Source organism: Monodon monoceros, unplaced genomic scaffold (assembly GCF_005190385.1).
Source record: "Monodon monoceros isolate NGI ecotype Baffin Bay Population unplaced genomic scaffold, NGI_Narwhal_1 Super_Scaffold_12, whole genome shotgun sequence".
Lineage (NCBI taxonomy): Eukaryota > Metazoa > Chordata > Mammalia > Artiodactyla > Monodontidae > Monodon > Monodon monoceros.
The window spans coordinates 83,831,403-84,093,410 of NW_021703768.1; the positions used below are offsets into that span (position 1 = coordinate 83,831,403).

At 36.6% G+C, this 262,008-nt stretch overlaps 3 protein-coding genes across 22 annotated transcripts; 2 read left to right on the plus strand and 1 right to left on the minus strand.

The window, feature by feature from the left end:
• Nucleotides 1-17,197: 17,197 nt before the first annotated feature.
• On the minus strand, nt 17,198-45,890 carry GIN1 (gypsy retrotransposon integrase 1). 4 transcript variants are annotated; one of them, XM_029215741.1, is made up of 9 exons: nt 45,815-45,867; nt 38,261-38,329; nt 36,253-36,398; nt 34,425-34,618; nt 32,509-32,814; nt 25,829-26,020; nt 25,560-25,736; nt 24,798-25,083; nt 17,198-17,923 (listed from the first exon to the last, which is right to left on the minus strand). In XM_029215741.1, exons 2-9 carry the CDS (start codon nt 38,269-38,271, stop codon nt 17,649-17,651), a joined length of 1,587 nt encoding a protein of 528 aa, XP_029071574.1. In that variant the 5' UTR covers nt 38,272-38,329; nt 45,815-45,867; the 3' UTR covers nt 17,198-17,648. The 4 variants fall into 4 exon arrangements, with proteins under 4 accessions (XP_029071574.1, XP_029071575.1, XP_029071577.1 ...); XM_029215743.1 differs by having other exon boundaries at nt 17,754-17,919; XM_029215742.1 differs by lacking the exon at nt 38,261-38,329 and having other exon boundaries at nt 45,815-45,890.
• Nucleotides 45,891-46,047: 157 nt separating this feature from the next.
• PPIP5K2 (diphosphoinositol pentakisphosphate kinase 2) lies at nt 46,048-121,477 on the plus strand. 11 transcript variants are annotated; one of them, XM_029217444.1, is made up of 31 exons: nt 46,048-46,294; nt 53,443-53,827; nt 56,629-56,824; nt 59,250-59,340; nt 60,596-60,681; nt 61,724-61,878; nt 63,301-63,402; nt 64,524-64,685; nt 66,078-66,199; nt 67,460-67,561; nt 76,051-76,137; nt 76,745-76,820; nt 76,904-77,013; nt 77,736-77,821; nt 80,196-80,321; nt 80,561-80,682; nt 80,954-81,136; nt 86,411-86,552; nt 87,156-87,379; nt 93,341-93,468; nt 94,038-94,152; nt 97,706-97,813; nt 97,903-98,019; nt 101,163-101,330; nt 103,702-103,875; nt 105,175-105,247; nt 106,845-106,964; nt 107,865-107,927; nt 111,530-111,670; nt 114,799-114,924; nt 119,769-121,477. In XM_029217444.1, the coding sequence occupies exons 2-31, from the start codon at nt 53,714-53,716 to the stop codon at nt 119,879-119,881; spliced, it is 3,732 nt and encodes a 1,243-aa protein (XP_029073277.1). In that variant the 5' UTR covers nt 46,048-46,294; nt 53,443-53,713; the 3' UTR covers nt 119,882-121,477. The 11 variants fall into 11 exon arrangements, with proteins under 11 accessions (XP_029073277.1, XP_029073279.1, XP_029073278.1 ...); XM_029217446.1 differs by having other exon boundaries at nt 80,564-80,682; XM_029217445.1 differs by having other exon boundaries at nt 46,048-46,244.
• Nucleotides 121,478-157,432: 35,955 nt separating this feature from the next.
• Nucleotides 157,433-181,843, plus strand: CUNH5orf30 (chromosome unknown C5orf30 homolog). Of its 7 annotated transcripts, XM_029218701.1 has the most exons (5): nt 157,433-157,592; nt 164,799-164,888; nt 170,866-170,915; nt 174,110-174,610; nt 181,313-181,843. In XM_029218701.1, exons 4-5 carry the CDS (start codon nt 174,133-174,135, stop codon nt 181,333-181,335), a joined length of 501 nt encoding a protein of 166 aa, XP_029074534.1. In that variant the 5' UTR covers nt 157,433-157,592; nt 164,799-164,888; nt 170,866-170,915; nt 174,110-174,132; the 3' UTR covers nt 181,336-181,843. The 7 variants fall into 7 exon arrangements, with proteins under 7 accessions (XP_029074534.1, XP_029074527.1, XP_029074529.1 ...); XM_029218694.1 differs by lacking the exon at nt 181,313-181,843 and having other exon boundaries at nt 174,110-175,217; XM_029218695.1 differs by lacking the exons at nt 157,433-157,592; nt 181,313-181,843 and adding an exon at nt 158,365-159,004 and having other exon boundaries at nt 174,110-175,217.
• Nucleotides 181,844-262,008: the final 80,165 nt, after the last annotated feature.

A 262,008-nucleotide genomic window follows, 5' to 3' on the forward strand; every position in this document is an offset into this window, starting at 1 on the left:
CTGAGGCCCAAGAGGGCCTTGCAGCTCTAGAGAAAGATTATAAAGAGATGAGCATGGATTCCGGGGAAGCAGAAGAGGAAAAAGAGGAGGAATAATAAACAGGGGAGTGCAGCTAGCAGGCATCCCTCTCTTCTGCTCTTTACTGCCACCCCTCAGACAGCTGGTTTCAAGTTGTTTACAGTTAGAGTTTCTCTATTACATGACTAAAATCACAGCTCTGAATGCTAAAAGCCTTTGAATTTTCACCTTAAATGAGTGAATTGTATGGTATGTAAACTATCTCAACAAAGCTCTTAAAAAAGAAAAAAAACTGTCCAATAACCTTCAAGCCAGATAAATCACTGTCCATCTCCAAGGCCTGAAAACTCCCAGTCACAGCTGGGCCAAGTGGAAATGCATTCTTGGCTTCCACAAACTGTGTCATGGCTCCTTTGAATACTGAATTATTCCAACTCTTTCCAGGGGCCTAGTTAATTACCTAGTTAATTACCTAACCTACACTGGTGAAAACATCTGTGGATGGTCTGCTTAGGCCAGTTCTATACCTTTCCCCAAGGTGTCCTGCAACATTGCCTTCCTTGCTTAGGGAGAGGCTCACAGATATGGGGTGATTTTTGCTTGGAAGTCTGTGTCGTCCCACAGCAGAATCTCCCTGCCAGGTGGTGTCCTTTTGCCATGGATTAAACCTTGCCCCCAGCCCCTGCATCCCACCATCAGGCAGATCTACTCCCTACTTTAGCTTTCTCAGCTCAGGGAGACTCAGTCTGTGAGATTGGAAACCTAAAGCCCAAGAGGCCTCTTAGTGGGGAGAGATGTGAAGCTAACTATGGAAAGAGCTAACGAGGTGTGTGGGGAGAACAGAAAATATTCTTCTTTCTGCTGCTGTGCTGCCTTCACTGCCCACTCTGTCTTCCCTAGTGGTACGACCTTCCAGTCATTGATCACAATTCGAATGAAACCCTTTTACCACTGGAGCCAAATACACTGTCTTCCTCTGAGTGAACAGAAATGTCTTATTGCTTCAGCAAAGCCCTGTATCCCAGTGACCTTGATAATTTAGGTATCTTAGTAAAATTATGTACAATGCTAAGACTTTTAGAATCTATAATTCACTGACAGGAATTACAAGGAAGATTAGAATTAAGGGTGAATAACTTCAAGTTTGAGAAGATATTCCAAAGAATCTGATCTTTATTCTGGGGAAAAAATTTCTCTCTCCAGTTTTCAAATGCAAATTGAGTTGGAAATAGGAAAATGATATAAGAACAACTTCAGAAATTCTATGTAAATTACATTGGATTGCAAATTCCTTAGGAAAGACAAAGTACTATGTGATGGCAAAATAATAAGTTGCTGCAGAGGCTAATGTTCTGCCTCATTCAGTTTCCACTGGCGGATGAGAATGAGATTCTTGAGAACTTACCTGCTTTATTTGTAGTCTCTTAAATGTGATGTTAGCATCAGCTATATCCATCAAAAGGGGGAAGGGAGTTGAATGCTCTGCTGCCATCATTCATAAAGCTAGGAACCTTGCTTAAGCATCTGTTTGCTCTGCCAGGTAGTATAAATAATGCCATCAAGTATGTGTAATCAATCACCAGATGCTTGGATCGCTGCCTCAGCAATAATTAACGGGAAGTGTGGTGGCTTGACAGCAAGTCCATTTCTCTGCAGCAAAGAGAATGTCTTGGTCTCCCAAAAGGATGCATATTAAAGTTTTATTTTGGAGAGTTCTGAAATGTGCATAAACGAATGCTGAATTCCTATCTCTTGAACTTCAGGCTCTTATATCCAAATGTCTACCCAACATATCCATCTGCATGTTTATCTCAAATGCAACATGTTCGAAACTGAAGTTCTTTCTTCTTTCCCAAACCCACCTCTTCAAACTCTTCCTCATCTCATTTAGTGGCAACTCCATCCTTCTGGTTATGCAAACCTAAAAAGTTTAGAGTCATCACAGACTCCTGTCTTCCTCTAGATACCTACATTCAATATAAGCAAATTCCATGTAAACTAGCTTTAAAATATAACAGATACTAAGCATTTCTCACCACACCCCACTGCTACCAGTGCTATGTCATCTCTCACTTGAATTATTGGAACATCCTCCTAACCTTTCTCAGTCCTCCATCGCCCTTTCTCAGTCCATTTTCATTCCAGCTTCCAAAGCGATTATCTAAAAACACATCAGATCGTGTCACTTTTCTCAAATACTTTCAGTGAGTTACCATATTACTCACACTAAAAACAGATTCCATACAATGGCCTACAAGGCCTGAAACAACTTATTCTACCCCTTTGCCTCTCTGATCTTTAGTTATACAGTATTCCCTCTTACTCTAAGTCTCCTGGGCCCCTTACTGTTCCTCAAAACACCAAACACAAACACCTCAGCACCTTTGCACTTGCTGTTTCTTCTCTGGAATGCTTTCCCCCCAGATATGCACATGCCTCCTTTTCTCACTTTCTTCAAATCTTTGCCCATGTCTCACCTTCTTTAAGTTGATTTTTCTGCTCCCTTTTGTGTTCTTGACTTCCTCCATGCTTTTTTATGTACCTGTAATTTATTCATTTTCATTGCTATTAAGTATTCCATTGTATGAATAAGCCACAATCCACTTATCCATTCTGTTGATAGACATCTATGTTGTTTCCAATGTTTTGCTATTACAAAAATTCCTCCTTGAACATGGCTCCTGGTGCAAAATTGCTGGATTATAGGCTTGTGAATCTTCAACTTTGCTATATAATACTAAATTGTTTTTTCAAAAATGGTTGTATCAATTTATACACTCACCGATAATGTATAATTGTATTGTCTGTTCTCATCCTTGTCAATATTTTAAATTATCCCCAATCTGGTAGTTTTTAAATCATTTTTAATAATTGTTTTAATTTGCATTTTTTTCTGGCTATTAATGAGATTGAACGTCTTACAATGTGTTTATTGGTTGTATCTGGATTTCAACAGTGAACAAATGACAAGTTAGCATAATCAAAGGGACTAAGTACAAAGATGTGCATGGGATGTAGGCAAAACCCAGACTGTTACCAATAGACCTAACTCCACACCTAGATCCAAAAGGACCAGAGGAAGAAGAGGTTACTGGAAACCCAGAAGAGTAGAGTACTGTAAAGCAGGGGCCTTTTCTTGAAAGTAACAGCCAGAATGAGGATGCGGACAAGAAGAACAAATATCTCAACCTCATTTTCCTCCTTCCTTCTGATCTTTTGCCAGGAATCCCCATTGGCCAAATCCACCTGGAACTCTGCTGAGGCCAGGATCCTGGGCGGAGCATAAGGTGAAGAACAGTGGGAAGTTGGTATATAGGGGCAAACAAAAGATACTTGTAGGAGCACTTCTCTTTCTCTTCTATGAAATACCAATTCAAGACTATTGCCCATTTTTATATTAGGGTATCTTTTTCATATTTACTTATATTAGCTCTTTAGGTAGATAATTATTTCTATTGGAAACAAGATTAGTTTTCTTTCTAATTCTTATAACTTTTCCTTTTCTTGCTGGCTATAGCCTCCAATACAATAGTAGTAATCTTGTCTTGTTCATGATCTTAAAGAGAATCCTTTTAATATATGCTTCATTCAGTATAAATGCTTACTATAGTTGTTTTCTTAATAAAATACACTTTATCAGGATAAGGAAATGCCCTTCTGAGTTTGCCAAGAATTTTTTTTAATTTCACATGGATGTTAACATTCAGCAAATACTTTTTCTGCATCTAGTAGATCAAGAGTCTACAAACTACTACCCCACAGGCCAAATCCAGTCCACAATTTTTTGGGGGGAAATAAAATTTTACTGGAAAACAGACACACCCATTTGTTTAGTGTGTATATATGGCTGCTTACACTGCAATGGCAGAATTGTGTAGTTGCAACAGAATGTTTGGTTTGCAAAGCTGAAAAATATTTACTATCTGGCTAAGCTCTTTACAGAAAATGTTTGCCACCTAACTAGATGATTATGTGACTTTTCTTTTTTACATCTGATCATGTGGTTTTGCCTGTTCTTCTCAAATCACATGCCAACATCCGTTCTCTGCCCTTTTCTGCTCTGTTCCCTAGGAGGCTGATCTTAATTGCTTGCATCCCCAAGCTCCCTGACACTGACTTCCTATGGGGGCTAACAAATGAGAGGCTCTAGCAGGAGATGGGAGGGTTGTACCCTGCTATGGTCACAGTTTTAGCAATGATTGTTACTGTTCTAACTTGTATTGTTCTGGCAGAGGTTGCTTTCCTCTATGACTACCACCACTGATGGTTAAACTCTTTTCCATGAATTCGTCTCTCAGTGGACATTTTCACTCTTTGCCCCTTCAAGCCTAGAGGTTTCTGGCTATTGCTAGTTATTAAATGTCCCACCATCCCTTGTGGGTTCCATTAATCTTTAAATAGTTCCTTAAATTCTCCTCAGTTAAAATGTTTTGTGTGTTTCATCTCTTTTTTGCCAGATCTCTTAGAAATGCAGTCATTAATTAAACCTAACTTGCATTTTGGGGATCCACTCAATTTGGTCATAATGCATATTTTTATAGGTCACTGGATTTGGTTTGCTAATTTATTTTTAGGTCTTTGTGTTCATGGGAGAATGACCTGTTATTTTCCTTTCTCATTCTGTCCTTTGCAGATTTTGGTATCAAGATTATGCTACCCTCATGCCAAAGATTTAAGGAGCAGTCCTTCTGCTTCTACACCATGAATAATTGGTGTAAGATTAAAATTATGTACTCCTTAAATTTTGTTATAAATGTTTGGTAAAATCATATGGCTTATTATTTCTTCTTGAACCACTTTTGCAGGTTAAATTTTTCTATAATTTATCAGTTTTATTAAGGTTTCAAAATTATTAGAATAAAGTTATAATATTTATCTTTTAAATATCTGTATTATATGTGGTTCTGACCCTTTTTATATCACAATATTGTTTATAAATTCTCTAAGATTATTTTCTTAATTAGAACTTGCTAGATTTGTCTCAATTTATTAGTGTTTTCAGAAAAGCAATTTTGGCTCAGTTCATCCTGTCATAGGCTTATTTTCTATTCCATTAATTTCTATTATGTTCATGATTTCAAACCTATTTTCTTTAGGCTTATTCACTTGTTCTTTTTATACCACATTAAGTTGGATGCTTAGCTCATTACTTTATAGCCTTTATTTTTTTCCAGTATAATCATGTAGGTCATAAATTTTCATCTAAGCACAATTTGAGCTACATCCCACAAACTTTTAAAAACAGCTTTATTAAGATATAATTCACATACCATACAATTCACCAATTTAAAGTGAATAACTCAGTAGTTTTTGGTATATTACATTATTAATTTTTCTAAATTGTGGTAAAATATATATAACATAAATGTTGCCATTGTAATCATTTTAAGTGTACAGTTCAGTGACATTAATTACATTCACAATGTTGTGCAACCATTACTACAATTCCCAAAATGTCTTCATTACTTCAAACAGAAACCTTGTAGCCATTAATCGTCAACTCCCCATTTCCCCTCCCCTATTCCCTGGTTAACACTGATCTATTTTCTATCTCTATGAATTTGCCTATTCTAGGTATTTCATGTAGGTGGAATCATACAATATTTTTCATTTTTTGTCTGACATATTTCACTTAGCATAATGTCTTCAAGGGTCAATCATGTAGCATTATTCAGAAATTCATTCCTTTTGATGGCCGAATAATATTCCACTGCATGTATATACCACATTTTATTTATTCATTCATCTGTTGATAGACACTTAGGCTGTTTCTACCTTTTGGCTATTGAATAATGCTACAATAAACATTGGCATACAATTACCTGTTCCAGTCCCTGTTTTCAATTCCTTTGGGTATATACCTACAAGTGGAATTGCTGGGTCATATGGTAATACTATGTTTAGCTTTTTGAGGAACAAACAGTTTCCCATAGTGGCTGAACCATTTTACATTCCTATCAGCAATACACAAGGTTTCCAATTTCTCCACATTCTCATCAACACTTCTTATTTTCCTTTTTTTTTTCCCCCAACTATCACAGCCATTCTAGTAAGTGTAAAGTGGTATCTCATTTGTATATCTTCTTTAGAGAAATGTATAATCAAGTCTTTTGCCCATTTTTAAATTGGGTTCTTGTCTTTTTGTGTGTTGAGTTATAAGAGTTTTTATATATTCTTGATTTTATGACTTTTCACGTTACATAAAAAGAAGTCATTACCCTTTTAACTGATAACATATTAACTACCTCAGGTAGAATTAGTGATTATTGAACATAGTTTGTGATCAGTGTGGCTTAACAGGGGATTGACTGTAAGTCCTATTCTCAAAGTCTAGGCAGATTTGCCACTGACTTGTTTCTAGCTATGACCAAGTAACATAAACCACCACTATGATTATTTTATCACTGTTTATTTACCACATAAAATTGTTAACTGAATAATACATGCATATGTTTGTAAGGATGAAATTCTAAATGGAAAGAGCAAAAACCCAGAATAAAACACTCTCCAGAAATCCAGAGACTGTAGATTACATATTACAATGCAGTAGGAAAACATATTGGAGGAAGAGAACTATTCCATTTAGTATTTTTTTCTTCACCTCTATTTCAAAATAATACACAGGAAGGAAGGAAGTCAGATTCCCTTTCCTTTCATTTCTCTTCTGTTCGCCACTTCATTTCCTGGGATCTCTTCTCAGAACTAACAGAGGCTTCATTGGGATGTGGGGGGAGAGGAGGGAGTGAAGTGGTCATTGGCTATCTGGTTTCCTCCAGCTACCCACCAGGCCAAGGAAATGGCTTTCCTCACTATGAGCTCTTCACAAGGACCTTCAACGTGTGGACAGTGAGGCGGTCAGATAAGGGAAGTCCCCTGGACCCAATGCTCCTTAACTTCTAAACAAGTTTTGGGTGAGTACACAAAGGAAGTATTTTTTTGTTGGTTGTTTTTTTTTTGTGTGGTACGCGGGCCTTTCACTGTTGTGGCCTCTCCCATTGTGGAGCACAGGCTCCGGACGCGCAGGCTCAGCGGCCATGGCTCACAGGCCCAGCCGCTCTGCAGCATGTGGGATCTTCCCGGACCGGGGCATGAACCCATGTCCCCTGCATCGGCAGGCGGACTCTCAACCACTGCGCCACCAGGGAAGCCCAGGAACTAGTATTAATGGGGGGTGAGGAAGTAAGAAAGGGGAGAGAGGAGGAAATTGAGGGATTAGAGGAAGCAGGAGAACCATTTGATCTGGTCCTCATGTTCAGGGCAATCTACCAATTTAGATACTTTCTAATTTGATGACATTGAATTGATCCTTGCCTGTTTAATATCAATTGTAACATTGCACAAAGCTGGCATTTCCCTCTCAATAACAGATGCATTTATGGAAACCAAAAGTTTGGAAAAAATTTGCTTTTTAAATGCTTATTTTGTTTTTAATTACTAATCATAATGGTTAGAAACTCCAGCTGGAAGTGGCCCAGTCCTTTTTAGACCTCTGAACAAAAACACTGTTAGAACTTTCTACACAGTCAAAAAATAAGTGGAAGAGGCTTAAGGTCGGGATCCCAACAAGATGTCTGTGCAAAAGGCTATCAATGAGATTTTAAGATTGGATGTAAGTAATGTATTCGTTAAGAACTACTGGTCACTATTCTATTGGAAAGCAAGCTCTAGGAGGGCAGAGATATTTGTTTCTCATTGATATATCCTCAGTGCCAAAACAGTACATGGACATCGTAGACATTTAATACATAACTATTTTGAGTGTATGAATGAATCCCATAACTAAATATCTAGTAAGTTTTATTTTGTAAATCTTAGTGAGTTACTTCTTTTTTAAAGATGGTGATAAAAGAAAAAAATTTACACTTGGAATGTTAATTATGATATTTAAAAATAACTTTTCAAATGAGGAAATTATTCAAAAAACTTTTTCCTTTATTATAGCTTAGCATTTCCATTTCTTTCTATATCATGGTTTTAAGTGTTCATAAAAATACCACAAGGTGGCATATAAAACCTCATAAAGACACTGGAAATTTTTTGGTCAAAATTTTACTATATACTTATAGAAAACCTCCCTTAAATCCAGGCAAGAGGGACCTCACTCTCGACCCTTTGCTTGAGGGCTAGGCTCTGTCCCCCTTGAGCATATGTTCCTCCCTGTAGGATGAAAAGATCACAGGGCTTAGGGATGTGCCCCTCCCCTCCTGGAGAACCTCTTCAAAGGCCTCCCTCCTAGGGGGGTGGACAGAGAGGTGGAGAGCACATCCCAAAGGCTTGGGCTGGTCAAAGGTTGCATCTGCAGGAGCTTGAATGGGGGAGAGGGGCAGCAATGGAGGGGGCAGAGTTGTTCTTGGGAGAGGATGGAGTTGAGACAAAGAACTCTCTATGACCAGCTCTCCCTGCTTTGCCACTCATTAGTGTGAAGCTTGAAGAGTCCAAGAATTCTAGGAACCTTAAGGCATATTTGCCAAGGTAGGAATAGTTTATTAGCTCAATTTATAACTTCTAAATATTTAGGTATATGGTATATTGAAATCCATTTTCACTCTTGACAGGGCCCTGCAAACATTAGAGACAAGACTATGTATATGTATATAATTTGTTATTTGTTTACATAACATCTGTATTTGGAATCTCTACGTTAGAATCCTGAGATTTCAGTAATAAAATCACCATTTTATTTGAATAGCTTATATTCGCTATCAGGAAATAAAAATAACTTTCATCATAGGTGGCCTTTAATAGAATTTGCAAACAAAGACGAGTATGGCAGTTACTGCAGTTATATTCTAGTTTTCTTCCTTCAAGGAATATAGTAGGACTATATTAGGTGTGGCTATGTGGCTAGTTCTTTTTTTAAAACTTTGGTTTAGACTCTTTTTATAACAATTTTATTGAGATATAATTCTCATAAAATTCACCCTTTTGAAGAATACAATTCAGTGGATCTTAGTATTTTTTCAGTTATGCATCCAGCACCATTAACCTTGGAACATTGTTATCACTACAAAAAGAAACCTGTACCCATTAGCAGTGTGTGACTAGGTTTGACCCTTGTTATGTGAGTAGGAAGGATGTGCATAATTACACACCAAGTCTTTTCACAGCTAGTGCTCAGTTCACCATATTCTCCCCTTGCCATGGTCACTGGTGTATTCCAGTACTGAGGTTCCTTCAGCCTGCATCTTGGAGTGAGGATGAAAATGGATGCTTAATGAACCAAGAGGGTGGCTAAGAAATAACACTCTGCTGTTTTAAGCCACTAAGATTTTGGGGTGGTTTGTAGACACAACATGGTGTAACGCAACATGACCAGTGCACACAGGATAAAGGTCTGTTTGATGAGAAAGTATTTAGAGGAGATAGAATTCTAAAAAAAAAAAAAAAAAAAAAAAATGCTTAGGAATTGTAATTCTAAAATGATTCATTACTCATTACCCTGTTACAATGGAAAAACACTTTCAGTCAGATGATCACTGAAGAAAAGTCACTTTATTTGAGCCAAGAAAAGGGCACTTGACCACTTATATTTACCAGAGAGAGTTCAGTACGACTCCATCATGAACTTTGTTCTGCTAATAGGAGCAGGATAGGTATCACTGTTTGAGACAATGTTTTCTTACGGTGTTTTTTTTTTTTTTTTTTTTTTTTTATACAGCAGGTTCTTATTAGTGTTCTATTTTATACACATCAGTGTATACATGTCAATCCCAATTACCCAATTCAGCACACCACCAACCCCAACCCCTCATGGCTTTCCCCCCTTGGTGTCCATACGTTTGTTCTATCTGTGTTGCAATTTCTGCCCTGAAAAACGGTTCATCTGTACCATTTTTCTAGGTTCCAAATGCATGCGTTAATATATGATATTTGTTTTGCTCTTTCTGACTTACTTCACTCTGTATGACAGTCTCTAGATCCATCCACATCTCAACAAATGACCCAATTTCGTTCCTTTTTATGGCTGAGTAATATTCCATTGTATATACGTACCACAACTTATTTATCCATTCGTCTGTTGATGGGCATTTAGGTTGCTTCCATGACCTGGTTATTGTAAATAGTGTTGCAATGAACATTGGGGTGCATGTGTCTTTTTGAATTGTGGTTTTCTCTGGGTATATGCCGAGTAGTGAGATTGCTGGATCATACGGTAATACTATTTTCAGTTTTTTAAGGAACCTCCATACTGTTCTCCATAGTGGCTGTATCAATTTACATTCCCACCAACAGTGCAAGAGGGTTCCCTTTTCTCCACACCCTCTCCAGCATTTGTTGTTTGTAGATTTTCTGATGATGCCCATTCTAACTGGTGTGAGTTGATACCTCATTGTAATTTTGATTTGCATTTCTCTAATAATTAGTGATGTTGAACAAATTTTCATGTGCCTCTTGGCCATCTGTATGTCTTCTTTAGAAAGATGTCTATTTAGGTCTTCTGACCATTTTTGGATTGGGTTGTTTGTTTTTTTAATATCGAGCTACATGAGCTGTTTATATAGTTTGGAGATTAATCCTTTGTCCGTTGATTCCTTTGCAAATATTTTCTCCCATTCTGAGGGTTGTCTTTTCATCTTGTTTATGGTTTCCTTGCTGTGCAAAAGCTTTTAAGTTTCATTAGGTTCCATTTGATTATTTTTGTTTTTTTTTTTCCATTACTCTAGGAGGTGGATCAAAAAAGATCTTGCTGTGATTTATGTCAAAGAGTGTTCTTCCTATGTTTTCCTCTAAGAGTTTTATAGTGTCTGGTCTTACATTTAGGTCTCAAATCCATTTTGAGTTTATTTTTGTGTATGGTGTTAGGGAGTGTTCTAATTTCTTTCTTTTACATGTAGCTGTCCAGTTTTCCCAGCACCACTTATTGAAGAGGCTGTTTTTTCTCCATTGTATATCCTTGCCTCCTTTGTCATAGATTAGTTGACCATAGGTGCATGGGTTTACCTCTGGGCTTTCTATCTTCTTCCATTGATGTTTCTGTTTTTGTGCCAGTACCATATTGTCTTGATTACTGTAGCTTTGTAGTATAGTCTGAAGTCAGGGGGTCTGATTCCTCCACCTCCATATTTTTCCCTCAAGATTGCTTTGGCTATTGGGGGTCTTTTTTGTCTCCATACAAATTTTAAGATTTTTTGTTCTAGTTCTGTAAAAAATGTCATTGGTAATTTGATAGGGATTGCATTGAATCTGTAGATTTCTTTGGGTAGTATAGTCATTTTCACAATATTGATACTTCCAATCCAAGAACATGGTATATCTCTCCAACTGTTTGTATCATCTTTAATTTCTTTCATCAGTGTCTTATAGTTTTCTGCATACAGGTCTTTTGTCTCCCTAGGTAGGTTTATTCCTAGGTATTTTATTCTTTTTGTTGCAATGGTAAATGGGAGTGTTTCCTTAATTTCCCTTTCAGATATTTCATCGTTAGTGTATAGGAATGCAAGAGATTTCTGTGCATTAATTTTCTATCCTGCAACTTTACCCAATTCATTGATTAGCTCTGGTTTTCTGGTGGCATCTTTAGGATTCTCTATGTATAGTATCATGTCATCTGCAAACAGTGACAGTTTTACTTCTTTTCCAATTTGTATTCCTTTTATTTCTTTTTCTTCTCTGATTGCTGAGGCTAGGACTTCCAAAACTATGTTGAATAATAGCAGTAAGAGTGGACATCGCTGTCTTGTTCCTGATCTTAGAGGAAATGCTTTTAGATTTTCACCATTGAGAATGATGTTTGCTGTGGGTTTGTCGTATATAGACTTTATTATGTTGAGGTAGGTTCCCTCTATGCCCACTTTCTGGAGAGTTTTTATCATAGATGGGTGTTGAATTTTGTCAAAAGCTTTTTCTGCATCTACTGAGATGATCATATGGTTTTCATTCGTCAATTTGTTAATATGGTGTATCACATTGATTGATTTGCATATATTGAAGAATCCTTGCATCCCTGGGATAAATCCCACTTGATCGTGGTGTATGATCCTTTTAATGTGTTGTTGGATTCTGTTTGCTAGTAGTTTGTTGAGGATTTTTGCATCTATATTCATCAGTGATATTGATCTGTAATTTTCTTGTTTTGTAGTATCTTTGTCTGGTTTTGGTATTAGGGTGATGGTGGCCTCATAGAATGAGTTTGGGAGTGCTCCTTCCTCTGCAATTTTTTGGAAGAGTTTGAGAAGGATGGGTGTTAGCTCTTCTCTAAATGCTTGATAGAATTCACCTGTGAAGCCACCTGGTCCTGGACTTTTGTTTGTTGGAAGATTTTTAATCACAGTGTCAATTTCATTACTTGTGATTGGTCTGTTCATATTTTCTATTTCTTCCTGGTTCAGTCTTGGAAAGTTATACCTTTCTAAGAATTTGTCCATTTCTTCCAGGTTGTCCACTTTATTGTCATAGAGTTGCTTTTAGTAGTCTCGTAGGATGCTTTGTATTTCTGTGGTGTTGTAACTTCTCCTTTTTCATTTCTAAATTTATTGATTTGAGTCCTCTTCCTCTTTTTATTGATGAGTCTGGCTAATGGTTTATCAATTTTGTTTATCTTCTCAAAGAACCAGCTTTTAGTTTTATTGATCTTTGCTATTGTTTTCTTTGTTTCTATTTCATTTATTTCTGCTCTGATCTTTATGATTTCTTTCCTTCTGCTAACTTTGGGTTTTGTTTGTTCTTCTTTCTCTAGTTCCTTAGGTGTAAGGTTAGATTGTTTACTAGAGATTTTTCTTGTTTCTTGAGGTAGGCTTGTATAGCTATAAACTTCCCTCTTAGAACTGCTTTTGCTGCATCCCATACGTTTTGGATTGTCGTGTTTTCATTGTCATTTGTCTCTAGGTATTTTCTGATTTCTTCTTTGATTTCTTCAGTGATCTCTTGGTTATTTAGTAACGTAGTGTTTAGCCTCCATGTGTTTGTGTTTTTTACGGTTTTTCCCCTGTAATTCATTTCTAATCTTATAGCGTTGTGGTCAAAAAAGATGCTTGATATGATTTCAGTTTTCTTAAGTTTACTGAGGCTTGATTTGTGACCCAAGAAGTGATCTATCCTGGAGAATGTTCTGTGTGCACTTGAGAAGAAAGTGTAGTCTGCTGTTTTTGGATGGAATGTCCTATAAGTATCAATTAAATCTATCTGGTCTATTGTGTCATTTAAAGCTTCTGTTTCCTTATTATTTTCATTTTGTATGATCTGTCCATTGGTGTAAGTGAGGTGTTTAAATCCCCCACTGTTATTGTGTTACTGTCCATTTCCTCTTTTACAGCTGTTTGCAGTTGCCTTATGTATTGAGGTGCTCCTATGTTAGGTGCATATATATTTATAATTGTTATATCTTCTTCTTGGATTGATCCCTTGATCATTATGTAGTGTCCTTCCTTGTCTCTTGTAACATTATTTTAACGTCTATTTTATCTGATATGAGTATTGCTACTCCAGCTTTCTTTTGATTTACATTTGCATGGAATATCTTTTTCCAGCCCTTCACTTTTCAGTCTGTATGTGTCCCTAGGTCTGAAGTGGGTCTCTTGTAGCATATAGATGGGTCTTGTTTTTGTATCCATTCAGGCAGCCTGTGTCTTTTGGTTGGGGCATTTAATCCATTCACGTTTAAGGTAATTATCGATATGTATGCTCCTATGACCATTTTCTTAATTGTTTTGGGTTTGTTTTTGTGGGTCCTTTTCTTCTCTTGTGTTTCCCACTTAGAGAAGTTCCTTTAGCATTTGTTGTAAAGCTGGTTTGGTGGTGCTGAATTCTCTTAGCTTTTGCTTGTCTGTAAAGCTTTTGATTTCTCCATCAAGTCTGAATGAGATCCTTGCCGGGTAGAGTAATCTTGGTTGTAGGTTCTTCCCTTTCATCACTTTAAGTATATCATGCCACTCCCTTCTGGCTTGTAGAGTTTCTGCTGAGAAATCAGCTGTTAACCTTATGGGAGTTGCCTTGTATGTTATTTGTTGCTTTTCCCTTGCTGCTTTCAATAATTTTTCTTTGTCTTTAATTTTTGCCAATTTGATTACTATGTGTCTCGGTGTGTTTCTTCTTGGGTTTATCCTGTATGGGTCTAACTGCGCTTCCTGGACTTGGGTGGCTGTTTCCTTTCCCATGTTAGGGAAGTTTTTGACTATAATCTCTTCAAATATTTTCTCAAGTCCTTTCTCTCTCTCTTCTCCTTCTGGGACCCCTATAATGTGAATGTTGTTGCATTTAATGTTGTCCCAGAGGTCTCTTAGGCTGTCTTCATTTCTTTTCATTCTTTTTTCTTTATTCTGTTCTGCAGCAGTGAATTCCACCGTTCTGTCTTCCAGGTCACTTATCCGTTCTTCTGCCTCAGTTATTCTGCTATTGATTTTTTTCTAGTGTAGTTTTCATTTCAGTTATTGTATTGTTCATCTCTGTTTGTTTGTTCTTTACATCTTCTTTGTTAAACATTTCTCGCATCTTCTCTATCTTTGCCTCCATTCTTTTTCTGAGGTCCTGGATCATCTTCACTATCATTATTCTGAATTCTTTTTCAGGAAGGTTGCCTATCTCCACTTCATTTAGTTGTTTTTCTGGGGTTTTATCTTGTTCCTTCATCTGGTACATAACCCTCTGCCTTTTCATCTTGTCTATCTGTGAATGTGGTTTTTGTTCCAGAGGCTTCAGGATTGTAGTTCTTTTTGCTTCTGCTGTCTGTCCTCTGGTGGATGAGGCTGTCTAAGAGGCTTGTGCAGGTTTCCTGATTGGAGGGACTGGTGGTGGGTAGAGCTGGCTGTTGCTCTGGTGGGCAGAGCTCAGTAAAACTTTAATCCGCTTGACTGCTGATGGGTGGGGCTGGGTTCCCTCCCTGTTTGTTGGTTGTTTGGCCTGAGGCAACCCAACACTGGAGCCTACCTGGGCTCTTTGGTGGGGCTAATGGCAGACTCTGGGAGGGCTCACGCCAAGGAGTACTTCCCAGAACTTCTGCTGCCAGTGTCCTTGTCCCCACAGTGAGCCACAGCCACCGCCTGCCTCTGCAGGAGACCCTCCAACAGTAGCAGGTAGTTCTGGTTCAGTCTCCCCTGGGGTCACTGCTCCTTCCCCTGGGTCCCTATGCGCACACTACTTTATGTGTGCCCTCTAAGGTGGAGTCTCTGTTTCCCCCTGTCCTGTCAAAGTCCTGCAATCAAATCCCACTAGCCTTCAAAGTCCGATTTTCTAGGAATTCTTCCTACCGTTGCTGTACCCCCAGGTTGGGAAGCCTGACGTAGGGCTCAGAGCCTTCACTCTAGTGGGTGGACTTCTGTGGTAGAAGTGTTCTCCAGTCTGTGAGTCACCCACCCAGCAGTTATGGGATTTGATTTTGCTGTGATTGCGCCCCTCCTACTGTCTCATTGTGGCTTCTCTTTTGTCTCTGGATGTGGGGTATCTTTTTCTTGAGTTTCAGTGTCTTCCTGTCGATGACTGTCCACCAGCTAGCTGTGATTCTGGTGTTCTCACAAGGGGAGTGAAAGCACGTTCTTCTACTCTGCCATCTTGGTTCAGCTTCTGTTTTCTAAAGGTTTCTGGAATTCTACTTGGAATTCATTTGGTCTGTGGTATAATATGGAGTCCTTGATTTCTTTCCTCCAATCACTTTTACTTTAGCCTATATTAAACATAATTTAACCTTTCTTAAATGAGTAACTGTAATACCTCACCTCAGGTTTCCATTTTCAATATCACTGTTCAGTATGGTTGATGCAAAAAATATGAGATATTCTGTAGATCTTGAGATATGCTCCATTTATTACTAATGCTACTAGAATAGTTCAGGTTCCTATTATTCATCATCACTTCAAAGTCATAACAACTAATCCTCCATGCTTTGCTTCTCTCCTCCTCTAATCAGTTCTTTACTAGTTGCTAGATTAAGCTTCCTAAATCATAGTCCTGATGACCCTTCCCTATACAAAGACCTTCAGTGGGTCTCAGAAAATAAAAAATAATTTAACTATGTATTTATATTACTTTGCTAGGGCTGCTGTAACAAAGTGCCACAAACCTGGTGACTTAAACAAAAGATACTGTCTCACAGTTCTGGAGGCTACAAAGCTGAAATGAAGGTGTTGACAGAGCTGCTTCCTTCTCTGGGCTCTGAGGAAGAGTCTATTCCATGCCTCTCCTTTAGTTTCTGGTGGTTTTCTGGTAATCTCTGGCATTCCTTGGCTTGTGGATGAATCACTCCGATCTCTGCCTTCATCTTCACATGGCATTCTCCCTGACTCTATGACCAAATTTCCCCCTCTTGTAAGGATATCAGTCATACTGGATTAGGCCCCACTCTACTTCAACATGACCTCATCTTAACTAATCAATATCTGCAATAACCTTTTTTCCAAATAAGGTCACATTCTAAGGTACTAGGGTTTAGAACTTCAACATGTGAATTTGGAGGGAGGGGGACACAATTCAACCCCTAACAGTATTCAAAGCCCTCCACAAGGTTTCCTACTTCCCCTTCAGCTTTATCTCCCCATACCTTACCATTTTACCTTACACTGGAGGCAATGTAGATAACAAAAAGCCCTGCCTTTCTGTAAATCATTACAATACTTTCTGTCTCTGTGCATTTGTCTTCCTCTAATTTTTTGGACCCTCTCACCAAATCCTATTCATTCTTCAGGGTCAAGCTCAAAAGATCCTTCTTCCATTAATAGCCTAGTTTTCCTATCCAGAAATAAACTCTTTCTTTTCTTCCTCCCTAAATATATTATTTGCACTTTTCTTATGGAACTTAGCACATAACTTGTAACTACTGTTGTACATGGCTTATATGATCTATATTCCCTACTGGACTGTATGTCTCTGTTGGGGACAAGGCACACACAGCATTTATTTTTCCCACAGTATTCTTCAAAGTGCTTTATAACAAATATTTGTTGAGCAAAGTTATAACTATCATAGAAATTATAGTTTAAAATCTTTGATATCAGTTATTTTATAATTATTATTTACTTCTTTAAGGCTGCAGAAAAAATCTTATTAATGGATGCTTCTGACTTTAATATATACTATGGAAATGCACAAATGTTTTCAAACCAATATATAGTTTCAGACCCTAATCCTGAGCCTGTCTAACAAGGTGAACTTACCAATACACTGTAGGAGCCCATTAAACAAACAACTCTAAAATTTTTCCTACAATATTGTTTTTAGAAGTTCCAATAACACAGAAATAGGATTCATTTATCACATTTAATAAATATTTATTAATGCAATTCTAGGTAGTTCAAACATTTTTTAAAAGGGGGGAATATTAAAAAAAAAATTAAAACTGAAAACATGGTACCAATATCAAACAAAGTTTTGAGAGTTTTGAGCTAGAATTTAGTTTACTTCCTAAGAAGCAAGCATGCTTTGCCTGTTCTCTTTTTAGAAGAAAAAATGACATCTATGTAATATACCTCCTTTGCCTTTATATATATACATATATATATGTATATATATATATATATATATATGCACTGACATTCAAATGAGGCACAACTTTAGATAAATAAATAGTTATAAAATAAATATTCAGGATTTAGTCATTAAGAGTTGTCAAGATACTTTTTCTAAGTAACCTTTTTGAGTGGAAAAGGTAAGATTCAAGGAGATATACTTTCTAAACAAGCACTTTAAATGAATTTTGGTGTTCACTAACTTAAGTACTCAAGGACTTGGTTTGAAGAGTCCAAGAGACTAAAAGTCTGCTTTTCAAGAGTACTATGATCTTCTATCAAGGGAGACATTTTGGCATTTCTATATTCTAACAGTTCACGATCCTTGCTTGATGTCAGTAATTCATTGTCGACTACTCCAATAGTTGCATCTTCTACCAGAATATTTGCTTGGTATGCTCCAACTGAAATTTCAGGCATTCCAATGTAGTCATGATCTGCCACTACTGAACCTTGTAAGAGATAAAGACTGTCTGAAAGAAGAAACATGTTTCCCTTTTAGAATTATAATTAAATCACTTTAAAATTAAATAATGTTAAATGAGGAACAAAATTCCAAGTAATACAAATTAACTATCAAGATTAATTTCTGGTGGGTTCTCGTATCTCCTAAATAAATATGTCAAAGAATGAATAAAATGACATATGAATTTGACAGTGCATACATACAGAATTCAGGAAAGATCAAGGATTTTAAAACAGCCAAACTTTTTTTTTCCAATTAAAAAAAAAAGGAATAATAAAGGGATTTTTTTTTTACAGGATTTAAAAAAAATTTCATTGGGGTATAGTTGATTTACAATGTTGTGTTAGTTTCAGGTGTACAGCAAAGTGAATCTGTTATACATACACATATATCCACTCTTTTTTGGATTCTTTTCCCATTTGGCCATTACAGAGTATTCTCTTGACCTGTGTTTGGTAGGTGTGGGTGGCGGGGGTGGTAGGTGTGGGTGAGGGGCTGAGAATCATGGTATAGATTAAAAACAAAAGTTATAAAACTATATTTTTGATGTTGATGATATTCTTAATATACTTCTGCAAAGCATTTCTGGGTGAACTAACGGGGTCTCGAAAGATGTTTTAACAAATGGAACTGTTAAATCCTTACATTTACAAATTTAGATAATTCTCTGGTCTTTATAGAATCCATATTAGGGCAATAATATTAAATTGTCACAATATGAAATGATAAACTAAAATGAAGATTAAGTTCCTAGAATCAGGCTTATATAATAGGAATGTGAAAGTAGGCAGGCTACAACGAATTAGATTAAAAAGCTTAGCTTACTTAAGCCTAATTTAATATTAAAATGCTCATGACCTTTTAAGGTGTAGCTAAATCCATACTAAAATGTGACGAGGAATCTTCCCTGTCAGCATTTCATTCTATTTTGAGCAAATTTATCATCACTATCAGGAAAAAAATGCTTAAAATGAAAAACACATGGCAAAGTAGCATCATCTTTATAAATAAAGGTTAAAAGAATTTCTCCCTACATAATATTTTAATTCATTACAACAAAGAACTATTCCACTGCCGCTGATTAACTTCCTGGACCCCTGCCTTCTCTTTCTGGATTTTCTCCCAAAACATTAACAGATTCTCTTAAAGATTTTAATATCTTAAAGAATCCTCAAATTTTAAGTTCAACAAATAGCAAAAGGAACATTAATTATCCATTTAGATTAGAGATCAATGAAAGTTTCTCAGAGCAGATATATTTGCTAATATATCCCAGAACATGATTCCAGCCTACCCATCCTCATACTAATATGTGAAAAGCTAACTCAATCTATTCCAACCCTATAAGTTACACATTTATGAACTTTAAATTTACAAACATCAAAAGGTCAAACAGGACTTCCCTCGTGGCGCAGTGGTTAAGAATCCGCCTGCCAATGCAGGGGACATGGGTTCAAGCCCTGGTCCGGGAACATCCCACATGCCGCAGAGCAACTAAGCCCATGTGCCAAAACTACTGAGCCTGCACTCTAGAGCCTGTGAGCCACAACTACGCGCGCCTAGAGCCCATGCTCCACAACAAGAAAAGCCACCGCAATGAGAAGCCCGTGCACTGCAACAGCATAGCCCCCGCTCGCTGCAACTAAAAGAAAGCCCTCACACAGCAACAAAGACCCAATGCAGCCAAAATAAATAAATAAACAAATAAATAAACTTAAAGAAAAGAATATTTAAAAAAAAAATCAAAGCTATGCTCTCTCCCAACAGATGGCATAAGTAGACTTGGGCTTGTATGGACATTTAGTTTTGCCCATTTACTTCTTCATTAGGCAAAGTGTAATTGGTATTTTAGTTTTGAGAGGCTTTCTAAGTTTACCCCCACCAATTCTTATTAATGCAAAAGTAGTAATTAGATTGAAAATGCTGTTAAGAAGATATACATACTTATGATGGAAATAAAAGTATGGGTCATTGAAGGTGATAAGAAAATGATTTTTGTATGTTAGTAGGGGATGTATTGCTGAACAAGAGAACAAGTCTGAAAGATACAAAAATCATGCAACCCATGAGAAGTGCTATGCCCAAGAGTAGCAGGAAAGAAGAAAAAATGATCAGTGAAATTGAAACACTTTTAGAATGTGTTGCCAGAGCGTCAACATCAAAGTCTGCTATTAGCTTGTTAATACTAGAGAAAGATAGGTTGTAATTTAAAAGAGAACTTAAAAAGGTTAGATATGGTAAAAATGTTGCTGATGAAATTTTTCTAATAAGCCATGAAGAATTTCATAAGTTCAGGGTACACTGATGCAATGTATTAGTGACAGCAGCTACAATATAGCATTTAAAGTATTTCCAAATTGGATCTTTGCAGAGATCTTTGATGAAGGAAGTTTTCTGTCTCAAAAATTTTTTTGCATACAGAAAGCCCGTCTATTGTAGTAAAATATGTCCAGTAAACATGTATCAACAGGGAAACTATGGATAGATGTAAAGCTCTTAGAAGTTATCACTTTGATTTCCTGCAAATGCATTCAAAGACCTTGAGCGTAAGCACCTCCTAATTACAGTAGACTTAGAAACAAATGGACTTTACCAACCTCACCTGTTTGTAAGAGGACAGCTTCTATATGAAAGTAACCAATATATATCTGAATATAAATACACACACACACACTTTCTTTTAAATAAACTTTAAAGTAACTTAGTGTGATAAAACTGTAGAGAATAAAGATTATACTCAGCAAATTCTACACAAATCACTCTATATGCAATTGAAAACTACTCTGGAGATTTCAAGCCTTCTTTGTGTAGGAAAAAACAAAATTCTCATTCATTCATAAAGGTCAAATATGTTTCAATTCCTACTATGTTCTAAATCTAGTGGACCCAAGAGAAATGCTCTTTAACTTTGAAAAAGGTTACCAAAGACTTACCAGAAAGAGATTTTTGAGGCCTTACATACATGTTGAAATAATCTATCTTAGATAGATAATAAATAATGCTATCTTAGATATATTGGGTAACTATAAAATATATTATTAAAATTTTTTTCACCTACTTTTTAAACATGGCTACTAGAAAATTTTAAATTATATATTACGTAGTTTTTGCATTATATATCCATTGGACAGTACTGATCTAGAACAGTCCTGAGTTAGGGATATAGAAAAGAACAAGATAAGTTTTTGCACCCAAGATAAAAAGACAGAGAAATAAACAAACAAAACCATATTAAAGGACTTTTCTACTCAGTCACATTACACGATAGAATTTAATTATTTTAATTTTCTCATTCTATTTATTTAGTTACTATTATGACATGTTTGATGAAAGCATTATTTCAGTTTTGACTGGACTGAATACTTAAGTCTTTAGTTTCTTAGAAGCAGAGGTATTTTCAAGACATTTCAGGAAGGTGTTATCAGCAGTTTTGACACACTTTTTCTTCTTTAGTTTTAAGGAGAAAAAAAATGAGATTAAGAGTATTAAAATTTCCCTAGGGAGAAAAATAAGTTAAAACCAAAGCCTCAGAAAAGTCTGAGTGATTGGATTAATCTATTTTTTCAAATAGAAAGAAAAGTACAAGGCTTCAGAATAATTAATTTTCTTATTGTGAAGTGAGGTGTCTTGACTAATCCTATACATGGCCTGATATCCTAAAACTATTACAAATGTATTGCCATACTAGTACATCTTTTCTTATGATAAAATAACAAATAACTACAATTTGATACATACCACATAATTGTCATAACAGATAACCAATACTAACACAGAGAACTGAATGACTTTTAATTTTGAGATTACATAATTAGAGGCCAAAGGGAGGTGCTTTGCTAAAACTACAGTTGGCTCTCCATATCCCAGGGTTCGTATCCATGGATGTGCGGGTGGGGTAGGGGATAAAGGTTGGGGGTACTGTACTATGCCATTTTATGTAAGGGACCTGAGCATGAGTGGATTTTGGTATCCACAGGGCTCCTGGAACTGATCCCCTGTGGATACCAACTGATGACTGTGTATTAATAATAAAGTCAAGCTCATGGGCTTGATACTAATATAGGGACTAAGCTTTATTTTGTTTTGCGAATGTAGACCATAACTGTGGTAGGCAGAATAATGGACCCCTAAAGATAGCCATGTACTAATTCATGAAACTTGTGATTATGTTACCTTACATGGCAAAGGAGAATTAGGGTAGTGATAGAATTATGGTTGCTACCCAACCAACCTTGAAACAGGGAGATTACCCTGGATTATCAGGATGGGCCCAAGGATAAGAGTCCTTAAATGTGGAAGGGGAAGGAAGAATAGGAGGATGGAGTGATGTAATGTGAGAAGAACTCTACCCCCACTGCTGGCTTTTAAGATAGAGGAAGAGGACCACAGCCAAGCAATGGCAACAGCCTCTAGAAGGTGGAAAATGCACAGAAACACCATCTTCTTGAGCCTCCAGAAAGGAACACAGCCCTGCCAATGCCTCAATTTTAGCCCAATGAGACCTACATTGGATTTCTAAGTATAGAACTGTAAGATAATAAACTTGTGTTGTTCTAAGCCACTAAATTTGTGGTAAATTGTCATGGCAGCAATAGGAAACTTATAAAAGAAAAACCATTTCACAAATTGTGAAGGGCAATCATACCAAAGCCTTTAGGGGAGGCAGACACAAACTGATCACAATAATTCCCACTCAAAACAAAACTACTCAAAATCTATGTCAGATAGAATAATGGGTCAATAACATTTTTCCCTTCAAAGGGAAACATTACAATTATGAAGAGACACTATGGTATGTCAAAAAATTTCTTGTTAAAATACTTATTCTTGAAAAGGTGCCTGGCACTGAACTAGACAAAAAGGCAAATAGGCCTACTTAAAATAGCAATGTCAACCTAGTACTGAATGTGCTCCCTCAATATTATGTTCTAGATAAGAATGGATAAGTTCACAACGGAAGCATATCTGCTTTGTACAGTGAACTTAAATACAGCTATGAAATCTCAATGCTGGTAAGAGAAACAATGCAGACAAATTCATAGTTCTTTTGGCTCTACCTTGTTCAAATTTATGTCAAAAGAATGGGATGACTATTCAAAGACATTTTGTTTGGTTTAAATTCAGTTCAAAGACTCTTTAAAATCAGCTTTTGAGGTGAAGATTTTCAGGAAAATATGTGATAGAAATCACATTTATTTTGAATTTTCTACAAATAAGAGAAACAGACAAAAACGGACCAAAGAGTAAACAAGAACCAGACTCTAGGATAGCTGGATTAGTACTTCCTTTGATTAATAAGAAAAAACAACTTTACCCATTAATCTCAGGTTCCTTATATGTATACACTAGTTAATACTGCAATTTCCTTTGTATTACTGGAAGAATAATCTGCAGAGAATTCAAGCATGAGGCAATAATTGTACTGCCTCTGTTTAGAAATTGTTCTATTCAATTGGATTCTGAAATATTCAGCAGTAGCAAAATGTTAGGTCTCCTTAAGAAATTCTTCGGCAAGAGCAAATTGCAAAATGTTGAAACAGATCCTGATACAGCAACATGTTAAGCAGAAATTTTGTATTAATTAAGGAAGGTTAACACATTAGAAGGAAGCAAGTCCTGAACAACAAAGATTAAGGGGAAAATCAAAAGAAGAAGAAAGGACAACATGCACCTGTATAATCTTTTGTTCCTACTTAACTTGCAGAAGGGAGAAATCATAAAGGGCAGCTTAGAACTAAGAGGAGGCACAAGGAATAAAAGTGCTTATCTTCTAACAACGAGAATGAAGGTACTGTGAGCTTTCTGAATTGGAACAGTCCAAGCTAAGTTTACTACTAGAGCAACTGGTTCTGCCATAAGCAGAAAGGAAGGTACTCAGAGCTTTTAACATGAGAGTTGTGACCCAGATCAGAAACAGAGTTGAGCTATTACAAAGCAGCCCCAAGGGCTTCATATCCTAAGAAAGAGGGTTATCTATTATCATCATTTTTGTAATTATTATTTACTTAAGCCTGTTAAATACCTCAGTTGTTTACATTGTTTAAAATTGTACTAAATTGTATCTTCCTTAACTGCTACTCAGATTCAAATAATATTGATGCTTTATCTTTCTTTATAGAATAAACAAAATTAACTAGCTAAGGTACCAATTCACTCCCTCTAAGTTATCCACTCCAAAGAAACTCTAAGGAGCACATAAAATAGGACATAAAGTGGGACTTAATCTGAAAGCCATGTCATTTAGCTCCAGTCTATGAAAGAAAGGGTTAGAGAAGATCAGGATATCTTGACTATTCATAATCACATTTTGAGGCAAGTATTACCTTGTCCAGTGTGCTACTTACCTCTTCTTATAATGGCACTTTATAGCATTCTGAGTATCTCCCACTCTCACCCTCCCCTACATCCACCATGACTGTGACTAAGATGCAACATTAAAAATTAATCACATTTTTAAATGTCCCCTAATATATTTATCTCACAACAGAATTCTAGAGAGTATGTTTGTTTTTGGCATTATTTACCTTAGTTACTATCATTTCATGCTAAAAGTGACAAAATATTCTGAAAGTGAAAATAATGAAGATATAATTCTTCCTTCTGTGAAACACGTTCAGTGTCTCCCACATGAACTGTGGGAAAGTGTGTGAAAAGTACACTAGAAATCAAGATAAAATCTCTTACAAACCTGACAGTTCCAGAAGACACATGCTTATAAAAAAGACTACCTGGGCTCCAATACTGTACAAAATTTTATAAAAATTAGAAGGGAAAAGAAAAACTAACCAAAGGAGGGTGTGGGGCGGGGGAGATTTCTTATATTTTTAACTTCTCTCTTCATTCAAAGAAAGTAAAAATGTAGAGAAGTGACAGATATTTACCTTGTTCACTGGATTCTCTTACATAGGGCTTAAGGTGGGACATTTTGATGGGTCTTTTAAGTCTTGTCCCAGTGTTGTCTCTCAGAACAGCACATCCATTTTCTGTAATATAGTCTATGACACAAGGACCAACCCATTCAGATTGGAAACGACCATCCTTCCACCAGTTTTTCCTTTGTCTTAAAACTTCATGACCCACTTTTAGTTGAAATGGATTTAATTGCTTTGGTTTCTTTTTAACAATGATTTTGCTTTTATTTAGTTCATCAAAACTGTTGTTCTCCATCTGCAAGTGTAAAAACAAAAAAAAGAACAAAGGGATGAAAGAGCTAGAGTTTCTTGAAGGTATATACAGATAATATTATAATAAAAAGATTACTTATTGAGATGCTACTGAAAGCTAGGCAAGAATCCCACTTAATTTTTTAAAACAATATTTCAAAGTCAGTATTATTACCTCAACTTTATAAAGAAAATAAAGTAATATGAGATAAAGTAATATGCCCAAGTTAAACAACTAGAAAGCAAAACCAGGGATTTGAATTCAGCTCTACCTTGATTCCAAAACACATAGTTTTCCTAGTAATGTCTCTCAGAATTTCATAGCTAATAAACATACTGTTTAATCAAAACATGCAGAATTCAATGGAAAAAATTTGGTTTTAGGGTATATCATAGGTATGTGAGTGTATGCTGAAATTAAAAAAAAAATCACTTTATAGATTTTTAGATTATAGAGTTTTTTCTATTAGATAGAATCACCTGGCCCGCTGAAGTTGTCTTATTCTCCATTATTTTATCAGCTTCTTTAATTGCACCTAGAATTCTGGCAAACATACTTGTATTATTACCATCCACTTCACGAAGAATATCTGAAGTCTCAGGCATGTAAAGATTTCTATTAAACATCTGAAAATACGGTGTATTTTTAGTAGGTTCCTATTAAGAAAAATAAATAATTTGTAATAAAACATTTATGTAGCCAAGAAATAGTCATAATTCACAAGTATAGATTATAAAAAGGTACCTACCGAGTGAGTAACATTGAAGGCAAACGAAACAGCTGCTAGGTGATCATCCCAGTTGTTTGGGTAGTCAGCACAGTGTTTGGAAAGAAATGTTTTGATTGTGTTAGGTGTTCTTACAGTTGGATTAATAGTTTGGGAGGCATGAGAAATTACAATTTGCTTTGTACCAAACAATTCACACAGTTCTACATTGATCTGAAAAACATATAAAAAACAAAGCTGATTTTAAAATCTGTATTTTATTTTTCCCTGGATTGAAAGGTTGCAAAAGAATTTGAATCTTGCCTTTTCCTTGACCATAGCCAGTCTTTATGAAAACATACATATTTTGTTTAAAAGAGTAACTACCATTTATTGAGTCCTTACTATGTGCTGATGCTTTACATTACAGTCATTATACGTGACAAAAACCTTATGAGATATTAACCCCATTTTAAAGATAAGAAGCTGAAGCTCTGGGAGGTTAAGTGCCTTGCCAGACACACACATACAGCAAGGAAATGGAAGAACAAAATTTAACACTAACTCTGAGTTCAGATAACATTTTAATTCAGTAGACAGTTTCTCAAACACAGTTAACATAATCCACTTGACAGCTACATGACCTTGGCCAAATCACCAAACCTCTGTGTACTCAGTTTCTTCATCTGTAAAATGAGGAAAATCCTACCCACGACTCTCCTGAGGATTAAATGAATAAATGTTTATAAGGCACTTAAAACAGTGCTTGGCAATTAGTAAGCACTTTATAACCCTTAATGTTACTATTACTTTTGTTGTTATATTTATTATAGGCAGGGCCTAATAAGTCAAAATGAGTTTAGAAAACTTCTAAGAATAAGCCTGTTAACTTATTTTTCCTACCTTATTTACACCTCAAACTATTTTTTCTTATTATTTTTAGTTGGGGTAGTCAGATAGTATTGATATAGTAGTGGGGTAGTGATATAGTTCTGGCCAAAAAGATTTAAGTGAAAGTTGTTGGGCAGACTCAGCTAGTTCTAGCTTTTTTTGCCCATTAACCTCCCCCTTGTTTCTGCCAGAAATGTAGATTTGTGGCATGCCATATTGTAAGCATAAGATTGAGAGTCACATCTCAAAGATGGTGGAACAGAATGCTAGAAGCATGGGTTCCCAATGACATTCAGAGTTACCCTTCCAACACTGGAGAGCCTGGCTTTCTTTTCCCTAAGTATAAAATAAACTCCTATTGGAGTTTATATATTGGAGGGAAGAGAAGGGTTCTCTGTTACTTGCAGTGGAATACAATTCCTACCTAACATATATACTAATTCCTACCTAACATATATACTAATTAAGGCCGTCTTTTTTTTTTTTTAACATCTTTATTGGAGTATAATTGCTTTACAATGGTGTGTTAGTTTCTGCTTTATAACAAAGTGAATCAGCTATACATACACATATATCCCCATATCTCCTCCCTCTTGCGTCTCCCTCTCATCCTCCCTATCCCACCCCTCTAGGTGGTCACAAAGCCCCAAGATGTTCTCCCTGTGCTATGTGGCTGCTTCCCACTAGCTATCTATTTCACATTTGGTAGTATATATTAGTCTATGCCACTCTCTCACTTCGTCCCAGCTTACCCTTCCCCCTCCCCGTGACCTCAAGTCCATTCTCTACATCTGTGTCATTATTCCTGTCCTTTCCCTAGGTTCTTCATAACCATTTTATTTTTTTTTAGATTCCATATATATGTGTTAGCATACGGTATGTTTTTCTTTCTGATTTCACTCTGTATGAGAGACTCTAGGTCCATCCACCTCACTACAAATAACTCAATTTTGTTTCTTTTTATGGCTGAGTAATATTCCATTGTATATATGTTAGGCCACCTCCTTTTAAATCAAAAGTAATCTAAAAGAAATCCCAGAAAATAGGTATTATTTGGGTCAGCCTCAATCTGAGGTCATAATTAATGGTTTTAAAAATGACTGACTTTTGGAAAAGGCTTCAACTTGAAGAGGTTGCCTAGAACTGATCCAGTGAATCCATTTGTGAGATGCTACCTAGATATCCTTACCCCAAGAGCCTTTTTTTCTCCCCGTCAAACCAGACATTCCATTAGTGGTCACAATTTTAGTTTTCCATAAGACACATTTTTAAAATTAAAGAAATAATTTTTCCTTTACAAATGTTAATTCTCTTTTCTTCACAGGTTTATAAAAAGGTCTTTGTGTATTTTATTGAAACAATTTAGCAAATACTCAAATGCTCTAAGCTATGTTACAAACATCTGTACTTTCATCAACTTTATAAACCTCCCACATTGTGTATAATGTTCTAAATCTTATTTCAATACTTTAGCAGTGTTTCCTATGTCAGTATATGCTGACAAAAAAACCCATTTTATTTTGTCACGATTATGCCTGCTGTATAATATTTAAGCCATTTAAATCACAGCAAAAAGAACAAATTTTCTTAATCACATGGGATTTTTAGTTTTTTTGTTAAACCTCATAAAAGAGGCTTATAAACATTTATTGTTACTTTTGGTAAAATTTTCAAAGTCTTGGATTATCATATGACTATTTTTTAATTTTTAAAATTAATTTTTATTGGAGTATGGTTGCTTTACAATGTTGTGTTAGCCTCCACTGCACAACAAAATGAATCAGCCATACACATACAGATATCCCCTCTCTAGGACTTCCCTCCCATATAGGTTATCACAGTGCATTAGGTAGAGTTCCCTGTGCTACACAGTATGTTCCCATCAGTTGTCTATTTTATACATAGTACCAATAATGTATATATCATATGACTTTAAACATGACTGGAAAGACTGCTGGTGATTCATAATGGTTTCATATTGTCATTACCTAGTATCTTGAAGTACTATGTGCATTTAGGATGAGGCTTTTCATTAATAAAGGTGAAAGTAAGACAATATTTCAAATAGATTTCTTGATAATTTTGAATTTTGGTGGCCAATTTCCTATCAGATCCGATTAGTCCACATTTATTTTTATATCATTAATGTATCTGTGAAAGAGCTAGTACTAGAAGTTACTTGTGTCAGCTCTATCATTTTCCTGTGGTTGAAAGGTGATTGCATTATTATTCGTATGATCTTGTTTCACTGCAAGAAAATTAAGCCAACTAGTTATTCTATGAAGGGTAGTTTGGCAAAAACTGGACAATATCCATAAATTTAATTACTGCTGCTAAAGCAAAAGAATGAGTGAGGGAACCACTATGGACTCCCACATGTTGCAGATTCTCACTTTTCTCCCAAGATACCTTCCTGAACCAGGTGCGACACACGATCATCTGCTTTGTTGATTCAGGATGCTATTATGAATCTCTATATATTATTAGTAAAAGCTTCATTTCTTTCTTATTTATTAGATAAAAATTATAAACAAAAGTTCTAATATTGTCATCCTACAAACTAGATTGTCTTGCACACCCCATTTTGCAGACCACTGCTATGTCAGTCAAGGTAGGCAATATTATACTGCAGTTACAAAACACATTCAAGGCTCAGTGGTTTAACTCAAAAATTTTACTACTTGCTCAGACAAGGTCAGCTGTAGGTCAGGGTGTCTCTCTGAAGCACCTAGGTGCCTCAGAAATCCTGGATGAGAGAAAATCCACTACCCTTTAGGGTAATATCTGAAATATGCAATTAATTCTCCAGAGACAGAATAAGACTGGGAGAAGGAAGAATTGAGGATGAAGTTTTCAATACCTCAGGCTGAAAGGGGCACACATTCATCCATTCAACTTCTTTGCCCAGATGTGTTACTTGGGTTTGCCCACCTGAAAGAGGCTAGGACAGTCGTCTATGTTTGGAAGGCTAGGAGAACTAGTTATTGCCAAGCACTAGTAATTTATATCACAAAACAACAGATGATTATGTATATTTTAATCACTAATAGTTATAAAAACAACATAATGATAACATAAACTGAAAAGTTAAGGGAAAAAACCTATAATCTCATTACTCTTAAAAACTCCATGGTTAACCATATAAATTTTTATTTTAGTTTCTTTACATCTATTTTTTACATAGTTATCTGTGTAAAATATGTATACATAATATATGTAATAAAATCTTTTACCCAGAGTTTTAACTGAACATGTTTTAATCAGTGTCCATGTTATTTCCTTTTCTTTGTAAACATTTTTAATGACTACAAAATATTTCATCATGTGGCTTGACGTTTTTCTGAAACTCTTTATTTGGATGTTTAGGTCATTTCCTGTTTCTCGTTAATATACATAGCATTGTGGTAAATAATATCATAAAAGAGCTATTTTTCTATACTTTGGATAATCGCCTTAGAATTCTTAGAAATAGGATCGTTCACCAAGATATATATATATATATATACACACACACACACGGCTCTTACTGGACCTTTGGCAGACTGCTTTACAAGAGTTAGTTTCAAGTTGCTATACTACCTGTAATGTAAGGCTATATTATTTTATCTGTAGTCTATTTGGTATTTTTGGTATTACTACTATTTTTCTTGATTTAGATAAACAAAAAATGGTCTTAATTTACATTACTCATTACTATTGGGTTTGAACATTTTTCCATATTTATTATTTTTATTCCCTCTTGTGAATTACATTTCTGCCATTGACTAAATTTTTTAATTTGTTTGAATCTTTTATAATAAAGGCATTAGCCCTTTCCTGCATGAATGTGCTTTATTTTTGTTGGTCTATTTCTTGGCCTGTATGTTTTGGTGATTTTACCACATATAAATTTCTAATTTTTAAACAGCCAAAGTTGGTGATTTTTCCATTTAAATTTATGCCACTATTCCCTAAGCTTGGAAAGTTAACTCAGTCTCTAGAGATTGAAAAAAAAAAAGTCAACTGTATTTTTTTGTTTCAATTAAAAAAACCAAAATTTTTAATTTACCTGAAAACAATTTTGGTATGCAGTAATTCTAAAATCATATTATAGAAATAACTAGAAATAATTAGAAAATTGTTATCTATGCTGTTAAATTAAATTTATTAAATAATCCTTCCCTAACTCCACTCATTTATGATACCAGCTCTATCATTTTAAACATGGTTACTAAACTCTGTGCCAAAGGGCCTCCTTAACATCTGTTGGACACCTTGAAAACTACTAGCTTAATGTAGTTTATGGTTTCAACATTAGATCAGACTACATTCCTTTTGATGATGTTGTATCTTTACAGAACTGTTTTTTGACAGGTGCTATGATAAAAAGCAATGACTGTTAAAAATCAATGCAAAACAGGAAATGAGGATGGCAGTGTCCAAACTGATTCCAAAGTTTGAAAAGCTTAGCAGTGGTAAACAGGTATACACATCCCATTAGTAACTAACTGTGGTTATTTAAGAATGAAATGAAAATGAAATGAAAATGAAATGAAATGAAATGAAAAGAATGAAATGAAAATATTATTTCTTTCAATTTATGACTACTATTTTTTTAAATGGCTAAGTGATTAGGATATAAATACTAAGTTGTTTGGACCTGTGCAGAAAAAGTTAACATAGCAGAACTAAGGCTGCTATCCTGTGAAAGTCCTGCTTACAAAGTTGGCCCTTGGCTGGTGTCTAGGACCTTGGATTTTGTGTGGGTTTCCACCATTCCCTAACTGATTAAGGGTGGCTCACAGTGCCTAAACTGTTTATACATCAAGGTGGCTAATGCTGAACACCTTCTTTCTTTTGAGAATCTATAATTTTTGGTGCTTATGTGATCAGCTCCCAGTAAAAATCCTAGGCACTGAGTCTCTAGTGAGCCTCCCTGGTAGACAACAATTTACATGGGTTGCTATAACTCTGCAGGGAGAACTGAGCATGTCCTGTGTGATTACACTGGGAGAGGATGTCTTAGAAGCTTGTTCCTAGTTTCCCCTGGACTTATCCCCATGAGCCTTTTGCCTGCTGATTTTGCTTTGTATCCTTTAGTTATAATAAATCTTAGCCGTAGTATGACCATCTGCTGAGTCCTCCTAGTGAATTATAAAACTTGGAGATAACCTTAGGGACCCCGTGGCACAAGATCTAACTATTTGATAAGTATCATTTTAGGTATTTCTTTTGGACTGAGATATCAAAGGTGCCGTGAACCTAGACAGTCTGGTTATTTTCTTACACCAGTACCCTGTCAATTATAAAAATTTAATAATATGCCTTAAGTATAGTAGTTACATTCCGTTTTTAGAATTTTTGTATGTATTCCTGTCCGCTTATTCTTTCAGGTTAACTTTAATCCGGATAAAGGCCAGGGCAAGGGAAAATGCTCCCTCCTTTTTAATGCTGATTAGAAATACATTAACATATAAATTAATTTTGATTTGGGAAAAATTGGTATCTTTCAATATTGAATATTCTCATTCACGAGCATGACTGTATTTCTCCATTTAGTCAATTCTCCCTCTACGTATCAACCACAGAATTTTTAAGCTAGAAGCAAAAAAAGACTCTTTGGTCCAACCTCCTCATTTTAGTTTGAAGAAAACTAAAGACAGGTTTACAATTACTTAGTGGCACAGTAACTATTAAAATCCTTAATTTCCAGTCCAACTACCTTTGTACTATACAATATTAAACCTCTATATCTGTAGGAATTTATCTAAACTTATTAAGTACCATATAAGTTGCGCTGCTCACTGAAAGGTGAGTAAAATATGCTCCTAGATCTAAGTAGTTTGTCTTACCTGATGAATGAACTCATCTCTTTGGTCCATTATTATTTTCTGAGGAGGTCCATATAAGAAAAATATATTGATAATAGCTTTAGAAATTTCTGATGCTGAAACATCACAAAGAGGCAAAATCACAACCCATTTTGTGAACAAATCTGTCATGATTATAGCATATACATGACTTCTGCTGCTTGTATGAAAAGGGCCCATCAGATCAACAGTAACTATACTCCATGGATTCTCCACTTTGAGAAGGTGCTGTTTAGGTGCTAGAATAACCGTATTTTTTGCCACTTGGCAATGCTGACAAGCATATACCTATAAAACAGGCATACAATAAAGAAAAGGTATACAAATGTTAATATATTCAATATAATAAAAGCAGTCTTATAAATCTGAACTTTGAAATGGTTGACAGGTACTTTGTGTTTTGAAGGAGAAACTTTTGGACTATTCTCATAATAAAATAAAACCTATTCAGAATATAAGCAAATATTACTTGCTACTACTATTCAATGACTGCCTTAAGGGTTTTTATTCACATGGAACATAATTCTGGTTTACAATCAATAAATATTTATTAAATGAATAGATCTTAAAACATGTTTTGCTATAATTTTAAATCAATATGTGAGTATATAATTTCTATAAGCAAAAAAATTTTTTCTTTTAAAGTTATCACTCTACTAAGTTCATTCATTCATGTATGCAATAATATTCATTAAAATATAACTTTATTCAAACAATATTTATAGATGCCAGAAATTCCGCTAGGTCCTGGAAAAAGAGAATGAACAAAAACAAAGCCCATGCTGTCATGGAGCTTTCATTTGTGTGAGATGAGATCAATTGATCAACATATGGATGGTGCCGTTGTTCAACATATTTCTGGAATTACACTTTGGAAACTACTTTCAAACCAAGTCCTGAACAAAGTTTTTAAACCAATCTTTTTGCATTATAGTTACTTTTGATCAAAATTTTTATTTTCTAGCTTTTCTAACTTAAACTAATTCTCATCACAAATAACCTTATTTCCCAAAATCATTTTTCAAATGATAAAGATGTGACAAAGATTTCATTGAATGTCTGTAAAGGAATGTGTGGCAGGTTCTAAAGGCAAATACAAAAACTGAGGTCTTTGGAATACCTGCACAGACTCACAAATGATACTTAGTTAAATTAAATGTTGGGTTAATTCTTTATGCCTGAAATGAGTCTTTTTAATGCACTATTACGATTATTAAAGGGTTCTCACATACATACTAAGGAATTTCTATCATTTGCTATATGGAGCACACTAGAAAGAGTAGGGATCAACTGACCTAGCAGCAAGAATCCCAGAACTCCTAGGTGAATTTTCTATTAGAAGAAGTTGAGGTCCTAATGGGTTATAAAGTTACAAAACTCAGACTAATTTCATTATCTTCACAACTTGATTTTGCAATTAGTTGGTTTGGTGTTTCTGCCATATTTGACACTTTCTATGTCAAGACAATATAGGGACAAAAGAGGAGACACACATGGGGCCTGACTTATAATGAACATATTCTCCTCTCAAGAAAAGATTGTATGACTGCCATCAAAGAGGTAATGATTAATTTTTGGTCAAAGAAATTTCAGCCCCATTTAAATTCTGCCTACACAAGATAGTTCAATGATGAAAATCTGGTTCTAGATAATCTATCTAAACAGAGTATTTTCAAATATTTAAGTAATGCTTTGTTCTAGTTCAAATTATATTTTAGTGATTCTAAAGAAGATTTTTGAAGGGAAATAAAACTCCCTTTAAATGTTTTGCAGAAAAACTACCCAGACAAAAAGTACTTAATGAGAAGTGATATCTAGAGTTAATCTGGAGCAAACATGAATTTTGGATATATACTACAAAGACATTATTCAAAATATTCTAAATACATAAGCCATACCCACTGTTTGACATCATTGGTCACAGAAGTCCAATAGTAGCTGGATTCCACTAGAGTAAGGGTTCTGGATATGCCATGATGGGCTCCAGTGTCATTTTCATGGCATTCTCTTAGAACTTTCTTTTTTTCTTCTTCTGAAACAATTACCAAACGATTTTGTTTTCTGTCTTTTCCGACATAAAACAGCTTTTTTTCTGAAATAAAAAAATACCAAAAAGATATAATTGAAATTTTTAGATATCTATACAGTTTTAAGATAATCATAGCCTTATCTTCAAACCATGAGGTTGTTTTTGTTAAATCCTTTTCCCTCTAATATAGAATATTTGTGATGATGCTACCATACAATCTGAAAGGTCCTCAGCTGTTACACTTACTAATAGATATGTAGAACTAGCTGCTATGGTTTTGTAGCTATCAACACAAGTAGGGCTAGCTTGTTCACCAAAGCACATGATAAATATGGGAGTATAAAATTATCTTTCTATGGGAGTAATCAAACTAGAAAAATACTTGCAGCAGGCACCTCCTAAAAAAGGCAGGAATTAGCAAATAAATTATGTACAGATAAGCAACTTCTGGAATAGAATTTTCCAAAATAGCATTTCATCATAGCTGTATTTTTGTAAGCCACCACCTCTCTTAAGTTTTTCAGGATTTGGGTAGGAAATAGGGTTCATAAAGCCAAGAAAGTTGGCAAACCTTAATCCTCAGGGCAGTTGTTTTCCTTTGGAGACACCTGGAAAGAGTCTACGGCTGGGAAGTAATCAGGGCAGGAAGAGAATAGCCAATTCTCCAGTGTGGATGAGTAGCTATTCAAACTCCAAAATACACCAGTAAGCTATTAGTGTGCTTAATTAAGCACATGCTGAGTGGAACATTCCTTACTTGAATTAGAAAGTAAGCAACTTAAGGGCAGGAGTTATCTATCTTATTCATCAACATGTTCCCAAGGCCTAAAATGTGACTGGCACACAGTAGGAACTCAGTAAACATTTGTTGCATAAATGATTAAATAAATGAATGAATGAATCCTCTTTAGTCTAAGATGTAATAGGTATGCCTGTTCTTAAGCTTAAGGGAGTTACTGGAAGGGGTGTACACAGGGAAAAATAAGCAGGTATTTATTTATTATCTTAGAATTTTCTTGACCTGCTTTGAGAAAAGCCTGATTCTGTACCTACAGGCAAAATTCCCATTAATAGTACCAACATTCATTTAGTCATCTGGTGATTGTATGTCTTTGCTTATCTCATCCCAAACTTCTCTTCCCCTTTGGAGGAGGAGGAGAAAGAGGGGAAAATTATCATAATCTTTCAAGATAAATATTCTACTGTCTTTCAAATATTTAATTCATTCAGGGGGATTAGGAGTTCAAAAATAAATATGATCCTGAGACTATTTAATGGCACTGAGAGGGAGGAACCACAGAAATAAGTAGAGTAAATAAGTTAACTTTGTCAACATTTTCATATTAGGCATCAAATAAGTTCTTCATTGAGAGTGACACGAGTGCTTACAAGTGTACCACTAGAGTAGGAATCACCTGAGGACAAAAGCAGGTGACATTAATTTAGGTAAGTGTTTTGTTTTGTTCATGGTATCATTTTCTGTCTGTGATTTAAAATGCCCTTTTCACGCTTACTGGCCTTCAGTTAGCTTCAATGTGATTTTTATTTTGCTTTTGACTGAATGGCATTATCAATTTAAATGGTAATTGTTAAGCAACGACCAATTACTACAGAAATTCTCAGGATTCCACAAGGAATTACATATGGAGAAACATCTATATAAACTCTATACTAAAAATTGGGGGCATTAATTTTACCTTTGAAGGCAAATTTTTTTGCTGCTCTTCTTATGCCACTTCTCTCACTAGGCAGTGTAGTTGGATGATATTCACCAATTCGTTTATAATATGCAATCTGTTTCAGATGAAGGTCACCATTTTTTCCACTACGAACCATCATGAACCTAGGTAAAAGGTATTTAAAGATATAATTTAAATGATAAACTAATTCAGTTGCTATTTCAGCTTAGCCTTCTGTCATATTTCTGCTTACATGTGAACTGAACATTCCCGGAATATTATCTGTGTCAGAGATAATTGTAGTACAGAAAAGTGTGTGATGTAGATGAACTAAAATATTCAAATGCTATTTTTGAGACACAACATGACACATTATCTCGTCTCTTTCCATGTGAAAAGAAATACTGAAAAATTTCCACATACTGGGAAAAAAGGAAATGACAAGCACACTTCAAAAAGTTTTGCTTAAAGTCTCTATTACCATCAACTGAAATGTTACTTACATAGGATAGTTCTGTTATGTGACATTTAAACAAATGACAGCTTATAAGAGGGAAAATGTAATTTTATATTACTTCTAAATATATTCATGGTCATTGCAAAATGCAAAAAATTCTCAAATCATTTATGAGAAAGATACATTTTAGAAATGTTCAAATGATAAATGGCAAAGAAGATATTTAGCTATGCTAGATCTCATACACTCTTCTGAACTACATGTAAGCTAATTTTTCTTGAACAGAAATGACTTTTGTTCTGTGTGTACTTTCCCTATGTTATAAAGAAAAATCTGGCTGGATTGGCCAAAACAAAACTTCTCTATTTTAGACCTAAGCCATATGGAAAACCATTACTACATTCAAAAAAAAAAAAACCTTTCCCTCATATTTTCAGTCAAAACGAACTATTCTGTGCTGGTTATTCTGTTTGCCACCATCCCCGCTGATCCAGATACATGTTTGGCCTTTCTCTCCCTGCTGCTGTACCCTGAAAGACTGACCCTTGCAGACTGCATTTATAGTTTTCTGGTTGGACTTGTCCAATGGGAGGTACGAGCAGGCAAATCAGATGGCAGAAGAAAGAGGTCAGGATATTTATTTCCCGGCTCCTTCCTTGGTTTAAGCTGCAACCCTCTACAATCATAGCTCCTGTCAGGAAGCCCATCTTCTGTGTCTCTAGTTCTCACTGGAAATCTGTAACAACATTTCTTCTTGCTGCTTCAGCCCTAGAGGTGGTTGCTATTTTCTGCTGTTGCTAGTCTCCAGGTGCCATGTTGGTTTCTTTGACCCTTTCCATCATATGTTTATAAACAGGAACTTCATTAAATTTTCTTTAAAATCCTAGCAGAGTATATCTTCTGTTTCCTGCTAGAACTATAATTGATACAAATGCTTAAAATTCTGAATTTCCAAAAACAATATAGATGTTTACTGACCACTAGAAGATGCAGGGATAAGGCTACAAGAAAATATTACTGCAGAGAGAATGTTAGAACAAAGCAGAATAGACCATGCTTATAAACTATGGCTTAAAAAGCTTATTAAGTCTCTTTCCCAATGATACAGCACTTTGCACATTTAATAACCATCTTTCCGATCTTTTCATAACTTTGGGATATCAGTACATTTCTAACATCCCTTAACCTTAGGTTAACATAAAGTGTAAGCCATTTTAAAAGCAAAGGTTCTGCAAAGCTAATTCTCTCCTATCATAACCTAAAAAACAGGTCAATTATCTCTATAAAACAATTAGCTTATGCTAAGTTTAATTCACTTTCCATTAATACATAAATTTTTTTTCATTTTATAATAAATGGTTGTACCCCCAAATCAAACAAATGTACCTTATCAGTTTCTAAAACATCTCAAAAATGAATGGATCAGATTTTAAGACCATCTATGAAACTACAGTAAATAAGACAGTGAAGTATTGGCATAAGCCAATACTTATGGATAGACAAACAGGTCACTGAAATAGAATAGGGAGTCCAGAATTAAATCCACATGTATGCAGTCAATTAACTTACAACAAAGGCATCAGTACAATGTGGGAAGAGATGGTCTTTTCGATAAATGATGCTGAAGCAATTGGATATCTGTATCAGAAAAAAAAATTAATATTGACCACCTACCTACATCATGAACAAAAGTAATTCCAGACAAATCATAAACCTAAAAGTGAAAAGTAAACTATAAAACTTCTGGAAGAAAACACAGAAGAAGATCTTCAAAACCTTGGGATAAGCAAAGATTTCTTAAACAGGACACAAAAAGCACTATTCATAAAAGAAAAATATTATAACACGTTGGATTTCATTAAAATCAAAACCTGTTCATCAAAAGACCATTAAGAAGGGAAAGGGGAATCCACAGATTGGGAGAAGATATCTTTAATGTATATCTATCTCACGAAAGACTCATACCCAGCATATATAATTAACTACTACAAAATCAAGAAGAAAAGGATAAAACTCAATACAAAAAAATGGGGAGGGGCTTCCCTGGTGGCGCAGTGGTTGAGAGTCCGCCTGCCGATGCAGGGGACACGGGTTCGTGTCCCATCTGGGAAGATCCCACGTGCCATGGGCTTGGCCCATGAGCCATGGCCGCTAAGCCTGTGCGTCTGGAGCCTGTGCTCCGCAAGGGAGAGGCCACAACAGTGAGAGGCCCGCGTACCGGAAAAAAAAAAAAGGGGGGGGGGAATCTTACATGACATTTCAAAGAAGTGAATAGCCAAATGGTTAATAAGCAAGTGAAAATGTGCTAAACATCATTACCCCTAGGGCAATGCAAATTAAAGCCAAAATGATTTACAACTACACACTATTAAAAAGGCTAAATTTAAAAACAGAGACAACACCAGGGGTTGTGAGGACAGGTAACCGAAACTCTCATACACTGTTTGTGGAAGTGTAAAATGGTACAGCCACCTTGGAAAACGGACAGTTTCTTCTAAAGCTAAACATGTTTACCCTAAGGACTTGGCAATTCTATTTTTAAGTTTATATCCTAGTGAAATGAGTATATGAGTATCAGAAGACATGTATAAAAATTTTCATAGATGTTTTATAGTCATAATACCCCTAACCGGAAACAGTAAAGGCATCAAGAGGTTTTACCCTGTGTATTCAGTCCTTGCCCTATAGACACTTCTGTTGTTTTCCAGTTCCGTGTTGCTCTAAATCTCAGTGCTTTTCAAACTAACTGTGAAATCTGTGACAAAAGACCCCTTGATGCCTTTATTTTCATGTCATCCTATCTACAGCCTTTCCTCTGCCAAAAGATTCTGTGGCAAACTTACACCCTTCATCAATTTTCAATTTAGGAAGACTTGTGTGGTTTTAAGTATGGAATATAGACTGTCAGTCTACCTATCCATTTGCCTGCCTGTCATTCTAGCTCTGTATTATTAATAATTCTCCTTAACTCTTAAAAAATCAACCAAAAACAGGCAAAAATCATTTTTCTCTGTCTTATTTTCATCTCTAGGATACACTGACGCAAGCTCTTCCAAGTCCAAGAGATAGAAAGACCCGTCCTTTCTTAGTTTACATTAAATCATTATGGTCTATATTCTGTAAAATTTATAATATATTATAAATGACCCCAAATTCTTGTTTTCCCTTAATGGCTTTTGGGACCACCAATGTTCTAAATCACCTAAAAGAAAACGTTAAGACATCCCAGCCTAGCCACTGAGAGCATGGTACCTGTAGGAGGATGAAATTTATTTTAAAAAGGTAAAATCCTTTGTTACCTCCATTTCAGAGACCAGTAAAGGTTGCAAAATTTCCTGAAGGACATTAAAAAGAAAAGGGGAGAAGCCTTTTCAGGCCTCTAAAAAGCCCACAGGAGCAAAAGACCACACTCTCACACCTCAAAGGAAGTACAGGTCCTAAAACACAGAGGTTTATCCCAGGGGATACAAGGATTCTTCAATGTACGCAAATCAATCAATGTGATACACCATACTAAAACACAGAGGGATGTGGGTAATTGCAACTGGTAGAAAAAAATTGGCCATTGGAAAACATGAATGTCTGCATAAAGCACAGTGATGTCTATATCTTGCCCTTATACTTAAAAACCTCTCTCTTCTAAGTTCCCACCATACCCCTCCCATTTCCCTTCTCCTGGGTATCTTAGTCCATATGGGCTGCTATGGTAATTTATTATAGACTAGGTGGCTTAATAATAACAAACATTTGTTTCTGATAATTCTAGAGGCTGGGAAGTTCAAGAACAATCTGGTGGATTCGGTGTCTGGTAACAGCTTGCTTCCTGGTTCATAAATGGCATCTTTCCTATGTCCTCACATGGTAGAAGGGGTTCAGGAGCTCTCTGAGCTCTCTCTTATAAAGACACTTAACCCATTCTCGAGAGTTCTACCCTCAGGATCTAATCATCTACCAAAGATGCCACCTACTAATACCATCACATTAGGGGTTAGAATTTCAACACATGAATTTTGGGGGGACACAAACATTGTCTATAGCATTGAGGTAACTATAGTTACTTACTAATGGCATGCCTGCACCTCTGGTCAGTGTACAATTTCTCAAACCTTGGAATTAGATTAGACACTGCCACCCTCATTTCTTCTTCCGTACTGATTTTCGTACAGTATCTGCATTATTACCACAGCAAACATCCAAAAACCAGTCTTGCAAAGATATAAAAAAAAGGAATGTAGTGTGACCTAATGTTGAAACTGTGAACTAGTGGTCCACAAGGGATATGATAGATGTTGAATACGCCTGTGTTTCCTTTGAAAGTTTACAGTGTTTCATGGCACCCTGTGAATTCACTATGATGCCCTAGGAAGCCTTGGCACACAGCTTGACAATTCAGAGTTAAGGCATTTAACAAGTGAATACAAATTGGATTTATTAAGTTAAATTTTTGGATGTTAAAAGGTTGTAGACTGATAACACTGATATTTATAAATTATAGGTCGCTCAGAGGTACAGACTAAAAGTTTTCGACATTCCTTTAACTGGAATCAAAAAAACCTGGCAGATGACAATGCTAATACTAAGTTCTCTAAGTGTATAACAAAAAGCACCTATCAGGTCAATTCCATATATCTCTTTTCTAAGCACTTCCTAAATAAAGAAAAAAGGCAAGAGGTAATTTCACAGAAGAAAAAGGTTTCTTATTTCATTTTCTCTTTGTAAAATTAATTTTTACACTTCTTAAAACATACACATCATTCTTGATGATGTGTACTTCTAACTTCCAAAAAGTTCAGGAAATAAGGCTTTCTAATTTGAAAGACCAATCATTATTAACAGGAGAGTTAATTTCATTATTTCTATTCTTTTGCATCTTTCACACAATTATAATATAGCAAAGGATATTAAAATACATTTAATCTTCAAGAAGTAGGGAAAGATGAACAGATTTTTGAAAACTTAAATATACCACATCACACACTGAAAAATTAGATCTTGACTAAAGAACACATTAATATAGCACCAAAAGGAAGCCCAGTGACTGTGATTCAATATCCCATTTTCCAGATAAGAAAAAAGACTTCAAGTGGTTAATTCAGATTGAAATTGACTGGTAAATTATAATACTCAACAATGGAATTATTCTTTTCTGAAACAGCATTTAAAAATTCCCATATAGGCTTCTGCCTAGAATGCAGAAAGCTGGAAAAAAAAAGTCACTCCTACCCTAACAATGAGAAAAGAACTGGATAAGTTCACTAAGATGTCAATTCTCCACAAACTGATCTATAGAATCAATGCAAAGCAATCAGAAACCCAACAAGCTCTTTTGTAGGAACTGACAAGCTGATTCTAAAATTGATATGGAAAACCAAAGGACTCAGAATAGCTAAAACAAGTTTGAAAAACAAGAATATAGTTGAAAAATTTTACATTACCTGGTTTCAAGACTTACTTTAATGTTATAGTAATCAAAACTGTGTGGTACTGGCAAAATGACAGCCATCGATCTACAGAACATAATAGAGTGTCCAGAAATATAGCCACACAGAAATGGTGTTTACTGATTTTTGACATAGGTGCCAAGGTAATTCAATAGAGAAAGAACAATATTTATAACAAATGATGCTGGAGCAACTAACTAAACATCCATATGAAAAAACATGAATCTCAACTCATACCTTGCACCATATGAAGAAATTAAAATTATTCACGATGGTCACAGACCTAAATGTAACACCTAAAGTTATAGAACTTCTAGAAGACAACAAAAAAGAAAATTTTTGTGAGCTTAGGTTAGGCAATGACTCTCAGATAACAAACAGAAAGAACCCCATAAAAGAAAAAATTAAAACTTCTGTTTTAAGAAAATAGAGAAATCACAGGCCGGAGAAAGTACTTGCAGTACACGTATATAATGAAAAACCTGGGTCCAGAATTTATAAAGAATTCTCAAAGCTCAATAATAAGAAAACAAACAATCCAATTTTTAAAATGGGCAAAAGGTGTGAACAAACACTTCATCAAAGAAGATATGGTTAGCAAATAAAAACATGGAAAGATGTTCAACACCATTAGACAATAAAACGCAAATTAAAACCACAATGAGATACCACTACAAATCCACCAAAATGGCAAAAAACAACAAAAACAAACAAAACCTGGCAATACTAAGTACTACCAAGCATGAAAAGCACTGCTGGTAAGAATAAAAAATGATGTAAACATGTTGGAAAACAGTTTTAACCCAAGAGAAATGAATGTATATGTTCACACAAAAATCTGTATGTGAATGTTTCTAGAAGCTTTATTCATAACAGCCAAAACCTGAATACAATCCAGAAGTTCATCAACAGGTGAATGGATAAACAAACTGTGGTAGATCCACACAGTGGAATACCACTCAGCAAAAAGGAACTACAAATACATTTAACAATAGAGAGGAATCTCAAAATCATTGTGTTAAGTGAAAGCAGACACAAAAGGCTACATACATACTATACGCCAGTCTTTTTATGACATCTGGAAAAGCCAAAACTATAAAGAGAGGAAACAATTTTTTGAACTGATTTTTGAAAAATAACTACAAAAGCAGATTTTAAAAATAATAGCAAACATTTATACAGCACTTTACTGTGATGATCCTCACAACATGCTATGGAGCAGGTACGAGTTTTACATCTGTTTTAGAGATAAGAAAATGGAGGTTCAGAGAGATCATCCACTTTACCCAAGGCAACAGAGTTAGTGAATGCATCCATTGACTTAAATTTAAACCTTGGTCTCTGTTGCTTCAAATTTCGTGGTCTGTCCTCTGACACACACTAATTTAATTATTTGTCATCCTCAGCTTTCATAATACTTGGTTCAGGCCTCTGCTAGAAAAGTTATAAAGTGATTTTTGTAATAAATAATTTAGGTTATAAATGAGGAATGAGAAGGTCTTGTTAGTTTTTAATGTTTCACATAGTATTCAGGACACAGTTGACATTCAACTATTTGTAAATGAGTAAGAATTACTTGCATTTCCTGACAGGAGAGGTAGCATTGAATTTAAAAAGGGCACACGTTCCAAAGGTGACTATTATTTCACTTCAGAAAACATTACTTCACTTGCATGTATTGATATATGGTACTACAAGTAGGGCTTGTCTAAGAAGGTACAGCTTTTAGGAGTCAGAATTTCTAGCATGTGACAGTTACCTGTCTCAGTATCCATGTTTGACAAAAAGGAAATAATACTTACCTTTCCTTTTTCACAATTATGAAGATCAATGAGATAATTATGAATTTGAAAAGTCCTTTGCAAATGGTAAAGCAATATATAATTATTGTTAAAATGTTTTAAGTATTATTATCATCCATATAAAACTGTTCAAAGTAGCAGAGAACTTTCTTGTCTCAAAATCTTTATCTTCAAGGAAAAAAAGATTTTAAAATCTCGTTCCTTTCATTAATGGAACAAGATTAATGTTTCATAGCAATGTTTATTTATGTTTTACTGCTAAACACGAAACCCAGAAGAATCAAGAGTTGTATACTTTATAATGAGTTTATAGTCTAATTGGGTTCACAAGTTTGTGGTTCTGGCACTAAAGACAGATGACAAGGAGAAATAGAAAACGAATAAGAAAGAAAAATCAGTTCACAAAAAGTATAGTCCTCTAAGTGGAAGGTTAAACGTTTCCTGCTAATGTTTGCTATTTATATATAGGTATAACTTAAAGAACTAATAGTTTTTTCCTTTTCAAAAGAACTATTTGGTCCCTAGAAACCATCCAATGGAATAGTTAATGAGTAAATGGCTTTAGGCTATAATACTCAGAACAAAGATAAATATCTTCCTATTCCCAAATATTATTAAACAAAGGTATCATTTACAAGGGTGAATTAAGTGGTTTGAGTTATAAACACGAAGATTACATTACACCTTTTTTGGATATGCTCATATTTTCAAGAATTCTTAAAAAAATAATTACTCATGTATTAAAATATGTAGGGATGAGAAAAGGCAGTACAGGTGTCTTATTACAAATCCTAATTGAGGAACTGTCAGGATCAAATTTGGTTGAGCTTTTTACACTATGTCCCTGGTACAACATTAGATGAAATCAATGAATACTTATTGTAGGTGTAAATACTTATTACTTGATTCCTTTAATAATTTTATCTTGTGTGTGCAATAAAGGCAGTTGGGTACCACTTTAAATAAAATTAGGATTTAACTGTGTTTCACCAAGGGCAAAACCCAATTTAAGCTTCTAAAGGTTATAACACGCATATGTCCCAACTTTAAAACTTAAAATCTGTAATATTTCGATAAACATATTTACTTGGGATCATTAATTTTACTTCTGAATTATTCTATTATAATCTCTGAAAAATTGGAAGTGCACAATTTTATTTAACGAAAACGACTGGGAAATCTAATTACACAATACACTTCCCTATAATCTGCTTCACTTCAACGTGCAAATTCATTTAACAAAAACGCCTTCATCTCCATATGCATAAACATGAAGCCACGTGTGATAAATGAATTTAAATTTTAAAAATTATTTCTCTACTTTGGTTCAGAAACGCTCATTTAAAGAACATCCACAGAGATAGTAATTTTCCTTTAAAACAACAGGGCAAGATTCTCCCTTAAACTCGCATTTCTCCCCGCCACAGGAGATTTTAATCTGGGGCAAAAGATTAAATGACAACTATGATAGAGTAAGGAGGCGAATTCTTTACTGTCAGCCAAAGGCAACACTCAACTTCTGAATTTGCTACTCTGAGGGAGCATTTCCAGAGTCTGGGTTACTCGTTAACTAATTCTTAAGGGCAAGGTCCAGCTAAATTTAGCGTAGGCAAGAAAACGACCAATAAGTAAAACTCGGTCACACGCAGAAGGCACCTCCCTAGGCCCGACAACGGAACACGTCCCTTTTCTGCTCAGCTGTCGCGGGCATCGCAACGCCCAAGCAAGGCCCTCCCGCTCCAAGGGCGCCTGCGCAATCTCCACAAAGTCAATTAAACCCTTCTTTAAACTAGTTGACGCTAATGGTTTTGAAATTACTGTCAGCTCACGCCTCATTTTAAAAAATCATCAAGTGTGAACACACCAAAACGACCACTCACCGAAGTGGTCCTAAACGCAAGCGTCAAGATTTAAGCTTCCTCTCGCGATTTATGTGGTGCTGCCGGAAGCGGAACTACCCGTGTGGTTAAGAGAGGAGTGTTTACGGGGCCCTCGGAGCTTCGGCCAGAAAAGGTTAGGGCGGACCGTTTGGTTCTTGCCGGAAATCGTTCCGCCCGGTGAGGTTTCGGTGTGAGACCCAAGGCGGGAGGGGAAGAGGCGTGACCAGGGTTCGGCGAGGTGTAGTGTTGCCTACAGTATCTCTCTGTGGCCTTCCAGCTGCTATTGAAGAGAGAAGACCCAGGTTCAAGCTAACAGCTGGAGTCTCTTTGATGAACACCTCAGTTCTGTCCCGGGGATTAAAGGGGAAACCGAGGCCTGAATGGGCGTGGTCATTTCCTGCAGTTCGCGTGACGACCGCAGCCGTGGCAGGTGCGGGCCCAGTGACCGAAGGAATCAAGATGCGGAACCTGTCCCCCGAGGTTTGCGGCAGCTGCTGGGCAGTTGTTTCGTCTCCTGCTGCGCTCTGGGGGAGCCTAGACACGCGCTCCTCCTAGGGGCATGTGCCAGAGAGGCAGCGTGCGTGTGGAGGAGTGACAGTACAGCGTTGAGGGTCTTTCCGTGTCTTATTTTCTCTTTCTCCTCCATTACTTCCCTTTTCCATTTCTTGGGTTTGAGATACCGGAGGTTTCATCTTAGCTCGAAGGGAACTGCCGAGGTTCTGGCTGGTACGCCAGGCTGCGGTCTCGTTCCACCGAAGTAGGCAGCCTCGAGTTTGGGGACTGCTGTGGGTAGAGATGGCTATTTTCATTTTCATTCCTCAGTCTTTGTCATTCTGCTCCTCGGCTTCTCCACTCCGCTACAAGAGACCAAAAACCCCTTCCGTTGCAGCTTTCCAGAGTAGGGAAGGAGGCTGCAGGTCACTGCCGCCCCTAATCGGTTGGAGTGTTGCATCCTCGCGCGCTTCGAGGGGGAAGGGGCGAGGGTGGTGACCACTGGATCTCATCTACTAGGACTTTCTGGGAGTTTGCGACCTTTGGAGTCCCGTGGATGATACTTACCTTGGCTTTAGCGTATTGAAAAGCTTAGTTGTGGAAGTAGGAAGCCTCCTTGCTGACTTAGGCACCTAGCATCCTTGCTCTGCAGTGAGATAGGGTTTTGCTTTGCTACTGAAAATTCTTCATGAAAAATAAAGGTTTTGTTTCAAGCAAATAAAAAAAATAATGATAGCTGCCATTCACTGAGTTCTTATGTGTGCCAAGTGCTTTACATAGTTTCTCATATACTTCTGTCAACAATTCCATGAGGTGTATTGTATTAGATTATTATTCTCATTTTACAGAGGTAGGAACTGAGCCTTATCTCTAAGCCTCACTTAACTTGCTCTAGTAAATTTTTGCTACTGGTAAACGTTTGAACAAACCTGTACTAGAAAGCAGGTTTTTCATACTTCAAAATCTGTATACTTAACTATTACATTACCATTGTCCTACCGTTGTGCTTCATTGCTTCCAACTTCTTCACTAACATTTTCAGTAGCTGAAAGTATTCATTAGAAAAATATTTGGTATGCCTATTTAGGTGTCTGAAGGCAGACAGATGTGACGTCTGTCTTCATGGAGCTTCAGTATTGATGCAGAATTTAATAGTTCAGAAACCAAAATACTTAAACTTGCATGGGTTTGTTTAAAGCAGGTGATTAAACTGGTGGGCAGAAGGTGCAGGTTGTGCAATCAAAGCTTGCTGTTTAAGTTTTAAACTCACGACTTGCAGGGTAGTTGTGAGGGTATTAAACTTAATTGGTGGAACACTTACTCATCACCCAAATAAGTGCTATGCACCAATTAAGTACTGGGAATATATAGATGGCATCCTCGTTCTCTAAAAGCTCCCATGCAACTACATATGAATAGTATTGTGGAACTGTTAATGTTCTTATGTGGAAATGATACTGTGGTTTTGTAAGAGCATGTCCTTATTTTTAGGAGATGCATAGTAAAGTATTTAGAGATGACACATATTGATGTCTACAACTTACTTTCAAATGGTAGAGCAATTGTTGAGTCCAGTGGTGGGTATATGCGTGTTTACAGTGTACTGTTCTTTCAATTTCTGTGAATATTTGAAATTTTTCACAATAAAAAGTTGGGGAGGAAAACCGTAACTGTAGTGGAAACATATTTGTAAAGATAGATCCAAAATGCTATGGAACATAGAGGATGGAAGAGGGTGCTGATGTGTATTTGGGGGTTAGCAAAGGCGTGACTTCCAGACATTTTAGTTTAGTAGTTTAACAAGCCCTCCAGGTGATTTGAGTGCATTCTAGAGTTTGAGAACCAGTGCTTTGAGTGTGGGTACTTTAGTAGCATGATACTAATTTCAAATTTAGAAATCAGCCTTAATAGGTATTTGTCTTTTGCACAAATTTAAACAGATTACCAAACCTGGCTACACTTTGATTTGTTAAAATATAGATTATCTGGTTAAGAAATGCTGCTGTAGAAAATTTGTGGGAGGTCTATTAACTTGAGTTTTTACAGATGTCCCAGATAATTCTGATGTAGCCAGTTTATTATGGGACTACTGCTATACAAAGAATCTTAAAAATAAGAAAGGCTCAACTTTGATACTTGAATAATGTAATATCTTTAAGGCCAGTTATATGTTTTGGAATTCATGATGGAGGATGTAGGTTGGTCGAAATGCTAAATAATGTGGAAATGCATAAGGTATATTTGGTTTGTCAGGGGTTCAGGTGAAATAGCAATTCATTAGAATATCCTGGATTTCCTATCATGCCCATAAAATTTCATCTTGTACTACAGTATACATATCACTTGGGTAGGGGAAACAAAAAATACATTTATTTCATACTTTTAGTTTTATAAGTATTTATTTAATATGTGTAATACTGTGCTAAGGACTGTGGAGTCCTGATTTTGCCCTTAAGTGATCATGATGGCCTTTGGTTTAAACAGACCTGGATTTGATTTCTTTTTACAGGTCTTATTGGGTGTGTGGTTACAGTCAAATTTCTTGAACTTTCTGAGCTTCAAGTCCTCATTTATAATCAAATGATGGACATTTATCTATGTACTGGAAGCATTTGTAAAACGAGGAAAATATCTCTAATCCCAGGATTGCTAAGAATAATTGTTAAATCACAAAGTCATAACTGCTTCCCAACTTTTTTCATATTAGAGTATTCATAGAAAGTGATAGTATTTGTACGTGTTTCCAGGAGAAACTGAAGAGAGTGGTGTTGGAGGCAACTGGCCAGGGGATTCCAGCTGCCACACATGGCATACTTAAAGTATTCATTCATGGTGAGGCAATGTGTTGGGAGGCTCTGGGTTAACAAATTAAGTACATACCAGGTAGCAATGGTGAATAAATGTTCATTCTCTTGAAGCTTATCGTGTTTTGAAGGGATGTACACAACCAAAACAGCTAAATAATGCCAAGGTTAGAGGTGACCAAAGGGCAAAATGAATGATTCAGAGAAGAAATCTTGGAAATTGTTAAGGAAAGGTTTGTGAGGGAATATTTTTTGGGTACTTGAGATGTGCCAAGCGTCAAAAAGACAAAGACTCTGCTTCATCAGCTTTGTCTCCTTTTTTATCAGGTCATCAGATCTCCTGTAATAATAGCATGCTCCCCTAACAATGGCAAACACAGGTTTTGCTTGCCATGTACTTCCATTGTTCTACACTCCCCCTCCTTTTTTTGAGTTGTACAGGGGTTCTCAAACTTGGGTGCACATTAGAATCTGAGAAGCCTTAAAAATACCTGGGCCTTTCTCCCAAATATTTTGATAAAGTTGGTATGGAGTATTGCCTGAGCGGTGGGATATAAGAACTTTCTAAATATAATTTAATCTGTAAAACAACTTGAAAGATAGGTACCATTTACTGAGGCTCTTAGAGGTTAATTAACTTGCTCAATGTCACACAGCTACTGGAGTTAAGATTTAACACCAAGTGTTTTTGGCTCCAGAATCCATACTATTAACCACTAGCCTGTTCTATTTCTGGTATTTGTAAGTATCATTCATATATCAGAAGAGAAAACAAAAAATAAAGCCTTTGCCTACCCTTATAACAAAGCCCTTCAAAAGAATTGTCAATATAGCTTGTCTCTACTTCTTCTTCTCCCGTTCTCTTAAAAGCAATCCAATCACATTTAATAAAATTGAAAATTCTTACCGTGGCTTCTCAGTCCTCTGTATGTATCTTAGCTACTTCTCCGACTTTATTTTCTACCATTTTTCCTTTACTTGCTTGCCCTGCTCCAGCTGCAATGTTCTCCTTACTTTTCCTTGATCATGTGAAATCTGCCAAATATTTATGTTTTAGGGCCTTTAGAGTTTGTTTCTTGTCTGGAATGCTCTTGTCATATAACCCCATGGCTGGTTTCCTCATTAATTCAGATTTCTACTCTAATGTCACCATATTAGGGAGGTCTTCCTAACATATATTTATTTGTTGATTTGTCTATCGTCTCTCTCCAAATGAGTGAATGAGACATGGTTTCAGACCTAAACCCATAATCAGATGGGGGACATACTTATATGTATTTGAAGACATATATGTATTTGAAGCAGCATTGAAGACTGAAACAGAATTTGACTAAGTGAAGAGAAGGGAACAGATCAGTCATTCATTTATACTCTTGGAAAAAAATGTGCAGGATACACATTTTTTCCCAGAAGCTGATTTCTACTTACACATAATACACAGATAAAGTAGCTCAAAAATTTGGGAAAATATAGAGTAAAGGGACTAGTAGGAAATACAACCCAATAATTCCACAACTAAGAACTACAACCAGTAGTTCTGCCACTGGGTCATGGTATTATTAACTGACTTATAAATTTTCATTTTTATGCATTCTAGACTTTTCACGATGAACACTCTAAAATTACAGTTTTTGAAAATTAATTTTCAGCTGTGTAGAACAGGATTATTATCACTCATTAAAGCACCTAAATTAGAAGAAAGTACAATTTTAAAATCATGCCATAAAGTGTACACATACACATACTTACATGCATATATATATATAAGTAAACATATATCTTTATATGCACTGAAATACATCTCCCACTGTTGCCGTTCTGAAAAGTGAGACATTATTGCATATTTCTATTGTAGTTTTGTTGGTGTGCTTATCACACTAAAACAGAAAATGTTAGTTTACTTGGCTGTCTTCTTTCTAGACCTTAAGCTGCTTAAGGAAAAGGTTCATGTTTACTTTGACTTTATATTGCTAGCACCTAATACTGTGCCTTCTGTAATAGGTTAAAAGTTATTTGTGATTTAGGTCAACAAATAATGAGCAATATTCATTTTGTTAGATTTTATGTTATGTTAGTAGGGAGCTTGGTTTATAGAGTGCCTATAGAAACTAAGGTTTATTGAATGTTTAGTATATGCCAAACATTTACTTACTCTTCACAGAGTTACAGGGTACTATGATACCCCCTTTTTTATAGATGAAGAAATTTAGAGAAACTAGCATAAGTTGCTTGTTATGTAATGACAGATTTAAATAGGTATATCTGACTCTAAAACACATGCCCTTTCTGGTGCTAAATATTCAATATTAGGGCTGGTTTTAGGTGGATGGGAGGGGTTAAAAACTAAAAAGAAGCCAAAGAAGTTTGCTTTTTGATACAAAACAGAAGAACTGAGATCAGCTTATTCACTACCATCAAGTTTTACAACAATTGGAAACTTTTTTTTTTTTTTCAGCAAACATCTTTTATGTATGAAACAGTGCAAGGGAAATAGGAATAAAAAGCACTGATACATAAAATGAATTATTTCTGCTTTTATTCTTTAATGACAAAGTTTTAAATTTCATAACAATGTAGTTGCCTGGCTAGGTAAACTAGTTTTTTTTTTTTTTAAATATAAATTTATTTATTTATTTACTTTTGGCTGTGTTGGGGCTTCGTTGCTGTGTACAAGCTTTGTTTAGTTGTGGTGAGTGGGGGCTACTCTTCATTGTGGTGCGCGGGCTTCTCATTGTCGTGGCTTCTTGTTGTGGAGCACGGGCTCTAGGCGCGCAGGCTTCAGTAGTTGTGGCACGTGGGCTCAGTAGCTGTGGCTTGCGGGCTCTAGATCTCAGGCTCAGTAGTTGTAGCGCACAGGCTTAGTTGCTCCGCGGCATGTGGGATCTTCCCAGGCCAGGGCTCGAACCCATGTCCCTTGCATTGGCAGGCAGATTCTTAACCACTGCGCCACCAGGGAAGCCCAAGGTAAACTAGTTTTAATGTTTCATAGGGAGCCACCAATTAAACTGGAATTAGATCTTTAGGGATAGGACTTTTGGCATTATGCTTTGCAGTTCTAGCTAGCTTATCATTCAGCTCCTAAGAATATTTAATCAAGTAATTTCTTGTATTACCAGTAATCTAATAAAGTATTTGATATGTAGTTTCATCTTGGTAGGTGATTAGTTTTAATATGACCAAGGAACCAAGTACATGTAAACAGCTTTGCTAAGGAATATTCTGAGGTTATATCACTGTTGTATGATAGTTCTTAAACTGATGTTCATGGGCATCTGTTTTTGTGGAAAAGTTTGGATGTCTGTCAATCACATAAAATTGCTTGCAGAATTTAGTGTACATGTGTATTTTTTCTGAGAAGATCCATAGATTTTAGTAGATTTGCCACAGGTTTTTTTGTTTGTAGGCTTTATTTTTAATTTTTTTTAATTGAGGTATACTTGACATATAATATGTAAGTTACAGGTGTACAGTACAGTGATTCACAATTTTTAAAGGTTATACTCCATTTATGGTTATTATAAAATATTGCAAAAGCATTTGTGACTCTAAAACTTTGAGCTGCTGTTATAATGAAATCCTGTTTTCATTCTAATCTTGTTCTTTTGATTTATATGTGAGACCAAAATGAAGAATGGTTATGTACCCCAAAAAACCTGTTTGCAAATTGAACTTTTACAAATTGAAGCCTTTTTAAAAATTGATTTAATGTAATTTCAGATTGGTGTATAGTTGTTAATTATTTTTAAATCCACATTATATTTTATCCTTTTCCATTCTATTCAGATATTACTGAGCTATGTGCAGAGGGATTTAGCTTTTTTTTTTTTTTTTTTTTGCTTGTGGTACGCGGGCCTCTCACTGATGTGGCCTCTCCCGTTGCGGAGCACAGGCTCCGGACGCGCAGGCTCAGCGGCCATGGCTCACGGGCCCAGCCACTCCGCGGCATGTGGGATCTTCCCGGACCAGGGCACGAACCCGTGTCCCCTTCATCAGCAGGCGGACTCTCAACCACTGCGCCACCAGGGAAGCCCGAGGGATTTAGCTTTTAGTGTAATTTTGTTATAATTTGAATAATTTTCTCCTAATTCCTTATTTTTAGACTTGAATTTAGTGTACTCTTTTTTGTTATTTTGTATCAGTTTGTCAAATTGCCAAGATATGCATTATTGAAGATGAGAGTCTAAATTTCTTAAGTTTATGGAAAAATGTCTTTTCATTTGAAGGTATACATCAAGTTATTGATAATGATTTTACAAGTGTCATTTAAAGTTATTTTTACATGAGTGATTTTGAAGTACGGTCTCCAAAATTAATTTTTTAATTGCATTTTAGGTAAAAAGATTGCCATATCAACTCACTGAAGCAATAGGTCACTGTCTTGTCTTTTAAACTGCATCAACAATGAAGCAATAATATCTGAGAACAAATGAACATTTGCCAACTAACTGTCATCACAATTTCAAGTGATTGTATAAGCAGAAACAAGCTGCAACAGACCCATGTGTCAACTCTTACAGAGAGAATGCTTTTTTCAGATGCTGTTTATTTAGAAACAGTTTTAGTATATCACATTTAAGTTATATTTATATCAAATGAAATAAAAATGAGTGAAGGCCCCAGATTCTTTGTTGGACCTGAGGATACAGAAATAAACCCTGGAAATTATCGACACTTCTTCCACCATGCAGATGAAGATGATGAGGAGGAGGATGAATCTGTAAGTTGTTTGTTTAGTGAAGACCAATACAGTCTGGGCTTTTTACTGATCACTGTGAAGGGGAATTGATACCATTGTCTTAAATTATTAAGACATTTTTTTCATATAGAAATTTGTTGGAAAGTTTTAAACTGAAAAAGCATACTGTGTTTCATTAGTAACATTACTGAATCTATAGTGCTTCAAGAAAGACAATTAGAGGTCAGATTTCTAAGTTGTTTAATAATGACTAATTTAGTGTCTTTCATTGCTATGTCTAATATAACACAGGGTTAGGTAGAAAAAGTGACAAGGAGAAAGAGTAATCAGGGCCATAAATCAAAAGGGTTCCTTGTATGTAGAAGTGCTACAGCAAATACATCAAGATAAAGAATTTTAAAGGTATTAAAGAAGAACTGCTTAACCAGCTTCATTAAGTTTGTCATGTTTTCAACACAAGTAGTGGCTGACCTGAAGATACCCCTTTTATTAACTATTCAGAAGTCTAAACTGTGTGGCTAGGAGAAACTACCTCAAGTATCTACGGGTGTGTGTGTGTATGTGTGTAAACCATACTGGATCTTTAGGAGTAACACACATTTATTATGTTTATTTTGCTATGGTTAACTCAACATTTTTATTACTCATCATTTTTGTCCCTTTACAATTAGAGATTGCTTTACTTTGAGAACCTATTTAAAATACAAACTTAAAATATGTGTTTCTTATATTTCCAATTGAAAAAAGAATTTTGTTTTAAAACAAAAACCTGTTATACTTGATGTAAGTAGTAAAAATGAACCAAAAATAGCTATTAGATGACTCTTCAAATTCTTTTTCACTGTTATTTAACAACACCTTTCACAGTGCAGTTATACATCTGAAATGCAAAATCAGACTGTCACCCATTTAAAATCTATCCCACCCCCCCACCTCACCCCTAGAAAAAAATGATGGTTTTCAAACTTCTCATACCATCCAAAACTTTTCTTCATCTAAAGTCTTATGTAGAAGTCCAGTAACTAAAACATAAAAGCAGAGCTTCTCTAACTGACTTAGACTAGAAAGTACTTTTGATTCTGCCTCTGCTACGCTTACCCCTTTTCTTTAGAGTTCTTCTGAGCACATGAGAACACCGCTGATAAATCAAGTCCAGTCTTCTTCCATATAAGGATTTTTATCTCTCTCCTATGTCTAGAACTGTACTTGTCTCTCTTCTCTTTTACCTTTTATGTTTTAGCAATATCAGATTTTTATTTCCCACATATTCCATCTTGTACCATGCCTCTTTGCTGTTGTATGTACTTCTTTATCTCTGTGAAATACCCCTCCTTTTTGGATAATTTGTGAATCAGTTTTCATTCTTCAAAACCTCAGATTTCATGTTGTTCAGTCTTCCCCCTCTCCTTACTCTTTTCCCCATGAGAAACTTGAACATTTTTTCCTCAATACCATTTCTGTACCTTGACTATATACTTCTATTCTGTGTATCACTATGTACTGTATGATTACTGTGTTTCCTGTTAGATTCAAAGTGCTTGATGACAGGTAGTTTCTGTATATGTAACTCTTCAGTGCTTAGCATAATTCTTGGAATATTGGTACTAATTAAATTGAGTTCACATTTTGAGGAGCTTGATTTGGTTCATTTGACCTGTAGATTGATAAAATGATTTGTTCCAGATTGTTCTGTTAAGGTATCAAAGACGTTAGGTTGAGTACTCTTGTTGTCTAGGGAAATCTACTTAAGGAACATCATAATGAGCTATGCCGAGGCTTTTGATCAGGAAAGAATTGAATAAGGGAACATAAAAGTAGATGATCAGAGGGTGAAAGACAGCAGATCCCAGGGAGGTTAGAATTTACAATCTTTGATGGTAACATCAAATCCAATACCAATTTGAACTCTAAATTTCATATGAGTGAGAGGAATAATGCTACGCATAAAGAAGAAAAATTATTCAGATGTTGCCCTGTTTTATTTTTAGATTTATAATAAGAGAAGGTCTAGTAAAACACTTTTGGGCCCAGATTATAATGTCATATGAAATAAATAAATATAGAAGAGAGAAGAACTGAAATGGAAAACTGGACACAGCTTTATATTTGATAAAACTCTCAAAGTACCTGAAAGCAAAGACCTCAGAATGAATCTTGAGTAATTTTATAAACCCATGAGCTACTCATAAGTTTTCTATATTCTGCGTTTTAAATTTCAGGCTGAATCATGGCCTTTGAGCTGTAGCAAGGGTGCCAGAGATGAGCAACACTATAAACTAGGAATGTTGAGTACGAAGATTGGGGTGTCAAAGAGCATAGAAACCTCTGTTTAGCAGTGTGGCTTTCTCCATAATTTCCTTCTAAGTTGTCATTGGTGACCAACTCATATTTAAGCTCAATCTACAAAAATATTTTAACACTGCATAGCTTTGTAGTGAAAATATTTTAGGCAAGAGAATTCTTTATCTCACTCCTATTGGCCCTTTAGGCCTTATTTGCGCCTTTAGCAATTTAATAATTTGCTAAATTGTTATTTAGCAAATAAACGCTAGAGACAGTTAAGGAAGTATTTAAGTTTGAAATCTGAATGAAAATAGTAAAGTGTTCTGAAACTTTAAAAAAATTTTTCCAGACCTTTGTAGAAAACTATTATTATTAAGTATTTATTATAACAATATAATCTTGAAAAATGCCTGTTCGGGTAATGTGTCACTTTTATTGATTCATCACATACTTTATGTACTTCTGACAGAGATTTAAGATAGCTGTACTTTGGAGTTGTTATCAAGTCAACCTGATTTTTTGTTTTCTTTCTGTTTTAGCCACCAGAAAGGCAGATTGTGGTTGGAATATGTTCCATGGCAAAGAAATCCAAATCCAAACCAATGAAGGAAATTCTTGAACGGATCTCCTTATTTAAATATATCACAGTAGTAGTATTTGAAGAAGATGTTATTTTGAATGAACCAGTGGAAAACTGGCCTTTGTGTGATTGTCTTATTTCTTTTCATTCTAAAGGTAGTAAAACAGGGAGGGAAACCTCTTTATCCTTTCTAACTATAAAACTAATAGATAAAATAGAAAAATAAAATTAAACTCACCTAGTCTCACAGATAAGTGATATTAACATTTTGATATATTTCTTTCCAGTCTTTTTTTCTGTGTGTAGTTTTTAAAAACACATTTAGTGTTATAGTGTATATGTAATTTTAAATTTAATTTTTAACCTAATTACATCAAGAGGTTTTTCCCTTAACCAATATCCTAAAAGTGAGATGGTTTCCAATTTTTACTATTAAAAATAAGGTTGTGATGAACTTTTTGAATGTATGTCTTTGTTTACAACTGTAAGTTTCTTAGGACAAATTCTTGATTTTTTAAATATTATAAGCCCATATGTTTTGCCATATAGAAGATGATCTATCATTCCTCAATACATATTCATGCTTTATTTCTTAAGAACTTAATATTTGAATTTTATATTTTCCTTGCTGTCTTTTATAAATCAAACTGAAATATCAATTAAGCTTAAGTATTTCTTCAAAGTAAAGTCCACTAATCAAAAGTTATTAAGTGTATGTCTGAAAATTTATAACCTAAGAATCTGTGAATTGAGTTTTCATTAAGAGCTCTAATTTAAAAGATATGCACTCAGTTATAAATGTATTCATATTAAATCGTTTTTGTTACCAAAACTAATGTAGCCTCCAGGTGTGTTAAAGTCTCACTTTAGTTAGGTGTTTAAAAAGCATCCCCTTCAGCAAGAAGGGGATGGAGCAGGTTAAGATTTTTTGTGCTCCCATACACTATATTGATTTTCATTATTTCATAGAGAAGTCAAGTCCCTGGTCTTCTTTATAGACTGAAGTCATTCATTTTAGAGGATCTTAAAACTTGCTTATCCTTGATGGTAAGGTGTTCTTCCCTTACTATCACGTGGTTCTTCCTATTTATTAAGTTAAAGCTAGTTATTTGCTTGTAAAAACTAGATACTACCTAAGGTCATATCCCACATGCTGCCTCTTTAACAGCAACAAAAGCAGGGTAATGACTGTATAGGCATTTCTTATTTCCTGAATTCTGTTACAAGGCTTCAAACCATAGACATTGAGACATCTTTACAGTAAGTGATGAATTCTTAAGAGTCTATAACACTAGATGGGTTTGTGATTTGTGGCCCATTGATTCTTGGTGTAGAGTACTTCTAATTAAATGTTAAAAGCTAAGAGGAATTTAGGATTAAATCTTTTTTTTAACTGACCATAGCTCTTTGTTTTGTTTTTGTTTTTTTAACTTCAGTAGGTTTTAACACTTCCTTCCTCTACTAACTATTCTGATAATGCTACAAAATACAGTGTCTTCACAGTTACACTGTAGCATACTATAGTTAAATGCTAAAGCTATGTATGCCTGATGATTGTTACCCTTTTGCTTATTTATTAAAATATTGTTGTTTAGGGAATAATAATAGTTAACATTTATTGAGCACTTATTATGCCAGGTATTGTAATGTGTTTTATATACAGTATTATATTTAATTTCCCCAAAACCCTTTTAGTTAAAATACCCCTTTACAGCTGGGAATCAGAGACTTGGAGATATTAAATAAATTTGCCCACGGTCACATAGCTAATGAAAGATGGAGTTAGGATTTGAACCTTGGTTTATGCTCTTAACATCTATGGTATACTGCCATTCTTAATCATAAACTATACGTTGATGGATAAAATTGGAGCCTTTTAGTGTTAATACAGAGAGTGAAGTATAATCATTAAAATTATTTAGATTTTTTTTTTAGATCTCTTAATATATCTGCCATTTGATTTGTTTTCATTGTAATTAGTAATTTTACCGAAGTCTAGAAATGGTAAGGACTTAATTTCTACTGTGTTATTGACCTAGTTAACAGCAAGCATGATTCTGCTCATATATTTTGAGCATATCTGTTGAATATAAATTAATTTTTCTTTTGCTGTTTTTGAAGATGCTTAAGTTCTTTGAATTATCAGCTAATTTATATGTATATGCATCAAAATATTGTTAGAAGAAGAGGAGTTATATAAATTTTTAAAAAATCACCAGGTGATTGTGATACACTTATTTATATATAGATTTCTATTTGTGTATGAGGTAGTCTTACCTTCTGTCAGGTGACTTTGAATAATCAGGCATCAACTAACATGTCAGTGCTCTAAATTGGGTTATGGAACCACTGGCTTGCTGTGCCTTATCTGTCAAATTCACTAAGAAAAAATAAGATTTATTTACTAGTACAAGATAAATCAAGTTTTGTGTATTTATTATTCTATCTTCTAAAGAAAGCAGTTACATGCATAATGAAATTAGTCTTTTATAGGAAATGGCATAAATTCAAGTTGATTAAGTTATAGATGTCAACTTATCTTGAGATTCTACAGAATATGTTAATAATATGTGTTCTTAGGATTTCCACTGGACAAGGCAGTTGCCTATGCAAAACTCAGGAATCCATTTGTAATCAATGACTTGAATATGCAGTATCTCATACAAGATAGGTGAGTGGTTAAGTTGGCTAAATTAAGGAAGGAAAATTAACATTTATTTAGTATCTACTTAAGCTGACATGGTATCAGGTGTTTTTATACATATATAAATTTGTGGTATCCTTGAAATAATACTTAGAAATAGGTATTTATACCCAGTTTTACAGATGACAAAACTTGAGAATCAGGCAGATCATTTAGTTTGCCAAAAGTCACAAGTAGTTTCTCAGGTAGTGGGACAAGGACTTAAACCAGGTCTGTTTAATTTCCAGACCCTACTAAACCATTGAAAATTATGAACAGTTTTTCTATCATGTGACTGATGATGAAGCTACGGCTTTACCCATTATAACTAGGTTTTTAATGGTAAAGTGGAACCATTTTGAGAAATATTTTACTGTATATCTTAGCAATTCATTTAACAGGTCAAAAGCATAGATATTTAAAAGAAATTGTAAAATACAAATGCATTTATATATTTCATTTAATTGGTGTTTCACTCTACTGGCTACCCTTATAATTTCACTGGTATTCTATTTTATTCTGTCTTAGCATTACAATATGAGGTTATACATATGAAAATGCTATATGAAGTGTAAGGCCCTATAGTTTTTTGTTTTCCTATTTTTGTTTTTCCTTTTCCAGATAGTAATGTTATTAATATCTCAATTTTTATAACATTTTTCCTAGGTTTACATGTTTATATAGTATAAATATATATATGTATATATAAAAATGCATATTCATTTTAAGAAATTTAAAAAATAAAATTATGAAGAAAGGCATTTAACCCTGCCACTACATTTACCATATTTTTTTAATATAGAAAGCAATACATATATGCACTTATATTTTACAAAATTAGCATCACATTTCTATTAAAAGACTATAAACATTTTCCCACATTGTTAAATATTCTTTGAGTACTGTATAAGGTTTTTAATACTTAGGTAATATTCTGTCATTGTGATATAGTAACTTTAACCATTTCTTTTTATACACTTACATTCCCAATTTTAAAAATTAGTATTTTAATATGCCATGAAAAGTATTGTACATACACTTTTGTTCTAATATTGCTGAATATTTACTTAGAATACAGCTTTTCAGTGTTTTAAATGACATATTTGTTTACTTAAAAAAAGACTTTATATGCATGACTTTTTTAATGATAGAACAGTAATAATGTACTTTATGAACAGTACAGTAATATACTCACTATGAAACAGAACAATAAAACAATAAGGATATTTTCTCTTTTCTTCAGGAGAGAAGTATATAGTATTCTTCAAGCTGAAGGTATTTTACTTCCTCGTTATGCAATTTTGAATCGTGACCCAAATAATCCCAAAGGTAAGAGTAAGAGATTTTAAACAAGCTATCTTTTGTCACTTAACATACTTTTGAGCCACTGTCTTCTATAATTAAATGGAAAGAATTTAAATTATGGTATTCTATTCAATTTTTAAAAAAATGATCCAAATAGGCAATTAAATTTCAATTAAAATGTGACACTATGAACTACAAGGCTAATAATCAGGAGTTGTATGTCCTACATTTCTTTGGTCTACATTTGACATATCAGAATCATAAAGAAGAATTTTTAAATTACATGTTTAATAAATTTGTATTGATTGGGGTAAATGAGTGATTCATCTATGACTATTGATTTAAGTATTAGAAACTTCATGTTAGTATTGCCACAACTAAACTTCTGATGAGTAGGAATTTTGAAATACTACTATTTATTAATATTTTAAAGTACCCTTTGCTTCATTTTCCTGGTTATCTAAAACATGGCATGTAAGTTACACTTAGTCTAAAAAGGCAAGATAAATGTTTATATGTTTTAATATTTAATATTCTGATAACTATTTTTGGGAATTTTGATGACTTTATTGTACATTAGAGGAACTTTTATTAAAAACCGGATATAGTACCATCTGTAACAGGGGACTTTTCTCATTTGTCTAGAGGTACAACTTGGTTATTGGATTGCTTGCTTACTCTGTATATTGGTTAATTTTCTAACTTAAATAATTTCATGTTTTATGGTATCTGTGGTATAATGATTCCATACATTTTTCAGAAGATGATAGCATTATGGAGTTATTTCTCAATCTTTCTTGTGTATCATTTCATATCTAACTTTGAATTCTATGGGGTGGCAGGGTAAAATGGCCGGTCCATTAGATTTTTGAAGAATATAGTTCCTAATGTCACAGATCATATGTTTGCATAAATATTTTTAATTAAAATCAAATCAGTACATTATCCAAGGTTACTTTTCTTTGTAATCTCTATTATAGTAAAAACAAAAAAAGTCCTCAATAATAATAATTATCTAGGTAATATACAATATATAATTTTTCTTGCTATTGTGTTTGATTTATAGAATGTAATCTGATTGAAGGGGAAGATCATGTAGAAGTAAATGGGGAAGTTTTCCAAAAGCCATTTGTAGAAAAGCCAGTCAGTGCAGAAGACCACAATGTTTACATTTATTATCCAACATCTGCTGGTGGTGGAAGTCAAAGACTTTTTCGAAAGGTAAACCTTTGTTACCCTAGTGAATACTATTCTAAATACATTGTTGTATAAATTTTACTAAAAGTAATGAAGTATTTAGTAAAACTAAGATTAACAATGTATCATTTAGAGATAAATTAATAAAACTGATATCATATCAATACTTTGTTAGAAAAGCAAAGCTTACCTACAGAATACCAAGAAAGTTATTTGATCTTCTTTCTACCTTCCATTTATGTATCTGTCATGTGAGAAATTCGGTAAAGATCAGCATTTTTTTAAAGAAAAATGGCCTTCCAAATGGATAGTTCATAGAAAAAGTAATGCCAATGAACTCTTAAATACATGAAAGTATGCTCAAAATTTTACACCCATAATAAAATAAATGTAAAGTCTAAAAGATAATGACATTGAATTACTTTTTGAATTAGCAAGATCAAAAAGATTGAGGTAGTTGGAAAACAAGTACAAGTCCAAACGTTGTTAGCAACATTTCTACTTAGCAATATAACTTAGCAATATATCAGGATTAAAAGTGCACGTTCAGGGCTTCCCTGGTGGGGCAGTGGTTGAGAGTCCGCCTGCCGATGCAGGGGACATGGGTTCATGCCCCGGTCCGGGAAGATCCCACATGCTGCGGAGCGGCTAGGCCCGTGAGCTATGGCCGCTAAGCCTGCGCGTCCAGAGCCTGTGCTCCGCAACGGGAGAGGCCACGGCAGTGAGAGGCCCGCGTATCGCAACAAAAAAAAAAAAAAAAAAAAATGTGCACGTTCACTCATAAACAGTCATGGAAATGCAAAGTAAGAACACAGTGAGGTACTTGTTTTATATTCATTAGAGTGGCAAATATTAGGAAGTCTGACAATACCAAATATAGATAATTGTAGATCAGTAGAAACTCTTATACATTGCTGGAGAGACTGGAAATTATTAAAACAGTTTTTAAAAGATTTTGGCATTATTTTGTAAGTTGAATGTGAGCATATTCTATCACCTAGCGATTCCACTTCTAGAATATGCCTTAGAAACACTCCTGCACACGTGTGCCACGGGGATATTTAAAAGAAAGTTCGAAGCAAGATTGCTCTACTAGCTAAAGCTTAGAAAACAACCTAAATATATATTGATAGGCAAATGAATGAATTATGGGCTATTTATACAGAGGAAAATTCTATAGTATTAAGAAAGTAGTTACATGCAGCAATATGGTTGAATCTTAGAAACACTGTTCTTAGTGTTCATTGTATTTTTACGCTATTCAAGTTACCATTAGAGCAAAAAATAATATAGTGTCAACTGTGTAATGTGTTGTTAAATATTTGTAGATTAAAAAAATTTTTGGAAATATCAGTGATGGAAGTAGATGGATGGTAAAAAGGGTTATTTTATAAAAATGAGGAGAATAATTTAGTTTTTACATTGATAGACTTCTTTTATTTTCAGATTGGCAGTAGAAGTAGTGTTTATTCCCCAGAAAGCAATGTACGAAAAACAGGCTCATATATATATGAAGAGTTTATGCCCACAGATGGTACTGATGTTAAGGTAGGATTGATTAAAGTTTATTTTGTATTTTGAATTTACCAGTGATCTCAGAAAAAGAGATTACCTTTTAGTTAGCTATATCTAACCTCTATTCTGAATCTCTTTCTTTTTAACTAGGGATTCTTAATCTGTTTTGTATTATGAATGCCATTGGCAGTCTGAAGCCTATGGACCCTTTATACAGGATAATGTTCTTAAATGCTTAAAATAAACCACACAGGATTACCAAGGAGACAGATTTTATTGAATATTTAAAAACCAACCCAAAATATAGTGGGTAAGGGTCTAATAGCCACCATGATGTTTCCAGGCATTGATCAGTGTAAATGATATTTTGAGAACTTTGACAACTATAATGTGATTTAAAAAAAAATAGGTGTGATTTCTGTTGGTGACAAATAAGGTCTTAACTGCTTTACCTTCAGCCAGTCTGTGTCTAGAGAGTTCTTTCTTAGGTGTAAACCTGATCATGAACTTCTTTTTAAAAATTCTCTTGTGGATCCTCATTGACCACAGGGTAATAATCAGATTTATAAGGCTGGCATAGATACTTCACAGTCTGCCCTCTGTCCTACAAACCTTATTTCTTACATTATAAACCATATCAAATACGTACTGTTACCTGAATGCATCATGCTGTTTGGTTTCTCTGCCCTTTGTCTGTGTTTATTACCTTTGCTTAGAGTGCGTTTACCTCTCTTGTCTGCTTTTGAATTCATGCTGTCCCTCATCCCCCACCCCCTTTTAAATCTTTATTTTGGCAGTTACTTCCTTCTGTAATTTTTAAATTTATTTGTACCTCTACTTTGTTAAACTAAAACAATTTGAGAAGGGTCACATCATATGCATTCTGGTATTCCCTCATAATGTTCAGTATAATTATTTTTTATAGAGAACAGGACCTCACTTTACCAATTTTTGCTGTATAATTAATTATTTATAACCTCTTCCAGTGTATTGAAAATTTTCACATGTAAAATAGAAAGATGTGTGAAAAAATAGTCTGGACACTGAGGTTTTTTTTATTTATTATTTTTATTTGAATTTGTTGTCTGCTGTTTTTATTTATTTATATATATATATATATTTAAGTAAAATATGTCTTTTAATATTTCTGAAAGGTTTATACAGTAGGTCCAGATTATGCCCATGCTGAAGCTCGAAAATCTCCTGCACTTGATGGCAAGGTGGAACGAGATAGTGAAGGAAAAGAAGTAAGATACCCTGTTATTCTCAATGCACGAGAGAAATTAATTGCTTGGAGAGTTTGCCTTGCATTTAAGGTAAGATGTTATGCAGGCCATATAGACTCTTGTAAAAATTCTAATTTTTTTTTTTTGAGTAAATGAGATGTTATTTGGGCTTATAACATGAGAGATAAGCAGAGAAAATAAAGTGGTATATCTGAATGGTTTATGTACTTTTCAAGGGATTCTTGTAGTGCCATTAATATTAAAAATATATAATAAATGAAGACCTTTGTTTCTCTTTATTCTTTCTGTATTATATAGAAGGAAACCATGTCAATTTATTCAGAAACTACAATTACAGAGGAAAACTTAACTGAAACAGTAGAATTACAGGAGTATTATTTAACATACCCCTATAACCAAAACTGATTACAAGTATCTATTCAGAGTTGATAAATGATTTTTTTAAATAAAAAATGTCATCAGTCTTCTAGCCTTTGCAGTTGATCCTTTAGCCTATTATGTATAGTAAAATATGTTCATGAAAGCTATACTAATACACTTCCTAAAAAAAACTTTTTACTTATGACATTTGATTAGTTCTCTCAATCTGTATTATTAGGCTTTGCCTGTACTGTACAGTAAAGATTTAAATAGAGTAGTTCAACTTGAATCTAATAAAGGATAAACTTTACCTTGTTGAAGCCTTGCCTTGGATATGTAATTTAAAGACTAGTGTATATTACTGGTTATTAAATAATAAATAAGTTCTTTGTGTTTTAATAATTTGAAGCCTCTCATGGAAGGAATCTTAGCCTGAAATATGTTTTAATAGCTTTATGTGAATTGTTTTAATTTTGTAATACCAGGATTCCAAAAGCCTTGACTTAAAATAACATTATACTAATATGTGATATGTGAATATAAAATGTAGAAGATCAGAAAATTCCTGGAGCCCGAGCAGGAAATTCATACCCTTCAACTGTTTTCTCCCAAATAAAGTAAATTTATTTCAGGTGCTCACAAGTATGTGGTTATCAGGGTTTAAAAGATTCATAGGGATAATGGGACATTTCCTCTGGGATATGTCTTCAAAACTTTCTCCTGTTTAGTTTTTTGTGTGTTTTTTTGGATTAAAATGATATAATTTCTACTAGCACAGAATTTATCGAAGCCTTTAAACATTTTTACTTTTGTTTTTTAATAAAATGTTAATTGAAGAACTTCTTGGCCTCTCTAGTCCCGTAAGCATTATTGTTCTACATCTACTTCATAGGAAGAACTTAAATAATCATATGACATGCATATTTCAGAGTATTCAAGTTACAGATAAGTAGTTTCTTTGTTTTTACTTGCTATGAAGTAAACTGATAAGCAGTAATATACTTTTAGGCAGTTATAAAATTTGATGTTTTCTAATAAAACTGGAAAACTGTAAGTCATAATTCAAATGGAACTTTAAAGTTTATACTTTATTTTAAATAGCAAACAGTTTGTGGCTTTGATTTGTTACGGGCCAATGGACAGTCCTATGTCTGTGATGTCAATGGCTTCAGTTTTGTGAAAAATTCCATGAAGTATTATGATGATTGTGCAAAAATACTTGGGTAAGATTTTCTTCTTTATACTTCTTCCTCTTTACTTTTGTTACAGCTAATGCATACTGGTTATTCAGAAACCAAATAATGGTAAACATCAAGTGATCAGGGTTTTGTAAACACTGCAGAGTAAAAATCAATGTTCATAAAATGACATGCCCAAAGACCATGCCAAATCCTGAATTACACTTTGGGTTATGAAAGACAAATCAATATATGACCAGTATAGATAAAGGCTTAAAGGTATTTAACTTCATAGATTTAGAAATGCTGTAACAGTGATGTTTAGTGATTATTACAGTGGTTATTCATCAAAATGGCTAATTTATTTGATTATTTTGTTTCTCAAGTTTTTGATATGTAATTATAGTACTTAATGGTTCAAAATTAACCAGAATAAGTAACCAGAATAAAATAGAAATATCTGGAATTTAGAATTCTTTTGAATGATTCTGCTTTCTACACGCATATGTTACTTTAAAATAATCTCATGAGATTATGAAGTGAATATAAAAGAAATTATTGCATATAGAAATGCCATTTTTATATTCTTTGACTTATTTTCTTATATCCTGATTTAGACGACTTGAAAGACAAGAACTATTTTTAAACCATTTCAAAGTATATTTGACAAAGCCGTAAAAAACTTACACTTTAAAATGTATTTTAATAATTGCGGTCAGCTGTTATAGTATATTTCAAAGGTTTGTGAACTTACCCTTAAAGTGAAATTTGGGGGAGCTTACTAAATTTTAGCATGGATAAATGCTAAATTTAAACAAAACAAAAAATGTCTTATAATTACTTAAACATGTTTTCATTATTAACCTTATTAGCAAAGAGTAATAAGAAATTTGTTAAACATGAGCAATAGTTTAAAATAGCTTTGCAGGTGATAAATAAAAACTGAAAGAAATGATCAATGGCCACACAGAAGAGATAATCTTGGATTTCAGAATCTTTGTAAGTAGATACGCAGTTACAGTGATTTACTTGAATCCTGTGTAATTTATATTTTTAAAATGAGAGTAAATAAGTAAAGCCAAATTCACGACATCCTGTTAGTGTGTTCTATACAACAGTTTAGCACTGCTGATCTAATTTTTCTTGACCAGGATTGATTTTTTAGGTTACTTTTTATGTGCTGTATTCACATAATCACTAGATAGTTTGACTTTACCTCGTATAATACTCAGTTATTTGTCATTAAATACCCAGGTTTGTCTTGAAATGAACTAGTTTAATTTTTCTTTTCTTTTTGTCTTGAAGGAATATTGTAATGCGAGAGCTTGCTCCACAGTTTCATATCCCCTGGTCGATACCCTTAGAAGCTGAAGATATCCCGATTGTACCAACTACATCTGGAACTATGTAAGTTTAAATATTTTCATTTAGAAACTCCTTGGGTTTTCCCCATTGGTTAGTGCTATTACAGTGAAGATTATATTTCTGAATAATTATTAGACACTCTACTGTGTATGTTTTCATATGATTGACTTTGCAGATGGAGAAATAGATTATATGCTTTACATGGGGCTATTTAGACTAAAGATCTTTTCTGTTGTTCCAAATAAAATCCTGAAAAATGCTTATATAGTTATAGAACTATTGAATTAAGCCATAAGAATAAAGGAGGTGCCAACAGATGTGTTCCCTAAAGGTTCGTGGTCAGTGGTCATACAACTTTAGTGCTCTCAGCATGTAAAGGAAAAATATACAGTTATATCTTGAAGTAAATTAGACCAACATTGCCAAAGTGTTTCATAAATTCTAGTGAAAGCTACTGCTTGAAATTCACCTGTCACTCAGGTGAGTTGACCAAATGCTTCATATTCACAGCTTAGAGCTTTATCTTAGCATATTAAATATTCTTAGGAGTCCTGATTGGGGCCGAGAGGAGGGCAAAAATACTTAATTTTGTTTTTAAACCAATATTTCCAAACTTATTTAACACAAAACATATTTTTGGGTAACTTATTCTATAGAGTTATGTTCTATGTCTCACAGTCTGGCAAATGTTAAATTGTACCCTACCATTTCTGCTAAGACAGTTTTATCTTCCAGTAACTTGAGTTTGAAATATTTTTCTTCTTACGTGGGCAAAATAAATATAGCAGCTTTATTTTGTTTGATTTAATGAAATCTCAGTCTATAGTGATCTGTGCTACAGGGCAGATAATTAAAGAAGTTAGGGGATTACAGTCCATTTACTTTTTTTTTTTAATATTTTATTTATTTTAACATCTTTATTGGCGTATAATTGCTTTATAATGGTTTGTCAGTTTCTGCTTTATAACAAAGTGAATCAGCTATACATATACATATATCCCCCTATCTCTTCCCTCTTGGGTCTCCCTCCCTATCCCACCCCTCTAGGTGGCCACAAAGCACTGAGCTGATCTCCCTGTGCTATGTGGCTGCTTCCCACTAGCTATCGATTTTACATTTGGTAGTGTATATATGTCAATGCCACTCTCTCACTTTGTCCCAGCTTACCCTTCCCCCTCCCCGTGTCCTCAAGTCCGTTCTCTAGTAGGTCTGCGTTTTTATTCCCATCCTGCCCCTAGGTTCTTCATAACCATTTTTTTTCCTTAGATTCCATGTATATGTGTTAGCATATGGTATTTGTTTTTCTGTGTCTGACTTACTTCACTCTGTATGACAGACTGAAGGTCCATCCACCTCACTACAAATAACTCAATTTCGTTTCCTTTTATGCCTGAGTAATATTCCATTGTACATATGTGCCACATCTTCTTTATCCATGCATCTGTCCATGGACACATAAGTTGTTTCCATGTCCTGGCTATTGTAAATAGAGCTGCAATGAACATTGTGGTACATGACCCTTTTTGAATTATGGTTTTCTCAGGGTATATGCACAGTAGTGGGATTCCTGGGTTGTATGGTAGTTCTATTTTTTATATTTTAAGGAACGTCCATACTGTTCTCTTATAGTGGGTGTATCAATTTACATTCCAACCAACAGTGAAGAGAGTTCCCTTTTCTCCACACCGTCTGCAGCATTTATTGTTTGTAGACTTTTTGATGATGGCCATTCTGACCCGTGTGAGGTGATATCTCATTGTAGGATTTTTTTTTTTTTTTCTTTTTTTTTTTGCGGTACGCGGGCCTCTCACTGTTGTAGCCTCTCCCGTTGTGGAGCACAGGCTCCGGACGCGCAGGCTCAGCAGCTGTGGCTCACGGGCCTAGCTGCTCTGCGGCATGTGGGATCTTCCCAGACCGGGGCACGAACCCGTGTCCCCTGCATTGGCAGGCTGACTCTCAACCACTGCACCACCAGAGAAGCCCTCTCATTGTAGTTTTGATTTGCATTTCTCTAATGATTACTGATGTTGAGCATCCATTCATATGTTTGTTGGCAATCTGTAAATCTTCTTTGGAGAAATGTCTGTTTAGGTCTTCTGCCCATTTTTGGATTAGGTTGTTTGTTTTTTGATATTGAGCTGCATGAGCTGCTTATAAATTTTGGAGATTAATTCTTTGTCAGTCGCTCCCTTTGCAAATATTTTCTCCCATTCTGAAGGTTGTCTTTTCATCTTGTTTATGGTTTCCTTTGCTGTGCAAAAGCTTTTCAGTTTCATTAGGTCCCATTTGTTTATTTTTGTTTTTACTTCCATTTCTGTAGAAGGTGGGTCAGTAAGGATCTTGCTGTGATTTATCTCATAGAGTGTCCTGCCTATGTTTTCCTCTAAGAGTTTTATAGTGTCTGGCCTTACATTTAGGTCGTTAATCCATTTTGAGTTTATTTTTGTGTGTGGTGTTAGGGAGTGTTCTAATTTCATTCTTTTACATGTAGCTGTCCACTTTTTCCATCACCACTTATTGAAGAGGTTGTCTTTTCTCAGTTGTATATTCTTGCCTCCTTTATCAAAAATAAGGTGACCATATGTGCATGGGTTTATCTCTGGGCTTTCTGTCCTGTTCCATTGATCTATATTTCTGTTTTTGTGCAAGTACCATACTGTGTTGATTACTGTAGCTTTGTAGTATAGTCTGAAGTCAGGGAGCCTGATTCCGCCAGCTCCATTTTTCTTTCGCAGGGTTGCTTTGGCTATTTGGGGTCTTTTGTGTTTCCATACAAATTGTGAAATTTTTTGTTCTAGTTCTGTGAAAAATGCCACTGGTAATTTGATAGGGATTGCATTGAATCTGTAGCTTGCTTTGAGTAGTATAGTCATTTTCACAATATTGATTCTTCCAATCCAGGAACATGATATATCTCTCCGTCTGTTTGTATCATCTTTAATTTCTTTCATCAGTGTCTTATAATTTTCTGCATACAGGTCTTTTGTCTCCTTAGGTAGGTTTATTTCTAGGTATTTTATTCTTTTTGTTACAGTGGTAAATGGGAGTGTTTCCTTAATTTCTCTTTCAGATTTTTCATCATTAGTGTATAGGAATGCAAGAGATTTCTGTGCGTTAATTTTGTGTCCTCCTACTCTACCAAATTCATTGATTAGCTCTAGTGGTTTTCTGGTAGCATCTTTAGGATTCTCTGTGTATAGTATGTCATCTGCAAACAGTGACAGCTTTACTTCTTCTTTTCCGATTTGGATTCCTTTCACTTCTTTTTCTTCTCTGGTTGCTGTGGCTAAAACTTCCAGAACAATATTGAATAGTGGTGAGAGTGGGCAACCTTGGGTTGTTCCTGGGCTTAGTGGAAATGGTTTCAGTTTTTCACCATTGAGGATGATGTTGGCTGCAGGTTTGTCGAATATGGCCTTTATTATGTTTAAGTAAGTTCCCTCCACGCCTACTTTTTGGAGGTTTTTTATCATAAATGGGTGTTGAATTTTGTCAAAAGCTTTTTCTGCATCTATTGAGATGATCATATGGTTTTTATTCCTCTTTTTTTTAATATGGTGTATCACATTGATTGATTTGCATATATTGAAGATTCCTTGCATTCCTGGGATGAACCCCACTTGGTCATAGTGTACAATACTTTTAATGCGCTGTTGGATTCTGTTTGCTAGTATTTTGTTGAGGATTTCTGCATGTATAATCATCAGTGATATTGGCCTGTGGTTTTCTTTCTTTGTGACATCTTTGGTTTTGGTATCACGGTGATGGTGGCCTCGTAGAATGAATTTGGGAGTGTACCTCCCTCTGCTATGTTTTGCAAGAGTTTGAGAAGGATAGGTGTTAGCTCTCCTGTAAATGTTTGATAAAATTCGCCTGTGAAGCCATCTCGTCCTGGGCTTTTGTTTTTTGGAAGATTTTTAATCATAGTCTCAATTTCAGTGGTTGTGATTGGTCTGTTTATATATTCTGTTTCTTTCTGGTTCAGTCTCAGAAGGCTGTGCTTTTCTAAGAATTTATCTGTTTCTTTGTGGTTGTCCATTTTATTGGCATAGAGTTGCTTGTAGTAATCTCTCATGATCCTTTGTATTTCTGCAGTGTCAGTTGTTACTTCTCCTTTTTCATTTCTAATTCTGTTGATTTGAGTCTTCTCCCTTTTTTCTTGATGAGTCTGGCTAATGGTTTATCAATTTTGTTTATCTTCTCAAAGAACGAGCTTTTAGTTTTATTGGTCTTCACTATCGTTTCCTTCATTTCTTTTTCATTTATTTCTGATCTGAGCTTTATGATTTCTTTCCTTCTGCTAACTTTGGGGATTTTTGTCCTTCCTTCTCTAATTGCTTTAGGTGTAACGTTTGGTTGTTTATTTGAGATGTTTCTTGTTTCTTGAGGTAGGATTGTATTGCTATAAACTTCCCTCTTAGAACTGATTTTGCTGCATTCCGTAGGTTTTGGGTTGCCTTGTTTTCATTGTCATTTCTTTCTAGGTATTTTTTGATTTCCTCTTTGATTTCTTCAGTGATCTCTTGGTTATTAAGTAGTGTATTGTTTAGCCTCCATGTGTATGTATTTTTATAGATTTTTTTTCCTGTAATTGATATCTAGTCTCATAGTGTTGTGGTTGGAAAAGATACTTGATACAATTTCAATATTCTTAAATTTACCAAGGCTTGATTTGTGACCCAAGATATGATCTATCCTGGAGAATGTTCCGTGAGCCCTTGAGAAGAAAGTTGTTCTGTTGTTTTTGGATGGAATGTCCTATAAATATCAATTAAGTCCATCTTTTTTAATGTATCATTTCAAGCTTGTGTTTCCTTATTTATTTTCATTTTGGATGATCTGTCCATTGGTGAAAGTGGGGTGTTAAAGTCCCCTGTTATGATTGTGTTACTGGCGATTTCCCCTTTTATGGCTGTTATCATTTGCCTGATGTATTGTGGTGCTCCTATGTTGGGTGCATAAATGTTTACAATTGTTATATCTTCTTTTTGGATTGATCCCTTGATCATTATTTGTGTCCTTCTTTGTATCTTGTAATAGTCTTTATTTTAAAGTCTATTTTGTCTGATATGAGCATTGGTACTCCAGCTTTCTTTTGATTTTCATGTAATACCTTTTTCCGTCCCCTCACTTTCAGTCTCTATGTGTCCCTAGGTCTGAAGTGGGTCTCTTGTAGACAGCATATGTACGGGTCTTATTTTTGTATCCATTCGCCCAGTCTGTGTCTTTTGGTTGGAGCATTTAATCCATTTACATTTAAGGTAATTATCGATATGCATGTTCCTATTACCATTTTCTTAATTGTTTTGGGTGTGTTTTTGTAGGTCTTTTCCTTCTCTTGTGTTTCCTGCATAAAGACGTTCCTTTAGCATTTGTTGTAGAGCTGGTTTCATGGTGCTGAATTCTCTTAGCTTTTGCTTGTCTGTAAAGGTTTTAATTTCTCCATCAAATCTGAATGAGATCCTTGCTGGGTAGAGTAATCTTGGTTGTAGGTTTTCTCCTTTCACCACTTTAAATATGTCCTGCCAACTCCTTCTGGCTTGCAAGGTTTTTGCTGAAAGATCAGCTGTTAACCTTATGGGGATTCCCTTTTATGTTATTTGTTGTTTTTCCCTTGCTGCTTTTAATATTATTTCTTTGTATTTAATTTTTGATAGTGTGGATTAATATGTGTCTTGGCGTGGATTTATCCTGTATGGGACTCTCTGTGCTTCCTGGACTTGATTAACTATTTCCTTTCCCATATTGGGGAAGTTTTCAACTATAATCTCTTCACATATTTTCTCAGTCCCTTTCTTTTTTTCTTCTTCTTCTGGGACCCGTATAATTCGAATGTTGGTGCATTTAATGTTGTCCCAGAGGTTTCTGAGACTCTCCTTAATTCCTTTCATTCTTTTTTCTTTATTCTGCTCTGCCTTAGTTATTTCCACTATTTTATCTTCCAGGTCACTTATCCGTTCTTCTGCCGCAGTTATTCTGCTATTGATTCCATCTAGAGACTTTTTTATTTCATTTATTGTGTTTTTCATCATTGTTTGTTTGATTTTTAGGTCTCCTAGGTCCTTGTTAAACATTTCTTGTATTTTCTCCATTCAGTATCCAAGATTTTGGACCATCTTTACTATGCTTATTCTGAATTCTTTTTCAGGTAGACTGCCTATTTACTCTTCATTTGTTTGTTCTGGTGGGTTTTTACCTTGCTCCTTCATCTGCTGTGTGTTTCTCTGTTTTCTCATTTTGCTTCATTTACTGTGTTTGGGGTCTCCTTTTTGCAGGCTGCAGGTTCGTAGTTCCTGTTTTTTTTGGTGTCTGCCCCCAGTGGCTAAGGTTTGTTCAGTGGGTTGTGTAGGCTTCCTGGTGGAGGGGACTAGTGCCTGTGTTCTGGTGGATGAGGCTGGATCTTGTCTTTCTGGTGGGCGAGTCCGCCTCCGGTGGTGTGTTTTTGGGTGTCTATGATCTATTATGAGTTTAGGCAGCCTTTCTGCTAGTGGGTGGGGTTGTGTTCCTGTTTTGCTAGTTGTTTGGCATAGGGTGTCCAGCACTGTAGTTTGCTGGTTATTGAGTGGAACTGGGTCTTGGTGTTGAGATGGAGATCTCTGGGAGATTTTTGCCATTTGACATTATGTGGAGCTGGGAGGTTTCTGGTGGACCAATATCCTGAACTCCACTCTCCCACCTCAGAGGCACAGGCCTGACACGCGGCTGGAGCACCAAGATTCTGTCATCCACACAGCTCAGAATAAAAGGGAGAAAAAAATAAATAAATAAATAAAATAAAATAAAGTTGTTAAAGTAAAAAATAATTATTAAAAATAAAAAATATTTTTAAGTAATAAAAAAAAGAAAGAAAGAAGAGAGCAAGGAAACTAAAAAACAAATCCACCAATGATAAGAAGTGCTAAAAACTATACTAAAAAAAAATGGGCAGACAGAATCCTAGGACAAATGGTAAAAACAAAGGTATACAGACAAAATTACACACAGAAGCATACACATACACACTCACAAAAGAGAAAAAGGAAGTGTATATATATATATATATATATATCATTGCTCCCAAAGTCCACTGCCTCAATTTGGGATGATTTGTTGTCTGTTCAGGTATTGAGAGATGCAGCATACATCAAGTTGATTGTGGAGATTTAATCCGCTGCTCCTGAGGCTGCTGGGAGAGATTTCCCTTTCTCTTCTTTGTTCGCTGAGCTCCTGGGGTTCAGCTTTGCATTTGGCCCCTCCTCTGCATCACCTGAGGGCGTCTGTTTTTCGCTCAGACAGGACGGGGTTAAAGGAGCAGCTGGTTAGGGGGCTCTGGCTCACTCAGGCTGTGGGGAGTGAAGCGTATGGAATGCGGGGTGAGCCTGCAGCAGCAGAGGCCAGCGTGATGTTGCAGCGGCCTGAGAAATGCCTTGTGTTCTCCCGGGGAAGTTGTCCCTGGGTCACGGGGCCCTGGCAGTGGCGGGCTGCACAGGCTCCAGGAGGGGAGGTGTGGATATTGACCTGTGCTTGCACACAGACTTTTTGGTGGCTTCAGCAGCAGCCTTAGCATTTCATGCCCGTCTCTCGTGTCCGCGCTGATAGCTGTGGCTCGTGCTCATCTCTAGAGCTCGTTTAGGCGGTGCTCTGAATCCCCTCCTCACACACCGTGAAACAAAGAGGCAAGAAAAAGTTTGCCTCTTAGGGAGGTCCAGACTTTTTCCCTGACTCCCTCCCAGCTAGCTGTGACACACTAGCCCCCTTCAGGCTGTGTTCATGCAGCCAGCCCCAGTCCTCTCCCTGGGATCTGACCTTCTGAAGCCCGGGCCTCAGCTCCCAGCCCCTCCCGCCCCGGCGGGTGAGCACACAAGCCTCTCGGGCTGGTGAGTGCAGGTCAGCCCCCATCCTCTGTGCGGGAATCTCTCTGCTTTGCCCTGTGCACCCCTGTTGCTGCGCTCTCCTCCGTGACTCCAAAGCTTCACCCCTTCGCCACCCGCAGTCTCCACCTGCAAAGGGGCTTCCTAGTGTGTGGAAACCTTTTCTCCTTCACAGCTCCCTCCCACTGGTGCAGATCCCATCCCTATTCTTTTGTCTCTGTTTTTTCTTTTTTTCTTTTGCCCTACCCAGGTACGTGGGGAGTTTCTTGCCTTTTGGGAGGTCTGAGGTCTTCTGCCAGCATTCAGTAGGTGTTCTGTAGGAGTTGTTCCACGTGTAGATGTATTTCTGATGTATTTGTAGGGAGGAAGGTGATCTCCACGTCTTACTCTTTCACCATCTTTAAGGTCTCCCCTCCATTTACTATTATCCTAGAGTTAGCATAGTCATCTCAAGAGAAGAAGCAGGTATTGTGTAGCTTAATATTACTCCCCCTCCAGCCTCTTAAATTCTTTTTAGGATTTAATTTGATAAAATTAAGACTGTTTGTTATAAGCACTATGCTTCATGGAGAATATCTTAGAGTGGTAAAAGATGGTTCTATAATATAATTAGATATATTAATCTGAATTATATAACACGAATCTTTGTCAGAAAATTGAACGTTATTTTTTAAATTTTAGGATGGAACTTAGATGTGTCATAGCTGTCATACGTCATGGGGACCGAACACCAAAACAAAAAATGAAAATGGAAGTGAGGCATCAAAAGTATGTTTAAAGGGGAATAATTTAACTCTTAGGAGATAATTTAAGATTTCTGATAGGTGCTTAGTTATTTTGATTAATACTTCATATAGAAAAACTGTTTACCACTACTTCTTGGCCATTAATATTTAAACCACTGGAAAGCAATAAAATCCAACAAAATCCATTTTAAATTGTATATTTTAGCATCTGAAAATTACTGTAGCAATATCCATATATGGTCATCATCCTGACCTAGCTTTTATTTATTATTGTAAATATTTAGTCTTCTGTTATTATTCTCTTACATTGCTTTCTGAGAATCATTAACTTCTCAACCTTCTAGATGAAAATTAGTAGAATGAAACTTTGTTACTTCTTTTCAGTGAATCTAGTGATTATTAGTTTGATATGGTTTAGGAAAATACTAAGTTTTATCGATCAAAGTAGAGGAGCAACATCGTATAGTGAAAGAGGGCACACAGTGTTTGAAGTCCATAGACCCCAAGTCCCATATCTATTATTAATTATTGTTTTAGTCCCATATCTATCATTTATTGTAATTATTTGTTTTAGTTTATAGAGGTAATATTGTTGCAAATGCCTAACAGTGCTCTGTCTTTCTTATAAGATTCTTTGATCTTTTTGAAAAGTGTGATGGATATAAATCTGGGAAATTAAAGCTCAAAAAACCAAAACAATTACAGGCAAGTGCATCTGATTTCTTGTTGGGTTTTAAATTGCTAATCGCAAAGTTACATAAAAATTCAATTCTTTATTTATTTTACAGGAAGTGCTGGATATTGCACGACAACTTCTTATAGAGTTGGGACAAAATAATGATTCTGAAATTGAAGAAAACAAGTCAAAACTTGAACAACTTAAGACCGTGTTAGAGATGTAAGTATCTTTTTGAAACCCATAATTTTGGTAACTACTTATAGTGCTTTTTTTAATATGTGTGACTTTTCATGTTAATTTCCTTCACAGTTTTATCTTCTTTCTCTTTATCACTGTAGCTGAGGAGAAATTAGTGGAAATCTAACAAGAACTTTATTTTCACCAGTGAGAAAAGAGATTGTATTGAAGGTTCTGTTTTAGTTTTAATTTTGATGAGAAGATCAAAAGAGGGTATCACATTTAGATCTTGTATGAAGTACTACTTAGGATGAAGGCCACATTGCTAAGTTAACCACAGATTCAGTGCTGTTTAAGTGAAAAATAATTTTGAACTATGTTTTAATCAAGTGAAATTGGTACCACCAATATTCCTCTTATAAACTTTATTTCTTTGACCACTTAAAATCGTTTTTTCTTTTATTTTTTTAAAGACACATACATTTATGTTTTTGTATGTTTATATACTTTGGCATCTATTCAAAATTCTCCAACTTTTATAGAGAAACTTTATTGTATTTTTATTTTTAACGTGGTTAGAATAATTACCTAGGATACAGATTTTGTGCTAGGATATTTTGAAGAATTCAGCAAGGTAATTACAAATAGGAAGCATTAATATGTAAGATTTAGCTTTTGTCCAGGTGGATTTTAGTTTTTCTTTAGGAGGTTGCATCGCATGCTTATTGAATATTGTCTGTTCTGTTTGCCATTTTATTTTTCAGGTATGGCCATTTTTCTGGAATAAATCGTAAGGTCCAATTAACCTATCTCCCTCATGGTTGTCCTAAGACATCTAGTGAAGAAGAAGGTATGTCACTATTAATGCCCATTGTGTTTTATTTATATGTAGGGACTTACTACTCGTTGTTGATTACCTTTGTAATCTTCTGTCTAATAATTTAGGGGTTAGCATGCTGAATAGAGGAAAAAGAACATGGAGTTGTGTTAACTATGCCTTCTATCCTTTAAATAAAAGATGTTTTACGTTTTATCCTTTAGGTAAAGGATACCTTTTATTATTTTGAAAACTGTCTAGGACTTCTCTTTTACTCTTCTGAAAGCTTATTTATTTATAACTAAATGTTACTTAATGGGTCCCTATCCCATACAGGGTATACAGGAAGAAAACTTAAGAAATATGAAAAGACTGTTTAAAAAAATACGTAATCACCATGTTTCTAAAATAGATATTTTTCTCCACCAATAAATCAGAATAAGCATTTAAAATTAGTCTCCTAAGAGCAGTGAGCACAAAAGTTCATTTACTTTTCAAAAGAACAATGGGCAGGGATTGGGAAGCCATTTTACAGAGAAGTGGAGATGCCCAATACAATAATGATAATAGTAATAATCAGTCTTGCCTATCACACTGGCAAAGTGTTTTCTTATTTTCTTCTTTTTCAAATGATAATAAAGAATGCTGATGAGAGTACAATGTGACAAGATTTCAGTTTACTGGTAGGATTGTAAATTGACATAACTCTTTTTTTTTTTTTTACTTTGTTTTATTTATTTTATTTTTGGCTGCATTGGGTCTTTGTTGCTGTGCGTGGGCTTTCTCTAAATGTAGCAAGTACGGGCTACTCTTCGTTGTGGTGCACCAGCTTCTTATTGCGGTGGCTTCTTTTGTTGTGGAGCACGGGCTCTAGGTGTGCGGGCTTCAGTAATTGTGGCTCGTGGGCTCAGTAGTTGTGGCTCGTGGGCTCTAGAGCTCAGGCTCTGTAGTTGTGGCACACGGGCTTGGTTGCCCTGTGGCATGTGGGATCTTCCTGGACCAGGGCTCCAACCTGTGTCCTCTGCATTGGCAGGCAGATTCTTAACCACCGTGCCACCAGGGAAGCTTTGACATAATTTTTTGAAAAGTAATTTGGCAATATATATCAACATTTCAGGGGACTTCCCTGGCAGTCCAGTGGTTAAGCCTCCACTCTTCCACTGCAGGGGACACGGTTTCGAGCCCTGGTCGGGGAACTAAGATCCAGCATGTTACACAGTGCAGCTGGGGGGAAAAAAAAAACCACTTCAGAAATTTTTCATATGCTTTGACCTTAATTCTACTTGTAAGAATCTATCCCAAGGGGGTAATCAGCTATTGAGGGAAAGATTGTTCTATAGGGATATTCACAGTGGCATTATTTATAGTAGCAAAAATTGAAGTAATGATTATTTTAAATGCAAACAAATTTGATTATGTTGATCTTTATATATTCTAAAATTTGATATATTGCTCTTGTCACACCTTGTGATTAATAGCAACACAGATTAATTTTCTATATTTTGATGTTTATATCAAAAAAAATCCATAAACAACTATAATTAACAAGTCAATTAATTACCTTTCTATAAATGTTGGCTTGCATGATAAAGCACATACAGCTACTAACTAGCCCCAGGGGAAAGGGTGATTTTCTATCACTTTTAATGAATCATCAAATTCTTTAGTGCTTATAGTGCTAACTTTTAAATGACCTTTGTTTCTGTAATCCAGCACAGATCTTAGGATGTGATAAAGAGCAAGTCAAAATTAAATATAGAAACTCAGACCTCCCCTATATCTGAGAATATACTTTGGTCTGGAACATACAGATTCTACAACTCCAAATTTAAAAAGCTATTCTTGGCTATATTTTATTGTATATCTCACCCATAAGTTTAAATTATAATAAATATTAAGCTCTGTCATCTCACATCTTGAAAGTTATGCAAATCACTGATTACTAATCATAAAAATGTGTATATCTTCTTCACTTCAGATAACATTAACTTTTATGTGACAGCACTGCAGGAGGCTCTTAATATAAAGCCAAGATCTGAATCCTGTCATCAAGGAGCTCTTAATCTAGTATATGTAGTACAACTAAATACATTGGGCAAATACCATTGCTCTCATACCACTGAGAGCAGGGAAGGGAGAAATTTCCTTTTAGAGAACTGGGAAAGAGCCTTCTTTCTAGAGTGTGGGAGAGATTTTGAAATTTTAGTAAGATTTTAACAGGTGGAGCAAGGGGTATTCCTAGCAGAAGCAACAGCCTACAAGAAAGGTGTATTTAGGGAAGAAAATAATTTCCATAAGGGCCATATTCCACTGCAGAAGAGACACAAAGAAAAAAATTAATCTTGAAATATGTCTGTTTAGAAGAAAAAACCTTGACATTTGCTTTATTCATTCACATGTATCTTAGACAGCCGAAGAGAAGAGCCATCCTTACTTCTGGTTCTAAAATGGGGAGGAGAACTAACCCCTGCAGGCAGGGTCCAGGCTGAAGAACTTGGAAGAGCTTTCAGGTGTATGTACCCTGGAGGTCAAGGTAAATCTTAGAGTTTCTTTAATTCAGTTAAATTCATACAGGCTGGGTCCAGGCTGAAGAACTTGGAAGAGCTTTGAGGTGTATGTATCCTGGAGGTCAAGGTAAATATTGGAGTTTCTTTAATTCAGTTAAATTCATACATCATATTTTCAAATCCTAATTTTGAGATGTTATTAAATATTTATAGAAATACAGTGAGGTAAAAATATAGCTTAAGTGATTTGAGGATTTATTTTCAGGAGATTATGCAGGATTTCCTGGTTGTGGTTTACTTAGATTACATAGTACCTACCGACATGACCTTAAAATATACGCCTCTGATGAAGGACGCGTCCAGATGACTGCAGCTGCTTTTGCAAAGGTATAAATAAATGTTTTTTAGAATTATTAGAATTTTCATCTAATATAGCATTTTAAAAGATTTTTACTAAGGTATTATTTTAATATTCTAAATTTGAAACTTCTAACTAAAGCCCTGAAATGGCAATGACAAGTTGCATTATTAATAAAGTTTATTGTAAATAGTAAGCTTACACCTTGTGAAATTCAGCATGTAACAAGATAATTATTAAGATACCTTCTATTTTGCATACTAATTCTTAATCTGTTTTGGCTTTATTTTATGTATTTAGGGGCTATTAGCTCTAGAAGGAGAACTTACACCCATTCTTGTTCAGATGGTGAAAAGTGCAAACATGAATGGCCTTTTGGATAGTGATAGTGACTCTTTGAGCAGTTGTCAGCAACGTGTGAAAGCAAGACTTCATGAAATACTTCAGAAAGACAGAGATTTTACTGCTGAAGATTATGAAAAGGTGGGTCTTACCAAACTCTTGCATTGTCAAATATTACATGCACATACACATAGAAAAGTGCATAAAATGTAAACTTAGAGCTTATCATATTATAAAGCAAAGAGTTATATAATCAGTACAGAGATACAGAACGTTGGAACAACTCTAGCCTCTGTGTGTCCCTTCCCAGTTGCAGCCCCTTCCCTATCTGCTAGAAATAATCACTATCCTAACTTTTTATAGTCTTATACCCAGCGTGCTTATTTGGCTAAGTATGTATCTGTAGCTACCATAGTCTCAGTTTGGGGTATTTTTTAAGCTTCATGTAATAGAATGTTTTCTTTTATGTGTGGCTTCTTTTTCTCAGTGTTATGTTTGTGAAATTCATCCATAGTTTTGAGAATTTTCAGAATTTTCATTTCTATGTAGTATTGTTTTCAGAGGTTGGCAAACTTTTTCTGTAAAAGACCAGATAGTAAATATTTCAGGCTTTGGAGATCACATATAGTTGCTTGTTGCATATGCTTTTCTTTTTTAAACCACCTTTTAAAAATGTAAAAACCATTTATTAGCTCACAGGCTATCACAGGTCATGTTTGGCCTAGTTTGTTGATCCATATTCTATTTTATGAGTATATGCCAATTTATATATGCTTTCTAATATTGTTATAGTTTGGGGCTGTTATGCTAATACTGCCGTGAATATCCATATATGCCTCCTAGTGCATATGAGCATATGTTTCTCTTTGGTGTATTCTAGGAGTGGAAGTGTTGTGCCCCACAGTGTGCTAATATTTCGATATTAGTAGATGTCAAACTGTTTTCCAAAGTCATTGAAGCAATTTATACTCCCACCAGAAGTCCATGGAAATTGTTATTGCTCTACATAGTCTCTATTCTTGGTATTTTCAGACCATTCAATTTTGCCTATTCTGAAGGTGGATGTATAGTAGTACCTCACTGTGGTTTTAATATTCGTTGACCATTTAGGTATCTTCTTTCATAAGGCCTGCTCTTCAAGTCTTGTCCTTTTTTTCTACTAGTTGCCTGTGTTTTTCTTATTGAATAGTAGAATTTCTTTGTATATTTTGGATATGAGCTCTTTGTTATGTGTTCTAAATACTACCATCTACTCTGAGCCTTAATGATTTCCTTTGATAAGCAGAAATTCTTATTTTCCATGAATTTCTTTTTTTTTTTTCCCATGTATTTCAAGGTCAATTTTTTCCTTTATGTTCAGTGCATTTTAATGCATTCTTTATAATACCTTTTTCTTTTTTTTTAATTTATCATAGGTTTAACAATTAAACCTGTATTTTATTTTTATATATATATATTTTTTTACATCTTTATTGGAGTATAATTGCTTTACAATGGTGTGTTAGTTTCTGCTTTATAACAAAGTGAATCAGTTCTACATATACATATGTTCCCATATCTCTTCCCTCTTGCGTCTCCCTCCCTCCCACCCTCCCTATCCCACCCCTCCAGGCGGTCACAAAGCACCGAGCTGATCTTCCTGTGCTATGCGGCTGCTTCCCACTAGCTATCTACCTTATGTTTGGTAGTGTATATATGTCCATGCCTCTCTCTCGCTTTGTCACAGCTTACCCTTCCCCCTCCCCATATCCTCAAGTCCATTCTCTAGTAGGTCTGTGTCTTTATTCCTGTCTTACCCCTAGGTTCTTCATGACATTTTTATTTTTCTTAAATTCCATATATGTGTGTTAGCATACGGTATAATACCTTTTTCTAATGTGGGGTCATAAGATATTCCCTTATATGATCTTCTAAAACTTTACTGTTTTTCCCTGCACATTTATCTACAATCTAGCTAAAATTGACTTTTGTGTGTGCTATTAGATAAGGATGTCAAAATTGATGTTTTCCCCCCAACCATATGTACATCCAGGTGTCTCAACACCACATACTGAAAAGACCATCCTTTCCCCACTACTCTGTAGTGCCAGCTTTATCATATGTGTGTTCTCTGTTTCTAGAACGTATTCTTTTGTTGACTCTTGGGCCATTGAATAAGATCTCCCAAATCCTACATGGGTCCTTCTTCAAGTTCTTCTTGGCTTTTCTTGTATTTCCATATAAATTTTAAAATAACCTGGCCTAAAATCCTGTTGGAATATTGATTTAGATTGCATTAGATCTATAGTTTGTGAAAACTTACATCTTTAAAAAAAAATTTTGTGTACTTGTAAACGCTCCCTCTAAAAAGGTTACTATCTGTTGCTGCTATGTACAAATAGTTTTTTTAATATTGACTTTATATGTGTCAACTTTATTGAACTTATTTATTAACTTAGTAATTTATCTGTAGATTAAAAAAAATCTTTTCAAAGCATATCCCCAGGTTTTTGTCTTCCTTTCCAGTTTTTATGTTTTTAATTCTTTTTATTGCTTTACATTAATAGCTAGTACCATCAAAGTGATAGTAAATAGAAGTGGCTTTTCTGTTTTTGTTTATATTCTCAAAGGGAAATCTTTTTAACACTGTCCATTACGTATGGTCTCTGTAGATTTTTTTTAAAGCTACTCTTCTTCAAAATAAGGAAAATCCATTCTACTCCTGTTTTCTTAAGAGGTTTTATCATGACAAGTTTTTAAATTGTATATTTTCTTATCTGTTAAACATTGTATGATTTGGGGGAGAGGCTACCGTGGTTCCTAGAATAAGCTCATTTAAAAATATATATATATATATCACTGGTTTGGGTTTACTAATATTTTTGGTTAGGAGTTTTACATCTGTGTTCATGAGTCATACTGACCTTTACTTTTTTATTCTTGTTGTCTTTGTCTGCTTTCAATATCAAGATTATGCTGTTCTCATAAAATTAATTAGAGAGTCCTGTTTGGGAGGAATAATTCATGTATATATGTTTCAGTAAATGTTTGGTAAAATTTACTGGTAAATCCCATGGGCATTTTCTTTATGGGAAAGCTTGTAATTGTGGTTTCCAGAGTAATTTAGTAGTTTCCATTTATTATGTCTTGTGTCTGTATTAAGTTACATTCTTCTAGAAATTTGTGTATACACTCCTCTTAAGTTGTTTATAATGTCTGCAAGATCAGTAGAGATATTCCTTTTTGTTTCGTAACATTGTACAGTGTTCCCCCCCTTTTTTTTTCCTTGATCAGTTTTGCCATAGTTGATCAGCTTTATTAGTCCTTTAAAAGAACTGTCTTTCAGATTTGTTGGTTCACTAAATTATGCACTTGTTTTCTATTTTATTAATTTTTATTGTTTAATATTTTATTCCTTCTACTTCTGTAGTTTTATTTTGCTCTTTTTCTAATTGTTAAAAACTAATGTCACTAGGTGGATGCTTATTAACTCATGAATGTTCAATCTTTTGTAAAATACACACTCTAGGCCATAAATTTCCCTTTATGCACTGTTTTGACTGTATTCATAAATTGAGGTTTATGCCATCTGGGACATTTTCTAATTTCCTTAGTGATTTCTTTGATCATATGTTATTTAGAAGTGTACTTTTAAAATTTTCAAACCTATGCATTTTTAAGTTATATTTTTGTTATTTCTAACTTTATATCATTTTGGTAAAAACAAAAATTCTTGCTGATTTTTTTTTGGTCTGTTTTTTCTTTCTTTACTGTTGTGTGTTAAAATTTCCCACTATAATTGTGGATTTTTCTTGTCTTTGTAATCTCTTAAACCTTGCTTTACATGTTTTGATGTCATGCTATTAAATGCATACAAATTAAGAATTGGTATATTTCAATCAGTATTTTTGCCTCAAAATTTACTTTGAGATTAATATAGCTAAAACAGTTGTTTTTTCTTTTACTTGGTGTTTGTACAGTATCTTTTTTATCTTTTAACTTTCAGTCTTTCTGAAACTATACTTTTAGATGTATCTCTTAAAATCTGCATATAGATTTTTAAAAAATTTGTCATGAAAATCTTTGTTTAGGACAATTATTTCATTTATATTATAAATTACTGAAATTTGTATATGAATCTATTATCCTTTTAAGTGCTTTGTATTTATACTGCCTATTTTTATTTTTCTCTCCTTTCTTGCTTCATTGGAATTGGTACTTTTTATTTATTTATTTCCCTGGTAGTTTGAAAATTATATTTGATTTTACTATTTGTTTTGTCACTACCCAAGAGATAACAATAGGCTTCTATGACATCTGCAAATTGAATGTTTACATCATGCTTTTATCCTCTTCCTGGACAGAGCAAGGACTCTAGAACTAAAGTGTTTTTCAAACTTACTTGACTAAGAATCATCTGGGGTCTTGTTAAAAATGCAGACTCCAGTTTATCCCTTTTTTGAACCCTAAATGTAGAGTTTACCAGAGTTTCACCTTTGAAAATCCTGGACTTCACTTTTTTTGTCCTGTTAACCTAAAATGATATTAAAGCTCTATTCTTCTTCTCTGCTGTCTATTCAGAATCAACAGATGTCTCCAATGCAAAAACAGCCTTAAAAGCCAGTATCACTCTCTGGATCTCTGACCAGAGAGTTTGGTTTCCATAATTCTTAATAATTCTTAATATCTTATCTCTCAGATACCTTAAAGCAGAAGTATAGAAGTTCTTTGCCCAGGATTTTTACTAATCTTCAGTGGTTAGATTGGCCTAAACTACCTAGTTCACCATAACAAGAAGTGGAATTCCACTTTACATTTTTTATATTTATACAAACTTATTTGATGGGGTTAAATTACTTGCCAAGCAAAGTTTCAACAGTGAAAATTGAAACTATTTGTCATTAATGGCTTTTGTTGACTTGCCGAAAATCTCATCACAAAGGCATTTACATGGTGGTTAAGAGCACAGCTCTTTAGCCAGATTACCTGCTTTTTTAATCTCACTCTTTGCATACTAGTGGTTTGATCTTAGGGAAGGTGCTTTAACCTCTGTTAAGTACCTCATCTGGAAAAAGTGATGAAAATAATAGTCTCGAGGTTATTCCATGTCAATATATGTCAAATGGTTAAACCATAGTTGCAAATACCAAGTGAATCAGCAAAATGTCTGCAAAATATTAGAATAAAATCTCCTTGTAAATTAGAGTACTTCTATTAGATTTTCCCTGTGGATAATCTAATGTTAGCTAAGGTTTAGGATTTTTTTAACATGAAATTTTGAGGTTTTTATTTCCTCCTTGATCTTATTTCTGTATTTTGGGGGTATCTTCATTTGTAGTTTGAGTTATTCTGCAGCTACTGGAAAATTTTGTATATTGTTCTCTTGGCCAATTGAGCATAACCAGATGTAAAAATATATACTCTATTCATTTGTAGCTTACTCCATCTGGAAGCATTTCTCTTATCAAATCAATGCATTTAATTAAAAATCCTGTGAAGACCTGTGACAAAGTGTATTTCTTGATACAAAGTTTGACTTCTCAAATCAGACATCGAATGGAAGATCCCAAATCATCAGGTAAATATTTTGTTTTCCTTAGATTAGAAAACAAATAAAAGGCACTATCCAGTTGCTATAAACATTTTTAAATAAGATGTGCCAATCATAAAAAATTCAAGCCTTTAATGCTATATTTAGCATTAGATAGGTATGTCTAGGTGTAATTTGAGTTAGTATATATCCAGCAAAAGAATAATAGTGAAGTTATAATTGCTTTTATCTGTGGTAGCATGAAAGGGATAATAAAACATTTTTATTTGGTTAATTATGTAGCATTACTGTACAGTTCAGCAGCAAATAGGCAGCATAATAAGAAGGAGCAAGCAATAGGAAGGTGATCAGTGCTCTGGCTCTGAGACTAGCTTAGTTAATAACTTGGGCAACTAACGTATGTAACATATGGAAGGTCTTCTATAAAACCAGTTCCTAACCCATGTATTTATACCTTTATTCAAGTCTACAAAATATATGGTTGCTAATAGTATATGCCTATGATAACATTTCCTAGCTTGTTAACAATTTTACCTTTGATATTTAAGAAGTTTCTAACTACCAATTTTTAATATATATTCTTTATCTGATTTTGAAGTTTAGTATACTAAAACTGTTATGTTGTTTTAGATATTCAGCTTTATCATAGTGAGACCTTAGAGCTCATGCTACGTAGATGGTCCAAGTTGGAGAAAGACTTTAAAACAAAGAATGGAAGATATGATATTAGTAAAATCCCTGACATATATGACTGTATAAAATATGATGTCCAGCATAATGGTTCCTTGAAATTAGAAAACACAATGGAATTATATAGGCTTTCAAAGGCATTAGCAGATATTGTTATCCCTCAGGTAAGTAATTCCTACATATCAATTTTCTTGTACTGTTATATAGATACTTTTAAAATGTCTATCAGTGGATAAAAGATAGTTGGTTTTTGTGTCCCAGTAAGCCTATAATTTTAAAAAGGAAAGTAATTATGAATTTATATTTTAAACTTTTTGTTACATTAAATCATTGTTTGATTTTTTAATAGTTTATAGTGACTTTTTAAAATTTAAGAATTGATACTCTTAATAATAATATGCTAACAACAAACAAGACAACTGAAAATAGGATGGGATAAATCACTTAAGTATTTATTGGGCATTTATTGTGCACCTACCAGCTCTGTGCTATGGGAATGTGTGCAAAGTGGGAGAAAAAGGTAGTTGTGTCCCTATATAAATTTTGGAAGTTTTTTTACTTTATGTGGAAGTATTTTGAAAATAATATTTAGAGGCCAGGATTTAAGTAGTTATTTGTGGGGTGTGGTAGAGGTGGAACGGGGGGCCTTATCATTATAGGAGAGTAAAAATAGAGGTGTAACCAAAATTCAGTTAACTGAAATATAATTAAACAGAGAATCAGATGATAATAAAGAGACAGGTGACAAGACAAGTTGAGATAAGAAATGTGTTAGAAGAAAACAGTTGCAGATGCCCTTTGGAGAACTTTTTTCAACTCAATTACCAAAAGATCATTTGGACATTGTAAAAGGGAGATTGGAGTAAATCACACATTCCAACTGTGAACCAAAGTTAAAAAGCAGGAAAAATGAAATACAGTTGATTTTTGACCAATGTACGTTTGAACTGTAGTGCGTCCACTTATACGCAGATTTTTTACAATAGTAAATACTACAGTACTGCATGATCCACATATCCACAGTTGAATCTGCCAGGGATGCAGAACCACAAATAAGGTATTCTCGAATTTTCAGTGGTGTGCAGGGTTGGTGCTCCTAACCTCCATGTTTTTCAAGGGTCACTATACATGAAAAGTGTAAAGATTGTATATAAAAGTAGCCTCACTTAAAGATACTCATATATAGAAAACAGTGGGGAGGTTCCTTAATAACTAAAAATAGAGCCATTTTATGATCCAGCAATTCCACTCCCATATATCCAGAAAAGATAAAAACTCTTAATTCAGAAAGATACATGCATCCCGGTGTTCATAGCAACACCATTTACAATAGCCAAGACATGGAAACAACTGAAGTGCCCATCAGTGGATGATTGGTTTAAGAAGATGTGGTGTGTGTATGTATATATACATATATATATCTCTCTACACACATATATATATACATACACCACATATACATACACACACACCATGGAATATTACTCAGCCATAAAGACAAAATATTGCCATTTGCAGCAGCATGGATGGACCTAGAGAGCACCATACTAAGTGAATTAAGTCAGAGGAAGACAAATATTATATGATATCACTTGTATGTGGAATCTAAAAAATAATACAAATGAATCTATATTAAAAAGTGGAAACAGACTCATAGACATAGAAAACACTTATGGTAAGGGAGAGGGGGAATGATAAAGAGTATGGGATACACACCGCTATACATAAAATAGATAAGCAACAAGGATTTACTATATTCTCTCAAGAATTTACTATATACTAGTTCTCAAGGAGAACTATATTCAATATCTTGTAATAACCTATAATGGAAAATTATCTGAAAAAATATTGGGTTGGCCAAAAAGTTCATTTGGGTTTTTATGTTATAGAAAAACCCGAATGAACCTTTTGGCCAACCCAATATATAACTGAATCACTTTACTGTACAATTGAAGCCAACACAATACTGTAAATCTACTACAATTAAAACTATACTTCAGGACTTACCTGGTGGCACAGTGGTTAAGAATCCACCTGCCAACGCAGGGGACATGAGTTTGATCCCTGGTCCGGGAAGATCCTACATGCTGAGGAGCAACTAAGCTCATGTGCCACAACTACTGAGCCTGTGCTCTAGAGCCCGCAAGCTGCAACTAGTGAGCCTGTGCACTACAACTACTGAAGCCCACGTGCTCTAGAGCCCATGCGCTGCAACTACTGAAGCCCACGTGCTCTGGGGCCCACAAGCCACAACTACTGAGCCTGCGTTCTGAAACTACTGAAGCCTGCACGCCTAGAGCCCGTGCTCTGCAACAAGGGAAGCCACCATAATGAGAAATGCATGCACTGCAATGAAGACCCAGCGCAGCAAAAAAAAAAACAAAAAAAACTCCAGTGTCCTTTTCCTAATATTCACAGAATATCCAGGAAAAACTAGAGACTTAAAAACTGGGAATTCAGGCTGCACAACTTACCTATAAGTATTTGTGTACATGTTAAAGTTTAGCTTATTCTTTCAGCATGAAAGAACAACTATTTATTTGTTTGGTCAGTGTATATGATGTAGACAGGTTTAAGTATATGGTATAAATCAGTGATTTGCAAATAAATTCTCTTTAAAAGAGGATAAAAATATCTCATACTGCAAGAATATGTCTTTGGGCCTCACTATAAGAAACATAGACTTAGAAAACAAGGACTTAGTCTCTGACAACATCTTTCATTTGCTAAATAGAAGTTTTATTCTGCAAAAGAGGCTTTATTTTACACAATAAAAAGTTGTATTTTTATAACAGATAAGAAAAGCAGACATGTAGATGAATGGAACAGAATTGAGAGCCCAGAAACAAACCCGCACATATATGGACAATTAGTTTATGATAAAGGAGCCAAGAACATACAATGGAAAAAGCATAGTCTCTTCAATATAGTATTGGGAAAACTGGACAGCCACATGCCAAAGAATGAAACTAGACCACTATATCACACCATACACAAAACTCAAAATGGACTAAAGACTGGAATGTAAGACCTGAAACCATAAAACTAAAAGTAAACATAGTATGCTCCTTGAAGTTGGTCTTAGCAATATCTTTTTGGATATGTTTCCTTGGGCAGGGAAACAGAAACAAAAATAAACAAACAGGACTATATCAGACTAAAAAGCTCTGTACAGTACAGTAAATCATCAACTAAACGAAAAGACAACCTACGGAATGGGAGAAGATATTTACAAATCATATATTCAATTTGGGGGTAATATCCAAAATATATGAAGAACTCATACAACTCAACAACAACAAAAAAACAGCCTGATTAAACAATGGGTAGAGGAGCTAAATATTTTTCCAGAGAAGACATACAGATTGCCAGGAGGCTCATGAAAAGATATTCAACATTACTAATTATTGGAGAAATGCAAATCGAAACCACAGTGAGAGATCACCTCAGGCTTGTTAGAATGGCTGTTATCAAAAAGGCAAGAAATAACTAGTACTGGAGAGGATGTGGAAAAATGTGTGGTACACTGTTGGTGGGAATGTAAATTGGTGCAGCCACTATGGAAAACAGTATGGAGATTCTTCAAAAAATTAAGACTAGAACTACCCTATGATCCAGGTATTCCACTTCTGGGTATTTATCTGAAGAATATGAAGACTCTAATTCGAATAGATACATGCACCCTGTGTTCATTGTGGCGTTATTTACAATAGCCAAGATATGGAAAGTGCCCATTGATGAATGGATGGATGAAGTAGTATATATAATACAATGGAATACATAAAAAAGATACAGTCTTGCCATTTATGGCAACATGGATGTACCTTGAGGGTGTTATGATAAATAAGTCATTCAAAGAAAAACTAATACTATATGATTTCACTCAAATGTGAATATTAAAATTTTTTTTAAATAAATGAACAAACCAAGCAAAATAAACATGTATTTATAGAGAAAAGAGTAATAATTACCAGAAGGGAAAGGGGGTGAATTGAGTAAAGGAGGTAAACTGTATGGCGATGGGTAGAAACAACTTCTGGTGTTGAGCATACTGTAGTTTATACAGAAGTCAAAATATAATGTTCGCATGAGACATGTTATAAACCAATGTTACCTCAGTAAATTAAGTAAATAGTAAAAGAGCCTCGATGGTATGATGGAAGATAAGAACATCTAAAGATTATATTTGTTATTAAGAGTCTTAATTGAGATGGCACACATTTATTGAAGTTTGAAGATCATTTCTTTGGTGATTGTGTTATGAAATGCAGAGGATTCTTTATAATAGCATTTGCAATATAAAGTCCAATGATACTCTCATTAAATATCACCATATAATAAGCTTTCAAATATCTTCATCTGTTATTTTAATCAGTTCTTTTTGTGGAAGAAATAAGAGAACTTGGGTATCCAACAATTAATTATTTGGTCCTAGTTGGTTATGGCAGCTTGCTTTTTCAGCTCTACAAAATATGTCACTGTTTTGAAGGGAAAGGTTTTTTTATTATGAAAGTAATATATCTTTGTTATAAAATATAGATATAGCCAAAAAAAAAAATCAGTATGCCATTACCAACTAGAGAAAAACATTTCACTGTTTTGGAAAATTCTAAAAGGCCTTTTCCCTTAAATTCATGGATAAAATTTTTTTCATAAATTCGTATATATGACAAATGTATTCTTTGCAAAAATGGAACCAGGAAATGCATACTATTTTATAACCTGATTTTTTTTTCTTGGCATCAAGAAATTTTTTCCAAATCAGTAAAGCTAAATATACTTCATTTTTCCTAATGGCTGAATGATGTGATGTAATAATAACTATTTAACCAATTTCTCACATTTGGAAATGTGGATTCTTTTACTTTCTTTCACTCTCCTTATACATATGTCTTCTACATACAATCAAGAAGATTTCCAGAACTCTTTTACCAGTTTTGTTACAGACCAGCAGTGTATGAGAGTGCCTGTTTCATTACACCTTGCTAATAACAACAGAAAAATTTCCTTTGATGATGTTAATTTCAACATTTTCCTTTTGTTTACACATACATACACAATTGCATACATATTTCTTTTCTTCATACCAATTTCACAGTCATCTATGTTGGTGAGATAATTAACCAACCAAGCTTTTGTGTTTAAGGTAAATGACCCAAGAGTTTCCACTTTCATACGTCTTCCATCTAATTGATCAGCCTTTTCTTTATTAGGCAGTTTTGAGATTTATTATCCATACTAAAGTTTTGCCATCTGGGAAGTACCTGATAACAGCAAGTAGCCTTTAAATACAGGTATCCCAGAAGGAACTGGGAGAGAAAGAGTGTGCTTATTTCTTCCCTCTTCTCTACTCTTCCTTCTTTCCCGCTCTGTCCCTGCCTTCCTCCGCCTCCGCCCCACTTTCTGCCCTCTTCCTCTTATACCCTCTCTTCCCATCTACACACACATCACAGATTTTTTTCTTATATCAGGTCATTTTCTCATCTACCCCTTTGAACTGTAATTTTTATTATAATTCTTACAATTACTATGTTTTCTTAACACTTTGGATTGTAATTCCTCATTTAATTAACTTATAATGGTTATACAGCTCATTAAGTTTGATAATTTCACGGCATTTTCGGCTAACCACTAGTTAAAACCTTTACAGTATTGGCCAAAGGCTTTTAAATAATTTGTTAACCTTTTTAATCTTTGACATTCAAATAGACAAAAATTTCATGGTTTCAATTTATATTTCTTTCTGTATGTTTATTGACTATTTGTTCTGTGCTTTAGTGTTTGTGCCCTTAATCCATCTTTCTTTTAGGGTTGTTTTCTACATTTAAAACCTGGTTGAGTTGAATACTTTTCATAAAGATTACATTCATCCATTCATCCTGTCCTCTTTAGAAATTAGTTTCTTTTTCATTTACACCAAAATAAAATTCTTTAAATTACACTCAATACTTTGGGGAATAGTGTACTTGAAGTTGCAGAAATGTAAACTAGGAACACTGTATAATGTTCAAAAGATGCTGAATAAAAATACTTGTCGCTCACTAAAATTCTTAAATTTAGTAGTACCTTTATTGGAGTTCTTTATTATTATACCCTTTTTCTAATGTTGTGTATGTTCTGCTCAGGAATATGGTATAACTAAAGCTGAAAAACTGGAGATTGCCAAAGGCTACTGTACTCCTCTAGTTAGAAAAATTCGCTCAGATCTTCAAAGGACACAAGATGATGACACTGTAAATAAACTCCATCCTGTGTAAGAGACTGTACTGGTATTTAAGTCTATAGGCATCTGTTTTTGCATTCTTCAAATCTAATTACTTTTTAATGTTCCTATGGCTAAATCACTTGGCACACTGTGGAAATAAATATTACCTAGGTATTTCTAATAGTTAACTTCCAACCAAGGTTCTTTTTGGCTCCAAATTGGAGAAAAAGCTGAGGCAAACAGGGAAAGAGGATGTGTGTTATCATTCACATGTGATCATCAGTGATCATCCTCATTCAGCAGCATTAACATCTGTGAGCTTCTTTAGTGCTATGACCTCTTTCACTGTTAATAAAGGTGCTTAAATAACCTATTTACAGTGAACTTGACTAATATTAATGCTTCTTTGACTAATCTCAGTGGTCCCAGTTAGTTCCAGTTATCTTCATGTTAGAGGAATACCTGCTAAGATAACACCTCAGTTGTTATTGGAAGAGTGATAGATTTGCTTACTATGTTCTTTTACTTCTAGCAAGATGAAATGCCATTTTACAAAATAATTTCATTAAGTTTTAACTGCATGGTTACGTTTTAACACTGTCTGCTCCTTACTCTAGGTATTCCAGGGGTGTTCTGTCACCTGAACGTCATGTCCGTACCAGATTATATTTCACCAGTGAAAGTCATGTACATTCTTTACTGTCTATTCTTCGCTATGGTGCCTTATGTGATGTAAGTAGGATAAGTTATATAAATCTATTTAACAAATATGTGTTATTGAATTTATAATCGAATCACTAACACCGTTTTTTACTGTGCAGTTTTTAATAATTCATTATTTACCATCATTTGTCAAGGGTCTACTTTATACCAAGCACTCTGCTAGATGTTGGAGATAATGACATGTTCTCTTACCTTTGGAGAAGATCCATTTAAGCAAACAATAATACAAAATATTTTAGGTAATGTTACAGGCCAGTGGCAGTGAGATAAAGAGAAACTGATGAATTTGCATTATTTAGAGGTTAGAATCAATAGGACTTGGTGTTTGGTTGGACATTGTGACTCTTATTTACTGTTATGTAATGAATCATACCAAAGGTTACTGCCTTAAAACAACCACAGTCATTTTATTTTTCTCTCTCATGGTTTAAAGGGTGACTGTGATCAGGCAATTTTGCATTGGGCCTCTCGTGATGTTGCAGTCAGACAGTGGCTCGGGCTCAAGTCATCTCACAACTTTCTTCTCATGTCTGGTGCTTGATGCACAGAACATAGCAGCTGAGTTCCAAAAGTGAACTTCCTAAAAGAGCAAGGAGCAAGCACAAAGCATTTTTATGACCTAACTTATGAAGTTACGTAGTATCACTTTTGCTGAGCATTTTTGGAGGCAGTCACAGAGGCCCATCCAGGTTCAAGGGGTGAGGAATAGACCCATATTACTAGATGAGTGGAGTATCACTGTCACTTACTTATTGTAAGATGAATACTTGGGATTGGATGTATTTTGGTGGCCATATTTGGAAAACAGAGTCTATCACAGTATGTCCATTACCCACACAATCCATATTTCTCCCTCATGCAAAATTCACGTAATCTCTCCTCCAGTATTCCCTCAGGCTTATCTATTATAGCATAAACTTGACATCCAGGATCTCATTATCTAAATCAGGTCCAGGTGTGGATGGGACTCCTTGGGGAGAGCTCCTTGAGTGCTCAGGAGAACTCAATCTCATTTCAAAGACCTATGAACTGAAGATACCAATTGTCTGTCCTTCATACATTTGACATACAGTGGTGGGATAAGCATAGAATAACTGCTGTAGATAACCTTTTCAAAAGAGGGGAAAACAGAAGGTACACCATGGTCACTGGTCCATAGCAATTTTGAAATCTGCCTAGGTACTTACTGCCCATTCCTTAATTAGGGCTCTGTCATACTGCCAGGGAGTTGTTTATAATGGTTCATGGCTTCATACTTTGGGTTCTTAATTGCTTCATCTAGGTCATCCTTCCTTTTCCATAAAAAGTAGCTCACATTTGCAGCTAAGTAGTTTTCTTTAACCTGCTTCCTGTCCAAGGAAGTTTGGGGATCCAAAGGTCTGTTTATTTTTAGTTCAAGATGGTATAATTTAAAAAACAAAACAAAAAGGAGTAATTTATAATCTACTTTATTAAACAGTTCACACCCACAAATCTTAAGAATAAGCCCATTTTTACATTGGGCTCCCTCTGTGTCTACTGAGGGATAGTACTCAGCAGTCCTTATTGCTTAATAGTGAGTATCTGAGAGACATGCTAGTATAATCCTGAGCAAGTCTTTGTGTCTTTGAAAGGTCTGTGAGCCTTAAATCTTTCTGAAGTCTTAGCAAGTGTTTTTACAATCACACCCATGTTTTCATGACAGATTCCTGCGTTTCTGTTCTTCCTGGAAGCCACTTTTTAACTATAGCATTTTTTGCTGTCTGGAGAGGCTAGGAATGAGAAACAGTTTTATTTCTGAACTCTGCAAGTCTTGGCTCCTTTAATTAACCATTTTCCTGTAGTTTATCTCCCTCCTCTCAGTTCATCACAGGTAGTGAGAAGAATCTTGGTGACCTTTTGAGAATTTTTCCTAGAATTTTTGGTAGCTAGCTCATTGAGTTCCACTGTCTGCAGGCTACAGTGTTTCTACACTTTATGCCACTACATAACAAGGGTTCTTTTTCCTATAGTTTCCAGTAAGATTTTTTTTTAACCTTCCTATAGTCCCTCACCAAAAACCTCCTCAGTGCCCTTTCAGGCTTTCACTAACACTCTCTTTTTGAGGCATTTTAACTTTCACCAACACTCTCCTTGAGGCCCTTTCTTTGCTTACAGGTGTGGAAGGTAAGAAAGAAAAGAGAGTCAAGAAAGGTTCCCATATTTCTAACAGGATCATCTACAAAATTACTCATCATTCACTGATAAGTAACACTTGGGGGAGCATCAGGCATTAGAAGGAAAGTAATGAGGTTAGATGGCTTGAATTTGAGGCACTAGTAGGCTAGTCAAGTGAACATGACCAGTAGTATGTTTATATGTAAGGCTAGAGGTTTGGGTTAAAGGTACAGAGTTGGTAAGCCAACATATTAATGATGGCTGAAGCAGTGGCTATTAATAAGATTCCCAGGAAGTTTGTATGTGAAAAAATAAAGAAAATGATGTTTTAGAGATTGGCAGTGGAAGTGATAACCACACAGACTTAGAAATTTTAATATCCCCTTTCTTTCTCAGTACACTCAAACCACAAATTATCTAGAATACAATGTCACTTCTATCATATATCAAAAATATCTTTTCAGCCATCTCCAAACTAGCAAAAAATAAGAATTAAAAAACTTTTTATATGTATATATATATTAGCATATACATTTATGCACATCTATAAAAAAATAATCTTTAAAAGAAAATGAATTCAACTTTGTTTTCTTTTGTACTTTTTAAAATAAAGGGCAGTCAGTGAAATGTATGAAGATTTGGTATATGTCTCCTGATTCTTAATTTCTCTTATCATTGGGCCTTGATGAATAGTTATTATCAGAGTTACCCTAAGACTATGTAAGTGTTCTTTTCCCATCAAATTTTCCAATTCATATGTTCTTTTCTCTTGTTTTTTATTTCTTTTTTATTCCTTAATAGGATAGCAAAGTGGCATCCCTTGCATACATATGAGGATTAGTGGAGCTTTAATAAAAGAAATAGAGAAAAAAATGACCCTTAATTAGCAAGGCAAGAGCTTATATATCCATTAGTAATGATGGAATTGTTTTAGGGGAGGAGAGATACATCTCTTATGTGGTCACCTTTTAACTTTCTTGCACTTATTTATAAGGTAGAAAGAACATAGAAGATGTAAGAATGGAGAGGAAGCCTATAATTGGAGCGTAATAGTGAGTGATGCATAAAATTGTAACAGATAAGTTTGGAGAGCCATGCCTTGAGGATTCTAAGAGGATTGGGAAGCCATTAAAAGGTTTTAAGCAGGGAAGTGAATGGCTTTGGTTTCTGTGTAGACAATAGATAGGTAGAAGTAGATATGAGGAAACCATTTAGGGAGCTATCACAGTGATCTAAAGAAAGGTGATGTAGTTTACACTTAGGGTGGTGGCAGTAGAAGAAAGCTTGTTGAGTATATATAAGCTTGTTGAGTATTAAGTATTCACCTCATTTGTGTGGTATCAATCAGGATTAAACAAATTACCATAATGAAAATAAAGTGGTTTTAAAGTAACATAATATGAGAAAATGCTTACCATTTATTCAGGAATCAAAGGATGAACAGTGGAAACGAGCTATGGATTATTTAAATGTTGTCAATGAACTCAACTACATGACTCAGATTGTTATCATGCTTTATGAGGATCCTAACAAGGTAACAGAGTGTTGATTTGCATGTGTTACCAGAGGTAAATAAATAACTTGAAGTTTCTCATTTTGAAAGTGTTCTGTAATATTTTTTAGGATCTTTCCTCTGAGGAACGCTTTCATGTTGAATTACATTTTAGTCCAGGAGCCAAAGGATGTGAAGAAGACAAAAATTTACCATCTGGCTATGGATATAGACCAGCTTCAAGGGAGGTAATGAAGATGAAATTTTCATTGCTTAGTTACTACAGTTCTAAATATAAATGAGGTTTCTTTAAGAATTTTCTATTATGTACTATAATTCTTATCTCAACTAAGTAGCAAGATGGTTTAAATTTCTTGAAGTATGATTTGGGTAGACAACATTTTTACGAATATTATATTTTATCTTTTCTCTAGATTTTTTGGATTTTTAATATCAGTAGTTAGAATGGATAACTATAATTTTTGTTTTTGTCCTCAAGTCCTACTTGAGGACTAGTCCATTCTTTACTATGCTAAGCACTTGTTACGAATTACTGCAGTTTAATTCTTAACCTTACAAAAGTTAAATATGTACTCAGCTTTAAACCTTTTTTACTAAACTATAATACATATTTGTAAACATACCTAAATCATAAGTGTGTAGTTTAATGATATATCACAAAATGAACACAATTGTAAAACAACTAGCCAGGTTATAGATAGAAGATCATTCTAGAAGAACCAGTTGTGCCCCCTCTTTCTCACAACCTCCCTGCCTTCTCCCCAAAGTTACCTACTATCATGACTTCTGGCACCATAGATTAATTTTGTCTATTTTTGGACTTTATGATCACAAATGAAATCACAAAATATGTGCTTTTTGGGGGTGGAGAGTGGGTTTGGTATCTTTCATTATGTGTTTGAGATTCATCGGTTCTTCATTTTTGTTGCCATGTAGGATTACATTAAATAAATATGGTGCAGTTTATTAATCCATTTCACTATGATGATCATTTGATTTGTTTCCAGTTCAAGGTTTGAAGATGGATGCTTTTATGAAGATTCTTGTTCAGGTCTTTTTCTGAACATATGTACACATTTCTTTTGGATATATATGTAGGTGTAAAATTGCTGGGTTATAGGGTATGTGTATGTTCAACTTTTTAAAATACAGTCAAATAACTTTCCAAAGATACTACCATATCTTTATCAGCACTTGGTATGATTAGTGTTTTTAGTATAACTATTTTGGGGACTATGTAGTGATATCTTGTTGTGGCTTAAATTTACATTACCCTCATGACCAATAAGGATTAGTACCTTTTCTTATATTCATTGGTTATTTGAATATGCTTTTTGTGAAGTGCTACTGGCTAGGACTAGTATGGTGTTGAGTAGAAGTGTTGATACTAAGCATCCTTAGTATCATCCTTGTTCATTCCCAAACTAAAGCAAAAGGTCATGTTTCAAAGTGAACTTTTTGGAATTTTGATTGAAATTACATAAACTCTGCAGATCAGTGTTGAGAGAAATAACACTTTTACAGAATTGAATCTTCTAGTCCAAGGACTTGATATACAGCTCTGAATTTAGTGAGCTATTCTTTATATGTTCTTGATAAAATTAAGACTTTTTTTAATGTCTTGTATTTTCTTTGTCAGAGTAATTCCTAAATTCTTTATGTTATCATAAATGGCTTATTTAAATTTCATTTTCTGTTTGCTATTTTCATATTGAATTTTAACTCATTTTTATAGAGAGATTTTATAACTAACAGCCTTACTACATGCTGTTTATTCATTCTAATAATTTATACATAGAGTCATTTGAATTTTCTATGTATATGATCATATCTGTGAATGATGACAAATGTCCAGCAAAATGTTGAATAGATTTAGTGATGGTGGGCACTCTTGTCTTCCAGTGATTTATTAATTGTGATGATTGTTTCAAGTTTTTAGATATCCCTTACCTGGTTGAAGAAGTTTATCTTTATTTTCTATACCCCTTAGTTTGATGAAGGTTTTTATGTACTTCTGCTTGGCTTCTTTTAGCTAACGTACATTCATAAGATTCATTGATGTAATTAGTTTTAGTTTGCCCATTCTTAGTGCTTTAAAATATGTGTTTTAGTGTAATTTACCCAATTTATCCATCCTGTTTATTTATTTTTAAATTTATTTATTTTTTTTATTTTTGGCTGCATTGGGTCTTCGTTGCTGTGCGTGGGTTTTCCCTAGTTGTGGCGAGCGGGGGTGACTCTTCGTTGCGGTGTGTGGGCTTCTCATTGCGGTGGCTTCTCTTGTTGTGGAGCACGGGCTCTAGACGTGTGGGCTTCAGTAGTTGTGGCACACGGGCTTAGTTGCTCTGCGGCATGTGGTATCTTCCCAGACCAGGGCTCGAACCCGTGTCCCCTGCATTGGCAGGCAGATTCTTTTTTTTCTTTTTTTTTTTTTTTTTTTTTTTTGCGGTACGCGGGCCTATCACTGTTGTGGCCTCTCCCGTTGCGGAGCACAGGCTCCAGACACGCAGGCTCAGCGGCCATGGCTCACGGGCCTAGCTGCTCTGCAGCATGTGAGAATCTTCCCGGACCGGGGCACAAACCCATGTCCCCTGCATCGGCAGGCGGACTCTCAACCACAGCGCCACCAGGGAAGCCCGGCAGGCAGATTCTTAACCACTGCGCCACCAGGGAAGCCCTACCCATTCTATTTAGATGGATATTTAGTGGAACTTTTTTAAACGTATCTGTTTTCTGTACTATACTGTGAGATTCTTATAATTTGGGACAGTATCTTATTCATCTGTGTCTTGGCACATGGTACATACTCACTAAATGTTCAGTGAGTCATCAAATGGTTGTTATTTAAGTATGCAGTCTTTACATTTGTTGGAAATATTTGGCATAGAGTTTGAATTTTCTAAAATTTATAACTTAGATACTGTTTCAGTTTGTGGTTGAGTTGATGGCATTACTGGTAACAAAACTGATCTCTTTTTTCTTACTGTTATTTATTTTATTTTATTTATTTATTTTTAAACATCTTCATTGGGGCATAACTGCCTTACTGTCATTTATTATTATTGCTTATTTATTTGGGCATTGGATGAAATTTAATTAAGTACTTTGTTTTATATGGCTCTTTATTGTCGTTTTATGATTTAATGTATCCAAAGAGTATGTATTTCTTGAAGTCAGGAACTCTATCATCTGTCTTACAATATCCAGAATAATACTAGGCTTTCATAAGAATTCAATTATTAATTTACTTGAATAAACAAACTTGTATATGTACTGCAAGTGACTACACCAGTTGGTGGTTGAATTTGTTCATCTGAAGAGATTGATTTGTTTTATCTGAATTTTATTATGTTATGTTCTTTCTGCACAGAATGAAGGCAGGAGATCTTTTAAAATTGATAGTGATGATGAGCCACATACTTCTAAAAAAGATGAGGTTGATCGAGCTGTGATATTGTTTAAACCTATGGTATCAGAGCCAATTCATATACACAGGAAGTCTCCACTTCCAAGATCTAGGAAGATGGCTGCAAATGAAGTAAGTATATATCAGAGCATGTTTTTTATGAAGTAAACTAACTATATTTTAATAAAACAGAAAAGAAAATACAGCTTTAATTATCAAGCTTGGGAACCTAACAGATTTTTAATTGTCAACTTTATTTTTCAAATAAATTTTTTAAAATATAGAGGCAGTTAGAAAATACAAAGATTAATTTTAGAATTTGGAGCTTTATAGTTTTCATAGCAAAGTTGAATAGAAGTAGTAAAATAAGGCCTTTTGAAGACTTGATCCATTATTTTCTTGTCACTTTAGGTTATTCTAATAAAGAACTTTTTTAAAAGTCTGATATAATGGATCAGGAATAATTTTTGGTTAAAAGTAGTGAGAAATTGCCAGAGATGCTTCAGCAACAACTGATTCCAATGACACTGTATATTAAGATGTGAGATTCTGAATTGTTAACCTGATTGCAAAAGTCAGTATAGGAATTTGAAATTTTGATGCTATGGTTGAAAAATTTACCTTTGTATTATATTAAGGTCTATAATTAAATAACTTAGGCTAATTCTTATGCTCACTAACAAAATAACATTTAAATAGCTACTAAAATAACACTTAAAAGGAAAGTTGAAAAAAAAGAAAGGAAAGTTGAGTAGTTGGAATAAAGTTTAAGTAAATCTTTAACATCTGTATACATTTTTATACTCTGAATACCTTCTTTTTGGGTTATTTATATTCTCTATAGGATGATTCCCCCAGCACTGATTTGAGATCAGTGCTTAAAAATGTTTTCTAAATGCTCAAGTAAAAGTATTAGATAGGAAGAACCATCAACTTTTAGGTTAGAAAAATATTTTTTGTTGATGATTAAATATACCAAATCTTAAGAGTTAGGTATAGCATCTAGCAGTTGGTGAGTAGGAACGTAAACACCAACAAATGAGAATTATGCTCATTTCTATAGCCCCAAATTATACAAACATATGTGCTTTTGATTCTCCAATTTCAAATGTATGTGTCCCAATTTGACAATGATGTATAGGAAAAACATCTCGATAAAATAGATTGTTGTAATTTTACAGTTGAAAATGTATACTAGTTAGGATTCCCGTGAATGGGATATTTTAAATTAATTGTGGGTTGGCCAAAAAGTTCGTTCGGGTTTTTCCTGCGCTCTTTTGGCCAACCCAATAAAAAAGAGGATGATTAACAATTGTAGAATTTGGGATTATTCTATTATAGCTTAATTTAAGAATGAGAAACCTGGGGTTATGTTCAGTTATCTTTAACTTCAGAAAATTGGGAAATGACATTTATTAATGTAACCTAAAATACCATTTGTGTGAGGGCAGTGATTTTGGTGTTGTTGAACAAAGCAATCTGCAATTCATCAGACTGTTCAGAATTTCACCATTAAACCTTTTTTCTGAACTCCAGAAGAAGTCTGTAACACTGATACAGTCAAACGTATTCTGAGTCTCATCTGTATTTGTGAAATCTTCAACAAAATCACTGCCCTTTGTTAACTCTTAAAACGCAGAACACATTTATAAACCTTTTTCTCGTAAATACTTAAATAGTTGCTTTCAAGAGATTATTTCTATGCCATGCTAAACTTTTACTTCCATAAGGTAAATTATTCAAGTAAAACCTTGAAGACTTTTTCCAGCGTCCATCATCTCCATGGATATCAGAAGTTTGTACTTCCAAAAGACATACAGAGAAAAAGACTATTCTCTTCATTTTGTGCAAGTAGATTTTACTCTGTCCTCACTGTCTGAAACCTGAACATGCAAACATGTAAAATGAGAATGTTTGCTGCATGTTTTGCCTACTGAACTCTATAAATAATCTTTGGAGGGGGTAAATAAATAGATAGCTTGAAAGTGTAAACAAGTGCAATTTGAATCCTCCATCTTATGATCTCTAATTTTTTTTGTCTGGTAGACAGATTTCCTTTCATACATATATACAATGAAGTCTCTTTAACCCTTTGCAGGATTCTTTAGTGCTTTGGGTTGAAAAGTTTGCCCAGTATAGCATAAAACCTCCTGAATATCATATTTTTAACATTGCTAAGATAAAAAATTGTTAAAATCTTTCAAGTTCTAAGAGGGAAGTGACAACTATTAAGCAGTATAAATATTTTGTATATTTAAGATAGTAATGTAATTCTCATAATCATTATTACTTACAGTTAGATTTATAACTCATTCCGATCAATTTCTCAAATATTAAAATATTTGGCTCCCAAGTTACTGTTTAATAGTTTTTAAAAAATTGATAAACAAATGCAAACAAACTGTATTTTTTTTTCTTTCTGATCATTTGGCTCTGTTGTATCTAACTTTGCATGCTCTGCTTTTTTTTTTTTTTTTTTTTTTTTCCCCTTTTTCACTTCCAGGAAGAGAGCCCCCTGAGTGTGTCTAGCCCAGAGGGTACTGGTACCTGGCTGCATTACACCAGTGGTGTGGGTACTGGGCGTCGAAGACGCAGATCAGGGGAACAAATCACTTCTTCCCCTGTCTCCCCCAAATCATTGGCTTTCACATCCAGTATTTTTGGCTCATGGCAACAGGTTTTTAAACTTTACTTCATTAAACATTTTTCCTCCCTGCATTCAGAGCAACAAACAGCTGTCTTTGAGGACATCTAATCCCTTATATTTTACATCAGAGTAAATACTTCTGTTTTTAAATTTTGAATTCACTTAAAAATGCTTGTAATGTCTCACAATATTTGAGGGAAAGAAACCACTTACATTGCATGTGTTCAGCATTTTTACTGGGGGGGTTTTAAATATCCAGGATTTTAAAATTAGTCAATAAATTTTATACTCCTGGAACTTTAGCTTGTTAATTAAAATTTTTTAAATGTAAAGAAATCATTTTTTGACCTTTTTCTTCTTTAAAACATTCAGAAATGAAATTACATAATTTGATGATAAGAAAATTTAATAACCTTTTCCCCCATAATTGAAAAATAGATTCCATTTGGAATTTGCTGAGAATGTGAACATTTTTTTAAATATCAAAATTTACGTGGCCCTGTGTTAATTAGCAGGATACATCTAATACTGATGGTTCTCTCCCTCGCTTTCTATTATCTGGAAGTATCTAATAATTACATACAGTATGGGTTTTTTTAGTTGTATAATATCTTAATGCTCTCTTTAAGATAAAAGGGGACAATGTATATGTGCCCATCAACAATATGCCCCAACAAAAGGGGTCAAAATAAAATTACTTCAGAAGGACTTTTTGTGATGACATTTGGAAACTTAAAATACTGTGGGATTTTTTAGTTTTTTGTTTTTTCACAATGGAAGGTCTGCTCATACACATGACTTTTCCAAGAATTTCAGCAATTTCCTTTTGGAAATATAATGCATTGATTATAGGAAAAGGGATTATGGTATCCATTAAGGCTGTGAATATTTAAAGGTTACTCTGATAAAGCCTGTGCATGGATCAGTAATTGTATGGTGATCTCAACAGTCTGTCTGTCCTTTCTTTTGTTTGTGATTGTTTTTTCCCCCTTCAAATACAGGAGCCGTTTAAGAGTGGGCATTTGGCTTCTTTTAAGAGAGAGTGAAATTATTAATTGTCTATTAATTGTTTCTTTTCATCTGTCTTGTTTCATACATGATATTTAATTCTGAATGCCTGCTTCGCACCACTTCATTGCAAGGACCTCATATGAAATGGACTCCCTTCAGAAGGGGATCTTGCATGATCTTTCATAATTTGTGTATTTCTACTAATATTTATCATACAGCTTATTAACCTTTGTCTGTCTGGAACAGGCTGCAAATGAAGTATGGACTTTTAAATTTATTTTACTGTTTTAGTTCATTTATTTTGCTTTCCTTGTGCAGGTTGTATCTGAAAATGCTAATTACTTGCGAACACCACGAACTCTTGTAGAACAGAAGCAGAACCCTACTGTAGGTATGTGGTCTAAAGGAAGTTGTATTCCAAACCTTAAACTCACTATTTTGCACACATGTAAAACTCTTCAGAGGTGAAAGCATGACCAAATGCTATGCTTTAGTTTTTATTTAACATACACTAATTCAGAAATGTTGTCATAAAGTTCAAAATATAAAGTTTTGATGAAATAAATACGAAATAGCATTAATTTTGTTTCATAACCCTTTTGAATGCCCATAATGTAAACTACTTAGTCTAATTGCCAGTGCTCATTTTTAATCTTGTATTCTATAAGTTAAAATCCCAACATGTTTTAATTTAGGAAGGAAACATCATTTTTCCCAGCTGATAAAGATGAAAATATGCTATCGCATACAAAAAGAATCTACTATTCTGATTAAAAAAATTTTTAAGTGGGGAGTGTTTCAAACCCTGTCTGGGTATATTAATTATCCTTTTGGTTTTGGTCATCTCTTAAGGAAAGCCAAAGCAAAACTAATGTACAGTGACAATGTTAATTCTTCATTGACCTATAGAACATAATTGTTTCTTTGCTAACACTCAAGCAAAGCAACATTGAAAAAGACCTTTCTAAACTTATTTTAGTTTTAAGGTCATTATAGATAAACTACATGAGATAATGACATATTATTTTCTGTAAATAGTTGTCTAAATCAGTTTAATAACAGCATAAATAAATTTCATTATGTTTCGACTATGTATGTACTATGATCTCTATACTAAGTTTATGAACTATCCATTGATGACTACATACTTGAAAAATCTCTCTTTAATTACATATATGTTAATTGATACCTTTTGATATTCCCACAGTGTCTTGCCAGATACACATACACACACACGTGTGTGTGTGTGTGTGTATATATATATGTGTGTGTGTGTATATATATATATATACATATTATATATATATATATAACTCCTTTCTTTATATATCATAATGTATCTGCTAAAAATTTACTTAATCCTTACCCAGTGGTAAAAGTTTTACTTGGGTATAAAGACTTTTACTACAAGTTAAGCATTAGATTGGGGTCTTATTAATTAAGATCTTAAATCATTTAAGTATTAGGAATTTAGAGTGATTTAGGCCTGAATGACCACTTAAAAGGAATTGTTTCACCTGGCCTTCTCACAAATTTCATAATAGATATTGATAACTCAAATTCAAGGGCATCAGGAAAGCTTCTTCATTTACAGATATACATTCAAAAATATTGATTTAGTATGATTTAATTTATGCTAGGAGAAGTTTTTTTATATGGCCTGCTCACGCAAATTGATTGACAGAATTCCTTATCATCCTAAATTAATTTTTATGATAGTGTTTTTTTTAATATGTATATGTCTAATTATTGTGTGGGCATATTATTTTCCTCAAAGAACATTTTCTCCAGTGTAAAATGCCTCCATTTGTACATATGATAAATGGTGGTGGTGATTGTATTAAGTTGACATTAAAAGTGAATTGTGAGCCTGTTCAGGGCACTGCCAAGTATGTGTGGTAAGAGCCATGTTATTGCATGCTGCATGAATTCCCAATGTGAATAGAAGAACACCCGTTGTTGTATGTATTTTCTCTAACTCCCATCAGGGTCTCACTGTGCGGGCCTGTTTAGCACCTCAGTGCTCGGGGGTTCTTCAAGCGCACCTAACCTACAGGATTATGCTCGTACTCATCGTAAAAAGCTGACCTCTTCTGGCTGCATAGATGGTATGTGCACACATGCACACACAGATTCATACCTACACCCATGCACACACCCATGAGCATACGATATTTCTCAAAGGCAAGCCTAAGGCCACTGACTGATGCAAATGGAATCCTAGCACCCTTTGCCTAAGTGACTATCAGTGCTCTGTTATTCACTACTTGGGTCCATGTTTCATCAAACAGTTAATTGTAGTTAGACTTACAGTACTTGTTCAGTGAGTATTTCACTGAAATATGAAATTTAGAACTATATCATGTGTATTCTTCTTTTAAATAGTTGATAAGCCATATTATAAAGAGTAAATCTTTCTTTGATCTGTTAAACGTTTGTTCATTATTAAACCTTATTTTATTTACTAGTATTGATCTAAATAAATAAAGTGAATGGAATGTTTATAAGTAGAAGAAAATATCATATTGGCAATATTTTTATTAGAATAAACATAAGATGAGAATATTTTAGGACCCCTAGTAGAAGGAAATCCTCTCATTACTGTTAATACACCTTAAATTATAGTATTCAGAACATCTCTTGAGGCTCACAGAAGCTTGCCCCTTTTGTTAATAGGAGTGTTTATTAGCCCTTTCTGAATTAGCTTTATTTGAAACTTTTTCTCATGTATCCACAAATTTATTTTACTCAGTAAAACATGGCTTTCCCAGAATTGCCAGCTCATCCTGCTTTTCTTTCTTTTGTATATTTCGTTAAACACTTTGCCTCTATCATCAAGCCATTTACTTCTTTTAACCAGTTTTTGGCTTATTTCCCTCTCTCACCATCCCTTCTGCATGTCACCTAATTCTAACCTCCTTATATATTTGTTTTTCCTCCTCTTTTTTTAAGTGTCCTTCTTTTGGTAGCTGTTACGAATTTCAGGTACCTGTTTTTCTCTTTCTCAGACGCCACACGTGGTTCTGCTGTTAAAAGGTTTTCTATCTCATTTGCTCGACACCCAACCAATGGTACGTTTTGCTTTTATTTTAAAAGATAATCCCCTGCTTCATCCTTTTTTATTTTTCTTCTGTTTCAAAATATGTGGGGTATACAGTATCATTCATTTCTCAGTCCTTAATTTCAATTGGCATACAATTCTAACTTATTATTCACCCAAAATATTGATACTGTCTAGCTCCCTGTTTCATCTGTAATTTAGACAATAATTTAGCACTACTCATCAAACTGTTAAATGACCACAATGATGATGAGTTTTAATACTTAATTAGCACCTAAAAATTCCTTCTGATTTCTCAAGTGATCAATCTACGTAATTTTAAAAATACAATTAGTATTATTTATTTTCTTTTTAATTCTTAATAATTTTAATGTGTTTTTCTTTCTAATTTATTTTCTTTTTTTTTGAATTTTTGAATTTTATTTTTTTATACAGCAGGTTCTTATTAGTTATCTATCTTATACATATTAGTGTATATAGGTCAATCCCAATCTTCCAATTCTCCCAACCATGATTACATGGTTGTTTCATTGAGCTATTTAACAAAAATACAGAACCACACTTGTCAAATAGCCAAATGAGATGTGTCTTTGAAAACTTCTTGGGAACCAGGGGATGCAGGTTTCACTGTGTAACATTATTTATCCCTGGCTGTCTAAAGCAAAACCCAACTTGGTCTGGAGCACTCTGAAAACTTCATTCAGCGTTCACTTTGTCCTCATGTGGCGATATGGTTTGCTGCTGTCGAGCAACCAATTTTGGGGGGGTATCATTGCTTTTTGTTAGGATTTGGAGGGCTCCTGATAGGAAGAAGACTAGGCTAAAAAATCTAGACAACCAGTTCAATTAAATTCAGTTTTTGAGGCTGAACAGGAAGGTTTTGTGGCCATTATTTATAAGCTGAATTTTGCACTATTACCGCTTTCTTACATAGAGCTTTTTTCATGTGGGACAAGAGGGAATATTTACTAATCATTTTTAAATAACTCAGAATCAAAGAATTTAAAAGAAAACGTACATGTTTTTGCTTTTATTCGGAATGAAGTTGTTTTTATCCATGCAATTTTTTTTTCTTTTTCTTTTTAATTGTAAGTAAGTCTTTCAAAAACTCAAGTCAGGTCTTTCAGAAACTATTATGAAGCTCAGGGATTGAACACAAGTTTATAGTCATTCTTCTCCTTCTGGATCCTTTAACAGCACACCTAAGTTAACAGTGCACTAATACTTCTTGAAGGTGGAGTAAGAAGATCTAATCCTCAACAAGTGAAAATTTAGCCTTAAAGCTAAATGTGCTTTCCCTCCATTGTAGCTGTTTAAATGCTACTTTTTGAAGAAAAAGATCCTTATTTGATACAGCTGCAGCTTCTAAAGAACCCACATGCATAAGAACTTCTTAGAAGAAAAACCAAAGTCACAAGAAAAACCGAAGTCACGAGGAAAACTGAAGTCACAAAATTCTAAAGAAGAGACATTGAAGATTTAAGACTGACTATAATTTTTATACAAAATGCTTATGTGTTTATAGCCAGTATTGCAAGTTTTATATAGGAGAAATCTTTGTTTACTGAAGCTTAAAAATAAAAAAGCTTTTGTTAAGTTTAACAGAAAATAGAGTAATTTTATATTCTTTTGGTTTAGACTTTTTAAAAAATGTGGATTTTCCACACATTGTGTGACTTGATGCATATAAAATGCATCCCTTTCAATTCTATAAATATTTCTTTTGGGTTTCAAATTTTCTTTTTTATGCTGTGTTGTCTTATCTGTCCTCTGAGTTGTCATTTGACTCTTTTTCTTTTCCTTAACTTTCATGTTTTTTCCATCTTAACACATATTATGGACTTACCCCTCCCCTTCATCTTTAGTTCAAAGAACATGGTGAAACAAGTATCTTCTGACAGTGCTTTACCTTATTTTCTGGGCCTCTGTGCAGAACACCTACACCTCTATAGGTGCTGGTCCGTTTCCTCTGTGGAATTTCTAGGCTCCAGTGGTATGTTTTTATAGCTTCTAAACGTGACAGCAGGGTGGCTTTTTAAACTGCTGCGCTAACCCTTTCACTGTGCATTAAAGAAAAAGTTTACTAAGGATAGATGGAAAAAGATGTAGTCCAAAGGGGCTTGATTATATTGTCATTTGCCTGTTATAAAATCTAACAGGCAAGTGCAAGAAAATAGTTGTTACAAAAGACTTATGAACATTCTGAGGAAAGGATAAAAAAGCCACAGTATTAAGTTTAGCATAATGCAAGGAAAGGGTTTGCGCTTATTTGCATGAATCTTGTACTTTTAAAGAAATGTAGTACTTGTGGAAGCCTAATTTCTTTAGTGCTTAACTTAGGTGCTTTAGCTGCTGCTATGGTATTATAGTTTTGTTTTGTTTTAAGTATATGTAATGTCCTGTCATGCTTTGGTTTGCACCTGAAAATCAAACATACCAATTTTGTTAATCAAAGGATTTGTTGTTTTCATTGAAAGATAGATTCTCTTTTAACCAGAGTTTCCTTATTGCAACTAAGAATTAGACAGTTCTTGGGTCAGTATTTTCTCCCAAAATTAAATAAATATCAGTCAGTGTTAAAATGAGCACATGCCTATTGAAGCAGAGAGTTTTCCAGTCTATTTGAGTTTAATTAATTTTTACTTTTAACTTAAGAATATTAGACTTTATGTAGAAACTAAACATTAAAAGTATTTCTTTTGGAGGAAAACTAGTTTAAATTTTTGAAAAAGTACATGCAGAAAGACTTGTTATTTTAGTTGTATATAAAAGCAATTTTAAAAGCCATTCAGTTGAATAAAGTAGGCAATATTTATAAAAAGTGAATAACCTATGTCCTATTTGTTTAAAAAAAACTGTATATTTAAGTGCTTTTGTTTCACTGATGGTATTAATACATATCTGCATGGTTTGTTTCATGAAATTTTTGTATTCCTGTGCCATTGTTGAATGCAAACATATTTGTATTTTGTATTGCTTTTTACTTGGCCTGACTTCACTCAGCTAGCAATTTCCAACAATAGAATTATTGTGTTAATTCAATAAAGGTAGGTGAAATATGTTTTGGAATTTTAATTTCAGCGTAAATGAATGGATGTTATTTTGGGGTCACACTAGAGAGTATTATTGGCCTTGTTATGACTAGAAAAGTATTTAAAGTCACTCTTCACAAGTAATCGCTTAATTGTTTTTCAACAAGAAGTTACCTTTAGCATTCTGGCATCAGGGACACATTATGGCATCAGCTTCTTCACCTATCAAATAGATCTGATTCTAAAAAGTAAAAACTAAAAAACCTGTATTTTTCTCTGTTTATTATTCCCCCAGGTTTTTTTCTTTAAGTGTTATTCTTAGATTTTACCAAAATAGAGAATGAAATTGTGTGCATGCTGTACTATGTGGTTACATTTAAAATGAAATCTTTGTCACATCCTGATCCAACCCCATACTGCATAGCATCTGGTGTCATGACTTCAGAGATCTCGTGTGTTTGCATGTGATAGATTGAAAAGACCTAAACTGTCTAGTTCTAAGCAATGGTCTTCTTCCTTTTTAATTAATGATTTTTAAGATATCCAACTCTTGTTTTTGTTTTTGTTTTTTTCCCCTCAGGCTTTGAATTGTATTCGATGGTGCCATCTATTTGTCCTCTAGAAACTCTTCACAATGCCCTGTCTTTAAAGCAGGTGGATGAATTTCTTGCTTCCATTGCTTCTCCATCAAGTGAAGTTCCACAGAAGACCCCTGAAATTTGTAGGAAAATTATTATTATTATTTGATTTTTAGGCAATAGAGATTATCTGAATATAAAAATAATTATAAAAACATAAATTCAATAGTGATACTAAATAGAATTTTAGGAGAGAAAGAGAAGAACATTATTTAGAATTCTTTGGTATAATATGCAATGTACCAGGCTGTTGTCTTGACTCTTCGCATTTTTTTTTACAGAAAGGGGGGAAAAAATCTAAGACCCAGCAATAAAATCAGCAACATGTAATATAGAGTCATGGTCTTATTTCCACATTCCTATTGTATGTCATTTTATAATAAGCTTTTTAAAAATGACAAAACATCAGTCTATATTAACCTACACATGCCACATGCCCATCCCTTCACCACTTTTGATAAGCAGTCATATAGACTCAGAAAGAGCCCTTAACTAAAGAGAGCAAATTAGGACAACAGTTTTTTAAATTGTGTTCTGCAGAAAATATTCTGAAGAGGTTAATTCCTCTGTGTAAAAAAAAAAAAAAAAGATGTTTGTGGCTAAGTAAGTTTTGGAAACTTTATTATATCCCACCTCCCTTTCAAGAGGTGTAGTTTCATCAGCATATAAACAGCTAAGGTTCTTCTTTCTATAAAGAAAACTATATACCCACATTTTCCAGAACTTCCTTGCTGAGAAAACACTTTTTTTGGTAATGCATTTAAACATCATGTAGAACTATTCTGAGGGACTTCAGTTTGGGAAATGTTCAGGGCTACCTTTTTAGATGTGAGAAGTCAGCTGGCTGTTGTCATTTTCAGCTCTGTAGGATCATTTGACACATTGGAATTTCCAGTTTAGGAAGCATTCATTCTGAAAGAGAATGCTCTGCTTAGAGTTAAAAGTCTTGCTAGTCCTAGTCATATCTTAGGAAAGGTACAAACTTTCTATGTATACCAACTCCTTTTTGTAAGGAGAATGTTGTAAATATGTTTTTCCCAAGAATGAAATTGGACGTCTTGGGATGAAAGCCACTTTTGTGTGTTGCTGTTACTCTCCTCCCTTTCCTGGGGAACCACAATATATTATTCTACAGAATTCTATTCAGTGTATTCTGTCCAAACAGCGCCCCCTGCATTTTTGCCTTTCTCTTTCACATCTGGTGGTAGAGGTCAGCTTTTAACCATTAAGGGTAATGGAGAGGTATCTTGGTGTGAATGTTCTAAAATATTTCACTTTAGGAATGGTTTGGCGAAGTAGGTTTCAGTTTTAAATGTACATATGAATGTGTCTGATTCTGGGAATTGATAATACTCCAAATGAAATAACCTGCAAGCTATAAAGTCAAAGTCAGGAAACTGAAGGATGTTCTTCCTTTTATATTCTCTGTTAGCTGATAGAATGGACAATGCTGCTCCTCAGAACGCAGTAGAGAACCTGAATAAATAAATTCTCATTTTCTCTTTTACCCTTCTTTATACTTGACATTTCAGTGCTTCCCTGGATCAGGGATTTATAATCTTAAAATAGAGATTAAAGAAAGACTGTAATTAGTAAATAAGAATTTAAGGTAGGCATTAATGCTGCTTTGAATTTAGAAGATCTTCAGTAAATGACTTAAAGGTAAAGTAGCAGTAATGACATCTGTTTTGGAAAGAGAATTTTGGTGGAATATTTACAAAAAGATAATCTTTGAATGTTTATGCTGTGGCATTGCTACCTTATGATGGCTTCATTTCTGTGGTTAGTGAATTCAGTTCCTCAGAGTGTATTATTGAGGTATATTAATGAAATGAAATATTAAATTCCTTTTCTAGTTCTCATTAACTCTTCTCTATATTATAGACACAAGTTGTACCCCAACCCCTCTAGTTCTCTTAAAATTTCATTCCATTACTTACTAAGGGAACTAGATGAGAAAGTAAATATAGTTAATGCAGTTCATAGAGTTGGATAAACCTTAGAGTTAATCTAATTCATTGGTCTTCAAACTATATTCCCAAGAGCTTTAGGAAGTTCCATGAGGAAGAGAAGGATGCTGAGTGATTAGGCCTGTGTCTTCTGTGGTTGCTTCAATCAGAGTCTCTGCTTTGATCTGTTTTATTTAAGATTTCATTTGAGAAAAGCTTACTGTTTTAAGAGAAAAACTTAGAGACACCATTGAGGAAATTAACCAGTTAGTGCTCAAGCAAGACTAAAACCCAGGTCTCCTAAAGTGTATGGTTTTTCCATTCTCTTTGATTAAAGAAAATAGGGTTCCAATTATGATGGAAGTATCTGAATCCTGTATTGTATAGTGTAACTGCAGAATAAATATTTAGTAGTCACAATATATTTATGTAATTTATACTTAATTCCCTGGATTGTCAAGGAAGTAACATCATAATATAGAACTATACTGAATTTGTGGCATTCATAACAAAGGAGAAGACATTGTTAATATCTGCCATTCACAGATTTTTTTCTCACCTAGGACAAAATTAATTTTGTGGTAGCTAGTAGATAGCTTACAATGAGGCACTGACAATATCAGGTTGGTGGAAAAGGTGTGAGAATACTAATTGGATAAGTTAGAGGTGGAAGTTATAATAGGATAAAAAATGCAAGCAGAAAAGAGCTAAGTAATGATGTGGTGCTTTATAGGATGTTTTAGGCACTTTTTAATCACTTGTGTATTATTTTATTAATGGCTACTTTGATCTTCTGCCAGTGAAATTTGTATTCATTCAGTGTGGGTATCAACCACCAAAGGCACATTTGCCCTAATTGGCCCACATATTGATTTTTCAGAGACACTGTGTTTATTGCTATCAGGTCCTCTTCCAAAATTGCAGTAGTAGGCAAATCGGTCTTTTGTTATCTCCTTAACTCCCTTTGTTTAGGAACCCAAAAGGTCATGCCAGTAGCTCCCCCACTCCAGCCTATCCTTTCCCAGAGGACTTCATACTTAAGAATTGTACCTACTTGTCCTTTTCACACCTCTCAATCTCCCCACCTTAATTAGAAAGAAAAAAAAATATTTAAATTTCTTTTGCTTGAAGATAAATCTCATCTGGGTGATATAGGAAGACAATCTGATTTAATTATTTGTAATCTAGTTAGTTTAGATTTGATAGAATTGTCAGAAAATTATTGAATTACCATGTTGGGTTTGTTTGTTTGTTTTTTCCAGCCTCTTCAGCTTCACGTTCCAGTCCAATAATAAGAAGAAAAGTATCTTTAAATACATATACACCTGCAAAGATCCTCCCAATGCCAGCAGCTACCATAAAGAGTACTAAAGCAAGCAGCAAACCAGGTTAGGAGTGTGTGTGAATTTGTGGATTCAATATAGCAATTAAAAAATATATATATATATATATACATATAGCAACTAGAGGGGCTTCCCTGGTGGTGCAGTGGTTGAGAGTCCGCCTGCCGATGCAGGGGACCCGGGTTTGTACCTCGGTCTGGGAAGATCCCACATGCTGCGGAGCGGCTGGGCCTGTGAGCAGTTGCCGCTGAGCCTGTGCGTCTGGAGCTTGTGCTCTGCAACACGAGAGGCCACAGCAGTGAGAGGCCCGCATATCACAAATATATATATATATATGTGTGTATATATATATATATATACACACATATATATATATATATAGCAATTAGAGGAGTAATAATAGCTTGCTTTGTAGATGTAAAGATCTGTTTTTAAGTAGGATCCTTAGACTCTAGGAACTCTGTTATTGTAGCCTATTTACATATTTGGGGTTTTTTTTCTCCATTAATTATCCCCCCTTTCCCTCACATATGTTAATAAAATATACTTCATACTCATACTTTTCCAAACTGATTTATGGACTGTCTTGTCTTCTTTTGCTTTTCTCTTGAGCCAAGGCATCACTTTAGTCATTTTGTTTGAAAGATTTTTTTTTTTCTCTTTCCCTAGAGTATTTTAATCTCTCCATTCTCAGTCTGGTGCTGTAACTACCAAATTCAACTATGTTTTATCAGCTTTTTTCTGTTTTTACTTGGCATATTTGATTGTGTTGTTGCCCATTACAGATGAAGAAAGTTGCAGAGAGGTTATGACTTGTCCCTGTTCATGTAGGTAGTAGTCAGTAGACCTAAGACCTGAATACTCTTTGAATCATGGTGCATTGTTCTCTATGTTTTAGATGCATAATAAATGTACCAAGTGCACTAAAAAAGAATTATTCCATAGTTTATTGATGTAGCGTTCTGTAAGTATCCATTAGGTCAAGATTGTTGATAATGTTACTCAGATCTTCTGCGTATTTACCATTTTGGGGGATGGCAACACGTACAAGGGAGAGGAGGTTCTGATTGTTCTAGCAGTTGCTTAGAGAGCAGTTTCTACTCACAATTGTGGAATTGTCTGCTTCCCTCTTTAATTTGGTCAGTTTTTACTTTGTGAATTTTGAAACCCTGTTATTAGGTGCATACACATTTGATTGTTATGACCTGCTAATGTATTGCCCCAATATCATCATGAAATTTCCCTCTTTGATTTCTAGTAATGCTTTGTCTTAAAGTTTATTTTATCTAATGTGAATTTAGCTACTTCAGCTTTCTTATGACTACTGTATGCATGGTATATATATATATATATATATATATATTTAATTTATTTTATTGAAGTATAGTTGATTTACAATGTTGTGTTAATATCTGATGTACAGCAAAGTGTTTCAGTTTTATATATATATATACTTTTTCATATTCTTTTCCATTCTGGTTTATTACAGGATATTGAGTATACTTCCCTGTGCTTTAATTTAAAGTAGGACCTTGTTGTTTATCCATTCTATATATAATAGTTTACATCTGCTAATCCCAAACCCCCAATCCATCCCTCCCCCACCCACCCTCCCCCTTGGCAATCGCAGGTCTGTTCTCTATATCTGTGAGTCTGTTTCTGTTTCGTAGATAAGTTCATTTATGTCATATTTTAGATTCCACATATAAGTGATATCATATGGTATTTGTCTTTCTGACTTACTTCACTTAGTGTGATAAGTGAAGTCCATCTAGGTCCATGAAGTCCATCTAGGTCCATCCATGTTGCTGCAAATGGCATTATTTCATTCTTTTTGTGGCTGAGTAGTATTCCATTGTATATATATACCATATCTTCTTTATCCATTCATCTGTCGATGGACATTTAGGTTGTTTCCATGTCTTGGCTATTGTAAATAGTGCTGCTGTGAACATAGGTGTGCGTGTATCTTTTTGAATTATAGTTTTTTCTGGATATATGCCCAGGAATGGGATTGCTGGATCATATGCTAACTCTATTTTTAGTTTTTTGAGGAACCTCCAAACTGTTTTCCATAGTGGCTGAGCCAGTTTACATTCCCAACATCAGTATGGGAGGGTTCCCTTTTCTCCACACCCTCGCTAGCACTTGTAATTTGTAGACTTTTTAATGATGGCCATTCTGACCAGTGTGAGGTGGTACTTCATTGTAGTTTTGATTTGCATTTCTCTAATAATGAGCAATGATGAGCATCTTTTCATTTGCCTATTGATCATCTGTATGTCTTCTTTGAAGAAATGACTATTTAGGTCTTCATGCATGTGTATATTTTTTTTAACCAAACTGTCTTCATATTTAAGGGGATCTTTTTTAGACAATATATATTTGGCTTTTTTAAAAGGCCATTCTAACAATATGTGCCTTATAGTTAGTGTTTATAGTCCATTAACATTTAATGTAATTATTGATATGGTTGAGTTAGGTCTACTCTTTTATTATATTTTCTGTTTATTCCTTCTGATTATTATTCCTTTATTCTTCCCTTCTTGTTTTTTTAATTAATTCAGTATTTTTTAGAATTTCATTTTAACTTATCTGTTGGCTTTTTAGCTATACCTTTTTGCATTATTCTTTTATTGGTAGCAGTAAATACATATTTCTGGCTTTTCATGGTCTATTTCGAGTCAATTTTGTGCCACTTAACATAAAATGTAGAAACCTTCCAACTGTATAGGTGTGTTTACCTTCCCTTCTTTCCATCTTTTACACATAGTGTCCCATATGTGTTACTTCCACATGTATTATAAAGGCTACAGTACAATGTTATGATATTTGCTTTAAAGAGTCATATGTATTTTAAAGAAATTAAAAAGAGAAAGAAGTCGTTAATTATCCACATATTTGCTATTTTTAATGTTCTTTATTTCTTCTTTTAAGTGTTTGTTTCCATCTGGTTTCATTTCCCTTCAACTTGAATTTATTTACCATTTCTTATACTTCAGATCTGTTACTATATCTGAAAAAAAAATCTTTATTTTGGGCTTCCCTGGTGGCGCAGTGGTTGAGAGTCCACCTGCCGATGCATGGGACACGGGTTCGTGCCCTGGTCCGGGAAGATCCCACATACCGTGGAGTGGCTGGGCCTGTGAGCCATGGCCACTGAGCCTGCGCGTCCGGAGCCTGTGCTCCACTATGCGAGAGGCCACAACAGTGAGAGGCCCGCATACCGCAAAAAAAAAAAAAAAAAAAAATCTTTATTTTACCTTCATTCTTGAAAGGTAGTTTTGCTGGACAGAGAATTTGGGAAGAAAGTTTTTTCTTTCAGCATTTTAAGGATGTTGTTCCACTATCTTGTCATTCCTCTTGTTTCTGATGAGAAGTCTTTGTTAATTTGAATTGGTTGTTCCTATGTATGCAATGGGTTAATGGATTATTTTTCTCTGCCTGCTTTCAGTGTTTTCCCTTTATCTTTGGTTCTCAGAAGTCTGACTGCGGCATGCTTAGGACTTTTTTTTTTGGTAATAAAATCCTGGTTGATAGTCACTTTTACCTGTCATCTCTATTCTGCTGTTAAACCCATCCAGTGAAATTTTATTTCATATATTTATTCTTTAGTTTTAGACATTTGTTTTGATTCTTCTTTGTAGTTTTTTTTCCTTCAGAGATTTCCTATATTTTTATTCATTATAAGCATATTTTCCTTTGTTCTTGAGCATAGTTAAAATAGTTGCTTTAAAATTCTTGTCTATTAATCTGGCTGATCTCATAAATTTTCTCATTCCCAAGAAGGAAGGTTTATTTCCTGTTTTTCATATACTAAGTAATTTTGGATTGTATCCTAGACAAACACTGGACTCTGTTGTTTCTCTTATGTTCCTCCAAAGAGTATTGGATTGTTTTTAAAGCAAAGAGTTAACCTTGGCTGAACTCAGATTGCAAACCTATGTCTTCTGAAGTGACTGACAGCTCAAATTTCACTTCACTTCTTTTAGCCTGAGCCGGACTTCTTAGGAGCTTACTCTGCTCAAGTCACACACTTGATCAGGGTTTACACAAAGATTTGGGATTCCCCACTGGACTTCCAAGCAGCTATTTTTGCCCCAATACTTTTCTTCTGGTTCTTCATGCTAGTAGGACTGAGTTTTATGTTGTAGTTTTAGCCATTCCACATGGGGCAGACTGGATCCTGTCCTTAAGCCTAAAGCTTTTTTAAAAAGGGCACGGGGGACTAACTCCATGTTGTTCCCTTCTTCCAAATATTGATTCTTTTCTAGTATATGCCTGCTTTTGTTCATTCTTCAGTGTCTTCAGGTAGTTGTTTTTTTCATATTTTATCCTGCACTTATACTTGTTACCTGCAGGAGGAGGATTGGTCTGGCAGGAACTTACCCATCCATACAAAAGTGTAACCTGGCTTAGAATAACTTTTTGATAACTCATTGGGGCTTGATGTTGGTTTGGATATGAAAGGATGATTCCCAAGTCAAGAATGTTTCTAGTTCTTTAATCGTTCAGCTTTTTAGATAGTGGTAAGATAGGAGATACTGAAGAAAATAGATGTTTATAGGGAAAATGATGAGTTCCATTTTAAACATGGTAAGTTTATATTTCCTATCAAATATCTATATAGAGGTTTGTAGTAGGATGTACAGGTTATACAGATCTTGAGGTAAGGGAAAAATACTTACTGGACCAGAAGTATAAATTTGAAGGTCGTTAGGACATTAGATGTTAATTAAAAATGATGGAATAAATGAGTTTCCCAGGAAGAATGCAGGGAAAAAGAGAAGTTTGTTTTATGTTATTTGAACTTCTGTTGATTATTTTGTATTATCTGAACTTGGATTGCTTGTGAAAATCTAAACAGTAGTTTTTCTTTTTATGTATAGCTCCCAGCGGACCTTCTAGTATGGTTGTTCCCAATACCTCATCTCGGAAAAAGGGTGTGAGTAGCAAAACAGAAATGCATGAGCACAAAAAAAACACTGCAAAAAAAAAATGAAATCTTCTTAGCAGAAGCTGGAACTCATTATACTTATAAAAAATCACGTGTTCAGTAGAAAGAGACACATAATAAACCTTGACTGAAAAGTATCAAAGCAAGTAATTTGTGTCTCCTTATACATCTCTGTATTAATTTAAAGATATATGACATCTAGAGAATTCTTTGTATATATTCAGTTAAGTCCTTTGTCATGATCTGGAAATGTTTAAAACAATGTTTATTAGCATTTTATGAGTAGCAAAACTTATGGTGATAAAGATCTGTTGTTCTGAATGTGATGTTTACTGTGTGCCTGTGGTAAAGAAGAGGAATGGGAAAACCCAGACAGCCTGTGCCAATGTCACACAGTAATGCTGTTTGCTGAAGAACCTGTGAGGTGGCCTCTGTACACATTTTCACTTTCACAGGATCACATCTGGGCTGCAAAAACCTATAGCTTGAAATTTGATGACCATACTGGGGACTTTTAAAAAGCATATTTCCAAAGAGATTTCATTGACCATATAGATTAGAAACCTTTTTTTCCCCAATTGTTATGATTACATATATGCTGCAATATTTAATAACTGGAGTATTGGCATATGGGTTATTTTTTCAATCTATGCTTTGAATTTTTATTGTGTATTATTTAAAATATTACATAGGCAGCTGGGATAACTATACCTTTATGCACATACATTTGTAGAAAATATTTTCTTTATATATTTCCTTACCATAAGGTGCTTTTGTTCATCAGGACAATTTTTCTTTGTATATTGGCAAGAAAGACATCTTTAGAGTTTCTTTTTAAGATATAGTTGACAAGTTTATAAATGTTAGTTATCTTCAGAGTTCTTTTTAGATCTAAAAAACTGAGTTCAAGAATGGAGGTAATCAATGTAAGAAGAGTATCTGAATTCCATTGTTAGTAGATATTATGTATAGCACCTATTTTTACCATTTCCATTCTTATCTCTAGAATATCAGTTGATCTCACAAAGATAACTTAAAGATTGAGCATTTGAAATACATGCTCATTTCAAATGATTAGATTTTGAAGGGAAATTGAGATTATTGCATTGTGATTTCATCTATAATGTGAAAAAATATTTATTATCCTTGGTGCTCACTTTCCCCTGATGCACAAATAATTATTATATAAACCACTTGAAATGACTTAAACTGTAAACCAAACAGTACATCCTGATAAGAATTGCATCCATTGCCAGTTAGGTAACTTAAATTGCTAAAGCTTTAGTTTGAGGCTTATGTTTAGAAAAATTATTGAATTCTCGTATGAATGCAGCTATTAAAATCCTTCAGTAGAGACTCTCCTAACCTTAAATCATCATATATGAATTGACTTTAGAAAATAAGCATAATACGTGTTCATTTTAAAAGGTACCAGATGCAAAAGTCACAAATATATACAATTCTGTAAGTTCATATATTTCACATGAATGTAAATGTATTACATGGAGACATGTCTTGTAAACAGTTGAATGTACCTAAGCTTTCTGTATGTGAAAATGTGGTTAATGTGCTCATTGTCAGAGTAAAGAAACTACTTTTATTTTTTAAGTGGAACTGAATTAAAATATTTTATTTCTAGAATCAGAGGATGGCTTAAATGGCAAGTTATTTTTTATTCTTTTCTTTGACCCTTTACTTTTAACTTTCAAAGTAGAATGGGGAAAAGTATTTTAATATTAAACAATGCTCATCTTAGATATTAGATAAAATTTCTTAGTATTGGCCATAGCTATCACAATAGAAACTAACTAGAAAGTTCAGTGCAAGTCACATTTTTCCATTGATATACAAGAACTATGATTTCACTGTAGTCGCCAAACTTGGTAATAACTGCTGTGTAGACAGGACAGTTTTATTTGCAAGAACCTTAGATTCATTTTCCAAAACAAACAAAAAGAAATTATAGTTATCACCATTCAATGGAAGTTTGACTGAAGCATCTGTTTCTCACTTGATTCTATCCCTGTAAAGTGTGTTTTTTGTTTGTTTTAAATACTAGAAGATATTTCTTCTCATAGCTAATCCTCCATCCAGCAAAGAGATGAGAAAGCCCAGCTTGAGGTACTGTTCAGTTATCCTGGCCTGTTAGTCTTCATAGTGCATTATTCAATCTTTTCCCCTTAAAAACCCTGCATATGAACTCAAACCTATTTTTTGCCCTTGAAGTCCAGTGCCAGCAGGTTCTGCTGCTCTGCTTCTAATGAGTTCTTGTAGTCCATTCTTAACTATTAGAAAATGTTTTGGGGGTGTTGTACAGTCTTGGGTTATGGAGAAAAGTATGCTGAACACTTTATATCATGTTTCCTTTGAGTAGGAAATAGAGGCAGAAGGTAGACAGTAAATGAACAGAGAACATGTGGCAGTAGGCTTAATATATACATACCTAGAGCAAGAGGGTGATAGATGGCAATTATGAGAGAAAAGTTAAATGATAGTTCTTCAATAACTCTCTTGTTAAAACTCTTTAGACAAAGGAAGAGTTTTTTGATCAAGGTCACCTAGATTTTTCTCCAGGTTCTGCTGACTCTGATCTACCCTGCACGTCCACTATTATTTATTTCCATGCCAGTTTGAACTAAGATTTTACTTTTTTGTTTTGTGTTCATACTTTGGTAAAAAGTTCTCAATCTTTACTTGTGTGCTTATCAAAGTTTGCCTTACATAAAGCATTCATTAGTTTTCTGTCAGTTTACCCTTGCCTTATTTTCTGGACAGTATAGGCAGCCATACTATTCTTGGTCAGGTTGGGATCACTTCTGTGATGGCCCAGCAGTTCCCTCTCTAGCCTCTCTCTAATTCTCTTTCTCTGTACCTGCTGCTACCACAAATAGCAGCATTCTTGCCCATGGGAACAATTTTTACACTCCTTCTGAAGGATTCCCTTGTGATAAGGAGTCCAAGTAGAAACAGCTGTCCCTTTGTATGGAATCCTGGGTACCAAACTATTGGCATGTAAAGTTTTCTTTAAATGGGTCAATTTTTGTGGAAGATCTAGTCTCTATTTTCAGAGAATGGAGTACTATACAAAATCTCTTTATTGTTTTATACTTTATATATATTATATCCTGATTAAAGATATTATTTAGATTTTCTATAGCCTTTTCCTTTGATCCACATGCTTAGTCATGACTTGAGAGAGAGGTAAGTTAAACTCTCCACTTACAGATTACTGTTAAGTTCTCCTCTTATCTGTGGTTTTTACTTTACTTTTTTCTGTACAGTACGTGGCTGTTTTCTGTTGCAAATGAATTCACAACTGTTAAATTTCCATTGTGGGTTTTACCTTTGCCATTATAACAATATTTTTTTTCCTCATTGGATGCTTTTGAAATGTCAGATATTAAGATTATGACCTGTTTTATTGTGGCTTGCATTTGCCTGATATACCCTTATTCATCCTTTTATTTTTTTATAGTGTCGATTTATTTAGGTATTTTATTTTAACTTACTATATAGTGGGTTTTGCTTTGTGATTCTATTTTAGTATCTTATTTCATTTATTAGTATAGTCTAATTGTATTTATTTATATGTAATATATCTTTGCTTTTAGTTATGTTTTGTTTTTATTGCTTATTTAGTTTATCTTTTTGTAAAAGAATACTTTTCATTGCAAGTAGGAAAAACTCCAATTGAAATTAACTTAAAATCATAAGGAAATTCACTGTTAAACATTTCTGAAGGTCCAAAGATGGTGAGCTTCAGCCACAGTTCTATCAGTCATGTCATCAAGGGCCTAGGTTCTCTCCCTGTTTCCTCTAGCATAGAATAAACTTTTTCCCAAAGTTGTTTTCCGTCATGTTCACAAGATGGTTGCCAGTGGCTTCATGTTGCCTTGTTCATGTCCAGCACAACAGAAATTGAGGAAAATTCTCCTTCAACCATGGAATAGTAAGTCATCTTCTTCAGTGTGATTGGGCTAACTTATTTGGTTATTTGTCCACTTTCTGGATGAATAACATTCACCAGGAGAATTCTATGAACTTATTGGCCCTAGAGCTGGTGATGGGGTCAGATTTCCCCAAAAGCCTCAGCAGTGTTGGTATTTTGGACCAGTTAATTCATTGTGGGAGGCTGTTATGTGTGTTGTAGGATGTTTAGCAGTATCCCTGCACCAAGCTGGAAGGGTTTTAAGACAGTGAGCCAAAATGAAAGTAACAATCAAGTCTTTATTTACTTACTGTGATAAGTGAGAGGCCAAAAAGGAAAGTAGGAAAACAGTGCCCACTCCTCACTGTTCCAAACCCCCACTCCCCGTAGAATGGCACTGAGCAAGGGTCAATCAAATGACAGGTAGTACAGGTGGAGGAAATTGTCTTACTGCTGAGGAGCCTGGAATAAAAGGTTCCTGCCATTTTGTGAACCAAGGGGACTAGAGGAAAGGCTATGAGTGAAAAAACTGAGTCATAGTGGAGAAAAGTGTCTTGGTCAAGGCCCGCCCCATAAGGAGGTCTCAGTGGGGAGATCTAAAATGTGTCTCAGCCAAGGTCTCCTGATAAGGAGGCCTGTGAATGGAGGTGCCTGGGCTAGGAATGCAGATATGCATACGAGCATGCAGGCCCAGAGGTTATTGATTATAACTCTCTTGGAAGACTATATGTGGGAAGGGCAGCTTTTCCCCATGAATCCTGTCAGGCAAAGCCTTTGTAATTGCCTGTGATAAGGTCTGAAAGATCACATACAGGATTTTGGCCTGGAGCCAGTCACATCATCCTGGCCTCTACCCTAAATGCCAGTAGCATCCTCCCCGAAATTGTGAGAGTCAACATCTCCAGACAGGATCAGATGTCCCCTGGAGGGGCAGAATCAACTTCAGTTAAGAAACAGTGCCCTAGAGTCCATGACAGTATGAAGGATGGATATATGACACAAATTAGGGTTCTGATAGGAGGGAGAGGTAGGGGGATGGATAATGAATAAGTAATCAATATAAACTGTACACTATCAATTATATTATCCATGTTTGCTATAGTTTCTTTGGTTCCACTAATAGTTTTCTTTTTAACTATAATTTTGTATTATACATTTAATTTTTTAGGTGCTACTGACTCCCTGCTATGAGCAATGTCCAATTAGTACACTTCCTTCTACCTTTTCTCTACTTCACAGGTTTGGTTGATTTCCTTGGTTCTTCCTGTGTTTAACTTTTATAAATATTTTTATGCCTTATTACATGCTTATCAATTTAAATGTTATATTTTGAACCCCTGGTTAATCAAGATGAAGAAATCATTTCACCTTATCTCTTCTTTGCCTTCTCTTAGTTTCGCTTATTTCCACTGTATTCTTTCTGGTGTGACCTTATTTCTGGGATGTCTTTATTTTTTCTCTTTCCTTCCTGAACTCTGTTAGCTCATATTGCATTGCCTTTGGTTGTTTTGCCAGGTGGCTTCTGATCACCTGTATATCTGGATGAACTTTTCACTTCCTTAAATTTTTTGAATTTTGATGGTATGTTTGGTCACATATTTTGTATGCTCAGCAAATTCATTTTCTCTGTTGAATGGTTTTATCTGCTGTTGTTTCTCCTGTTCCTTTCCTCCTTTTCTTGGAGCGTGTTTATGTTAGCACTGTGTGAGGTCATTCTCATTTATTACTTTTCTTTAGATGAGGTAAGTGTCTTTCTGGCTCACCTATTTGGTATAAATTCATATGGTGGATAGGGCAGCATTTTGTTTTATTTATTTATTTATTTGGCTGTGTTGGGTCTTCGTTGCTGCACGCGGGCCCTCTCTAGTTGTGGTGAGCGGGGGCTACTCTTCGTTGTGGTGCGCGGGCCTCTCATTGCGGTGGCCTCTCCTGCTGTGGAGCACGGGCTCTAGGCGTGCGAGCTTCAGTAGTTGTGGTATGTGGGCTCAGTAGTTGTGGCTCACAGGCTCTAGAGCGCAGGCTCAGTAGCTGTGGCGCACGGGCTTCGTTGCTCCACGGCATGTGGGATCTTCCCAGACCAGGGCTCAAACCCATGTCTCCTACATTGGCAGGCAATTCCCAACCACTGTGCCACCAGGGAAGTCCCTAGGGCACCATTTTGGATTAATAGTAGCTTCCAGTGAAGCTACTTATGACAGGACTGTGGGTCTGAGAGAGCTTTTTGAGCCTTTTGTTCTCTCCTGCTAACAAGGGTTGGCAACTGCAGAGCTACTCACCTTTGGAATCTCTTTCCTCCCTTCTGACTCATCCACAGATTGCTTCTTGTATGTGACATGTCTATATTTCCTTCTTTGGCTTTGCCTCTCCTGCTACTCTGTGGTACCAGGTAGTGTTCAGAAAATTCCCTCCTGCTGGCACTCAGCCCATTTCCATTTTTTCAGACAAGGAATTGGCTTTGCCCCTCTAATTATGCCATCTATTTTGGAGTCTTTTGGTCAAGTGACTTTGAGATCTGCCCTGTGAGCATCCTCTCCAGGCATCATCCTGTTTGACCTTGACTACATATGTCATCCCTTTCTCATATACTGTGGCTGAGGTTACAGGTGTCTTCTAGTTGTGTTGAAGACAGTTTATATTTCTGTTTTATATTTGGGGATAACTTTTTTATTGAGAAATAATTCCTCCTTTATTTTCAAACTGGGAATCGCTTCTTTTTTTGTTACTGTCCTTTAACAAGAAGGAAGTGGAGGAGGAGGAAGGAGAAAAGGAGAAGCCCATGTCTTCTCATCCCAGTTATATTTTATTAATGAAGTTAATAATGCCAGTCCTGCCTACAGTACAATGTTGGTAGGATCAAATGAAATGTTAATTTGGTAAACCATAAAGGGAAGAACAAAATCGAAGCATTGTTTGCATTCTTTTGTTGTAATAGAGTTGTATATAGTCCAAATGTCGACCAGGCCTGTTTTCAATGGTGTTTCAGCATTTTTCAGTCAAGGATGTTCTGGACAGCTCCTAATACTCCTTTATGGTTGCTCTTGTTGCCATGGGAACAGCCTGCCTAGTAACAATCTAATGAAACCTACCCCCCACCCCCAAATCAAGGTTATTCTGCCACCTTTCCCTTTTTAAAAATAAAGTATTTAAAATAAGGCAATACAGTCCTTCTTAAAGCGGGTTAAAAAAAAAGCAACACAGTATTTAATCAGGCCTGCCCTCCCACCCATCCATCTCATATTGTATGTGATGTGAATGACAACAGTTATATGACCCTGGTGGGATAATGGTTGTACAGTTTAAATACCTATTTTCAAGCACTTACAAGCATGTATCTTGATGGGGAAAGTGAGCTACTTCTTTATCATTCTATGTAAGGTGCTTCAGGAGTGCTTGACATATGGAAGGATGATTTTTAAAAGAAAAAAGAAACCCAATGTGCCTTCTGAAAGGGTTTTGCTGCTTTTAAAACCCATAGATTTTTCTCAAACTAGTCATTGCTGAATAGAAAGCTCAGTGATAAAGGTAGATGGATGGATGGAAAAATGGGGAGAAAAGAGAGAAAGTGAGGGAGAGGTGAGGCAGAGAATAAAAGAACACAGGCTCTACTGTTATCAAAAAGCATCATTGCTGATGTGAAGAAACTGGAAACCAAATAATTAAAGACTCTCTTTCATTACACATAGAAATGCTAATTTGTCCTATAATGTCTGGCACAAGATTCATGACAATAAAATGAGACCCGCGACTCTCAAACGTAATAACTCATCACAATTTTTTATTACTGATTCTTCATTGGTCAGGTAGAAACCTTTTTGAAAGTCCCATATACCATACCTACATCCCAGTGGAATAGATGGAAAAGCCACAAAGAATAAGCCACACAATAGTACCCATATTGAAAGAGAACTGTGTCTGCTCCACCTGTGGGAAATGCAATCACTTTAAAAATGTGAAAATTGAAAGAATCAATAGATCAAAGAAAGCACGGAGTCATTTCAGAAATCCTGTATGAAATATTAAATGTCCAGATTGGAATTATGTGACTGAAATGCCCTCATGTGATCATTCCACAGTGTGGGCAAGAGGATAGAGCACTGAATAGATAGATGCTTTAATTCCATTTTTAGCAATGAATTTTGTGTATGTAAAAACATGCATGTTGAACTGCCTGGCTATAATGCTTTTTTCCACACTTTTTCAAAGCCTCTTCAGGAAGAAAGAGCAAAGTCATTGCTATGAAAGGTAGAATACGGGACTGGGAGAAAGGAGACCTGGTTTTGCCTCCCGGGTCTGCTACTGGCTGTCTGGGAGGCTGTGATGCTCCATACTTCTTTGGTCCCCAGATCCCTTATCTCTGCATTCAGAGGGTTTGCCTGAGGCCCTTTCTTCTAAAACTTTATATGAACTTGCTTTATTTTCCCTTCCACAGAATTCTAGAACCTTAACCCTTCTCTCTAATATCACTAGCTCCCTCTTCTTCTATCATAGTCAACAAGTGTTTTTTTGAACACTTATTTAGGTAGATAGCATAGCTCAAAAAACAGTTAGTGGTACTAATTCACATTACTACTCCCTCTTGTTCCCCAGATGTTCTTTTGAGGAATTTACTTTTAATAGAGTTAATGCTACAATATTTATAATAATAACTTAGAGAATTATCAACATGAGAATATTTACTTAATAGCTTCCCTTTATTACCCAGAATGCATTTAATTCTGGATATTGGTTGGTATTGTAAATGCAAACTCTTCTTCATATTAGCCTTAATAAAATGAAATACAGTTATGGAAATGTTTTTGTAGCAAGAAAAAAATATTTATACACACTATCCTTATGGGTGGTGTAGTCCTATGGGCTGTGTAAAAGCAAATGACTGTAAGGGGAAATCTTTCAGTGTATAGAATATGTTCCATATTCCTACTACACATGCATTATTACCCTTGTCCAACTGGTTGTTTAAACCAACATCTGTAAAATTAATCTGTAAAATGATCATGTGGGTTCTGACCTCTCACAGTCTATGATGCTGTGATTCTAAGGAAGTTCTTTCCCTTGTTATCTTCTGTCTTCTATATTCTGACCAATTCTGCAATCACAAATAAGTACATGGTATCATTTCATCATAGCACTTGGTTATAAATGGCTATAACTCATTTTCATACACACACACACATTATCCCTAAAAAACTAGAGTGACTCCGTAGGAATCAGGTGACCTCGTATTACTGGGTTGGGCCAAGAGGCTACTACATAAGCAGAAAATTTGGTTGCTGAGTAAGGTGTGAGAATTTGGAAGGAATTTATCTCCTCAAAATATCTCACCTACTTGCTAGATTTAGTGTCTGAAGTGTAAACACTGGAGATGTTTGAGGGAAAAAATCATTAAGAAAGCTCAATGAACTCCCCTGTGAACACATAGATAGCCCCTTTTAAAATGCAAATACCCTTGGAAGGTTTACCTCATTAAGCTAGCCATTAACCCCATAATTAATCAAATGGTTTTCTCAGTCATCTGAGAATAGTCATTTCTTCACCAAGTGTGTGTTGAATGCCTATTATAAACCAGTTACTGTGCTAAGCCCTGGTGATAACAAAGGTGAAAAGTTCTGTTTTCATTCTTTAAGGAATTTACTGTCCACTGAGGACTAAGTGCTCTAAAGTAATCAGAATCCATGGCAAAATGACTGAGTAATTAGCTCTTCCATTCCAAACACTTAAAACTTCTGGATAAAATATTTTGAAAATAAATGCAACAGTTCAAAAACAAATTAAAACCAGAGGGTATCCAAAATGTAAAAACAATCAACAGCTAAATCAAGCTTGAAGCCTTTTTATCCAAGGGATTCAAAGGGTACCTCGATCTCCGATTTTTCAGGGATAATTTATTTAGTCAACATGAGCTATAGCTAAGGGTACTCTTGAGAAGATATAATAGGGATTGTGGTTGCAAACTATATGCATGGCAAGTTACTGGAGCTGGGCTCCATTCATAAAGGAGAGAGCAGGAAACACTCTTTACTGTTGGTAATCAGAACTGTTAGAATCTCATGCCTGCTCATTATCTTGATAAGTCCTGTGGGACCATAAAAAGAAGCAAATACCAAAACATACAGTGGAGACACTTTCACAATCCATAGCACACACAGGGCACTCCCACAATAGAAAATCACACTCAAGGGAATCTCACAGTTAAACAACAACTCAAAAATCCCCTGAGCAAACAGCTAGAGACAGTTGGCAACCTAGGAGAGGAGACTTCTTATCTGAGGAACTAGCTGGTGGTGTGTGATTGTGGCATATAAGGAACAAAATAAGGTTGGAGTAGGAAGAGGCATTTAGAGGGGAAGCTAGGAGAGGCAGACAATGATGACTTCATAAATATTCCTGGGCTGGTCTTGGTTGGGAGGCTTTAATTTAGGAGGCTTCAAGAATTTCAAAACACGAGTATAAACTACTGGAGACAGGGATGGTTGTCATCCTAATAGGATCCCAAATAAAGTGTATTCTCTAAAATGTTATTCTGCAAGTTGTAAAAGCTTTTCAAAATAAAGTGATGTTAAGCTAATATAACATGAAGTTTAAATATTTTTAAGTCATTTATTATCCCATTACCCTAATAAAACTTCATTTTTCCATTGTCTCTTCCAGTTATTGCATCTTTACATAGTTTTAATCATTGTGCCATAAACATAGAATTTTGGTTTCCCCAGATTCTTTATTCCTAGGAAATAAACTCTGGTATTTTATTTAAAATTTTAAAAAATATATTTATTAAATAATATAGCACATTAGGTCAAATGTTACTAAAATGTAACAAAAGAGCTTCAGTTCCCTGCCTCTTCTTTTCCTTGACCTTTATCCACCCTTATCCCTACTCTCATTTCTTAAAGTCTCATTTTCTCCCTACAAGTTTTCTAGCTTTTTCTTCATATATTTGCCTCCGTATTTCTATATAATAATCTTATACATCTGTGTTTTGATTTACCAATTTTAGATATTATCTGTTGACTTCTTGTTACGGTAAGAATTTAACTTTCTAAACTCTACTTTTCCTTCCTACCCTCGAAAATTAAAATATTTTTAAATCATTAATCAGTGTTTACAGTGTTCGTGGCTATGTAAATATTGCTTATTGCTGAGCCAAATAATATACTATGATTGTTTCCTGTCCTGTACAATTTTGGTTTCTTCTTGGAATTAATTGTTTCATCGGTTTTCATTCAGTCACTATATTGCTAGTTCTTCAGTTTCTCCAGTGGATATGTAGAGCAGATTTTAATGTTATTTTCAACATAATAGAAAACCAATTAGCTCCATTTTCTTCCCCTGAATATATCCTTCCTGTATCTTGTCAGTAGAATAACTTTAGCAGTTGGGCCCACCAAGTTAGAAAAAAGCAATGGCAGATATGCAGAAATCAATCCAATGTTATCATACTTTTCCTAAGAGTTGTGTGGTCCTACCAGTCAGGAAAAATTTGAAATGAACGAATGATTTATAAAGTTCAGGTTTTAAAGCTAGGCAGGGAGATATTTATACTTTAAGAAGAGCCAGAGAAATACAAAATCCAGTCAAGTCACATGGTCAGTTAGATGGAGGTGACAGACTTAAAGATGTCTATGAGTAGACAGAAAGGTATGTACATTTCCAGTCTAAGAGATGGCAGACTACTTAAAAACCTACTTCTTCTTTAGGCACAGAGTGCTTAATACAACAACTATAAAATGGTACTCAGTAAATCCCATCAGTGTTGAAGGCAAGAATCCAGTCCTGGCCCAGGCCAAAGTCTTCTCTGAACCTAAAGAAACTTTGGGGTTGTTTTGTTTTGTTTTAACATAAACTTTGAACAAGCTGAAAGGGTGGCCACAAAAATGACGTGGGATGGTAACGTTAAGATTTTGGTGGTGGGTAACGATTTTTTTTGTAGTGGCAAAGAGTTATTTATCTTTTAACTTTGGGAAGATTTAGAATTAAGTAGAGGAATATTTAAGGGACTCAAACTTAAAATAACAATTTTTTTTGTTGTTAGAGAATCTCTGCATTTTTGTATTTTATGTAAGTATAATATTTAAGAAAACTTGGTCAATTGGAGTTAGATCAGCTTGCGATTCCAATTTTAAGATGTGTAATTGATTTAATTTGATTTTAAGCTGAAATCAAACTTATTAGATTTATAAGAATTCTGTGAGCACCTTGGAACATTTGTCAGACATTTAAATATTTTAAATACTTAAACAGGTATTATGGACCAAGCTAGTAAATGGGACTGAATATTAATAAAAGGATCCTTCAAAAGTAATTAAAATTTGCTAGATTTACAAATAGAATAATATGTTAAAGTCAACTTAAGTGCTTAGGAATTTTGAATTTGTAACTTTACTAAATGGAACATTTTAAAAATCAAAGTGCTCTCTGAATAATTTTTTGTGCCCCCAGGCTGCCCTTGAGGGCATTACAGAACTCTCACATTAACAAAGTCTGCTGTCTTTCTGTTCCAGTCTGGGCTGATTACTCTCTAAGCCTGCTTCCACTACTTTCCTGTGTTAGCTCCATGTTTTTCAGATTCTATGTCCATGTCTTCCTCTGAGTCCCATGGCCACACCATCACACTAAGAGAAGGACTTAGCATTCTTCCAGGAAGGAGGAAGGGTAAGCATGTCAGGGGCTGGGTGAGAAATAGATGTTGAGTAGAAAACCATTGGTGTCTGCTGCCTTTCCCCCAAGCCCCATCCCATCCTTGCCTCCCATATACCGTATGCCCCAAGCCCTCGGGGTTTCTTGGTTTCTTGGAGCAGCTGGTTTGCTTTTCTTTGGTGTTTCCATCTGCGGTGCCTTCGGTTGCAGTTGCCTCTGCTCTCTAAATCCAGTAACGTGAATTGTGTGCTTTCTACTTTCCAAAAATCTGTTGACACCTCTCATCTGATGTTCTTTTCATTCATACTCTCTTTATGATTTATTGTTTTTTATTCTTCCTTTCTTGTCATTTTAGAGTGGTTTGGGAAGCAGCTGTAGTTAAATTGCATGAGTTCAACTTTCATTATTGGGAACTCCCATCATTTTTACAGTATGTATTAACAGTCTACTAGCTGAACTACCATAATTTGTTTAAAGTCCCTATTGTAGAGCACTTAAATTTCTTCTTTTTCTTTCCTCTCAGCTTGTTTTCTGGTGAATTATTTCCTTGCAGTAGATTACAAGAGGTGGAATTATGGGGACAAAAGTTATAAAAGGATACAATGTGGGATAGTAGAAAGGGTGTGGGCTTTGGTACAATTCAACTGTTAATTCTGTTTATTGCCATCAGTGTGATAAGCAGTTTATTTTTTACTCTACCTGAGTCCCAGTACCCAAATTCAGATTAAGGAATAATATTTATTCCAAAAATCAAAATACTCTACAAAGTAAATAAAGTAAAATAAAAGTAAATAAGTAAAATTTTAAGTATAAATATGGCTTAAAAAAAAAGTAGACCCCTTGGTGTTAATATCCTGTTCCATAACCTCCTTAATAAATTTAATTCCATTATTTACCATTTTCCATCCTTAAAATGTCTCTCATTTTGAAACTTTCAATGTATCGAATCAATTCTAAGTTTTATTAAAGTGTCCATGCCCTCAAGGCTTTCTAGGGTAGGCATCTGAAGGTTGAACAGTGCTTTTTGTACCTAATTAAAGCTTAGCAAGTGGTATTATAATAAAAACAAGTTCTCTCACTGTCTTTTGTAACACGCGTGCAAAGTTATTGTACCTTTCCAGAGTCTTGCCAGCTTTTAGGTAATGACATTAAACTAGTATGAATGGGAAAATGGTTTTCTTGCCTCATCGTCCTACTTATATTAGCAAAAAGTTGATTGCCAAAACTGCACAGAACAGATTCCGAGCTTTTCTGCTTTCATTTTAAAGAGACTAGTTTACTACAAAATCTGTTTGAATTGAAACCTGCCCAATTTTTTATTTTTGCTTCACTCTCCTCAAACTACAGATGAACCATTAAATATTTCCTTGAGTATACATCTCACCTTCAATGTCACTTTTTTAAAAAAGAAAAGTACAAGCAAAAACAGAGTAAATGGGAGTAGGCATTAGAACATCAGAAAGAAACATAAAATTAATTACATTTTTCTGACCGTGCATTTTACCATAAATAAAAATGCTAAGCCTCTGTATTATTCCCATGGCTTAAAGAGCTGAAGTTCTAGTCGGGCAATTCAGCCACAGGACTTTCATTTGTAGAGAGACATTCTTTTCAACTTCATCATAAATTAGTTTGCCGAGTTCTTCAGAGAGCCCTAGGAGGTTAGCAGAGCATGTATTCTTACTTGACAGATAAGGAAGCTGACGTCCAGAGAGTTTGCCAGAGGAAACAGTGAGTCAGAAAATGAATTGCAGTGCCACAACTCCTGTGCATTTTTGTCTCACAGAATCAGCTCTCAGTAATTATCTCTCTCAGTGCTTATTACTTTAACTTTCCAACCTTGCTCAGTGGCCATAGTTCTCGGGGAATATCATTTGGTTTTTGTAATTCATGATGCAACGATTAAAAATGAATTTTCTAAATTAAAAGAAGTATTTTAGTTAGTGCATAGAAATTCTGGTAGCTAGACTTGGTTCTAGAAGTCCTCATTTCAAGAAACATAGCTCAGTTTTGTCTTTTGTTTAGCCTCCATTTCAACTCTTTGTAGTGTGGTTATGGGAAGAGAACTGGATGACTGTCTGGGCAGCATGTCTATCTTAGCCCTGTCCTCTGCTGGTACGTGACTCTGGGCAAATTGGTTACCCTCCTCTAGCCTTGGTGGCATCATAGGTAAAACTGAGAATAACGTCTACTTTTCCTGCTTTACTAGGCTTTTTGTGATGAACAACAATAAGATGATACTTGGGAACATGCTTGGTAAATTGTAAAGCACACCACCTAGGTAAGATAGTATTATTTCCTCAGTACCACAGAACAGGTGAAGAGATACCTCTTTGGCTAATATAAGAAAGAAAGTGAAAGGCCATTTAAGAAATTTCAGCCTGAACTGTTGTTAGGATTCATTTGCTTGAATGATACAAGTTGACCTTTAGTAAAAATCTCCACTATGACAGCAATTTAAGGGTGCTTAACATCAGAGCAAGGTGAAATTCCTAGTCTTTATATATGAGAGTAATAGGGAGCAAGCTCAAGGATTAAATCCAAGTTCACTATAATTTGGTAGTCCACCAGTTGTTCTCAGGTTTTTCTCTCTGGCTGCTGGGTTTTCAAATTCTCTTACCAATGAAAACACCATTTTTTGAAAGAAATAATTTAATAAATTTTGTGTCTGTGTGTGTGTGTGTGTGTGTGTGTGTGTGTGTGTACATGTAGGCACTCATGCAGGCAAGAACTAAATGTTTAGAGAAAAACTGAATTGTTCAAAATTGTTTTTGACCTTTTATCACAAGCAGAGTTATCATTCATGGAAGATTAATGGAGCTAAGAATAGAGTCTAGTGCCCAGCATGGAATACTCATCTGAGAGAACTGACTGAAAAGTTTTAGGTTTAAGCTTTCTGTTCCACTCTGGTAGCGGGAGAGGTGAGCAGAATCTGCCAATTAATATGTATCTGTGCGGTGGATTGTATTTGTGATTGTTCAGAGGTCCCAGCACTTTTGATGTACTGAAGAGGATATATATATAACCCTATCAATTTCTACCCACTCTGCCTGACTTTTTAAATTCCTTTACTGTAGAGTTCTGAAATAAGGAATTTGGATCGATTAAGGTAGGTGAACGAGAGTGAATAGAAAAGGGGGTCAAAAAGGAAAGAGATTGATTTTTTAAGTCAAAAAAGTACCATAGAAAATAATTGTTCCTCTCTCCAATTGCAAGATAATTTATTTTCTAATATATTTGAAGACCCTCTAGTATATCATTGGCAACAATGTGGCGCTTTAAGAAAATTTTGTATGGGGCATTGATCACATCACTGAGTGGTGATGATGACAAGACCCTTAAAGCCCCTTAAACATATAGCAGTTTTTCAAATGATCTTTCTCCATCAGAATACCTCAGTGCTATGCCACTTAATAAGTAGAAAAATAAGCTAAATTTGTTCTATTTTCTGATAAACAATTGTTTATGGTTAGTAAAACTGACTTGAGAAATTAATGCAATTTTTCTCCTTTAAACACATGTTTTTGATAGTGGATTGCACTATATGTCTCACAAAAAAAGTTTAGAAATGGATCTTCGTTTCATGGCATTTATAGTGTAGCAAATTCTTTTGACTAAGAACCAAATAACAAAAGCAAACACTTCTTTTTGTTCTTTCTGGCCACTTTCTTCCTCTAGTTTTACTAAACTCTCATCCAAAATACGGCCTGTTCACATATAATAGTATTGGTAGCACCCAGGCCTTTTTGAGTGGTTGATGAAAAGCAGTTCATTTAGAACAGTTATTAATGCAGGTCCTCTGGATGTTAGTAGCAATTACTTGGGGAAAAAAGTTCAACGATTAATTAAATCTGGGAATAAGCTTAGATTAAACAAACTTAAATGGGCTTCATTATTACAGGAGCCCTCACAGCCTTTAAAAATAACAAGTCTGTGATTCTTCCAATGGGGAATTTAATAGACAGTGTTCCCCAAATGTATTTGACCATGAAATCCTTTTCTCATGAAGGCATCTTTTGGGAAAGAGAGATCATTTAGAAATTGACATTAGTATAAATATTAGGAAAGCCTTTAAAACAGGCTAACTCTGGACTAGAATCAGAGTTATAGTCTGAGCTCAGCTATTTATTAACTATGTCCCTGGACGTGTCAAAAAAACTTTTCTGAACCTCAGTTTCCTCATCTGTAAATGAAAATGAGAATACTTCAAATCATAATTATGAGGATTAAAAAAAAAGCTGTGCAAAAATGTTCTGTAAATTTCAAGGCATTTTAAAGATATAAGCATTATGAAAATTATGGTTACAGCATTAAAAGTTGATCTCACTAAGAATTATTGACCTCATTTTTAAAGAATGTGCTTTGACATTAGATTAATGATGTGTAATAATCAGATTCCCTGATTCAGCAAAGGAGAGTTGTTCTCTTCCAAGCCATTCAGATAGTGAAGTATTAACTTTAGTGGAAATAACCATAAAGTAATGAGGCAAAGGTTTCCATGTGGTTCATTATTCTATCACACTATCACATGTGAATTCTTGCACAGTGCTTATTGAACTAGAGATAATAAATGTTAAAGAGTAGGCTTCATATAGTTGGTGAAATACCAGACTAAAATTTTTCTCACTTGGATTAGCATCAAAATACTTAGAAATGAGGAAGAAAACTTATGTGAGTAAACAATAAAATAATTTGGAGTTTCATCCTCCTAGCGTTTATCACCTAGAAGGCTGGTGGAGATATTGATAACCTCATAAAATGACAATAAGCAGGTTGTAGAAAAGCAAGGAAACAGAGGTCCTAAGACATTTAGCATTACTGAAATAGAGTGAGTTGGTTGATAATATTCCCTTAAAATGGAATATAATTGTTATGGGCTGAATTGTGTCCCCCTCAAATTCATATGTTGAAGTCCTAACCCTCAGTGCCTAAGAATGTGAGTATATTTGGAGACAGGGTCTTCAAAGAGGTAAGGTAAAATGAGGTCATAAGGGTGGGCCCTAATCCAATATAACAGAGGTCCTTATAAGGAGAGGAGATTAAGACATGAACCTAGGGGAAACCCTCTCTGGATACAGTGAGAGTATGGCCATCTATAAGCCAAGGACAGAGGAATTGGAGGAAGCCAAACCTGCCAATACCGTGATCTTGGAAGGACAAAAGAAAATAGATATTGATAACTCTTTATGTAGGCTTGTACGTGATTCATGTTTTAATCAAATCTGCCCTCTTACATACCACTGTTATCTAATAAAAGTTTATGTGGCTTACTCAGTGGTGGTTTCCTAAATCTGAAAGTCTTGAATATTCCTGTATTAGAGAAACAGTAGACTATAAGGAGTAATGTTTGGAGCTAATTAGCCTGGGATCAAGTCCTGGTCCTGCCACTATAAGTCATCCATAAAATAGGTATGCAAATAGTACCTATTTTGTAGGGTTGTTGTGAAAATTAAATGAGTTAATGGATGTAAAGATGTACAGTACAGACATTGAACTTGCAATTCATATATCCAACACCAGATGGCAGTGTGGCCATCCAAGGTTAGGTTGCCATGTAATCAGGTTGATGAGCCAACACGAGTATCTGAAACACAAGGTAACAAAATTCTAGAAGATTTCTATGAAACTAAGACAAATTTAAAACCTCTGTGCAAATAATGCTATATAAGGTCACAGAAATATACACAAAAGCTTTTTATTTTTTTTAAAGGAGAAGCTTAAGTAAAATGCATCTGATTATCATTAGTTGCTTTCCATCACTAGTTATTCAAATCATAGCTCCATGGTTTTCTAGCTGAATAAGCTTGGGCAAGTTACTTACCTTTTCTAAGACTCAGTTTTCTTATCTGTAAAATAATATATGCATTTAAGAAAATGTTGTTGAGCTTCTAATGTCAGGCATTGTTCCGTGCTCTGGGGATATAACATTTTAAAAAAGAACAGATTATCCTTGCCTTCATGAGGCCTATATTCTAGTCACTAGACTCTAGTGAATAACCAAAGAACTGTTAACATTTAAAATCAGACTGATTGTGTACCAGGATGTTAAAGTGACGTTCTACCTCAGTGTTCACTGAATTCCCAAAGGCGCAGAACAAAACAATGGGTTTAAAGTAGCTCTACATTTTATGGCAAGGTATTCAATAGACCATTGATGAAGAACCTGGAAAGGTGATGTCAACAACTGCAAAGCTCAGCTTAGCACCTACCTCAAGCATATAAGAAAGCTTGGATAGGTTGAAAGAAAGGATTGTTTTTAAAGATAGTTTATTTGGAGAAAGTTGTTGGAGGACTGCACATATCCATCACATCACCATAGTGAAGAGTGGGAAACGTTCTTTCTCACCTAAATGAGAAAGGGATCTTCAAGAGAATCACTGGCAGGGCTGACATGAGTCCCCTGGAGTTGAGGCACATAAAAACTGGCTGAGAGGCTGTGGCTGCTCAAGCCTGAGGTGACAAAGCTGAGAGAAGAGAGCTGCACTAGAAGCAAGGTACACTGCTGTAGCCGACTGGCATAAAAGCACAGGCGTGTCTCATGGACCAGATGTGCACTCTGAGGAATCCCTATCTGGAAGGACAATGTGATATCCTCTGTTATAAAGTGAGGCACATTAAAATTTTCAAGGGTTTAGATGAGCAAACAGTTGGAATCAGGCAGTGCCAAACTGGAAGTTGTAAAAAGTTAATAAACAGAAACCTCAATTAAATAGAGCTGGGAGACCAGAAAGGGGAGCTCTCATGCCCTGTGATAGTAACAGAGCCCAACAGGAAGAAGAAAGCTCCTCTTCTTTCCTGACAAGGACACAGCCAATGAAAAGCCATGGACTCTATGTTTACTATAGCCCTCTCATCTTCCCTTTCCTCTCTATAGAAGAGTTCTCCTTCCCTTGCCAGGTGGGGACTTGCATGTGGCTTGTCATGGTTGTAGACCCCAATTGCAGTTCTCTGCTGATCCCCAGTGAACTCATCTTTGCTGGAGAAATATTTGGCAGTAAATTTGTTTCAGGTCAACAAAGTGGTGAGGAGCCTCTTCTAACAGGAGCCAGGGGAAAGGCTTTTATAGAGCAGACATGGAAGGAAGCAAAGCAAGGAAATTATTTTATTGGCTATAGCTTAAGTGGTTGCCTTATTTGGGAGAACCTAGTTGGTTGTTTGTGATTGGTTATTCTTAAATTTTGTTTTCTCCACACAAGTGCATTTACAGAATTGACTCTGGCTTAGGTTTCGGTTTGTAGACTACCAAGGCATTAGAGCCACCTGGTGTAATGGTGTCCTTATTTAATTAACACCACAAAGGAGCTGGACTGCCAGGTAGCTGCCCAGGGCATGAGGCAGGAATCATGTTGACCAGCTGGGGCCAGACATTGTCAGCATCACAGTGTGAAGGCCCCAGTAGCAGTGCCTTTGAGGAGCTCCACTAGGGAAAGAATCAGCCCTGGGGATCCACAAACACAGAAGAGCCCCAGAGGTTATGTCTGTGACAGCTAAGTAGAGCTTTTCCATCCCTTACTTCTTCCATCCTCATTCCAACTCTGAAGTGAGGGCGTGAGGAGTTGCCCCCACTAGGACAGGGAAGAAACACTACCTCGGAAGAAAGTTTAGTTGCACTGAACATTTTAATGATTAAAATGAGAACATTCTTGTGCCTAGAAGGGATTAGAGGATTCATGTTACTGTTAAAATTCTAAAAGTTATTATGGCACCTGCCTGAGATTTCAACCAGGTACAAGAAAATACTTAGCCCTCCAAGTAGAGTAAAAATAGATTTAACATATATGAAGGGCTTAATATGGTAAATATTTTCTATTTTCAACATTGTTCTTATGATCATCCCTTGTAGCTTGTTGGACTCCCAGTTGTACAGCTCTTATACTAAAGATTAAAAGAAGGTTGCCAAGGATGCCAAAATAGCACAGTGAAGAGTGGAGCAAGCACAACTCACACTACTCCTTAGTTCCCTCAACATCCATCCACACCCAGAGGCTGGCTCTGCTCTTTAGGGTCCCAAAGGAGGGGGCAAGTCTGATTTATATTTTCCAATCTTCAGCACATAGTCCTTGTGAGCTGTTGGGTAAGATGTGTAGTCATGAGCAAGGAAACAAAGGCAGGAGTGCTCATCCAGAACAGCTCCTGGTGTGAGTGGGCCCTCCCCAAGCATTTGTAGATTGAGTACTTGCATGACGGCCTGGGGCAGGATGAGGGGGATTGAATTACTTCTGGGATTTTGGGGATGAAGCAATTCTGGCCACCAAAGTAAAATGGTGTCATTTGAATGGTGCCTTCAGAAACATTTCTCTCCCACAAGACGGGTGTTTTCACACAGAGCATCCCTCCTTTCAGCAAAGGCAGCATTTTTCCGTGGTGTTCTGCCAACTCTGCCAGGGATACAGAGAGAAAGTAAAAGTTTCTATCAGGACAAATGTTTGGGAAATTCTGCACACATTGTCCTCACTACTAGGACATACATATTAGCAGATTATAGAGTCTTCAAAATTGCATAGGTTAATTTTGCTAAACTCGGTGTGTTTACTGACCTTATAAGAAGCTCAGAACACTTTATCTCTCAGCACACTTGCTAACATCCCTCTGACCGGTGTTCTGTGTCACACCATTCTGGTTACATAGGACTAAGGCATCGTCTCCAGAAAGGCCCTGAGCAAAGGAACAACATGTAAATAAGTTAGCGTGGAGATTCTCCCCAGCCTAGATTCTGGAAAGTAGAGGGCTGCCAGGAAGCAGGATCCATCAGGAGAGGTAGTTTTTGATGAGATGATGGAGGATCAAGAAAGGATTGGAGATTACTGTATCTGGAAGATTAAGAGGTCGAAGGGAGCAGCAGCCCAATGGTGAAATGCAGTGTATTTCACAATTCTATATGTGACAAGGTTCAGAAATATTATTTCATGTTGCTGTAGGGAACAAAAGGCTGGAAGAAGATCAAAGTGCCACAGCCTATAATTTAGTTACAGTAAATGTTATCTATTTAATTAAGACTTCTATAGCACTCACTATGTACCAGGCACTGTTCAGAGCAGATTACAAATATTACTTCATTAAATTCTCAACATAACTGTAAGGTATTACTTTCATCCCCATTTCAAAGATGAGGGAACTAGGGCACAAAGATATTTAACTTGTTCAAGGGACAGGACTGAGGTCCAGATCATGTCTCCATGATCCATGCTCTTAATCTGAGCTTTTGCGGCCTTTGTGAATACATGAAGTAGAACGGGATGCTGCTGGAGGTGATCCCAAGCCATTTAATAGTACAAACAATTGCAAATACTAAGGAAAAACTCCCTCTCTTCTAGGTTCTCTGAAATGGGAGAAAGTTCTCCACTTTAATCAAAACTGACTGACATTAATGTTTATTCCTATAACGTCTTGCTATGACCTTTTATATACCCAAGATGAAACTAAAATTGATGTGAGGGATAGCGTTCCAGGTAAAACAACTTAAGTGATAAAACTTGTTACCTCAGCAATGTTGCCCGAGGGGCAGTCTTACATTTTTCATGAAAAATGTTAGGCAGAAGGTCTTGATGTCATTTCATGCACCATTTAATCAGATTTAGCTCAAGAGACGGGGGGATTTGCAAAGCTATATTTTTCTTTTTAGAAAATACAACACATATTTTGGTATAAAAGTAATTCATGCTCACTACAGACAATTTTGGAAAAACATAAATTATAATTAAGAAAATAAAAATTATGCATAATTCTACCACCCAAAAACAATTACTTTGATGTGTTTCCTTCTATTCCTTTCTTTTCCTCTATTGAATATATGTGTGTGTGTTTAACACGAAGCCTGAATACATTTTACATCTTACACATTTTACTTAACATTATATTGTGGATATTTTCCCATGTCTCAAGAAAATCTTTGTATAACTGTAGTGTTGTTCTGTCTGTTATCTTGTTTTGTTTATTTTTGTTTTGGTGCCATGTTCTGTGTTCTTCGTCTTTTAATATAAGTAATACGGTTCTTTGGCTTTTGTCTTCTACAGTGATTTCTATGGTTTTCACTTCTTGTTTGTACTTGCATTGAACAAACAGGACTCTAATTATGCAAGTCAAGATTGAAATTGCACTTTTTTGACTCAGCCCACTTATATGGATGAGAAGTTTTCTGTGTTTCTATTTCTTCATACATCATTTTGGGGTTTAAAGTATTATTTAATATTTTACATATATACATATATATAAAGATTTGTTAACATTTGTAATAATTATTGTGACCATATTTATAATTTTTTTCTTTTTTACCTTTTTATTCAGACATAATTTCAGACTTTTAAAATATTGCAAAACAAAAAGTAGTATAAAGAACACTCCTTTAATCTCCACCAAGATTTGCAAAATATTTCAATATATTTAATATATACTTCACCAAAGAGATATATAGACATTAAATAAGCATGTAAAAATATACAACATCATTAATCATTAGGGAGTTGTAAATTAAACCCACAATGAGATACCACTACACCTTTGTTAGAATGAGTAAAATTAAAAGTACTGATTATACTAAGTGTTGTCAAGGAAGCAAAACAACTGGAACCCTCATACACTGCTGGTGGAAATGTAAAATGGTATGACCACTTTGGGAAAAGAGTTTGACAACTTCCTTAAAAATTAAACATATGTCTATCATATGACCTGGTCATTTCACTCCTAGATATCCACTCAAGATAAATGAAAGCATATGCAACAAACACTTGAACATGAGTGTTCATAGCAGCTTTATTTGTAAAGTCTATAAATAGGTGAATAGATAAACAAATTATGATATATCCATACCACAGAATACAATTCAGCATTAAAGTACAACCAACTGTGGATACATGCAGCTGTATGAATGAATCTCCACATGATTATGATAATTACGAGGGTAAGAAAGCAAGCCCCCCCCAAAAAGCATACTTTCATTTCATGTACATAGCATTATAGGATATAAAAACAACTCTAATGACAAGAAGCAGATCACTGGTTGCCTGGATGGGGGATCGGATGGTAGTGCAGAGAGGTGTGGGAGAAAAGGATGACAGAGGCACAAGGCAACTTTTGGAGTTGATGGATATCTTCATTATCCTGATTCTTGGGATGGCTTCACAAGTGTGTACATGTAGTAATACTTATCAAATTGTACTTTTTAAATAAGTGCAGTTTGTATTTTAATTATACTTGAGTAAATCTGTAAAAATGTATAATAGCAGACAAAGTATTTGTGGTATATCAGGTACTGTTTTCTGGCTCTTTATAAAACATAAAAGATATAAAAGCATTTAGCACTATAGTAGGCACTTACAGTAAGCACTCAATATATGTTACTTGAAAATAAATCTGAGTTATGTAAATTTTTTCTATGAAAATGTTTGGCATAGAGTAAAAATGTTATCTCTAATTTCATATAGAATCAGTTTCCCTTTGATACATATTTAGACTAAACAAAAAACAAACATAAAGGCAAGAGTAAAAATTTTCTGGCCGGTGAAACCCAATGACAAAACAGCAAGAAGAGAGCCACAATCATCTGCCTTAGTCTCTAAAAATATATATAGACACATATGCACATATGTATACATACATGTATGTATATATATATTCACACAGACATATAACATACAGAGATGTAAAAATTTACATCCATCTAGGGATTAAATAGATTCTTTGGAAACTATTCATTGGTATCTGGATGTCAGAGATCACAAAGTCAATTTATTAATAAGATATCTAATGCACAGTTGGTGTTCAATAAAGATTTTTAAAAAATAAATCAATGAAAACAAATGAATCAATGAGCAATCTTGTTTCTCAAATTACTTTCGTATTCATGTAGAAGACTTTTAGTGAAAATGTCTTCCAATATTTAAAAAGTAACTTTGTTTTGGTCCTATAGCCCTAAGAGTTGCTACTATTTATGAAAAACACCAGTCTTAAATAGCTCCTAGTTCAAGATGCTAAATAAAATAAATGCTATTTCCAAAATTTTTTGGCATTGAAGTTAGCATTATTTGTGCAACACTAATTGGAAACAACTAAAAATGAAAATAGTCATTCAGTGGTTTAATATCAGGAAATAAAAAGTAATACTATATAGAAAGCCCAGAGATAAACCCATGCACATATGGTCACCTTATTTTTGATAAAGGAGGCAAGGATATACAGTGGAGAGAAGACAGCCTCTTCAATAAGTGGTGCTGGGAAAACTGGACAGCTACATGTAAAAGAATGAAATTAGAACACTCCCTAACACCATACACAAAAATAAACTCAAAATGGATTAAAGACCTAACTGTAAGGCCAGACACTCTCAAACCCTTAGAGGAAAACATAGGCAGAACACCCTATGACATAAATCACAGCAAGATCCTTTCTGACCCACCTCCTAGAGAAATGGAAATAAAAGCAAAAATAAACAAATGGGACCTAATGAAACTGAAAAGCTTTTGCACAGCAAAGGAGACAATACAATACGAAAAGACAACCCTCAGAATGGGAGAAAATATTTGCAAACGAAGCAACTGACAAAGGATTAATCTCCAAAATTTATAAGCAGCTCATGCAGCTCAATATCAAAAAACCAAACAACCCAGTCCAAAAATGGGCAGAAGACCTAAATAGACATTTCTCCAAAGAAGATATACAGATTGCCAACAAACACATGAAAGGATGCTCAACATCATTAATCATTAGAGAAATGCAAATCAAAACTACAATGAGGTATCACCTCACACTGGTCAGAATGGCCATCATCAAAAAACTACAAACAATAAATGCTGCAGACGGTGTGGAGAAAAGGGAACCCTCTTGCACTGTTGGTGGGAATATAAATTGATACAGCCACTATGGAGAACAGTATGGAGGTTCCTTAAAAAACTAAAAATAGAATTACCATATGACCCAGCAATCCCACTCCTGGGCATATACCCAGAGAAAACCATAATTCAAAAAGAGTCATGTACCACAATGTTCACTGCAGCACTATTTACAATAGCCAGGACATGGAAGCAACCTAAGTGTCCATCGACAGATGAATGGATAAAGAAGATGTGGCACATATATACAATGGAATATCACTCAGCCATAAAAAGAAACGAAATTGAGTTATTTGTAGTGAGGTGAATGGACCTAGAGTCTGTCATACAGAGTGAAGTAAGTCAGAAAGAGAAAATCAAATACCGTATGCTAACACATATATATGGAATCAAAAAAAGAAAATGGTTCTGAAGAACCTAGGAGCAGGACAGGAATAAAAATGCAGACGTAGAGAATGGACCTGAGGACACCGGGAGGGGGAAGGGTAAGCTGGGACGAAGTGAGAGAGTGGCATGGACATATATACACTACCAAATGTAAAATTGACAGCTAGTGGGAAGCAGCCACATAGCACAGGGAGATCAGCTCGGTGCTTTGTGACCACCTAGAGGGGTGGGATAGGGAGGGTGGGAGGGAGACACAAGAGGGAGGAGATATGGGGATATATGTATATGTATGGCTGATTCACTTTGTTATAAAGCAGAAATGAACACACCATTGTAGAGCAATTATACTCCAATAAAGACATTTAAAAAAAAAGTAATACTATCTTTTCTTACCTAGTTTTTCATAATTTGAATATCCTCATGCTGTTATTACTTACAAACTCTGGTTTATCAAAGGACAGAGCTCATTGTAGAGTTAATACTTTTTAAAAAACTATTAAAGTTAAGGTGTTAAGGTGAAAACAGTTGGAGAGGGAAGAAATATGAGAAAGAGGAGGTGGAAGGCTGAAGATTTCTACTATTCGGTGTGAAAGTTTACTAAACATGCATGCCAAATATGTAACTTCTAAAATCACTGTTTAGCCTTGAGCTGATGTTTCATTTAGTTCATTGATCATTCAAAATTTATTAAAATTCTACAGTTAAGGAACTATGAGAGACACCATGATGCATGATTCTTAAATCTACAAGAAAGATAGCACATATAAGAAAGGTAGCCGAACCCTGGTAAACACATTTATAAGGGATATGGAAGAAGTAAATCCAGTGGAAAAAGAGAGAATAAGATAAGAGGAGAATCTGAGCAGCATGTCATCTTGGAAATCGAGCTTATATTATTAATATAATTGACATGGCATTTAGGACATGTGAGAGACATTACTGGTGGTCACTTGTATCCCGTTCTGCTCTCCTTCCAGGAATGTAGAAAATATTTTCCAGTCCCCCTGTAGGCAGACATGGAAATTCGATTACATGTAGCCAATGAGCTTTGAGCAGCGGTGGCTGGTGTCCGTGCCAAGGCACGGGAAGAGCAGATAGAAGATGTCCTTTCGCTCTCTTTCTCTGCCAAGTGTTGGGGTGGTGAAATGTCCATCCCATTGGTGGTGATGACTTACAAACAGGTATGATGCTATCTTTTTTTTTTTTTTTTTTTGCGGTACGCGGGTCTGTCACTCTTGTGGCCTCTCCCGTTGCGGAGCACAGGCTCCGGACGTGCAGGCTCAGCGGCCATGGCTCACGGGCCTAGCCGCTCCGCGGCATGTGGGATCCTCCCGGACTGGGGCACGAACCCGCGTTCCCTGCATCGGCAGGCGGAGTCTCAAACACTGCGCCATCAGTGAAGCCCTATGATGCTATCTTAAAGTGTTTTCTTACAAACAGGTATGATGCTATCTTAAAGTGTTTTCTCCATGTAAATTGGAAAAACAACATAATCACGTGGCTTAGATAGAAGAGATCAAACACATAGCAACATTTTTTGGTGGTATGTATTGATTTACCATGTCCAATCTCACATCCTTAATATATTTAATCATGGAACACAATTTACATACCTAAAAGTTCCACATTGCAATTATCAGCACGTTGCAGTAGGCATCTTACCACTGTGGGCTATACAAAATTTTAACAATTTCCATGAAGTACCTGGAGCACTAAAAAATGATTTTCTGCAGAGTTTGAGTAAGGCAGGTTTTAATCACCTGTTCCAGTCAAGACATTATATTATTAAGTACCACAAAGTCACTCCCCCAAGATCAACTCCAGCTGAAATAGAAACATCAAGAGAGACATGAAACTCTCAGAAATTCCTGGGAAAATGGAGGACTGTTGTGTGAGGGGATGATGGTCCTAGTCTAGGGCATTTTGCTCTGGATATCATTTTTCTCTACTTTGCCTTGGGGCTATCAATGGTGCCAGAATCCACTTAAATGCAACTGCCCTCAGGCATAAAATCTTGGCAGCACAAATTCTGATTAGAAGCATCAAAAACTTGCGATGATTGATAAGCCTTGGATAGTCATGTCTCTTCCCCGCCCCCTCACCCAAACTTCCAGGATGGGTGATACACACTAGGATGGTTTTCTGGTACCCAAGCTGCTCCACCTTCAGGCTCACACCTCCATTCTACCCCACAAACATCAGGTCTGAGACAGATTGAAGTTTGACTTTTAGCTTTCCCCCATATATATTGCTGGACAGAGCAATGAATACCCCAAGAGGAATATTAACTGACAAGGTAAAATAAGAGGATAGCTGGGGAGCACAGCTCTTTCAAAAGAAAACAGCAAAGTAGATGGCAGAGTCCATCAAAAAGAAATAAGTTTTATAACTGATGGGACAAAGACTCAAAATAAGCATTTAAAATATAGCAAAACAGATAAGGAAAGACATGAGCAATATGAAACATAAGGAAATGGAAAAAAAAAAAGAACAGTGGAAATATTATGTGTAAAAAATGCAGTAGTTGAAATACAGAACACAATAGATAAGGTAAAATGTAGAATTGATACAGCTGAGGAATTGATTAATAGATTGGAAAATTTTATTGAAGCACTCTCCCAGAAGGAAACAGGAAAAGATAATGATATAGAAAATAGAAAAGAAAAGTTAAGCAATATGAAGGTGATATATTGTTCATAAGAAATTGTTATTTTTCTAAGCTATCAATTTGCCTGTTAATTGAAACAAAATAGCCTTCTTTACCAAGGCTGATTATAAAGATAGTCCAACCTGGTTTGAGGACATGAATAATTAATATGAGAGTGAAACAACTTATTCAACAAGACCAGGGAAAATATATTTTTCCTTGGATAGATGCCATATTTTTTGATTATTTTAAAGTCATAAGCATATAACATTCTGAATGAACGTATCGTTATGCTGTGTGATAACTATGAAGAAGTATATATAGAATAATATTCTAATGGGAGAAAATTATAATAAAAGTAATCATATCCATTTAATAGTGTTTATCATCATTATCATATTGCAAAGTAACCTGGCTTAGATAGGTAGCAGTTCCTGTAAATGATTGTAAGCAACATTTTATAGCCAATCGAAATTTTTGTTCTCTTCTCATTTTTTGGTCCCCCAGCTAAAAATCAGTGTTTTAAGTAAGAATTATCATCATTGTCGTCATCATCTTCACCATCATCTTTATCATCACCACCCTCATGGGTGTTAGTATTCCCAGCCCTCTCCTTATCCACAAACGTATAAAATGGCAAAGGCTTGTTTCTGATTGTGTAAGTATTGGGATTTCCTTGCCACCAACCTCCTTATACCATGCCTTAAAGCATAAGTGCCCAGTTTTTTGTTTGTTTTTTGCCAAATCATTTTCAAAATGTTCCGTCCTTCCTTCCTTCCTTCTTTCCTTTCCTCAACATTTACTGAGCACCCACTATGTACCAGCACGGAATGATGTTGGTGATAAAAGAGAAAAAAAAAACCTATGGCCCCTGACTTTTACAAGACCTCAAGGATTGGTGAGCAACTGTTCCACGCTCAGCTGTCCTATGCTGAATGTCCTGGGAGCTAGGGGATTTGAGGAAGCAGAAATTCCGGGCCACAAAGATACTGATTATATGTCACAGGTATGTTCCCAGGATGTGGGAACAAAGAATGTTGCTAGTCCAGGATATGCAGCAATAGAAAAACAAGGGGAAAAAATGTGACTACAGAGATATGATAAAGGTAAGCTAGGTTTTAGGGAAGAAAAGATGATCAGCAACTCCTCCAGGAATGTAGGAATGTACTCTCTCTCTCTCATTCTCTCACAGATATCACACACATACACAAACACACCCGAGGTTTGACTCAAGGGCTAACCTTAAGCACATATACTGTGATTTTAAGAACCAACTCTTTCTATCTGACTCTAATGATTTAGCACTGAGAAACAAAGGCCTTTATTTGCCTGGTAACTATGATCTGGTTAAAAATGTAGTGTCTCAGATGGCTGTTACTGAGGAACGTAGGAACCAAAGTGCAGATTTATGGTTTCTAGCTGATGAGTCACTAGGAATGGGTTTCAGTTTCAAAAATAATCAATAGGGCTTCCCTGGTGGCGCAGTGGTGGAGAGTCTGCCTGCCGATGCAGGGGACACGGGTTCGTGCCCCGGTCCAGGAAGATCCCACATACCACGGAGTGGCTGGGCCCGTGAGCCATGGCCGCTGAGCCTGCACGTCCGGAGCCTGTGCTCCGCAACGGGAGAGGCCACAACAGTGAGAGGCCCGCGTACCGCGAAAAAAAAAAAAAATCAATAAAGTGATAGTACAAAAATCACAGCACCTTATAAGGAAGTCACAGTCATCCAACCGTTTGCTAATGGTACTTAACATGATAATACGTTGATTAAACTCACTAAGTTGATGGGGGTGTATGTACCACTTCCTTAAAAGACCAGAAACTGTCAGATGTAAAAGAGGTTAATACAGAGAGGATCTCTCTGGAAGACAGCCAGGGGTCTTTTTCAAGTAAGTAGTTAGATATTCAAAGAACAGAAAGTGTAGCTTGAAGAAATGGAATCTAGGCTTGGGAACAATTTAGGGCTCTTGTCTTCAGGGTTCCCCAGGACAGAGGTTCAAATGGGCCAACAAGGGGACCTTGATAATCTGTCCAAACCTATTATGGTATATGCAGTTCTCACCCAAGTCCTAAATAAGTAGGCTTCTAATGTCAAATTGGTTTTCTCTACCAGGAAGAAATATTTCCCTTCAGAAGTGATTAGGTGGACTTTCTACTCCAAATTCATCTTGTATGACTTCGGGTAGTGAATTTTTCCAGGAAGTGGGTGAGTTGATCTTGATAGTTGGAAAATCACAAACAGTAGCATAGTCTGAGAGAAAAGAAACTGCACAATACTTTTAGAGCACCCGTTTATCCTTCAAAACTACATACCTCGCAACAACATTTCAAAGCCTTTGTCATGTACAACAGAGGAGAGTCCAGTCTTGGAATAAGACAATCTCTTTCATAAATAATAGAGTGACACTGAGATTAGTGAACATTGAGATCTATATGATTCTGTCTCTGGGAATTTTCTATTCATGAATTCTGCTGAATACTGAGGCAGAATGATTACTTCAATATAAAAATCTCTTAGAGTTAAAAGAAGTCTAAGAAATGGTTAATCACCTGTGTGGCACACATTAACAACATTAATGTTTGTACTATTATTGAAATGGGTATATGAAAGTTCTGTGATTTGACTGTCCTTTTGACTAAATTATAGTTTGACCTAAGAATTTAACACATGCCAGTTATCAACCAGGGCGGAATACTTTGGGTAGTGAATGTTAAGAGTTATGTGTTATTGTGGAAACTTCTAAATGGCAACTGCAAACTTACGGTAAAAGGTGCATCTTAAAAATGTATTCTTTACCTTCAGCATTTCAGAAACACATGTAACACATGTGCCTATTGAAGCAATATGAAAATACAGAAATATCAAGGAAATATCACTTATATATTCATAAGTTTGATTTGATGTACACCAGCTTAATGTCTTATGGAACTGCTCTGTCGGTGCCATCCTCAAGTAAGGTGGATGCTCATGTAGATCAACATATTACCAGTGTTGCTCTACCGATTTAATAGGAATTAACCTGTTAAAATGGGCTCAGATTGATTTTTTGTCTTATTTGGTTAGGTGGCTCCACATCTGACAATTCTCTGACATTGGAAGTTTACTTGTAATGAAAGAAAGCACCTAAGATAAGAAGGGGTGATGCAAATGTGGGAATCAGGTTGCTTTTATTAAGGCTGATTTTTTTTTTGGCCATGCCGTGCCACATGCAGGCTCTTACTTCCTCCGACCAGGGACTGAACCCGAGCCCCCTGCAGTGGAAGGGCCAAGTCTTAACCACTGGACCACCAGGGAAGTCACAATGGTGATTTTCATGCTGTGAGTAGGGGTATTTTGTGTCTACCCAGTGTGATCTATGTGGAAATCTCCCATTTTATAGACTCTGCTTTCTCTTTATGAGATTTGCAAAGGAGAAGGTTCAATTTACATCCACCCCTGGGGCCTCAATTTGGCAACCACTCCTCCACACTACATCCTCTTCACCGCTCCCAGTTTCACTTTTGGCTACTGCCCTCTAGAGCTCCCTGCTCCATGCTAGGGTACTGGGCTGCACTACATGTTGCTGTGATGTGAAAATCCCACACCTTGTTTTATTACTGTATAGTCTAATTCCCCCAGAGCACCAGCAGTCAAGGCTGTATGGGTGAAACAGTTTTCCCTGAAGAATTGGGAGTAATTAAAGAAAATTAATTACAACAGAAATAATATTTTAAAAACCTTTTAATATTATATCCCAAATATGTCTGTTTCCCTAGTCCAAGAGAAGAAAAAAAGACAAATTCAGCCCCTCACAAAGGGCCATTTAAGGGCACACACCATGTCTGTCTTTTTTTTTTTTTTTTTACCTTGTAAGTAATCTTTTATTTTTACTTGCAATATTATTTATGGGTTTTTGCTCACTAGGAATTCTGTGTCGCTTTCAGAGAGATGGTATGAAACACACTACATCAGGAGAAAGACATGTGCTGATGAATTATGGTCCTGAATGTCATCATTCTGGTGATGTATATTAGAATAGGGATGGAGGAGTGAAGTTGAGGGATGAGTCTGTGTGCTGTGCATTCTTGAATGATCCCCAAGAAAACTGTGATACAATTATTATACATGTTTAGCATCATATAATCACAAAGTATTTGCCTGCAGAGGGAACCATTTTCTAGGTAACTAGGCATATATACCACCGACACCCTGGGTGACATCCATTTACCATGTCTGTCTTGCTCTCCTGCCTTCTTTTTCTTTACCTTCAATGTGCACCCCTCTCCTTTTAGTAAAACTCTATTGCCACCCCTCACAGGGATTTGTTTTGCCCTAGTTTCCATCCCCCTCCTCCAAAGAGTATAATCCAGAAAATAAAATCATCTTCAATCATATATTTTCAATGACATATTTGATCTAGAACAATATCAAGAGAACTTCATCAGAAAGTCCTGGCAGAGCTCACCAGGCAAAGCAGAAATGTCTGCAGAGGCCAGGCATCGCAGAGCAGAGTGAAGAAGCCTGGGTTTGGAGTTGAGCCTCAAAGACCTAATAACTGCACAGTCATTAAATTGGAAAAAAGTATAATTGGTAGTCCAAAGATGTAGAAGTGGTTTTTCATTGGATAGCCTGAGTTAACAAATAAATTAAATGAAAAAAAGTTGAAGACTTCAGAGGAACACCTCTGAAAGGAAATTTGAGAATTAAATCTAGAATTAACGTAATACATTATAAGATCTCTGAAAGACTAAGATATAAATATCTAAACAACAATGAAGAGGTCTCTTTATGATGAATGAGAAATGGAGGAATTCTTTTTTTCCACTCAACAAATATTTACCAGGTGCTTAATACGTACCAGGAACATTTAAGGGGCTAGGAAATATAGCAGTAAATAAAAGGAAAAAAAATATCTACCTTCACAGAGCTTACATTTTAGAGGTGGAAACAGATGCTAAAGAAGATCAATTAAATGAATGGGTTATGCCATAAATACTTTCAAGGCAAGCAGAACAAGAAAGGTGGATATGCACTTGCTGGAGATGTCAGAGAACCGTGGTTTTAAATATCGTGCTCAAGGAAACCATATGTTTATAGGTACCAGTGAAAAAATTTCTATGAAAGAGCCAGCAATGACTATAAATAGAAGCATGAGGATATACAGAAAACAATATGTATCTGCCACATTATAACAGAAAAATGTGACATTACCTCGTCTCAAATATTCTAAAGATGTCCTTTCTCTATAAGATGAATATCATCATGGTGTTACTTAAAAAATGGCTTCATCAAGGTGAGATTAGGTGCCCCTTCCACAGACTTCCATAGCACCCGGTACTTCCTTGTTGTAGGAGCTTCTATTCCCCAATATTGTTCTTGGAGGAGAAGCTGAATATAACAGAGACACAGACCATGAAGCCTCTGATAGAGAGAAAAGACTTCTAAGGTCCTGCTTACTTTCAAGTTTCCACAAGGTTGGCTGTACTTTGTTTCCTGCCCTTGTTTTCTGAGATATATGTCCATAAAATATTCCCACCCTTATTTTGGTGGGCCCCTGTTTTTTGCATCTAAGCTTTTTGCTTTCAATAATTTTAGCTCTGAGTCACTACCATGTCTTAGGTGCTGTATATAGGTGATATTAATACTCAGAGCAATCTGGAAAAATGGGTATTATTATGTTTGTTTTCTAGATGAGGAAGCAAATATGGTTTGGTAGGTTAAATAATTTGAACAAGGTCACGTGGCTAGAAATCCTGGACTGCATGATTTCAAAGTCCAGGCTATCTTGATTTTATCACATCGTATCTTGTAAAGTAATTCGATGACAAGGTAGGTATGGGTCAGTTGACCCATAAATGTGCAGATAGTTCACAGCAATAGTAACAAATAGGAAAAAAGATTTTTCCATAAACTCTTTTTATTCTGGAAAAGATTGAGTATACAGAAGTGAATCTTCTTAATTAAAAAAGATAAGGATTTTGGCTAAGTGTTCAGGAATAACAAGAAATTGCAATACTGTAGTAGGTTAATGATTAGAAAGGTAAAAAAGCCACTTTATATAATTTCTGAATAGAAAGTAATAGTGTAATCAAGACTGTTAACAATTGGAAAGCATCAAGCTTTGATTGGTTGAGGAATTTAAAAACTGGTATTTAAAATTTTATTTTTTGACTAGGCATTAATTTTGCATGGTTGAAAATTCAAAATATACAAAGGAATATATAGTAAAAGGTTGACCTCTTACCTCTGTTCCCCAGCCATCAACTTTTCCTCCCTAGGGGCAACTAATATTGTTCTCTTCCTGGCTATGCTTCTAAATATGTTCTAGATATGTTCTAAATATGCAGATGTGTTGCTTTTAAACTCCTTCCGTTTTTAAGAACATGTTATTGTATGTTCACATGCTGTTATAGGAAGTAATACAGAGAGATCCATATACCCTTTACCCAGATTTCCCCATTGGTAATTTACAGTAGAATACTATATAGTATTCTATACTATACAACTATATTTCAATATAGTATACTATATTCAATACTATGCTATAGTTCAATAGCACAACCAGGATACAGAGCATTTACATAACCAAGGCTTCCTTGGCAGTAGCTGTCTCTTCCTCTGTGGCTACAGCTTCCATCAGGGTGACCCCTGGGCTCCAGTAACCCTGCCTCTTCCCTTTGTTTCTCCAGTTAGGAGCTGCACTTGCTAATTTCTGGATTACCTTGTCAACCCCTGCTTAGCTTCTGAGTTCTTCCGTGACCTGTGTTATCAATTCCTTGCATCAATTGTCTTTGTAAAAATTTGAAATGATCTCTATTTTCCCTGTTAGCCCCTGCCTGAAACAAGTGGATTTAAAGAAAAGTGGTGATGTGGCATTTCTTGCACACCTGGCTTTGTAGTTTCTGTTTTATACCCACTATGTTGTTATCAAATCTACCTATCCTGTTCTCTCAAACTGACTATTTGCTAGGTGATGCTCTTTAAACCAATGTATAATCTTTCCCAGACAACCATCATTTTTTTGTTTGTTTGTTTGTTTTTTTGGCTGCGCCCTGCGCTTTGTGGGATCTTAGTTCCCCGACTAGGGATCGAATCCGTGGAGTCCTGACCACTGGACCGGTAGGGAATTCCAGACAGCCATCATTTTAAAGTGATTTTTCTGGGAAGGAGGCTTGAGGCAAAGATGTAACTTACAAAAGGGGCATTTGAGATGGAGTGTCTTGACTCCCCAGGTTCAGAAGGCCTTTCAGATCACAAGGTCTATCTATGGTACATTTGCGCCTAATTCTTTATAAGCAGGCCATTTTTCTTTGTAGACTGAAAGATCTTCACAGAACATGGAAGAGCTCTGTTCTGGGCTTCTGCATTACCCCCACCCCGGTTCCGCTCTTCAGCCACGTCCTTGCAAGCCACAACTGATCTGAATTAAGACAGTACCCAGGCAGAGTCTTTAGGTGGCATAGACACATCAGGAGGGGCCACACATAAAGCTATTATCAGCCATTAACTACCTGGTGAATTGGTTTATTGGGTGTTTGTGACACTCAAGAACTGACTGAAGTTTTGATTGGGTGATGAGTCAGGGGTAGGATGGGAGAACAAAGCACCACCCAGGGAGGGAGGCAATTTGGACACAATGCCCCTCAAGAGAGCTAGCCTTGAGCCTCATAAATTTAAAGGCAAATCAGAACTTTACTGCTTTTGGCTAAAGAACATTGACAACCTTTCAGAGCAAAGGGCAAGTACAAGGCATTCTTCTGAAAAGGTTACAAGATTTCAGACAGAACAGAATGAAAGTAAGTTTCTGAATATAAAATATACCATGTTTTGGAGGTGGTTTTATGAGAACTGATCATCAGAACAATATACTACTGTGTCAAACAGATTATAGTCTGAAATAACTTTCAGTGTTCTCCTAAAGTACTGACGAAAAAAAAGTCCATTCATTTATTCATTTAACACATACTACATCGTGCCAGGTTCTATATTTGAGAAGTTACACATATCTGTTAGAAATAATTTATGTTTTCCTAAAATTGTTTTATAATCTTCCCATACGTATTTTAGGGCACATAAAGTAGTATAAAATGTCTTCTAGCTGAGGAGCCTCCAGACATCGCTGTTGAAATAAGGGTGTTCAGGTTTGTGTTTATAGTTTCAGGGGAATATATAGAGTTTGGAACAAGTGTGAATCAATATTTGTTTACATTTGTATTAATTTACACCAAGATTATGCCTTTTATGTTCAGATAAAGCATTTTCTTAAAAAAAAAAAAGAAGGAAGAACAACAAACTCTCTTGGATTGAGACTGGAACACAAATTATCATCATTTATAAACAATTCTGGGGTTCCTCTGGCTGGGTTCAAACCCACCTCAGCCACTAACTCCGTGTGTGTGACCTCGAGGAAATTACTTAAATTTTCTGCATCTTTAAAACGCGAATCATAATTGGTCACTCTCTTACAGAATTGTTGAGGAGTGTAAATTAGAAGATGCATGTAAAAAGGCCTGGCACACAGTGAGGGCTAAATAAATGTCCGTAATTATTCTTATCTCTGACTTTGATAACCGGTTTGGCAGAGATGTACATAAATCGAGAATAGGAAAGAATGATCAAAGGAAAGAATTTCTTACAAGAATGGAAAAGATCAAGTCTGAGGATTCAAAAAGGGGCTAATCAAATCAGAATCTGAATTTTACCCTCCTCCCCACATTCACTAGATATTTAGCATTTTTCTAAGATTGACCCTATAATTTGTAATTTCATGGGCTTCTAGTCTTCTCTACTTCAGCTCAGTGCTGCGTCCTTAAAGCGGAGACTCACCAATGACAAACATCGCCACAACACATAACTGGGGCAACTTGAGTGTTGCCAGGCCTGGAGTGGGAGCACTTGAATTGTTGGGCGCGGGTTTGGACTGGGCGGGGGGGGGGGGGTTACGACTCCTCCTCCCCCTCCCCCTCAACCACCGCAGCCGGCAGCTCCACTCCCCTCTCCCCAGCCCCCTTCTTCCAGCTCCCGAGCGCCTTTCTCTCTCGGGTCCGCCCTTCTTCAGGGTGTGTGAGCTGGGCGCAGGAGGCGGGCTCAGCGCTGACGGGCTGCGCCTCTGCAGCCAGAGGGAGGAGGGCGGGAAGGCGTGCGGCGGCGGCGGCGGCGGCGGAGGAGGAGAAGGAGGCGGGGACTACGCCGGGCCGTAGCTGGCGCCGAGCGCGGTGGGAGCGGAGAGGGTACACGGCTGGCTCGGCTGGCGGCCTCAGCCCGGACCTCGACGCCGCAGCCCTGCGCCTCCCGAGCCCTTGTCTCAGTCTCCGCGACCGCAAGCACGGCGGAGGCGGCGGAGCTGTGGGCCACTGGTAGGTTGACGGGGACGGTGGTTCCTTCTGCAACCTTTTGTGCTGCAGAAAAGGTGGTGGTGGTGGTGGTGGTGGTGGTGATGATGATGATGGGTGGGTGGGTGCGTGGGTTAGGGGGGTTGCCCCAGTCATCGATCCTCGGTGCCAGCCTCAGTCGTGGCGCCGCCCCTTCCTCCCTGCCTCGTCTCGGGGCCGGGCGCGCGGTGCCCGCGCGGTGCTGAGGAACCCTGACCTGGCAGGCCTCCGGGATGGACGGCGGGCGGCCTCAGCGGCCCTTGGCCTCGGCGGTCTGGTCCGCCGGCGCCCGAGCAGGGGGGTAGAGTCTGGTGGACTGGGTGGGGCCCTGGCGGGGTGCCGGGATCCCGCAGTTTCTTGGCCCAGGGTGGGGTCGGAGACGCCGTGAGTGTGCAGCGCGTGTGAGTGAGGGTGCAGGGGCGTGCGCCCCCGTGTGCGCGCGGCGTGCGCTCGCCGGGGAGGTGCGGGACTCGACGACCCATTGCGCGTCTCCCGCGGTGCGGCGGTGCGGAAGTCGGCGCGCGTTGGCGCGCACGCTGGATCATCCGCCGCCGTGGCCTCATCGCGGGGCAGCGGGCCTGGGGGCCCCATTAAGAAGTAGGTCCTTCCCGGGCCTGCTGCGCCTCTGGCTGCCTGCCCGGGCCGCGCGCCGGGTGCGACTGCCCGGGCCAGATAGCACCTCGGGGCAATCCGTGGCAGCCTTATCTCGCCTGCCCTCCTCGTCCGCGCAGCAGTCTGGGGGGCGAGGCCGTCCGGGAACCCGCAGCCAGCGCCCGCTGCGCGTCTCCCGGTTTGGCGGGGGCGGGCAGACCGGCCGTGGCCGGGGGCGCGCGTGTGGATTCGGGCCGGGTGCTGGCCAGAAGCGAAAGCGGCAGATGTCCTTGGGCATCGCCGCCCTCGCCCCACCTGTCGCGGGTGAACTTTGGGCCAGGTGGGAAGCGGAGGAAAGGGGTTTCCGGGCGGGCGGCAGTCAGACCTTGAGAAGGCGGCCCCATTGTGAAGCTGCCAAACTCTAGTGGTGGAATCTGCAAATCTCTGCCAGAAAGGAGATGGGAACACGAAGGGAATGATGGCCCTGTCCCTTTCTCCTTGTAAATGTTCCACATCCTTAGGGTGTCTCTGCTTTTCCAGCCACGCCAGTTTGCACTCGGGTTGGTTACTGATTTGTGTCGAGCCAAGATGCTGAGTGTGTATGTGTATGGCTGTGGCGCACAGGTTAACACTGGGACTGGGAACTTTTTAATCATTCGAGGAAAGAGGAAGAATGGAGGCAGTAGCATTTTATAGCGTGCTCGCTACTCCTAGCCAAAAGAACAGCTCTTGCACAACATTTCCGACGTTTCTAGACTCTTCATTTTACATTGTTTTTCTCAGATAAGCCACACTACAGTTCACTTGTAAGTTGCTTTATTTATTTATTTTTAACCCTGTAGAGCAGATTAGACAGTAAGGAGATAGAAATGACCTCTTCCCAAAGTTTATTTTCCCAGTCATTTCAAAATACAGTGTTGGTTATTATTGTGAAGCTTTTGGTACTTTCTTAATTCAAGACCATGATTTACGCTTACACAATTATACTTAATGAATGTTTCACAGATTTCTCAGTGTTTTAATTATGTAACTGTGTATGCATTATAAACTTAATACAATGACCAGCATGAAATACAAGGATTAATGATCCCGGAAACCTCTTGATTTGATAAGAACTGGTGTTTAGAATATGCTTCTGCCAACATTTTAGGTTATTTAATTGTAAATTAGACTGTTTAGTAGTATCTCTTCCAGGGTATAAGACAGAGGGTATTTATTGACCTTACATAATGGTCAGTGACTTTGTTTACTTTCTCTGTATAATTTTGTATACTTTGGAGAGCTAGTGGGCACATTAACCCTTAAAAGTATTTAGTGTGGTGGGAGTAATAAAACCTTATATACAGGATTAAATCTTTTTTTTTTTTTGCTGATTTATATCCTCTGGGGGAAAATCAGCTCGTTTCCTCCAGAGAGAGCTCTGATTTCGTCACCAGCGTATCAAAATAAGTTCTTGGTTTTAAGCTTTCATCTGGAACGTTAGCCGATTCCACTGTGTACACCTGTCCCATTTCAGTTATGTTTCCTAAAGGGCAAATTTCTTGTAAAGACTGCATGTAGACGTGCAGTTCCAGTTACTGTCAGTCATATTTGTAGTGAAACTGAATTTTTTTCTAAAAGTAGAAGGATGATTTCACATAATGATAAGCCACTGGTAATTTCTTTAATTTCTACTAGTAGAAGTAGAAAGAAAATGAACGCTGCCCTTTAAGGAATTTACTATTAAAAGAACTGATATTAGAAAGAGAAACACAGTTTTTTCTTCTGAACCAATTATGGGTTGTCTTTCCAGGTTGGTGTGGTTAATGATTTGTTTGTAAGGTCAAGAATGGTTTCAGAAAAGTCACACCCTACTTAACTCTTCTTAAAAATTATTGATGATTTAGTTTTTATGAGTTGCAAGTGGAAAAGTAAGATGATTTTAAAGTAGCCTTTAATACGAGCACATAAGTATAGCTAAGCATTTTACTTTCATTGTGAATGTTGTACTTTGGCAGTTAAACCATTTTATTTCTGCTCAGTGTTCTCTTACTTGAGAGATTTTTTTTGTTTTGTTTTTTTTGCGGTACGCGGGCCTCTCACTGTTGTGGCCTCTCCCGTCGCAAGGCACAGGCTCCGGACGCGCAGGCTCAGCGGCCATGGCCCACGGGCCCAGCCACTCCGCGGCATGTGGGATCTTCCCAGACCGGGGCATGAACCCGTGTCCCCAGCCTCGGCAGGTGGACTCTCAAACACTGCGCCACCAGGGAAGCCCTTGAGAGATGTTTTAGTCCTCTTTTTTTTTTTATTATTAGAGTAATCTCTGAAACTGTTGGTAGCAAAATATTTTCATTAGTCTGAACGGAACTTTTAAAAATTGCTATTTTTTGCCAAGTCCTTTTCCACTATGTGTCTCTCCTCAAATAGCCACTCTGAGGAAACTACCTGCTTCCATTTTTTTTTTTTTCCTTCCTGTTTTGGGAACTAGAATTAGAACCTGTAACTTCTCTACCAATTTTCTTTGCCTGAAGTTTATCTTTCTTTTTGTAATATAACCTTTAATGATTTGTGAGATTTATTTACCAAAATTCTTGAGGGCTATATGCTCACCTTCATAACCTTCATAACCTTATGATTTTTGGAAGTGATATTTTGTTAATATTTTTCATATTGCTATTTTGTTAATGGATCTATGATGAAGCCAGAGATTTGTGGCTTTTTTGTGTGTAGGGATTTTGTGTGGGCTTGAAAATTTCCATATGGAGCTTCTATATTTGGGGGGAAATCACTCCCGTTAGGTTCCCAATGCCATTCAAGTTTACTGTTATATGCGTTAGATTTATGTATTTCCATGTCTGTCTGTCTTCCCCTCTTGTCTGGTCTCAGGCTTCACTTTTTATATTTGTACCAGTACCTGTACAATGCTGGGACACAGTAAGACCCAAGAAATATTGTTGAATGAGTAAATGAATAATTGAATGGCTGAGTGGATACACCCAAAGAAGTACTACTCAGAACTGTAAAGAAAGCCACTATGCAAGCAGAAGGGTCTTTCCTCCTTTCTTTCTAAATTCATTGCCTTTCCATTGTTATATATTACTTTGAGTAGGATGATAATACAATTAGCAAACTGGGACAGGTTTGAGAGATAAAGGGGGTGCTGTAAATAATTATGCCAGGGCACTCACTGGCTATAAACTGAGACATATGGTCACCTGACTTTTGAAGGACATTCTTCTTTATTTTCCTGTGATGGTATCTATCACCTTGCCTGAGAAAATTTGACACACTTGCTAGTTAATGTTTGCAGACTTTTCTGTTTGTAGAAACTTCATTTGCAGTCAGATGTTGGGTGTCTTTTGCTTAGTCACCCATGGCTTCCCTGTCCAGAGGCCTATGGGTAGCTCTTGACCAGGCTTAATTTTTCCTATTTTCATTGCTTACAGGATTATGTCACAGGACTTTCTGCTTGTTTCAGCTGCTTATAGCTGGAAGCGTTGTGTACTCTAGCCTTTGCTCTGTTTACTTCCCTTTGTTTTTTTTGCTTTTTGTTTTTAATTAATTTTTATTGGAGTATAGTTGCTTTACATTGTTGTGTTAGTTTTACTTCCTTTTGTTTTTTATGCAGTATTTAGTCCATCTTGTAAGAATTTCACATGAGCTCTTTTCCCTTTGGCTGTTTTTGAGAGAAGATCCATTGATACTTTGCCAAAGCTTCATGTTCAAAACATTGGCCAAAATCAATTGCAAGTGGTAGAGATTTATAGATTTTAAAGTATCTTAAAAGTGTTATTTGGAGGGTATATATTTTGGGGACTTTTGAATTACAGTCTTTTAGTTCTTTCTAATGGGAGATGAGAATAAAATCCTTATTATAATTTTTACTACGTTCCTTTATAGGAAGTCTCTTAAAGAAGCTATATTCTTATACTAGTTTCTGACCTCGTTTCTTTTATTTTAAAATTTTTTCTCTTTTTCACCATCTTTATCATCATCATCCTCTTAGCACCTGTGCATGGATAACGTGCAATTACACACCAAACAGTAAGCTGAGTCAGAAATGAGTAAAAAATGGAACAGAGTTCCTACACCTTGGTTTCGCCCTGTGTTGCTCCTTTGGACTCTGTTTGTATTTCTGTTTTTGGCTTGGCACTGGCATAATAGGGATAATTAGTTACCACACTTTGTTTACTATGAAATTACAACCATTTCCTAGACTTCCACATCAGCTGTAGTGCAAGAGTTGGATAATTACTTTAAAGCTCCTCTGCTTTCAAATCCAGAATGAAGTTTTAGGTTGATTTTCCTTTTAGTATTGAAAAAATATTGGAAAAGATATTTTTCCAATGCATTTAAAAGCTTGAAAAGAAGGACATATCACCAGAAACATGGTGCAAATTATATGATAGTTTGAGATTTTAGACTGCTTTATAAAACTATTGTTTATTTAAAATCAAACATTTTAAAAAATTTTTTCTAATGTTCCTTTTTCTGGGTTTTCAGTCTAGATTTCTAAAAGTCTAAATGAAATCTATCTCACTTTGCGATAGATGTAGCCCTGAAAAATCAAGTGGAGATACGTTTCTGTATCTGGCATCCAACCATATAACCAGCAAATATTGGCTGATACATTTTTTTCCTGGCTTAGAATTTTTGATTTAAAAAAATCTTATAAGGTCTGAGGAGAAAGGGTCTATGATTTAGAATGGTTTTGTATAAGACTCTCCTGTATGTGCCTTAGAATTTCGACATTTTTCACGCTGGAAATAACCCTAGAGTTAGTAATTAAAACTACCTTCCTCCAGCCGTTTCACAAATGGGGCAATAGAGCTTTTAAATAAAATAACCCTCCACACATTTAAGATAGGATGCCACTTATAAAAATTAATATACATTTTTCAGGAACATGATTATTGTGTAGAAAGCTACACACTTGGGCTTATCACTAAACAGAGCCATGTGTGTGTAAAGTGATGTCAGTGGGCTTTGGAAACAGACAAATTGGGGTTTGGAGTTTTGCTCTGACTTTCAAATAGTATTACTTGATTAAATACTTTAAAACGGGGGTAATATTTTCCTGATGGGACTATATAGTTGTTAAGATTAAATGATATAAATTGCATATAGGTTTTGGCTTGTAGAAGGTGCTAAAACTAAAAAAAAAGGTTTTAAAAATTTCCCTTCCCCATTAAAAATCCATTTACTTGAATAAGAAATCAATTTGAACTTTATAACATTAGGATTGGGGAGATTCTTTGGGGGTAATTATGTTAAATAAAAATTATTGTTAGGTAACAATTTTTGTTACACTGTAATTCATTTTATGTTAAAACCAGAGGCTTCATTGGTGGAACAGACTTAATTATCTAGGTTTCTTGGTTACCCAATTTGAAAATAGTTTGTGACAAAAAATGAAAGGAAAGGTGTCGAAACTAAATCTAAAGAAGTTTCAAAGGTCGATAATCATGTTGGTTTCTCAGAATGATAGTTCTGGGTGTGTTAGCTCCTTCCAGGGTCCCAAGTGGAGGAAGCACATACCTTTATTAATTCAGTAATAATCCATTTCCTTTGGATAAAACTTTTATGTGCTGGTTAGAAAAATAATGAATAACAAATCTTTTTGGGAATGAGTTGAACTGTTGCCACTTCAGGCTTTGTGCACTTACATAGGTAAAATGAATCTATTCAACTCATTTGAGCCACCATCTGCCCCCAACAAGTTAAGCACAACAGAAAACCTACCAACCAAAGAAACCTTTACAGGTGGAAGAAACTTTGAGTTTTCTTGGTCTTAAGAAATTAACCCAGTTAATTGGGGAGGTACAAGATAAAGATAGATTTTCTTATACATTTGTCCCCAAGTAAGAGGTGAAAGGCACAGAAGAGATGTTAGAAACCGTAAGCAATGTAATAACTATAAAGAAGTGTTTTTGAGTTGTTCTCTTTTAAAAAAATGTTTTTCCATGAGCCTTTCAATCATTTGCCTCAGAGCAGTCTTAGGGAGGATTGTTGCTATTTTATGGCTAAAAAGAGTAGACATCAAAAATTAATTGCATAATAATAACATCACACATTTGTAAAGGGGTTTGCAGCATGCAAAACACGTTCACCTACTTCTCATTTGATCCACATAACAACTTTATGAGGGAGGAAGGATGGAATTGTCCTCATTTTAAAAATTGCTACTTATGCCAGGTCAAGAGGCAGAGTTCTTAGCAAGGCAAGGTCTAGGACCTTTTCTTTTGACCCCAGTCTCAGCATTATATTTTCCATAGGATACTACGAATCTGTTGAACACATGGATAGGATTTGGATGGTGGAACCAACATTTAAACCCCTAAGTTTTCTTGGCTCTTCATTTAGCCCTGGTAGCTACTATTAGTCTCCAGGTAGAGGTTAAGCAACAGAACACAGAGAAACAAGCATGATAAAATGTTTGAGGTTGCATTTAGCTGAACAAACTCAAAATTACTTTAATTAATTAATATTGTATCCTATGTAACCTGTACCTGGTGTTAGTATCTCCTGCTTCATCATGCTTTGCAGTTAGAATTGACATAACTGCTTTATAAGTTGTGTTACTTGTTAAATTAAAGGTTTATTTTTATATTTCATGTTTAGTATCTGGAGTAGAGCAGAAAAATTATTATGCCTGTGTTCCCTTGGGACTCATTGGAAATTGTACAGTGACATCTTCTGGGATTTAGGCTGGTGAGTTATATTTTGCTTTTTCTGTTTGTTAACCAGTTGTATGAACATAATACTATAATGTGTTTTAAGTACTATATAAACCAGATGAATATGAAATGTCAGTATATTATTATAAATATATATAGTATAATTATGAAATTTTTAATAGTGAGAACTGAAATTATTATTACTGAATACTAACATTATTATAATTGAAATGTTTGACTTTTTGAGTAGATTTTCCTTTTTTTATTCTTGTAAGATAAAGGAGGTCTTATGGGATAGTATTTTGAAATATAGTAAAGAGGTAGTTGCTCTAATTTCAGGGAAATTTTAGTAAAAATGTTAATCTCCAAAGATTGGTGAAGTAATTTGCAGAAGGTTTGGTTGTGTATTATACATATATAATGGCAAACAGGTAACTGAAAGGAATATCATTTTCACTTAGTCGTTTCTCAGTTTACTGCAAGTGTGACATTCCTTTTATCACACCATGAATTTAAACTGTTAAAAATAGGCAATGCTGTTGTTGTCTTTTTTCAGTGTGTCTGTGTACCTGGCTGATACAGTTGTCCATGTGGCTCCAAGTCTTTGAAGGGGAAAAAATTTAATAATGACCTTTTTAGCATTTAAAAAATTATATTAGTGTGAGTTCATGCTTTGGTATGTTATTCTACTTGCTCAATATCTTTGTAGGTCCTGGCTTTGAACCATGTAGAGTGGTTATAATCTTTTGAAAAAGCCGTTTCATAGTAATCTCCAAATTAGCAGTCAGCAGTAGAATGATTCAAAAGAATGATGGGGGGAAAAACAAACAATGTTGTTTCATTTAATAGATATAACCTGTCAAATTTATGGAATGTAATTTAAGACACTGAAGAATGGAAGCATAACTAAAGTTTTCAGTTTTGAGGAAAAGAGCAAGAAGTTTGAGAACTATAGGTACAAAGTACTTTTAGAGGCTATTAAATAAGAAATGATGTGGCTGGGTCATTAACTCATTCAATTGAAGTAAAGCACAAAACAAGGAACAATGAGTAGAAGCTACAGAAATGTGTGTGTATCTCTCTCTCCATACAGTATACATATATGTGTACACATGTACATATGCATAGTTATAGATGTACTTATATATGTAAATGAAAAGACATTCTAGCAGAGCTGCAAAAAGGGAAATGAGCCAACTTGAGAGGTGGTGAGTTACCTGTCATTGAAGGTGTTCAGACATAGACTGGACAACTGTTAGATTCCTTTGGATTCTGGGATTAAACAGTATAAGAAGGATTTTTTTTTTTTGGCCACTCTGCATGTTATGTGGGATCGTAGTTCCCTGACCAGGGATTGAACCTGTGCTCCCTGCACTGGAAGCATGGAGTCTTAACCACTGGACTGCCAAGGAAGTCCACAGAAGGATTTTAAAGAATTTTAAAATTTGGAGGACCATCAAAAACTTGGTGTGACAGGCTTATTTATTTTATTTTATTTTTTTGGGGGGTACGTGGGCCTCTCACTGTTGTGGCCTCTCCTGTTGCGGAGCACAGGCTCCGGACGCGCAGGCTCAGTGGCCATGGCTCACGGGCCCAGCCGCTCCGCGGCATGTGGGATCTTCCCGGACTGGGGCACGAACCCGCGTCCCCTGCATCGGCAGGTGGACTCTCAACCACTGTGCCACCAGGGAAGCCCGACAGGCTTATTTTTAAAGTCAGGTTTATTGAAGTATAATTTATATACAGTAAAATTCACGCTTTTAAGGTGTATAGTTTGATGACTTTTGACAAATGTAGCCATTTGTGTAGTGTCAATGTATAGAATATTTTCATCCCCCCCACAAAATTCCCTTGTGCCCCTTTGTAGTATGCCCTCTCCTCCCAGCCTCAGCCCTTGGCAGCCATCGATTGATTTCTGTCCCAGCAGTTTTGCCTTTTCCAGAATGTCATATAAATGGAATCACAGAGTATATAACATTTTCTGTCTGCTTCTTTCACTTAGTGTAATCCTGGTTTGTTCCTTTTCATTGCTGAGTGGTATTCCATTTTATACATGAACCACAGTCTCTTTGTCCGTTACCCTGTTGGTGGATGTTTGGATTGTTTCGAGGTTTTTTTGTGGTTATGAATGAAACTGTCATAAACATTCATGTTCAGGTCTTTGTGTGAACATATATTTTCATGTTTCTTAGGTAAATACCTACAGGTAAGGTGGGTGGGTTGTTTAATAAGCATTTATTTAACTTTATAAGAAATTGCCCAACTGTGATCCAAAGTGGCTGTACCTGACAGAGGCTTCTAAGAAGCTAAAATAACTGTAACTATACCAAAGTATGTGCAGATGGAGAAGCCCAATTCTCACTCAGTGCATAAATTTATTTATATTTTATATCCAGTTTTAACAAGTTTGGTTAGCAGATGTTTTTTAAGCACAGCAGTGGATTAGAAACAGTAAATTAGAAGGCCTTAGGGATAGGTTGCTAGCAGTTGGAAGCAGCCAAAAACGATATTCACTAATGTGACTATAATTACTGATTAAGGAAAAGAAGGCAGGAACTTACAGGAGTGAAATTCTTCTACCTGTTAAGTTCTATGTCTATAAGACAAGTTCCCAAACATGTCTGCATATTAGAAGCACTTGCGGTATGTTTTAAACATGTCAGAGCCCAGGCTACGCCCCAGATGATTTAAATCACAGATCTGGGATAGAGCACAGACATCAGTATTTATTGAAGGTCCTTGGATGTGTCAGTGTGTAGACAGCTTTGGGAACCATGTGCTAGAGGCACAGCATGATGACATTGAAGGAGAACTGGACTTGAAGCCAGGAGACCTGGAACTGCACACCTGGCCCTGGGTAGGCCCTTGCCTTCACGGCTTACATGTCCTCTTCTCTGTAATCGGAGGTTCCGGGAAAGTGAACTCCTAGATGACTCTGGCACTAAAACTAGATAGATCTAGATATCACTGGACTGATAATGGTCATGCTTAGGAAGGACTCCATTTCCCAAGGAATGACTCTGTTCTGAATGGTTCGTTTCAGGTACCTCTTGAAAAAGATTTTGTTCACATGATATTTTTGTTCTGTATATTTAGACAGTTACATTACATCTGTTTTGTCTTAAATTTTGTTGCTATGTGTTGCTAAAAACAGTTCAAGCATACTGGAGCAGTTTTTTGATTACTGAGGGTGACTTTTTTTGATAAGCCTGATTAAAAAAAAAAACACTCCCAGAATGCAGTACTTCTCAAAATAATTCTTTGTATAGTAGTTGTGAAACTTATCAGCTATTTTCAGAGCTGGTCTAAGGAGCTGAGGCATCTAGGTTATATTTTCAAAATGTTGCTCCTGGTGCCAAATGTATAGGAAGTTTGGCCTCTTGGAGGGTGTTCAGAGCTGAGTAGATTCCATGGTCACATTCTTTTGAATGTGCTGGTCTTGATGCATCAGGTTCCCCTACGTGTGTGTTGTGGTTTGGACTTTTTGCTTTAGTTTCAGCTAAACTTCACAATTGCATGCTGTACCCAGTGTTTTTAAAATGTACACTGTGTACATTTTCCTGGTAAATATTGAAGTGTTTCCTTGTTTAGCGTTATCTAGTTTTGAGTCCTCATATATTTCAAAGAAACAGAGTGGTGCCTGTGAACATTGCCAGGTCTTCCGTATGCTGTATAAATATACTTGAGTGCCACTGTTGCTGATTGGATTGTGAGGGAATTTGATATTGAAGACCCTTAGGTGTCATTTAAAAAAATTACAGTTGTTTCTGGTACTTGTTTATGAAACTCAGTTATAAAAGCAGTGTTCAACTACAAGTTGACTTTTTTATGCTTGTTGCATTTTCTGTTCTAGACTCTATTCCACAGAATATTGCTGCTTCTGGTATCATATTTTCTGTTTCCAGTTTTTATTTTTGCTTTAAACTGCATATGAAAGGCATTAATGGAAACAGTAAGGGTCTCTGTTGTTGGTCTCCAATTTGTAGTGCTCTGTGGTGCAGAAGTTAGCAGTGGGCCTGATTTCTCGGTTCACATTTATTCTTAAGGATGCAGTGGGTGTGGTGCCTGTTGCACATATACTTGCAATATTTACAGAGAGTGCTTTGTAATTGTTTATCTTGGCAGTATGTTTTTTTGATACAAGTTTTATTTTAGAATATAAAACAAAATGCTTAGTCATGAATATTGTTAAAAATAACAAACCCATAAGCAGAGTTTTCATGGTAAAATACAAAGAATATACTGCTAACACAGGCTACATCCAATGTAGTCACGATAGCCGAGTTCCCTGATGAATGCCTTTAATAAGAAATTTTGCAGTGAAAATTATTGGACATTCATATATGCTGACTTTGAGACCTTTCAGTCTTTATTGTCTTTCACGTCACCCCCATTTTTTTAGAGAGTACTTCCCCCTCTTCAGATGGGACAGTACCTACACTACTGCTGCCCATTAAAAAGATAAGTAAACGTTGATTGTGTAACTGCTCTCAGGATCTTGCTCCAATATTTAAATCTACTCAGGAAATTTTCGGCAATTTAATAGCATAAAAAGGTTTGTTTTCGGTCACATTGAGGAGTGGAAGGTTATGCTGCTTAGTCAGCACTCTGCCCAGCTAAAAATAAAATATTTACTTGCCAATCACCTAGCCTCCACATAGCTTTCTTAGTGCCACACAGTAGATGTTCTTTAGAAAGGCAAAATATAAGTAAAAAGGATCATTTTTTAAAATCTGTGCAATTTGCTGAGTCCTGTTTGCACCATTCATATTCCTACATGAGTGTCAAGATCTGAAGATGTTCTTGTATATAGGACAGTATGCTACAGAGACCATGAAAGCACCTCAAAGAACTGTTAGTTTTGAGAATATGCAATCGTTTGGAGCAGGAGTACTGATGTTTTATAACTAAAAACTGCAGTTTTCCAGCCTTTAGAATTACTCATCAGAGGTTCAGCAGGTAGCAGCTGTTATGTATGTAATATCTAAAGTGAGCTTTTTCATGTTCCAGTACAGCAGGACTCTCATTCAGAAGTGTTACATAGAGTATTGATCCTTAGTGCCTAGGTTAAAAATTTTTGTTAGAGGATATTAGAAATGCTTATTTCTTTAACTTTCTGGTTAAGTAGTGTTTTCTACAGGGAGTGTGTTGTTTACATTAGTAAAGTGTAGTAGGTTTCTTACATATGGTAAGTTTTCTTAAAGTATGGTAGGCTGCTTGGTTGACATTTCCAGAGTTCTTAAACTACATTTTCCGCTGAACAATCTAGGTTAAATCATTGTCTATCAGGTTAGATGTCTGAAGAGCCTGTTGGATAGTTTTGCCCAAGCCAGGTGATATTTTTTATGGTGTTTTGGCTGCTGGAAACTTAACCAGTCATAGTTACTCATCTAACAGAAGTGTCTTTTTCTTGTCACACCAAATCTTGACCTTTATACATTGTCTCACTCACTTTTCTAATTTTCTAGGTACTTATTTTTAAGCTGGTGTATAATTTCTTTTTCTCTCAAACCTTTGTATCCTGCCATTCATTATCCTCAACCCCTAGAGATTCTAAGTATTCCTCTTGGTCTGCCTTGATGGAGCAGGATTGACTTAGTGAGGGAGCAAACTTTTGATGATTGCATTGACCAGAGAAGCCTGTGCCCACTCTTCTTTACTGTGACTTTGCACACTGTTAGCTCGCTTAGCAATTTTTATACTAAGGGGCAAATAAGATGACTTCCAGCTTAGCCTCTTTTTGAATTATCACCCAATTCAGAATGGGTAAAGTGTGAATTCATGAATTTTAGGAAGTTTATAATATACCAGGGAATGCAGTAAGGTGACTGGTGGAAATCCATGGACTGTCATGGACTGCCAGATTTGGAAGAAACCTAGACTGGTTTGTCACTTAATGTGGACTGATGGCCTGAGTGTCACCACCTAGGTAACTCCCCTTGGGTGGTCCCCATCTCCTCCACAGCCCTGATTATTTAGGTTTCACTGACCCTCCTCTCCTTCTCTTTCAGAATGAAGTATCAGAGAAACACTTCCCGCCTGTAGCTGCCTGTCAGGTTAGGTATGTTGGAGGCCTTGGATCTGTCCTCTTGTGCTCTTTCTGGACTGCAGAATTAGTGGGAAAGGAAGGATTAATTTGTCATTTGGCTTAGAGTAAACATTTGTTTGTTCAGCATAAAATCTGATGAGGTTTCATATGGCCCTCTAAAGTTTATTAGATGAGAAATCTTCAGGTTTTTGCATGCATACCGAAGTATGCATGGTAGTCACCTCCTATTCCCATCCTCTCAACAGAGAAATAAATTATACAATTAAATATAAATTTATTTTTACATTAATAAAATAGAATAAAACCAATTAATTTAAAGCTAGAAGTGTTGAGGGACGAAGGTATTTTGGTTAAATTAAAATTGGAAATAGTGTAAGATTTAGAGTAAAAAGTAAGTAATAAGCAAAACTATATGGATCCCTTTGACATTTACTTTATCTCAGGAATCATTCTTGTTTTTTTTGTTTTTTTTTGCGGTACGCGGGCCTCTCACTGTTGTGGCCTCTCCCGTTGTGGAGCACAGGCTTCGGGCGTGCAGGCTCAGCGGCCATGGCTCACGGGCCCAGCCGCTCCGCGGCATGTGGGATCCTCCCGGACCGGGGCACGAACCCGCATCCCCTGCATTGGCAGGCGGACTCTCAACCACTGCTTCACCAGGGAAGCCCTCAGGAATCATTCTAGATATTAGTTTTCAGTTGTACTAGAGATGTGTGGACCATAGTGAGGACAGGATGGCATCTGGTAACTTCTTCATAGTCTTGGTTTATTTATTTTCTAATGAAGGAAAAGAAAATGCAGCATGCAAATGAAGGAATAAGGTTGGGACTTTTTTTTTTAGCTTTCTGATTGCTTACATTTTGAATGAATACCCAAATTTTAGAAAATGATTCAATTAGGAAAAGATTATTTGTTTTACAAAGGGATTCGTGAGAGTTATTTAATATAATAGCCTAATTCAGTAAATATTTAATCTTAAAATCACATTATTTTTTGACATGTTATTAGTTGACATCGTTTTCATTAGTGATCTGAGACATTTAAAGCTGTGCTACCTACTTCTAATTGAAGATCAAGTAGAGGTAAAGTTTATCAGAAGTGACATTGTCACTGTTTCCCTTGGATTTTATTTTCCAAAATTCCATCTGCAAGTTCCTAGGAACCTGGCCATTGTCTGTGGTACTTCTGGTTGCTGGGGTTTTCCAAATATGTAATGTGATCATTGTGATGAATAATATTAGTATTCGTTGTGAATTGTTCTGCCATTTACCAAACTATTCAAAAGTGCACTGTCTTAGGTGTTGCAGAATAAAATAACTGTTAAATCTGTGGTATATTTTAGGATTAAATAGTCAAATAACATTTGATTTTTATATATGTTTAATATTAAAAATGGCCTGATTTACTGGATTTAGGATTAACTTTTAAACTACAAAATGGTTTTCTTTAAATAATTGATTGGAGATATGGAATAAAGAACATTTACAAGGTTTGTGGGAACCTTCCCTTAAGACTCCTCCAACCTTAAAAATTTTTTTAGCTCTAAATTGGATTCTTTGGAGAAATTGATCAGCTTTTATCTTTTATTGTATGCCCCTTAAACACAGTTGAAGAGTTAATTTTTTTTTAATTTTTAAAGTTTTTTTTTTTACATCTTTATTGGAGTTTAATTGCTTTACAATGGTGTGTCAGTTTCTGCTTTATAACAAAGTGAATCAGTTATACATATACATATGTTCCCATATCTCTTCCCTCTTGCGTCTCCCTCCCTCCCACCCTCCCTATCCCACCCCTCCAGGCGGTCAAAAAGCGCTGAGCTAATCTCCCTGTGCTATGCGGCAGCTTCCCACTAGCTATCTACCTTACGTTTGATAGTGTATATATGTCCATGCCTCTCTCTCGCTTTGTCACAGCTTACCCTTCCCGCTCCCCATATCCTCAAGTCCATTCTCTAGTAGGTCTGTGTCTTTATTCCTGTCTTACCCCTAGGTTCTTCATGACATTTTCTTTTTCTTAAATTCTGTATATATGTGTTAGCATATGGTATTTGTCTTTCTCTTTCCGACTTACTTCACTCTGTATGACAGACTCTAGGTCTATCCACCTCATTACAAATAGCTCAATTTCGTTTCTTTTTATGGCTGAGTAATATTCCATTGTATATATGTGCCACATCTTCTTTATCCATTCATCCGACGATGGACACTTAGGTTGTTTCCATCTCCTGGCTATTGTAAATAGTGCTGCAGTGAACATTGTGGTACATGACTCTTTTTGAATTATGGTTTTCTCAGGGTATATGCCCAGTAGTGGGATTGCTGGGTCATATGGTAGTTCTATTTGTAGTTTTCTAAGGAACCTCCATACTGTTCTCCACAGTGGCTGTATCAATTTACATTCCCACCAACAGTGCAAGAGTGTTCCCTTTTCTCCACACCCTCTCCAGCATTTATTGTTTCTAGATTTTTTGATGATGGCCATTCTGACCGGTGTGACATGATATCTCATTGTAGTTTTGATTTGCATTTCTCTAATGATTAATGAAGTTGAGCATTCTTTCATGTGTTTGTTGGCAGTCTCTATATCTTCTTTGAAAAAATGTCTATTTAGGTCTTCTGCCCATTTTTGGATTGGGTTGTTTGTTTTTTCATTATTGAGCTGCTTATAAATTTTGGAGATTAATCCTTTATCAGTTGCTTCATTTGCAAATATTTTCTCCCATTCTGAGTGTTGTCTTTTGGTCTTGTTTATGGTTTCCTTTGCTGTGCTGAAGAGTTAATTTTAAAGTTAATTTTTATGTTGGAAATATTTTGTGGATTCTTGTGAAATTGTGTATGATTATTTTTATTTGCTTCATTATGTTGAGCTCTGTATTGGATTTGCTTAATAATCGCACCAAGGAATAAACTTTGTGTGATTGAAAGGAGCACTGCATTTAGAGAAGTATTGCTGTTGTTTTCTGTTAACACTTCTCCATATGAACCTTTCAGTTCTCAAACCTGCCTTTGAGTTCTTGAAGGCAGAGAAGTAGTAGTCATTTCATGCTTGCTGTGGAACATTTAATAGGCATAGATAAAAATCTGTCAGATGTACATTGGTTGTTTTTCCGGCCGGTGTTACTTCTTGCTCCCTGAGCCTTCTCAAACCACCCAGCTTGGCCCGAGGCTCTGATCGTTACACTCTTCTAATCTGAGTCTGTCTGCTTTTAGGAGTGTGCAGACTGGTGCCTAAAATGGAAGTAGATGTTAATGGAGAGCCCAGAAGTACCCTGACCACCCTGCCCTTGCCCGTGGCCGAGGTGAGCTCCCCGGGAAAGGCAGAGGTGGAGAAGCCCCGCTGTTCCAGCACTCCGTGCTCGCCGATGCGCCGGACTGTGTCAGGCTACCAGATCCTCCACATGGACTCTAACTATTTGGTTGGCTTCACGACTGGTGAGGAACTCCTGAAGTTAGCCCAGAAGTGCACAGGAGGTGAAGAGAGTAAGGGAGAAGCTGTGCCTTCCTTGCGCTCCAAACAGCTGGATGCAGGACTTGCCCGTTCCTCTCGTTTGTATAAAACCAGAAGTAGGTACTACCAGCCGTACGAGATTCCAGCTGTCAATGGCAGGAGGCGAAGGCGGATGCCCAGCTCAGGAGACAAGTGCACTAAATCTTTACCTTATGAACCTTATAAGGCCCTCCATGGGCCTCTGCCTCTCTGTCTTCTTAAAGGTAAGAGGGCTCACTCCAAATCTCTGGACTACCTCAATCTAGATAAAATGAACATCAAGGAGCCAGCTGACACAGAAGTGCTACAGTACCAGCTTCAACACCTGACCCTCAGAGGGGACCGTGTGTTTGCTAGGAATAATACATGAGTGACTTGCAGAGGATGTAAACCAGTTTAGGTCAGCCTACACTTGGCTAGAAAATTCCACTGTTGTACTCTGTACAGGACTCTTTACATTATAGATGGTTAAATCAGCTAAGTGTTCCTGGAACATAAAAATTGGATCAAATTTTGAATACAGGAATGAAATCACAGGTACTTGAGGTGAAATCATTCTAGAGCACGCAACTGCAAGGAAAACAGAATGTTGACCATTAGTTTGTATCGCTTTTTAGCTGGGAAAAAAAGGCTTTGGTACAGTAATATCGTCTTTAAAATTCCGATACTCAAATTGGAAATGTTATCTGCTTGGTTGTTGCCGACTTGGTATGATTCATTAGAAATTTATATCTTAAGTACTCAAGTACTTCTTTAATCTCTGTACTTTACTATAAAATATATGTAATGATTTGTTTTATGAAATTTAGAACTTGAAGATTGCTAAATTGGACCACGTTTTATTTTTAAATATTGAGTTTAAATATTTTATAACTGGTTTTGCACTGAAAAAAATTAACATTTCAAATTGACAAGAGAATAATCTTTCTTCACTTGCTTCAATAATATTATTGAGCAGTGAATTTTTTTATTTCCGCATGGAAAGTTATTGATCTCTATGGCTGTAAAATATTTCTTTATAGCGTTATTAAAGTGTGTCTTAATAAAATTAAATTTGGGATACAAAGTATTTATTTTACAATGGGTGGGGGGAAACTTTACAGGAAAGTTTCCAATATGAAGTTTTCATAAGTTGAAAAAGTTTCCTTAGTGCTTATTTTCTAATTTAAAATTCATCTGGAACTTTAAAATGGAAAGGATTCTTTAAATTGTGGATTATAGGCATAATACTGATTACATCTGAATGTTCTGTAAGTGGATGGAACTCTAATAGAGGAACTCATGATTTCTACTCTCAAATGCTTAAACTAAGTATGAAGTGATACCATTCAGCATGGCATCGGGTCATTTCAGTTTTAGTTCTGTGCAGCACAGGCACTCATTGAAATTCCACTTTCTAGTATTAGTGCAGGAGCCTAAAGTGCTTCTACAGTTTTAATGGGTTAATCCTGGATTACTTAACAATTTATGTCAATTGCACTGGTTTAATTTGTTGCTAAAGAAATAATGCCCTGGCTTTAGTAACAAATACAGCTCAACTATTCTTGAACATATTTTGAAAAAAAAAAATGTATGTAATGTACCTTTTGTAAAAGTTTCTATTTCTTTTTTTCTTTTTTGACTCTTGAAGGTGCAATTTATTACTGAATTGGCATTTCTGGCAGCATAGACCTCCTTATTTTAAATTTTATTTTGGGGGCTGTGAGTTTCTAAGGTGTTAGCAATCTTGCTTATAAAATAAGAACACCTTTTAATTAAATGAGTGGGTCATTCCTGGTGCAGTTGTGACTTTTCTTTGGCCAGAATGAATGACAAACTATTTAGAGCAGAATAAGTATTAGAAAACCCTAGGAACTCTTAATCAACGTTGATTATACTTCCACTGAGGCAAATCATGTGAAAGAGCCTCAGGGAAGTTGGCCCATATCTTACTGAGTTGATCAGATTTCTTGGTGGGCTGGAAATTTTCAGCTATTTTACATTTTAAAGTAAATTGCACCTTTGTAACATATTGTATTGACGAATGATCACTAAGATTAACTATATCTATACAGTCATTAGTTTGACAAGAAATAGAATCCTGTCAGATGCCAAAGAGTTGGGATTTTTACGTTTAATGATTAAACACCATTATTTATTGATGACTTACCCTGTGGAACTGTATTATTTCTAACTATGAAATAAAAGGGTGATATAAACACACATTGTTGTGTTGTGCTTTAACGAGGTCCATCATCAACAGGCCAGTTACTGTTCAAGGATTCACCGAAGCAGTTATCTTTAGATTCCATTTTTGTTAAAGAAAATAAAATAATAATTTTGCATTTGGTGCTCGTTCACATTTCAAGGTGAAGGATGTATTAATGGCAATGGTATGTGTTGAGTCACAACTGTGCGACTGTGAGATCTGTCTCTGCCCATGCGCCTACATAATTTCTTAAGCTAAATAAAAATATGTAGCTATTCCATTTTGTTTTTAAAGACAGGTGTGAAACTCTGCAGCAAAAGTGAGGGGGGGGGTTAAAAGTTTGAGATATATTTTCTATTATGTGATTAGTAAATATATATAATTTAAAGTTTGGTTTCCTAGAAAGAAAGTTTCTAAACTCAGGGTCAGTGGTTTTCAGAATGTGTTGGCAGAGCCCCTTCACTAGCTCAGTCTTGCTTTCCCTACACTTGGTGCTTATGCTCCAGTAGTAGGTAGTGGTATCCTATCAAGAAAAAAGGTTAGGGAGGATCTCTAAGCTGGGGGGGAAAAAAAATCACATTTTCTTTAGCCTTTTAATATGGTTTCTATTTTTAAATTCTTTTTCTCTCCATTTGCATTCAATTTGATATTCTGTACTAAACAGGGCGTACATTTGGCCGTCATATACCTGCTGATATTATCTTAAAATACATTGCAGTATCATATAACTTTAATTCTTTTTTTTTTTTTGTGGCAAAAATCGGCTCAGCTGATGCATTAAAGTAGCAGTAGAGTTCAGTCCTTGCCTCAGTCTCAGGTGAGCTTCTTTTGCTTCTCGACTTTTGCTGCATTCGTACTTCTGGTTCCAGGGCTCCTGGCGTCGGCAGTCAGGGAAGAAAAGACTCTATGGGGATGGATTAAAATGTAAACCTGTTCAGATCCCCATGTCTTCCTGCCTCTGGCTCAGCTAGGCTACTGTTGAGACCCATTGAGTCCTCTCCATTGCCCCTTGTGTCCTTTAATGCCCAAGTGTGGCTTGCTGTGTCTTTTCCTTCCCTGAGATGTTTATTTAAATGATTTCAATATTTGAGGTGTGGGAGCTTTTAGAAGATTCTAAGTGAACTTTTAAAGGCAAATCGGCCTTTCACTGAAGAAAATATTACTTGAGATCTTGGGAAAAGCAACCTATGTTTACTAATTTTCTCATTCTCATTCTTACATACTTTTGTCTTGGAAGGGCTTTTATTCCATTATAGCCGTTAAAATTTTTTTAAGGGAACTTTGAAATGACTGTGGCCTAAGTGGTTTGTTCTCAGTCATGGAAGGGAGGAGAGAAGTCTGTCAAGCATAAATGGCGTAAATGCTCTAGAAGAGTTGGAGTGGAGAGAGAGCAAGGATGTACGTCACTGTAATGCAGAGAGGACAGCAAGTATTACGTAGAATTGCCTTTTTACACAATGGAATTGGATTAGGGTAATGGAAATTGATGAGGAAGATTGCCTTGGAAATATAATAAATATGATTATAAAGCTAGAAGTGGAGGTTGTCAGCCCTTAAGGATGCACCTTCTACTCTGTAGTGTGCTTTAGAATTATGAAATGGTTCTCGTGATACATTAGAAAAGAATTCAGGATTTTTCTGGCTGATGAGAGCACTACTAGAAAGAAATCAAAATAAGAATGGGTTTGATATGTTATTTTGAGTTTGCTGGGCTCACAGGTCACTTCTTTAGTTGGGGGGAAAGTGTTGAATTTGTATTCTTGCCACGGTAAAATGACTTTGTGTAGGTTTTGTCAAATTATTTCAGAGGAAAGATCTGAAACCAGATCTCCTAAATGTTGTCACCCTGATCTTGGGGTTGTCTTTGATGTACAGATTTATCGGAGAACACAGGATGAGAAAAGGGAACTCTTTAAACAGAAGAACGCAACATCTACTGGAATGAAAGAGTTGCTGCACAGACAGTGGAATCCTTAAGTGATCCTGGCTGGGGTTGCTTCTGGAATAAAGAGCTTCGATGCTTTTGCTTTTGTGGAAAAGTTTAGCGGCACTTTAAAAGTTGCTACCGAATGCTCTCGAGAAAGGGTTCTGACTGTGTGCCGGTGCAAAGAGGGAGGGGAACACTGGGTCCATGATGTTGACCTTTAAGTCTAATTCACCGGGAAGAGTATTCTTCACCAAACTTTTACGTAAAAGGCTTATACGTGGAAATATATATTTGGAAGACCTTGAACCCTCTGTGCCTGGTCTAATGCTTCAGTTAGGGAAAGGAACTTAGGCAGTAAGAAGTACTTGAACTTAATGAAATTCAGATTTTGGCTCAGGGTTTAGAGTTGAGGTGGCAAATACTGAGCATGCATACCACCATGCTCCTTACCTATGCATGTGGCAGACATCACTAATCCATTATTAGTATCAGTGTACATTCTCTCTCTGAGTCCATATGTGACCTTATTATCTTTCTTAACCCAGAACTTTAGGCAGCTGCTAGTGAATTGATCAACATTACAGTGAAGATAAGACGTGTTTGCCCACCACACCCTCTGCAATGGGTTATAGTGTGAATTTAAAAATGGTCTGAACGTTTTTGAGGAGGCCATTCTGGGCCCAGTCTTCTAACCAGAGAACAGAGGAGAATTCAGAAGGTGCCTACTGAGAATATGCAGGCATTCTGGGGACAAAAGAGATTAAGATGGATTTCACCTTCAAGGACATGCCTGTTATTGGGAGAGGTAGGGCAAGGTAGCATAAGATGTATGCCAGGTGAGTGTTTTGTAGAATAAATATTAATTTAAGAGAGGAGCTTAAATCCTACGGGACTGAAATCTGAGAACTTATTCATTTTTCTGTCAGTAGCTTGGCCTATATACTGAATGTGCTCACTTAACATTGCTGTCTGTGTAGAAAGTGAAAAAAAGTGACTTGATGGGGAAGTTTGGGGAGATGAAAAATATGGGGAAGGCAAAATCTTAAAATAATTGAATCTGAGAAGGGTCAAGGCATGCCGGTAACGTTCAGTGGTTACCTCCACCTTTCTTCTAGGTGGCCTGCTAAGATGGACTGACCCACTTTCTAGAAGAGAAGAGTTAAGGTGGTGGGGTAGTTAAAGAACTGAAATATTGGAGTTGGGGACAGGGCAGGTGAGACCTATGAGAGCATAAATGGGTATTTTAGTGATTTGTTTTCTCTTGCATTGCCCTTTATCCTGGGGTTGGGGGGGGCGGTGACTGAGAGGTTTGCTTTAATTATTTAGGGTCTGAAGTACATTTAAAAATGTGTATTCTTGATGTAGTTTGTATAAGAAATGAAACTACTATATGGTAAGTGTTTTGCTCAAGAAGTTTCCTAATACAGATTGTTTTTGAAATGACTACCTAGAACCCTGCATCTGTTGGTAGATTTCTGTATTTTACTTTCTAATGTTTATAAAGTTTGAGTTTTGTTATTCTTATGTTTCACATATATGTTTAGTGACATGCTCATCTAATGAGAAATTGATGCAGTTATGGGGGAAATGTTTAAGGGATTAGGTATTTATAGGAGTGAATACTGTTTTCTGGCAGGCCACATAAGGTAATCCACTCATAGTTCAGAAAGATATTCTCTAAACGTGACAGACTGACTCTCTTTTTTTAAGGGCAAGAGCACACATTACATTGGGTATAACATTGCCTGACTACTTTTGTTTTCACCAGAAATTCATTTCTTAAACACTTGCTAGATCAAGCCTTCAAAGTAAACAGGTGGGATTGTGTATTTTTCCTTCAGATTTTCTTTAAAATTTTCCTTTTTTTTTGAGGAACCTTTTGACTAGAATAGAGATACCAGAGAATAAACAATTGAAAACATGACTTTCCCCACTGGGCCGGGTTACTCTGTTTAGAAATTATAGGAAATGCTGCCGATGGTAATGGTTCCTAATTTGTGAATAGAAAAGTTGTAAGAGCTATCTCATTTGTGTTAGGCTAGACTTGTGGTGTGACTAGTAATGAGAGAGGGTTCCTTTGTATATTGACAGCCAGATATAGTGATCTTATAAGGCTACAAAGAGAATGTTCAAAGAACTATGATGGATTTTATATAAGGTGTATAAAAGCAAACAAATCCTTGTTTGAAATAGAACCATTGAGACGAATCTATTATAACTTATCTGTAGGAGTTAGTGCTCCTTCAGATTCATGATTCAACCTTTATTTCTTCATCCACCAAATATTTGTTGTGATGTATTATGTGCCAGGCACAGTAATAAGTGATGGGAATACAAGGTGAGTAAATACAGAAGCCATAGTCAAGAACAAATAGTTGCATTTTAAAATGAATGGTTCTAATTAAATACAGATTTAAGATTTTTTTGAGCACACAGATGAGAAAGTTCCTAATTTTAGCTTACGTGTGGGGAAAGCTTCACTAGGGAAGCCATGCTTGGGTGTGGAGAGTGAAGAGAAATCTGCCAGGTGGGTAGGAGAGGTGAGGACTTCCCAGGCAGAAGACAATGCCTGAATGGACAGCAGTCATATATCTTTTTAAAAATCTCCAGCAAAGGAAATCATGCTGAATCACAACTGTAGTTTAACCCATGTTTTCTGGTGAAGAACTTAGCAGTGAAATTTCAAATCATGGTTCTTAAACTGGCAAACAACATTTTACAGTTAGCATTTCTCCTAATTCAACCAATTTTTTACTGTAAAGTAGCTTCTCCAGGCTCATGGACCCTCTCATCTTTTTTTGACTTTGGCAGCCCGGAGGCTTCATAGATATTAGCTGCATCTGTGCCTGGACGAGGAATAAGCATTTTGGTACCAAGTAGCCAGTTTCAGGCCCTGTTTGGGAACATAGCTGGAAACTCTGTGTCCTGAGTGGAAGTCCAAGATGCTCCTACTGCACAATCAGCCTGGTAAGAAGAGTGGGTAGGGAATCTAGCTGGCTTTCTCTCTCCTGCTCTTATTCTTCAGCGCAAAACAGAATGAATGCCCTGCTCTGCAAGCTCCAGAACTTATCCTTAATAAATTCTCTTTTAAGGGAATTCCCTGTCAGCCCAGTGGTTAGGACTCTGCACTTTCATTGTTGAGGGTGCAGGTTCAATCCCTGATCAAGGAACTAAGATCCCACAAGCTGCGCGGCCAAAAATAAATAAATAAAAACAAATTTTAAAAAATTGTCTTTTAAGATTAAAGGATGTTGTTTTGGGAAACAATACTCACAGCTCTAAGGTTTTGGGCAACTGCATCAGTAGAAACGTACCTGCTGTAACCACTCCCAGAAATCTCTCCTGCAGGTGTCTTTCTAGGACTTAAAAGTACTGTTTGCTGAAGGAGAGGGGAAGAGAAGCAGGTGGAAATGTCTGGGAGTGGTTATTTTTTTTAACCTAAAGAATTTTTAATAGTTAACAGCTTATTTCTCAGTTCCCCTCTCTTTGCTTTAAGGAGCCAGCTGTAAACAAAGAAAATACTAAACAGTTAAAATGCTTGGCCCTTCACATAATGTCCTGTAATTGTGATCATCTTGATTTTGTGGTTTTAAAGATACCCACCCTGGCTCTACCACTTATTTGCAGGATGTGGTTGATCATGAACCTTAATTTCATTTTTTTAAATAAAATTGGAAGAATAATTTTTACTTTATAGTTCTTGTGAGAATTAGATATAATACATGTAATATAAAATGCTTGTCACATAGTAGTTGCTGAGTAAAGGGCAGCCATCGGCAGTAATAAAAAGTCTTTGAAACCCTGATTTGCCATATCTTCATTCACCCCACAACTGCTTTAAAAAGGTTCTATATAGTGATATAAAAGCACTACATTTAAATTCAAGGTTTTTGGATAAAATATTGCAAAATCTCAAACGTGTGTGTGAGTGTAAGTTATGGGTGAATGTATGTTGCCCCTCACATGTAATTAATAAAGTAAATTTGTGTTTTCTGAACTGTGAACATCCCAAGCAGTGCAAACATGATCCACCTGGGTGAGGGAAGAAAATATTAGACTGCTTTTAAAATATTTTTAATTTTATCCTTAAAACCTTTTTATTTGTTGTATACCTCATGTATGTAGTTTGCCAGTATAATAGTAAATGCATGAAATAGATGAATAAGTATACATTATATTGGAAATATCAACTCAGTTTTTTTTAACTTTTTTTTTTAACTCATGACCATGAGTTTGAAAATCGCTGAATAGCCACATCCATTATATCCTGAAAATTCTTCTTGTTGAGGTCAAAATATTTTCTTAGAATTTTATCTTATTAAATGTTTGAACATAGCCTTGAGATTTAGGAAGATTAAAAAATAAGGACCATATAAAAATATTTGTGGACAGTTTTATTTTGATTCTTATTCTACATTTTTTTGCTAGTAATTTTCTATCCAGTGCAGTAAGTTCCTCAATTTCTTGGATTTGCTTTCTAGTTCCTAATTTGAGGTCTTGATACAATTTGGGAAAGAAAAGATAGTAGAAGAGAACCCACCTGTCTTGATAGGTTTCTGAAGTTTGTGAACCTTTTCTTGTGCACATGTTATATTTTTGGTTAGGGACTTCTGAACCATGTGGTGAAATATTCGCTGAACATCCTACTTTCAGAATCAGTTATTAGTGCCTCGAGTGAGATCGTGTTCTTGGTGATGGCTGTTTAGTCATGTCTTTTAAGAGCATGATACTGCTTTGCCCTGCAGAACTTTCGACTTCTCATCCCACAGTTCTTTCAGGCAGCCATCTCTGATAATTTGAAGAGCTTTTTTGAAAGAAGATTGGCAGAATTCCTAATCTCATTCTTTGGCGTGTGACACCCTTACAGAATATGTCTCCCCAGTGGTCGATTTCTCTTCTGCTGACAGCTAAATTATTCATATGATTAGTGTCCTATCCTATCCTGAAAAAAAAAAAAAAGGGGTAGAGTCAGAGACTGTGTTCTGATACACTGTTGTCAGGAATTTTGGCAACAATGACAGAAAGTGTCTGGAAGGTGACTTCTTCCAGACACTCGTCTCCCTCTCCAACTCCTTGCCCTCTTTCCCCTGTTGCTGCTGCAACTTCTAAGAGCCAGAGTTGACCCCCACCCTCTCTACGCCCAGGCTGCTCCAGCTCAAGGCACGGAGTTAGGTGTGGTCCATAGCGCTTCCTCCAGGTAACCTACACTATTCTCTCCATCTTTACCACCGTCCTGCTCTCATCAAACTATACAGTGTAACGTACGACAGAAACAACTACAGTCGTCACCCCCTCAGCCACGGTTTCCCTTCCCACATTTTCAGTTACCCGAGGTCAACTGAGGTCCGAAAATACTATTTTTATTATTTTTATTGGAGTAAAATTGCTTTACGATGTTGTGTTAGTTTCTGCTGTACAATGAAGTGAATCAGCTATACGTATACATATATCCCCATATCCCCTCCCTCTTGCGTCTCCCTCCCACCCTCCCTATCCCACCCATCTAGGTCGTCACAGAGCACTGAGCTCAGTTCTCTGTGCTATACAGCAGGTTCCCACTAGCTATCTGTTTTACACATGGTAGTGTATTTATCTCAAACCTAGTCTCCCAAGTTCATCCCACCCTCCCCTCCCCACCGTGTCCTCATGTCCATTCTTTATGTCTACGCCTCTGTTCCTGCTTTACAAATAGGTTCATCTGTACCATTTTTCTAGATTCCACATATATGCGTTAATATATGATATTTGTTTTTCTCTTTCTGGCTTACTTCACTCTGTATGACAGACTCTAGGTCCATCCACATCTCTACCAATGACCTAATGTCGTTCCTTTTTATGGCCAAGTAATATTCCATTGTTTATATGTGCTACATCTTCTTTATCCATTCATCTGTCGATGGACACTTAGGTTGCTTCCATGTCCTGGCTATTGTAAATAGTGCTGCAATGAACATTGGGGTACATGTGTCCTTTTGAATTATGGTTTTCTTAGGGTATATGCCCAGTAGTGGGATTGCTGGGTCATATGGTAGTTCTATTTTTAGTTTTTTAAGGAACCTCCATACTGTTCTCCATAGTGGCTGTAACAATTTACATTCCCACCAACAGTGCAAGAGGGTTCCCTTTTCTCCACACCCTCTCCAGCATTTATTGTTTGTAGACTTTTTGATGATGGCCATGTTTACTGGTGTGAGGTTATATGAGATCCAAAAATATTAAATGGAAAATTCCAGAAATAATTCATATGTTTAAGATTGCACAGCTATTCTGAGTAGCGTGATGAAATCTCATGCTGTCTAGATCTGACGTACCCGTTAGTCGCTCAGCCGCCATCTTGGTTACTGGATCGACTGTGGACGTATCACTGTGTTCAGGTAATTTATTTTACTTCATAATGGTCCCAAAGTGGAAAAGTAGCAGTGCTGGCAATTCAGATATACCAAAGAGAGGCCATAAAGTGCTTCCTTTAAGTGAAAACGTGAAAGTTCTCAATAAAGAAAAAAAATCATATGCTCAGGTTGCTAAGGTCTATGGCAAGAATGAATCTTCTATCCGTGAAATTGTAAGAAGGAGAAAGAAACTTGCTGGATTTGCTGTCACACCTCACACTGCAAAAGTTATGGTCACAGTTGCGTGATAAGTGCTTAGTTAAGATGGAAAGGCATTAAATTTGTACAATAAGATATTTTGAGAGGGAGACCCCATTCACATAACTTTTGTTACGCATATTGTTATAATTGTTCTGTTTTATTATTAGTTGTTATTGGTAATCTCTTTTTATGCCTAGTTTGTAAATTAAACTTTATCATAGGTATGTATGTGTAGGAAAAAATATAGTACATATAGGGTCCAGTACTATCGAAGTTTTTAGGCATCCACTGGTGATCTTGAAACGTATGCTGCGGATAAGCGGGACTACTGTATTTGCTACAGTTAACTTTGCTACAGTTAGCTACAGCCCAGTTAACTTCCTGTAAAGCATACATGTTACTTTTACTTAATAAGAAAGGAGATCCATTTTCATTGTTTCTTTACTGTCCTTATAATGAAGAAAATATTTGCGTGTACCATAACCTGCATATTTACATCTCTCCATTAGACTTGTTTGGCTGTCATCCCAATGCCTGTTCCTGTTTCTAGTGTGTATTTCTGTTTTTAGGGTTGTTTTAGTTTGCCTACGGTAAGCTGAGAACCCAGAGGGGAAATTTTCAGTTATTTCTGCTGGAGTTTTCCTGAGTTACTAACAATGCCCTTATTTGTCATCTAGCCACTGTGCAAACTGACTTTGACGAGGACTGTTGAGACTTCAGCTTGTCTTAATTTTTCGTATAGAAGTATATTAGCCATCTTTGGATCTTTTTTCCAAAAATCTCTTATGGCTGGTGCAGCTTACTTTTTCATACTTTCTGAGGTAAAAGCAAATTTGTCTTTTTTACGCACAACTGTAGAATTGTTCATTCTGTGGCAAAGACTCAAAATGATATCAATTTTTACCTTTGAGGCTTGGTGATATATCTGAAAAATGGACAAACTGGCAAAAAATTTAAAAATAAAATTTTATTTGGTTGCAAATGGAAAAGGCAAAATAGCCTGTTTAGCTTAAATCTGCATTCACTATTCCTCTGTAGCTGCTAGTTTTAATAAAAAACAGCTGAAGCAATGGAAAATTGGGGTGGAGGAGGGCTCTGTTGAGTGTGTGATTGGACCTTTTAGAAATTACAGAGATTCTCAAAACATTTTGTACCTAAAGGCTTTTAGTATTCCATTCATACAAATTTAGACACACAATCAGAGTTTATAACAACCCTCTGTGCAGTTGGTTCTTCCATCAATACTTTGTGCTAACACGCCTCTTTATGTGGGCTGTTTAATGAATAACTTCCCATTCACAGTCTGCATTCAGTGTACCTGGGAAGTCTTGTTGCCCCTTCTCAATATTTGCCCCATACTTGCCATGCCTCATACTCATTCTATCAGTGCTTTGTTTTGAAGTCAGTCACTGTTACAGGGTTAGTATATTTATTTCCTCTGACCATTTCCTAGATTGAGTGTTTAGGTTTATGTAAGTTATATATTGAGAATCTACTGTGTGCACACAATGCCTTGACTTTGAACCAAATTAGGTAGTAGGTGGCTCTTAAGGATAACAGTTAATGTTCAGAATATGAATTTTCTTTTAGTTAAATATTCCATTCTCTTTTCTTTGTGTACATATAACCAACGGTATCATGGAGTTGGGTTGTCATGATAGTTTTATCATCGGTTTGACAACTTGATAATAGTCATATACTATTATTGATGTACTAGTCAAGAAACTTTGAAATTATTTTTCTAAAAAGAGATAAAGAATCTTTGCAAGTAAATAATTTCACTCAATGTTTGAAGAAGTATGTGAATATAAGGCCTCAGGATGTTCAAGTCGGTCTATACGTGAGGGTTTCCGAATAATTGCTCTAGATTTGTTCAAACGCTTATGACATTGATAGTGTCAGAAATGAAAGGATTAATGCAAACAGTATGGAAACTGAGAAAAAAATCTAAGTTGGTTCAGTTACACTCACCTCCCCCCCGTTTTTTAATTATCACCTAGTTTATATTTAAAAATAACTTTTCAATTGCAGACTTCCAAGTTTATCCCAATGTTCTCAGTGCCCTGGGCTATATGTGGATGCACAGTGTATGTTAACAGTACTTTGTAACTATCCTGGGAGTTTTAAAATGTCTTGTTATTTCTGTGAAGTCACAAAAAACGTGACTGCTGAAATATGCAAGAATTAGAGCAAGGTGATAGAATCTGGAACGCCTTATAAAAGCCTGACCTTACACTTCAATTTATTTAACTCTCACACAAGCTTTTCTTCTCTAAAGTTTGATTGAGCTGTAGTTGGTTTTTGTTGATTAGGATAATTATGCTGGAATGACTTTAAAATCTCTTTGCATGCACTGTTTACCTTGGGCACTTCTTGTAGTCGGTTAGAGAGGGATCAGAGTGTCCTACCCAGAATTCCCAGGGTAGGGCGGTCCGAGGAAACCTCCCGGGAAAGAGCAAGGTGTATTTGGGGAAGCAGTTATCTTTGTTCTGCATGCAGTTCATCTATACAGTGCTGTTAAGGTTGGTCATCTCATTGAAAGCTGTACAACTGTAAGGAGCCAGGTCAATCTGAAACCAAACAGCAGAATATGCAATGGAAAGAACGTGGGCCTTGAAATCAGACAGAATTTGGATTTGTATTCTGGGCTTGAACCCTGGCTCTCACACTTGAAGCTCTATGACCTTGAGCTATCTTTGGGACTCGGTTTTTAAAAATTTATTGTGCAGGATGTAAGCCAGGTAATCACTTAGCACAGTGTATGGTGCAATTTACTCATTTTTTTTCCAACTTATGATTAAAAAAAAACAGACATCTATTCGGCTTTGGAATGTAATTAAGGATGTTTGCATCATTCATTTTTATTGACTTTTATTGATTTTCTTTTTTTTTATAATTAAAGTAATGCCATGGCATGTCACAGACCATGAAAACTCAGTTTAAGAACAGTTTGGGGTGGCTTCCCTGGTGGCGCAGTGGTTAAGAACCCACCTGCCAATGCAGGGGACCCGGGTTCCAGCCCTTGTCCGGGAATATATCTCACATGCCTCTGAGCAGCTAAGCCCATACACCACAACTACTGAGCTTGCGCTGTAGAGCCCACGAGCCACCACTACTGAAGCCTGCGCACCTAGAGCCCATGCTTTGCAACAAGAGAAGCCACCGCAATGAGAAGTCCTCGCACCGCAACAAAGAGTAGCCCCCAATCGCCACAACTAGAGAAAGCCCGCCCGCAGCAACGAAGACCCAACACAGCCAAAAATAAATAAATAAAATAAATTAAAAAAAAACAGTTTGGTGCATTTTCTTCTGTTATGAAGAAGTTATCCTATCAAGATGTCTTTTATATTTGATATTGTGCAATAGAAGTGATATGGCTGATGTCAAATCTGAATCAAATTCCCAGGAAGAGTGTCAAGCAGTTGTGTGTTTGCTCGTAGCTGATTGCTGAAATGATTTTTTATCATTTGTATGCTTCATTTTAATGGTGAAGGCAATTCGTAAAAATAATCAAACCTGTTTATTAAGATGAAACAGTCTCTAGCCCACTAATTTAAATTTCTTTAAGAACAAACAAAAAAACCCTGCCCTTCCATGACTAAACCACAAAGCATCTTTTATACAGATTGCAAAATTAATGGAATTACATAATTTATAGATAAACTTTTTTTTTTTTTGCGGTACGCAGGCCTGTCACTGTTGTGGCCTCTCCTGTCGTGGAGCACAGGCCCCGGACACGCAGGCTCAGCGGCCATGGCTCATGGGCCCAGCCGCTCCGCGGCATGTGGGATCTTCCCGGACCGGGAAACAAACCCGTGTCCCCTGCATCAGCAGGCGGACTCTCAACCACTGCGCCACCAGGGAAGCCCTAGATAAACTTTTAAAAGGCATTTCTAAATTGCTTCCAAGCTTAGACTTATGGGTTAGTTATGATGGGTTACACTTCTTAAATATTTTCTTAATGTTTTCTGATATGTAGTGATAATTAAATGCATGTTCTCTTGGAATCAGTTATCATAGTGCGGCTAAACAGATTAAATTGAAAATTTATTTAGAGGCTAAGTGTTGAGGTAGAAATAAATGTAGGCTTATCTTGGTTTCAAACAACATTACTTTTAAGTAAGGTATAATAAAGCTTTAGTCCTGAGTCCTTTTTTTGGTTATTAAATCGGCTTCATTTTTAGTATAATTCTAAGGTAAGACTTTTTAACCTTTTCTCTCTTAGTCCTAAATCATTAAGTGAATGTTGTATAGGATCCTAAGAGATTGCAGTGTTTTGTAATTATATAAATCTATGAATTCACTTTTGGAAATATGAAAACAATTGCAAATTTAAAACTGGAGATCATGGCAACTAGCTTTCCTAAGTTACTTCTTATTGACTCTTGTTGGGGTCGGGGATGTGTTTTCTGTGTGATTCCCTGAACAAGTTTTACTTAGAAACTTGATGTCACAGCAGATTTTTGAGTTTGCGCCCTGAAATTGCTTATTTTGAGAGTAGCAATTTTCTCCAGGGAATGTTTACTTGGGACTTTTTTCTTTTTTCCCTTGGTGGTACAAGGCAGGAACTTTCTAGACCAAAACAGAATTATTCTAATAAATATAACGTCACTTACAAACTTTAAAAAAATGTCCTGTTAGGTCTAGTTTGTCACAAGGAAAATAATTTTTCCTTTAACATACAAATGAGAGAGCAAAGTTAAATGTAGTAGACAATCTTAATGCAGTGAACATGCTGAGGGCCTATAAGTATGGCTGTTTTCCAATTTGAGTTCCCTAAATGGGGGCAGTAGGTGTAGAAGCCTGTGGTCATATGGAATGAATGAGAAAAAAACAGCAGTGACCTTTGCATCAGGGGAAAGACATCATTCTGCTTCTGGCTTTTCACAGCTTACGTTTGTGTTTTTAATGTATGACTGAACTTGAAAGTTCATCTCTAATCTTGATCCACAGGGAAATGGCAGAAATCCTAACCAGCCAAATGATGCAAATTTAAATTTCCTGTGGAGGAAAGGTCAGTAACATTGTGTTAGCTGGGGACAGTCTCAGCACAGCAAGCAATCCTTCTGATTAAAATTCCTGTTGAGAGCTAGTGATTTGTCTGATTGAAAAACTAAATAGGTCCTTAATCACCTAGATAAGATGACATCACCGGGGCATCATAAACTGTTGAGCAGATGAATAACCCCTCTCAAATATCAACTTCATTTTAAAACTGAAAAACAAAAACATGAGGCTGCATTTAACAGCAACTATTTATAGTTCTGTGATGTAAGGCCTCCAGTTTCTTTTAATTCCCATTGTTCTCTAAAAATAAAGACCCATTTAACCGAGGAGGAATGACAAGTGATCTTGTGATGGATTTGAGTTATTGTTCAATGTGTAAGACTAGGGAGAGTACCGCGATAGCGTGTCAGCACTGCTGGAAACCTCTGGTGTGCTGTGGCGCCCGCTGCCTTGCCCGCTATAGATACCTGTTTGTACACTGGTACTGTCGGGAAAATGACACTCTTGTGGTTGGTTTCTGCTTTTCCAATGGGAACATAGCCCTTTTTTAAGATGAGCACACAACCTGCATATCTAGTTGGTAACAAGTGACCGACCTAATGAATTAGGTCAGTATGGAGAAGATTCAGTTCCCCTCCCCCATCCTTAAAGTTCCTGTTTTAAATTTTTTTAATTAATTATTTAAATAAATTTATTTATTTATTTTTTATTTTTGGCTGCGTTGGGTCTTTGTTGCTGCACACAGACTTCCTCTAGTTGCGGTGAGTCAGCAGGGGGCTACTCTTCATTGTGGTGCGTGGGCTTCTCATTGCAATGACTTCTCGTTGCGGAGAGGCATGTGGACTTCAGTAGTTGTGGCACACGGGCTCAGTATTTGTGGCTCATGGGCTCTAGAATGCAGACTCAGGAGTTGTGGTGCATGGGCTTAGTTGCGCCGTGGCATGTGGGATCTTAGTTCCCCAACCAGGGATCGAACCCACGCCCCCTGCATTGGCAGGTGGATTCTTAACCACTGCACCACCAGGGAAGTCCCAAAGTTCCTGTTTTTTAAGTATAGGAGTTTTGTATCTGAATTACCTACATCTAACTAGCACCTTCCTATGAAGTCTCAAGGTAGCCATTATCCTGAATTTAAAATAACCTTGGATGCGCCATTTTACCTAGAGGCCAACAAAAGATGTTACATCCTTGTTAATGTTTCCAATATAGGTTTTTTGACAGTCCCTACTTATAGTTTACTTCTTTCTTTTCTTTTCTCTTTTCTTTTTTATTGGAGTATAGTTGGTTTATAATATTGTGTTAGTTTCAGGTATGTAGCATAGTTATTCATTGTTTTTTGCAGAATATATTCCATTATAGGTTATTACAAGATATTGGGTATAATTCCCTGTGCTATCCAGTAAATCCTTGTTACTTATCTATTTATGTATCTATATACAAAACAAAAACAGACTCACGGACATAGAAAACAAACTTATATGGTTACCAAAGGGGAGAGGGAATAGGGGAGGGACAAATTAGGAGTATGGGAATAAGAGATACGCACTACTTTATTTCTTTAAATAAAGAATTTCTCAATTTTTGTGTGTACTGTGGTGTCTGTTGTTTTTCCTTCTTATAAAACAGAAGAAAGTAAAAAAAAAAGTTAAGAAAAGACACACATGCAGATTAGATGCATTTCCAGACTCAGTTTGAAATCACATAAGGTGGTCATGTCTTCCCTTGCTCCGAGGTATACAAGGAGCTCCTGAGGACAGCTAGAGACTGTGTCTGCTTTCAGAAAGGCCCTGGGAGTCCTTGTTTGAGGCTTCTCATCTTGTCAGTGCTGAAGGGCTGAAGGCTGAAGGAGAATGCAGGGATTTCCTCACAATTGGAATACCCTGACATTTTGTCTTTAATCTCTTTTTCGATGTGAACTCTGTCAGATGATCTGAGAAGACACTCAATTACAGTCTGAATTGCTATCCAGTGTCTAAAACTGCTCAAGAAAAGGGCTTTCTTTTTAGGAATAAGATAGTATATGTGTGTTCTGAGCTTTTAGCTTTTCATATGAAATTATAATAAATTGTGCATGAAGCTGAAACACTGAGGATGATGCAGTCTTATTAAGTTGAATTTAGTGGGTGATTAATTCTGATGACTCTGAAATATCGCTCATTCTAAAGTAGGCACACTGGTGCCAGGAAAGTCCTTGATGTGTTTGGCATGGAACTGTGACATTTAGCTATTAGAAACTGGAGTGAAATATCTTGAGTAGAGCTGAAGTGGTGAGGGCTACGTACTTGAATGGTCTCACTTCTAATGCATTTGGGTAGTTCTCCATGTGCCTAATAATAAATTGACAATTTTGTAGATTTCCTAAATGGTAAATATACAATCTTTATTCAAATGGATTTAGAAGGCTTACTGGTCAGATAATTAAGTTTGGGATATATTTTTAAATATCTAAATTGCACATTTCAGTTATTAGAGTACAACCATATATTGTGTGTGAAAATGAACTTAAAATCAGAAAGATAACTGAAATGTATGACAAAGGGAGAAACCATTAATGCTTAGTAGGTTTTAAAAAACAGAATAATTTCAAATATTTATTTATTTTGAAGTGGACACATATTGTAGAAAGCAATGAACAAATGAAGACAAATTCACAGACTGAAAGCTTGATAAAAGTTTCTCTGGACAAATAAAATGATAATAAAAATGGAAAAAGAAAACCCCTTTAAACATGTTTGCCAAGCCCAATGGGCAGTTTCGCAGTACTAAGTACTGATAAGGCTGGTGAACCCTGAGAAGGTGCATAGGGCTTTTTCTCATCATTCATATAAAATTAGCTACAGATGATTTTGTCTTGAGTGATAATCACAGCCTCAGTTTTAACCCCAAGTTCCATAATATCCACTTTCAAAGGCCTTGATATTGTGAAATTATTTCAATTTAGTACTAGATGTTTTTTCATTAGTGAGTCTTCACATTTGAGAGAGAGAGAGATGAAAAAAATCAAAACTGCTTTATCTGCTTGGTGGTCATAAGCACTTTGCATCATGATTTGCTTTGCTGACACTAGGGAGGGTTGTGTGTGGGTTACAGACCATGGCACCCAGTCTCTCCCTCATATGCTACTCAGACTACATAGGGGTCACACAAGGACAGCAGGGATGTGCAAGAGTGGATTATTTTCAAGAAGGCTCCAGATGGCATTTTACTTATTTATTTAGAGTTGATTTGGAGATACATCCAGTTTTGATATATCAGACATAGATATAAATAAGCAAAACATAATGATCTGGACCTGTCTTTAGTAATTTGTAAGTTATCCTATTTTTCTATCATGCTTTATAATTTTCTACAATTTATTCTGGAAGAGTCTAGAAAAATCACATCTCTTATACATAACATAAAAAATACCCAACATTATTAATCGAATATGTTATTAGGCTGAATTTACCACACACATAGGGGAACTAAAAATTTAAATGTTTAATAGTAAGCTTAAAAATATTTACCAAGGTCAGTATTTTTTTTTTTTTTTTTGCTGTACGCCGGCCTCTCACTGTTGTGGCCTCTCCCATTGTGAGGCACAGGCTCCGGACGCGCAGGGTCAGCGGCCATGGCTCACGGGCCCAGCCGCTCTGCGGCATGTGGGATCTTCCCGGACCGGGGCACGAACCCGTGTCCCCTGCATCGGCAGGCAGACTCTCAACCACTGCGCCACCAGGGAAGCCCCGAGGTCAGTATTTTAAAAGCACTGACTCTTAGTCTCCCAAGGCAATAGAAATAAAAGCAAAAGTAAACAACTGGGACCTAATCAAACTTACAAGATTTTGCACAGCAAAGGAAACCATAAACAAAGCGAAAAGACAACCTATGGACTGGGAGAAAATATTTGCAAATTATGCTACAGACAAGGGATTAATTTCCAAAATATACAGCTCATACAACTCAATAACAATAACAAAAAAAAAAACAGTTAAAAATGGGTAGAAGACCTAAATAGACATTTCTCCAAAGAAGACATACAGATGGCCAAGAGGCCCATGAAAAGATGCTCAACATCACTAATTATTAGAGAAACGCAAGTCAAAACTACCATGAGGTATCACCTAACACCGGTCAGAATGACCATTATCAAAAAATCTACAAACAGGGCTTCCCTGGTGGCGCAGTGGTTGAGAGTCCGCCTGCCAATGCAGTGGACACGGGTTCGTGCCCCAGTCTGGGAAGATCCCACATGCCGCGGAGTGGCTGGGCCCATGAGCCATGGCCGCTGAGCCTGCACATCCGGAGCCTGTGCTCCGCAACGGGAGAGGCCACAACAGTGAGAGGCCCGTGTACCGCAAAAAAAAAAATAATAAAAATCTACAAACAATTAATGCTGGAGAGGGTGTGGAGAGAAGGGAACCTTCTTAAACTGTTGGTGGGAATGTAAATTGTTACAGCCACTATGGAGAACAGTATGGAGGTTCCTTAAAAAACTAAAAATAGAACTACCATATGCCCCAGCAATCCCACTACTGGGCATATACCCAGAGAAAACCATAATTCAAAAAGAGTCATGCACCGCAGTGTTCACTGCAGCTCTATTTACAATAGCCAGGACATGGAAGCAACCTAAGTGTCCATCGACAGATGAATGGATAAAGAAGATGTGGCACATACATACAATGGAATATTACTCAGCCATAAAAAGAAACGAAATTGAGTTATTTGTAGTGAGGTGGATGGACCTAGAGTCTGTCACACAGAGTGAAGTAAGTCAGAAAGAGAAAGACAAATACCATATGCTAACACATATATATGGAATCTAAAAAAACAAACACAAAAATGGTCATGAAGAATCTACGGGCCGGACAGGAATAAAGATGCAGATGTAGAGAATGGACTTGAGGAAACGAGGAGGAGGAAGGGTAAGCTGGGACGAAGTGAGAGAGTGGCATGGACATATATACACTACCAAATGTAAAATACATAGTGGGAAGCAGCTGCATAGCACAGGGAGATCAGCTTGGTGCTTTGTGACCACCTAGAGGGATGGGATAGGGAGGCTGGGAGGGAGATGCAAGAGGGAGGAGATATGGGGATATATGTATAGGTATAGCTGATTCACTTTGTTTTACAGCAGAAACTAACCCACCATCATAAAGCAATCATACTCCAATAAAGATGTTAAAAATAAATAATAAAGTTTCCCTCAACAACAACAAAAAATGTCTACAAATAACAAGTGCTGGAGAGGGCGTGAAGAAAAAGGAACCCTTCCACACTGTTGTTGGGAATGTAAATTGTGCAGCCACTATGGAAAAAAGTATGGACATTCCTTAAAAAACTAAAAATAGAGTTACCGTATTATCCAGCAATCCCACTCCTGGGCATATATCTGGAGAAAACACTAATTTGAAAGCATACATGCACACCGATGATCATAGCAACATTATTTACGATAGCCAGTATATGGAAGCAACCTAAATGTCCACTGACAGATGAATGGATAAAGAAGATGTGGTGTATATATATATAAATATATATACAATGGAATACTACTCAGCTGTAAAAAAGAATTAATTAATGCTATTTGCAGTAACGTGGATGGACCTAGAGATTATCATACCAAGTGAAGTAAGTCGGAAAGAGAAAGACAAATACCATATGATAATACTTATATGTGGAATCTAAAATATGATACAAATGAACATTTTTACAAAACAGAAACAGCCTCACAGACATGGAAAAGAGACTTATGGCTACCAAAGGGGAAAGGGGGTTGGAGAGGGATAAATTAGGAGTTTGGGATTAGCAGATCCAAACTATTAAATACTATATATAAAATAAACAACAAGGTCCTACTGTATAGCACAGGGAACTATATTCAATATCCTCTAGTAAACCATAATGGAAAAGAATATGAAAAAGAATACGTATATATATCTGAATCACTTCACTGTACACCAGAAACTAACACAACATTGTAAATGAACTATAGTTCAATTAAAAAATAAAAAAATAAAAGCACTGACCCTTTATATCAGGGATACCCTCCCTTTTAGATATCAGGGATATCTAAAACTGCAAAACCGCTTCCAACTGTCCCAGTACACTTTCTTTGCTTTATTTTTTTCTCTCAGTTTTTTTGTATATCTAACATATTAAATATCTAACTTATTCTGTTTATTTTCTATTTCTATCAGAATGTAAACTCCATGAAGGTAGGGATTCGTCTGTTTTGCTCAGTGCTATATCTCCATTGCCTAGAACAGAGCCTGGTGCACCACATAAACATTTGTTGAATAAATAAATTAATTAATTTTAAAAGATACAATATTCATTCATCAGACATTTATTAAGCAGACACTGTGTGATTCTGCCTCATATAAGTAAGTACCTATCTTGGTTTGTGAGTGTATCCATTTACTTAACACTTTATTAAATGTGCAATTCCAAGCACCCTCTTGGAATCATGTACCTGGCCAAATTAGACCATGCTTTCTGTCACTTGACAATTTTGAGAGGCTGTTAAGGTGTTGGGGGCACATGCCCGAGCTTAAAAGCTGGATCCACCACTTAACTAACTGTGTCATTTTGAGCATGTTGTTTAGCCTTTTTGTACCTCAGAGTGTGCATCTGAAAAGTTGGGCTGTGGTGAGGATGAAATGAGATAATACAAGTAAAGTGCCTAGAATAGTGCCTGGCACATAGTATGTGCTCGTTGGTGTTTGTGTTGGTGTGTGATCTACCTAGATCAAAACAATTTCTATACCTAGCTTGTTTTTTGCATTTGTATGTATTCAGAAATAATGTCTAATATTTTTCTCACACTGGAAGCAAGTGGCAGATTGAATAGAAAATATATTCAATGCACTAGCACGTTTTTTCAGATGTTCGACATTTGTTTGGTTTTTAAAATTAAGTATTGTGTCATTCACACTCTCCAATATTTTTGCCTCATTGGTAGGAAAAATGATGATGATTAAACATTATCTAATTATCTTAGCCCAGTGTTGCTTTCACTCTCTGAGTGAGCCAGGGATTATGTACACTATGTTTCAGAAACATAAAGCATAGAAGGATAACTGAAAACTAAAGGATAGAAGTTTGTGAATTCAAGAAAAATTCAGGGGCACAGTTTTCAAGTGCATTATCCCCTGGGGATAGGTAGTCTGGCATGGTGCTACTGGGGGATAGAAAGTAGGACAAGAAACCAGAGGCTCTGAGGACTCCAAGTTGTGATGGAATCTCCATTGTACTCTGGCTTTCTGGTAATGGGATCTTGAACCAGTCCCCTGACTTTTTAGAGAAGAAGAAAAGTGTGATGAGTGAGTGCTGTGTAGACAGAGACCTCAGTTTGAATCCCACTGATCTCAGAGAGACAGCAGTGAGTGGTCCTGAAGAGAGATCTTAGTTCCCTGCCCAGGAATTGAACCTGGGTAGCCTGGATAAAAAGCAGGAATCCTAGTCACTAGACCACCAGGGGCTGGAGGCTAGAAGCAAGGTGGCCCTGGCTCTTTCCCCCATTTGAAAGCAAGAATGTTTCAAGGAGGCAAAAACTGTAAAAACAGGTACAAAGATTATTATTAAAGACACAGCACAATGTATGGGAGAGCACACAGAGAAACAGTTTAAGACTGAAGCTAGGCAGAGATACACACCCGGAGAGGAGTGTGGACGTCCTGAATGAGGAGCGCAGGAAAGAGGTGATTTAAATCACTTACATAGGACAGTCCTTCCGGGTCTTTGTTTACTTTGGCCAATTGTTTGTTTCTTTTTTCCCACATGTGACCTGTTCTAGGATCCTCTCCAACACGCGTGCGCAAATTTTTGCTAAGATGGATCCCACCGCAGAGGCCTGTGGGAGCATGTCCACACTTATTATGGGGTGGCGCCCCCTCCCTTTTTGACCCCCAGGGAGCCTTTCTGCGCATGTGCAGACAGGGAAGTTTTCCTTGACCTCAGGAGTGGTCATCTTATCTCTTTACTTGAGCAGAGCTCAGCTTCTGCCACTAGCTTTGTCTTCGAGTGTCTGGGTGAGAACACAGCTTCAGTTTTACTCCACTTGACAGACACCAGCTGTCCAGCCCAGGGGCCCATCTATCTCCTACCTCAACACTGCTAATTAATTACTTGAGGATTTGGGGCCAAATTGCTGAGTCTCTCTTGTCTTAATTTTCTCATCTGTATATTGGCCATAAAAGAATCTCTCTCACAGCACTGGTGAGACAAGACATAAATTAAGTCACTTTGTACTGTGCTTGGTACATGAAAAATGCACAGTACATTGTTGTCGCTATAATGATGGGTAATACCAGCATCTACCTTAAAAGATTTAGGGGCTAAATGAGATATCAGAAGCACCGAGCACATAGTACATGTTTTTAAAATGTTCTTACCTACTTCCTTTTTTGGCTTTCCTCAAAATGGGTGTAATTCTCATCCTTCCCTGGAGAGTAATTCCACCTTCTGCTCCCTTTTCTCCTCTCCAGCAGCTTCTCCTCACACAGCCTCCGTTGAGTGATGCTCACACAGTGCATCTGCCCACGTGTCTTGCTTCATGTTCAAGAAATGCGAAATTCAGAGGAGGATGGCAAAATGGGCCATTTAGCGAATGCTAATCTTTTTGAGCTTTTCCACTGAAAATATACCCATCTACATCCCTCTCTTCTTCTCAAAGATGATCATATCTCCTCAGTACTTAAATCACAGAATCCTAATGCTAAATAGAATGGCAGAAAACTGGGCCTGAGGGCCAGTGTAGTCCAGAGATATTTTGCTTCACTGTCCAGGGTTGGCTTATGTGGTGTTTTTAAAATTTTGAATTAGTCAATAATATTTTTAAAAGTCAGACATTTCAAATTAAAACAAAGACATACAGACTCACATGTATTTCTGGCTACTCTGGCAAAGTGGGATGATCTGACAACACTAAGCCCAGATTCTCCTAGGAGACAATGGTCTGGAGTAGAACAGCAGCTGCCCTTTACTTTAAGTGTCCTATGGTTAGACCGAGCCCCCCACCACTGTCTTCCTTTATTCCTTTATTTATCTACATAGCTCCTGCTCACATAATAGTCCAGTTATCTCCATGCACAGATATGGGACCTGAAGCCAATCTAGGCTTAGGGCTACTTACAGATTGAAAACTGAGTTAGTAACTGAATGAAGATGAGAATTCTAGCTTTTGGATTCTTGGATCCCTGTTCTTCTTAATCATCTTAGTTAAATTCATGGAAGATCATTACTCAGCTGAGGACAGGTTTTTAATTTTTTTATGACTACTTTTCAAACATCTTGACCCATTCTCTCCCTTGGTTAGAATATGACCAAGTCTCAGTGAATTCACTTCAGTCCCATTTCCTTCATTCTGTCTTACAGCTCCCAGCCATTACCCCCTGCACTTGTTTCCAAGTTGTAAGGCACTGGCCTTGCTTGTAGATAATGTTCAGTGAATGTTAGGTGACTCTACTTGATACCATTCATCCAGAGATGGCAAACTCAGATGCTCATCGGAGCCAGGCACTTAACTGTGTGTGACAGACTGGGGTGTCCTGGAGACAATCAACCCTGAAGAAAGAGCACAGCCATTCCTCAGCTCTAGTTGTCAGTTGCCATGAGGGATTCCTGATGCTGTCGTATCTTTTGATGCTTTTATTTTTAAGGAGAAGCCCCAAATCTTTATATGAGATCTTCTTGCTTTAAATTTGGCTGTTAATTCACATTTCTAAATAAAACTGTTTTGTCTGAAGAGAACAAAACCTCAACAATCTGTGACCCCTGCCGAGGAGAACTCCAAGTGAAAAAATGAACAGCTGACCAATACAACTCCTCCTGCTAGAGGGGCAGAAAGAGCACAAGCTTTGGTTTTAGGCAAACTTGGATTTGAATCTCAGTTCTCCTATTACTCATATGTGATAGTGCCCAAATTACTTCATCTCTGAGTTTCAAAACCCTCATCTGAAGCATGCCTTTAATAATACCTTAGGGTGTTGATGTGAGGACCAAAGTGAGAATGTAGGTACAACGCTTGGCACAGAATAGGTACTGCGAAGATCTCAACTCCATTTTTTTCTCTGTTGCTACCCTCTTGGTTTTTGTAGGATGGTGCATTTGAATTTACATCTATGTACTTGTTTCTTTGTTTCTTTGTTTCTATCTCAGAGTACCGTGAAAGTGGTGAGTTGAAAACTGCTCCTACTATTTTGGCTCCATCATATCCAGGACTGAAAATGATTCTTTAGAAAGAGATAAGCTGTATTAACAGTTACTTGGTACAATTAAAAGACATTTCAAACAAGCTGTTGTTAATGGTGTTAAAACAGGTATCAGCAATTAAATACATTCAAATATGGTATTACAAGCGAACAATTCACTGAGAGAAAATAAATATGCTATGTTCCCAAGTAATATTTCAGTTAAAACAGCACATACATATCAGAACAACCCAGAAATGCTGACAAATTTAGATGTTCCACTTTATTTTTAGACATAGTTCAATACTCATGGCAAAAAGACTTACAGCTTTTTTTTTTTTCTGGAAAAATTAAGATATTCCCTATTGGATTTTTATGAACTTTGAGAGAATTCTAAATGCCTTTTTGAGTAATGAACGCTTTAAATGGAGGAATGACAAAAGAGGTGCCCACCTCCTGTGTTGCTGTCACCTCTGGCAGCTGTGGGTAAGGCTGGGGGAGGAAGTGAAATGAAGTAACTATAAACAGAATTATGGGATTAAAGCCTCCACCTATCAACTCTGTTATCATCCAATTAGAAATTCTTTGATTGTAACAATCCTTTGGCTAATGACAAAGAAAAGAATGGAGTCAGAGGTCACCAAACCAAACTTACCCCATACTGAGATGGTGCCATTGGTAGTGAATCTTCTCCCTATCCATTTCCCTGTTCTTACTTCCCTCTCTCTCTCTCTTTCTCTCTTATCTGATGATATAGAATGGCTTTCCTTCTCTTTGCCCTTAGATTTGCCCTTAACAAAGGAGGGGTGATTCTAGATACATCTTTTTTTTTTTTTTTAAATGCATAGCAAGTTTTAAGTTCCCTAGGTATTTCTAAATTTAGGGGAAATGTTCCCATGGAAAAGATAAAATATATTTGATAAAAATCTTTTTATATATTTCCCTATAATTTCTCTCATAGCTTAGAAGTGGTCTAAGAGTTTTGTGATGTACCCGTTGCTAGGGAAACTTGCTTTTTAGTGAGCAGCAATTTTCCAAAGCAGATGCATTTCCTCTCTTACTAATGAGTGTGTAAATGGTACCTCTATTGCTTTTTGCCTCCATATTTTGGAAACAACTTGAACTGTTTGCTTAGGACAGCAGACATCTGCTTTATAAAATTGAAGCAGATAGACTCCTAGAATGTCTTATTTATATGCAACTTGTGCTGCATGTTTCCTAAGCATATTTGCTGTTTTGCACTTTCTTGTTAGAAGACACTTTACACCTGTTAATAGCAGAAATAATTGCTTGGATTAAAAAAATGTCCTCTCTAAAAGGTTTAACTATGTTTGGTCACATTGTGTATTTAATTCCCACCAATCTAACGGTAGAGAGGGGAACTTTTCCTGGTTTGGGCTGGGAAGCAGGCTGGAAGTCGTGCTGCATAATAGCAAACCGAATATTGTTATGCAAAGTTGAGTGGGAGCAAGGCTATTTCAGAGGCAATAACATTTCCTTCCAGTTCACTGATCCACTAATTTCTATTCACTTTAAACTGCTCTTGTATTTTTCAGAGAAAAAAAGCTATTTTCTACCATTTGCGCTGTTCTAATCTTTTTGGCTTTGAACAGAATCTGCCTGGATAACAAGGAGGAATGGTCACTCTGCTGCTTTTATGGACAGCTGGTAATGGGTCCAAACACATGCAAATAAGGAGTATAGATATTTCCATAAAAGGTGGAGCCACATGCCCTCTAATTATGCTCTCTGATTTTAGATGGGGGAGAAAGATAGATTTAAGGAATTAAAAAAGGAAAAGGCCAGAAAAAGAGGGCAACAGCTTGAATAATTTAAAGGATTATCTGAGCAAAAGACAATGTACTTGCATTTTTTTTTAGTAGCTCCCTCCCTGAAAGAGTCCTTGAAAAGTTTCTAAATTTGGTGGCTTTTTATAGTACCGCTGAAATGAAAGAGTATTATTCTGCTGATTTGTTTAAGTTTATAAGAATTTCTCTTCTGATATGCTTATACAAGATTATACATGACTTTTTCTTTTTGTTAAATCATTAACTAATTTTTTTCTTGGAAGTTTTGTACCTCTTGACAATCTTCCTTAAAGGGGTTAAAGCTGTATTAACATTGGGCACATTATGTGAATAGCTTTAGATTTCCATTAATTCAACTTGAAGTTTTTTTTTTTTTTGAGTAAATAATATACCTCTTAACATAGTTTAAAGCTGAATTGGCTTTCTGGTTGTGGCATGTGTAAGGGAGAATGGAAAGGAATTTGTTATTTTTCTAATATATCTTTACAAGAATTATCAAGAGGATTCTAATGTACACAGAACGAGAGGCAAATTTTCCAAGTTATCTTTTTTTAATAGTCCTTTTTTAATGAAAATGCAAAAACCCAAGGATGCCTTATTTAGATACCATCTGAAATGTGCCCTCCAAAATGTGATTTGAATTCACATCAGAGAAAGCTCTTAACAGGCCAACTTTTGACAGCTAACTTCTTCTTTGTACCAAGTGTATAGCAATTATGGAAGCAGATCAATTTTATGCCAGAATATTGTGTTGTAATTTGGGTCAGTGCCACAGAGTACAAAGAGCACCAACTGAGGGATCACAGGACCCCAGCTATGCCAACAAGCAGCTGCGTGACCTCAGGCAAAGCCCTTCACTCAACAGAGAGGCTGTTTCCTCATCTATTAGATGCAGATAGCAATGCTTTCCTTATTTATCTCAAGGAATTACAGGAGGGTTCTAATAAGATAACAAATTTAGTAGCATCCCCATCTTTTCTATTTAGAATTATTTATTAGAATATTATATATTTAGCCTACTTATATGTTTATCTCCCCCACTACATTGTACATTCTTCTAATGCCATTTTTTTTTTTTTTTTTTTGCATTATGCGGGCCTCTCACTGTTGTGGCCTCTCCCGTTGTGGAGCACAGGCTCCGGACGCGCAGGCTCAGTGGCCACGGCTCACAGGCCCAGCCGCTCTGCGGCATGTGGGATCTTCCCGGACCGGGGCACAAACCCGTGTCCCCTGCATCGGCAGGCAGGCTCTCAACCACTGCGCCACCAGGGAAGCCCCCTAATGCCTAATTTTCCTTTATATCTCAGTTACTGTAGGATCACATTACATGTTTATGGAATGAACTATTGCTTTTAAAAAGTAAAGCACCACATAAATACAGGTGTTGGGTGTGATTTTGCATTAGTATTGACAACAAGAGTCAGTTTAAAGATGAAAATCCCTCTGTGAGGTAGTCATTTAACTCCGAGGGCATTGTGTCCTGAATTGATGGGATCCACTTTTTTCTCTGAGTTCAGTGCTATGACCAAGGCCATCATCTACTAAGCCCTGGCTTCCTCAGGAACAAATTCCATAAAACAACTGGTCTCTTTAGTTTATATTTCCTGTCTCATATTGAATGAAGTGCATTCCATGTTGGAATTACATGTTACAAGGAATACAGATAATCCAAATAAAAAATGATTATCAAGCTGTAGACCTTCTAAATAAGGTCCCCAAATACATCCACAAAATCACTGTATTTACAGGACACTTTGCACAAACATGGGCCCCAACAAGTTACCTCGAATTGTAATAGAGGCTTCCTCTGTGGATTTGATGAGGTTATTGCCCCATTTGCCATTCCTGTATTGAGAATATGAATTACCTGCTTCTAGGGAGTTGTGAGAATTTTTTCCCTGAAGTTAGATATCAGAATATAGTTTCTATTCTTTAGAGGCTTTTTTTATTTTTATTTTTCCTTTAAAACTAAACTCTAGACTTTATTTGGATTTTACCAGTTTTCCCATTGATGTCGCCTTTCTGTGTCAGGATCCAGTACAGGGAACCACATTGTATTTCATCATCCTCTCTCCCTAGTCTCTCCTGGTCTTGGACTGTTTCTCAATCTTTACTTTTTCCCCCCACAAGACCTTGACAGTCTTGAGGAATACTGGACAGATATCCTATAGAATATCTCAAATCTAGATTTGTCTGGTTTTCTTTTTTTCATGGCTATACTACGGTTACAGGTTTCTGGAAAAAATATCTTAGAGGCAAAATGCCCTTTTTGTTATATCATATCAGGGGAACACGATATTCACATGCCACTGCTGGGGGTGTTAATCTTCATCACGTGGTCAAGGTCATGATATCTGCCAGGCTCATCCACTGTAAAGGTACTATTTTTCCTTTGCCTGGTCTATTCTTCAGAAAGGAGTCTCGAAGTCCAGGCAACACTCAAGGGGATGAGGTGGGAATTAAATTTCACTTCTTGAAGTGGGTGTGTATCTGCATGTACTACTTGGAATTCTGTAAGGAAGATTTGTCTTTTTTACCTATTTATTTATTTATTTAATAATTTATTTATATCAGTGTGAATTCATGTATATTTATGTTATACAATGGGTTATAATCCAATACTGCTTTATTTTGTTGCTCAAAATGTTCCAACTTTCACAGTTGGGAACTCTTTCAGGTGGCTTTTTGTGTCCTTTTGACATAACCTCAACTTTTGTTGTTGTGTGTGGTTTTTTTTGTTTGTTTGCTTTTTGTTTTTTTAGCGCTTTCTTATTTTCTGGGAACACAAGATGCTCTTTCTCAGATTCAGCTAATAGGCACTTTTAAAATTTTTTATCAAGACAGTTTTTTAAGAGCAGTTTTAGGTTCACAGCAAAAATGAAGGGAAGGTAGATTTCCCATGTATTCCCTGCTCCAACAGATGCATAGCCTCCCTCATTAACATTTCCCCATCAGAGTGGTACATTTGTTACAAATGATGAGCATACATTGGCAATCATAATCACCCAAAGTCCTTAGTTTACATTAGGGTTCATTCTTGGTGGTGTACATTCTACAGGTTTGGACAAATGTATAGGTACATATATCTATCATTATGGATTCAGAGTATTTTCACTGTCTTAAAAATCCTCTGTGCCCTGCCTATTCATTCCTCCCCCCTTAAACTCTGGCAACCACTGATCTTTTTACTGTCTTCCTAGTCTTGGCTTTTCCAGAATGTCAAATAGTTGGATTCATACAGTATGTAATGTAGCCTTTTCAGATTGACTTCTTTCACTTGGTAATATGCATTTAAAGTTTTTTCATGGCTTTTCATGGCTTGATAGCTCATTTCTTTTTAGTGTTGAATAATATTCCATTATACAGATATACCACAGTTTATTTACACATTCTACTACTGAAGAATATCTTTGTTGCTTCCAAGTTTTGGAAATCATGAATAAAGCTGCTATAAACATCTTTTTGCGCATTTTTGTGTGGACATAAGTTTTCAACTCCTTTGGGTTAAATACTAAGGACCAGGATTGCTGGATCACATGGAGTTTTGTAAGAAACTGCCAAACTACCTTTCAAAGTGGCTGCATCATTTTTCATTTCCATCAGGAATGAGAGTTCCTCTTGCTCTACATCCTCACCAGCATTTGGTTTGTCAGTGTCCTGGATTTGGACCATTCTAATAGGTGTGTAGTGGGATCTTATTGTTTTAATTTGCCTTTCCTTGATGACATTTGCTATGGAGCATCTTTTCATATGCTTATTTGCCATCTGTTTACCTTCTTTGTTGAGGTATCTGTTTATGTCTTTGGCCCATTTTTTAATTGGGTTGTTCTTTTTCTTGTTGTTGAGTTTTGAGAGTTCTTATCTATTTTGGATAACAGTCCTTTATCAGATATATGTTTTGCAAATATTTCCTCCCAGTCTGTGGCTTGACTTATTCTCTTGACATTGCTTTTTGCAGAACATAAGTTTTTAATTTTAATAAAGCCCAGCTTATTGATTATTTCCTTCATGAATTGTTCCTTTGGTGTTGTATCTAAAAAGTTATTGCTATACCCAAGTTCATCTAGGTTTTCTCCTACGTTATTTTCTAGGAGTTTTATAGTTTTGAGTTTTACGAAATGTGATTAATTTTGAGTTAATTTTTGTGAAGGGCTGATAGCCACTCTTAAGAGAGCTATATTTTTACTTATGTTAAAAAGTCTTTTATAACCAGTATGAACATGTAATAGCATACAATGACATTCCTGAGTATCACGGATCCTAGCAATCATGGTGTCAGTTTATTATTTTTTAGCTAATTATTTTAGTTGGAATAGGTACTTAATGGTATTATGGGCTGAATTGTGTCCTCCCCCAAGTTCATATGTTGAAATCCTAACTCCCAGTACCTAGAAGTGACTGTGATAGGACTTTTAAAGAAGTAATTAAGGTTAAGTGACAGCATTAGAGTGGACCCTTTTTTAGTCAGCTTGTGCTGCTTATTTCTGGGAAGTGCAAAATCAAGGTGCCAGTAGATCTGGCTCCTGGTGAGAGCTCTCTTCCTGGCCTGCAGACCGCCATCTTCTCAGTATATCCTCACATGGTCATAAGAGAAAGAAAGAGCTTTGGTCTCTTCTTCTTCTTCTTCTTATAAGGACATGAATCCCATCCTGAGCCGGGCTCTGGCTCTGGGAATCTGACCTATCTCAACCTGAACATCAACCTGAAAAGACTCAGCCTTTTTTTTTTTAAATTGGGGTATAGTTGCTTTACAATGTTGTGTTAGTTTCTGCTGTCAGCTTTTATTGTACAAGCTTCTCTTAAATTTTACTTAAACAAGAGGTTCTACCTAGAAATAATTTGAAAACCATTGTTTGACAACATGATTTTTATGTTAGGCAACATGATACATTTTCATCCTTTATATGGATACTTTCCACATACAACTGATTCCATTCCTAGGAGTGAAATAGTTGGGTTAAAGGGTATATTAGTTATAATGCTGCATAATAAATCACCCCAAAACTTAGAGACATAAAATGAAAATAACCCTTTATTATTAGATCAGGGATTCAGGAGTAGCTAGGTAGGGTCTTTTCTGAGGCTGCAGTCAGATGTTGGCTGGGCTGCAGTCATCTAACAGCTTGACCAAGGCTGGAGAATCCACTGCATGGTGGCTCATGCACATGGCTGGTAAACTGGTGCTTGCTGTGGGCGGGAAGGCTTTGTTCTCCTCCAGTGAGCCTCTCGACAGCGCTGCCTGAGTGTCCTCATATGTGGCAGCTGACTTCCACATAACAGAACATTCCAGAAAGCAAGACAGACGTTGCAATGCCTTTCATGACCTCATAAAGAAAATCACATACTGTTAGTTCTGTCATTTTCTATTGGTCACTGTGGTAAGCAGAACAATGGCCCCTCAGAGATGTCCTAAAACAATGGAACTTGTGAATATATTATCTTTTATCACCAAAGGGAATTTGAAAATATTACTAAGTTAGGATTTTGAGACAGGTAGATTATCCTGGATTATCCAGGTGGGTCCAATGTAACCACAAGGGTCCCGATAAGTAAAACAGGGAGTCAGGAGAATTATAGGCAGAGGAGGAGATGTGACTACAGAAGCAGATGTTGGAGTGATAATGATTGCTATCTGGAAGGAGGCCACAAACCAAGAAATGCAGACAGCCTGTAGAAGATGAAAAAAGCAAGGAAACAGATTCTCCTTTAGAGCCTCCATAGACATGCCCCCCTGTCAGCACCTTGATATTAGCCCATTGTGACCCATTTTGAACTTCTGACCCCCAGAAGTCTAAGATAATAACTTTGTGTTATTTTAAGCCACTCTATTTGTAATAATTTATTACGGCAGCCATAGGATACTAACGCAGGCTCATACCCACTTCCTGGAGGCAGGGAACTACACGAAGGGTTGAATACAGGCAGCAAGGACTATTTGGAGCCATTTAGATGCCACAAAGGGTATGCCTACTTTTAAGGCTTTGATATCTATATTGTCAAACTGCCCCCTAAAAATCTTTACAACTAGAAATTTGGATAACTACAGACTCAGCGAGATCAAGGGAGGTGTCTTTCAAATGACCAATATTTTCAGCTCATGTATCTTCTTGTGGAGGAGAATATAAAGGGGAAGTGGGTTCTTTAATTGTCTAGGTGTCTTTCCTTCTGACACAGTGGGAGACCAGGTAGCAAATAGGAGGCCTATAGCCAGGGACCTATCTCTGTGCTTCTTGAGGTCATTTTTTTTCCACCACACTTTATTCTGACCCCCTTCAATAAAAGTAAATTCCAGATGCAATTCCATAAATGTATTTTCACCTAACAGAATTTAAGAATCATTTCAGACTTTAAAGCCAAGAGAATCCTAAATATAGCTGAATTTTTTTGTTTCCTGTAAGTGTTCTGAGATTTGTCTCTCAACCAGGTGAACATTTTCATACTGTTCCAAAAAGAGGTGTTTGAAATAAAGACACATGTGTTTAAGAGGAAACAAGTGATTTCCATGGCAGCTAAGGCGAGCTTATTCTTTGCAGAAGGCAAAGTCTCCGCTGGGGAAAATTTTAAAATGCATACCTCTGACTCCCTGTTGATCATGTCTAATATCTGAATGTATTTTCATGATGCTGACCTTACAATCTTGGGCCACAGCGAGCGAGGAAAAACGTATTTTTCCTACAGAGTATGTACTGCCTATCAGAGAAATGCTGAGCAGGGGTCTTTCTCATTTTGGAAGGTTTTTTTTTTTTTTTCCTGGAAGATATAAAATGCTTTAAAAATTAATTAAACCAAAAAAAATAGATATGCCAGTAAGCAGATGCTATTCCAGCAAGGAAGTCCAGATCCCTCATGTGCTTTCCCAGGCTTTCCCCACTAAACTCACAGAATCTCTCAAAGGGGATTTAAAGACCACTTAGTTCCCCTTATTTTATAAATGAGGGATCTGAGACCTAGAGGCTTGATCTGCCGTGAGGACTCAGGTTATGTGAGTACTAGACACAGTACTAGACTGAAAAAGGATATACTTTATCGTTCAAGCAGCTTTGGGTTTCTCTTTGCTTTTTATATTTTCCCTCTTCCCTTGTAATCTGACAGGAACTCTAAGCTGAGTTACAGGAAAACGTAACTGAAGCTTGTTTAAGCCAACAGTGTGTTTATTGAGTAATGAAACTTTAAAAATCCACAGGTAGGTTTGACTCCCATGAGGTCTGACTCAGGTACTTAAGTGCTTTCTCCAGGACCTGATTTTTCCCTCCATCTCTTGTTCTATTTCCTCTGCATCAGACCCATTTTCAAATACACTCTGTCTTTGCAGTGACATTAGCCTCTCATTCTCCAGGTTCAGGTCCAGTAGGAGAAAGTACTTGCCTCAGTCCTTGCCTCTCTCCTGGCTTCCCAGCAAGTTCCCAGCATTGCATTGTTTTTGATTGGGTCCTGTGCTCATCACTAAACCAATTTTGTCGACCAGGAGGTTGCATTGTTCTGTTTTGTCAGACCTGATCCATGTGCCATACCCCTGGAGCTGGGGGTGGTAGCCAGTACTTTTTGAATCATAGGAACTGAGAGTTGGGGAAAAGTTGGGGTACTGTTACCAAAAGAAGGGGAATAGATGCTGGCTGGCCCCCAAGTTGCAAGTGATTTTCTGTATTCCCTTTTAAAATTTCTTCTTTACATTTAATTTATCAAGCACCTACCATGTACCAGGTATATAGTTGGGACAAAATTGACAATATCTCTGACATACGAAGTTTTTAATCCTAGGGAGGGATTGGGTGTGTGTAGAAACAATCATCAAAATAAGTGATCCCACAAATAGGTTAAGTAAAAAAAAACTAACAGACGTTAGTGCTTATCTATTAGAGGTATGTGCTAGAATATTTACAGATAAAATATTTACAGATAAAATGACATGATGTCTGGCATATTTTCTTCAAAGTTGTCTGGGTTTGTGGGGGAGGTTGGGGTTGTAGATGAAATGAAATTGAGTAGATAATTGATGAAGCTCGTTGATGGGTGTGTGTGGATCTCTACTTCTGGGTATGTTTGAAATGTTCTGTAATAAAAAGTTTAAGAAAGCAGTCCTACAGACACACATGCTATTAAATAAGTTCCATGAAGGAGAAAAAAATATATATACATGTATGTATGTATGTATATATATATAGTACAGGAGGACCCAACCAAGTGTCGGTGGTCAGGAAAGCATTTCCAAGGAAGTGAAATGTTTGTTACAATCTGAAGTATGACTAGTTAGTATTGAGATATTAGGTGGACAGTACATAACACCCCCTCCTGCTTGAGTTTGAAAACAATTGAGAGAAAGACAAAGGAGTCAGACAGATGGAAATCAAAATGTCAGCTTATTGCTGATACAGTTTAGGATATGGCTTACATATGTAGTCAGGTAAGCCTGCTGATGCACCTCTGAACTGAGTTTGTGCTTGAAGACTGAAGGCGAGATTGCAGACCAGAATACAGCCTCATGAAACCTGGAATAGAGAGTAAGACAAGGGTAGGACTGGGTGTACTTATTCCCTTCTCACAAACACTGCAGGTGGCAGTCCTTGTCCTAGGATGGAGGAATGAGTCAGAGCGGGACCAAAGGCCATAAATGTCACGATGGGAGTTCCTCACAAACAGACGTATGAGGAGTGGGGTGATAAATGGTTCCCTCTTAAGAAGTAGTAGTAAACTAGGTTAAAGGGTTGGTGGGTGGGTCAAGAATAGGGAGGTGTTTTCCGGGCAGGTGGAGCAGCCCGTGGGAGGGCCTATGTATGCCTAGCACTGTATGTGCCAAGTGCTGGGTGTGTATATAGGAATGAACAGGGTTTGGTCCCACCCCCACGTCATCTGTGGTTTATATGGGAGATAAATACAGAAAGATACCACCACAATGAACAAGACAAACTTAAATACTGCTAAAGAGGGCTAAGTGCAATATAGGTTGATACTACTGAGGAAGTCAAGCTGAATTCTCAGCATGTACTAGCAGAGGAGAGGAAGAAGGAGGGGAAAGGAAGAAGAGGAAGATTAGGAAAGGCTTCCTGGAGGGGCATTTATCTGGTCCTTAAGGGTGGGTGGAATTCCCATCAGGATAGGGTAAAGAGCAGGGCACCCTGGGGAGCAGGAACTACTGGTGCTTCTCCTGGCCTATTTTGTTCAGTGTTCTCACCTGTATAATGGTTTCCACATTGTTCCAGCCTTTGAGGGAGGGAAGCCTCCTCCCATCACCTCCCTAAGGTTCTGTGACGCCCTAGAGCACAGACCCTACCTTCTGTGCTCTTGCCCTCTGTTCTCTTACTGTCCCACACAAAGTGATCCTACCCTCAGGCTTCCTGATACTGCTGCTTTTATGGCTTATGTGGGAGGGAGGCTCTAAGCAAGCCAGGATGCAAGTTCACAATTATGATAACTCAGTGGTTTGAGGTCCAGATTGCAGAGAATCAGAATTTTTCTCAGTGGAATGTAATACACTTAGGTGAGTGGCAGAGGAGTTCTCATTGTACGCTATGCCTGTCACATGGAATGACATTGTCATCCTTTTTTCTTCCCCCTACTTTCTAAAGCTTTTAAAGAAACAAGCTTGAGAGAGTGCCTCTTTAGAAGTGGGAGGAGTAGGGGGAAAGTCTCCTTCTCAGGAGCACAAGTGACAAGTCTTTATCTGATGCCTTATGCATAAATAGTGGGATTCCCACTTAAGACTCTTTTATTCTTAAGTAAAACAATAGATTGAAAGCGTGTCTATTCTCAAAGATTCATCAAAGAACTATCTATATTTAATACTTTTAGATGTTTTTCTTGCCCTAAAATAATTTATATATAGTGAAAGCACAGGTGAGGTCTTGCCACACTGAATATTTTTGAACTCTTTTAGCATTTACAGCCCCAGTTTACAAGCAGGCAGTTTTTGTTTTTGTTTTTGTTTTTGTTTTTTGTGGTATGCGGGCCTCTCACTGTTGTGGCCTCTCCCGTTGCGGAGCACAGGCTCCAGACGCGTAGGCTCAGCGGCCATGGCTCACGGGCCCAGCCGCTCTGCAGCATGTGGGATCTTCCCGGACCGGGGCATGAACCCGTGTCCCCTGCATCGGCAGGGGGCTCTCAACCACTGCGCCACCAGGGAAGCCCCAAGCAGGCAGTTTTAAGGGAATCATATCTACTAGGGAAAAAAAGAGGCAACCTTTTATCAGAATGCCAGAAGGGTTTATCGACAGGCTATTGTCGACCATAGGAGACAATTTGGAACAGCTTTCCAGGTCTCCTGCTACAACCTTTCAGGTTTTAGCTACTCAGCAAATTTTAAAAAGGCACCTTTCCTCCGGGTGCGGGCAGCCCCAGGCCAGCTTGGTAGGCTTGGCAAGCTGAGTACCCGCTGAATTTCAGTGCCTACTTTGTGCCTCGGCCCAGGGCCTTTCTTCAGTGATTCACCTACGGACTTATGGCTGTGCTCAGCAGCAGGCTAAGGAGCTATTAGCTCCTGTGGTCTGGGTTTTGCTGAACTTCCTATTTTTGCCAAAATTACATCCTCTTAAACTTGAGGGTTGTGATGGTTAATTTTATTTGTTAACTTGACTGGATCATGGGGTGCCCAGATATTTGGCTAAGCATTATTTTTAGGTGTGTTTGTGATGGTGTTTCTAGATGAGATTAGCATTTGAATCAGTAGATAGAATAAAGCAGCTTTTCCTCCCCCAGATGTAGCTGGGTATTATCTAATCCCTAGAGGGCCTGATTAGAACAAAAAGATGGAGGAAGGGAGAATTCTTTCAATCTCAATTTCCCTCTCTCTCTCTTTCGCTCTCTCTCCTTCCCTCTCACCCTCCCTCCCTCTTTGAGTCCCTCTCTTCCTGACTGCTTGAGCTGGGACATCGACCTTCTCCTGCTCTCAGGCTGGGACTGACACCGATGGGGCTCCTGGTTCTCAGGCCTTTAGACTTGGACTGGAACTACCCCCCCAGGCTCTCCTGTGATTCCAGCTTGCAGATGGCAGATCATGGGACTTCTCAGCCTCCATAATCACATCAGTCAATTCCTTATTTTTTACACACACACACACACACACACACACACACACACACACACACACTTACTGGTTCTATTTCTCTGGAGAACCCTTACTAATACAAGAGTCAATAACGAATAAAATTGTTTGATTTCTCACAAATACATTAAGAAGTTTTCTTCACCAAAAGATGTTCATTCTCATTAGAATCACTTTTTTTTCTGTCTGATTTTCCACATCACTTCTCCTTTTTAGACCACAACGTTGCAATCTTCCCATCCCTTTTGTTTCAGGCTACATTTCCACAGTGTACCTCAGTGCTTTGAAGGCTCTTCTGGAAATTCCAGTTTATTCATATCTATCCTTGTAGGGATGTTCTCTAGAGAAGGGTCAAGGAGTAGAATTTTTTATTTAGTCGCTTTAAAAATGGGTCATATCTTTAAAACTGTTAACTCAAGAGTTTCTGCACATTTTAAATTAAGTGATTTTGAGACTATTAAAGAAAGAATACAGATTTCATAAAAACTTTATATATTTAATATATTCACCCATTTATTGAGTGCCAGGTACTACCTAGGTGCTTTGGAGAAAACAGAAGATTAAATTGTTGTCCATGTAATCAACAGATCTTACAGTTTAGTGACAATAGTTAGATAAAAATAAACATTTTGAAATAAGATACAGTGGGTCTAATAAGCAAGTTCCAAGTGCTACAGCAGTTCAGATAAAAGAGAGCTGTTTTCTGGTTAGTAGGACTTGGGAAAGCTTAATGGAAGTGACTTTTGAACTAAGGCTGAATAATGAATTGGATGACAGTGGGCTGGGGAGAGAATTACAGACCAGCGGTGTGGCAAAGCACAGACAGTGCGGGGGGGTGGGGGGATGGTATGTGGTCTGATTTAACTGAAACATAGGGTATTAAGAGAAGTTATTTACAGAGTACCTACTATATGCCTGCATTGTTTCTAATCTACAAATGCTCTAAGACAGGAATCGTTATTCCCTTAACAGATGAAAAGATCTTCATCTCAGAGAAGTTAAGTAATGTCCATAGTTATTTAGTTGTAAGTGGTGATGTTGGGAGTCAAGTGCAGATCTACCTGACTCAAAAGCCTGTGTTCTTTCTGCTCTACTACTACTGTCCTTAACTTGTGTACGTGGAGGAGAAAATACGGAATGATACATCATTCATGTAGTAGGTTGTTTAGGGTAAGAGAGAGGAAGCATAGGCAAGGAAAAGAATATGCTATGATTGAAAAGGACTTGTTGATAGGATATTTTTCTGGTGAAGGCATGCTCATATCTAGATGACACAATAGAAATGATGATGATGACAATATGTAGCTGTCATTTACTGAATGCTAAAAACAGGCCAAAAATTACATCATCAGTGATGCTCACAACTACAGGTAGCACAGTCATGTGATTTGTTACCTGATGTAGTAGAAAGAGCAGAGGTGTAGAGCCCAAAAGAACTTGGTTCAAATCCTGCTTTTATTCTTTTCTAGTTATTGAACTCTAGGCAGATTATTTAACATTTATGAACTTCAATATCCTCATCTGTAAAATGGGTATATATGCATATGTCATGGAGTTGTGAATGTTAGAAAAAAAATTTAAAAACCTATAATGCATTTTATAACAACAAAAGCAGAAGAATTAGGTAATAAAAATAAAATTCTGCTATAAAAGCAAGGGTATCTCTGAGCATGTCTAAATGAAAAACATGGTAATTGTATGACAAAAATATGAATAGTCATAGTACCAAAATTTAACCTACCTTAATAAAGGCTGTTCTTTCCTTTACAAAAAGAATTGTGTACCAGAATAGGCAACTGAGGATATGACTATGAATTTAAATATATTCTGAGAACTGAGAGGATTTATATTAGTGTATATAACAGCAAAATACACCTAAAAGTTATTGTTGTACAACCTCATGAAAAATACAACTCATTCTTACTATGGTGAAATATGCTTTTATAGCCATAGTATTAATGCAGTTCTGGCTAGATTTTTTTAATGACAGTTTTTAATTCTTTTTGAGAAGAAATTCAGTACATCAAAAGTAGGTCATGCTGTGCATAGATTTCTTTTCCTAGCTTGATGTGTGCTTACATAGTAGACTGAGAATTGAATCTTCTCAGAATGAAAAATGGCTGATTCTGACTTTTATAGCAAGCATCGGAAATATTATAAACATATTATTGAAAGTGTTGCTGCAATTGTTTTGAATGTAATATTCTTACAAAAAACACTTGTCTAGAAGGCTTTGTTTTTGTTAATAGACTCTTCTAATTGAGACTCTTGTGTGGAAACCTCCCAAAGAGGAATCCTATAATTGGAGAAGGCAAGGAGAGAGTATACAGCATTCCAGATAATTTCACCTTCCTGAAGCCTTAGCCCTTAATGTTTTATTTAATCTCTTACCCTATCCCAGGACACTGGACCTCGATTAATTTATCCAGAGAAATGTTTGGAGCAACTTTTAAGCATATACAATTAGCAGAGTCTTTAGGATATATTTATGTTCATTTTGTAAAGTGTCAAATTTTCCTGGAACATATTGTGAAGAACCCTATTGAACTACCAGTAGTGTTACCAGATTTGTAAAGCAGAAAAATAATCCCCAAACTGGGAAAGTATTTTCTCAAATACTGAAAAGTGTTCTTTTCAGGACACTAGGGCACAGAGCTGAAAAATAAGTCCATCCTGAAAAATATTTTGTCAGTCTTGCCCTGGAGTAAACTATGCACAAGGTATAGTTTTAAAAGTTTGAGTAAATGCTTGCAATGAACTGATTAGTCTATCCCTGACTTGCGATCTAAATCTGAGTAATTTGCTTCAACATAGAAATATGTAAATGCTGCAATACAGTTCATTGTTCTTGCATTCTTAGTACCCAGGTATTCCCAAGGCTTAACAAAATTTATACATCATAACTCCAGAATTTACCCTATTTTAGGAATTTGTCCTGTGTAAGTAGCCATAAATTTAAATGCATAAAATGTACAAAAATCGTTGCTGTAACGTTATTTATAACAATAAAGCTATCAGAAAAATCCTAATAATAGCATAGTGCTTAAATACATTAGGGTAGACACGTAAGTTGGAATAATATGTAGCCATTAAAATGGAGTTTTTGAAAAATAGTTAACAACTTTAGAAAGTTCTTGGGATTTGATGTAAAGATTATAATTAAAATTATATATGTAGTATCTATATAAAAATATCAAAATATGTTTGCATTAAAATTATTGGAAGGAAATACATCAAAATATAACTGCTTATTTTTAGGCAATGGGATTTTGAGTGATTTGTTTTCCTCCTTGTTTATTAATTAATTAATGTAACAAGTCTTCATTAAAACCTAACATGTGATAGGCACTATATTAGAGAGCTGTTCATTCAATAGTGAGCAAAAATAAAATAGCCTTTGCTATCATTATGCTTCTAATATATTGGAGAAGATATTAATATTAAAAAGTCACACAAATAAATGTAAAATTACAGCTGTGATAAGTGCTAAGAAGGGCACCGTGAGAGCATACAATAGGGAACCTAGCATAATTTGGGGTTTAGTTCACTGAAGAACTGACAAATGTACGAAAACCTGACTTGTGGGTAGGAGATTTTAGCAGGTGCATGGGGTAGGAGGATTAGGAGAGCATTCTTTCACAGAGGAACAGCATTGTAGAATCCCTGTAGTAAGATGGAGCATTTGAAGAAATGAGAGGAGGCCGAGTATGGTAGTGCACAGGGGTTAGGGAGCATAATATAAGATTTGTGTTTTTAAAATTTCATTCTCTTGTGCAGTACAGAAAAGAGATTAGAAGGAGGAGAAGCAGAATCAGGGAACCTAACTGGGGGATTATAGCAGCAGTATAGCTAAGTGATGATGGTACATTGGATTAAGGAGATGAAGGTGGAAACAGCATCAAATGGATTGAATCAAAATATATTTAGGAGGTAACAATGAAATGGACTTGATGATGGATTATATATGGAGGTGAAGGATCGGGGAAAAGTGAAGAAGACTCCTAGGTTTCTAGTTTGAGCAACTGTTTGGAAGGTGGTGCCAGTTATTAAGGTAAGTATTTGGGAAGAGAATTAGACTTGAGAGGGAGATTATGTTTTTGGTTTAAGGCATGTTAATTGCCTTTGAAACATCCAAGTGGATATACTAGCAGGCAGTTGATATATGGGTTTAAACTCAGAAAAGTCTAAATTCATTCACTGTCTTATCTCTAGTGACTAGAATATTGTATGCATTTAATAAATATTTATAGAATGAATGAATGAATGGGGTGGAGAAATAAATTCACTGGAGTCATTGGCTTATGATTGATAACTGAATCCTACTGGATAAAATTCCTAAGAGCAGAATATAGAATGAGGAGAAAAGATGACATAGAAAAAAACCATAGAAAATCCTCCATTTAGTGACTCTGAAGAAAGGGGAAGAACACAGAGAAACAGAGAGATTGCAAGAAAACTAGATGAGATGCTGTCTTGAAAACCAGGAGGAGAGGTCAACCATGTCAAAATTGCTGATAAGTTGTGTATGGTGAGGACAAAAATGCCCTTTGGGTTTAGATAGTGAATGCCTTTGGTTAACTCAGCAAGAGCTATTTTGATAAAGAGAGTGGGAAGTAAGGGGATAAGGAATGTATATACAGGGTGATGTGGGGATAAAGGGAGGTGATTGATTGATTGATTGCCAGGGATTTGACTTTGGTTAAGTCCCACTGGGAAAGATGAATTCAGATTGTGTGTGTGTATGTGTCTGTGTGTGCATGTGTGTGATTTGAAAATATAAGAAAGATAAGAAATAATATATAAAGTTTTTGTGAAGGTCAGAGTAGATGAAACTACTAGATGAAATGATCTATCTATACTACCATGGTCCTGAATGAATATTTTTGAGGATAATAAATAAAAGCTGAGGAAGAGAGTTAGTTCTCAGAGAGGAGATGGGCAGTATCTTTTTTCTTACAGGCGTAATGGGGAGGGTTTAGAAGTAAGCTGACATACTGAGCAAGATGATCTTTGTTTCCTCTGTGAAATAAAAGGACACATCATGTCCTTCACGTAAAGAGGATAATTTAGAGTGGGAATGTTGGAGGCTTGAGAAAAATGAGGGCACTTTATGTAGTCATTTTAGAAAGTGAGCATGAGGTTCTGAGAACTACCATAGGCAGGCAGGTAGAAGGTGGTCAGGTAGAGCTCATTTGAAGTTGATACTATGAATTCATAGTGATGTTAGTCTGCCCTGATGGTGGACTTTCTCCAGCAGTGCTCAGCCACTCAGGGCAGGAATGGAGAAAGAAAACATGCAGAGGTGGGATTTTGCCACACCACTGAGATATAAAGACAGAGGAGCAAGAGAGTTTAGAATACTGACAGGAATTTTCCTGTAATGATGGACCAAGTAACTTAAGCTGAAAGGGGGAGGCTCCTAATGTGCTCTTGATGTATTGACAGTAAACAGAGCGTTCAGTGGACATGTGTTTCCAGAAAGGTTGAAGATTGACCGTAATTTGGAGTAGTTGAATAAGCAAGCTCCAAATGTAGAAGTTTTTGTCAAAAAATGGAATTCTCGAATAATGACTTCAGATAAGAAGTAGTTATAGGTGACAAGAAAGTCTTCTATAGGTGCGAAGATCTTTTCTGTCTCTATAATATGTATGTCTTGCTTTTGTAATCACAAAATAGGTGTAAAACAAAAGACATCCTCATTTTTCTTTTAATTGCCGTCAATATTTTAAACTGCTAAAGGAATGAAAGGAAGTCTAGAGAAAAAGGAGTAAATAGTGAATAAAAAATCTTGGGTGATTAAAAAGTTTAAGTGGAATTAAACCAACAGTAAACATCTTCTCGGTTTCTGAAATCCATTCGAGATTTTATATCCCATTCCCCAGGACAGCTGTCTCTAGGAACCCACTTCCAGCCTGAGTGTTTTGTTAGCTTAGGAACAAGGAGCTGTTCTCCCAGGCTGGCTCACAGTGGCTGCCTCTGAAAGAAAAAAGGACATGATCTGTTCTTGTTGGCATAGTTAGGGGAAAAAAAGAAGGTGCATTATAGTTTTCAAAATATTTTTGAGGATAATATTCAAATGGAGGAAATTTCTTAGCATCAAGTTATACCATATATGTGATATATTAGTATTAGGATCAGAGTTTCAAACTGAATCTTACTTCTAGTAGGGACTTAGAGATCATCTAGTTCAGCAAATTTATTTTCACATGAAGAAACTGAGATTTAAAGAATGATTGAATCAATATTCTAGCTTCGGAGGAGCTTCAAGATGGTGGAAGAGTAAGACGCGGAGATCACGTTGCTCCCCACAGATACATCAGAAATACATCTACACGTGGAACAACTCCTACAGAACACCTACTGAACGCTGGCAGAAGACCTCAGACCTCCCAAAAGACAAGAAAGTCCCCATGTACCTGGGTAGGGTAAAAGAGAAAAGAAAAAACAGAGACAAAGAATAGGGACGGGACCCGCACCAGTGGGAGGGAGCTGTGAAGGAGGAAAGGTTTCCATACACTAGGAAGCCCCTTCGTGGGTGGAGACTGCGGGTGGCGGAGGGGGGAAGCTTCGGATTAACGGAGGAGACCGCAGCAATAGGGGTGCGGAGGGCAAAGCGGAGACACTCCCGCACAGAGGATCGGTGCTGACCAGCGCTCACCAGCCCGAGAGGCTTGTCTGCTCATCCGCCTGGGCGGGCAGGGGCTGGGAGTTGTGGCTCAGGCTTAGGTCAGAGCGCAGGGAGAGGACTGGGGTTGGCGGCGTGAACACAGCCTGAAGGGGGTTAGTGCACCATGGCTGGCCGGGAGGGAGTCTGCGAAAAGGTCTGGAGCTGCAGAAGAGACAAGAGACTTTCTCTTGCCTCTTTGTTTCCTGGTGCGTGAGGAGAGGGGATTAAGAGCGCCGCTTAAAGGAGCTCCAGAGACGGCACGAGCCGTGGCTAACAGCGCGGACCCCAGAGACGGGTATGAGACGCTAAGGCTGCTGCTGCCGCCACCAAGAAGACTGTGTGCAAGCACAGGTCACTATCCCCACCTCCCCTCCCGGGAGCCTGTGCAGCCCGCCACGGCCAGGGTCCCGTGATCCAGGGACAACTTCCCCGGGAGTACACACGGCGCGCCTCAGGCTGGTACAACGTCATCCTGGCCTCTGCCGCCGCAGGCTCGCCCCGCATCCGTACCCCTCCCTCCCCACCGGCCTGAGTGAGCCAGAGCCCCCGAATCAGCTGCTCCTTTAACCCCGTCCTGTCTGAATGAAGACGACCTAGATGCACAGGTGAGACCAAATCCAAAGCAGAACCCCAGGAAGTGTGCAAACAAAGAAGAAAAAGGAAAATTTCTCCCAGGAGCCTCAGAAGCAGCGGATTAAATCTCCACAATCAACTTGATGTACGCTGCATCTGTGGAATACCTGAATAGACAACGAACCATCCAAAATTGAGGAGGTGGAATTTGGGAGCCACAATATATATTTTTTTTCCCCTTTTTCTCTTTTTGTGAGTGTGGATGTGTATGCGTCTGTGTGTGATTTTGTCTGTATAGCTTTGCTTTTACCATTTGTCCTAGGGTTCTGTCCTTTTTTTTTTTTAAGTAGAGTTTTTAGCACTTGTTATCATTGGTGGATTTGTTTTTTGGTTTCGTTGCTCTCTTCTTTCTTTTTTTTATTACTTAAACATTTTTTTAATAATTATTTTTTATTTTAATAACTATTTTATTATACTTTATTTGATTTTATCTTCTTTCTTTCCTTTTTTTTTCTCCCTTTTATTCTGAGCTGCGTGGATGACAGGCTCTTGGTGCTCCAGCCAGGCGTCAGGGCTGCGCCTCTGAGGTGGGAGAGCCAACTTCAGGACACTGTTCCACAAGAGACCTCCCAGCTCCACGTAATATCAAGTGGTGAAAATCTCCCAGAGCGCTCCATCTCAACACCAAGACCCAGCTCCACTCAAAGACCAGCAAGCTACAGTGCTGGACACCCTATGCCAAACAACTAGCAAGACAGGAACACAAACCTATCCATTAGCAGAGAGGCTGCCTAAAATCATAATAAGGCCACAGACACCCCAAAACACACCACCAGAAATGGACCTGCCCACCAGAAAGACAAGTTTCAGCCTCATCCACCAGAACACAGGCACTAGTCCCCTCCACCAGGAAGCCTACACAACCCACTGAACCAACCTTAGCCACTGGGGACAGACGTCAAAAACAACGGGAACTACGAACCTGCAGACTGCAAAAAGAAGACCCCGAACACAGTAAGTTAAGCAAAGTGAGAAGACACAGAAACACACAGCAGACGAAAGAGCAAAGCAAAAACCCACCAGACCTAACAAATGAAGAGGAAATAGGCAGTCTACCTGAAAAAGAATTCAGAATGATAGTAAAGATGATCCAAAACCCTGGAAATAGAATAGAGAAAATACAAGAAATGTTTAACAAGGACCTAGAAGAACTAAAGAGCAAACAAACAGTGATAAACAACGCAATAAATGAAATTAAAAGTTCTCTAGAAGGGATCAATAGCAGAATAACGTAGGCAAAAGAACGGATAAGTGACCAGGATGATAAAATAGTGGAAACCGCTACCTCAGAGCAGAATAAAGAAAAAAGAATGCAAAGAACAGAGGACAGTCTCAAAGACCTCTGGGACAACATTAAATGCACCAATATTCGAATTATAGGGGTCCCAGAAAAAGAAGAGAAAAAGAAAGGGACCAAGAAAATCTTTGAAGAGATTATAGTTGAAAACTTCCCTAATATGGGAAGGAAATAGTTAATCAAGTCCAGGAAGCACAGAGAGTCCCATACAGGAAAAATCCAAGGATTAACACACCAAAACACATATTAATCTAACTATCAAAAAATAAATACAAATCAAAAATATTAAAAGCAGCAAGGGAAAAACAACAAATAACACACAAGGGAATCCCCATAAGGTAAACAGCTGATCTTCCAGCAGAAACTCTGCAAGCCAGAAGCAAGTGGCAGGACATATTTAAAGTGATGAAAGGAGAAAAACCTACAACGAAGATTACCCAGCAAGAATCTCATTCAGATTTGACAGAGAAATTAAAACCTTTACAGACAAACAAAAGCTAAGAGAATTTAGCACCACCAAACCAGCTATACAGCACATGCTAAAGGAACTTCTCTAGGCAGGAAACACAAGAGAAGGAAACAATCTACAATAACAAACCCAAAACAATTAAGAAAATGGTAATAGGAACATACATATTGATAATTACCTTAAATGTAACTGGATTAAATGCTCCAACCAAAAGACACAGACTGGCTGAATGGATACAAAAACAAGACCCATATATATGCTGTCTACAAGATACCCACTTCAGAACTAGGGACACATACAGCCTGAAAGTGAGGGGATGGAAAAAAGTATTCCATGAAAATGGAAATCAAAAGAAAGCTGGAGTAGCAATTCTCATGTCAGATAAAATAGGCTTTAAAACAAAGACTATTACAAGAGACAAAGAAGGACACTACATAATGATCAAAGGATCGATCCAAGAAGAAGATATAACAATTGTAAATATTTATGCACCCAACATAGGAGCACCTCAATACATAAGGCAAATGTTAACAGCCATAAAAGGGGAAATCGCCAGTAACACAATCATAACAGGGGACTTTAAAACCCCACTTTCACCAATGGACAGATCATTCAAAATGAAAATAAATAAGGAAACAAAAGCTTGAAATGATACTTTAAACAAGATGGACTTAATTGATATTTATAGGACATTCCATCCAAAAACAACAGAATACACAGCCTTCTCAAGTGCGCATGGAACATTCTCCAGGATAGATCATATCTTGGGTCAAAAATCAAGCCTTGGTAAATTTAAGAAAATTGAAATCGTATCAAGTATCTTTTCTGACCACAACGCTATGAGATTAGATATCAATTACAGGAAAAAGTCTGTAAAAAATACAAACACATGGAGGCTAAACAATACACTACTTAATAACCAAGAGATCACTGAAGAAATTAAAGAGGAAATCAAAAAATACCTAGAAACAAATGACAATGAAAACACGATGACCCAAAACCTATGGGATGCAGCAAAACCATTTCTATGAGGGAAGTTTATAGCAATACAATCCTACGTTAAGAAACAAGAAACATCTCAAATAAACAACCTAACCTTACACGCAAAGCAATTAGAGAAAGAAGAACAAAAATACCCCAAAGTTAGCAGAAGGAAAGATATCATAAAGATCAGATCAGAAATAAATGAAAAAGAAATGAAGGAAATGATAGCAAAAATCATTAAAACTACAAGCTGGTTCTTTGAGAAGGAAAACAAAATTGATAAACCATTAACCAGACTCATCAAGAAAAAAAGGGAGAGGACTCAAATCAATAGAATTAGAAATGAAAAAGGAGACGTAACAACTGACACTGCAGAAATACAAAGGATCATGAGAGATTACTACAGGCAATTCTATGCCAATAAAATGGACAACCTGGAAGAAATGGATAAATTCTTAGAAAAGCACAACCTTCTGAGATTGAACCAGGAAGAAATAGAAAATATAAACAGACCAAAAACAAGCACTGAAATTGAAACTGTGATTAAAAATCTTCCAGCAAATGAAAGCCCAGGACCAGATGGCTTCACAGGCGAATTCTATCAAACATTTAGAGAAGAGCTAACACCTGCCCTTTTCAAACTCTTCCAAAATATAACAGAGGGAGGAACACTCCCAAACTCATTCTACAAGGCCAGCATCACCCTGATACCAAAACCAGACAAAGATGTTACAAAGAAAGAAAACTACAGGCCAATATCACTGATGAACATAGATGCAAAAATCCTCAACAATATACTAGCAAACAGAATCCAACAGCACATTAAAAGGATCATACACCATGATCAAGTGGGGTTTATCCCAGGAATGCAAGGAATCTTCAATATACACAAATCAATCAATGTGATACACCATATTAACAAATTGAAAAATAAAAACCATATGATCATCTCAATAGATGCAGAAAAAGCTTTCGACAAAATTCAACACCCATTTATGATAAAAACCCTGCAGAAAGTAGGCGTAGAGAGAACTTACCTCAACATAATAAGGGCCATATATGACAAACCCACAGCCAACATTGTCCTCAATAGTGAAAAACTGAAACCATTTCCACTAAGATCAGGAAGAAGACGAGGTTGCCCACTCTCACCAGTATTATTCAACATTGTTTTGGAAGTTTTAGCCACAGCAATCAGAGAAGAAAAAAAATAAAAGGAATACAAATTGGAAAAAAAAGAAGTAAAGCTGTCACTGTTTGCAGATGACATGATACTGTACATAGAGATTCCTAAATATGCTACCAGAAAACTACTAGAGCTAATCAATGAATTTAGTAAAGTAGCAGGATACAAAATTAATGCACAGACATCTCTGGCATTCCTATACGCTAATGATGAAAAATCTGAAAGAGAAATTAAGGAAACACTCCCATTTACCATTGCAACAAAAAGAATAAAATACCTAGGAATAAGCCTACCTAAGGAGACAAAAGACCTGTATGCAGAAAACTATAAGACACTGATGAAAGAAATTAAAGATGATACCAACAGATGGAGAGATATACCATATTCTTGGATTGGAAGAATCAACATTGTGAAAATGTCTCTACTACACAAAGCAATCTACAGATTCAATGCAATCCCTATCAAACTGCCACTGGCTGGGCTTCCCTGGTGGCGCAGTGGTTGGGAGTCCGCCTGCCAATGCAGGGGACACGGGTTCATGCCCTGGTCTGGGAAGACCCCACATGCCGTGGAGCAGCTGGGCCTGTGAGCCATGGCTGCTGAGCCTGTGCTTCCGGAGCCTGTGCTCCGCAAAGGGAGAGGCCACAACAGTGAGAGGCCTGCATACCGCAAAAAACAGAAACAAAAACTAAAACAAAAGCTACCACTGGCATTTTTCACAGAACTAGAACAAAAAATTTCACAATTTGTATGGAAACACAAAAGACCCCAAATAGGTAAAGCAATCTTGAGAAAGAAAAACAGCTCCCTGACATCGGACTATACTACAAAGCTACAGTAATCAAGACAGTATGGTACGGGTACGAAAACAGTAATATAGATCAATGGAACAGGACAGAAAGCCCAGAGATAAACCCACGCACATATGGTCACCCTATTTTTGATAAAGGAGGCAAGAATATACAATGAAGAAAAGACAGCCTGTTTAATAAGTGGTGCTGGGAGAACTGGACAGCTACATGTAAAAGAATGAAATTAGAACACTCCCTAACACCATACGCAAAAATAAACTCCAAATGGATTAAAGACCTAAATGTAAGGCAGACACTCTAAAACTCTTAGAGGAAAACATAGGCAGAACACTCTATAACATAAATCACAGCAAGATCCTTTTTGACCCACCTCCTAAAGAAATGGAAATAAAAATAAAAATAAACAAATGGTACCTAATGAGACTTAAAAGCTTTTGCACAGCAAAGGAAACCATAAACAAGACGAAAAGACAACCCTCAGAATGGGAGAAAATATTTGCAAATGAAGCAACTGACAAAGGATTAATCTCCAAAATTTACAAGCAGCTCATGCAGCTCAATATCAAAAAACCAAACAACCCAATCCAAAAATGGGCAGAAGACTTAAATAGACATTTCTCCAAAGAAGATATACAGATTGCCAACAAACACATGAAAGAATGTTCAACATCATTAATCATTTGAGAAATGCAAATCAAAACTACAATGAGATATCATCTCACACCAGTCAGAATAGCCATCATCAAAAAATCTACAAACAATAAATGCTGGAGAGGGTGTGGAGAAAAGGGAACCCTCTTGCACTGTTGCTGGGAATGTAAATTGATACAGCCACTATGGAGAACAGTATGGAGGTTCCTTAAAAAACCAAAAATAGAACTACCATATGGTGCACCAATCCCACTACTGGGCATATACCCTGAGAAATCCATAATTCCAAATGAGTCATATACCAAAATGTTCACTGCAGCTCTATTTACAGCAGCCAGGACTTGGAAGCAACCTAAGTGTCCATCGACAGATGAATGGATAAAGAAGATGTGGCGCATATATGCAATGGAATATTACTCAGTCATAAAAAGAAACGAAGTTGAGTTATTTGTAATGAGGTGATGGACCTAGAGTCTGTCATACAGAGTGAAGTAAGTCAGAAAGAGAAAAACAAATACCGTATGCTAACACATATATATGAAATCTAAAAAAACAAGAAGAAAATTGTCATGAAGAGCCTAGGGGTATGACATGAATAAAGACAGACCTACTAGAGAATGGATTGGGGATATGGGGAGTGGGAAGGGTTAGCTGGGACAAAGTGAGAGAGTGGCATGGACATATATACACTACCAAATGTCAAACTGGTAGCTAGTGGGAAGCAGCCACATAGCACAGGGCGATAAGCTTGCTGCTTTGTGACCACGTTAGAGGGGTGGGATAGGGAGGGTGGGAGGGAGGGAGATGAAAAAGGGAAGAGATATGGGGATATATGTATATGTATAGCTGATTCACTTTGTTATAAAGCAGAAACTAACACACCATTGTAAAGCATTTATACTCCAATAAAAATGTTAAAAAATATATATATTCTTGCTTCTTTCCCCCACCATATCCTGGTGAGGGTGTGCAACTTGCTAAACAGAGAATCTAAACCTTTCCTGATAAAATGTAAAATCTTAGTTCCCATATTCAAAGCAAAACTGAATGCCTTCTCTACTCTTGTGTTTTTGGTCTGGTGAGATTCTCAATTAATGGCATAACCTTAGAGCAGCATTTCCCAAACTGTGTTCCAACAAAAGTTAATAGATGTTCTATTAATGTTGTATGATATATTCTCCCTTGGACATGCACACCTCACATGAGCATTTAAAAACCTATCATATGTCCTGAAGTGAATTACATTTTAAAACTTTACTTAACCTAGTCAAATTTACTATATATTTTTAAGGATTAGATTGTTTTGATGATAGAGCAGGAGCAAACTTCAGGGATTTATTTACAGGCATGCAATTGTATGGAGAAACCATGAAACATGCTTATTGAACTTGCGTACCCTTTTCCTCAGTATTCTACCAAGGCCTTCCAGGGTGGATGCACTGGAGCACAGCAAGCAGCCTTGGAGAAATTTGGAAAGGATGGTAAGGCAACATTGAAGCATGCACTATCACAGCAAACAGAAGAGTCACAGTTAAAATGGCCACCTATGGGGATGACCTAAGGCTTCAACTAACGAAGATCATCTCCTAAAGCAACTAAAAATTACAGTCATTAGATTTTTATGGCTGGTCAAAGCATTGATTCTAAAAGGCCTCTTAAAAATGTAGTTATTTGAAATGGAAGGGACAATATATCAGAAGGGTAGGTTGATGTATGAACATGCAAAATGAGATTGCTAAATTCCAACATTTCTTTAACAATCATTTAATAAAATGTTTCAGTGAAGAATAGGCCATCCAAACAAAGAGTCTTGTGGGTATTTACCTTATTCAAGTAAAATGGAGAGAATTATAGAGGCTACATTTTTAAATTGGCTTTTAAGAAATCTTACATGCTATAAAATATACACTTCTAAAGTGTATGATTCAGTGGTTTTTAGTATATTAACAAAGTTATATAAGTATAACTAAAATCTGATTCCAGACATTCCCCTCACCCCCAGAAGAATCCTTATGCCCATTTGCAATCACTCCAAATTCCCTCTACTCCCAGACTCTGGAAACCATTAGTCTTTCTCTTTCTATGGATTTGCCCATTCTGGACATTTCATAGAAATGGAGTCATGTAATATGTGCCCTTATGTGCCTGGCTTCTTTCACTTAGCATAATGTTTTCAAGATTCATCCATGTTATAGCATGTATTAATAGTTCATTCCTCTTTATGGCTGAATAATATTCCATTGTATGGATACACCACATTTTCTTTATCCTTCATCAGCTGACGAACATTTGGATCATTTATATTTTTTGACAATTATGAATAATGTTGCTATAAACATTCCTGTATAAGTTTTTGTGTAGTCATATGTTTGGGTATATACCTAGAAATGGAATTTCTGGATCAAATTGTAACCCTATGTTTAAATTTTTGACAAACTGCTAAAGTGCTTTCCAAAGTGGCTGTACCGTTTTGCTTTCGCACTAACAGTGTAAGAGGGTCCCAATTTCCATGCAAACATTTTTTTTGGTCTATCTTTTTGATTCTAGCCATCCTAGTTGGTAAGAAATGTTATCTTATTGTGGTTTTGATTTGCATTTCCCTGATGGCTAATGATGTTGAGCAGTTTTACCTGTGCTTATTGGCTATATGTTTATCTTCTTTGGAGAAATGTCTGTTTAGGTTCTTTGCCCATTTTGAATTTGGGTTATATGTCTTTTTATTGCTGAGTTATTCATATATTCTGTATACTAGTCCCTTATCAGATATGATTTACAAATATTATTGATATCTCCCATTCTGTGGATTGTCTTTTCACTTTCTTGATAGTGTCCTTTGAATCATAAACGCATTCATTAAAAATTTTCTCTTCCTTATAATTTTTTAATTGAAGTATAGTTTCAGTATAATATTATACATTATAGGTATACAATATTGTGATTAACAATTTTTAAAGGTTATACTCCATTTATAGTTATTATAAAATATTGGCTATTTTCCCTGTGTTGTACAGTATATCCTTATAGCTTATTATTATTTTTTAATTAATTAATTATTTATTTTTGGTTGCTACTCTTCATTGCAGTGCGCAGGCCTCTCACTGCGGTGGCTTCTGTTGTTGCGGAGCATGGGCTCTAGGCGTGTGGGCTTCAGTAGTTGTGGCATGTGGGCTCAATAGTTGTGGACTGCAGGCTCTAGAGCGCAGGCTCAGTAGTTGGGGTGCACGGGCTTAGTTGCTCCATGGCATGTGGGATCTTCCCAAACCGGGGCTCAAATCCGTGTCCCCTGCATTGGCAGGCAGATTCTTAACCACTGCGTCACCAGGGAAGTCCCTCCTTGTAGCTTATTTTATATCTTATTTATAGTTTGTACCTCTTACTCCTCTACCCCTTCATGCCCCTCCCCCCTTCCCTCTCCCCACTGATAACCACTAGTTTGTTCTCTATATTTGTGAGCCAAATGCATTCATTTTTATATCAGCTATCTTAGAATTGAAAACTTGGAGGCAGTGGCTAACAGTGAATGAAAATTTAACAGATACAAATAAAATAAATGTCCAAGAACATATTATTCTATGGGACTCTTTCATTTCTTTAAATTCAACTAGCTAGAATTATTTGCTAAATATTTTCCCATTCAAATTTTTGGAATGAAGGATTTGCCTTTTGAGTAGAATTCTTAACTTCATTGTAAAGAACATGATGTTCTTGCCTTCATGCTTTCTCATAAAACTGGCTCTTTATTGTACCCTTTGCTTAATGAGTAGGAAGAGACCTTGGAGCAAGTTTATTTCATGGTGAGGCACAAAGATACAATAGATGAGTGATAGTGCAGCTCACATACCCAGTTTCCCAAACATTGCAGGTGAAAACTCAACTTTCCTGACTCTTCTTTCTCAACCATGTCTCAATGAGAATGGAACAAGTCGAGGATGAGCAAAATCTTAAAGCAACAAGAGGTTCCAAAAACAGTATCAGGGACTCACTTTCAGTTTGGAAAGTAATGTTTCCCCTGGATATCTAGTGGGATATCTTTGTAATAATTATAATGATAGTGGCAAAATACTTGGTATTTTTTATGGAATGTGTCCTATACATACATTAATACAGTTAACCCTGTGAAGTAGATATTTTAAGTATCTCCACTCTCAGATGAGGAAACTAATTTTTAGAGGTTAAATAAATTGCCTTAGATTGCACAGCTACTTAATGGTCAAACCATGAAATCCCTTTCAAAGAGGGGTTTAAAAGGGAGAAACTTGGTTCTATACTGAAAATGCCAAAGGCAATCAGCTTCTACTACAGGCCTCTGCTGATTATTTGATTTCTAAGGCAGCCTTCTTACCCTAAAAGTCTGGCCACCTATGACTGTTTCCATTGTCTGTTCAGGGTTGGGATGATGATGTGTGTGGATTTTGATGAGGAGGATAATAACAGCAACATCAGTAATAATAATAACTTCTTTGAGCATCTCCACTGGCCAGGTACATTCCCTTTGTCACCATAAATTTCTGCAACAGTATTCTAAGGTAAGGCATTTATAACCAGTTTACCAATGAAGAAACTGAGGTGTACAGTGGGCTATGACTACTTTGGGGTTATGCAGTGGCAGAACTGAGGATGAAACTCGTTTTATTTGACTTTGAAATACTGGCCATCATTACATGAAGATTTAGGACCTTTTTTGACCAATCTGTCACCATCTTTTAGTTATCAGTGGCTCCCTTAGATGGGCATCACACTGGATTTACATTGTATATGAGAACAGAGAAATGATGTATAAATTTAGCAGAATGTAATTAATTTTACAGTCAAAATAAGCCAAGAGGAAAACAAGTCCCAGTAGTTACCTATTGGTTGCCTGGCAGTTTCTCCTCTTTGCACCAACTAATAGCCCTGATTGCCACATGGAGCCATGTGGATATGGGGAGGTGACACAGCTGGGGAGTATAAATCATGCTTGATCTAATCCAATCAGGAAACTGTTTTTCCCGGATGCAGTAACTGGCTCACAGGTGACCTGATCTTGTCCACTCAGAATGAATTTACGACTTTTCCTGGGGATGCTGGGAAAAGTGCTCTTGTCTGGTGTGCGGGGGAACAGCCTCAAACTACTGCAGCCATTTTTGTTTACACAAGGAAGTCACCCAGAGGACTGGTAAGTAGAACTGAGGAACTGGGAGCTTTGTTGAGAATTGCACCTAGTCTCAATGCCATCATGAACTATCATGCTATAAGCTTGGTCAGGCTCTGGGCCTTTGAGGCCTGTGAATCAATAAGTTCCCTTTATCTGTTCATCCTTTTTTTTTTTTTTTTTTTTGCGGTACGCGGGCCTCTCACTGCTGTGGCTTCTCCCGCCGCGGAGCACAGGCTCTGACGCGCAGGCCCAGCGGCCACGGCCCACAGGCCCAGCCGCTCCGCGGCACACGGGACCCTCCCGGACCGGGGCACGAATTCGAGCCCCCTGCACCGGCAGGCGGACCCCCAACCACCGCGCCACCAGGGAAGGCCTGTTCATCCATTTTGAAATGGTTTCCTAATGCTTGCAACATGTCTATACTGATGCCATCTTCTTCTGATGCCACTTGCTGGCACCAGGATTCACATTTCCTTTTGTTCATATGACATCTTGTCTTACTAGTCTGTATTTCATGTATCATCAGGGTTTTTTTTAACCTGTACTACTATAAGCTTCTTATTGCCTTGTCATGCACTCAAAGAATATTAGTTGCATTAAGAGGAAACATGCCACTTTCCAAATTATATTTCATATAAGTGATACATGCTACCTGGTTAAGATTTTTAAAGGGTAGAGCAAATAAAATCAAGTTTAGAAGCAGAGGCGCTTGATGTCTACATAATATTTCTTATTTAGTAGCAATAAACTATGTAGCTGAGTAGCAAAGAAATTCAATGCCTGTCAGTGATGTTTTTACTTGGCATTATTATTAAAACTCTCACATTGCCATTCAGTTAGCTACTCTTCAAAGCAGACTGTTGTACACTGAAAATGAGCAGTCAAGTGCAAAGAAAAGGTGTGGGTGAGTGTGTTGTTAATTTCACACTCACAAACAAAATCAATATTGTGATATAGTTAACCAATTTCTAACAAATAAGTGTATTTTGAAATATTCAACAAATTTAGTTCATCAGCCTATGTGCCTCTCAATTAAAGGTGTTAAATATTTTTATTATGAGGAACTCTATACTGGCAGAAATTTGAAGATCCCCACTCTCATAGTAATATGGTTTAGTAGCTATTATGCAAGAAGGTAATTTTGAATGATATTGGACTGTTTGTAAATCTAATAGAAAATTTAAATAATTTATAACAATCACAAATTTGAGGATATATGGCACTTAAGGGGTGTATATGTAGGTAGGTACAGGTTGGTTAGAAGTTGGGGAAAGTAGCTATTGAACTCAAATGTCCAGGGTGAAGAATAGCTGAGCCATAGCTTTCCAATGATCAATTTTGAATGGATTTATGAGAGAAATGACCCTGTAAGAGATTTGAGATTAATGGCAAAGAGTGGCTTAGTGGTTTTGAGAGAGAAGTTTGTTATAGGTCCTTGGTATTTCATTGAAAAAGGTTTAGTGGTGCTATTGAATGATGAATAGATTACAGTGTGTATAGATATGTCTGAGATAAGGTTGAGGTGACATGAGTCATCTGAGTGGGAAAAAAAATAAGACTATAAACTCCCTGACTCCATTTTCCTTTTCATTTCCTTGGCTGAGACATTATTAGTTACCTTTAATTCCCAAGTTGTTTTGGCTTCTATGATGTGGTTCTTTTGCACCATGATCCTATGAACTCTCGTATATGCTATTGTTTTCTAATTAACATTGGAAAATAAAGAAATCTCTAGATGTGAGAAGAGTTAGGAAACTCAGAAGATGATTGCATATCATCTGTGCTTTTTGAATGTTAAAGAGTGGAGGGAAAGAAAACTGTTTAATGGCATCATAAGAATTTGTTCTTTTGGAGCTAATCCAAAACAGTTTCAGGCATGGCTATGTAGAGATGAGATTTATAATTCAATTTAGAGGCTATATAACATACCAGTTTAAAATAGGCGATCTGAAGTAAGAGCAGTTCAGTCACTTCAGTCTCTCACTTCAGAGATATACAGTCTCTGCCCCTTAAAAACTGTGTGACCTTGAACTTGCTACTCAACCTTTTTATGCCTCAATTTTGCAGCATGGAGTTGTTTGAGGATTCAATGAGATAATTTATATAAAACACTTGGAATAGTGTCTGGAACTTCGAAAGTTTCAACTAATGTTTGTTGTTTTTATGATTCTTTCTCATTAATGAGGTATTACCAGTGTTATTCTACATTGCAAAATATGTATGTTAGCTTTTTTATTTGCATAAAACTGTTCACTGGTTCATCAGCATTAATTCTCAATAAATCTAACCATTGACTGTTAATACACATTTAATCATTATTGTGAGTGGGTAAAAATATGACTTCAGACATTGACCTAGTGCATGAAGTAAATCTATTCATTTAAAGTTGTCAAACTTTCCTGACCAAATTTTTAGCTAGAATCATCAGAATTGGAACATATTCTTGGAAAAAGCATGGAATAGCAAGCTACCTTCCATATATCTCTAAACCCTGAACTTTCCAGCCATTATGCATTTTGACTCTGATGATCTCTGAAGACAGAAAAAAAATTAGCTGTTTTTCGCATGCTGTTGAGAATGAAGGCATTACACCACAAGCAAAAACAATTACTCATAAATGAGTGACAACGTAGTGGCCTTACAAAATTAAGGAAATGATAACTTTTTTTTTAACTGGTGAATTAGGATCAATATTCTTGGTCAAGCTTGAGATAATTTCCAAAGTATTGCAGTATAGAGAAGGCAAATATTGATCGAAACAAAGAACACAGCCTCAGAAAATCCTGCAGTGATTAATTTAAATGCTTTATATTTGAACAATGGAATAAGTATCATTGAAGTTAATTGGCAGTCAATACATTCTATGCAGTACAGCCCAATTGATTATGCACCCAACAACAAAATGTCTAATTGCATAAATGCACAGTATCCTTTATTAACATTAATGCCCTTTCCACCTATCTATTTGCACTATGTACAATGTGTAATATTGTATTAATCATTAATAAATTGTACTGATTGCATCAGTCATTAATTAATCATTAATCACTCTCAAACAATAGAATTTTAATATTCTCATTGAACAGTTTGAAAAGCCCATATGTACAACTCACAATCATGTCACTCTGAAGTTGGGCAATGAATCTATTGTAGACGCTTTTACTGAAGTTCATAAAATTTAGGTGACTTTCTTTAAAGTCAAATAGAGTTTATCAGTGGCCAGAGATGACAACAGATTTCTGTGAAATTATGGCATCACAGAGTCACACATCCAATTCAACTACAATTCTCTTTTATGTCAAATCTTACCAGAGACATTGAGTTTTGAGAATTTTGGTGTAGGATGACCTAGAACTTGGCATAAGTATATGGTACAGATCATGTTTGGGTTAACAAGACTTTTGTAGTGGCTCTTGTTGATCACTTTCATTTGCCAAGTTGCTTGCTGGAGCATTTCTTGTACTGACCCAAGGATGGAGAAATAAACACATTTATCTCATGCAAAGGTTTATATAACCAACTCTAAATGTACAAATTGCAAAGAGCACAGAGTTAATTAAAATTCTCAGGTGATCCTTAGGTCTCATATATGTTTTGGCTTATTCCTCTTCCAAATTTTTGCAAAGTTACAAAGGTAAAACAAAAGTGATTGACATATATCACTATGACCTTTCTCTCTACACATTGATGAGCAAGATAATAAACAGTGAAACAGAAAGAGTAGGCAGCAGAAGGGAGAAAAAGGGTTCAAGGTCATCTGCTTGTACATTAGGTTTAGTATAATCATGAGTTGACTGCTTTTGGATAATCACTTTCCAAATTAGATGAGGGCAATGAGTCCAATTTTTATTTCTGAAAAAACTGAACACCCCCCTCATTCCCCGTAATTCGCATAATACATGCCCTTCCAAAGTGGCCTGATTACCTTACACTGAATTGTTCCATTGGTAAAGAAGCTTTCGTTGCTTTTGGGCACAAAGGCAGACATGATGAGAGAATGTGGGCTGGTACTTATAAAATGCAGCTGTGCCTTGAGTACACACTGAGCAAAGAATACTACAATAGACCCTCTTTCCTAAACTGACTTATACTTAGGAGACACCAGGCCAAACAAATAGGGAAAAGATAGAAGAAAAGGTTGCTATCAAATGTACTAAACATTTCTCTACAAAAGTCAATGTTAAAATCTGAGTTAGTGAAAATCAGAGGTGGAGATTCTGAAACGAAGAGAATAATAGAGAATAGAGATGATTTTGTTGATTTTCTTTTTCTTCACATTCTGTTCAACTTGTTTGTAAGGGCTGCATTTTTGTAATGGGTGTTTGTAATGTGTCTATTGTGAAGTGTGTGTGGGGGGGGTAGTATTGTATGTGGGTGGTGTTTGTTGTTATGTGTGTGTATGAGTAGTGGTTGATGATATGTGCATGTGTGGTGGTTGATAGTGTGTATGCTTGTTGTTGTGTGTGAGAATGGTGATTAGTGTGCCTGTGTGGGAGGAGCTGTTGTTGTAGTTGTTGTGTGTATGTTTGGTGGGAAGGATGGGTTTAGCCTTTGTCCAGGAAGGCCACTGAATTAATATTTGGCCATTTGAACAAATGAAACTTTGGCATCCTTAGTTTATGGGGAAGCAGATTTCAATGCTGAGATGCTGGCTCTTTGTTCAAGTCTTTATTGCTCACCAGTGCCTGGGCCAGTGAGATTCTGTAGCAAGTGCTGAGGAAGTCCTGAGCCTCCTTCAAAAGCCCCCCACCCCCACCCCCGCTTGAACTCTGATTGTTAGGGAGCTTTCCACCCCCATCCCCCAACTGAAAATCTTTTTAGTCTGCTTTAGGAGGAGACAGTGAATGAATGAGAATGGAGTAAGAGGGAGAGAAAGTGAGAGGGAGAGAAGACAGAGTTAGGGAGAGACAGAGAACAAGAGAGCTGTCTCCACCACTATTGAGATTTGTGTGGCTCTGACATCCCTAGGACAATCTTGACTTTTTCCCTGTGGGGATTCTCCTTGACTGTGGGAGTAGTCTGGGTTCCAGGGCTAACAGAATATCTCTGGAGGCACCTCTTGGATTATTTGCAACTTCTATAAATTAGCCTAGGACTAACTGACGTGGTGCTGGGTGGCATCACAGACTTTCAAAGAACAACCTTTTAACGAACCTCATGGGAGACAAAATTAAACTTTTCAACCATTGACTAAAAAGCCCTGCAAAACTCAAACCCCTAATTCATACTAGACCACAATATCCCCCTTTGGACACATAATAATCTTCCTTCCTTAGATTATTTTTTTATACAAGCAAGTGGAAATGGGGAGGACATCCCTACTTTTTGTTATCTGGTATGTTTGCAAGGTGACTCTGCTTCAGTAATTGCAATAGCCAGAGAAGAATTATTGCTTCTTTGATTCTGTAATTGTGTTTTGTCCTCAGAGGTGTATCCCCAAAAAATCAATGTCAACTGGCTTTAGAGGTAATGTTTTTAATGGGCCTGCTGCTGCCAGGTTTCCCCGGGATGCTTAATCAATGTCTCTGCACCAGTGATAGAAGCACTGACTTCAGTAGCCTGGTTCTGAGCAGGCCATCTCAGGGCCTCAAATGCTTACAGAGGCCATACAGATACTATAAATGGGTGGAGCACTTAGGTATACTACAATAGGGAATATGGGGGGCTGTGTGAAACTGGGGAGTGTATCTCATACACAGGAGGCAGCTGCTACCTGTCCCAGTCAGTTGTTGCCCTGAGGGAATGAGACCTCTGTGATGTGGGAACATCTCTTACAGTTTCTCTCCATATCTGTATAAGAAACAGACTAAATTGGGGTCACATACAGGTAAACCTGAATGGGTCACCCTGAAGAAAAGGATTAGGGAATCTTCTGATATTAAAATCTCTCAAGGAGGACCAAATTCATTTCCTAGGGGCTGCCATAACAAACTACCACAAACTGGGTAGCTTAACCTGCAGAAGTTAATTTTTTTTGCAGTCTGAAGACTGGAAGCCCAAGATCAAGGTGTTTGCAGTTGGGTTGCTTCTGAGGCGTCTCTCCTTAGCTTGCAGATGGCCAACTTCTCACTGTGTCCTGACGTGGCCTTTTCTCTGTGCTCAAGCATCCCTGGAGCTCTAACTTCCATTTGTGTGTTCAAATTTCCTCTTCTTATAAGGATACCAGTCAGGTTGGATTAGGGCCAATCCTAGTGATCTCATTTTAACTTAATCACCTCTTTAAAGGCCCTATCTTCAAATACTGTCACACTCGGAGGTACTGGGGGTTAGGACTTCAATTTAGAAATTTTGAGGGGACACAATTCGCCCTTAACAAAGCAGCACCCCACAGTCTGGGGTCTGCAGAGGCAGGCAGCTGGGGCATCTGCATCCCATTTTCCACATTCAGAGTAGTAGACAAGTATGTATTATAAACAAGGAGTGAACAACTCCAGCATCACATATGCAGTGACTTAATTAATGGTTTAAGCTTATTCCTAGACTAGAATCCCCAAAGAAACTTGTGATTAATACAGATTATAAAGGCTTGCTAGAGAGAGTGTGGAAATACTTGACCCCTGCAACAGAATTAACTTTTTCATGATTGTAAGCTTTATTCCATTCTGGAGATGGCATTGCCCTTAAACAGTTAGTAATCGGTACTTCAGTGCCTTCCGGCATTTGTTACCCAGTGCAGCTCCTATTCTCTAAAAGTATCTGTGGTGAGAAATGGTGGTTTATGCTCTCTGTCTGCGTGTCGCCACAGTCTTAAAAGTAAATAAATGCTTAGCCTTCCAGATAAAGACTCCCACATTGATGGTGAGAACAGTTGTACAGACTGATTTTTCCGGTAAGCCTAGATGAATTTACCTCCTGCGGAAAAAAAAAGCAGAGTAGAAATTGAATATCCTAAGGATGTGCTTGAAACTCTTCACTTAAAAAAGAAGTGCATGTGCTTTTTGTTGGGTGGGTTGAAAACCAATAATATTGATCTGGTAATTTAAGAATTTGGCACTGAATGTTCTCTCTTCGTATTTCTATAACTTCACTTGGTTACTGGATGAATCAAAATGCTGTGTAGGTACTGAAGCACTTTTGCAGCCCTATGGGTAGAACATCAAAATATGGTATCATATCTGGAGACCTAGAAATTAGAGTCTTTTGGAAAAGTCAGAGGTAACAGACATCTGGGATACTTGACCTAAGCTATCCTCATTAGTTTCTCCACTTAAAACTTTGGAATTGGGTCTCAGAGGATTTAGTTCATCCCTATTGGATGTCAGGGGATAGAAAAACAGGGTTTTCAGGGGGTGACATATTTGGGTCATGTGCGTCCCAAGGCAGAGAAAGCCTGTCTGCTCAGAAGGAGAAGAAAAAAGGAGGCAAAGCAAGAGAAGAGGAATGGAAGTATCTCACTTCCAGGGCAATGGTGAATGTAACGACAGTTCCTAACTCCCTATTCCTTGTTTCCTTTCCCGGTGTGGATCAGGTGTATTTTCTGCCCTTTGGGTTCAATGAAATATCCATTTATCTTTCTATATCCCACATAAATAAAAACAGTAATTAATTGTGAAAGTCATCATCATCCAATTCTGAATAACCATCCTACATCTTTCAGTTTCTTTCTATGACTTTGCCTTTGTAGTCAATTGTGGTTTTTTCTTTCAGTTTATACTCTCTCCAACTTTTCAAGAAGCAAATATGATCATTTTTACCCCTTGGTTTCTATTACTAATGATCAGATTTTTTATAGTTTAGAAGTTTTATTTCTGAAATAAAACTGGGAGCCAAGTATGCTAATTTTAATGCTGTGGTATTTAACACACTGATGGTCCATATTAGAGCCTCAATAAATACCTGTGGACTGGTTCATTTTGACTTCTTTTCTGAGTCCTTCATATGGCTCAGAGCTTTGCGTTATTGGGTAATACAATGTGCCCTGGCTTCTAGGTGGGTATTGACCTGCTCTGTGCTGTGAAATGACTATGTTAGAATTGGTGCAACAAATCTATCAACTGCCTGAATTCAGATACTGTCAATATATTTCAAATTTCTTATCTTTTATCTGCTGTGGAGGATTAATAAATAATCCAGTCCAGAGAAATTTAGGACTAGATGAAGATTCATTTTCTTGGGTAAGATGTGGGATGATGTGCTGTTTAATTAATGGTATAGTTTGGATCTCTTGTGCGTCTCTAAAATCACCAGGTGTATAGTAAATTGGATAATCAGGAACAGGCCTAAAGTATACTGGCTATTGCTGTCAAGTGTAAAGCCCACGGGATTTTTAACACCAGAAATGTAGTCTGATGCACTTGTCCTTTGGAAGAAAACACTCTCTGAGATTACTGTGATTTGGTAGTTTTGCCTTCAGCTCTAGAAGCTGCTGCCAGGTAATTAGTGGTACATCCTTAGGGCAGCCCCTGCATAGCTGCTACATGTGCTTTAGCCAAGAATCTAGCCTCCTTACTGCCTTTGTTTGTCCTTTTTACAAAAGGAAATTATAACCTTGTATTTATATAATTAAAAGTGGGGCATGCACAACAATGTGAATGTGATTAACACTACTGAACTGTACATTTAAAAATGGTTAAGATGGTAAATTTTATTTTATGCTTACCACAACTAAAAATAAGAAAAATTAAAAAGTGGTTTGTGATCTTATTTATGGTTTTCCAGAGGCCACAGGCAAGTGCCTACATAGGCTAAAATGGTCCCTTTGGTTTTAAATTTATATTAAATGTTTTCTTGAATTAACACTATCCAGCCATTTACCTTGAATGTTAAATACTTTCAGACATCTCATAAATACCCCTGCATTCCTCCTGTCTGCTTTCCTTCCATGAACATTTATTGAACATTCATGTATCTGGAATGAAAGGGATGAGAAGCAGGATTTGCTCTCTGCTTTCAAGGAGCTGCAGATTGCTTAGGATGGCTGACAAGGAAAGACAAAAATTTGAAGACAGATGTGTGTTGTATATGATGTTTAGGAAATCCTGGAGGGGCATCCAGCCGCATCTGCAGTGGGGGTAGAGGGTGGCATGCTAGGCTTACCAGAGGAGGCAGAGTCTGAACCGAGTCAGGAAGAGTGGGTAGAGGGGAGCTCGATAAAGAATGGAGAGCAGGGCATTGTAGACAGAGGAACGACATCTAAGAAGGTGAGGAACATGCAGGCACATGAAATGCTGCAAGGAATTTTATATCTTTGGTGACTCGTGTTTGTGTGAGAAGGGGTTGAGAAGAAGTTAGAGAAGGTGGGAAAGTGGCAAGAAATGAGGCCAGAGATATAGACAGGGTCAGACCCTTGTGCACCATGCCCCAAAATTTAAGCCTCCCTTAAATGTTTGGGGTAGAACCAGAGAAGGAATTTGAATAGAAATGACATCAAGTTTGTGGTTTAGAAAAATCACCTTGACAGAGTTGTGGGAATGGATTAAAATGGAAGAAACTGGATGACCTTCCAGTAATTCAGGTGAGAAATAACAATGGTATGAACTAAAGCTGTGGGGCTGGAAGAGAGGGGAGGAAGTTGAGCAGAAAAGAAGGTGATTGAATAGGAGAGGAGTGGGGAGGAAGAAGGAAGCGTCAAGAATGAATAGCTCTTTGAGTGATACACTGAAGATTTGTGCATTTCAGTATATGAAGTTCCTCAAAGTTACTTAAGTTCTTAATAATAGGCATGCTCAAGTGTTTAGGGGTGAAGTGTCTGATGTCTGTAAGCTACTTTGAAATAAGATGGACTGATGGAAGTCTAGATGGATTGATATGTGATAAAGCAACTACAGCATAGGTATAGTAGAATCTATGTTTGTAAGTATTCACAGTATAGTTCTTTCAATTTTTTCTAGAAGACATAATTTTCAGAATAAAATATAGGGGGAAAAATGTTGCTCCTAAGTTACTTTATGCAGTGTAGAGAAGTTATAATATGCTTTACTATGTAAGAAAAATGCAATATAATTCAAGTTGCCAAGACCATACCCAATAACTGAAAGCCCCATCACATACACTACTTCTATAATATATAGCATTTCTACACTATGGCCATATTAATAAGCTAATGGATATTTTACTTCAGTCTGTTTTTTGTGTGTGTATGTGTGAGCCATATATTCCCCCGCACCCCCATAGCTAGTACAGTGGCAAGCAAATAGCCAGAAAAATCATGCATTGCTCTAGATATCAGTAGATAGCATTATAAAATATTGTTTACCCCAGGATATGTTATTCCCCTTAGAAACTAGTGTAATTGACTTTGGGTACTGTGTGTGAAATGAGGGGAATAAAGTATATTTTTAAAAATATTTATTTATTTAGGCTGCCCTGGGTCTTAATTGCAGACACAGGATCTTCGTTGCAGCAGGATCTTTTTCAGTTGCAGCACGCGGACTCAGTTGAGGCACACATGCAGGACCTAGTTCCCCAACCAGGGATTGAACCCAGGCCCTCTGCATTGGGAGCACGGAGTCTTACCCACTGGACCACCAGGGAAGTCCAGAGGGGAATAAAGTAGTTTTGAAAAACAAACACACATACAAACAAAGAACTTCCTGATTCATTGTGTCACAAGGGCAATGATTGTTCCCATAAGCAAGGTAGAGAATCTGGGGAAAAGAGTGGATTTGGGGTAAGAGGGCACAGGCAGAGAGGATTATTTTAGGTTTGGAAATACTGAATCTGAGGTGTCGCTGACAGCTGGACATAATGGTTTTGGAACTCAGAGGAAAGTTCTGTGCTGAAGGGGAGGAATATAGCCAGATGGTCACATAGATGAGATCCTGGGAGGATGGGTAGAGTATAAGAAAAGATGACCAAGATTAGAATTCTGAGGAACATTCGAAGGGACAGAGAAGTTGAATTTTCCCAGGAGACTTGGAAGGCGTATACAGATAGGTAGGAGGAAAATGCAGGAGAAAGAGAGAGCATGGGGGGAGGGAAGAGGTAGAGGAGAGAGGAGAGGGGAGAAGGGGTGGGGAGGGGGAGAGAGAGAGAGAGAGAGAGAATGAGAATACACAGATCTGAGAGCAAAGAGCAAATCACGAGGAAGGAATGGCCAACAATGTCAAGTGGTTGCCTGAGGTCAAGGCTAAGGAGTAAACTGCTGGGTATGGTGGTTCTAAATGATTAGAAACCATGGTGAGAGCAGTTCCAGTGAAGAGGTGGATTCAGAAGCTGGATTATAGCACAATAAAGAGTTAAGGAGGTTAGAATTTGGATTCAGCAAGTGTAGATTGTTCTTTAAAGAAGTCTGGCTTTGATGGGTTGAGATAACTTACATACAGATAATATCACGACTCATTATGTCTAAAGGGGAAAATCGTTGGAAATAGATTAAACAAACAGAAGAGGGATTGGTAATAATTGAGGCCAAGTGCCTGACTGGCTGTGAGGGGAATGAACCCAGAGGCCAGGCGGAGAGTCTAGACCAGGATGTGGTAGGGAGACCTCCCTGTCCTTCCACTGAGATGAGGGAAAGGAGGCGATGGTGGGTGTGGATAAATTCCTTTTCTGGGTGGGGGACGAGGGCAAGCAGGAAGGTGAAGAAGCTCTAGTTACTGGCATTGATAGGGAGAGTGGTAGATCAGTACTTATGAAGATGGTTTGGAATTAACTATTATGGAATTGTGAGCAAGATAGAATAGAGACCTGGAAAGCAATGCCAGGCCATCAGAAGGCAAGGTTTGGTAGTTTTCTCCAGGGGCTCTTAGCTAATTAGATGTAAGAAGCGTCTCTCTGAACTGCTCATCAGCCCTCAGCTGCCTTCTGCTTTGGTTTTAAACCTCATCACAGAGTGTATCTGCAGATAATACCGTCTCTTTTGTAAAGGGCTAAACGTCATCTACCTGTACAACTTACAACAAATAAACAACAAAAAATGAGATTAAACGTGTTTTCCCCCAAAACCTAATATGAAATATCGTTCTTTTTAATAATGTTGGAATCATAATTAGATTGACCCACATACCAACATGACCATGAAAGCTGGACATAGCCTAGTATTTATCTTATATTTTATAACTTGTCTTCTTGGGAAGGCGTCATATTCTGCTACTGCAAGCCTGAATGTTCTTTTATGGCAAGACAGAAGGTGCCAAGTCTAACCCTGTTCCCTAGATCTTACATATTCAGGTGGTAGGCAAGATTTCATAGCTTTAAATCAAGATCTCACTATTCACATTTTAGTTTTCCATGGACTAACTAGCAACCCAGAGTTCTTCTTTCTGGAAAAATTACCTCCAGTCCTAATCTCTGCTTTCCCAAATATGGTTGCAGGGTAGAAATCAACTCAACGGTGGGGTCATCCTCTGGTGTGTAGCTTCCTGTGTGAATCCTAGAGGCTTCATTTTGACACCTTGCCTCTCATGTGGTTTTCATCTCAACCTGAGATGTGTGGTTTTCATCTCAACCCATGTCCCCTGCATTGGCAGGCGGATTCTTAACCACTGCGCCACCAGGGAAGTCCCTGGGCTTTCAGCTGCAAATCCTTCTCAGGAAGTGAGGAACTTCCTAGCTTCTTCAGTGGCCATCTCCCCGACTGCTCCTGGTGGCATCAGTGCTGTATCTTTCCTGAGTCACTGCACTCAAGTGACCGAACTCTTTGGAGTCTCAATTAAGTCTGGTTTCCCACAGAATAAGATTAGTAAATGCTTCAGAAACAGTTTGTGAAATATTGAGTCAATTCTGAATCTAAACTGAAAATAATTTCTTATTTCATCTTGATTTTGAAAATTTAATGCCATATAGATCTTCAGTTGAGGTCACTCATTTCATAAGTTCCAGTTCCCTGCCTTCTGCTTACTCAGAAGTGCCCCTCAGGGTCCCAGTCAGCACATATTTATCAAGAACCTACTCGAGCTTGTCACTGGTGATAAAGAGGTGGATAAATCACAGTACCTGTCATCAGAGGCACTCAAAGTTTGGTAAGAGACAGGCTAGTAGTTAATATATAGCAGCAACTCTCCAAATGTAGTGTACAGAATCATCAATTGAAAGCCTAGATAAGGGAGATTTTTTTCTGTAGACTTGCCAAAGAATCTGCATTTTTAATAAGTGTGTAGGAGTGGGTGGTCTGGGGAATGGTGGAGGTGAGTCTGATACAGATGGTTTGAGAATCACACTTGGAAAAACACTGCAAGACAATAGTATAAGTGTTACAATAAAGGTATTTATCCTGGATGCTCTGGGAGCCAAGGAGGAGCTGACTGACTCCGCCAAGGGAAGTTGAGGGTAGAGAGGCTGAGGGAAGGAGGTTTTATTGGATTGCTACACTGTCTCCTTTCACATGGTCTGTGAGATCTGTGAATCAAATAAATCTCCTTGTCTTTGGCCCTTTGTCTCTAAAACCTCTCCTAAAGTATTTTCTACTTGATTTATAGTGCGTACCCTTTTCTCTTATATATGTTTTTATGTTTTCTTTTAACTAAACAAGTTACACCGTCTGCAACTTCATGGGTTTCGTGTGTCTTTTTCCATTTCTAGACATGGTATAATTTAAGTAGCAGTTTCCTCCAGAGCTGAGTTTCCCATTCTTAGCTACTTATTTCTGAATTTCACTTACTGCATATGCTTTTTTTTTTTTTTTTGCCTTTAGCAAACAAGCTCTTTTCCTTAACCCCAAACTGAAAATATAACCCTTACCTTACCCAGACATTGAATGTACTGTTTGCTTCTATCAGTTTAAAAGGAAGGTGTGGGCTATTGTTGTTGTTTTTTTTAATGATGTAATCAGAATTTTTATTTATTTATTCTATTTATTTATTTTTGGCTGTGTTGGGTCTTCATGTCTGCACGCCAGCTTTCTCTAGTTGCGGTGAGCGGGGGCTACTCTTCCTTGTGGTGTGCACGCTTCTCATTGCAGTGGCTTCTCGTTGTGGAGCATGCTCTAGGCGTGTGGGCTTCAGTAGTTGTGGCTCGTGGGCTCTAGAGCGCAGGCTCAGTAGTTATGGCACACGGGCTTAGTTGCTCTTCGGCATGTTGGATCTTCCCGGACCAGGGCTTGAACCCATGTCCCCTGCATTGGCAGGCGGATTCTTAACCACTGCGCCACCAGGGAAGTCCCTGGGCTATTGTCTTGTGAAGGTTATCACAGGATAACTTAGCATCATTACATTTGTGTTTATGAATTTACACTTTGATGTGGAGAGAGTAAGAAATGTATCACAAGGAAATCTTTATGCAGTTAGTCTCAAACAAGTCATTACTGAGAAATGAGAAAAAATATCAAGCTGTAGAATATTTTCCTTTTTTATATCCAAGTATTATTTCCTTCATATTGAAATGTTGAACTATGGAAACAAGAGTTGTGTTTTATTGGCAAAGAGGAGGGATGTGGAAAAGTTGTGGCAATCATTTTTTGAAAGAAGCTCCTATGGACTGAATTGTGTTTCCCTAAATTTGTATGTTGAAGCTCTCACCCCCCAGTGTGACTGTATTTGGAGAAAGGGCTTTTAGGAAGTAATTAAGGTTAAATGAGGTCACAAAGTGGGGTGTGTGTGTGGGTCCTAATATGATAGAATTGGTGGCCTTATAAGAAGAGGAAAAGAAAAATATTCTCTCCATGCATATGCACTGAGGAGAGGCCATGTGAGTACGCAGTGACAAGGCTGAGGTCTGCAATCCAGGAAACAAACTCTCACTAGAACCCAGCCATGCTGACACCCTGATTTCAAACTTGTAGCTTCCAGATCTATGATAAAATACACTTCTGTGGTTTAAGCCACCCAGTCTGTGGTATTTTGTTATGGTAGCCTGAGTTAATACAGAAGACACACTTGACAGCATGAAAGTCTGTGGTTCTGGGTTCTAGTTCTGATTCTACTACCCTTAGTTCTTGTGGCTCTAGAAGTTTCATAAGACCTCAGTTTCCTCTTTGCAGAATGAAGGAGTAAAACTGACTCAAGATATTATTTGATTTTGAAATCTTTGATTCTAATTACATGAAATAAACTGCTTTGTGAAGATCATATAACATTGAGCCTGAAGCAGCTTTCAAGGCCTTTTTGCCTAACTCTCATTTAGTGGAAGAGGAAACCCAGGCCCCAGTAGATTGTGACATGACTTTCCCAATGTCACAGTGATACTCCTGGCAATGCCTGGAAGTGTAGTCTCCTGTTTGTTCCTCTTCCTTTTACACTACTGAGTGAGTTGTCAGCTATTAAATAGGAATAGGTTTTCCTTCATGGACCTATTTCATTGGGAAAATGTTAATAAGTTGGAAAATACTAAGGTTTTCAGAATGAACTTTTTAAAAATTGTTTTATGGTGATTTATCATGAAAATATTCTGTGTTTTCTTTTAAAGTTATCTTTTATTGCATTTAAGTATTTCTCTCTAAATGTTTATTAATTGATACTAATATGCATATATGGTAATATTTTATTTAAAATTTGTTTTTTCAAAATAACATGATATGGTAAATAATAAAATTATACAGATGCATTTATGATGGAAAGTAACAGTTTCTCAATCAAAATTCTCCATTCCCAATTATTCTCCACAAAGGCAAAATCATGCTGTTACTTTTCAGATTTCTTTTGAAGATTAGCTTGACAACGTTAGAGAATGTGCTTATTCCTGTACTCTTCCGTAAATCAATAAACCACATTCATAGACTTCCTATTAAGAAACTTGAGGTAATAACTCACTTACATTACTCTCCCATCCTCATCTCCCATGCTAAAATTTGATATTAATATTACTTTTAGTTTTTCTAAACCTTTGTAATTTTAGAATAATATCATAAGACATCTTTTGGCAGAATTTTTTGATTCCTTGTTTTGTAAAATGAGTACATCTAAGTAGTAGGACCCCTGCTTTTTTCTCACTTTTCCTTTCCTATTTCTACATCTTCCTATTAGCTACTCTTGCTTTTACATGGTCAAGGTTAACATTTACCTTCCATTCTGCAACCACAAATGTGTCATCTCTGCTTGTCCAGACCTTGATTCTACTGTTGAAAACCAATAAAATAATGTTTTAAAGAATGTTTGGGGACCCCAGATATTCTGTACAAATGGATTTTCTGCAAAAATGGAAATTGGAAATTTGCCACTTAGGCAATTTTGAATTAGAAATTACATTTATTTGAATTATGAGGGGAGGTAAATATCCCCTTTTTCTCTACTTTGCCTTTAAAAATGACTTAGCATAAATAAAATGCCAGAAAGGGTGCCATGAATATCATTTAAATAATTTTTTTTAAACTGTGTTAATTTTTATAAAATTAGAATTTCTGGTTGGGTTCAAAAGGTCTGATTAGACACTGCATTGAACTGTACTTTAGAAGTCTTGATAAACACTCTTTGATATACTGGTTTACTCACTGAAGTGAATTCAGTAAAATTCTATCTTTAATGTGTTCCTATCATGTGATGCTTAAAATTATTCTGTGTAACTAAGTCAGAACCTCACTAAATCATCCTTAGAGTCACACCAAAAAAGACTTCATTGTTGTTAAAAGTGTAATTATGTTAGTTGGTTTGGGATGAAGGGCATGTCTTAACGTTAATAATCTCCTATGTACTGATTTCTGTTATGTCCAGGGAAGCTTGTAGGAGGTTTCAATGCACTTTGGGTCAATTGTGTCTATATTTTTAATTATATTAACAACTGTAATACATTGCCTCTTTTTTGTAATCATATTTCCAGTATAGTTGCTAAGCAGTTATTTGTACAGCAGGGACTACAAGTCTCTATGCCTTTCTGATGAAAGTATGTTCTTGAGCTTCCTTGCCTATATAGCATTTCATATCTTGCAGACATAAATCCCAGAGCTAAGCCTAGCTCGAATAGCTCTGTATAGTTTCACTTCCCCAAGGGTAGTTATATCATTTCTGAGGTAAGAGGATCAATACAAAATAAGGTTCTCTAAGTAAGGGCTAAACCAATACCAAATATAGCATTGATGAAACATTTAGTGGCTTCCTGTTTGTGAAGTTCATCAAAGGTATGAAGCTGACTAAAACCAGGATTTGAGTTCTGCAGAAGACTACATGGTCACAAAATATCTGAGACAGTCTTTGTACTTGTAATTGTGCCTGGAGATTTCTATTTTTACCATAGATCATGATGGAATTCCCGTTTAAGGCCCTTAACTTCTGATTAAATCACATATCTCATTATGATAAAATTTATTATGAACAAATGTCAATGTATTTCCATACTTTCTACTAGATTATGAACTGCTAGGGAGTATTCATTATGTTTTATCTTCTTTATATCCTCCAGAGTGTACTAGAGGATGCTTCTCATACATGAGATATTTGGCAAGAGCTAGTTTTCTGCCTGGCACTGTGCTAATTAATCAATTTAGATGCGATTTTTCTTGAATTCTCAGAACAACCCCATGAGGGAGGCACTCTTTAGTTCTCTTTCATGGATGAGTAACTTAAGGGAAAGAGAAGTTAAGTCACTTGACTAGAGGCAAACAGCTAGTTAAATATTAGAGCCAAAATTCATGTGTCACTGAACTCTTCCAAGATGTCTTATAGTTGGAATCATATAGTATGTAGCCTTTCGGATTGACTTGTTTCCCTTAGTAATATGTGTTTAAGATTCCTCCATGTCTTTTCATGGCTAGATAGTTCATTTTTTTCTAGTGTCGAATAATATTCCATTGTCTGGATGTACTGCAGTTTATCCATTTACCTACTGAAAGCCATTTTGCTTGCTTCCAAGATTTGGCAATTATGAATTAAGATGCTATAAACATTCATGTGCAGGTTTTTGTGTGGATATAAGTTTTCAACACCTTTGGGTAAATACCAAAGAATACTATTGCTAGATTGTTTGGTAAGAGTATGTTTGCTTTTGTAAGAAACCACCAAACTGCCTTCCAAATTGGCTGTGTCATTTTTCATCCCACCAGCAATGGATGTGAGTTCTCGTTGCTTCACATCCTCACCAGCATTTGGTGTCATCAGTGTTTCAGATTTGGGCCGTTCTAATAGGTATGTAGTAGTATCTCGTTGTTTTAATTTCTAGTTCCCTAATGACATATGATGCTGAACATCTTTTCACATGCTTGTTTGCCATCTGTATATCTTTTCTGGTGAAGTGTCTGTTCAGGTCTGTGGCACACTTTAAAATATGGTTGTTTGTTTTCTCACTGTTGGGTTTTTTGAAATTGAAGTATAACTCTTATTGAGTTTTAAGAGTTCATTTTATATTTTGGATTACAATTCTTTATTATATATGTCTTTTGCAAATATTTTCTCCCAGTCTGTGGGTTTGTATTCTTTTACATTTGTATTCTTTTGACATTGTCTTTTGCAGAGCAGAAGTTTTTAATTTTAATGAAGTCCAGTTTATCAATTATTTCTTTTATGAATTGTGCCTTTGGTGTTGTCTCTAAAAGGTCATCAACACATTCGAGGTCATCTAGGTTTTCTCTTGTGTTCTAGAAGTTTTATAATTTCACATTTTACATTTAGATCTGTGATTCATTTTGAGTTAATTTTTGTGAAGGATGTAAGCCCTGTGTCTAGATTCACTCAAGTTGTTCCAACATTATTTATTGAAGACTCTCTTTGCTTCATTGTATTGTTTTTGTGCCTTTGTCAAATATCAGTTTACTACAATTATGAGCATGTATTTTGGGGCTCTATATTTTGTTTCATTAATCTATTTGTCTATTCTTTTACCATTACCATACTATCTTTCTTTTTAACATCTTTATTGGAGTATAATTGCTTTACAATGGTGTGTTAGTTTCTGCTGCATAACAGAGTGAATCAGCTGTACATAGACATATATCCTCATATCCCCTCCCTCTTGTATCTCCTTCCCACCCTCCCTATCCCACCCCTCTAGGTGGTCACAAAGCACCAAGCTGATCTCCCTGTGCTATGCAGCTGCTTCCCACTAGCTATCTATTTTACATTTCATTACCATACTATCTTAATTACTGTAGCTTTTATAGTAAGTTGTCTTAAAGTCAGGTGGTGTCAGTCTTACAATATTGTAAGATGTTGTTCTTCTTCTTCAATATTGAGCTGACTTTTCTGAGGCTTTTACCTTTCCATATACTCTTTAGAATCAGTTTGTCTATTTCCACAGAATAATTTGCTAGAATTTTGATTGGGATTGTGTTGAATCTACTAAGTTGGGAAGAACTCACATATTGACAATATTGAATCTTTCTATCCATGAATATAGTTCTTTGATGTCTTTCATCAGAGCTTTGTAGTTTTTCTCATGTAGATCTTGGCATATTTCGTTAGATATATGCCTAAATATTTCCTTTTTGTGGTGCTAGTGTAAAGGATAATGTGCTTTTTTTTATAAGTAAAGTTTTATTGGAACACAGTCACAGTCTTTCATGTACATATTATCTGTTGTGCTACAAAGCAGAGTCCAGTACTTGCCATAGAAATTATGTGATCCACAGATTTTAAAATATTTCCTATCTCGCCTTTACAGAAAAAGTTTTCTGACCCCTTGTCTAGAGGAGTAGCTTTCAAACTCCAACTCACACCGGAAAATATATTTTACTTGCTGATCCTGTACACACATTTCAGCAATTAAAATATTACAGATGCCTGAGTGTGGGGTTGCCAGATTTACCTATAATTAAAAAGAAATAAAGTATAATGTAGTTTAAATTTCATATTTTTCTTGTTAATTATTGGTGTATAGGAAAGTGATTAATTTTTCTATATTAATCTTGTATTCTGCAATTTTGCTAAACTTAGTTCCAAGAGTTTTTTGGTTTGTTTGTTTGTTTTTTTAGTTTTCTACATAGCTAATCATGTCCTCTGTGAACAAAGACCATTTTGTTTCTTCTTTCCCAATCTGTATACCTTTTATTTCCTTTTCTTATTGCATTAGCTAGAACTTCCAGTATGATATTGAAATGCAGTAGTGAAGGAAAATGCTTGCCTTTTTCTTAGCTGGGAAGCTTTGGGTTTCTTATCATTAAATATGATGCTAGCTCTAGGCTTTTGGTGGATGTTCTTTACCAAGTTGAAGAAATTCTACTCTATTCCTGGTTTACTAAGAGTTTTATCATGAATGGGTGTTGGATTTTGTCAAATGCTTTTCTCATCTGTTAATATGTCATGGGACTTTTTTTTTTTTTTTTAGCCTGTTGATGTGCTGGATTACATTAATTGATTTTTGAATGTTGAACCTGCTTTGCATTGCCTGGGATAAATCCCACTTGGTCATTGTGTATAATTCTTTTATACACTATTTGATTCAATTCATTAATATGAGGATTTGTTGAGGATTTTTACACCATTGTTCATGAGAGATACTGGCCTGTAGTTCTCTTTTCTTATAATATCTTTTTCTGGTTTTGGTATTAGAGTAATACTGGCCTTGTAGAATGAGTTAGGAAGTGCTCCCTCTTCTTTTATCTTCTGGAAGGGATTGCAAAGAGTTGTCATAATTTCTTCCTTAAATGTTTGGTAGAAATCATGGGTAGAAACATCTGGGCCTGGTGCCTTCTGTTTTGAAAGGTTATTAATTTTTTATTTCTCTAATAGATATAGGCCTATTCAAGTTGTCTATTTCTTCTTGAGTTTTGACAAATTGTGTCTTTCAAGGAATTGGTTTGTTTCATCTAGTTTATCAAATTTGTGGTCATAGAGTTATTAACAATATTCCTTTATTATCCTTTTAACGTCCATAGAATAGTGATATTCCATATTTCATTTCTGATATTAGTAATTTGTGTTTTCTCTCCTTTTTTTTTTTAGTTAACATGGCTAGAGTCTTATCAATTAACCTTTTCAAAGGATGAGTTTTTAAAAAATTTTCTCTATTGATTTCTGTTCTTTTTTTTCTAATATTTGCATTCAGTGCTATAAACTTCTATCTAAGCACTGCTTTTACTACATCCCATACATTTTGATAAATTGTATTTTTATTTTCATTCAGTTTAAAATGTTTTATAATTTCTCTTGAGATTTCTTCTTTTACCCATGTGTTATTTAGAATCTCAATCTCTTTCTCTCTCTTTATTTATTTATTTTAAAGTTTTCCAGCTATCTCCCTTTTATTGATTTCCAGTTTAATTCCACTGTGGTCTGAAAGTATGCATTGTATAATGTATTCTCTTCTTTTAAATTTGTTAAGGTGTGTTTTATGGTCCAGAATGTGGTTTATCATGGTGAATGTTCCATATGAGCTTGAGATAAATGTTTATTCTGCTGTTGTTGGATGAAGTAGTCTATAGATGTCAATATATCCAGTTGGTTGATAGTGTGGTTGAGTTCAACCTTGTCCTTAATGATTTTCTGGCTGCTTGGATCTCTCCATTTCTGATAGAGAGATATTAATGTTGCAATTATAATAGTGGATTCATCTATTTCTCCTTGAAGTTCTACCATTTTTTTGTCTAATGTATTTTGATGTTCTGTTGTTAGGCACATACACATTAAGGATTGTTTTGTATTCTTAGAGTATTAACCCCTTATCATTATGTATTGCTCCTCTTTATTCATGATAACTTTCCTGTTCTGAAGTCGTATAGTCTGAAATTATTCTAGCTACTCCTCTTTTCTTTTTTTAAAAACTTATTTATTTTGTTTATTTTTATTTTTGTCTGTGTTGGGTCTTCATTGCTGCACGTGGGCTTTCTCTAGTTGCGGCGAGTGGGGGCTACTCTTCATTGTGGTGTCCGGGCTTCTCATTGCGGTGGCTTCTTGTTGTGGAGCACAGGCTCTAGGCACGTGGGCTTCAGTAGTTGTGGCATGCAGGCTCAGTAGTTGTAGCTTGCAGGCTCTAGAGCACAGGCTCATTAGTTGTGGCGCACGGGCTTAGTTGCTCCGTGGCTTGTGGGATCTTCCTGGACCAGGGCTCGAACCTGTGTCCCCTTCATTGGCAGGCAGATTCCTAACCACTGCATCACCAGGGAAACCCCTCTTTTCTTTTGATTATTGTTAACATGGTATATATTTCTCTATCCCTTTAGTTTTAATCTGTATGTGTGTTTGTATTTAAACTGGGTTTGTTTTGGACAACATATAGTTGCATCTTGTTTTTTGATCCACTCTGACAATCTCTGTCTTTTAAGTGGCACGTTTAGACCATTGATATTTAAAGTGATTATTCATATGGTTGGATTAATATTTACCGTATTTCTTACTGCGCTCTATTTGTTGCTCTTGTTCTTTGCTCCTATTTTGTCTTCCACACTTTTTCTGCCTTTCATGGTTTTAATTGAACATGTTATATAACTTCATCTTCTTGCCTTTCTTAGCATACCAACTACACTTCTTTTTCTTTATTAGTGGTTGCCCTAGAGTTTGCAATATACATTTACAACTAATCCCAATTTCAAATAACATTTCATAGTTAGTATGAGTACCTTATAATAACAAAACATTCCTAATTCCTCCATCTTGTCCCTTGTATCACTGCTGTCATTCATTTCACTTATACATAAGCATACACACACACACACACACACACATGCATACATATGTATACATAATAGAATACCTTGTTGCTATTATTTTGAACGAATAGTTAACTGTTAGATCAATTAAGAATAAGAAAAATAAAAGTTTTAATTTTATCTCTATTCCTTCTCCAATATGCTCTTTCTTTCTTTATGTTGATCCAAGTTTCTGACCTATGTTATTTTCCTTCTCTCTAAAGAACTTCTTTTAATAGGTCTACTGGCAACAAATTTCTTCAATTTTTGTTTGTCTGAAAAAGTTTTTATTTCTCTTTCATTTTTGAAGGATAATTTCACAGGATACTATTCTAGTGGTAGGCTTTTTCTCTCAACACTTTAAATATTTCACTCCACTCTTCTTTCTTTGAGGAGAAGTCAGAAGTAATTCTTATTTTTGATCCTCTACAGGTAAGGTGTTTTTTCCCTCTGACTTCTTTCAAGGTTTTTTTTTTTATCTTTTGATATTTGAATGTGATATGCCTAGGTTTAGTTTTTTTGGCATTTGTCTTGCCTGATGTTCTCTAAGCTTCCTGCATCTGTGGTTTGGTGTATGACATTAATTTGGGGGAAATTCTTAGTCATTATTGCCTCAAACATTGCTTCTCTTTCTTTCTCTCTTTCTTCTCCTTCTGGTATTGCCATTATATGTATGTTAAAACTTTCGTAGTTGTCCCACAGTTCTTAGATATTCCATTCTGTTTTTTTTTTTCATTCTTTTTTCTCTTTGTCTTTCAGTTTTAGAAGTTCTATTGTCATATCCTCAAGCTCAGTGATTCTTTCCTCAACTGAGTGCAATCTACTAATGAGCCTATCACAAGCACTCTTCATTTCTGTTACAGTGTTTTTGATCTCTAGAATTTCCTTCTGATTTTTCTTAGAATTTTCACCTTTCTGTTTACATTATCTATCTTTCCTGCATGTTGTCTACTTTTCCCATTAAAGCCCGTAGCATACTAGTCATAGATTTAAAAATCCCTGGTTGGGTAATTCCAACATTTTTGCCAAATCTGACTCTCATTCTGATGTTTGTTTCATTTCTTTAAACTGTATTTTTTGCCTTTTAGTATGCCTTGTAATTTTTTCTTGAAAGGTGAATATGGTGTGCTGGGTAAAAGGAACTGTAGTAAATAGGCCTTTAGTAATGTATTGGTAAGGTGTAGGGGGAGGGGAAGCATACTATAGACCTATGAATAGGGCTCAGTCTTTTGGTGAGTCTGTGCCCCTGAGCTGTGAACTTCACCGGTGCTTCTCAATCCCTCCCCATCTCCCCTGCCTTGGCTCCAACCGGTTGGCTAGAGGGGGCTGGAGTTGAGTATTTCTCTTCCCCCAGGATGGATAGGCCCTGATGAAACCCCATCAGGTCAACCTGTGGTAAAATCGTTTCTCCTGAGGGGAAGCCTTGTAGTAAGAACAGTATGCTCTGGTGTGTTTCAGGATGGTTCCTTCTCCCCTCTCTCTGCTGAAATTTGCTGATATTCTCTGATTTTCTCTGTGAGGACCTGGTAGAGTTCTTGGAGGTAAAACTTACAAAAGTGTGGGTACCCCTCTATGACTGGGTCCCCATGGATTTCTTTTTTTTAACTCTTGGAGTTTTCCACACTGAGCCTCCAGCAATTTGTTAATTATAGTTCAAGTTTTCCTAACCCAGCACTGGTTTCCTCGGAGGTTTCTGCTCTGGTAGGTTGTAATTCTCTGTATTTACCTGTCTCTCTAGTTTAGGGGGCAGTAGTTTGTCCTGTGACCTCATATCTCTGAGGGATCTAAGAAGAGTTGTTGATTTTTCAGTTTGTTTAGTTTTTTACTTATTAGGATGGACTTGTGACTTCTAAGTTTCTTACATGCTGGACCAGAAACAAGAAGTCTGCCTGAACTCTTAATAACCACCAGGCCCCATGTTTTCCCACTAACTAATGGTTGACTTGAATTCTCTGTGTATAGTATCTTAGCTTGGGCTATACAGGAAGCTGAGTCTGGGTTAAAGGCTAATGTGCTATTATTTTAGTAAGGAGTTCAATCACAGGGAGCAAGAGGGAGGGCAAAAGGGAATGAGGAAGGAAGAAGAACCAGTATGAAGATGTGTTATCAAACTGGCCACTGCCTGGTATTGAACCTAATTGCCCAATTTCAAGGGGCTCTTGAAGAGGCCATTTAAAGAATTACTTTTCAGAAGAGGCTCTGGGGTAGAGGTGGGAGTAAGTATTCATCTGCTGACCTATTCTCCCATTCATCGCAGTTTTACTCCTTGGTTTAACTCCTTTCCTCCACACTTTTGGGTTGTACATGTGTTGGCAAAAAAAAAAAGAGGTCCCATGGTATCTTAGTTTGCATTCCTCTGAAAGCAGAGCCTAGATAAGGGCTTAGGGTTTATGTAATTTATTTGGACAGTGATCTCAGAAAGCAGGGGTGAGGAAGTTGGGAGAAAGAGAGAAGGAGAAAAAGACAATATAGGGTACATTATTGCAGTCCTTGCTGTAAGCAATAGGAGCTCCAACCTACCAGGAATTTTGAGAAATGTACAGAATTCCTCTCAGAATTATCCATCCATAAGATGAGAAGCTGGACCATTTACTCACTGTCTTCTAACTCCCATTTATTGCGAGTTGCCCCCTTGGGGCTGTAACTCTCTTCCCTTTCTGGGCAGTGCTTACATGTGGACTGAGAGTACTTCTGGGACTTTGGAAAAGTCTCCTAGCTTAAAAAAGCAGAGATTTGCGCAGTCAGTGTGAGTTTGATCTTGAGTACAACTGCCCACCTCAGAGTTGAGCCAAAGAGATGTGCCATGGATTATTAGTTGCCTTAGGGAACAGGGAAGCATTAGGGCAGATGGTCAGAAGAGTATTTCTTTTGTAGGATAATGTGAGATTAGCCTTCCAGAATGGTGCTGACATGCTTATTTTGAGTGGCTCGCATTGTTTATATAGCCGGGGGCTCTGCTACGAACATTTGCCCAGGACTCCACACACCCTAGGGGGAGCCCTGCCTCTGTGAAGCAGGTTGGAATCATGAAAACTGATGGCAGTGGCTGCAGCTGAAACAAAAGTAAGAAGGGGAGGACTTACAGTGTCATTTACTAGGTAACTGATATCCTTGCTTAGGTGCTTCTTCAGAAAAGTTTTTTTACAGAAGATTTTTAGAATCTATATTCCTCTATTACATATAGAATAACATTTGCAAATGTTTTATGAGTGAGTCAACATATGGGGTGGGTTGAAAAATGTGGCTGCAAGTTCTTTTCACCCTTGTATGTATATTCTTTCCAATTCAGAGTTGGAGTCTATTTCTCCACCCTCTTGAATCCGGACTGGCAGGTAACTTTCTTCTTTTAGTTTATAAAGTCTCTAGATCAAGAGGAGCTATACTACTAGAGGTGGTCTTGTGACTCCCTTTGACCCATAAAATGAAGTGAAATTTTGCAAATTCTGGTCTTGAAGCTTCTGCTTTCACCCTCTCCACTGAGACCAGCATGGAAGGAGTCTAGTCAGTGTTTTCTACTGGAGAAGGAAAGGCAATGTGGGGGAGAAAATCAAGACACCCTAGCTGATGGCCAGCAACCACTCCCAAATGTGAGTAAGGCCATGTGGATCCTCCAGCCTGGCCACCTTTAGAGCTCAACAAACTCACATGAGTGAGTCCAGACAAAGGCAGATAGGACTGCTCAGCCAAGCCACAGAATCATGAGAAATACTAAATTATTGTTGTTTTAAGACATTAAGCTTTGGGTGGTTTGTTATGCGGCAGCAGATACCTAATATAACATAACAAAAATACTAAAAGCCTTTGGAAGCATTTTTATGCTTCAGCTAAATAGATGACTAAATTAAATGATGTGTTAATAAAATTTGCAAATACTAATAAGGTTTCATGGTGAGCTTTGGAGAGTTCCTTTTCTGTATTTAACCAATGAAGAAAACACAAAGGAGGAGTTGCCGTTCCATGCTAGAAAGTAAGCTTATGAAAATTACACCTCAGTGAAATAAATAAAAGGGCAAATAGTACCTTAAATAGTCCATGTAACTACAGAGAACAATTTATATGTGTATGAATTCTTGGCTTCTAGGAAAAGAAGTAACTGAAAAGAAGTCACTTTAGTGACTGTCAGGATGTGATTGAAAAAATGATGCCATTTTGTACTCTGGTCTAATTCTAAATGATTTTGTGGATCATAGCAGTTACTAACATTTACTGGAAAGGCTTGATGGAATGGAGCTCTGTTGGCTGAGTAGGGACTATGTTGTGCTTGTGGTGCTCCAAAAGTTTCAGAAAGTGGCAATGATTGGAAAGGGGAGGAGAAGCCCAAGAAAATAGATTCCTTATTTTTGGACTTTGCTTGAATCTATCATGTCCAAAGAGCCAGAGATACCTCATTTCCTTCTAACCATAGAGAGGAAATATCACATCCTGCCTTTAAAACTTGTAGCAGCAGAAATTTCAGTTTTGTTACAAAATGGAAAAAGAGACCTGAGAGATGTTCACAAATCACTGATTAAAAGAAATCCTTTTTGCATAGTACTGGGTACAGTAATACTGGTTCTTTGACCAAGTGATACATTGTCATACATAATCTACATATCTAGATTATACAAATTGGTAGCTCATGGGCCAAGTCTATATACCTTTGGGTATATTTTGTTTAGCCTGCATTGTGTATAAACATAGTGTGTTACAAAAATTGAGATGCCTTTTAAAAATCCAAGAGCTTTCACACAAAAATCCATACTTTCAGCATTTCTTGAAAATTGGATGATCTAACCACAGGTCTAAAGTGAGGGATAGCACCCACCTTAGATAGATCCCATATTCTCCAGCCAGCAGGCTACACTGATTACCTTATCCATCTGCTTGCTGTAGGCAAGTGCCAGCATTTATAGACTCATTTCAAAGGGGCAAGCATCCTGCTAATCTGGACTTACTGACTATTTAAACAGCAGTAAGTGGTTTGATTTCCCACAAGTGGAAAATGATCAGAAAAGGTCATTTACATATGAAATATCCATTTTAAGTCATTTCCACTACTAAAAAAGCCCCAGTTCAGGCAGAGCGTTCATAGGTTTAGGTAAAATGTTTTAGGGAATGCTTCACAGCTGATAAAGACTTGCTCCCACTCTGACAAGAGGAAGAGAGGAAAGTCCAGAGTTACTTGGATTGAAAGAGGACCTATGTTTTACTTTTGGTATCCCTTGGGGAACAAAGGCTGAGTCTGGGCAGAGAGAACCATAGACAGCTCCCCCTCAGAAGCACCAAAGACCTACAGACTTAGAGGGACCTGTTGAAAGGATATCATGTACATTACAGGCAACCTGAGTGAATGGTGTTTGAGGACAGGATACTCCACTCTCCACCTTTTCCCCAATGCCTTGGCTTGGTAGAAAATCCTAGAACTTTGACAGAATGCATTTAAAAGGATCAGGGAACCCAAAGAGAGCTCATATTAAGTTTCCCACAATCTCAGTGAAATGGTGCTTTGAGTCAGAAATTACTATAGAAAATAGAGGATTTATTTATTTAATTGAAGTATAGTGATTTAAAACGTTGTGTTAGTTTCTGTTGTACAGCAAAGTGATTCGGATATAAATATATATATATATATTCTTTTCCATTATGGTTTATTACAGAATATTGAATCTAGTTCCCTGTTCTACACAACAGGACCTTGTTTTTTATCCATCTTATATATAATACTTTGCATCTGCTAGTCTCAAACTCCCAATCCAACCCTCCCCTGCCCCCGACTTACTTACTTCCCTTAGTATGATAATCTCTAGGTCCATCCATGTAGCTGCAAATGGCATTATCTCACTCCTTTTTATGGCTGAGTAATATTTCATTGTATATGTATGCCACATCTTCTGTATCCATTCATCTGTTGATGGACATTTAGGTTGTTTCCATGTCTTGGCTACTATAAATAGTGCTGCTGTGAACATTGGGGTGCATGTATCTTTTTGAATTATAGTTTTTTCTGGATATATGCTCAGGAGTGGGATTGCTGGATCATATGGCAACTCTGTTGTCAGTTTTTTGAGGAACCTCCATATTGTTCTCCATAGTGGCTGCACCAATTTACATTCCCACCAACAGTGTAGGTGGATTCCTTTTTTTTCCACACTAGAGGTTTTTATTATTAATACACCTAGAATTGTGGACTGAGATCCATGTCCATTATATTGTCAAAGAAATACACTTATTTTAGGAAGGAAAAAATATATTCCATTAAGTACAGTTAGTTTGTGTTTTCAAGGTATTGTATTATTTTTGTTCCTTAACACTAAGTTTACAAAATACATCCTGTGATTCTGCATTTGATTATTACACTGAATATTAGAATCGTGATCCCTAGAGTTAATTGCCTTCACATGTGTTTGGTCATTTGCTGCCAGCTGTGTCTTTGTTTTAAGAGCATCCTTATGTTTCTCCTTCATACCAGCCAGAAACGTTTCCAGCGCTATGCACAAGTAATGGCTCTTTAAATTACCACCATCCAGTCATCTGCCAAACAGGTTTTCTTCAAGAGTCAGCAAATGAACAGGACCTTCAAGGACTGCTCTCCAAATAAGTGGATCTTCTACTTTACATGGACTGAGTTCCCACTGGGAATTCCAGGTTTTTATTTCAGAGCATCAAGACACATTGTTGTTCATTCTTAAACCTTAGTTGAGAGTTCCAGTGGAAATTCTATCAATATGACAACTGTATTCACTCATTTATTTAAAAAATATATGTTGAATAGCAGCTATGTGCTCAGGATGCCATATAAGATCCAATAGCTGCTCTCTGGGAGCTAACAACCTTCTGGGTGAGAGATGAATATGTGCATGATTATAAAGGGACATGAAAGTGCTATGGTGAAAGTAGGCACAAGGCAGCAAAGGACAAAAATTGGTGGGTGGGTGGGAAGTCAGAGTACAAAGGAGGTCAAGAAGCATTTTGCTGATGTAATATCCAAAGTATGTTTTGAAGTAAGGAATTGGAATTATTTAAGAGGATAAACAAGGACCAAAACCTTGAATGCTGTATTAGGAAATTTGGACTTTACCCAGAACTGAGTGTGGTTCCATGTGGCACCAGTAAAGAATTCTAACCAAGAAGGGGGCTTGATCTGATTTCCCTTTTAGAATGAGCACTTTGGTGATAGTGTGGAGGATGAATTAGGAGCATGGTAAAGCCAGGGGAAAAAGATATGTCTTAGGAGGAAGTTAAAATAACTTAGATAATAAATTATAAGAATCAGAACTCAGGCACTAGAAGTAAGAATATACAGTGCCTGAGTTTTATATATATATATATATATATATATATATACACACACACACACACACACATATATATATGAGGTAGGCTCAAAAGATATTAAGAAGGAAGAGGATTTATGTTCTGAGGACTAGTTGTATGTATGGGGTGATAAAAGGAAGGAGTCAAGGATGATTTCAAATTTTCTGCTTGGGTAATTGGTTGTGTAATTGATCATTCGCAATATTAATGAACAAGATGGAGGAACATCCCTTAGGAGACTGATGATTAATGAATCTTTGGACTTGTTGACTTTGTGGGGCCAGTAGAACAGTCACGTAGGGATTCTAGTTAGCATTTGGATATATGGGTCTGGAGAACATGGAAAAGCTGGTCTGGAAATAAATATTTTGGGTCCTTGGCACATAGAGGATAGCTAAAACCTTGAGAATGAATGAGATGATCAAATGAGTGTTTATAAAGGGAAAATAGAAGAGTACCAATTACAGATTTGTGGGGCACACTGACTGTTAAAGGATGGTCATTTGAAGAGGAGTGCGTAAAACACTTTTCTGAAAACAAGCAACTAGAAGAGCAAGAAGAAAACTAAGGGAAGGTGGAATTTGGGAGCAAATGGAAGAATGAATTGAGAGAGAAAGAGAAATTTCAGCTAGAACTAAAATTTCAAGGGCTAAATAGAGGCGCTGATTTATTTAGATTTTTTAAATTCCAATCCAATTAAAATAGATGAAAAATCCATTATGAAAAGAAGTGTAGCAAATGCCAAAGAAGTTTGAAAGTGACCTATGAAAATAATTAGCAAAGCAATTAGTTTTATTTAATGGTTGTAAAGTGAAGCAGAAGTGGGGGGAGGGATAAATTGGGAGACTGAGATTAACATACACACACTACTATATATATTGGGGTAGCCAAAACGTTCGTTCAGGTTTTCCATAAGTGGAAAATCCTGAGCGAATTTTTTGGCCAACCCAATATAAAACAGATAATTAATAAGGACCTACTGTATAGCACAGGAAACTCTACTCAATACTCTGTAATGGCCTATGTGGGAAAAGGATCTAAAGAAGAGTGGATATATGTTTATGAATAATTGATTCACTTTGCTTTACAACAGAAACTAACACAATATTGTAAATCAACTATACTCCAATAAAAATTTTTTTAAAAGTAAAGCAAATGTATAAACCATCCAAAAATGTGTTCAGATAATGTTTTTGTAAATATTAGGATATGAGTTTAAATATTTCTGAAGTAAATGTCTTATTAATCTTGTTTTTGACAATTTCCATTGTTGCATCTGAAATTAACAGAAAACTATTTAAAGTATTCTATGGGGACAACAAATTTTAGCTTTAGCGCTATCCAGCATATCTGCTTCTGTAGCAGGAAAAAAGAGCAATTGTGAAATTTACCAATGCATT

Excerpts from the sequence above, each read along its gene's own strand:
- GIN1 (XM_029215741.1), bottom strand. Across the intron at positions 32,815-34,424 it reads CCAATGATGTCAAACAGTGG|GTATATGCTTGTCAGCATTG; the intron begins GTATGGCTTATG and ends CCTGTTTTATAG. Across the intron at positions 25,084-25,559 it reads AGACAACTTCAGCGGGCCAG|ATGGAGAACAACAGTTTTGA; the intron begins GTGATTCTATCT and ends TTACACTTGCAG.
- PPIP5K2 (XM_029217444.1), top strand. The coding sequence starts at position 53,714 with ATGAGTGAAGGCCCCAGATTCTTTGTTGGACCTGAGGATACAGAAATA. Across the intron at positions 80,683-80,953 it reads CTGCAGCTGCTTTTGCAAAG|GGGCTATTAGCTCTAGAAGG; the intron begins GTATAAATAAAT and ends TTATGTATTTAG. Across the intron at positions 114,925-119,768 it reads TAAAGCAAGCAGCAAACCAG|CTCCCAGCGGACCTTCTAGT; the intron begins GTTAGGAGTGTG and ends TTTTATGTATAG.
- CUNH5orf30 (XM_029218696.1), top strand. The coding sequence starts at position 174,133 with ATGGAAGTAGATGTTAATGGAGAGCCCAGAAGTACCCTGACCACCCTG.